This window comes from Thrips palmi, unplaced genomic scaffold, assembly GCF_012932325.1.
Source record: "Thrips palmi isolate BJ-2018 unplaced genomic scaffold, TpBJ-2018v1 HiC_scaffold_15, whole genome shotgun sequence".
NCBI classification, from domain to species: Eukaryota; Metazoa; Arthropoda; class Insecta; order Thysanoptera; family Thripidae; genus Thrips; species Thrips palmi.
Genome location: NW_023144624.1, coordinates 5363280 through 5644726, shown reverse-complemented (window position 1 = coordinate 5644726; position 281447 = coordinate 5363280). Strand labels below are relative to the sequence as shown.

Genomic DNA, 281447 nt, shown 5'->3' with positions numbered 1-281447 from the left:
TTTTTCTACCGCCACAAACATTTATTTAGTTCCCGTTTTTTTTTCTTTTTAAATTTTCAGCGTAGTCCGGTTTTGGAGGCGCGGCCTACCAGTGATCCAGCAGGTAACCCTCTCTAACCAACCAGCCGCCTCAAAATGTCACCCGCCGCGTCCCGTCGCGGAGGCCGGAGTCCCGGGCATAAAAACTCTCTCGCCTCGCCCCTCTCAGGGTTTTCGTGTTTTTCTTCTTTTTCCTTTTTTATGAAACAGTCCCCACAGGAGGAGCGGGCCGAGCGGGCCGAGCGGGCCGCACCGCGACAGCAGGCAGCCCCACCCAGAGATGGACTGTCGGCAGCAGCAGGGTTCCCTGAAAATAAGCGCAAGAAATATCGCCTATAAAACGAATGCACTTTGCATGGGCTGGGGCTCTGGTCACCTTGCGGGCGGTGCGGGCACTCCGGTCGAATTTCAGCGAGATACCCCCTCGAGATACGGCCAGGGGTTTCGTTCCCACCCACCAGAGCACCGAGAGGATGAATACATTGAATCTTTTAAGGGAGGATAAAATAGAAATGAGGTTGGCGCCCGGCCTGCTGCACCGACACCATCAAATCTTCCTTTTCGGCGGCGCGCCGCGGCGAGGACTCAGCAAAGATGCTATCCAGCCACTGTGCGTGTGTGCGTGTGTTAGTGCCCCGGCATTATCCCGGCTCACTGACTTTCATTTCCATAAGTCCAGGCCGTAAAGTCAGCAGAAACAACAACAACAATAACATCAAGTCGGCGTTCTTTGCCAGTGTGGCGATCCTTTGACCCCGCCTCGGTGGGAGGGGCGGCGTAGTGGCAGCGAGCTAGACACTCTCGAGAGTGACTCGAGTCCGTTTTGCAAGCATAAAATGGGGATGGAACTAAATGCAGCTATCAGAAGCAAAAACATTACAAATTCAAGAATATTTCTCACCCCTCTTTTACCAGTATCATACACTGGGTTACGCACAAGGAGTCAACAACTCGAGATGATCGGTTAACGTGAAGTGGTCATACCCAGTGAAATAATAAACATAATCCGACATGAACACAAGGTGATCCAATTGCTTTTTGATCAACTTTGAGAGGCTGCTGCTCCCAAACTATCAGCGGTCAGAGCCTTTCCGACGCGGTGCTCTAAAGAATTGAGTCTTAAGAATGCTTGGGCGTTGAGGGAGGCCGTTGACCGCAGCTAGATTGGGCCCAGTGGCCGCCCAAAGTCAGCGAAACGGCTATGAACGGAGATTCAATCACTTTTTGACCATTTTTGCGAGGCTACTGCTCCCAAACTAGCTGCGGTCAAAGCCTTCCCGAGGCAGAGCATGGAAGGCTTTCCTAAGAAAGCAAGGGTGTTGAGGGAGGCCTTTGACCGCAGCTAGATTGGACCCAGTGGCCGCCCAAAGTCAGCAAAACGGCTGCTTTTGGAGATTCATTCACTCTTAGGCCCTTTTTGCGAGGCTACTGCTCCCAAACTAGCTGCGGTCAAAGCCTTCCCGAGGCAGAGCATGGAAGGGTAGGGCCCGAAGAAAGCAAGGGTGTTGAGGGAGGCCTTTGACCGCTGCTAGATTTGACCCAGTGGCCGCCCAAAGTCAGCAAAAAAGCTGCTTTTGGAGATTCATTCACTTTTAGGCCCTTTTTGCGAGGCTGCAGCAAACGTTTCGACTTTTTTTTTCGAGTCGTTTCAGCTTCCAAACGAAACTTCCCCTGCCCCATCGGTGGTGGCTTTCCCGGCCGCCACTTCTTTCTCCCAGACGTCCTGATGCAGCAGTCCCGATCGGCGCGACGCTGCCTTATCTGCCACCGTCTTTACGAGGGGATCGGTCCACCCGGGTCCGCCGCCACACCGCTGGAACACGAACCGAGATATCGACCCGGAATCCTTTCAGACGCCCAGCGCAGTTTCGGAGCTGAGCCGGCACCATTTAAAATGGCGCACGGTATCCGCCATCATGTGTCGGGATAAGCGGGAAGAGCATGGACTGCCGTGTGCCGTGTCGCTGATTTTCTCGCGATTAGCCCTAATCGGGATGCGGGTTTTGTCCGAACAGCCGAACCCCAGCGCACAGGATGGGCGCAGAAAGTCCGAAGTTTGGCGGTGCCGCCGTGCCGCCACTGGTGCCGAGGGGAGCTTCTCCATTAACGTTAGTGTTTGTTTCGTCTCGAACATCGCTGCCCCGCCAAGACGGCCGAGGCGGCGGCGGGACACTGCGAGACGAGATGCTTTTATCGGAGAGCGGCAGCTCCTGGCCTCCGCGTTGGAACAAGCCACGCACCGCCACGCACGCATCCACAGCGGCAGCCACCATACCCAGCGCTGCTCTTGCGAATTTTCGCTGACGTGATGGTCGCAACACGAAGTGCAAAACGAGGTTTTCGGTTCCAGGCGCGGCCTCAGCGGAGCCCAAGACGCGCTGTCTTCGCTGCCCCGATGCACCCTCCGGGCCATTTCCTGCTCGGGGTTGTTCCCCTTCTGTCTTTCTCGATCCGGAGGGAGGCGCCGCGCCACGCCGCGCCACGCCGAGAGGCGCCGCCATGTTGGTTTCTCATCAAACTTGTGTTATCTTGGGGCCCCTCCCCGGCGGCGTCGTCTCCGAGGGGGATTTACTTAAGGGGATGGTGTCTTGTTCGAGAGGGTTTAGTTTGCGTTAACGGCCTCCCCTCCAGATAGGACCGTTAGTGCAACCGAGAACCCCCTGCGGCGGTGGGTGGTGGCGCAGCCGCAGAGATAGACACTCAGACGGAGAGACGGACAGAAAGATGGACAGACTGAGACGGACACACAGACATGCGCACCTCAGCAAGAAACTGTGAAAGAAAAATTCAGAAAAAGGATAAACGTGAAGTGTTTGCACCTGGTGGTCAAGTTTGGCGGCATGGAGGTTCCGAGTGGCGGTACGCGGGTGGGCGCCCCGTGTGTGCAAATGTGTGGCCGTGGCGAGCCGACCGGCCGAGCAATTACGCTTTACGTACTTTCCTTAAGGGCCCTTTCGTTGGCTGCCCTTCGAGACCGTTTCAAAATGTCACATTGTTGGCGCGCGCTGTGCCGTGTGGCTGGTGGGGGCGTATTGGTTTCCCGCCATCACACTCCCCGACCTTAACCGGACTTTTTCACACCCCGCACCACCACACTGCGATTGGGCGCAGGGCTCGGCTTTCCCTTGCCAGCGGGGCCCTGTCCGGCCCTGTTCCACAATACGCAGTTCGAGGCCATTGTTGCGTCGCAAGTATCGCCAAAACAACAACAACAATGAGCTGTAAGTAAGGAGAGAACTGCAGTAATCCCTTTCTTGTTGTTTTGCGAGCGCCTTTGGCAAGCAACATTGTATGTCTCATGCTGCCCAGCCTGCCACCCGTCGAACAAAGTTTAAAACAACAAAACAACTTCAGCTGGCCAATTTATCACTGCAAAAATATGTGTCTTTTGCTCGCTTTTGCTCCTGTTTTCTTCACAGGAAAATCTTCGGCTGGTCCTTTGATGAACAGGAGCTCTCGTCACCATGTGTTCGTTCCCATATTTCTCTCTGGTGTCAGATTTTTCCTCGTATTCGTTGCACCTGGCTTCCGAACTTGCCTTTCGGCGGCGGTTTGAAACCGTAAAATTTTGCCGCTCCTTTTCGAATTTGCCGCCTAGCTTTTATCTCGCCGCTGCCGGCGGCACGCCAGCAAGCAGCGGCCCGCCAGCGCTCGGCAGACGGCTTACTTAGGCCGTGGCTCATTAAAACATTTAGCGGGCGTAAAAATCACGAGTGTCGAATGAAAGGGGCTTTGAACCGGCCGGGGAAAAGGCGGGTATCTCGGGCCGGCCGGCGTGGCAGTTACACAGTTCCGCCGAGGGCCGAAGCCGAACCGAAGCCGCGAGCGTGAGCCGAGCGGCCCACGCGCGGCGCACCGCGGCGCACCGCCCCCCGGAAACGACTTCCGCCTCGCATAATTGGGGTTCGACTCCATTTGGGCCGCGTCCATGTTGGTTTTCATTAATGTGGCGTCCGCGTCTCCTCGCGTCTCCGCCATCGACGCGGTCGACGCGGTCCTCGAGGACCGCGCGGCCACGGCGGTCGTCACGTCACGTCGCCTTTACGCAGTTCCGCCGCTATTTGGGTGTGGCCCAATCGGGATAATGACTCGGACGGTCTTTAATTCTTTTGTGACCCTCTTAGTGTCCCGTTTGTGTGTGTGTGTGTGTGTGTGTGTGTGTCGGTTTACTTTGCCAGACCGAAGTCATAGGTCTGCACTTCACCCGCGTTACGAAGGCTTTCCAACGCCGCGAATCTATGCCGGCTGTAACAAGTTGATTCGTCTGCTAGGGGCTGCAGACCAAACAGCCACAAAATTTCGGGCGTCTGCGTGTGTGTGAAAGACTGCGTTTCTGTTCGTGTGTGTATGTGTGTGTGCGGAGTGCGAGTTCGCGAGGCCATCACGCTCGCCTAATGAAACAAACTGCTATCATGACCGACTGCATACGAGCCTCCACCCCATTGGTCGTCCCGGCGGGATGCGGGCCGCGGGGAGTTTTTATTTCACTGCGAAAATCTTCATAATTGGTCGTAATCATGTCGGCGGAATGACGCAGGCCACGCTAAATGCCCCGACCGGGAAGGAGAAAAAAACGCACTGAAAAATCGCGGGGGAACGGGACGGTGTGCTGCTGGAGGTGTGGAGGAGACCCAGCATCGACTGGAAAACGCGTCAGTCTCTCGGCACCGTCACGGCACTTGCCTGCCCGCTGACCGCACCGCTCACTCGGCCGAGCCCTCAGGAGCGCGTGTCCCTTAATTGAATTAAATTCGCGTAATTAACGCAAGTAATGCCCGGGCGCTTGGATGGAGATTCATAGGGGACGCGGCGGGACGCGGCGTCCTCCCGGGACAGCAAGGGACGCGGACGGGGCAGGGCCGGCAGGCCGGCAGTGAATCTCGGTTCCCCCGCCCATCTTGCTTGACATTTTACCGCCCTGGACGCTCCCCTATCTGCACCCCCGCCAGGCCACACCCTCACACACCCACACATACACACTCACACAGACACACAGACGTGCACACGCACGCACTTTCGCCTTTCCCCCCAGCCCCCATATCCCACCCACCACCTCCATCGTGCTCTATGGACGGCAAGGATGCACTCAAGCTTATGGCGAAGAAAAAAAAATAGCGTCCAAAAATGTCACTTCAATAAAAATTAGAAAAATATTGTTGTAAACGGGCAGTACGCAAGAGGGGACGTACCGCCAACTCGATTTCTCATACCGCGGAGTGAATCACCCGGACGACATGTCGGTCAGAGCGGAGTCGAAGACAGCGCGGAGCAGCGCGGCGCGGTCAGACCGATTATTGCTCATCATAAAAGCACCTGTGGAACTTGAGTCTTGACTACTTGAATGCCCGCCATTAATGCAACACTTTCCCTTCAAGACTCGAATATGAGTTGTAAAATGATGTGTACGGCCGGTGCCGGGACGGTGCCGGGACGATCTGGTGGGCGAAATGCCCGCTCTATCGGCACACTACGCCGCTTTATGTATCGTTTAGTCGATCATTAAACACCTCTTGACCGTCCCGTTGGCAGCGCGTGGAGGGGCGGCCCGCGGTGCGTCGCTCACATTGCAGTTCGCCGCGCGCGGAAAGTGAAACGGTCACTGCATATTCACATTGGGGATTTTCCGCGCTTCATTCGGTTTTCTTTTCCGCTGGGACGCAGCACAGTAGTAGCTGCGCAGAGACACCTCAAGGGCAAAAGAAAATGTTTTTTTCGCTGTCGCCAAGCTGGCCTGTCCTATCCGGCCTTGTTCTTGGCCGGCGTCGCTGGGAGGGAGGAAGTGGAGGTGGGGAGGCAAAGGACGCGCACGGGGACGCGTCACTTGCTGATCCTCCTTACGTCACCGCGCTGAAAAGCAGCTGATTTACGGGCAGACAGCTGCATCTAGCTGCACAATGCTGCATTGTACGCAGCATCCGCCGCTTTCTGCAAACTTTTCAAAATCGGAGGTTCAACTCCCGACCGGGAAAGTTACTTTTGTCGCGCGCCCAATTTTTCCCCACCTCGAATCTGCACAGAGGGAAGCTTCGAACTGTTCTTTTGTGAAGCGCTGCCAACGGCGGACGCGGCAGCAGAGTTCGCCAACGGCCCGCCTCACCGCGCCGCCGCGCCTTTGAAGCGGCCTGCACTCTTTTCGAGCGCGCGCCGCTCCTCCTTGTATAACCCTTTGCGCGGGTTATGAGGTGTGGACTGGGTCAGTTTAGAGGGCTTCTTCTGTTTCCAGCCCACGACCTTGTGAAGGCTCTTGTTTTTTTGTTGCTATCATCTTTACTCCCGTTTATTGCCCACAAGCCCGAATGGGGCTTTCAGCGAGGACAGCCCACCTGTGCTTCCAGAGACAGGTTTCGCATTGTTCTGCCGTTGCTTCCTTCAACTCAAAATCATTTTTTTTTCAAAAATATTTTTTAATACAGTGCAAGGCGGCTAATCCGCTGAAAGGCAGTGTCTGCTGGCTGTGTAGCGCACAGGGCATCCGTGTGATGGGTGGGGCGCGGCCGGCGCGGCCGGCGCGGTGGAGGGGGAAGGACGCGAGGGAGAGAGACGCCGATAGCGGGGAGGGAGCGCTGGGCTCGGTCTGGCTCGGCTCGCTGCCGGCGTGGGGGCCGAGAGGGCGTAGCGGCGTGTGCAGTCGGCGCGAAGAGAAGGAGGAGGAGGATCGCGAAGGAGGGAAGCAAAGTGGACGAGGACGGGCAGACAGACACACAGACGGACGGACGGGCGGCCCCGCGCGCCCCGCCTGGACCGGCACAGCCCAGCCCAGTCCCGATTCGAGCCGGCGGTGTGTCGTGGAGATCGGTTCGAGCCTAGGTCCCGGAAACACACGCCGCGCCGCCAGCGGAGCTCCGAACCCTTTTTTTCTGGCCCCGCCGCCCGCCGCCAGCCGCCGCCTGCTGCCGGCCCGCTCCCTTTTGCCTCAATACGGCTTTTAAACAAACACGCACACACACGGCGCTGTTTGGTGTGGGTGCGCCTTGAAGCCGCCGCCGCGATCGCCGCCCGTTTCGCCATCTTGACAGTGCAGTGCCGCGAGTGCAGTGTGTGCAGTGAGTGTGTGTGTGCAAAGTGCCAGTGGTTGTGACTGTGCGACGAACAGAAACATGGCGCGCCGTGGCTGCTGACGCCCCGACGGACGCCCCGACGCAGGATTACCGGGGAGATCCAGAAAAACAAGACTGTCCAGCGCATCCCGGTGAGCGTCCATAAAGGTGCGGGTCCAGTCCGGGGGCTCCCGGGCAGTTGTGTCCGCTATACGACCCCCGTTAAGGGAGTCCGGTAACGTCCTTTATCAGCCCAGCCCGCCCCTGTTCCGCTATTGTTGTTGTTGTTGTTGTTTACAACCCGAATTACGTGGTAGATTTATGCCTTTATTGCATCCATAGCGCGCTGCTCTGCATGTGTGCGTGTCCCTGGACGCGTTCGTCTGTGTGCGCCTCCACGCGTCGGGATTACGATTTTACATTGTACTTAGCAGCCGCTGACCGGAGCGATGGCTAAATGAGCTTCCGCTAGTGAGTTTCCATTTTCTATGATGTGAATGATGGTTTAAAATATTGCTGGTAAAGTTTGGGCGCAACTCAACGTGATTTTGAAGGAAGCTCCGAAGAAATTTGGACAAACGACGCTTTAAGACGAGGACAAGATTCAGTACCCTTCAGCCTAAGGTTTTACTTACCTGATTCAACTGACCATCGCGGTTCACCTGAAGAGACGAGACGAAAAAACGAAAACCCCGACCTAATTGTGGCGAGAGTCCACCCGCAGTGGGTGTCAGCGGAAAAAAAAGAGCCGAGGCTCGCCGGCCGGACTGGTCGACTTATTATGCAGGGGCCTTTTTTGCCTTGCCCTTCGCCGTGGGGCACCTCTTTTTGGAAGGCCGAGTGAAGGGAAACGCTGCCGACCGCATTCCGGGAAGGGAATCGTGTCACGGCCAGGAGTGATTTTCGTCGTAAAACCACGTTCCGTAGGGCAAGGCAAAAAAAAACTGACATGTGGGATATAGCCCTTGTAGTTAAGTCGCACTGTGAATAACGCGTGTTATTCATAAAATGATCTACTGAGTCAGTTCATGTAGTTGTGTGTTTGTCTTCTCATGGTGGGCCCGAAGTCTCCGCTGGTTTATGATAACAAGAAAGTGATAAAAGAACAATTGGTGCCGGGGGCCGTAATCGCTCTAAATTATAGGGCGGCCATAAATCTCGTGATCATGGCCGGGCTAATTATTAATTGTGGCGGCTATTAATGAGCAATGGCGGTCTTTGACGTCACTTTCACCGAATTGCTTGTCATTGGGGCTTGCTCTGCTTTTTGGGAGAGTACTAAAGGGGCACACTATCGTCGTTATGCTCTTCGTTTACCCTCCCGAGGACGTGGCCGAGTTCTGTTCCTCTCTCTTGCTGTTTGATTCAGAAAATTTGCTTAGAAACTTCATAAATGAACACCTAGCTCAAGCGCACTGTTCTGTTTCCCTAAATAAAAAAAAACAGACAGAGACTTTATTTAAATTTGAAAAGCTTCAATTTCTATAAACTTTGCCTGAATGCACTTCTATACAAGAAGCAACGGAAGAAACGGACCTATTTTCGACATTTGCTGTCCATCAAGGTGGACAGAACTTATCCAATGGGGGCTCACGCTTCTCACTTTTTCTCAGAAGTGCAACTACAATTTTGAAATCTTACACTTCTCTGCCGGGTTTCTTCGTGGTTGGAAAAATCACTCACATGGCTTTGGGAATGACTTAAGTGTGTGACTTATGTGTGACTGTGACAGGCTTACTTAATCGTGTTCAAGTCCATCAAAGTATACGTTTGTCGTGACACTAGAACGGAAAAACTTTTATGTCTAGATCAAATGACGCATTTAGCTGCACGACTACGTGGTAATTCGCCAAAGTATGCAAAAAGATTAGTAACGAAGTGTGCTTGTTTTTTCAATTTGAATTCCCTCATTTGAATGTTTCTCTGTAACTTTTTATCTTTCATTGCTCATGTAAATTATGTGTATTGACTGCACTCATATTTCGTTGTGAAGCAGGGTCTCAATATTCCCGAAGATTTGACTGCTGTGTAAGTTGTTAAAAATTTAGTTAGCAACTCAAACCAAATTCATTTCCAGAGACACAATTTTTTTGGAATATTATGAAGCAGTTTTTCAGGACATTGGAAGCTATATATGTACTTTAAATTTATGTTTTTTCTTAATTCTAAAGGGGGCAGATTTTTAAGCACAAATTGCGCCTTAGGGTCAATTTAAATGCTCATCGCCGAAATTTTAAGCATCCTGATTGTCTGCAGTTTTCTCGCCGACAAAACATGTCTGTGCTTAATCGGTACCGCCGTTACAATGACTGACACGGTGAAACCGATAACAAGTATCCGGCGAGAACCGCTCGGCACACAGCGATAAGCGTGGCGACAAGATTAACCTGATTCGTTTGTTCGTGGTTTTTTTTTCGGCCACTCACTCGTGTTCGTCATGATCTAGCCGAAAAAAGGGGAGGTTCAGCCAATTCAGAAACGAAGAGTCCAAACGGCGAGAGCTTAGTGGCCATAGTCTACTGTTATCAAATTGCTATTGTAAATTTCTTTCAGGGTTCCTCTTCTATGATGGTTTTATGTTTGGATCCTTGAAAGCTACACACGCATCGAGTATAACTTTTCACTAGGTTCGTAGTGTTAGTGTTTCTGTTCCCGAAGCAAAACATTGGCGAGGTCCTGAAAGTGAAAGAGTCCAGTGTTATTGACACTTAGGCCCTTATCACGCCGTAAACGCTGTGGCGATGAGTGTTTAACGTATGCGCGCGCTTTCACTGCTACAGAGGCTTTGTTTCGATTGCAACTAGGGTCGTAATGGGTCGATAAACCGGTAATCGGCGCAGCTTCTATTTAGTAAGTCCTCCGTGCAAGTGCAAGTTCGTCGAGGGCGTGGATGCGTTGCTCTTGGTTTTTGCACGTTGGCATTGACAGACGCATGTCTGCGATCGGCGCGAGGCTGTGCACGGGGCCGCGGCCGGCCGCCGCGACGCTGCAGCTTCCTTGCGAGGCGTCTTGCGGGCATGCTTCGCGGCATCCTGCAGCCTCCCGTTGCCATGGCGACGGCCCCGTCATTGGCCGCCGCCGCGCAGGCGCTCCGCGTCCACCTATCGCAGCGCGGCTGGCGTCGCGGCGGCCCGGTGGTGGGGGAGCGGCGGGCACGCGCCGGCCATATTCCCCTCTGTTTGACTGGCCAATCGGAGGGGGAAAAAAGCCGGGCCGCCGCGCCGTGCCTCGCAGCGCCGTGCCGTGCCGCGCGGTGCCCGGCGGCGCGCTCGGCTTTCGCCGAAGCTGGGCGTCGCCGCGTTGCCACATCTACCCGGCGGCGTCGGCAGCGCGGGGCAGCATGTGCTTCGCGCGCGGCTCTGCGCGCTGCGAGCAGGAAGTGCAGAGACCCGCTCGGAAAACGGGTCGGCGACGATACACGTTTATTGTCTCGAAGCAACCGGCATGTCCAATCTCAAGTCCCAGCGCGTGCAGTAAGTTTCTAACCGTTTAGGAATTCGGAAGTCTTGAACACGATCAACAGTCTTGATGTCTTTTCATCTCCTCGTTTGCACGGACCTTTCCCGGTTTTTCCGCACCGCCTGCACCGTGGTGCTCCTGCAGCGGATGACCAGGCTTTCGTACTTGGCGCGCTGTGAGCACGGTGTCGAGCGTTGCTATGGTAACGCTGCGGGAGGGGTACGGACCGTGGCGCGGGGAGGGGTGGGAGGGGGAATCGTGCGCGCGCATCACTGATGGCTGCCGCTGCACGCAGTTCCGCGCCGCTCCGGCGGGGGAGCCACCAGTCCCAAATTGACAACACCACCACTGTTACGGCGCGTCGGGAAACAGCTTCGTGGCCGAGTATGCGTGGTGTATTTCTAAGTGATCCGTCCCCACATGACATGATTCTCTTTCCGCACTGTGCGTCAGCAGTTCAGAATCCAACGCAAAACTCTCTGTTATTCAGTTTTGTCCTGACTACAAAATTGTCTCTTTTCCAAAACACAAAAAACTCAAACTTTTAAAAAGACACACGATAAATTGCCAAAAAATCAAAAGACGAGTTGTCTTTACTTTTATAGTGGTTACCGTGCAATGCGCTGCTTTGTCAAATGTGCTTCGAATCTTGTTGAATGCGCTCTAATTTGTGAAACTCGCGGCTGTTTATACGCCGCGCTCCCCGTCAATACTCCACGACTGCGGGCATACGCTCGGCGCGAGGGACTCCTCCCTCATGTCGCTGGAAGTTCGGCGTCCTCCCGCCAGACAGCGCTCTGCGGTGGCGCGGCGCGCGGGCCGGTTTCAAACATGGGAGCGATGTGCCGGGGGTTCGGAGCTTCCCGCCGTCTGACGCCCGGTGGCGGAGCGTCAGTCCGGCCGTCTGCCGCTAGGGTGCGCCAGGGTGTGAGTTAATCCAGCCGGCTTCGGCTTGCGCTCACAGAGGGCGCGAGAGTCGCTCTGACGAGCGTCAGGTTCGAGGTGCGAGGGCTGTGCTTGACTTTGCCAATACGAACGTTTCGAGGGAAAATAACTGCTCATTTTCAAGCTCATTTTGATGAAAGTTTTACACGAAATTCGTAGCTGCCGTACCTTGTAAACTGTGAACTCGGGGGAATCTCCGCCTGCGGATCCAAACTTAAAAGTAAACCTCACCATTCTAAGTCAATGTGTGTGAGATGTTGTTCGCGGGCCGCGTGCTGTAAATGTTTCTGCTGTGTCTTTTGCCACTTTCCACCTTTATTCTCCCTTATTTATGGTCACTCTGACTTCTCAATCGCTCCTCCGATCCGGCCGTAAGCAGCCTTACATTATGCCCCTTCCCTCCGCGCTCCGTGACATGTATACGGCGGAGTGTCGCTATCTCCCCGCTGTCCACCTTCTCGGCCGGGAACTGGTTTCGAATCGTCCTCCATGCCGTCCGGTAAAAGTCGCCCGGGCGCCATTTTTGTCTCGCGCCGCTCGATCGCAACCGAAAAACGCCTGCCAAAAGTCGCTCCTCCTTCTTCTCCGTCTGCTCAGTCATTGAGAACACCACTTCGTTAGGTGGCTAACAGACCGCAGCGCCGCGCAGCACGCTTCAACGGCCGCGTCGTAAAGGAAAAACTACGCGTCACTGAATAAACCGCAAATCACTCGATAAAAAAGGACAGAAAGCCCTTTCAAGTGGATTTTCCTTTCTTCCGCGACAGAGCATGGCAGAGGTCCTCGAACAATGCGTAAACCCCTTCTTTGTGATGCACAGTACATACACTGTTTAACTTTTTCTCTCCCATGTCAAGCAGGGAGACTGAAAAAGAAACGACGGACTCGCTTAGACGCTAGCGGGGAGGCCCGGACAACGCACCCTCTCCCATTTTTCATACTGGTTTACGACACTCGCGGCTTTCCGCCCGAAATCTGTTTTTCTCTGTAGTCAGGCACGTACTGCTCTTATTTTAGACCGGCAAGGATATGGCTGATGTCTGCAGCCCACGCAAACGCGCAAAAAAATAAAAATAAAACAGAGATGAGAAACAGAACGCGTCGGCGGGAGTGCCGGCGAGTAACTTCTCACATATTTAGCGCCCAGAATAGAATTAGCATCTAATTGGGCGCTATCTGCCAGTGACCCACTCGTATGTAAAACTCGAAATAAGTGTGAAGCTCGTCGCTCGCGTGCTCAGGTCGAAATTTGTCTACGAATCACCAGAACACTTTCAAAATAATCGAGCTGATTCGACAAATTTTACCCGGTGAAAGGTTTTGGAAGTTGTCCAGCTTGTTTCACAGCGAAGGGTGCCAGGAAAAATACATACAGGCGCCGTGTTTTGGGTGCTGCATTTTGAAAAGCGCGCTTTTAAAAATTGAGCCGCCTTGCTGTGCGGTGCGGTGCCGAGGCGCTGCCGCGCTATACAGCCTCTGGGAGGGCGGTCCGGGAGGCGTCCCTTCCGGCGGCGAATTGGGGCGTGCTGGGCTGCGTCCGCGTCGCGGGGAGTGTGGCAGTGCCGCGGGCCGTGAGGGGCGCTGGGACGGCGGGGGTGGGCCCATTCGCACGCAGCCTGTCTGCGGGTGTTCCCAAGGAGTTGTTCCGCGGGGTGGAGGCTGGCGGGGAGGGGCAGGCCGCCCCGAGGCCGCGCAGGGACGGGGCGAGGGTTGAGAGGCTTGCCATGTTTTCCCTCCCCTGTGTCCACAACGCGCCACCCTCTCTCTCTCCCTCCCTCCCCCCCTCTCTCTCTCTCCCTCTTTCTCGCTCTCTCTGCCTCCCCTCGCTGGCAACTTGGTTGGCGCGACCCGCCCCGTCCCCTCGGGCAGGGCTGTGTGCTTACGAATCGCCCGTCCGTCCGTCCGCTTGCTGAGTCAACTGTCATCGCAATGACTGTCTTATTTTCTCCGGACCGCTCTCTGGGCGGATCCCGGCCGGCCGAGGATTCTTGCGATTCCGCGGATGACGGAGCGGCGAGCCTGGAGTGGTGCCTGCCCCCCCCCTTTTTTTGTCCATGGCAATCTTTACTGCCTGGTCCTTGGCGGGACTGTCGCACAGCGATTCAATGTGTGGCCTTGCTCTATTTACCGTCAATGCGAGTGCGAGACGGAGTGGGACGGACGCAGGTAGAGGCGCGGCGACGCGCTGTATGGAAATAGGGTGCGGTTTATGGCAAGGGGTGAGCCGCGTGCCTCGTAGTTCTAACTTTCGCTCTCCGCCGCCCGAAAGTCCGTTTTGTTCTTCCTTTACGGCGGCCCATTCACGGTCCGAATTCCTCGGCCGTGTCCTTGGGCCCTTCGGACGGTCCCTCGGACGGTCCTCGGCCCTCGCCGCGCCGCCACACTGGACGACGGCCTGGACGCGCAGACTCCCAAATGCCGGCAAATTTACGGAGGATGTTGGAGCGAGATGATGGCGTCCTTGTGGTGCGCACATGCAAACACGCGTCCTGCTCGCCGGCCCCCCAAGGGCGGTGCAAGGCTCTGTGTGTGTGTGCGTGCGTGTGTGTCTGTGTGTGTGCTCGAGTACTGCCAGCCCGTTCTGTCATCCTGCGACCACCCAGGCCAGGGAAGTCTGCGCTCTTGTCTCCTGAACCATTTCTGGCGGGAAACAAGAAATAAAACAACAACAAAACACACACACACACGCACACAACATTTATATTTTTGCGCTTGCTGCGTCCAAAATGGCAGCCCACGTAGGCAACCTGAGTGGTTTGCTTCGCACATCCTTCCCGCTTTGCATGTCGGGCCGCCGCGCAGCAGCGCTCAAAGCAAGCTTTTTCCTGGAAATTGGCACCGCCGCCGTCGCCCCGGACCGCAGAGGAGGAATATGTGATCGGATCTCTCGAAGACTGGTCGGCATTATAATAAAATAAAATTCAGAAAAAAAAGAGGGGGCAGAGGAAAGAAAACACTTGGGATTAGACCACTCCCTCCGTGTTGTACATCTCCATCTTTATTGGGGTTGCTCTGACAGCGGGGTAATCATGGCTTCCCGGCTTAGCGGGTCTGGCGTCTTGGCTCTGGATCTTGTCGCCGTACAGGGCGTGGCGTGGCGTGGCGGGGTGGGGCGGGTCGACGCCACGGGATGCATACGTTATGCGACGCTGGAAAGAAAAAACATGGCACCAACAAAACATAAGAAAAACCACCTAAATTTTTTTTTAAACAAACTAAAGAAAATAAATAAAACATTCGAACATGGGGTTTCAAATTGTATCCACCTCTTGTCTGGTGGTGAAAATGGCCGCTGTGTCCCACGCCGTCCATCGTCCATCCCCTGGCGGGGCATGCCGGGGGTGCGTGCCGCGGCGTGCCGGGTCACTTTGCATATCTCCGTGTTGCTTTGAAGAGAACGCCGCCTCGCCAATCGGCCGATCGGGTTATTAAGAGGCTCCTCGGCGTGACAGGCGGCGCTTTTGACTCGCCGCGCGACTACGTGACGGAGCCAACCGAAAAGTGGCTCTCCGCTTTTATGTCTTTCTTTTTTTTCCCCGCCACTCTTCTCCGCTTTTTTTCTTCGTCGATTTCATTAAGACCGCAAACAAGACTTCGCGGTTTTAATCCGCCGCGCCGTAAACACGTTAACGTTTGCTTGCAGTGTCGAAGGGGCGGAGGGGAGGAGCGCCGCGCTCGCGAGAAGGGGATGTCGTGTTTACCTGCCGAGTCTATACTCCTTCGTGTGAATTTTTCGTCGCGCTCGGTTCGTTATCCCCGCGTTACCACACCGTCGGCCGTGGTTTTTGGCGCTGTCCGTTTGAAATTCGGTGCCGTGCCGCGCCGCCACTGTAAATGTCAGGGCGAATTAGTCGGCTGCACTTTACATGCGAGAAATCCCAGGCGGATTAATCCTTTGGTGGATGGGGGCGGGGCGGGGCGGGGCGGGCGGGGCGCGGCGGCCTGGAGGCTCTAGGGGCAGGAAAGCCCTGCCGTTTTAATGGCGGAGCGGGCGAGCGGGCCACCCTCACCTTCACCCGCACGCCCGCACGCGCGCTGGTGGTCTGCTAAACAGCAGGGGTGGCTCGGGTGGTACAGTCCCCGGCAAAAAGGCCAAAATGGTTCTTTGTCAAACATTAATTACTGCATCAACTTTTTTGATTTTTTTTTTGTTTTGCTTTGGAAGACATTTTGGTTTTTTTCTCTTATTTACGTTTTAAAGACAAGCACGAAGCTGCGAAGTGGACGCGCTGACTGTACTGGCCCTGAGTGCCGTGGGCTGGCGCTTCGCGCTCGGACTGTACTTCTTATCGACTGATGCAGCAAATGGCTCTCTCGCCACCCCGCCCCGCCCCGCCGCGCCACGCCCCTTTCGGGACCACCGAATGCAAATTAGAGAAGCTCTGCGAAAGGTCATCGGAAGTAATGGCGCCTTTCGGAACCCTTTACAAGGGCCGCTCCCCGGCGGCCGCCCAAAGTCTCTCCAGCCCTCAGCCCCTCCGCGATCTCTGGACTCGGCCGGGTAATCCACGCACGCCTGTCTCTCGTAATATCAAACTATTCGCTCTGCACTGGAATTTATGGCGTGCCTTCATTTGGCCGCCCGTTGTCCACTGGGTTTACGACCGCGAAACTCGCTTGTCGTCGTGATATTTATACGTACACTCGCTTAGAGACGTCGCCGCTTTTGTTTTACTTGACAAGTTCCCGGGAAGCGGAGCGCGGATCTTCCCAGGAATGCGTTTCAGCGAGCGATGATATCTCCGATTTCCATTCAAACTTTAATGATTTTGATCAGCCTTTAATATCTGCTTTTCGCTTTTCTTTTTGCTTATTCTTTCACTCCAGCATCTTTCACGACGGCTAAAAACGAATGCCGGGAGAAAAGATGGTAACGGGATAACGCGGATGACATCAAAAAGTCAATCGAGGAGACATCCCGATCTCACATAAAAGTTTTCTGCCAACGTCTGCAGCCGTCTAAGCAGTCCGGCTCGATTGTAACCGCGATCGCCAGTGTGTGTGTGCGCGCGTGTCTGCGAGCGTGTGTGTGTGCGTGGCTGCTTGTGTGAGTATGGGATCGTGAGTCCGTGTGCAGTGTGCATACGCGGCGTGTGTGTGAGTGCCCGTGCACACGAAGTAAACGAATGTGTGAGTGCGCTCGCTTGCCTGCCGAGTTGTTTGCCGCAGAGTTGCCAGCGGAGGCGCATCTGATGCTCCCTTTTCACGTGAAGCCAATATTTTGACCTTTTCAAGAGGACTGCTCCGCTTATCTCAAGGAGTAAACCCTGCTGGTAACGCGGCCGGTGGGTTGGCATGTTCGGCCCGGTTGGCCCGGCTGGCCTGGCTGGCCTGGTTAGCCCCGCCGGGCGTTGAAGTCTCCGCCAAACATGGCGGCTGTGCCTGGGCCGTGCCGCGGCGTGCCAGATGTGCCCCGCCCCGCCGGGTGGCGTGTCCCCGTCGAGTGACGGCGGCCAGACGTGCCGAGACGAGACAAGACGCCATGGAGGCAGCCAGCCAGGCCGGGCCACTATCGCCATAAACGCCAAAACTAAACACGCCGTGCACACCGGCACTGCCGCGTTTTCGCCTCCCTTTCGAGACTTCCTCCCCGTGGCGCGCTGCCGTGCCCCCCTCCTTCAGCCGGAGTCACTCCAAAACGCGTCGCTCTGTCTCCCTCGCACCCCTACGGGACGCCTCGTGAGCGCGAAAGAGACAGAGACAGCCTGCACGGCCAGCGTGGGCCCTCCTTCCTTCTTTATTCGTGTCCCCCGCCAGGGTAAGCACAATTTTTCCGCCGCTGTCCCCGGAGTGGCGGTGAGGGGAGGGAGGGCGCTACTTTCTTGTCCGACTGCGCAGCGGCGCGCAGTGCGGCGCACAACCGTTTGCTTTTATTCGCGTGTTCCCATGAATCATCATTCCTTATTCATCGCCCTGCTTGCTTGCGAAAACAGGGCGTCCGCCACCCTCGCCAACTTTATACTGTCGGGACTGCCCGGCGGGGAAACTTTTTCGGACAGGCACCGCGCCCTGCAGGCAGAGTCTGTCCCGCCCGCACTTCTTGCGCGTTCCGTGGGGGAGAGAGAGAGACAGCAGACACCGTGCGGAATCGGACCACCGCTGCTGCTACCCCTCCAGACGTACTCCGGCAACTTTTACCCAACGGAAACTTTGGACCAACTTCAATTAGAATAAGAAAGTCCGGCGTTAAAATGTTTACAACCCCTTCCTCCTGTTTTCGGGGCCGGGGAGAGTTTTCTCATCTCGGTTTTTCTGCTCGCCCCTCGCCACGCGGTGGGGCGCCTCCCTGGCGCTCCCTGAGCCCCGCGCGCACCTGCGCCTCGCGCTGGGGCACGTCTCCCTTAAAAAAATGCTCTCGGGTGGAAAATATGCCCTTGGCCGAAAAATGTTCTGGTGCCAGAAAAATGCGGTTGGGCTGAAGAAATACTCTGGCAGAAAAAATACTGTTCGGCCGGGAAAATGCTCTGGCCTGGAAAAGTGCGTTTGGTGGACGAAAAAAGATCACGTCATGACTAGTGAACTCGGTGTTTTGGCGGGTGCAATGCGTTGAGAGCTGGAATTTCAAAACAAATTTAGTTCAAAATTAGTTCAGTTTTTTTTTTCGCCGTTCCCGTGGAAACAGCACGCTAGCGGTCTCTCCTCGAGGGTTTCACCTAGGATGCGAATTAGCTCTGCTGCCCTCGTGGGCCACGCCCCCAGAATAACACCGCACGCCACGCCGTGCCCCACGCGATTCAAAACCACGCCCCGGGCTGCGTGCGGATCTGGCTGGCCGGCGGGGCCTAGGGCGGTGGGGCCTAGGGCGGTGGGGCTCTCCTGCACTGGAGGAGGTCGGCATACTTCGGACGCCCCGGCCGCGCGTGACCATGTCCGATAACATTGCGTCGGGGGCGGCACTCCGCCGCACGCTCGGCCCGGCCAACGCCGCCAACGCCGCCAGCGCCGCCACACCCACAGCCAATCAGAGTGTGATGCACAGCGCGGCCAAGAACGTGCACGCCAAAGCCGTGTTGCCGATCCGCAATTTTGCAGCACGTTCTTTAAAAAAAAAGACGAAGTTTTCTCAAAAAAAGTGTTGTTTTTGTTGTTGTTTTCGCGGTGGCCGTGACGTGACGCTTGCGTGCACCTGATAAGTCAAGTCGTCGTGACGGTGCTATCTATCCATCGCGGGGTGGCGTCCGCGGAGGCTCGCCGCGCCCCCGTTCCTTCGCCCCTCGGACGCAGCCAGTCGTGTGTGACGTCACCACGCCGCGGTCGGCTCTCTGTCTCTCAGCAGGCTTTCCCGCGGCCCGACAGCGTCAACCCACCGCCGAAAAACGTTATACTGAGAAAACCTTTCAAACTATTTTAGGCCTTGCAAAGAAAAGTAGCATGTTATAACATAGTATTTTAAGCATATATAGGCTTACAAAGAAAAAAAAATTAGGTCACGATTTATTTCTCAGTATTGTAAAGTAAATTAGTTTGTATTGCTCAAAATACTTCGTAAGGTTTTAACCGTGCACGGTGAACTTCGACAAGAAAAAGAAGCAACGAAACAGAGGGTTGAGGCCAAATTAATTGAGGAATAAAAGATGTCGTCCGTGTCCGAGGCGAGGACGTAAATTACTCGCGTGGCGACAGAATTCCCAAAATAGAGATGTCGCCGCTGGAAGGCGGGCCGGCCGGCTAGGCGACAGTAAATACGAGGGCAATAAAAGCGGCCAAACTGACCTGAACCAAGTCCGCGCCCTCCGCCGATTGGCCGATGTCCTCGCTCTGTCTCTCTCGCACCCCGAGGCGCGCCCGGTGAGTGCGAGGGAGACAGAGCGACGGTGGTGTCCAGCGCCCTGGCGGCCACGTGCGGCCAGTGAACCACAACGAGGCCCTCCTCGAGGCCACGCCGCCGGCGGTCAAATATTTGACCCGCGGAGATACCAATCAAATGATTTGACGGATGGGCCGTCCCCCCGGCGTCGACAGTGTCCACTTCCCCTCGCGCCGCCCACGCCGCCCTCTCTCCACCGCCGCCGCGGTCGCAGCGAGACACACAATTAACGTCCCGCCCTATAATATCAGCTCCAGTGCTCGACCCTCTCACGTGCGCGTCGTGCCAGGACCGCCGGGGCAGCGTGGACCGCGGGCCGGGGCGGGGCGGACGGGGCGGGCCGGGGCAGCATTCTCGCCGAGTTTGGCGTGCTGCGTCGCCGCGCTGCCTCCCTTGGGCCCGGGCCTGGCGGAGGGTTGCCCAAAGCCGCCACCCTCTGCAATTCCATGGAGAGGCCGCGGCGGGGCGTGGCGGGGCGTGGTGTGGCGTGGTGTGGCGTGGTGTGGCGTGGCGGGGCGTGGCGTGCCAGGGCCGCGGGACCCCCCGTTCGGATCCCAGCAAAGCCCCTAAGACTGGTCCTCCAGGAAACAGGGCTGGCTGTAAAAACGATCCTGGTGGGGCCTCGCGGGTCGGCGTGGGGCTGCCACCGCCCCTGCCGCCCCTGCCGCCCTGGGCTCTGCGCCGCTCTGCGCCGCTGTGCGCTCGGCCCCGGCTCCCCGGGCCTGTGCAACTCTGTAAAGAAGGACCTTGGCTCGCCTCGGCTTCCTTGGCGCGCTTGGCGCCCCCCGCGGGGTCGAAGCTCGTCCGGCTTATCAGATCTGGCTCTCTCTGCCTCCCCCTCCCTCGGCGCGGTACGGCCGTCAGGTGCGATGATAGAGCCGCGGGGCGAAGCGGGGCACTGTTGTTTCGGCAGCGTTTCTGTTTTCTGTTTCTGGGCACGTCCGCGCGATATCCGGGCGTCCTGGAAGACGAGGCTCCCCATCGGGGCTGTAAAATTAGAGCCAGCCAATGATCCCCGGGCGACGCTGTGTTATGATTGCCAGCACTCGTCTTGCATCGCGAGTGCGGGCGTGGGGCGGCGTGTGGGCGGCGTGGCGCGGCGTGGCGCGGCGTGGCGCGGCGTGGCGCGGCGTGGCGCGGCGTGGCGCGGTGGTGTGATGTGACGACCCCGCCGCCGCCTCCCCGCCGCCATCAAGGCTTACGTATGCATGGCGGGCCGCGGCGCCAGTGGGGATTGGTGGGATTGGTGGAGGCCGAGGCCGGGCTCAGCCACTACTCCATCAAGAGGTAATCCCCCGGGGAAGTCCCTATCGCGGAGGGCAGGGCAGGCAGCGCAGACGCGCCCTCTCTAAGCCCACCCCCCGAACAACAACTAGTTCGTCTCCATCAACGGCGCGCACTAAAGCAGCAATGTCAAGAAGGAAAAAATGTTCACCGTTCTGGCTTATAAGTACACATTACCCAAGTATGGCGCGCAGCAGTGAGTGGCGGTGGTGGAAGGTTCGCACGTGAAAAGACACGTCGAGCGATTTCCCATCCCGTCGATGAGACTGTGCGGCGGGTACACCGCGACCCCTGCGTCGCCGTGAAACCTTGTTGCCGGCGAGTTTTAATCAAACAGCGTCTCGCTTCATATTTTCTCTTTCCGCTTTACCTCCCGCGGCGTGGCTCTGCCTTTAAAGTTTCCAACCCTAGGCCGAGGCGAGGCGAGGCGAGGCGCGGAGCGGGCCCGCCCCCTGCAGGCTCCATAGCGCACTGTTAATTAACGTCCTGCCCCTCCCCCTTTTCAAACTTTGCGTGGCTCGGCTCCTTGGAAGCAAAGAAGAAAAGAAAATTTTAATCTCTGTCGCGCACGACGAACGACAAAGCCTACGGTGGAGGTCGTTCGACGTACGTATCCAGGCTTTTGCATATTTCCACCGGCTTTCCGCGCCACTCCCGCGGCCGGGCAGGGAGCGCCTCGCAGGAGGCCTATTATTAAAAGTAAATCGGATATTGAAGACCGTCACTTACCAGCCCGGCGCTCCCCGGCTCTCCCCCGTCCCCTCCCCGTCCCCCCGCCTCTCTCCCGGCCGCGCTTTACGATCGGGGGATTTGCTCGTGCTCTTGCACAGCCAAAGTCGGTCATGAAATTCAAAAATCGCGGGCAATTCTCGTAAATCAGCGCAGCGGTACTTCCCGGGCCGAGACAGAATGGAGCCGGCCTGCGCGTTTTGGAGCCGGACGGCGGCGGGACGGGGCAGGACCAGTGACGACTCTGGACATAGCGTTTCGTCGCGCTGTCTCTCTCGCAAAGTGTCCCCCCGCCGGAACGCGCCACGGGTGCGAGAGAGACGACACCGGGGCGTCGGAATCGCTCGGCAGCCAGTAAGAAACAAAAGGAAACTCCCGCCAGAAATGAGAAGGAAACGGCCTGGAATTAATCCCAGATAGTAGTCCGCCCGGCTCCAGCTTGGGGGACCGAACGGGACCAACGGGACCAGCGCACCCCCAGGCGGCCCCACCCCGCGCATCATTTCATCCGCGTGGCCCACCCCCTGACAACACCCCCAATTTCTCTCTGTTCCACAAACTTTTTTTTCTATCTTTTTGGAACTTTGCAGAGCGTGCCGCAGCAGCCCCGCCGCCGATTGGCTGAGCGGGCGCCGAGCCCGACGCGCGCGCTATCAGCCATCTCTCCCCTTAGCGGGCGTCTTTTTATATTTTCCATCGCCTGCCCCGGTTTTTACAATAAACGTGACTGAAATATTGAGGCGCCTCGTCGCAGCGGCGTCTTGCCCGCCCTTTTTACCCCCTCCCCTTCCTTTTTGGCTCCCCCTGCTTTGGGCCGGCTAGCTGGCAGCATGGCCGCACCACTCATCCACCCCCCGGCCCGGACGTAATTCAATTTTGCTGTCTTTCGCCGGTTTCAAATTTCATGGAGTTATAAAACCGAGCCGAGCCGCGCGCAGCTTGTCTCATATTTGAAACACGCCGCGGGAAATTCAACTCGCGCGCCGTCTTGTTGTACACGCCTTGCTCCTGGAAATGGACGGCGGGAGATTAAAGTTACACTGCGATTGAGACCTCATCGGTGGCTCCGCGCTCCGCGACTGCGGAGACTCGTTCCGCTGCCGAGACGGAAAGCAAACTCATGACGGTCGTTAACTCGGCGCTCGTAACCCCATCCCATATCGGCCGGATTAAAAGTAGTAATCCCATTACGGGTCGCGAATTTGGAAGCCAAGGACCGGCGTCGCGCCGTGGAGTCGCCGCGCTGGAGGGGGAGGGGGCGCCCTTGAGGCCCCCGTGGGGTAGGCAGCGGGGCCACTGTGCGGGTTGCCTACCCTGGCTGGACCAGATAAGCGACACATAAAGCAGAGAGCAAATCCTTGTCGTCCTGAGGGGCCGAGGCCGCGGGCCGCAGAGGGACATCCCCGCTCAGCCAGAAAGCCACCGCCACAAAAAAGAGAGAGGGCGTGAAATTTGAGGACGAAAACTTCACTCGGAACCTCGGTTTTGGAACTTGAACTGCGTGCGGTGTGTAGGCGCGCTGAAGAGAAAACGTGGCCAACGGCGTCAGACGGAAACGAAACCCCGAGTGCGGCTCGCGGTGCAAGAAGTAGTATATTCGGCCGCACAATATCTGCTGTCAAGTCGGATCCAAATAAACGTCAGTGGCACGGCCTGGGCACGGCACGGCATGGCGTGGCGCGGCACGGCGTGGCTAGCGGGGGCGTGCCCGCTCCTATCGCCCGCTGGGCTGCGCCTGGCTGGGCTGGGCGGGGTCAGAGGCGGGGCCGGGGCTCCTAGGACCTTATTACTGGCTTTTCTTTTTGTGCGCCTCCACCCCGCCGCGCCGCGCCGCGCCACGCCCGCCAGGCCGTGCACCCCGTGTGGGAGTCAGTGACCTTCTTATACGTCTTGATAAGGGCGGGGGGGAGGCGCCTTCCCTCCGCAACCCTTTGCACCTGCCGGGTGGCGGCCCTGCAAGGCAAAGGGCTCCGAGGCAGCCCTGCGGCCCTTCCCGATCAGATGCCCTGCCACGGCAATTAAAGTAATGAGGGCCGATTCACACGGCGGACGCGCACCGGAAGAACGCGCCTCCATTACGCCCGTCCGCCCGTCCGGAGAAACATGGAACATGGCCGCGCCGGGGAGTGCCGACCAGAAGGTCTGCATCTCGAGAACGGCCAGTGGAAACACTGTCACGTGAGGGACGACAGGCCTTGCAATTTCAATTTTTGCACGTAGAGGGCGTACGCATACCCGGCTTACATTCAAAATTCAGCTGAAATCACGATTTTCAAGTCATCTACGTTTTGGTCAGCTTGGCGACCACCCGGCTCTCAGACTGTTCTCAAAAAAGATTCAGACACATCTTCCAGTCCCCATTCATTTAAAAGATATGAAGAATCGTACACCCTGTACGCTGCCTTCTATCTGGAATTGCTAAGAAATGCGACGTTCTAGCGGTGTAGCGCTGGACCAATACGTATCGAACTTAGAGGCCGCGCCGTAAAACGCGGCGCAGCTGCTGTCACAAGTGGTGGACGTTGTGCCCTCCATGTCGGCCACCCAAGACGACAGGCGGTGGACGGGCTGGCGGACGGACGGACCGACAGACAGACAGACAGACGGGCGTACGGACCGACGGACCGACGGACGGACAGATAGAGAGGTCGTTGGCTCTCGCTGGTCCGGCCCATTGCTATGCGGGTTGGCCTAGCCCCCGGGGGATGGCGTTGCAAAAGGATTGCGTGACGGGCTGGCGCGACAGGCTGGCGTGACGGGCTGGCGTGACAGGCTGGCGTGACTGGCGTGACTGGCGTGACTGGCGTGACGCCGTTGCAGCTCTCTCGCGGCCTTGCCTTTGATTGACAGCGACACAGCGACTATGGGCACGTGGCGTGGCGGGGGAGTGGCGGTCTCGGCTGGGGCCCGCCGCACGCTGCTCAGACCTCTCCGCACAGCGGAGCATCCTGCAAGCTGCACGGAATATGGAAAACCGATTATAATTACAAAACCGGCGTCACGATTTTGACGCACGTAATAAATTAGGACCTGCTTCAGGATGGAGAGGTGTAAGAATAGAAAATTAACGAAGCTGCCTCCGCAACCCCGAGAGGGTCGTCGTCGGCGTCGTCGGCTTGATACCATCGGGGAGCTTGTTGACGCTCACCTCGCACGACGGCGAAGTCCGCCCTGCCCGCCCTGCCCTCGCCGTGGCCCAGCAGGGGGACGACACCAGATTATTTTCAACCACCGCAGGGACCCCTTGTAATTTATCTGACGTGCTGCTGCAGCTTCTAGAGACCGCGCCGCGTTGCCGTCGGGGCGGCGTTGCCGCGTCGCCGCGCCGCCGCCATGTTGGCCGCAAGATGGCGGCACCGCTGCGGCTGCTGGCTCCGAGCCCAGCTGATTAACATCCTCGGTGCGTGTGTGTGAGTGTGTCCGTGTCTGCTGCTGCCGCATGCTGCCGGCGGTGGCTGGCGGCTACCCGCTCGCAGCCGAGCGAGGCGATAACCCAGGCCGACCTAACCTGACCTTCTTGCCACTCGTCCCGCGCGCGGCGTCTGGGCGGCACCGCACTCAGCCGCTCCGCGATTTTTAATTCGAAAAAGGCGATTAAGGACGCGCCAGGTGGAACGATCGTGCATGCGCGTGTGTGTGTGTGTCGGTGTGCCTGCGTGTGAGTGAGAGACAGGACACGTGATAGCTCTTGTTGTTGTTGCTGTTTGTGATGGTGAGGGCTTTGCTGCTGCTGCAACAGCAACAACACCGGGTCCTGCTACCGCCGCCAACGCCTCCTTCTTCTTCTTCGTCTCTCTCGCCCGGACGGCTCGGCGATAATGGTGAATGTTATTGCTGTTTATTTTGCTGTTGTTTTTGTTGGGCGCCTGATGGGTCAGGTGAGCCCTCGGCAAAGCCCTTTGCTTGCTGCGCGTGCGCGTTGCAACGTGTGCGCGAGAAAGATAGGACGACGACGACGACGCTGGCGAACGCTGTGCAATGCACAACCTAGCAAGTAATACAGACCGCTCAAATACTTCAGATTTATTTTTGCCCGGTTTTATTTATCTACTGGAATTAAAAACTCATGTGCGATATAAATACGATTTTGGAAGGACGAAAGGCGAATGTGCTGCCCGTACTTCGCGCCGACGCAGAGCCGTTCCTCTTCCAGAGCGCATGCCCGGCCGGTCTCCCTGCAAAAGACAAGAAAGAAACCGAAAATTAGTTGTGTGCGACTTTGGCGGTACCTTTTGGCTCTATTGTCCCGTCTGCTGGCTCTCCGAAAAATCCACCTCATTGTGGCTGGAGTATTCTTCGGGCCTTCCTTCCCGGGGACCGTCTTTTTTCCCGCTCCCCGCCTCTCGCAGAAGTTTTGTGTCTCCCCTCTTGTGTACTTTTCGAAGCTTTTTTTTGCTGCCTCCCCCGGTGTGCGGGTGGAGTCGCAGACGTCGGGGTGCACTGCGTGGCTGGCGTGGCTGGCGTGCAAGCAACTTGTGTGTGTTCTACCGTGACATGGCGGGCGGCCCTCGCCAAGTCCTCCCCTCCTTTACACTGCGCTCAATACTTGAAGAAGACCAAGCAAGTGCAATTTTGGGATAGAATGTTAGCAATTCGCAGTGGAAGGAAAGATGATAGAGAAAGCAAAGCATGCAAGGAAATGTGCGGTGGAGGCTGTGGTCCAGCAGGCACCTCTTTTCGGCTGTGTCGCTGCCAGTTGCTGCTGTCAGCCATGTCTGGCCGCCTTCCTCCGCTCCCTCGTCACACATTCGATGCTATCTTTGTCGTGTCGTGTCGGAGCGAAGAACCAACCCGCCTCCAAGAACTGTTTGAGTCTGCCGCTCAGCCACATGGGCCTGAGTGCGTGCGTCTGTGTGCGTGCCTTCCCGACACCAAGCTCCCACTCCATCCACCCCCTCTTCGGTTTCCTTCTCCTCCTCCTCCTCCTCCTTCCCGTCTTCTCCTTTTTCCTTTTATCTCATCCGTTCCACTTGGCTCGCCGTTCTTGTTCACTCCATCTACCCCTCGATGCGTACTCGCACACACACACGCTCACACACACACACACACACACACACACACACACAAACACACACACACGCAGACGGGCGCGCACGACTCCATGATAGCGCGCATCCAACCCATCCGTCCCATGGCGTCGTCTGCCGCGTCCCACAGGGAAATGTGCATCCCATAAACGTAATCGAAAACATGTCTCACGCATATATCGGGAGGAAAGGCGGCTCGGCCCGGCTCGGCTCGGCTCGGCTTTGCTCTTGAGACGCACGTGCCGCCTATTTTCCGACCGAACCCTGAATGCATGGCCTGCTGGGGTCGTCTGCTCCACGTCTTATCTACGTGCGGCAAATGCATGCAAACGAGTTTGGCTCCATTTTTTTCTGCCTCTCCCCTTCCCTCCTTCCTCTCCCGCCTGCGTGTGGGGCCCAAGAGCCGGCGGCCTCCCACGCTACCACGCCCAATACACGAACCGCGTCGGTGTGTCTGCGTCTGAGTGTGTGGTGTGTGAGCCGCCCCTCGGTATTTTCTCCATGTGTGTGGGTGTGTGATGCGGAGAACGCCCCTATCACACGGTGCACACACCCGCCGCCAACCGTGCGTATGTGAAGAGGGAAATAATTGTGAATGTGTGAGCTTGTGTGTGTGTGTGTGTTGGTGGGGAGGTGTCGGGTGCGTAGCGTAGAGTCTGTGGGAGCCAGTCGTAATCTACGTCCAAAAAGAAAGCCGAAAATAGTAAGCACAGCTGCTTCAAATTCAAAACAAGTATCAAATGCACCCAGTGGAGCGCCTGCGATGGTAGGCCAGCCCGCAACGCACGCTTGTCTTACAGTACAGCCTACCCCGCGCCTGGCGGTCCCGTTTTCCCGTATTCCCGCCGCCTGCAGCTGATTTTTCGAACATCCGGGTTCAACAAACGAACGGAGTTGTGTTTTACTTTAGGTACGTGCCGCGATTTGATTCACGGGAGCTCCGTTTTAGCAGAGCCCCTGCGATGATAGGCCATCCCGCAACGCACCCGCGTCTTGCAGTACGGCCTACCCTGCGCCTGCCGGTCTTCTTTCGCTTATTCTCGCCGTTCGCGGCCGAATTTCTTCCGGCACACTCTGGCCACGCGGTCAGCCATCGCGGCGGCGTTTACCCTTTGGTTATTTTGGGGTAAACACCCAACTTTTTTTCCCTCCTTGGTTAATTGCGGTCACTTAAGAGCCGATAAAGTGCACGGGAGCTGTAAATAAGGAGCGTACCCACGTAAATCACGGGCAGAGTCAAATGGCGCGTTGAGTCAAAGCGCGGGCAGGACGCCTGGCACTCACCCTTCACAACGGCAACTGCAAAATTTTCAGAAGTGCATAGACATTTTGAATAATTTTGATGTCGGAAAGAAGAAATTCTCATTTTAGAACAGAAAATGCAAATGGAAGGAAGAAAAGTGCAAATACGGTCATTATTCTACCTTAGCATTAATAAATTTAGAAACTCTCACTGTAGGCTCAAGTTTTGATAAGTTTTTACTGACTGCTGGAGCATTTATAAACGGAAAATGGCGTTTGACGGTGGCCCCTAGAACGGCTGGCCGTCGAACCGGCCCAAAATCCGCAGAGGCCAACGAACGGCACATCGCCAAATTCCACAGGTGGCCGCAGCCTGTTGGAATGAAGGGAAAAATTATTGCTAAATGTTTAATAGGCTCTAAAGGCGCTGAAGGCGGCCGAAACAGCGCAAGGGACTAGGCCTCGCGGCTCGCCGCCCCGTTACTGCCCCATATTAAAATTTATTCTCCCGCGACTGACCATCTTCTTTTCGCATAGCATCCGCGTCTCGTGCGAAATTTTTCATCTGAGCTGGTTTGGTGTTTTTGCCAGCTAAAATTTATTACCGTTCCTATTTTTATGTTATTTTTTGGAAAATAAGATGTGAAATATGAGTTTGCACTGGTGGGAAAATTTTTGAGTCTCGACTAAAGCAAGGTTGGTATGCGTGTGGCATCCGTGCAGCTGCATAAGGCATGCGATACTGACAGACACTCACACACATGCACACACGCACACAGACATGCACACACACAGCAGCCGGGTGACCTTGGTCCTTGGCCGTCGCAACGCGTCCCGCAGACAAAAGGTGACGGAGGGCCCCGTCAAGGTCGCCTGCATCGAGGCGGCCGGCTACTTGGCCAGAAACACTTCCCGGTGGCGTGCCGTGCCACGGCGGTGAGCTTTAGGGCCGAATCATGGGGTGCCGATTGCTCTCACCTCGGTGATGAGGACACAACTATAACTCTCCCTTACGGCGTCCATAAACAACATTATTGCCACCAAACAGAGGCGTGAAATAGCAGACGATCATGCCGGCCGGGCCGCCTCGCCGGGGGAGCGGGCAAGCGCTCAAATATTGAAGCGGCGTCGCGCGGCCCTTTTCGTGACTGTACTCGGATCTGATAATCGGAGCGTCAAAATGGAGGCGCAGGCGGCACCGGCTCCGCCGCTGGCTCCGCCGCTGCTCCGCGGTCATCGCAGCGTGACCGGCAAACTGCGCGTTAATGATGTGTTTATCTCCGCTCCCCGACCTACGCCACTGCCAGATAAGTAAACGGCGAAAGAGCACTTCCATTTTTTTTGTACTGACAGAAAAGTTGGAATGGTCCGGCGGCATCCTCTGGCTGTGCGAAGTCGGCGAGGGCGGAGCGGGAATGTTGCGGTGACTTTAGCCAGCTTCGGCCAGCTTGAGGCTTCAGCCAGCTTCAGCCAGCCTCGGCTAGCTTCAGGCTTGAGGCCCGCAGCGCTGCTCGCCAACACAATAGGCCTAGAGGATTGTTTTCCCGGTTTGGCCGGGGAGGCCGGGCAATCCCAGGGGCTTTTACTGTTGCCCACACTCTGACATTGTTGTAGGAAACAATCGGGCCCCACTGCAAGTGGCCGCGAGGGTGGCTCGGGGGGAGAGAGGGAGTGAGAGGGAGGGAGAGACGAGGGGCGTCTGCGCGCAGCTGTCGGATTTGGCTCAGGCCTGCAAATATCTCCCTGCTCTATTTACAGGCAGACGCTGCGCTGTCTGCGCTCTTCGCGGTGCTAGGCGCGCCGTACGACTCGTTTCCGTTTTGTGCCCAATATTTTTTCTGAACGGCAGTCAGAAAGAATAAATGAAATGGTGGATGTGATGCCGCCGTTACTGAGTCCGTCCGTCTGTTTGTTTCAGCCGCGCGGCCGAGCATCGTCCGAAGCCTCGTCCGGAGCGCCCCCAACAGAATACGTCTTTATCGTCTGCTGAGGTAAGAGCTCCAACGGCCCTTTTAGTGCCGAATAATCGTAAGCTTTGCAGTGGCAACGGAATAGCGCAAAAAGGGGGGCGAAAGAAAGAGTGAAAGGGGATCAGCGCCACAGAAAGAAAGGACTGTTGCAGTTTTCAGGCCAGCGCGCCGCCAACCAGACGACAAAATGCCCAACGTTTTTCTTTTCGGCGTGCCTTGAACTGCTACTTGCTAAAGAAGGAACATGAACAAACTGATTTCTTTGTTATTTTTGACCTTGTTTTGCAAAGAAATTGATGGCAAACAAAATTTGCAACGTGTTTTCTTTATAATTCCAAACTATGAATGTGTTCAATTTGTCAGTCTAAAGTGTGATCCCCGGGCTCCCGTCTCAATTTGCTCCGACCAGTGCGTGAATGGCCATCGGAACAGCGATCATGAAGCCATTAACTTTTACACGCACGTTATGACTCTTCTTGCCGAGGTGCTTTATGTATTTGCGAAGGGTGCTGCGGGCACATCACAGGGCGCCGACGACGCGCACCTGTTAAATCGTAAAGCCATTTCCCTCGTTGGGGTAGGTCGCGAGTTTATATAAACATTCGGGAAGTCTATCGAGGCGCTTAATGGGCTGCGGTGCGATTCGTTCATTGTTTGCCCCTTTTAGTACTCGCCAGTGTGGTGGCGGCCCGACCGCTTAGCGTTACGGCGTGTCGGCGAGATGGCCCGGTAGTTGTTTTTCGCTTTGTTTATCAAACTGAACGGCCCCGGGGACACGTAGTTAGTATCAGCGCCTCGTGCCCGGCAATTGGTTGCCGTAAAGCCAAGTGTCCTATAAGGGCCCCGGCCGGCCCAGGCCGCGGGGCGTAGCGGCGTAGGGTGTCCAGAGGGCCTACTTATCGCGCTTTACGGCAAAAAGCCCTTCCCGGCTGAGGCCCCGCCGCCGCGTCTTCGGTGGCGCGCGCCGCGCGAGCCGGCCCACCAATTATCGGCCGGGGATTCTCTCACGGCATAGCGCGCGCAACTTAATATGCGCGCGCTTTTCAGAGTCCTCCTCGTAAACAACTTTAGCACTTTGGGTGCAGTGACTGTAGTCCCGCCTAGACGAGCCGGGCCGTCGTCGTGACGCCCGATTCGTCATCGTGTTGCTTCGGCTGCGGCGTCGTGCTGCCCCGTCGCCGTCCCCGCCAAGCCGCGCCAAGCGACGAAAGAAAACAAAACGGTTTTAGTAAATTATGAAACCCTGCGAGGAGGAGGTGCGACGTGTGTCGGGGCGTAAAGAAGCTCAAACCCGGCGTGCAGCAACGACTCGAGACTGAGAGCGTGTGTGAGGCACTGTGTGTGTGTGCGCGCGCGAGCGGGCGTGTGTGTGCAAGCAATGCAGCTCAGCGCGAACCATCACTGTTTCTATTTTATCGTCTTGCATATAAATAATGTATGAATGTGTTTGGACGCTCGCCGCGCTCGCGTGAGGTGCCGCGTCGATCCGGCGCACTGACCGCCGCACAAAGGCCGAGGAAACTTCAGCAAAAAAAAAAAGAGAGAACACGGCCATGCAATTTGGAAATTTTTAAGGAAAGCACCTACGGTTGTGTGGGGTTTTCAAATGACGACACGAGCCGCCGCTTCCCTCTCCTGCTGCGACGGGACGGCCCGGGCGGGAGGGCCGTGCCGTCACTGGACAAATAATATGTAAAGCCCGTATAAATACGACAGGCTGCCTCCTTTCCATGTTACAGTGTTTCACATTTTCCCTCGTCTCCGCCGGCTCCATTTTAGTGTTTCGTCCTCTCTTTTCCCCCTGTCATTTTGCTGCGGGGGATCCCATTGTTGCGCTGCAGCAGGTGGCTCAGCATGTGTGGCACGTCCATCCAGAACTGTTGCATACGGCAGGGAAAAGATCCACGAACGCGGGATGGAAAATGGGCATTTTTTGAAATTCCCTTTTCAAATTTCGAGTGCCGTTTCCTGATGCCCTGCATGCCGAGATGAGATTTTTGTGTACCGAGCTGATTGTGCTTAAAACAGTTCTTTACGACGCGCTCCCCTTGGCGTCCGCAGACAGACCAACAACTCTCGCACGCAAAAAAAAAAGAGGGAAGGAAAACGCGCGGCTTTGAAATTTATTTATTTCGTGATATTTCACGCAAGTTTATTTCCACGTCGCGTGAGGCTCAACTGGACAGCCCGTGGCCCCGTTTATACCCCGCGCATTTTTCCTTCCTTTTTTTTCGCCTGGCAACATAATCATTTGCCATTCATTTTGTCCACTCACTCTGCGTGCGGTGACCACTCGTAAAAACTATCCGATTTACAACACTGTATCGTTTTTCGCCGAAGACAGAAATTCCGGGCGAAAAAAGGGGTTATTCCTCCCCCGACTGCTTTAAACGCGCATTTACATAGCTCACCGCCTGCCTTTTCGCTGGTTATCGGAGCCGGTTCCCGACCAAGGCCCCTCCAAGCAGAGCATTTTCCCTCCATATTTTTGCATTGTTTATTCTCTTCCCGTGCGGATGCGCCATTCCGAGGGCCGACACGCCACGCGGCAAAATATTCCCCGTTTTATATAAAATGCATTATTTTATTGGCCGACAACACCCCTTGCTTGAGCTAGCTGGTTCATGGCTGCTTCTTATAACGAAGTAATTTAGATGGAAAAATATGTGTGGAGTCGGACAGGCGGGGCGGACCACAGCCAGCCAGCCAGTCACAGCACCGCCCGAACCGGACGGACCGAACCGGACGGACCGAACCGGCCCACGCCACTGAACCCGAGCCGGTCTGGCGGGACACGGCCCCAGATCGGCGGGCACGCACAAACGCACACTCACGCACGCACACACACACACACACACGGCTGGATTCGCCATCTTTTAATCGCATGTCTCGGCGTTTATCGTATCCCCGCTATTAGTATATATTCCACACACACACACTCAGGCACACACACAACCCGGCGCTGACTAATTAATTGAGAAATTCTCCTTCTTTCTCTCTTTCTTGCTCATTCTGGTTCTCAGTCGCTCGCGCAATAATGTTGTGTTGAGATCCTCATCAAGCCCTCGGCTCCGGCTCGCTCTGCCGAGGTGGACGACCGCAAGGGCTGCGGGTAGGACGCTCAATTCGCGACAGGAATCGTCTGCCTGCCACTCGTATTAAAAATTAAACCGAGTGCAGCTCACTAAACTGGAGCCCGACAGTGGTCCATCTCTTAAAGTCCATTTTGAACGAATTTACTGGAGGAATCGAGCCGGTGTGTTCGAAATTTGTCCAAGTTTGCGCGGCGGAGTTCGCAAGAACAGCGTGCATGACGGAGCGGGCGAGCGCGGTGGGGCGAGGCGCATGCGCAGACGGCCCCCCTCCCCAGGCCGAGGCAGCCTGCCGAAGCCCTCCGCGCCGCAGCCAACAACATGGCTGGATGGGCGGCGTGGTGGGGGCGGCCGGACGGGGCGGCCGGAGGGGAGGGGGGACGCGCGGTGCTGGTCGGGCACGCCGAGCCGGCCGCTGCGGCGAGCACGTCGGCCGGGCCGGCGGCCGCCACAGCTCCGCCAGCGCTCCGCCAGGGCCGCCCACGTCCGGCTTATCGACCGGCCGACGTCGACGACAACGTCCGAGACAACGTCGCCCGGATGGCGGCGTCCGGGACGCCCTTGGCCCAAGATTAGATAGAGGCTGGCGCGTTCGGACGCAGCCGCAGGGAAGGGGGAGGCGTGGCGCGCTGTCCTGCTATCTGAGTTATGGTCAAGCCTGCCGCGGACCTGCTGTAGATCCTTTCCCTGCACCCTCCGTCCACTCCCTGCTCCCCCCGCCCCTCTACGCCCGTCGCGTCCCGCTGCTTTCTGGCCAGTGGCGTAGCAGGTGCTGGAGGAAAGGGACACTGCCAACAAGGTCTCCAGTTTGATTCCAATACACCAGTCGACTTTCCAGCAAGAAAATTAATGGACAACAAACGTTGTGGTTGGGTCGGAAAAACGGATCCCCGTACGCGGAGCCCTGATTTGCGGTGGGGCTTTAATGTAAGCCCAGCCACGCCCCGCGCGATGCTCGTGAAAAAGGCTAATTAAAAAATGCCGCGATGCGCGTAGGGCGGCGCGGGGCGGCTTGGGATGAGCGGGTGGTAAAAAGGGGTTGGGGCTGGCCGCGCTACGCCACGCCACTGCTCGGCTTGCCTTGCCGTGCCTCGGCTCGGCTTGCCTTGGCTACGCCCCCGGCCGCATAACTTTGTTATTAGAACGTGTGCCGGCCGGGCGTAATTAGCTGGCTGCAATATAGAGGGATAGAGCGGATTGCAGGCTGCAGCACAACAACGAAAAAGAAAATTTTAAAAATAAATAAATGCATTAAAAACGAGAAAAAATAAATTTAAAAAAAAACGTTTGGAAAGAATGTGGCTGTGTGCACACAAAGGCCTGTTAATTGCGTCGCGAAGAGGGAGAGGGAAAAAAACGCTCGTAATCAGAAGCGCGCATCAGGCCAGAAAGCGGACATTTTCCCCGCTCGTTTGTGTCTCCGTGCGACGACAAGGACCGGGGACCGAGGACCCGGGCCAGCGCCTTGATTGGTTGTCTTTTTATGGCTTTGTTTTGGGCCGCTGGGGCTTGGCTCGGCTTGGCTGGGGACACGGAGCAGGGAGCGCGCTGGCTGGTCGGAGCTCAGGTGGCCTGCTGCGCCGGCTTTCTCGACGCAAGTCCACTCAGATATTGGACCAGCGGGGTGGAGACAGCTGCTGCCTGGGCCTACCCGCACCACCGCGGCCCGAGATAAACTTAATTGTCGAAAAAGGACGCCAAAGGAAAGCGCGTTCGAGAAAAAGGAGCTAGGTAGGATTGTGAGACACGTGCGAAAGAAGGTTTATAGATTCTAATCGAGTTTTTGCAGACGACGTCTGCGGCTTGGTCTTCATCAGCGAGTCAAGGTTACGGTCTCCGCAATTATCACCACTCTGCTGCAACTATGTTCTACTCGCAATTAAAAACGTGTGGACACAGAGTTAACGTTCCGGGCAGTGAGTCTGTGCGAAATAAGTTCCAGCCACTGTCTCGCTCTCACTAAAAAAGAGAACAAAAAAATGCAAAGCTTTTTTTTAAATGAGAGTGTAACACGACTATGAAATCTAGCAGCCACTGGTGCGCTTCCCGCAAAAAAATACTCAGAACCTTAAGAAAAACACAGAAGGATCATTCTTTGAGTTTTGGTAGTGTTACTCTTGTTTTCTTTTGGTTTAGGGTGTTCCGAGAGAGGAGCAGCAAAGAATCGCAATAATTGATCGACAACAGTTACTGGAATCCTTCCGTGTTTTTCTTCTTTTTTGTTGTTACTTCTCAATTTCGCACTGGGGAACTTAAATGTAATGAAAAAAACCTTTTTTTTTTCTCTCGAGCCGCGCCAATTTTTCCCGGTCGTGCCCCGCACTGCCCCGCCGTCATTTTCCGTCGTTAGATGATAATGCGCACGCATATGGCCGGCCGCGTTCCGGGGAAAAGGAATTCGGTGCGGTCATCGGTTTCGAATAAGTGGCTTCGTGTTGCGAGCGATTGCTAGTCTGCGGGGCCTAATGACCAGGCTGGCCACGCTGAGCACTAGCAAGGCCCTTGTTCCAGCGCCGGTGCCGTGTTCGGGACAGCACGGGGCCACAGGCGAAAACAGAGAAAAAAGAAGGGAAATCTGAATTGAATTTCGACGCGTCCACTTCCAAAAAAAAGCCTCCTTCGACAGGAAACGAAAACTAATTTTGGCAGTGCGCTGGAGTCATCTTCATCTTCCAGACACGTCTGCGGGAACGGGGCGCACGCTCGTCGTGCCGTCATTTTCGTGGAAACAGTCACTCGTCGTCCCTCCCCCCGAAATCCGTGCTCCTCCCAGTTTGGAACAGGAAGCCTATCCATGCTCGGCGTGCTCGGCGTGCCGCGCGTTTTGACAGCTCTGCTTTTAGTTTTACTGCGTAGCGTCACAGACTGCACGTCAAGAATAAAAACAAGACTCTTTTCCCCCGGCCAGCTTGCCTCAACTTGGTGAACAGAGCCTTAGAACCAAGGGCACTGCAGTCGGTCGGGTTGTCTCAACTTGGTTAACAGAGTCTTAGACTCAAGGATGCCGCAGCCGGCCTCCTCACTGTAAGTAAACACATCCCAGGCCGTGGTCTGCGAGCAGCATGTTCGCCGCGTACTCACTCGAGGGCGCCGCCGCAGTTCCCATCGCCGCCCCAGCGTCATCGCCGCCTCGATCCACTACACACTGCCGCACGCCGCGTGCGGCTCGGACCGCGTCGCACACCCGCACCGTGGGGACATCCAGGCCAAACTAAACGCACTACTCGCCCTGGGTGCTTCCTGCCCTGCATGACCTTCAAACTAGCATGGCCCGCCGACGCAAACCGACCCGCCGAGCCGGACCAAAAAAAAGGCCGGTTCCTGGCGGGCCGCGTGCTTGCATATGACCTTGCGACGCCCCGCCGCACAAAAGGTGCATCGCAGGCATGGAAACGGCCCCGTGACCTTGGCAACATGGCCGACGACCCGCCGAGACGGCCGCTACGTCTGCCGAGCTGGCATGGGCCGGCAGGGGCTGGCATGGGTCACACGACCATGGGGAAAAAAGAGGGTGCCTCCAGGTAGCCTGCACGGAGACGCGCTGCTTCGCGGCGACGCGAGACACTTACGCGTCGTCGTCCGGAGCAGCTCGGCTACGCGTCTACGCGGCAAGCCCCAAGCCAGACGAAACCGCGGCGGCGGAAGGCAGCACAATGGCCGCTACCGGTGTTGCAGCGGCGAAGGTGAGTCGCTTACCTGGCTGCGGGGGGCCTCGTCAAGTGCGTGATTAATCGCATTGTCTGTGTGAGTGCGTCTGTGTGTGTGCGCGCGGCGGGACTGCGGATGCCCTTGCGTTTCCATCAGCAGCCCGAAGTAAATATATATCAACGCTGTCCGCGCTCGTAAAGACGGTGGCGCTCTCATTTCCATTTACATTCGCCGGCCGGAAGCGCGATTACAATGTGAGCAGCTCGATCGGCCGCTCGCCTCGTTATGGTCCTTATTAGCGTTCATCTTTGCTTTTTGTTGTTGTTTTCGCGACCCGCTGCTCCAGCGGGGGCCCCACGTCGTGGTTCTAGGCGAGGAGAAGGAGAAGCCTGAGTTGGAAGGAGAGGCACGTATCCACCCGCTGGGCCGGACCGCGCCGGACCGCCGGCCCGGGCCGCACCGCCACCCTCTTACAAAGTTGCGCGTCAGATGAATAGCTAGGCCCCCCTCGCGAAATTGATTGCAGCTTTTACGACTCTTATTGGACTTTCTGTTGCTATAGAGATGTGTGCGTGAGGCAGTCCTCGGGACTGTACTTCTATCACCGAAGAAGCACTGTAGAAGGAAATGGACGCAAACGTTTGAAACACTCAAGGATTTTCGCTGCTTACTTTTAACGTGTGCGGCGCACGTTTTCCTGCGATTTCTAGGGAGCGAGTGCCACGCACGCACGCGGTGCGGCAAGCCCTCCCCCACTCCACCTCCCCTCGCGTGCCCTGCCAGGTGGGACTGACGCCAGTGAAATACAGCCCTGTGCGTCACCCCTCCTCCCCCCCACCCCCAGCCGAGTGGACCCGGCCCCGATCGCTTCCAGAGACCCCGTCCCAGGCCCCGTCCCAGGACCCCGCCGCACAGGGTGCGCCAGAAGGCTTCTGGCCTTCCGAGCCCCTGGGAGGTAGGCCGCCACGTGGCACGCCTGCTCGACAGGCGGGCCCATGCTGCAGGGGCTCCGGCCGTCCGCGCGCCGAAAGAAAGTTTCCTTTCAGAGGTGAAAAAATCGAACGATGTTGTTGTGGTTAAAATTTATTCGGTACGTGGCGCTAGATATGCAGCAGGAGGGAGACCACGGTGAGAGAGAGACGGAGCGCGTCGGGCGGGAGGGGCGACTCCGCAGAAAAGAGAGAGAGGCCCCTCGTATATTACTCAGCGAGACGCAGGGGCGCGGCTACCGTGCGTGCGCATCGCATTCTACACTGCGAAAAATAACAGAAAAACAAGCTGGCAAGAGGTGTGTCTATGCACTTGAATCTTGTTCGAAGCGGTGCCGGTATTTATTTTTGACCCAAGTTTGTTCTTTGCTGTGCCGTGGACTTCTGCGCCAGCCACTGCCTTGATGCTTCAGCGGAGGAAAGAACCCTCGGGGGCATTTGGCAGTGAGGGCCTTCTCGGGACGAGTGGCACTGGCTCCACTGCAGCACGACGGTGTGCCCGGCCTGCCCGTCGGACTCCCCTCCCCGTCTTCCTAACGGTCAGCAGACTGCCTCGGCCACCGGGATCCCCTCCGCACTATCTAAACGCCCCGGCCCGGGTTTCTTTCCTTTCTTTCGTTCCAGATTATTCGGAAAGCCTTCCTCCTTCCCCTTCCAATGACACGGGCAATGAGTGCTTCCAGCGGACCACCCGTCCCGTTTTTTGGAGTCCGAGGGGCGGAGCGGAAGGGCGGAAGCTGCCGGGGGCGGCTGGAGGCGGCCGGGGGCGGCCGGGGGCGGACGTGGCCACCCCTTTCGCCCCACACCGCGACCATCTTGGAATTGCACGGCTCACTTCCTAGAATTTATGGATTTTCTTGTCGGTCTCGTTTTTGCCCCTTTCTCCTCTCTCTCTCTCTCTCTCCCCCTTCAACTTCCTACTCTTGTTCCTCTCCCTTCTGTCGACGTAATTTTATGTTCAACATAAATCAGCATTACTGCCAGATCTTTTATGTTGGCCCCTGATGGGACGTTTGTTGGAACCCCCTGATCGCGCCTGACCTCAACTTGTCCTCGGCCTGCATGGTGGCGCCCGCGACGCCGCGACGCGCCCATCGGCCGCCTCAAGCTGACCGAGCCTCTGTGTGTTCCAGGCGCCGCCATGGAGGCCCCGAGCTGAGCGACGCCGGTGAGTGAGCGACGCCACTGCTAATTGCACAAGGCACCGCTTAGCCGTCGTTTCGGACACAAATATTTGCAGAGCGTCGTTCGACTTAACGAGAGCCCCGCCACCGGAAGGCCTGAAAAAAAGGGAAGAAAGCGAGCAAAAAACAGAAAACGGTGCAAAAAGGACGAGGACCAGCAGGTGAAGCGCGCCGCGGGGGCGTTTTCGCTAGGGAGGAAACGGTCGTCTCGTAGAGCAAAATTGCGATTACAAAAAGTGTTATTTTTACTGTTTCCTAAGAGAAAAAAAAAGGACAGGCAGTCATAAACGGGGCGACCTGCCGTGGCCCGCGCAGGCCGCGCAAGCTAAAGCAAGACATTACATTGTGGGTCGTTTGCGGAATGACACGTTGGCAGGCCTGCAGCCTGTGGCCTGCAGTGCCTGCCGCCCTGCGGCCCTGCTGCCCAACGGCGAGCCTAGCCGGCCCGGCCGGCCGTACGCAAAACAACGGGGCGCGCGGGATCAAAGCCGCCGATTTTCGCTTATATAAAGCAAGCGGACGCTTTTTTCCTTCCCTTTTTCGTTTTTGTTTTGTTTTCCCGCTCCTTGTTTGATTTGGGTACGTTTGATCGCGCCGCCGGCCGCCGAACGGTAGCGAGGGGTTTGTTTGTGTTTGGCCGCCACTCCATCGGGCCCCGTAATCATCGGTCCGCTGTTCGGGCGTCGCGCCGCGGAGTCACCACCACCTCGTCCCTTTGGACTTTCACGAATAATATCCAACAAAAATGGCCGGTATTTTTCCGAGTGGCGGCGCTGCTATTGACTCGCCGCGGTCGATACTCCCGACGCATCCAATCAGGCGGGGCATGGACGGCGGGAAGGCGAGAGATGCGTTTCGCACTCGCCGAGAACACCGCCGGTACAGTCTCGGCCAAAGCGCCGCCGGTGTGTAGGAAAGGATGTTTTGTTGGCGAACGGGTCTTGAAAAACGCAAGCCGCGTGGCTCGCAGTGCGTGCAGTGCGTGACGCCGGCGCGTCCCTTCGCCGCGCCCCTCCGCTGACCACACCGCGTCGCCGCCGCGTCGCCGGGGGACCGGGCGGCCATTTTGAATTCCTTCGGAGATGTAGCCTCTCTTTTTCTTGTTCCCCATCGCAGCAGAACCAGCTCGCGCGCGCGCTCCACGCACCGCGTCTACCTCACCAAAGTTTACCTCAGACCGAAAAAAAAGAGGAATACTTGCACTCTGCTTTTGCACGACTTATCGGCTTATTCGAATCGGCTTCTGTGTGTGTGAGTGAGTGCATGTCGGAGGTGTGGGTGTGTGCGTGTGTTTGTGGAACCGCGGTGGGTGATGACGGCTAGGAAATTAGCCCCTGTTCGTCCGCCACAACAACAACACCCCTTTCCTCATCAAAGTGCAATCGGCACCGCTCGGCGGGGCGCCGCGGCCCCCGGGCCGCACTGCAGCAGGTAGCACGGCGGCACGGGGGCGTTTTGTTTATGCATTGCGAGGGCCGGCGGCCGGCGGCCGAGGAGGGGGAGGGGGGTTTACAGCGTGCTATGCTGGACCGGACCGTATCTTGTCCAAATCAACTGCAGAAAAAAAGTGTAGTCTAGCCGAAGGCCACGAGCACAAGCAGTGAGCCCCATGTGTTAGACATGGTTACCATGCAGACATCCTCTCCGCAACCTTGGGGCACCCTTAGTCACGCCGTGAGTGAGACGCGCGTGGTCTGCGATGGAAATGAAACTAGCCTTCGGGGTCGTGATTCAAAACCTGCGTCGTTCGAACAGGCCACAAAAAGACGTGGCTAACTTTCTTCTTAGAACCCACAGTACAAGTCTTTTGTGATTTTTTCAGTGTGCAGTGTGGTCATTAACTTCCGAAAACGAAAAAATACCAGAGGGTTATTTGAATTATTGTAAGGCGGTGGCTGCATGCGGTGTGCAAGCGAAGCCAGGCCGTGTTCCGAGCAGCTCGACACCGCCGCGCCGCCGCGTGCGTGCCGTTCACGGGAACATGGCACCGCCGGCACCGCCCGCCTACAGCGCGATTCGGCTTCGGTGGCACAAAAAAAAACCGAGGGGAGCCGAGGCCATGCAGATTGAAGGTCGCGTGGAAGGACAAGCACTTCGGCGAAGTCAAGTTGGCGCTGCTGGCCGCGCCGCTCTGGCCCTTGGAGAATTTGGGCACTTTTCTCGAGACGCTGTCGCTGGAGTGGCCTGGACCCCGCCGCTGAAAGGGGTAAGCTGCTTGACTCCCTGATCGCCATTCATTGGATCGTAAAAGATTGGCGACGGGGCACTTTCTTGATGCTCGAAGATTGTAAACAGCACGCAGCCTGGACGGCAGCCTGGACGGCGGCAGGGCGGCAGGGCACGCACGCCGAGGTAAAAGTGCTACAAGTCTCGCGATGCTTTTACAGTGGCCTTGGACAGTCTTCGGCTTTAGTGCCTTTCGGGCGGCGGACTGCCCGGCCGCAAGGCCACCAAGGCCGCCGAGGCCGTCAAGGCCGCGGGGTGGCGCCGTGCCCCATTAGCCGGATGGACCCAGAAAGCGTTATGATAACGCGGCGGTGTTCGAAAAACCGGCGACGTGGCGAAGCGGCTACGTGGCCGCTTGGAGCGACTCCAGCGGCTGCCATGCCGCCGTGCCGGGAGAACTCGCCTGGAGAGAGAAAAATGCCCGGCGCGGTGCGGGCCAGAGGGAGACGGGCGGCGTCCCCGCCTCTCTCGCGCCGCCCCGCCCCCCGCCCGGCCATGGCCGTGCCGTGCCGCGCCGCGCCGCCGCACCGCTAAACGGTGATGGCCGAGCGCGGCGAGGTAGTGCCGGAGCCGGCCAGGGCAGCGCTAGTGCGCCTCGGGGTCGCCGCGCGGTTCGGCCTCGAGCCGGCCGATGGCGCCACCGTCGCGCGCACCCTCTCTCTCCTCAGCGCTCTCCCTCTCCCACCCCAAGCCGCCGGCGGAGCGAGCGGAGCGCGCCACCGGAGCATCCTCTCCCTCTCGCACCTCTCCTACCTCCCCCTTCCCCTTGTCCGAAGCTGAATGCGCGCGTGTCCAGAGCGGCCACGTGAACGTCAGCGTCGAACCAATGCCAAGTAATTCATTGCTTAAGAGAGAAATTTTGTTCAGAAACATTGAGAATTTAATTTTGATGGCATTTAAAGTGGCATTTCACTCTCACCCTCACCCATGCCTTTCCATCTGTCTCTGACCCTGAGCTCGTGTGGCCTCGGGGGTCATAACGTATCTTCCGGAGAAAACACGCTAAGTTGGCCGGTTCTTGCACCGCCCGTCAGGCGGAGGTGGAGGCCGTCTCCCAGCACGCCATGCCGCGGCGCCTCGGCGGGCCGCGTTCAAATGCCGCTCTATATATGCTGAGATCACGCAAAGCGGAAGCGTGGGGATCGAGCGCCTCTTGCACTGGCCAAAATCAGACAGTACTTTTAAACAGATGAAATTTTTCACCGGTTGTTTGTCACGTGTAACCTCCCGCAGCCGAAGTTTGAAAACGATGAAGGTGGCGCACGCTTCGCGCTTCCCGCCGCCGCGCGAAGCAGTTGGGCTGCATCCCGAGAGATGGCGCTGCATTCGATGCGTCCGGCCATGGCTGCGACTGGGAGGCGTCGACGGCTCGCCAGGGCAACCTAACCTGCAAAGTGGGCGGATTCTTCTCGCGTTTGCGTGTACATCACGGCGTGACAAGTGTGCACAACAGAGCGATTGCTCTCCCAGTGTCAATGCTATTATGAATCAGACCAGCGCGAGAGCTTCAAAGTTTCCTGTCTAGGAACGCGGGACTTTTAAACATATTGAACTACCTTTCTTCAGACAATTTACTGCTTCTCCTACAAAATTGAACGCTAAATTTTATCTTTTAGTGTTCTCCAAGGAGCCTTTGGTTGTCACCGAGTGCAACAGTAGCCTTTCTGAATTCTTTCGAACCCTCTCGTCTGCTCGAGCGCGTCGTCTGCTGCGACTAGCAGTTGTTTTGGTGCTCAGGGAGAAAGTTCCCGACATCGCCTGTAGATGGCGGCACGTTGGCTGGGCCCCGGAGCCTTCCCCGACGACGCTTTCCGCGATGCCTTCCCCGAGAAGAGTAGCCAAGCCACCCTTATGCACCCTTGGCTTTCAAAGGTAAATTTCCTGAAACCAGTCCACGCTCTGCGGGCATCAGCCTGTGCCGGACGGTGGGACAGTACTTCAGGTGCCTTCCCCTTCACCCATGGCCTTGCACTTCAGCCACGACAGCACAATCGTGCGGCACTACCGGACCCCCATAACGTTCGCAGAGAAAGTGTTGGCGTAATCTGGGCGGACAAATTGAGCCGACTCTTTGAAGCAATAGGAAACGATGAAGATATTAACTTTGAAACGGAACCATTATGATAATGTTTACAAGGGGCATTAAAACGCCGCGAAGCACCACTTAAATGTCAATAAAGAAACGCCACTGGGCCGCGCGACACTGCCGCTCATCTGCTGCTAATCGGGATCGGTTATCGCGCCAATTAAAACCGTGCGGTACCGGCTGCTGCCAGCTTGACTGCCGGCTTGGCTGCCGGCTTGGCTGCCGAGCGCGATGAATCAGGCTTCGACCTCCCGGTCGTTATCTCTGCCTCTAAAAACGGCGCGCCAAGGACGGCAGCGTTATTTTTCTCGAAAGGCCGTCGCGTTTTCCGGGCGGGTAGCTTCTTCCTTCCTTTGGGCCCCGCTAGGCCCTGCGCCTTCGGTGGCCCCGTGGCCCTGCGGCCCTGTGGCCCTCGGCCCCTCCCCTTGCCGTGCCCACGGCCCACGCCCCGGCCGGGGTGGAAGTCAAGATGTGATGTTCGTGACTCGGTTTACTTATGAGGGAGCCTTTGTCTCGGGGGCCGGTGTGTGGAGGGTGGGCAATATGGCCGTTCGATACTCACAAACAAAAACAACCAGCTTCTCTCTTTTATTTGTATACAAATGCAATTTATTTTTATTTATATTTTACAGAAGACCCGCATATGAAGATATTTTGTGTGAATTTCGGACGCACCGCAGCTGCTTGCGGCTGTCGTAGCGAGTACCTCCTGCAACAGAACAAACGCACACACACACACACATCAATAAGTTTCCGCTCGAACACAGAAAGCTTGCATTCATGGCCCACTGCATGGCAGGACCGCTCTCTGTGTCTGTATCTCAATGTATATGTGTGTGTGTGTGAGGGAATGCGAATGGGTTCGCCTGTGTCTGTGTGTGTTGTTTTGTCGAGCCTTTTGCATAGGATTGCGCGGGGAGTGGATGAAAATTGCTGTACGTCTGCAAGATGAAATGAGATTACACTCGACGAGCCGCGGGGTTCTAACGGGGGTGGGCTGTGTATGGGTGGAGGACGAAAAGGGGCGCCACGGGAGAAAACACAGACACACCCACACACACGCACTCACGGACCAACACACGACACACACTGTGCAAAAAAGGAGGGAGGGGAGGGGCGGCTGCGCGGCGCCTCAGAGACGCCAGGCGGGGCCCCCCGCTGACGTCGCGGCAGTGGCTCGCAGAACAACTCGAAAACAAAAACAAAGACTAAATCATAGAGCGCGGAGCTAGATGTTCTTGTTGTTCGCTATCCCACGAAGCTGGTCCGGTCCGGTGACTGGCGACCGTGTTTCAAACTTGTTCCACAATCTTTTTCTCAGCAAGGATTTTTTTTTTTTGAAGTCTCAATAAATTTGCCTCATTAATTATTTGTACTTATGCAAAGGGATAGAAATAATCAGATTGAAGCGAAGTTGTTTGCGTGTCCCTGCTGCCGGCTTGCAGCACACACTGCGCCAGGCCGGGCCCCAGCTGCGTACATCTCTGGACCATTTCCGCTAATTGCATTGTGTGGGGCTGGGGCCGGGCTGGGGCCGGGGCAGAGGTAGGGGCTGCGCGCCGCGCTGTGCACCACCCCTCCAACACACAAAGGGGTGGAGGGAAAGGATAATCCGTTTTCGTCATATTTTTTTTCGGAACATTTTTAGAGGCCTGTGTTGGTATGCATATGGCGGCCACTGGTCGCCGCCCCCGCTGCGCCGCCCCCGTTGTGCCGCCACCGCCACCCCCGGCCGGCTTGGCGGGCTTGGCGGGCTCCCCTGCGCGGGTTGGTGATTCCCCTGGAGACGACCCCTGGGGACCGTTGTTGCTGTCAAGCAGGCAGGGGGTAGGAAAAAATAAGGAGGTTTTCAGTGTCTCAAGCTGCCGCCTGTGTTGCTCGGGGTGGCGTTGCCGCGGCGTCGGCGCTGCGTTGCCGTGCGACCCCTTGATGGAATATTCGCTGGGGGGGGGGGGGCTCGACAACGCAAGAAAAGGGCCGTAATGCTCCAGCTAAGTGGTCCACCCCGCCGAGCCCCGCCGAGCCCCGCGGCCCGCCCGGCAGGTGGCAGCACCAGCGAGGCGGCCGAGGCAGCGACGCGGCGGTGACATTCTCGGCGCCCTTCTAGCATAATCCAGGCCAGCGAGCTACACTGTACCCCCGACCGCGCGCGCCACGCGGCGCTCCCCTTCATTTTTCCAGAGTGTAAATGCTAACGAACTCCACGCGCGCGGAGTGAGTGAGACAGCGCACGCACCCCGAAAAGTTTTCCGCTGTGCAGCCGAAGGGGAGCGGGGCGTAAGTGAACACGGCCCGCCCTGCCGACGTGAAGGGTATGCTAAAACCAGACCGTCTGGCCGACCGGGGCGCTGCCTGGGGGCTGCCTGGGCGCCGCCACCACCGTGTCCCTCCTATATTGCGTCCGCCCGCCCTGAACCTCCCCCGGCGGGCACCTGCAAACGCCGCGCCGGTCTGACGCTCAGGGTCATTAGTTCTCTTTTCGGCCGCAGCGAGGCGCACCGCGGCGCACATCGACCGTTTGGCACGCAGCGCTCCGAGCGTCGGATTCTCGTCCCGCGGAGGAAATGAGAACGCTGGCGCTTTATCATTCATCACCTGGAGGCGAGCCTGGAGGCGAGCCTGGAGGCGCCTGCAGGCCTGGAGGGCGGGACAGGCCGACGCTCGCGCCGACGCCTCGCTCCGACGCCCGTCTACGCCCCGCACGCAGAGCAGCAAGGCGGCGGCAGCGCTCCGAGGGCGGCGTCTCTTCAGCCAAATTTTAATTAAAATTGAACCGGCGCGCGCGGCCCGGCCCGGCCCGCCCACCGCGCCACCCTCTCCTCTGTTATAATCCAGCCGATTGTCGCCTTACCCGGGGGACCGCCCGTAAGCGCCGCGGGGCGCGACGGGTACCCGAAAAACAGAGCGCGCGGGCAGTGGAAAAAAAATAGAAAACTCGGAATGAAAACAGAAAACAAAGGGGGCACGAACGCGGTGCGTGTTGAGGCGAGATTCAGGCAAATCCACCGCACGCAATTCCAGCGTGGCAATGCTGCCGCCGCGCCCTGCCTCATTTTCGTCGGCAGCCCCGCCCCCCCACCCCGCCCCACCCCGCCCCACCCCCGCCCCGCCCAGGGCGCTTCCAGTTCATTTACATTTGAATGCCTCCGCGGAGGCGGGGAAGGCCCTTGAAGACCGAGCGGCCTGCGGACGCCAGGCGCAGAATCAAGGTCCCCCATTCCGCGTTTTGTCTGCCTCGAGGTACTCGTCGAGGTACACTTCGAGGCACTCGCTGGCTCCACTCTTATGCTTGGCTCGGTTTGCAGGCGAGACCCACCAGGAAGCGCCTCCACCAACTCGCGGTAAGCAGGCTGACCTTCCAGACAAGAGGGCCCCAGCTGCCAGAAAAACTCACTCCAGTTCGAGCCCTTTCCCTTACGGCGGCTCGGGCCACTGTCTTTTGAATAGGGTGCCCTTCAACCCTTTCCCTCGCCTCGAAACCTTCACCCCTCCATCAATGCCGGGCCCCGGGGCGAGTCCAATCACTGTAAGAGGAGCCCCGCCGGGCGGAAGGGGGAAACACAGAAACTGAAACCCGAGGCAATCTTAGACGAGTTTCCCCGGTGAAAGCTCGCGCCATGAAAATGACACGAACATGCTCGTGTCACGCACGCCGTAGGTGGCGACGGCACGGGATGTTCCTGGCACACCTGTCTCGGGTTAACAAGGCTTTTATCTAACATCTCCGGCCGGGCCGGTCTTGGAGGCATTGCACCCGAAAAGTCCGCCCGCGCTGGGAGATTTCGGCGATATCAAAAACATTTGCATCCAGAGCCGCATATTTTCCGGCCGGCTGGACATACGTTCACGTTACACCGCTAAGAGATTTTACCTGTCCAATAATTCGGCGGTACTAGCTATTTTGGTGATGTTTATAGCTTTGCCACAAAACAAAAAAAAAATTTAAGGAATTGAAAAAAAAGTCACTTTAAAATATCTGTTTTTTGTTAGTTTTCCGTTTTTTGGTTGTTTGTTTTTTTAAATCGAGTTTTATTCAAAATGTGGCAAGCGAATATTTTCTTCGAATTGTCTCTGCGTCAATGACGCTTGTGCTCGCTGCGCGGCCCTCGTCAAGAAAGATGGCGGTCGCGGAAAACAAAATTACGCCGGGAGGGCTTGGGGCGCTGCCGGGCGCTGCTGTGCGCGTCGCGGAGACTAGTTTGGGCAACTCGGCTAGATGAAGTTTGCCAACAAACCAGGACGGAGGCGAAGGCTGCTGCCCAGTGGTGCCAACTGCAGGGGCAGGGCAACTTTGATCCCCGCTCCCTGCTCGCTGCGCGCCCCGGGCCCGGGCCCCGGATCGGCTCGGATTGGGCGAGGTCCGAGCTGCCCGATATGACTTGGACTTTTGACGACTCGCGCTTGGATTGGCATCACATTCATACAAAGACGGGATTGCTGAGACAAACAGGGCCAAGGAAAGCAGGGAGGGGCAGAGAGACCCGCGAGTTACACTAAGAGGGCTTTCTCGTTTCGAAACCTTGGACGGCCCCATTTTCGGAAACGGATGGGGAGACAGCTTTCCAGAATTGTTTCCGATTTTTATTTTTTTGGAGAGTCTCGTTTGACTAGATACGGACGCCCAGCTTGGACGCCGCGAGTGCCTTAGCGGACCATGGTGTCACTGATATCGTATCCCTCGGCAGCTAACGCACTCACGCACACAGGAACACGAAATGGAGGAGAAACTCCCGATTCCTACATTTACGCCCTCACCCGCAACGAAGGCCTCTTTGCAACTCCCAACAACATTTTCATACCCTCACATTGCCTTCATTTCCCTTACTTTATGCAAATCATCAAATTCCTGAGCCCTTTTCGCGCACCATTTTTCTCCGCTCTTTAACATAGAAGGAAAATAATCATAAAACGAATCCAAAGGACAGCGTACCCGTATTTTACAAAAAGAGCGGTTTGTTTCGCCCCGTTTGTATGCGTACGATGCGTAGGTGGTCGTGTGTGTGTGTGTGTGTGTGTGTGTGTGTGTGACTCCCACACACACACACAATCTCGAGCGATGCTGCCTCCGTACGCCCTACTCATACCCCAGCCCTACACAACACGGCCACGGTTGGCGTATTGTAATTTATGCGACCAGGCTATTTGTATGCGAAATGCAGGCAGGGGGTGGAGAGAGAGAGAGAGAGAGAGAGAGAGAGAGACAGAGAGAGAGAGAGAGCGGGTCCACAATGCGCGCTGCTTATGGCTGATCACGTTTTGGGGCATACACACATGCGCGCTGCGGCCATCATCCTTCCCACAGCTTTTATCCGCGTGACTGCAGGACTGCAGGAGGCTCCAGGACTCCAGGAGCTCCAGGGACTCCAGAGACCTGTTCCAGCTCCAGCCCGAGACGGACAAAGTCGCCCCCTAAGTCGTCCCCCGATGACGAGGTCCACGCCAAATCACACGCGCATTAAACGCGCTTACCTGGCGGGCTGATTTGTCGCGAGGCCGCCTGAAAATAAACAGCGAGTTAAGAGAGAGAGAGAGAGAGAGAGAGAGAGAGAGAGAGAGAGAGAGAGAGAGAGAGAAGAGAAGAGAGAGAGAGGGGGGAGACGGCGGGGGTTGGTTTTCGTTGGGAGTGACAGTCCACCGCGGTTGGCTGGGCCGTGCCGGCCGCGCCGCGCGTCAAGGGGGAACGGGTTTACAAAGTACCCAATTTTAATACAAGACGCAGCAACAAGTTTTCTTAATCCCGCAGCGCTGCTGCAGCGAGCGGCAAAATGTATGGATATTGTGTGGCGCGGCTGGCGCGGCCGGCGCGTCCGCTGCGTGGCCAATCTGCGTGTCCGAGGCGTGGCGTGCCGGGACGGGCGGCCATCGGGCGCGTAGTCCAGACGGGAACAAGCGGCCAAGCCGGGCCGGGACAGCGGCAGTTACACTGGCTGAGGCGGGCGGCGGGAATCACAGAGGCGGTCGCTAATTCCGCCCCGGTCCGACTAAGAGAGACGTTAAATGGGCATTTTTATTCGAGCGGGGCGGGGCCACGGCGTAGCCACGGCGTCAGGGGCACACCTCTACCGAGAAGCGAGAAAAGGGACGTATTGTCTTTTCAAAAACCGAGCCAGGCCTTTTCTTTTTTTCGAGAGAAAACAACAACAGCAACACCTTCGGTTGACAGTGAAAATTAAAATGGAGAGAAAATTACCCTTTTTTCCCGCCGAAGAGTGCAGCAAAGCCAAAGAGGCTGGTGACATTTTTAGAAGGCTGGCCCGACCGGGCGTGTTCACGTCTGGTGATGATGATTGGGATAAGACACCGCGCTGACAGGTCCGATGCGGCTCCCCTCCACTAGGAATTCCCCCGTCCACTGCCAAACAAATTGAAAATTCAAATTATATGTAAAGAAGCCTCTAATCATGTAATTTGTATGAAATTGTGTTCAGTGTACACCAATCTCATCTGAATCGATCGAAGTAATTTTGCTAATATAATCCAGGTGGGGAAAATCAATATTCTTTATCTGTCATCGATTATTTGAAAAATTACCAAATTATTTATGGAATAAATTTGGTCTAAGTTTTTTGTTGTTGTTTTATGCAAATGTTCCAAGCTGTCCTTGGTGCCTGTGCATGTCTTCATCGCGGCGCGGGGGTGGGGCGGGGGCCTCGGGGGCGCCTCCCTGATTGGATGGCGGCCGGACCCTCCCCCTGTCACTGCGGACAATGCCGGTGGGCTGACGGCAAAGAACAGCAGGCCGTGGGCGGGGAGCCAAAGACAACGTCTCTCTTCTTTCGACGCAGAGGCGCGACGTAGTCGCACCTGCCCAGGGTTGCATCGGGACTGTCGCCGTGGGAAAGGGCCACAGGAGTTTTGCATGGCTCTGCAGCTCTGGCTGCTGGTTCTTAGAAGCTGGCCGACCGGATCGAGGCGGAGCCAGACTAAAAAAAAGCACGTTGGAAATCTAATCCGGACAAAATACCCGCCCCAACGAGACGAAAAAAAAAGGCCAGGGACGCGCCTTTCTGAAGGCGGCCGGGGGAGCAGTGACATTGTATACATATTTTATCCTTCATAAAGAGGAAAAATAATTTTGGAGAGTACGGCTTGGGCTGTAGGCCTGTCCCCACATATTAGCAGCTTTAGGGTGACGGAGCTCCGACGCGTCGCGGACGGACCAGGCCGGCCGGGCAGCAGCCGGGCGGCGGGCGGCAATGCCCAGGCCTCACGATAAACAGGCATTCTTATTGCCTCTGCACGCCAAGATTTTTCCATGTCCGTAAAGATGGGGGCTGCGCGCCACGGCGAGGCACAGCGCGGCTGGTGTCTCCCGCTTATTATTACAATGTCGGATCGCACCTACCGGCAGCAGTGGCAGCGGTGGCAGCCAGCGACTGGCTCGCGCCCCCGACTTGGTGGCGGCGTCCTTTTGTTGTTATTTTAATCAGCCAATGGGTGGCGGCACTGGCCGGGGATTGCACGCGAGGGGGTGGCGGTGGCAGCAGCAGGAGCTGCAGCAGTCTGCCGAAAGAAAGCACAGATCCGTCGTAAAGTCGGCAAAGACTGCGGCGATTCCAGGAGCGTTTCCCCGTTGATTTACGCTTCGGCTTGCGCGTGGGCGCCTGGGCATCGCCTCGGCCACCTCCGCTTTATGAAGTCCTCATCTCGTCGGGCGAACTCCTTTTTTCCACGGATTGTATAGTGGAATAAAAGACTGGCACCTCGCGCGCGATACCACTTGCCGCCGCCACTACTGGTAATTTTATGAGGCCATCAAATTACATTAACCGCCTCGTAAAGGCGAGGTGCATGCGCCCGCCCCGCGCCGCCCCGCCCGGCATAGGTTTTGGCCTTTTGATGCCCACGGCGGCAGCGCGGTGTGAACGGATACGTCGGTTTGACAGAATAGACGATAAAAACAAGTGCCTTTTTACGCGAACTAAATGGCCGTTCGCGGCTCCCCGGACATCTCGATTAGCGCAGTGATAACGGCCTGTCGCGATAGCGCGTCGGACAGGCGTCCGCGGAAATACAAACTAACAGAACTGAGATTATTTCGTCCCAGAAAGTAGTTTGGGAAATTGTTTTGGATCGGTTCCATTTGGTCCACTTTAGCTGGAAATGCCGTCGACGCATTCCTCCCTGGAATAGCTGCCCGGGCACGTATCAGTATCAAGTCAAGCAGGGAGGCGCCCCCCGCGCCGCCCCCCGCGCCCCCCCCGCCCCCCGCGCCGCCCCCGCGCCGCCCCCGGCCGCCTCTGCTCTGCCCGCCCCGGGCCACGCCGACGCATCTGCCGGCCGGCCGGGCCGAGTTGAGCGGTTCCTGTGCGTCGGCATGGTCGCTCAGGCGGCGGGAGGTGGCAGACGGCTCCATCCCCTCCCCGCCGTCTGCCCGCCTGCCTGCCTGCCTGCCTGCCTGCCTGCCCGCCTGCCCGCCCGCCTCGCTCGCATGGCTGCCGGCCGGGGACGTCGGCTATGGCTGACTGGCTCCGAGCCTGATAGGGACGGGTCCATCTGATTGCCCCGGGAGCCGGCCGCTCACCGCCGGGCCCGGGCCGTGACAGCGAAGGTGCAGGGGTGGCCCTCCCGTCCGCAGGGGGTAGCAGCAGCGGGTAGCACGAGAGGGTGTGAAATTAAGAGGTAGCAAAAGCATCTGTTATGTCCGCCATAAAATTAATATTTTTACGAGGCTTTTATGGACTGAGGGGCTGCACTCCGAGGGCGGAACAGGTGCCATAAGTGGTGATAAGGTGGATTCCGGTCGATTGGCTGCGCGGCACGATTAAGTAGTCGGACTAGAAAGTGCCGCCGTTGTTTTTTCGCAGAGCCTCGCCAACGTCGCAAGGCGGAGAGCAAAGAAAAACACTGAAGAAAAAACCTTGTCTTACATTTTACTGGCTTTCTCAGGCTTTTTTTTTTCAGGCGACGTGTGGGGCCCAAGCCTTCCAATGATGCGTCGCAGCACACACTCACTCACACACACACACACACACACACACACACACTCACACAACGCAGATCCGAGGCATGTAATCTTTTGGCTGAGCGCAGAGCCGCACTTGTCCAGTTCGGTCTACATGATAACTTTGACCATCGACTCACTCCACTTTCATTTGGAATCCGATTTCCTGAAGTAACCTTGGCTGCAAGGCCTGTGGGAACGCCAAAGCACGTCGCTCCGGTCAGAGACCGATCTCCGTCGCATCGGAGATACATTTGGCGGCAAGTAAAAGAAGTTTTTGCAGAACTCAGAACTGACATATTGTTTCTGTTTGTTTGTAGATCCTCACTGGAATCGTCACTTTCCGACTCTGACAGCGCAGCATAGTAAGTACCACCGCAATCCGTGCAAATTTTCACTTTACCTCAAATCAAAGTTATCCACAAAGTCCTGCCGCAACGGACCGCGCACGTAGCTGCTCCTTGGCAATGCGTCGCTCTCTGAAGCTGCCCTCACACTGATTCGAAGAGGGCTGCCCTCGCAGTAGAAAGTAGGTCACCGAGCCCCGCTTTCCGGGCGATGCCTTTTCATAGCCAAATGTGCGGCGACACCCCGCCACCCTTCCCCCTTCCCCTGCGTTGCCTAGGGCTGCGGCAGTGCGACGAGACATGGTCGGGCAACCGGGATGAGAATATATCGAAAGTATTCTACGGCCCGCTTAGATAAACAAAACCGATTGTAATTCATGCAGTCGACCTTGTTACCTCCGACGAGTTTTTGCCCCAATCCGATGATTGTGAGTGTGTTTATGATGGCAATCCTTTACCTTGCCGCCGTGGTTGATGAGTCTACCTGCCTGTCGGACGGTGGCCCCTACGCTATCATAAATAGAATTTCTACCGACATGGACTGTCCAGACACACCGTCGCCGCATGCACTACGCAAAAAAAAAGGAAAATTTTGTCCAGCGCGAATGATTTAGTTTCGTGTGCACAACCAATTCTAATCGCCCGTATACTATAGGATAGTGGCACAGTTTTGACACAAATTTTAGACCGGTACCGGCATGTGCTCAAAATACGCACAATAGTACCAGAGATCTAAGTGCTTTTTGGAGCTTACTGAACACGGTGTACAGCGAACTGTAGTGAAATTAAGCCAAAGACGATTCCCAGCATTGGCGGAAACGGAACTTCTCGAAGTCGCGCAAGCCGCAATATGTTACATCACGCCGCATTTCCTTTTTCCGGCGCGAAAAGAAAGCGTTGAAATCTAATTTTCTTTTAATTACTTCCTACGAAAAAGCTTCTGATCACGGGCAGCAACGAAACTTCTTGATTCGCTCGGAAACGTCCACTGAGTCGTCGGTGCCCCCCTCTCTCTCTCTCTGCGCGGCTCCAAGTACTCCTCTTTTTATCATTTGTACGCCGGCCGAGGCGCAAGAGTAAAAAACAGTGGAGGGGGCGAGGGGGCGGGGCCTGGCCGCTCGGTGTACTTAGGCCGACGTCCTCGGCAGTGCTGCGCTCCTGGTGCCGCGTATGTAATCCTAGATCATACTCTCGGTGCCCGGGGAGTCGTACTCGGTACTCCGCGGCCGCTGCGGGGCTCCTAGACCAACGCGTCCCCTCTCTGTCGCACTCCGGCTGCAGTCCTGCTGCCGCACTGCACTGACCACATGTGTACTTTGTTTTATTTTTGATTAATTAAGGAAGCGATTGATTTGAAGTTTCGTTTTTGTTTTTTACGTGGACCAGGCCTGCTACAAGTTGGGTCCATCCAAATCTATGCCATTGTTTTCATGCCAAATATTTTTGTGGTTTTGGCTCGGCTCTGTTTGGGTCGTTTTGGCAGGTCTAAAAAAAAGAGGACCAGTGCGAGTCAAGGTTTAAAACATGCATGGACGTGTGTAATTAGTGTGTGGCCCTCTGGCGGTCGCCGTCCCCTGCTAATTTTCGGCAATTTGCATTTTGCGCGTTTTGGATCCAAATCCTCGTCTTTTTTCCCTGCCAATGCGGCACCTCCCCGGGCCTCGGTCCTGAGTGCTTTCTAACGGAGCCTCGCCTCGCCTGGAGCAATATTTTTGCCTGCCGCCTGATCAGCATGGGAGGCAGAGTGAGTCTGGCCCGGGCCCAGTCGCCGAAAAGCGGGCGAGGACCGGGCCGTGGCGAGCCGCGCCACCCCGCCCGCGCCATACCCAGCCGTGCCGTGACGTCATCGGCCCTCCCCCGAAAATCCGCGGCCATGGGGACCCGCCCGAGGAGCCAGGGCCGCCAATCGGAGTCCACGCCTCACCCGAAATCGGAGACTTTGTTTAAATTGGAAAAACTCTTAAAAATATATTGCATTCTGAATATAATGCTGAGCAGGAGCGCAGCCGCGCGCAGGAGGTGGCCGCGCCGTCCAGCGGAGCGCGGTGCCGGCGGAGCGGCAGCGGAGCGGTGGCGGGGAGTGGCGGGCAGTGGCGGGGAGTGGCGCGAGGCTCGGCGTCCTCGTGGCGGCGCGGCACGGCCCGGCTGGCTCGGTTCGTCAGGGACCGGTACTCGCGCCAACCGGCCGGGGCCTGGCTGGCTGTCTGGCTGCCCTGCCTGGCTGCCCTGCCTGGCCGCCCCGGCGCGCTCAGCATGGCCGCAGCGTCCCTCGCCGTCCCATTTGACTCCTCAGGGGAATTGATTGGCATTCCAGCTCGCGTGAGCGCAGACCAGCACGGACCCAAGCTGCACTTCGACGTGAACCGGCTTCCACCGTGCCTTGGTCGGACACGGAAAGATTCCACAGTTATTTCAGGCAAAAATTTTTCGCAGTGTCGACCGCCTTGATTTATCTTGGTTGTTTTGCTGACTGGCGGGGCGTCAGCGCGCCGACGTTAATTGCCTGCACTCTGCACAAAAGTGTTTGTTGCGGGGCGCCGCCGCCAGAGGCCGCCAGGCGCTGCCTGATTGGCTGCGAGGCCGCACCGATTATCGATGTGTAACGGCTGGAGGCAGCCGGGCAGCCGGGCAGGCACGGCGGCCGTCTCACACGTTCATTATCCCCGCAAGATTATCGGCTGAATGTCGTCTGCTTCGCATGACGAGGCCCAAGGCCTCCTTCATGACATCCGCCTTGTGCTCCTTACAATCCCCGCTGGCTCGCCGCGGCCAATATTTATTCTTTTTCTGCCGATTTACTGCTTTTTGTTGTTTGCGGTTCGTTTTTTCTTTGCTTTCTGCGGCTGCAACATGACACCATATGCGACGGTATTGGCATCGCGACAAAGTCCCTCCTCGACCTAATTTCTCGCTGCTGGACAAAACGAGTGGCACGCCGCGGCGCAACGACTCGCCGCACAAAAAGCCCCCACAAATTGAGACATAAACATAAAACACGCGGGACAACCCCCGTGCGTAGCGCGCGCTCACACACACGCACACACACACAGGCTGGAGCTAGCCTGACGGCTATCGGGCGATGGGTGTTGTGCCAACCAGAAGAATGGCCGAGCCAATAATTTCCATGCCGACACACAGGGCGGGGAAATGTCCGATCCGTTTGATTCCCCCACATGCGGACCAGATGAGAGCTCATCGCACTGCGGATGCAGGTTCCCAAAAAAACGGTATTCAAAAATGTTTTTTCTGTTTCTGGAAATCATAAACCGGCTCTTTTTCGCACATCCCCGTCCACTTCTCACCTGCTGTGCATGCGTGCATGCGCCCGGCGTATCTTGCGCACCGTCGTGCCCCCCTGCTCGGCGCGCGCACGCCAGAATTTTTAATCACGTTCGTAATTTAATTCGCAGCCGCAGGGGGCCTGCGTTGCCACTGCCGCGGCTACCGCAGGCTGTAGTTTCACGGCTGGTGGATATCCAAAGGGCTCTTTGCCGTGGGCCTGAGTCAAGCATGGAACGTAAACAGAAACGAAAAAAAAATGTTGTTACTGTGAATTTCGCTTCGAATACTAGGGCTTGAATGCGATCCCAATTTTGCTGAATTGCGAACATAGCTTTGTGTGCCTTCTGGCCGGACAAATGTCGCACTCACACATACACACACAGCCATACGACAAACACGCCACCGCCACATCCTTGGGACGGGAAGTTTGATCCGTTGGCGGTCCAATATGGAGACTCTCGCCTCGCTACGCGCGCAGTGACCGTCGCGGTCGAGCCAAACCCACGCAAGTCTGACCACCTCCCTGAGGAGATACGGCTCCTTTGCCAGACCAGTCAAGCCACCTTTGCAAGTTTGTGCATGTGTGTGTGTGTGCGCGTGCGTGCAGGGGAAGGGAAGTGTGTGTACATGCGTCGCCGCTACGTGTCCGGCGCGCAGTGGACAGGCTTTGCTGCAAGCTCCTCCCCTTGGCGTGTTTGCGTGCTGTTTGGTGTTTGTGGACGAATCGGCCCGCCAGTGCGCTTCGATCCACCGCCCCATGCCGTCCGTCCACCACGATGCGTCTAAACGGTGACTTCATGACCTCATCAGGGGGGTCGGTGAAAGTGCGCGGCCGTTAAGTCATGCAACAAGAGTTATTGAATCACTGGGTCGATAAACAAGGGTAATTGCATCCAACGCGGATGTGCGCCTAAATAGGCAGCCGCAGGTGCACTGAAAAAAAAAACCATTCCGGAAAGAAAGCGTTGGGGGCTCCAATTGGTCTGGTAGAAAAAAATACACCGTTCAATCTACGAAAAAAAAAACCTTTCATTAAACCAACCCCGAAATTTTAATTACATTGCGAGCACTGGAGGAAAGATTTTAATTAAATGAAGCCCACGCCTTTGTCTTGATTACAGACTTCTTTCATTTTCTTATTTCCTCTTTTTTTCGCTCTGTGGCGCGCTGTTTGGAACAGTTTCCCTCGTCCCCTATTTACTGCTTCACGCCCTGCGGCCCCAAAACATTCATTGGACATTCTTGACTTCTAGACCTTTTTCCTCTTAAGTCCAGTTGATTTATTTGACTCCGTTTTCCTACTTTTTTTTTCAATTTTGCGGCGTCACTGCGTTTCCCGACTTTTCTTCGCACGTTGCGGCAAACATGTCGTCATGGGGCCTTCCTTGACGTCGCAGTAGAGTGTCAGAGAAAGTCGTGCGCGCTTGTGCACGATTCAAGAGCCGTCCATCACGTATTCCAAGAAACGATATAACTATGTTATTCGCTCTGGTTTTAACTTATAGCAAAGATCACATTTCTCGTCAATTTTTCCTGGTGCACTTGTGCCTGAGAACATCTTCTAAGAACTATTCTGTGGCCACTTCGTCGAACGTACGTGGATGATCATGCCAACCAAAAAGATGGGCTCAGCAACACGAAGCTACTCGTATTATCACGTTGAAATAGTGGAAGGAAAAATCTTTTTGTTTTTTTGTCCGCCTCTCTCCGATGCGGGGCCTACCGGCCAGCTCCTCTAGGGGATTGGTTCATCATGTGGAGCCCCCAGGGCCCCGCATTGGACGGCGTCCCGCTTGGAATGCCAGATGGGGCCCGGTCGGCTGGAGGGGGAGGGCGGTGGACGGCGGTGGACGGAGCGGGCATCTCTCGCACGTCCCATCTCTGACAAGTGTCAATTGCATCGGTGAACGTATGGGCGTACCCAGGGCGGTAGTGCTGCCAAGGACAGGACTCTCGGGCTGTTGAATTCAGAACTCTCAGGCTACTACTGTCGAAGACAGGACTCGGCTGAGGCTGCAGCTGCTCAAATTAGAGATGCACACACGCACTCACACAGACACTCGCACACACACACACACACACGCACACACACACACACAAACATTTTAATTTCTCTGATTGGGAAAAATTTGGGACGGTGGCGCTGCAGGAGTGTTCCGCCGCTGTAAACATGGAGGCTTGCTCGGCCGCTTTGGCCTCTCGGCTCCTCTCAGCCTGCCGGCTCCCTTCCCTCCGCCTCGCTCCGCCTCGCTCCGCGTGCAGCGCGTGCGGTGGCGCCGTTTTACGGGCCGCCGATCGAAACACGTTTTCGCCACTTTGGCGGTCATGGTGCATATTTTTAGGAACTGGACTTGCATCGCACGGACGCGCGCCGCCGCCGCTGCGTCAAAGTAATCAAATGTAGCGCCAAAACCGGGCGGCACAACGAAAAAAACGGGAGGGTCAGCTTGGGGTGAGTTTCCGTTTTTTTTTTCGGATGATTTGTACCCGCCTGCTTCTCCACGGTGTGGTTGACGCACTTCCGGCGAGTTTCCCTCCGTTCGGCGGTCGTGGGCGACGCGGCATCCTGGCCACCGCCTCGGCCACCGCCGAGGACAGGACGTCGTCCTACGTCATCCGGTTCCGATCCACGTCGCGCACCTTGGACGTTCCAACTGAAAAATAAGAATCGAATTTTGGAAGAGCACGAACATTAAAAACGCTAAGTTTCTTGCTTTTTTTTGCAGGGTAACACTTTATCCGGTGAAATGCAAGGGGTTGGGAGGGTGCCTAGGGGTGGCGGGCGCAGCCTCCAGGGCCTGCGTGGCTGGCGTGGCTGGCGCGCGCTGGGAGGGAGGCGATATGCTGAGCAGTTTTGCCACTCTGTGCGCACAAACAGGGGTCCGCACCCCCCGCGCCCCGCCATGTGGGTCCTCCATGCGTGCTTTCCACAAAGAAGACTTTTTTTTTCGGCCGCAGACTCCTTTTTTCCATCATAGCTACACTACGCGCCCGCACACCACCCCGCCGCCGCCACCGCCGCCACCCTTCTGGAAAAATATTTCCCCCAAGGACCAACCGCCAAATCCAATGCCACCGCATTCTTGACACGTTGCCATTTGTGTGTGTGTGTGTGTGTGTGTGTGTGTGTGTGTGTGTGTGTGTGTGTGTGTGCAGTGCGCACGCTGAAAGCGCTGACGGAGGGACGCCAGTCGAATGAGCTGAAGGCCTTGGCAAGCAAGCCGGCTGCAGATGCAATCTGCCAGTAGCTGGCTGCTGCTGCACTGTGCGGCTGCAGCGCTGCAGCCGTTTCGCCGCAGGCATGCGCAAGATACCTGAGGACAATAGATACCAAGGCACTGCAGGCGCTTCTGCAGTGGCGGCGGCAGCGGAGGCGGCAAGGGTCCCAAGGGAACTCTGGGCGCGCGGGGGGGAAGGGGGGGGAGGGAGAGGAGAATGCACGGAGAAGGGCTGAAGTGCCGTAGCGTGAATGCCAGGCGGCCAGCCCAGCAGGCAGCCAGCAGCGGGGACCAAAAAGGTGCTTTGGGACCAACCCCACCAGCCGAGCCACCCAGAGCTAAAAATATGGCGGCGATTCCCCTCACTTTGGATTCTTTTCAACAGACGCGCACGTGTCGGTGAATCCCTTCTTTTACAAATCACACATTTTTTTTTTCCAGAGTGCAAATTTTCCTCGGATGTGATTTCAATACGCGGCACGCTCGCGCGGCCAATTCCGCCGCTGTCCCGGTCGCAGCGTGCGGAAATCGGGCGAGAAATCGGTTCGAAGGGGTTGCCGGCGCTGCCTCCAGCTGGGCGGCAGCATGTGTGGCGTGCACCATGTCGTGGGGTGCAGGGGCCGAATGGCACTGGGGAGGGGGAAGGGTTGCGAATCCAAGTGCTCATTCCGGGGCCCAAACTCTGGTGCAGGCCACTGCGAGGCTCCCGGAGGCTCGACTTGGCCTGCATGCCTCCATGCAAGGCAGTAATGGCACCCCTGGCACTTTGCGCAATGCACTGCCTTGCCTCGCCACGCGGTCTGATTGAATACGAAAGGGGCGCGAGGCTCAAGATGGCGCCCACCCTCTGCCAGTCTTGTTGTTGCTGCTGTTGTTGTTATTGTTGTAGTGTAGGGCCAGACTGTGCGCTGAATGATAATCAACTTGCATCACAGAGGGACTTTATTCTGTCCGCTGTTGCGTCGGCGCGTCGCCGCTGCTTGATGCCTTGCAATTTTAATTTCGTTCAGCGCGAAACGTAATTAGTTTCGAATGGAGCGGGAGGAAGGCCGCCGTCTCGCTGCAGCAGCCCCCCCCCCCCCCGCGCGCGCCCCGCCCAGCACGGCCCCACCCCGCCTGTGACCTCATCAAACGGCCAGTTCATGCACTCCGCAAGAAAATGTTGGTCGAGGACTGACGTCGGTTTCCATTTTTCAAGACCTTGGAAAATCTCCTCTGCAATATGAACCAAAATGTCGGGAGAGAAACACTCGCAGTCGGAATATCGCAGCAATTTGATTCTTTTTGGCGCGCAGGGAACGCTCAGCCGGGAGGGCTGGCGGGAGGGGACGCCGGAGGGAGGCTTCGCGCATCGGGCGCGGCAGGGGAGGGGAAGGAGGGGGGATTCAATTTCCGACCGATGTTTGTTGAAAGCTAGCAGAACGGTGTGTGGCGCGCGGAGTAAGGGAGACAGACGCGGTGGACTAAGCCTACCCACTCTGGACAAAAAATATTTTTTCGTCTTTTTTATTTTTTCAGACTGAAACTTTTGTATTCACATCTAGATTTATTCAAAAAATAACACAATGTGCGTGATGGCTGGCAATGCGGGCAGAGTGAGGAAAGGGTGGAGCGCTGTGGTTTGGATGGGGGTGGCAGGGGAGGGTGAGGGCGAGGCAGGGGGAGGGGGGGCTAAATGGATTAGTGTTGTGCATGGAGGTAAAATGCCCGGCGGCCCGGCGGATAAAAGCAAGCAGCAGGGGATTTCGTGATTGGCGTGGTGTGGCGTGGCGTGGCGCGGCGTGGCGGGGGTGACTTGCAGGGGGGGGGGGGGTAGTCCCGTGGGGGTGGAGGCTACAAATGTCACGCAGTGCGTTGGATCTGTAAATTCCTCCGGGCTGTCTGCAGCACGGCCTCATGCAGCCGTCCGCACACAATGCCCTTGCGGCTTTCTCTTTCCCACCCCGAAGTACAGCCTGAAGGTGTACAGCCGCTGCCGAAAGCACAGACCGGGCATCTGGCGCGGCGGCGGCGTGGCATGGCGCGCATGCGCTTCTTCTATCCCTTATGTAAATGTTATCGTACGTTGCCCCGACAAGGACTGGCCTGCTGAATCATGTGGCCAGGTCCGGCCTGGGCCGGGCGCGCCAAGCACCCCCACCCCCTGGCCCGCCAGGCATTTGGCACATGGCTGCCTGCCTCGGCCCGCCGCCATGCTGCTGTGCTGTTGCCGAGCGCGGCAGGCCGGCAGGCCGGCAGACCCACGGTCGCAGTCCCCTGTCACCATCCATACTCGCGAAATGTGATTCAGTAATCCGATCTTTCCCCCAAGAGCGGCGGCGGCCAGCCTCCGACGGAACAACCGCACCACCTCCCTGCTGAAATATACAACAATAACTTATCCCGCTTCCGCCGGCCAGACTGCAGGAGTCTCCTAGTTTTTGGCCGCCTCCGTCCGAAGTCGTCTGCGCGTTTTTGCCGGCCGGCTCCACGTTTACGACGCAGCGTTGGGTGGCCGGCAAACAGAGCGCACCGAGTCGAACATGTCACACTTTCGCGTGCACTACTTTCACGCGGGGCGGGCTCACGTCTTGAATGGGAATCGGCGTGTCGGAGAGAGACAGAGCTAACGGTCCGCATGAAAGGGTGATAGGGTAATGCGGCGAGGCGACGACTCCAGGTCAGAGACGCTACTTTGTTTACGGTAAATATTTCCTGTGCGAGCGGCTCTTCCTTGTCGAAACCTCCCAAGCAGCGCGCCGACCTAACGGGATGCTCTCCTTCCATCGGGACGGGAGCCGCGCCGCCCCGGCGATACCATGTACCGCGCGTCGTTACAGTTAGTGCGTATGGACACACTTTGGAAAAAAGAATCAAGCGTCTCTATTTATCCGATCGGAGAGGAAAAAGAAAATCCCTCTGCGAGTGTGCGCGCCGTGCCGCGACGCAGCAGCTGAGTGCCCAGCACATGGTACCCACTCTCACGCGCCCTGTGTGTGCGCGCGTACGTGTGTGTCCGTGTGAGCGTGTGTGTGAGTGTGTGTGTGAAGTCTATCGGCCGTGAAACCCTAAACACTCATCGCGGGCATTCGGCCGCCACGCTCGTATTTCAAAAAGCGCCGCCGCCTCAAAAGGCCAAAGTCAAGAAGGATGTGACAGATTTCTTCTGCGACAATAATCTTTGTGTTCCTCTGCTCCCCCTCAGGTATTTCGAATCGCCTCCCCAGCGTCCCCCGGCTGCGTGCGAGGCCGCTGCCCTGTCGATGCAACTGCAATCGTTTCACAGGCCGACTCTCGTGCTGTCGTCGGTCGACCTCACCCATGAGTGCGACAGAGACACCCCGGCCAAACTGCAGTCTTTGTACGCGCAGCCTTGCCATTGGCCCTGTGCATTAGGATTAAAAGGCCCGCCGAAACGTGGCTTTTTTTTCTCCGTCGCTCCTTCCCGCGCCTCGCGGTGCTGGCGGTGCTGGCGGTGTGCATCCCCAGCATTGAGCGCGAGACGTTGGCGGCCCGCTAACGGGACGTGAAAAGGCCGTCCGTCTCTTCCAGCCAAATGGAGACGTGGCCGAACGCCGAACGCGCTCTTCGCGCCATAAGCCTCGGCCACGGGCAGCCACGGGCAGCCACGGCCAGCAGCTGGATGGAGTTGTTAGCCGAGTCACATGGTTTCTCCATCGCTACCTGGCGCGCCGAGCAGCCGCCGCGTTCCGGGGGCCACTTTCCTCGCTCTGTCTCTCTCGCACCCACGGGGCGTTCCGCAGTGGTGCGAGAGAGACAGAGCGACGAAAGCGCGGTCCGAAATCAGCCCCCAGGCCCCATACAGCCCCGCGGCCGCCCCCGGGGGGTCCCGCAGCAGTCCCGCAGCAGTCCCGCGGGCCCAGCCAAGCGGATCCGGAAACGCGCCGAGAGATTTGCAAACCGTCGCTGTTTTCGTTTTCCAGCCCTGTCCTTGTTCCTTTCGCAGTGTCGGTAACTCGCCCTCCCCGTCTGTTCCAGAGGCTCGCTGCCGGCGGGCTGCCACCCCCGCCGCCACCCCCGCAGCCGCCGCCGCGTGAGGGCGCCTCCAGGGCGTCGCTCGCGCCTCCAGGGCGTCCGCAGCCCCCCTCCTTCAGACTGGAATGTGTCAGAGCTGCCGCCGCCCTGGACCTACGAGACTTAGCCCGCCTGCAGCTCTCTAACAGGTAAACTTATTCGCACGACGGCGTTGTCTGGGCCGGGGCATCTCCGGCAGACCAGCCCGCCATGCAGATGAGGCCGGCGATGGCTGCCTGCCTGCCGCGAGGACGGCTTACACCGAGCTCAGGAGAGGCCCGATTAGGCGGCCGAAGCTTGCTGACGATGTGGCACCTCACACAGAGAAGCACGTCGCAGGCCGACTCCAAAACATTGTTTCGTTGCTCTGTCCCTCTCGCACGCCCACGCGACGCCGCACGCCCCGCGAGTGCGAGTGAGACAGCAGCAGCCGTTTCGGCCCCAGCCTGCGACGCCGCAACTAAATGCGTCTTCGAGTCGGTGACGCAGTCCCGACGCAGTCTGACGGCTCGACGCGCCTGACGCCTGTTTGCCGATGGCCGCTCGTGCGCGCCGCGTCCTTGCCGTGACGCCCTTGCTCACGACGACGCGCGGCGTGCGGCTGCCGCGGCTGGTCACCGCGGCACGCGAAGATAATTTCAAGGAATGTCGCCACTGAATAGTTGTGCCCCATTTTACGTCATTGCGACACTGTTTTGAGGAGTCGTGTAGGGTCAGTGCGGAGAAAAACTGGACAGGGGAACCGGACTCCTCATATTTTACTTCAAATGTCGAACGCACAGGCTTAACAACTGTCATGTAATGAACCGCTGATGCCACGAAACAACTTTTGATGGTTGTTATGCCTGTGCATATGGGGTGTTCAGTTCTTCCCCTGTCCAGTTCCCTGTCCTGACCCTAGCCTAGCAGTGTCAGTCGCACCCCGAGGAGGTCGCATCCAGTTTCCCTGGATGTTTCCGAATGCAACCATCACGGCACACTTTTCCCCAAGTAGCCGCGAGGGGGCGGGGCGAGCTTGCTGCCTGAAACGTGCCCAATGAGCTGCTTCGCTTCGTGCGTGCCTATGTTCTCAGCGCCTCCTAGAACCCTGCCAACAAATTCAACCTGTCAAAGCCGAGCCACGAAATGCAAAGCGGCTCTCCGTCGTCGCTCCGTAAGCTCTCGGGGACTCTGGCGCGGTGTCCCGCCGGGCGGGGCGCGTTACACTCCCAAGGCAGCCATTGCATTATGCACCCCGAAGCCCCCGCAGCTTATCTACTTTCGCATAACGAGTTGCAAAATTATTATTATTTTTTTTGCCGTTTGATTATGACGAAAAGGGTGATGTAAATGAGACGACAGTGTCGGACACCTCGGCCGGCCATTGGCGATTCCGCACGCACGCGGCGCCAGCTCACGCGCGGCGCGCACGTCCCGCCGCCACGCACGTCTAGGCGACGCCGGTGGCCGCCCGCACGGCAGGCACGCCCCGCACGCAGCGGCGTCGATTGGGGTTCCTAATGTCTTGACGATGTCAACCAGCCAGAGACGAATTTTACTTGAATTTACGTCAATTCTAGGATCAGATTTCCCTTGGTTTTGGGGTGGCCGATGATCACTAGACAAGGGCAAAGAGTAACACCAAAAAAGGAGAACCAATTGTAAGGACCTATTTTTCTCTGATTTCTGTTGCAGTACACTCGGACTAAGAGAGAGGCAGGCGAGCGATTGAGTTGAGCAGAACGATTGTATCTTTTCGTTTAGCAGCCACGTCTAACTCATACTACACCATGTACGGGGCACGTTTGAGGTAAATTTTATATTTTTAAGTAACGCTGGCTTGAGGGTGGCAAAGTTTTGTTTTGGAAAGGGAATGACCTAACCTGTGAGTCTAACGCGAGGGCTGAGCACCGTGTAACCCGTTTAACATCGGCAAACCGCATGCTGCATTTGGAACGCACAACTGCTTCTAACTCGCCTAACCCATTTGTAAAACCCGAGAATCGGATTCAAAGTCGGGAAGCTACAAAAATAACAGCTGAAAAAGATAATGGCAAGGAAGTCCAGGACCTTCCACCTGCCGCGACACCCCATTTCATAAGTCGGACTTTCTTCGGCGAAGAAGAGCGCCCTTTTTATGGCGCGTTAAAGTGTGCGTGTCAGTGGGGCGCTCAATCGAGCGACGTGACCGGGGCCTGCAGGGCTGGACCGCGGCCGGACGGCCGGCCGTCGTAAAGACCCGCCAATTGCATCCATATTCCGTCGATGCCATTTTCGGGCCTTTCTTCGCCTTCGTGGGGATGGCGTGTGCGGACAGGCGCGTGCCCGGACGCCCTTCGGCCGGACTGGCCGGTGACTCAGTTGCCTGCCGCCGACCTGGCCGGGCCTCGAACCTGCGCCCAGTGCCCCGAGCCCCTTTTACGAGGCAAATCATCCGATTCCAAGTAATTCTTTCGTCGCCGTGACCCATCCCCGGAGCAGCGCTCCGATCCGGAGGAGCCATTCCACCCCTCTCTCGCGTCCTCACGGGAGGCTCCACGAGGGCGCCACGACGGGGAGACTCTTCGGCTGATGCTGATGAGCCCCGACCAGGAAAAGCTGGCCGCTCGGTATCACGGCGTCATGGGTTTCTTTTAAACATCAGCGTGAATCCGAGATGGCGGCGCGGGGAGGCCTGCCGGGGGCCTGGCCCGGCGGCGGGGACATGTTTGATGCATATGTGTGAGAGGGGAGCCGCGGGGGTGGGGCGCCGCTTGCGCCCTCCTGAGCCTCGGCTGGCTGGCTGGCTGGCTCACACGCGCCGCGCCAGTTGTTGATCCCAAGCGTGTTTATCCTGCAAACAAAAGGGAACACAACACAACACACACAGACACACACACACGGACACGGCGTCCCGGCGCGGGGGTGGTGGCGCCGCGAACTAGAATGCGCCCCTAAAAGTGTATTCCGGAAGTGGGAGGGCCGGGTATGCGAAATTGTGCGGCGTCATCCGATAAGTTGCGCGAGGCGGCCACGTGAAAATGCAATTTCCTGGTGGCCCTGCGCCGCGCTGCGCCGCCGGGGCCCAGACTCGGCGCGCCCTCACCCGTGGCGGGTTTGTCGTGTATAAATACACAAGCCGTGGGCGTGTGTGTGTGTGTGCCTGTGTGAGTGTGGGTGGGGCTAGCGCAGTTCCTAAATCTTAGCCTGCCTTCTAATTATTTGTCTTGCAACTCGGGAGGCCGGCGCGGCAGTCAGTAAAAGCCGCGGGGCCGAAAAAAAAATGGTGCACGTCTTGTAACGGTTTTCAACCCCAATGTGTGTTGCAGGTTGCCCTGCAGTTTCTCTCCGGCAACGCTGGCTAGCATCCAAGGTAAGCCCCGAACTCTGAGAGGCGCTTTTCTCGCCGCCTTTTCCGTGGAAATCCCTGCCGATTTTTCCTCCTCCGCCGCGAGTTTCTTTCCGGCTGTCGCGCCGTTACGAGAGAAAGCCGCGGTCCGTGCAAGCATCGCTCAATACGGGTAATTGTCCATGGCGGGCCCCTCATCGGTGCGGCACGGCACTGTAGGCACGGCACTGCAGGCACTGCAGCACTGCAGGCACTGCCAGCCCGCGCCGATCTGGGTCGGCCCGGCCGCCAGTCGGCCAGTGCTCTATGGCAATTTGCTGGGGAAGGCAAAAACACTTCCTTGGTCCGCGGTTCCGAAGAAACAAGCGGCGGAGGAGAAAAAAAGACGCAAGGATTTTGCTGATCGGTCACTTCCTCCGTAACGGAGAGAAGTGTCGCCAAATGAACCTTATTTTGCTCTTTTTGAAAAGTCTGTTGGTGTTGATGACGATCACAGAGTAATGCACTGAGAAGTTGGACGACGGTCGAGTCACTGCGATCGAGCGTAGGTTCGCCCAGTCACACTGCCGATAGAACGGGGGCGCATTTGGAAGCGCCTCATGCAGGCTCAGGAGCGGGGACCGTCCGGAGCATAATCAGATTCAAACAATTACTGCGGTAGGTGGTGCCGTGACGCCGCGAGCGGCCGTGCCGTGTTTACCATTCACGATTTCACAGTCGGCTGCATGAATTAATCCGAGCGGGGAAAAGGGTTTGGCGATGACGAAAAAGAACAAAAAAAAAGGCTAGAAAGAGACAGAGGGAAAGGAGAGATGGCGCGTAATTGCTTGGGACGGTCTCGAAGATGGCGGAGGAAGGGAGAGAGGACGGAGCCTGGCGGGCGACTCCGAACACCGCACTTCGGTCTCTCTCGCACTCACGGGGCGTCTGGTGAAGGCGGGAGAGAGACAGCACGCCGTGCTGAATCAGCCGGCCGGCCGGGCCGCGCGTTAGAGAAGCCCGCGAAGCGTGTAGCGGTGGATACTCTCGCCAGGCCGGCCAGCGCAGCTTCCTAGAATTCCTCTGGCCGTGCCCTACCCTCTCGAAATAGACTTTCTGCCGCCCTGTTTCTCACCTTTCCGAGGCCTGGAAAGCCTCTGCGTGTCGCCGTCCGACTGCGAGGCCGTTCCGAGAATCAAACTCGGCTTCCTTCATCAGCGCCGTGTGTTATTACGCCAGCAGGCCGGGTCCGAGGGGCAGTTCGGCAGCTCCGTCTCTGTCGCGCTCACCAGCCAGCCCACTGGGGCGCAAGAGAGGCAGCAAACGACTCTCCCGGAATCGCTCGGCGGGCAAGAAGTACATTTTCTTGATACACATCATCAGGGCGCTCGGGCCCCTCCTGCACTGCCCTGCACTGCCTGCAGCAAAGCGCTCGCCTTTTCTTGCTCTTGTTCTGTCCCTCTCCCCCTCCGATTTTCGCGTGTGTGTGCGAACGGAACGCCCCGTCTCCAATTACCGCCAATCATGGCCTGGCAGCAGCAGCGGCCAGCAGCACTGGCGAGCGGCGACGGCGACTGTCCTGAAAAAAAGAGGAGGGAAGACGGCGACGGATTTAAATTGTTAAATTATACTGATTGGAGCCGCGCGTCTGGCGGGTTGGCCAGCAGCAGCAGCAGGGTAGCACGTGACGGCCTGCACAGGTTTACCTGAAGAAAAAAAATGGAACAGAAATGATTTTGACAGTGGAGAAGGGAAGTGAAGCTGCCGCGCTGAGCTACGCCAGGATCAGTAAAGCGAGCTAGAAGGAATCAGGCCGCAGCTGTTCCAGTAAATTAGGCTTTCTGTGTCGCCATCATTGGCACGGCCAACCAGAGCACGGCGTCGAGGCCCCACGCCGCCCCGCGCCGCCCCGTACCGTTCGACGACGTCGTCCAGGACTGTCCCAGGGTCCGCGGGCAGTAATCACAGTGGTCGGCCTCGAGTCCGCTCAGTCCCTCAGTTCCTCAGTCCCTCAGACCGCTCAGACCACTCAGTCCCTTCAACTTCCCTCAGGCCCCGCAGCCGCTCAGACCCCGGAGGCTGCGGCAGGCTGGCCGGTGCTGCAGCCCGCCGCTTTGCAACAGACACGCCGCTCCACCGGCTCTGCTGGTCAGTGCTCTGGGTTGTGGCAGTCCCCCTTTCCGGAGCAGGATGCAAAGTTTGCGCGCACGGCAGACTCGGCCGAGAAAGAGAGAGAGGGGAGAGCAGCCGGGACGAATGGGCGACGAAGAGGGAGAGACGCGCCGTACCGGTCGGCCGGCCGGTTGGATGTTCGTTCCCAGGGCACCTCCAGGCTTCCGCTCGGGCCTTATTCCTGCCATGTGCCCGGGCCCCACGAGGCCCCACGAGGCCCCACCGGCACCGCCAGGTCGTGCCCGGACCGAACGCTTTTGAAACGGGACACCCAGCCTCCCCCTTTCCCGATTGGTGCGACGGGCTCCCCTGCGGTCGGGGCGCTCAGGAGCACCGCCTGCTTCACGCTGACGGGGACGTGCTCGGGGGTTGCCGACGACGGCGTCCGCTCGTCGGACTCCAGCCGGCCGTGGCCACATCTGCGAATGACGTCTCGAGACGTTTTTTTTTTTCGAGTGGAGTTCGGTGACTGGCCGGGGAATCGGCACAGCCGCGCCCACGCTCTGCCCGGCTCTGCCCCGCCGGACGGACGGGGGAGTGCTTGGCGTGCTCCGGGACTCCGGGGTGTGCGCGCGCCGCGGCGGAAACAGGGAATAGTAACAAAGTGTCAGAAAATGGGCGGCTTGGCCGGGCGGCGAGGGGCATTCAAATGAAGCCGGTTGGCTGGCTGCGCTGGCTCGCCTCGCACTCAGCGCGGCGGTACGGCGCCGCCATGCCGGCCGGGCAGAGGGGCGCGCAGGGCTTTTCCATCAGAATTTTTATTCTAATCGACTCGATTCCTATTCCAATCGGATTCCGGGGCTGAGGAGCAGCAGCAGCAGGCACGCAGGCCGGCCGGGGGGACGTTTAATAAACTACAAGAACGTTTGTTCCCTCTTACTCGCTCCCCTCTCCTGCACGGAGCCCCTTTCAGCAGACCCAATAAAAGGAATTGATTCTATCGATTCAATGAAAGAAAAAGCCCTGCAATCCCTTAAGCCCCTCCCCGGCCAACCCCGGCGCCTCACTTTCGCCTATCTCCTCCGCCCAGGCGCACACACACGCACACTCACACTCACACACACACGCCACGCAGAAAGCTGTATTTCCCATTTGGAAATAAAAAGCACTCAGTCAGCCCTATCGACTGTATAATCCAGCGCAGCTCTTCGGTGTCGTCATCGGCGGCCTTTAGCTCCGCGTCGAGTCGCTGATAACAGGTGTAGCGGCGGCGGGCGGGCGCCGTGACCGATCACCAAGATGGCGGCCTGGGTCCCGCCGCGACCCGCCGCGGCCAGGCTGTCTTGCTCGCACCCGTGCGAAGTACCGGAGCGGCCCGCGAGAGCGAGAGGGACGGACTCCTGGTCCAGCCTCGCGGCCCGCTACGGCAATCAGGCAGGGACGCTGCAATCAGGCAGCGCGCCGCCGCGCCGCGGCCTAGCCGGGGAGGCGTTCTCGGAAGCCGCGCGGCGCCGCGAGGCCCGCCCACTCCACTGGCAACGTGGCGCCGCGCGCGGCCTGCCCTGGGCATGCCCTGGCGCCAGGCGGAAGCGGGACTAATGGAGACGTTGCCTCTGCGGAAGTGAAAGGGGCGGGGCGGGGCGGGGCGGGGCGGCCTCGGCGGCGGCATGTCAGGAAGAGCGCCGCTCCGATATCGAGATGCACGGAGAGAGCATCATCCTGGATAGAGGAAAGCTCCAATATGGTCCATTTTCCTGCTGCCCACGAGTAGTTCGCACTGGACAGAGGCTTTTGTTGAAAGTCTAGGTTAGAACCATAAAGAAATTTTGTTAGTGAATTCCACATTTGATTGTTTCAATGAAACGTTTGAACTAAATCGTTGTTAAACTGACCAACAACGAATCCATTTCAAAATTTTTCTCAATTTTTTTTTTTTTATGTCGAGGTTGTTTTTCCCCGGGGCTTATCCCTTCCCGCTCCATCCCTCCTCCTCCTCCTTTTTCCCCTGCGCGAGTGTTTGTGAGGGGGAACCAGGTCGAACGGCGCCCGATTTTCGTCCGCTCTTTCCCCACGCTGCACGGCGCAGCAGCACAGGGCCTCAAGGCGAGCCTCTCGCGGCTGGAGGTCGTCCCCCCGCCCGCTGTGCGCTGTGCGTTCCCTTTTCCCCGAGACGCAAGGTCCGCGCCGAAAATCTGGCAGTCAAATTAGCCGCCCGGCGAAAAAGGCGTCGGGGGTTGTCCCCCGTCCTACTACAGTGTAAAGGGTAAGAAGCAGGGGCAATCTTATTCACGCCGTTTGGGCGATTGCGTATGCATATTGCCTAAGACGGACTGTGCGGCTCCAGAAAAACTTTTCTCTCACGTGATTTGGAGTTAAAATTTACGAGGCGTGGCCAGACAAAATAAAACGTAAACAGAACAAAAGGTCGACGGGTGTCGGCCCTGTGTGTTTTGTTTTTTTGTCGCCACGAATAGGTTTCGGTTGAGTGACAATTTTTCTATCCCTTACTTAATCCAAACGGCAAAATTCCAATTAATTTTCAAAACCAGTTGCACGTTCGTACTTTGAAGAACTTTTTATTAAATCAAAGAACTGTAGGGATTCTAGTGAAAATTATTTAGAGTCACTTTTAAAAAAGATTCGTATTCTGTCTGCAGTCTGGTCCGCAGTCCCCCGCTATCACAGACAAGTGCACTGCAGACAAAGTGGAAGTTTTTCTAAAAATAAATGATTGAAAAAGTCAACTTTGCATTGTGTCGGTCGCCGCTTTTCCCGCTGAGTGGGGTCGCCGGCATGGTGGTCGGGGTCGCCCCCCCCCCCCCCCTCCCCCAGCAGGCCCTTCAAAACATAAAGAGAGAGAACGCCAGAGTCTCTAGGCCCTGCCGAACTCCGAGACAAAACGAGCGCGCGTCGCTAGTTGGACACTTCCTGGTGGCGACCTCGTTGAAGGCAGTCCTCGTCCCCATTTTCTTGCTTGTGTGCCTCGAGAGCCCCGCGCGTCTCCCGCCGCGCCCGCCCCGCCCCGCCCCGCCCCGCCCCCGCCCCGCCCCGCCCCGCCCCGCCAGCCATGCGCGGCGACTCCTCCCCCTCCGAGCCTCAAAAGGGCCGCGCTCCCCTTTTCTCGCATAATGTAATGGCGAAATGATATTCATAGGGGTGCTGCAGCTCCACTGGAGGTTCCGCCGCGCGCCGACAGATGTCGCTGCGTGCTACTGTGCTTGCAGCAGGCTTGCGGTCGCGCGCCGCCCGGCAGGAGGAGGAGGAGGAGGAGGAGGGCGAGGCGGAGCGGCGGCGCGACGAGCGGCGCGCTGCAGGTGAAGAAGAGGACTGTCACGCAGGATGGAAAATCGGGCGTCCTTGCTTCGGCCTTGCAGTGCTACGCACCGGCAACCTTAAAAAAAGCGCCGTGTTTCATTCGAGACTCGCGTTTAGCGAACAGCTATTGACGCGTTCATGTTTTCGCGTGAATTTGTTACGCCCCACGATAGGCCCCACTCGTGCGGTTGTCTGTCGGTCTGTCTGTCTGTCTGTCTGTCTGTCTGTCCGTCCGTCCGTCCACCCCGTCGTCGCCCGGCACCACCTTTCCGCCTCGATTGTTCTCGCGAGACACTCGGCGACACCGCGCGGGAAAGCAGGCGGGCCGCCCCACTTCCGGGAGACAAAAAAAAAAATTGCGAAAGCTAGAAACGGAACTCACTGTCGAGCGTTAGGAAAATTCGAACAGGACGGACTAGAATGTTGCGCAGTCTCGATGATGAGCGAGGTAAACACAGCTTTGTCCCCGCGCTCCCTGTCTGTCTCAGCGTGAATCGCGCGCCGGAAATTTATGGGCGACCCTTCCTGCTCTTTTCCTGTCCGTCCGTCCGCCTGCCTGTCTGCTCGCCTGTCTGTCTGCCTGTCTGTCTGTCTGTCTGTCTGTCCGTCCGCCAGTTCGTCAGGTACGAGGATGTGCGCCGCAGGAGCGCCGCCAGCGTACGTTCGGCCGGCTCCCCATCCTTGAACGGGCCCCGCGGTGCCGTGCCCCGCCACTGCCCCGCCGCCGCCGTCTGTACGATCCGGAAGTACCACGCGATGATTGTGCCATTCCCCGAGCCGGGCGCAGTCGGCCAGAAAATGCGACGGCAGCGCGACAGCGCTCGACAAGCTCCGGGTCGAGATGGCACAACAAATTGTGCCGAGGGTGCCGGCTTGCGCATTGCCGCGCCGTACTGCCGCGCGGTGCCCGCGGCGGCCACACCTAGACCTGAATTTGTCGAGGCAATCAGTATCCCAGTAGCGGCGAGGCGACAGTGCGCTGCCTCCGTAAACATTTTTTTCCCTAGATTTTTTCTTACCGCTACCGTCTCTCTGTCATAATCAAGAAGCTCCTTGTCGGTGAAGATTTTTTCTAGTCAACCTGTAACGGTATCTAGCCTAACCTTTGATCGGGCCGCTCAGCTGGGCGCGCAGGGAAAGGACGACAGGGATGAGGACTGAGAGAGACAGGCAGAACGGTGGGAGGGAGAGAGAGGGAGAGGTCGGCGGGGTAGCAGGGCCATTACGCAACAATCGAGTGCCGATCAATGGGTTTACAGCTTCACTTTCACCGCAAGGCGCGTCGATAGACATAAACCTGGCCAAGACAGGTAGCCTCATTGAAACGGCGGCTGATTTATTTAGCACAAATAGTAAACAGCTTTACAAACGCAGCAGTCGAATTCGACCCAAATGGCCTAGTCCGGCTTTATGGCGTTGACCATAATTACCATAAAACGGTACTTATGCTCTCCGATCGGGTAGTTTGAATGCGGTGCCGTAAACGAGGGCCCCATTTTTTGCCCCGCCCCCGCCATGTTCGTGTGTGCCTCCTTCTTATTATTTGTTGGGCGTGACATTTCCGAGGGGGTCATATTGACATGCTTTTACTTTTGTTTTCACGCGCGTTTATGGGTCCAGGCGGCCCGGCCCGGCGCGGCGCGGCACGGCGCGGCGGTCACAATGCTCCCCATTGTACGCGGTGCGGGGGCGGCAGGCGGCGGCAAGGGGTGAGGCCACGTCGCGGCGCGCCGGCCCGGGGTTGGGCTGCGCCGCGCTGGCTTGGGTTGGGCCCTGCCGCTCCGCGGCCCTGCCGCACCGCGTCGCCATGCCGCGCTGCGCCGCCGCGCCGCGCCGCGAGTCGAGCCGCGCCGCCTCCGCGGCCACCGCGGCCGCCAGGCCACCGCCGCAGCAACACCGCCAGCGCGGCGGTGGTGGCTGGCCCGGGCTGGTCCTGCCGCCGCCGCAGCTCTGGAGCCCCGAGCGACGCCGCCGCCTCGACCCCGACCGCCGCGTCGGCGCGCCGGTGCTCGTAGTTGGAGATTTGGCCACCAGAGGCCGGCAGCGGCGCGGCGGCGCACGGCAGCGCTGGCTGTGGGAAGGCGAGGCGGGCGAGGCAGTCGTCACTCGACTAGGGTCTCACTCGCTCACGCGTGCATTCGCTCCGCGCGTCCGCAAATCCGTGTCGTGCTCATCGTCGTCGCGGACCTCGCGTGCAGTGCGCGCGCGCGTGTGTGTGTCTGTGTCTGTGTCACGCCAGCCCTGTGGATTATTCGGCTTGAAACTATTTTTTTTGTGCGCGCCGTCCCTTTCCAAGGCCACTCCATGTGGCGCGTATTGTCGGTGCTGTGATTGTGGGGGAGTGAGAATGAGCGGCGGGGCACAAAAACAGTGTCATGATTGCCCGGCAGTGAGTGCAGCGAGTACAATGGAGGCCGCGGCCAGCTAGACGGACCCTGTGGCAGCCCCCCGGCGGGCCTGGAGACAAAAGCGGTGAAACTCGGAACCCTGTGGAAGGGTTGTTGCGTCGCATACCTGCGCACCTACCTGCAGTCAAGTGACTGGGAGAACCTTGAACGAATCGTGCAACCGGTGACTGGTGCCAAAAAAAAGTGCAAACTGTGATCGTCATCAAGATCGGCAGCATCGAGTGCTGTAGAGAGTGGCGCTAATCTGTTTGTGCTCCTTCTTTCTGTTCCTTCCCCTCCCCTCCCCGCCGCTGCCTGACGTCCATGGCCTCGTTCGCCATGGTCGCGCACTGAACGCGGTGCTTTCCGCTACCCGGCATCACCATCGGCGACCTGGTTGTCACGGACGTGGCTGACGTGGCCGGCGCCACGTTGTTCGACATCCCCAATGGGGGCGGCCCGATGGGCGCCTCAGCCGGGCCTGCCTCCGGGGTGACGTGGTGGGCCATGATGTCGGGGGCGCCCTACGAGGACTCGCCGCCGCCGCACGCCCTGTCCACGCCGGTCACCTCACCGGGGCCGGTGGCGACGGCGGCCGTAGTGGCGCCCCCGCACACCCCATCCCTCGGCGGCAACGCGTCGTCGGCGGCCTCGTCCGCATCGCCGCCCACCTCGGCGGTGCCTCCACCCCCGACGTCGTCGGCGCCCGCCACCCCCATCCACATCCCGGCCAAGCGGCCGTCCACCGGCGGCGGCTACTCGGACTGCGGGGGCGGCGTCGGCAGCAACGACTCGTCGTCCGTCATCCGGCATGGCCACACGCAGCCCTGGAGCTACCCCGGCGCCGACATGGAGCAGCCCCACTACGGCGCGCCGACGTACTACAACCTGCCGGAGCAGGGCAGGGACTCCAGGAAGGCCGTCTTCTGGTCACCGGCGGCCGCCTCGGCCGCGCCGACGCCCACCCCTGAGTACAAGTACTCGGTGACGGCGGGGGGCGGCGCGCCGGAGCAGCCCGGCTTCGCCCAGGCGTGGTGCAACTACCCGGCCTACGCGGCGCCCAGGCACCACGCCGAGGCCGCCCACTACCTCGGCGGCGACGAGAGGCGGGGGATGGACACCACGGCCTTCTCCAGCCACGACTCGTACTCCCTCCGGAACTACCAGGAGACGGTGCCCACCACCACCTACCCGCCTCCAGGTCAGTCTACAGGTGTGTGTCTCCTAATCATTCTTTTCTTACTAACTTTTCTGCCAAGTCTTTTCTGTCTCGTCTGCATGTACTGCTGTGTAGAATAGAAACGAAAAGTGGAAGTGAAGTAGCCGTGAAATAACCGCACGCAAAAAGAAGCAATGCTTTTACATTAATTAGTGTAATGCAACCTTACCTAATTGCAAGGCATGTGCTGCGGCCTGCAAATATTCAAGATTTCATTCCGTGATTTGGTTGTCCTCACGTCTGCCTGTATGCTACACTTGCTTTTGGTGTGACTCGCCAGTCTGTCCTGGATGGGGTCTCTTTCTCTGTCGGCCCCTTTCCGTGAACCTAGCGCCTTTTGGGTAACTAATTAGCGTCTAGTAGTGTCGCGTAGTGGCTGCGTGTGTGATGCTGAACTCGCCCTCTCCCCCCCGTGATTTAGAGACAGCCTGACAGCAGCGCCCAGCCCGCCGGCTTTATGTTGTGGTGGAGGGGGAGGGGAGGAGGGGGAGGGGGAGTAGGGTGCCGGGCAGGGCGAGGCGAGGCGGCCCGCTGTGGCACTGCCGCATTCGACTGCCGCCGCTGCAACAGCCGCAGCAGCAGTTTGACCTTTTTCGGGGCCCAGCGCGCTCCGGCGAGGCCCCTTTTGTGTGCTATCTCCCTCAGCCGATCGTGTCTGACGGCGTAGGATTGACAGAAAGTCAGAAACTCCGGCCTATCCAGTGTCGCCTCCCTGCCGTCGGCCGCCCAGGCACAATCCTAATGAGATGGGACTCGCTAGAACTTAGCAGGGCCAGTGTTGTCGTCTTCCTTTTTCGATTTTTATTTTTCCACCTGGAGGGATTTGGGGCGGCAAGGCACGCTGCGATCGACAGCCGTCGTGTGATCCGAAAAGTTACAGTGGCAGTCGCGAAAATGCAGTCGTCAATAGCAGCAGCAGTCGGGCCGGTCTAGGACGGCACACTATCGCATAAATTGACCCAAACATTGTCACAAATTCGCACACACATACACACACACACACACACTCTCGCACGGACGCTGCGCAGTCGGATGGCCATAAAGTAGGTTGACGCGCCAAGATTGGCAGAGGGTACGTGGCACATGTTCCCACAATGCAAGCTCTGAGTGCAGAGCGAATGCCTCCGCAGGCTGAATGAATCTCCGTCTCGCTCACTCCTTCCCGCGGCGTGTCGCCCTTGCAGTCCTTCCTCCTCACCTGCCGGACTTTTGTGCCGCAGCCCGTCCTCCTCCGCGAATCCCAGCCGCCCAGGCCCTCCCCCTGTTTCCCCTGCAGCCGCTCGTTTCGCGAAACTTGATCGACAGGAATTTTCGGGCGAGCTGCGCGCGTGAGGATTCGCACTACATAAATTACGCTTTAGTCGATAGCGCTGTGCTGTGCTGCGCTGCGCTGCCCCTCCCTCCCCTCGACCCCGTCCTCCCCTGTCTATAACTTACGCTTACTCCTGTCCGGCCTGTAAGCCAAACTTTAAACCGGCGACCGACTTTAGCGTCCGCGTTTCGCAAATTGAGACATCTGGCGCGCGGGGGCCGGCCGGCCGGCTAGCTGTCATTCAAGGCGCGTCGTCGACCTCAAAAATCCGTTTCAGCCCGATTTTTATACGCGAGCTGCCATGAATGGAGGTGTAGTACACTGTAGTACGGCCGGCGCGGGGCGGGGAGGGGGGGCGTAGTAAAGGGTGGGGGCGTCCTATTGTTATGGCGCACTAAATACACCTTTATTACGCAAGGGCGGTGCGCGTGGTCTGTCACTGACCTGCACATCACATGATGCGAACAACATCGCGCAACGGCCGCCAGTCCGTCTGTTCGTCCGTCCGTCCGTCCGTCCGTCCGTCTGTCTGTCTCTCTCCCCGTCCGCCTGTCTGTCTGACTGCCTCTCCGTCCGTCGGCCGCCTGGCGACCTGCCAGCAGCGCGGACACCCGCTGCGATTCTGTGCCTTCCTCTTGCGCCTCTGTGGGCGACCGAGACAAAGTTTGAAAACCTCAGTGAACTCGCACGCTCAAAACGCTGGTGAATTTTAGCCGGATTTGCTGATTTTCTCTCCATATTATTTTCTTTCTAAACGTTGAGCAGTTACCATAAATTCAGCCGACTTATTTTTTCACTCCAGGCAGTGTTTTCTGTTGTTGGGCAGGCCTCATAGGTGTTTTTGGTGGAATAATAATGGAAAAGGAAAAAAAAGGCAACCTTGGCGCTGCCTTGAAGGACTTTGTCATTATCGCGCTGCCTGGGCGCCTTGCATTTGCATCAACTCACATGGTAGCGTTTTCCAGCGGAGGGGTTTCCTCGCGCTGCTGTGCGCTACATCAATGCAGATAGGGCCTCGGACAGGCCTCATCTCTCTCTCTCTCTCTCTCTCTCTCTCTCTCTCTCTCTCTCTCTCTCTCTCTCTCTCTCTCTCTCTCTCTCTCTCCGTTATCAACGGCAATCTGTTGCGGGCAGCGAGTGAGTGTCAGTCGACGTCAGAACCCCTTTGTACCATTTGCATACGGATGGCTTTCCGCGACGATTGTTGGAGCTCCACCCGGTCGAGCTCATCTCTTCCTACGATTAACATTCATACGAGCCGCTGCCACTGCCGGCACCGCGATGACACGTCGGGGACCCGCGACCCCGTTCCGGATTTTCCCTGAGGTCGGAAAAGCGCGAAGCTCGGCGAAGCACGCCAAAGCACGCCGAAGCACGGCAAAGCACGGCAAAAGCGCACGCGGCGGCGCGTGTTTACAAAACACACGCGAGGCGGGCGTTTACGCGGTGGCTCCACACCACGTGGTGTCTGGCTGTCCACCTCCCCCTCAGACGCGTGCGGCCCCGCCGGCCCCGCGGCCCGCCACCGTAAAGACTGCTTTATGGCCCGATTGAGCCTGACTTGCCCGGCGTCAACAATTTAACCGGCCGGTGCACGCTTCGCGACGCTTCGGCGCCAATTCGCCGTCAGCTGACTGCCACCTACGCCGATCAAAGTACCGTCCACTCGAAAAAGAATTAATTGAAAGAAAATAAAAGAGGGCCGGTGGGAAGTGTCTGGCTCTGTGGCCACCCGCTGTCTCTGTCGCACTTTTCTCACTCTCGGTTTCAATTGCGCCATCCCGCTCGCACACTTGTTGCCAGCCCGAAAGGGACTCTTTTCTTGCCGTCCCTCGGTCGATAAAAGTAAAGGAAAAAAAAGAAAGAAGGAAACCCGTCCTATTTTTGCCGGAGTCCGGTAGCCGCCGCGCGCTTATGGGTCAGACCTTATCGTTTCTCCTTTTCTTCTTCTCCTCCTTCTCCTCCCTCTTCCTCTTTGCCGACTTGGATCTGGATTGTCGAACCTTCAACCTGCCACACCTCCAGTGTGTGGGTTGGGGTGCCGGCGTGCGTGAGTGTCTGCGTATGTGTGAGTGCGTGCGTGCGTGTGCGACTGTGTGTGTGTGAGTGCGTGCGAGCGTCCGTGTGTGAGTGTGCGTGTGTGTTGGGTGCCGTGCTAATGGCCGTCGGCCCAGAGCCTCGCTAGTTCCCCGCGCCGCCGATAGATGTCGCGGGGATGTCTCCTCGCGGCCGTTCCCCCGCTTGGATGATCGGTGTCGATGATGACGCGGGGCAGGGGGAGCGGGGCGAGCAGGGCGAGGGGGACGGGGTCGTCCGTATCGCCAAGTGCTCTGGGTTGGACCCCAGACTGACCCAGACTTGCCTTCTTCCTGTCGCCTTTCTCTGTGAATAACTTTTGTCCCCGCTTCTCCCACAGCCAGTCCTTTGCTTTCCTTCGGCAGGTCGCGGGGCGCCAGTGTATCCTTTTGTCTGATTGTTTCTCGACCCTTTTCTGCAAAATTTCGCCTTCTCTTTTCTTTTTTTTTTTTTTTTTCTTTCCCTTTTTTTGGCTCTGGGCATTTTGCGTCATCATGATGCGCTGTCACATCTCTTGCTGCTGGTTCCCCCAATGCTGCATGAACGAGGGAAGCCCCTTCTTAATCTCTCTTTCTCTCTCTGTCTCTCAGTCTAGTAATCGAAGCTCGCATTCTGTCCCTCCCTTTTCTGTGGCAACAATCCAATTAGGTAAATGGTATCCAGTGTCTTCTCAAGCGGGGCTGCCCCTCGTCTCCCCCCACCCCCTCCCCCTTTTCGGGGCTCATACATTTCCGAACATTACGGCTCTGGGTTCGGGGCTGAGAGGAGGTGTTTTCGTTCAAACCTTTAAAATGAGACGCAGCGCCAAAGCGATTGTTTCCTCTGCTGTCACAGGACCGTAATTAAGACACCTTGAAAATAAAATAGAACGCTGTTTAGTTTTTTTTTTTAGTGTTCTCTCCAGGCGGCTTCCCGCGTGGGCTTTGGAAATGCCGACTGAACCTTGTTTTTCCAACCGGAACCACTTAGCCTCCAGGCCAGGCAACGCGCCAAAAATATAGATTGATCGTGCTGTGACAGTTAAATTGAGACATCTTCAATGTTGAGTCCGTCCACAACTTGTGAGAAACTGCCGAGCTCCGTATTATTCAAAGCGTATTCGTTTACCCTGGCCTTGTCGCATCAGCTGTTCGGAAATTAAGATGCCCGATGAATATTTCGTTTTCCGGACACGACTTTCCATTTCAAATTTCTCATAGCACCACCTGCATCCCGCCGCGTGGGCAAAGTGACATTTTGCAGTCATTCGCGTGCAAAGGAATGCACCGGTCCTGTTGGGTGAGGGGCGGGGAGGCGGTGGGAATAAGGAATAGTGACGCAGAGAGAGAGAGAAAGAGAGGGAGGAGGGGGAGGGGGTCTGCGGCGCACTCCGCGGGCTTCGATCGTAAATAAGAATGTTGGAAAAGGACGGGCAGGGCGGGTCGGGGAGGAGAGAGCGAGAGAGGAGACACGACTCATTGGCTGCGTGTCTGCGGCGTGGCTGGCCGGCCTATGGGTCGGGCTGTGTCGGGTCAGCCGGGTTAGGCGGAGCTCTGCGAACGCGATGCAGCACAACAACAACAACAACAGTTAGGCCCTGCGGCGGTTATTCAGAGACTAACTAGCGTGTCCCCTACTTGAGCAGTCCCCGGTGCGCCACACCCGACCCCCCGACCCCTTCTTCTCCTGCATGTGGGAACGGCCTGGCTGCAATGAGTTTTGACTGACGTCCCCGTTCGGTGTGTTCCAGGTTCGCTGGGAGTGACCTGCGGCTCGGGGCCCAACCCGCTGGAGTGGACGGGCCAGGTGACGGTGCGGAAGAAGCGCAAGCCCTACTCCAAGTTCCAGACCCTGGAGCTGGAGAAGGAGTTCCTCTTCAACGCGTACGTGTCCAAGCAGAAGCGGTGGGAGCTGGCGCGAAACCTCAACCTGACGGAGCGGCAGGTCAAGATATGGTTCCAGAACCGGCGGATGAAGAACAAAAAGAACTCGCAGCGGCAGGCGGCGCAGCAGAACAACAATTCGAGTTCGGCCAGCAACAACAATCACCATCACCACACTAATCACCACCCCGGGCACCACACGGTGGGGGGGCCCACCCACCCAACCAACGGGATAGCAGTCAAGCATCATCAGTGACATACGCCTTACCCTGGCGTGGGGCACGGCTTTAGCCACCCACACCAGGGCATGGTGTCGTAGAGCCGCTCGACTACCCGCGAAACGAAAGAGCTGCTCTGGGCACCCCAGAAAGGACGTTCGTGACGGCCAGCGTCACCACTCTTATTTATATGTAGTTTGTCATTTCGAAACTGAGTACAAATAATAGTGCGGCCGCGGGGGCAGGGGCGCTAGGCCTCCCCCGCCGCGCCCGATTCTTTAGTACTTTGCTGCCATCGGTTGCTGCGGACACGAAGGAGACTCCGGACGAGAGATGGACTCGAAAGGGATCTTATCTTTTTCATTGTGATTTTAGTCAAACCCATTCATACCAGTGTTAATTATAAGACGATAGTATTATTTGAAATACTGTATTAGTGGTTGTAAAGGTAAACTAATGAAAGGACACGGAGTATGTTTAGTTGAGAGGTGGAGATTAGTGTCTGTTACTTTACTGACCTGTTTTGTTTTATTCTGGTTATTATCCAGCACCCTCAAATGTGTGTGTTGTTTTGTTTGTTTTTACTTTTCCTTCCATTGTTTTTATTAAAACTGAAAGAAATACCAGGTTTGTTTGTTATGTCTGTAAAAATTTGTATTTAAAAGTAAATCTACCCTAGTGAGGTAGGATATATGAAAATACTGGTCTGATATGTATCACTACAGTTTTTAAGTATGTGTAAAAACCGGCCATTTTATAAATTGCAATTTGAATTACGTTGTGATAATATGCGTGTCGGAGATGGCGCTGTATTCGTGTGTGTGGATTACGGCAGGCCAACGCATGTATGGTTTGATCATAGTCCAGACAGAGAAAATAGTGACATTTCGAATCTTAATTGGATTTTATTCCTTAGATGTTTTATTTAAAATTGTACGTAGTAGGCTACTAATAATGAACCCAACGATTCGGTTGTAGTTTCATAGTGATCTCTCAAGAGCACGTTCTGTTATATGTAAAGAAATTAAAGCAAAATCGTTTATCTTCATTGAGTATCAATTTCTGTTATTCTAGTCGATTTTATGTTGAACGACTTTTTCAAGCAGAAAAGAGAATTTAAGTACATGCAAGTATTCCAGTTACTGTTTCCCACAATGTTTTGCTTCTGGGAAGGCGGCTGCTTTGCCGCTGCCAGGTGTGCAATAGCTAAGTCCTATGTAGCCTAGTGTACATAAGTGCGTCATAGACTGTGATCAGAATCCACTAGCTCACATCACCGTGAAAAGAACTCAACCATTCGTTGAGCGCGTGAGTGAGAATGAGAGAATGCGAGAGAGCATCGGGCCCGTCCTAATAAACCATTTGCACTCGACCGTTACAGTTGAATTGCTACTCCAAGGTCCGCTCTGTTACCACTATTATTTTCCCTGCGTTTCACAAGAAAAAAGAGTAAAATTACTTGCAGTGGTTCAGCGGACGGATCTGATCTCTCTGAGTGCCTGTGTATGTGTGACTTAACGAGTGAATGTATCTATGTGTGTGTGAGTGAGGGAATGACTGCGAGCGTTCATGTTGATGTTTGAGTATGTGAGTGTGTAAAATCATTCGTAGAAATTCGTCAATGGTTTTTGCCACTGTAATACAACCTTATTAGCCCTCTACGTTCAATACGTGTAAGAAAAAGTAATACTCTCATGTTTGAAAAATTGATTTAAAATGTCAAGTAAGCCATGTCCTTTTCTAAGTTCGAAGTCAATTCTTTCTAACCCAGTTTTACAGTCACCTCGTTTATTTCCAAGGAAAGAGTACAAATATATAAACAGAGGAAGCAACTTCTGGGTGAAAACCATCAAAACTATTCTCGAGAGGTGAAAATTTCCACTTTAAAATTGAATATTTTTATCTAAACTTGTCTCATTAAAGATATGTCAAAATGTACATATAGCTCTGGCTTACAATTAAGAAATGGATAGCTATGCCGACAGGTCTTGTAGCTCCTATTTGGATGTTCTGTGCGATAATTTAGTGTGAATACCTAGGAAAGCTCATAATAAGTCATTTCTAGTATTAAATAATTTTCACACTATCATTCAGTACAGAAAATTCATTGCGTACTAGTGCGATAAAAGCGATAATTCTTTAACCACACGCACCTTCTGGAGTGACTGAGGATAACCCGATCGCAGCCTGCCAACGTTGCAAATTTTAAAAAAATTGTTCATCGTGACTTAACTACCCTGTACTTATCGCTTTTAAATTTGATCTCGAAAGATGTAGGTTGCGATGTAAGTGTTTTGGAGTTATGTTCAAATCGAATCCTTTACGGGATTTTCTGAAGTGCCAAACTCACTGGAGTGACACACCACTCTTTATTGAGAAGTTTACGATCAATTATTGCAAGTTGGTGAGCTGAGTGCACACCTCAGTAAACTCAGAGGTCTTGTTAAAACGTAGTCACTTTCTTAATTTGTACGTATTTAATAGAAATTTTTGTTTCAAGTTTGAGCAATTTATTTTACAATTTGTTTACCGCCCCTTTTCTTTTTTGTTTTCATCTGTTTATTGTGCCGTACGTTTATTTTGTTCTTGTGTTCATATAACTACTCTTTCCTATCCTGAGGTACCAAAATGTTGCTGTTCAAGGAGTGGAAATCAGTGTATATGGTGTAAAGAATTTTCGATGACCTAAGCTTTAAAATTTACATTTATTTTGTACTTGAGTAAATGTGTAAAGTATGTATTTTACTGCTGTTTAATCCCTCTTTTGTTTGTTCAAAGTACAGTTGACGTTGTGCATGTAGTTAAGATTCTTGCTATTAAAGACGATATTATAAATGTACTGAAAGTCCTCAATTGTGCATAACAATGTTTATGATACCTATTGCATTAAAGTATTGTAGGTATCCTAAAAGAGTAAGTCGCTGTGTTCCCATTTATTTCCCTGCCCCATCACAATAAAAAAAAACCACTAGCCAGTTCACATAAAAGTCAAAACAGTAGTGCACGTTTTTTTATAAAACATGAAAACTGAAACCATTCCAAGGGGGCAACTCGTACAGGCGTAACAAATACCTTGGATGTCAGAGAAGGCCAAAGTAATCGAGAGGGAATGCCGCCGCGAGGAAGACGACGCGCCTGGCAGGAGAGAGAGAGAGAGAGAGAGAGAGAGAGAGAGAGAGAGAGAGAGAGAGAGAGAGAGAGAGAGAGAATGGGAGACGGACAGAGAGGGTGCGACGGGGAGGGAGATGCCGGTAGCGCTCTCGCGCGCGCGCCCGAGAGACAGAGAGTGAGAGAGAGAGAGAGAGAGAGAGAGAGAGAGAGAGAGAGAGAGAGAGAGAGAGAGAGAGACGCAGGTTGGGTGATGCTGGCGCGGCGCGGTGCGTCGCGACGCGCAGCAGCGCCCCGAGCTCGGTAGTTGCGCAGGCGGCCGCCAGATGGCAGCACCCGCAATGGCGTCCAGAGCGCGCGCCACCGGCAGCCGCTCAAGAAGAGCCTGGGCATGGAATCCGAAGGTCGACACTTCCAAGGGGCAAACGCTCAGGGACAAACATTTTTTGGAAGTACCCCTCGTTGCGCACCACGCATAATGAAGCAGCATCCCGGGCATGCAGGCAGCCGATCCACACACAGAATCGATCACTGGAAACAGACTCCATAGAACGCAGGCAGACAGTACGCACCGCCAGCGTCCTACATTTTGGCAAAGTAATACAATCTCCCGGGCCTGGTCCTTGTTCTGGTGGAATTGCCTAATCGTGTTTGGTTGCATGTGCGCGTGCAAACCCTGCAACCCCTCCGCGCAGCCCCCCCCCCCGCCCCCGGGCACTGCCGCCCCCACCACGCGGCCATCCCCCAAGGTCCAGCTCTCCCACCCTCGGCGGCCCGGGCCCGGGCCTGCCCGGCAGGGGTGGCTGGAGGGGAGGTTTAGCGTCCGGCCGCCAATGCGCTGCCGCCACCGCCGCCGCCACCCCTCGCGCCCCGCTCGGCCCTCGCACCGCGTTTCGCCGCGTTTCGCGACCCATGTTGTTTCTTCCGCCCCTTTCGACTCGCCTTCTTAGTTCTGTTTGGCTTCAGAACGTCGATGATTCCTGTTCTGTTCTTGTTTGAAGCATTCAGTGCAAAATCCGGTAGAATCTAGTCCAGCTTTCATCGCTCAGTACCAATTATTTCACTTAACCGTACTTAATATGCAGGCAGGAGAACTTGCTGTCAATCTGAGCGTCCTTTTTATCCACTGCAAGTTCAAAATCTGTCATCTTTGTTTTAATAAATATATTTTCTGCTGAACGAAGGATTTCCTTCTGGCACCTGTCCCGTGCCGTGTTGGTATTCCCCTGCACGCCCGTCCCGCGCCGTCCGCCCCCGCCGGCCGCCGCGCCCTGAGCTGCTTCCGCCGGCCGCCGCGAGGGGGCGCTGCTGCCAGCACGGCGTCCTCCAGCCGCACTGGAGGCAGCAGGACGCGCCTCGCCGAAAGCTCGCCGTCCCCTATTTGGCCGCAAGATGGCAGCACCGGCCGACGGGAAGGGCGGCGAGAAGGGCAAGCGCTTGGCAGCGTCGTCTGCTGCGAGCCAGCCGCCAGCGGACGGACGCGGAGACACAGACGAAAATGAAAGTAGGGTTGATTGCAGTCGAACCGCAGGATTCCTCCCTGTTCGACTCCCAGCCACAGCGAACAGATTGTCAATGGCTATTGCCATGTAGAGCTTTGATCGGTTCAGTGCCAATTTAGCTGGTTCTTTTGCATTTCTGAGCGCACAATGACGTACGAGGAGTGGAGCGACGGAAACTGTACGTGCAGGCCCAGGTATCCCGGTGCATCCAAGAAAACGCTACGTCAAATTTTTTGATTGCTCTGCGTCAAACACCACAGTGCCACAGAAAAAAACCAACCAACTCACGTTAGTTATAGAAACAAAAAATACCAGTCTTCATTTTTGCTTTAAAAAAAAGTCAATAGTACGTGGCCGTGGACTCGGCGACGCGCGGCTGAGACAGACGCACGCTGCTGATTGGTCGCTGACTCACGCACGCTCGTAAAGAATATCATTTTGTACAACACGCTGGATTGGGGCCCCGCAGTCCACGGTCGAGAAAAAAGGGGAGGGGAGGGGGGCAAGGGCAGTCGTGCAGACTACAACACAGGCGGCACGTTCACGAGCAAACCAAGCGCCTGGAATGTCTACTCCAGTGGGATCAGTCCGTCGGAGAGACCGATTGTACGCCGGGTTGCCTACCCTCAGTGTCACTGTGGTCCAACGTAGCCTGCCCACTGCGGGCCTCAGGGCCGTAGTACCGCCTAAACGGCGAAAGGAAGTCATCCTCAGAAGCTTCTCAACCCACGTCAACGACCCTGTGCCACGCAACCTCGAAAACGCTTGGAAACGCCCAGGGTAGGCCGGCCTGTTACGCTGGGGAGTGTTGCGGGCCTGCCTACCCGCCAGGCGCTCCGCCGGGACAGACATGCAGGGGTCGACTGCGTGCACGCCGATGCGGACGGCTTAATGCAGGACCGCGCGCGTGTGTCTTTGCGAGAGGCGCGTCTGTGTGCGTGTGTGCGAATAAAAGGGGCCTTCCTTCCTGGCCGGCCGCGCGCGCGCGTGTGTGTGTGCGTGTGCACGGGGTATCTCCGCCATCACACAATAGTTAATGACCTCGGAGCGCGGGGTATATCCCGCATGGAAGGTCATCACCAAACACACACTCACACACACGCATTCCTTTGAACGTCTTGGCACTGTGATAGTTCCGGGAGTCGGCGCTAGAGTTCGCTGCGGAGGGTGGCATCGTCTGCTCGCATCGAACCCTCGTCTCGCGATGACTTTTATGGAAGAGCCTTCCTCCTGGACGTCCTGGACGACGTCCTGGACGGGGTTCCCGCTTCTCCCTCCAGAGGGCGCGTCGGCCGTTTTTGAGGACACTATCATCATCTTTCGCGCCATGCGTCGCAGTTTCTGCCGCGGGGAGTAGCGACGCGGACTCGGCTGCAGAAAGAACCAACGCTGCGCTCCCAAGCCTTTTACAAGGAAAATTTGAAATTCGCAAAACCAAAAAAACATTGATTTTTTTTTTTGCTCACATTTGAAGACAGAGCTACATTTTCAAAATATAAAATACTGCAGAGGAAAGAAGTCTTATTCTTAGTTTGATTCGTAAAAGAAGTTTCGTATGGATGATGAAAACGTCAAAGATTTGCGGACGACATTTTCAGGCTCCCGTTCGATGGAGACTTGGGTGCAAGGGTTCATTCCGTTGGGAGGAAATAATATTGGCCGTTCTCCGTTCGCTCCATGGCCACCGCACTGCCCGGGGTGCCTGTCGCATTACGGATGATCATTCTGTCACCGTGTGTCTGTCGCACTCATACAGCGTCCCGTCTCGTAGGGCTGTAAGAGAGACAGAGTGGTGAACCGATGCTTGGCCCGGTGACGACGGTCTTCGCTTTCACCGACACAAAAGCAATGTCGGTGGTAGTCAGTGGAGTCCCTGTTTTTCCGTTACGTATTCAGACCGTTTGTGTCCAGGCGCCCTTCACAAGGAAAGAAGAAGAGAAGGACGAGACCGGCGAGCAGCGGTTCTCGAGGGTCTGCGGGGCGTCTGCGAGCAAACACCTTCGCCATCCGGAGGCCCCCGTCCGGAGGGTCGAGGTAATGCCCGTCCTCGCCCTCCTCGAGAGCGAGAGTGGAGTAAACATTGCTCTAATTAAGCGGGCCGAGCGGCTCGACCGCCAGCGACCTCTGGCGGCCGCGCTGCAACCCCTGGCTGATCAAGAACCTACCCCCACGGCCACGCCCGGCCACGCCAACCCCCAGCGCGCAGTCTCCCTTCTCTCTCTCTCTCTTCTCCGCTTTGCTCCGCTCCCCTCCACACTTGTCCTTCACCTCTCTGCACTCACATCACTCACACACACGTCAGACCGGTGTACTGTGTGCGTGTGAAGGTGCGCCCCCACCCCCACCCCCTTCTCGCTCTCTCCTTCTCTTCCCCGTCCGCCTCCCTGTGCCGGCGGCTCGCCCCGTCTCTCTCGCACCCACGGCCGGGGCGGCCGGCTCCACGTTTACGATTGGGGGAACGTCCGTCCGTCCGTTCTTCGGTATAAAGAGAGGCAAAGTGTCCCTAAAACTTTTACAATCGCCATGGTTGATGGCGTATCTTCCAATGCACGGAGCCCATAACCTAAGATGTACCGCGCGCTGCGCCGGCCCGGCCGCCCAGCCCGGCCACGGCACAGCTCCACCCGCCGGCAAGGACCGCCCCTTCCACGTGTGCGCCTTGCAGCCGGGCCTCGCAGCCACTCGTTTCCTTGCCGCCGTCCTCGTTAGACGTCAAAACTCGCGCGCAGACGTCGACGCCGACGTCACCGCCGCGCCGACGCCGCCGCCGGCCGCGCCGCGGACGCCGCGAGGACGCCGTCGACGCCGTGGGCTAGGTCGGACACGGGCAGCGCTCCGCGGGAACCACGCCAGTCGACGGGGACCTGGTGCCACTCTGTCTGCAGGGCCTAACGCTTCTTGTTGTTCTCTTCTTCTTCTTCTTCTTCTTCTTCTTCTTCTTCTTCTTCTTCTTCTTCTTCTTCTTCTTCTTCTTCTTCTTCTTCTTCTTCTTCTTCTTCTTCTTCTTTCCGCAGCTTGTTGCTCTACCTCGCGGGCCCCGCCACCCACATCCCCGTCGGCCGCTCACTCCATTGTGTGCAGTGCATCCCGCTTCTTCCTCTCCAGCTGTCATCGCCGAGGTGCAGCGCCCCGCGGCTGGCGAGGCTTGGCGGTGGCCGTCTTCACCTCGGCGGGGCGCGGCGGCGCGGGGCTCTAGGCTGCCCCCTCCACTCCCGCCTCCCCCACCTCCTCCCCCGTCCACCCTTCTGGCCGTTCTCTCTGTCCTCCTCGTCCTCCTTCGCGCGGCGCGGCCGCTCCCCCTCTACTTCCCGTCGTCATTCGGTAGTTATTCTTTTATAGCGAAAACCGAGGCGGTTCCCTTCTGCTTCGCAAGTCAGTCAAAGTAAGTTTTCCCCCGTTGCTCATGAGTGTGACATCGCGGGGAGTGAGGGAGTGCGTACCTGACCGCAGGCTGCGTCCACGTGATCCTCGTCACAGTCTCGTCAACCCCGTCGGCGTGGACGGAGCGCGCCGCGTCGGCCGCCGCCGGAAAGTCACCCCCGCGTCGTGCGTTCAGGTCTCCGCCGCGACCGCGCCGCGACCGCCCCCGTGCCGACAGTGCGTCCGCGTGAGTGCGTGTTGAGCGTGCGTGCGTGTGTGCTCGTGTGTGTTTGTGAGTGGGCTCAAGTGATTTCGTTGTGAGCTTGACTGTGCTTTGTTTTATTCTGTTGATTTGGTTGGCCTCGTAGGGAGTGCATAAGCTTAAGCTGTTGTTTACTTTTTTCTGTTGCCAATCCGCGCGTGTTGCGTTTCTCTGCAGTTTTCAAGCCAGTAGTCGCTTGGTTTTGTTTTCGTTTGCCTCTGAAGAAAGTGATAACAGTGCTTCGAATGTGTTACGTGTGTGTCTGAGTGGAAAAGTGATAGTGATACAGTGCTGCTCGCGTGATTCGTGGAGACGACAAGAGTCTCAAGCCAAGCGTGTGTGCGAGAGTGTGTGTGCGCCAGTGGCGTGCCAGTGGAGGAGACAGTGCCCCCCCGTGAGGAGTACCTGTTGATTGGAGGGGCATATGTGGCTGGCGTTCAAGACGCCTGGATGTGGCCGCCATCTTGGAAAGTGCCGCGACTGTCACCGTTCCCCGCGGGAAGCCTGCCAGGTGAGTGAGAGAGCACGAGTGCCTCAAATAAACAGCAAGACTTTGCCGCGCAGCGGCAGACAGCCGAAAAATGTTTGGTTCTTCAGAACAAAAAGTTTGTACCGCTTGTTTCTGTGGTATTTTGGGCCGAGAGGAATGTTATGTGATCTACACACGACATCCACTTCAATCTCGGCAAGTTTTCTGTGATTTGAATCGGATTTTAGACCGAAACGTGTGAGTTTGGACGCCACAGCTGCGCCGGGCTGCCCTCGCCGCCATTTGCAGGCTCGGCGTCGGCGGCGCGGCGGCGCGCCCATAGCGGTGGCCCGCTCGGTGCCAGCTCATGCACTCTCGCTTTTGCTCTTGAGAAATCGAACTCACAACCGGCTGCGGTAAAATGTTGTTCATTGCTTCAGATAGTTGTCTTTGTCTCCCTCCTGGGGGGCGGTGCCGCGGCGCGCGGTGGGCAAGACAACTCCGCCCTTGCCGCCGTGTGTGCGACAAGAAGTCGTGGCACCGTGCCAGCGCGACAACGTTCCGTGTGAACGTGTCGGCTGTGTTTATTCTCGTGACGTTTTAATCCGACGTTCCTTCAGGTTAGGTTAACTTTGTATTTCATGGTCGAAGAAAAGGTTGGCAGCACTTTGGCTCTGGCAAGTTGAATGGATTCTAAATGGGTGGTTTCTGCAACCTCGGGTTGTGTCGTTGCCCAGTTGAATACCTTTGAGTTTTGCACATACACCTAGGAGCTAGGCTATGGGTGTAGGAACAACTCGTCGTTGAATAATTTCTTTGGTAAGGCATGAAACATTTGGAGATTTGATTCTGGCCGGCAAATGTGGTTCACCCATGTCGATTGCAGTCGTTTCGCAGCTTAAATCGAGACATCATTTTTCTCTGGGTGAGAGTGTGCAAAGCACTGCTTTACATGTCCATGTCCAAACAATATTTACACATTATGATAAACGAAATCGGCATCGCTCTCTCCTCCCCACACGCCCCTGTCTGCTGCACCAGCCCGCAGTCCCCCGCCTCCGGCTCGGAGGTCAGCGCATTATCGTGATTGGCCGCCGGGATACTCGAAGGCGCAATCGAGTAATCGAAGGCGCCGCGCATCGCTGCACCGAGTGCCAGTAATGGGATGGCCCTTCCCTTCCCCTCGGAGGGGTGAGCCCGACCGCCTCTCTCAGCCAATCTGCTGCACGGTCATTTACATTCCGTCTCTGTTTTCGCTGGGCCCTGCGGCTCTGCAGCCCTGCATCCCAGTGGCCCTGCAGCCCCGCACGCGTGACGGAGCCCAAGATGGCGGCGCCGGCTTCATCAGGCCAAAGTGCTGCGCTGTATGATCAATATGACAGAGGGAACGACACACAGCGTTTATAGTCAGTCGCAGTTCCAGCGCGCGATAAAACCACCCAGGGTTGTTGTTGTTGTTCTTGTTTTCGCCCCGTGGGGTTGGCAGGGGTTGCGCGCTGCCGCCGCCATGCTGCACGACCATCACCTCACCCCTTTCACCTTCGGGTGCACTGCTGCTGCCATTTGTTTCGTACGCCGTCAAATCGATAAAAAAAAACTTTGAAAAAAGCAAACGCGAAAGAAAGACACAAAGAAAACAGGGCGAAGCTGCCACCAATTAGCGTTGTTTGATGTTGACCGCTTCGGCGGTGCAAGGGTGTTGCCCTTCACACGCTCCGCAGATCAAACATCTTTTTTCGCTAATGGCGGCAACCCGTCCCGGTGGTCTCTGGCGACAAGCCGTCCCCTCCACGGCCGGGCCGGCGACCGCCTCTTCGGCGACTCTGTGTATAAAGTTGATTATGCAAAGCCCCTCGAAATCATATCTGTCCGCGTGAGAACGTTTACATGAAACTTTGTTGCCGCGTCGCCATGTTGGCGGTCTGAGTCTGGCTGCGACTCGCAGGGAGGGTTTCTCGGAATAAAGTCTGCGGCCGCTTGATTACCCTGACGCCGACCGCGCGACATTTTCGCCGTTTCTTTTTTTTTTTCCCTGATCGCCTTTTTTTCTTCAGTTTCTAAACGAAGCTGTGTAGCGTTTCGCACAGTGCCGTGCCCCAACATGTGCCGGACACGGCGATTCACGCGGGAGCGGCGAGCGGCCCGTTTACAACGCGATTGGAGGCTGGTCGTGGGGGCGGCCGTTCCGGGCCGTTCTCTGCCGTTCTCGGAAAGCTGGCCGTCTGCCACACTGCAGTGCTGGAAAGTAGGTCAAGCGGCAAGGGAAACGATATGCACGGCCGGCCCTCTAGCTCCCTTGGCCCGTCGGGAAGACGAGCAAAAAAAAAAGGATGGATTCCATGCAGTGTAGGGAGAAAGTGCGGCCCCGCTATTACCATACAGGGTGGAGCCCTCCACACAATCAAGCCAAAGGGTGGCCCCGTGTTTGGACTGGTGCACTGTACACACCGTATACAAATGAGGGGAAGGGTCATCTGCCTTTGGCCACGCCGCGCGGGTGGCTTTGCTTTCCGGGTACGCTCCGAATTTCTCCGCGTCTCGGAATGCCGAGGTGCTGTCTCCACATGCATCCGCGTGTTGGACGCCGCGGGGTGCATCTGACTGCCGCTCTCGGCCTTTTCTTATATTGATCCCCCTGCGTGTGTGTGTGTGTGTGTGTGTTCGTGTGTGAGACGCCTCGAGTAATCTGCCTTGTTAGTTCCCAAGGCTCGCGGGGCCCGCGCTGTCGAGCGCCGTGTTATCTTGACAGGTAAATGTGCTCCCCGGCAAACGAGGACTAACAGCTTGTGGCACTCGCAGATAAAGGGGTTCGGGCTGCAGCCGTGCAAAGCAGTGGTAGTACACAATGTTGCTGATATTAAAATACCCTCCCGGCCGCGCCGCGCCGCCCCGCGGCCTCGGCGCCACACACTGCGCCTAGCGCGGCGGTGAGGGCACTGGCAGTGCACTGGCAGCGAAGCCGCCGGCGTCCCCGAGATCATTGGCTAGATGTGGCTCGACCAGCAAAAAGCAGCGAAAATAAAAATGCAGTCGGTTTCCGCTGGGGACCCACTCGGCCAGTCCGCGGCTCCGCGCTGCAGAATGTCACCCCCACGCGGCTCGAGCTCCACCCTCCACCCCTTCTCCACCCCTTCGCTACACCCCTTCGCTACACCCCTTGTTACGATCCCAGGCACTGGCACTTGAGTGCTCAACGAGGGCATTACAACCAAAATGTTGCAACGGTAATCCCCCCGCCGCCCCCCACCCCCCGGCCCGGTGCTCCGTCTCCCTCTGGCGTCCTCGCGGGACGGAGAGGGAGCACATCTCGGGGTCTCCCTCAAAAACAAATCTCGGCAGTCGCCATGACGACGACACGCCGGAAGGAGGGCGTCGCCTCCGGCAGGGGCGCCGTCGCGGAGGTGCCGAGGACCGCGTCGACGCCGCGCCACCCCTCGCGACCCCGTTCGAACCCGCGAGCAGCGCGCGCTTTGGCCACGCCACGCCGCGCTCGGCCGTCCGCGGCCGAAAGACAGTGCGACAGAGAGAGGTGTGGCTGCCCCGGCGGGCGAGCGAGCGAGTCAGTCGTCGAGCGCTCCAGGCTGAGGAAGGACCTGCCGTGCCGTGCCACTCTCCTGGCCGCCCGGCCGGCCAGGTGAGCGGCCAGGCTTCGTGCTTCTGTGCGTGCAGTGTGTCCACAAACCCAGCGCCGATGCAGCCTGCATAGTATCGAGGATGCCTGGCAGGTCGGTACGCACACCAACCCCAGGCCCCACCTTGTTCCAACAAGCAGGTTGTGTCCTTCGGGCCGGTGTACATCAGTCGGTCTTCCTCTCGGTGGATTCGCAGCCCTGCTGAGCCAGCCACCGTAACCAAGGGTTCTCTCGCCGTGCGGACTTGTGCCTGTGCCGCTCTGGTGACGTCACAGGCTTCGCAGCAAGCTGCGCCGCCCTTTGAAGTGCCCGTGCTAGGCCCAGCCGGCTGGTTTCGGCACGCTGTCTCTCTCGCACTCATGGCGCGTCGGTCAAGGGTGCGAGAGAGACAGCCCACAGGTGGGGGCGTTTCCTGTTTCTAATCCCGCGGTGCTTTATTGCCGGGACTAATTTTCCCCGCAGTGCTGCCAACCTAGTCCTGCTTTTGTTTTCGGCTCCCAGCTCTGCTGCGTTGGAGTCGGGCCGTCAGGTGGAGTCTGGCGCGAGGCAGCGACGCACAAGGCCGGTGGTCCTACGCCCTCCGACAGTTGGCGAGCCTGAATAAGGAATTGGCGTGCAGGAGTTGGTAAGGCCGAGGTAGGAAGGGAAAGGGCGGAAACAAGGGCCTCGCCTTCCCTCGCCTGTCAGTGCGAGTGGTGGGGAAAGGTGACGTCGCCAGCGTGCTAATTGACGTCATTTTCTTCAAAACCGCGTTTGATCTTAGGTTTGCCACGGGAGTTTTGTAGTGTACGCATCCAACACCTTCCAGGCAATTTGTCCCCCAGATCTGTGTTGTGTATCATCCAGTTTCTGTGCACCGGCTGTTGCCTCTGTGATTTGCATAATCCCATTGACCCCTCTGCAAAGGGTTGCCCAGGCCTCCTGTTTGCGTCGTGCTGCCCCTTTCTGCGAGGGAAAAGGGAAAGTAGCTACCCAGTCACTGCTGCGTTGGCTCGTCCCTGGCCATATAACGCCCGGAGTGCCACACGGCCCCAGGGTGCGTGCGAGACCGTCGCGGCCATCTCGCTCCCACGCACGGCGCTGCCGGGCCCTGGGCGGCCCTGAGCGGCGCGGGGGCGTCCGGACGCGGTCCGCCAGGGGTTCCAATTCCGCGAAGGCGATGCCATCTCAGCTCCAGCCTCAGGAGGAGACACACAGCTCCACCTTATGTGCCCTGGGGGGCCCCAGGCCGGGCGTGGCGCGACGTTCGCCGCCGCGCCGCTAGGGGCGCTAGCGTCGTTCCACCGCCTTGTTCTTGCCAACCGCCGCGGCGCGCACTCACCGCCTGCTACCCGCCGCCGTTGCACGCCGCGGCACGCCGCGTCCGGTGCCTCCGCCCTCTGATAGCAAGCCGAATCTCGATCCAGCGCGCGGCCGCCACGTCCAACCGGTAAGGCTCGTCTCCCGCGACCGCTGCCCGGGGCTGTCCGTCACCCGGCCTAACCTCAACTCAAGCACGTTTGCTGGCATTTCATGTTTTCACTTTTGTTTCACCTGCTGCAAACAGTCGATCATAAACAAATCAGTCGCATCGATCGGTGTTGCTCCCATGGACTTCCCTCCCAGGGCGGTAAAGACGGACTAATTGTTTGACAGCCGACCGGAGCGGTCCCTTTTTTTTGCGGTGTACCCGTGGCCTTGCCGGCGGGACTGAGGCGGGGCCTCGCCGGTACTCATGTGCATCCTGAACACGCGTGGAGTTGGCATCACTGACCAGCCAGACGGCTTGGCTGCACGGCGCTGCCTGCGCTGCTGCGCTGCGTGTCTCTGGCCGTAACCGCCTCGCCGGCCGGCGGACTTGCGTGGCTTCACTGCCTCACTGCATTATTATCTGATGCTGCCGAGCGGCAGTGGCCCCTCGCCCTCGCTGCCGGTCTTTTGTCAGTCGCGAATGCGGTGACAAATTTTTTGAGAGGCGGCGTGCAGTGAGAAAAAGAATCTTGTTTCGGACAAACCCGCCGCCCTGTTTTTTGATTTTTCTTTTCGAAACTCCGGAGAATGTTGAGCCGTGCCGAGTCGCCATGGCAGCGCGCTCCGGCCGCAAAATGAGCAATAAATACACGTGCTGCGCCGCTGGCGCGGCTTATCCAACCGGACGGCGGCGCGGTCGCGGCGTCGCGTAAAAGATTGGCCTCCATTCTCTGATATCAAAAGACTCTTGGGCAACAGCCTTTTCAGGGAAAGCCTGCTTTGTTTGTTTATTCGCCCCGTGCGGCTCGCCGTTATAAAGTTATTTCTTCTGGAGCAACGGAAATACAATAATAATAAGGGCGATTTCACACATGAGGGCTGCCTTTGCGCGGCAGCCGGCTTGTGAAACGCAAGGCGGGCTCCTCCCCGGCGTCCTGACAGCCCTGGTCTTCATTCCGTGCCATTTGACCCACCCCCTCCCCTCGGTACCGATGCGTCTTGCGCGGCCAGGAAGGAAGCCTCGGTGGGCGTGAAAAATGCGGATGAGAAATCGCGCGGAGGGGTGGTCCAGCGAGCCACCTTTGTTGCAAGGCTACCCCCACCCGGCCGCCAACCCCCGCCACCCCCCGCCCCCACGGTCCACCGCCTCTGTAGACTCTCCCCTCGCCGAGGTGGATCGTAAAGTTGTCCTTAACACCTTCCCGTCCAATGGGGACGGCTCTCTCGGACCCACCACACTGCGCTAGCCGTGCCGCGGAGCTACTCTGCTACCCTTGCGGTCCGTATCCTTCCCCATCCTTCCCCCGGCCGACGAAAATCTGTTCCTCGCTGCAATCCATCTCGTCTGGCCGCCACGGTCAGTTTGACAGCAAGGCTCGTGGGCCGCGGCCGTGGCGGCGGAGCGCGCGTGTGTGTCTGTGTGAGTGTTTGAGTGACAACCGCCCCTGGTGGCAGTTGTTTGTGTGCGTGAGTGTGAGTGTGTCTGTGGGCACGGCCAGTGCGTGTGTTCCAGTGAAGCCTCATGCTATCAGTGTGTGTGACGGGTACGTACTGCTTCCTCCTTTATCGGGTATCGGCCCCGGCCTAAGCGGTTGGCTTCTTACTGGATGTTTTTCTTTTTACAATACGCCGAACCGCGATATCTCAATAGTTGCCTCCCTGGTGTGTTTCTTTGCACCGCTTTCTGCTTATTTAATCTGTAATGTTGGTATGAAAAATTGCCCGCGCCCGTGGGCGATGTCATACTGCTTCTCAGTTTCTCATCCTTGCCGCACCGACCGGTTCTGCTAATGAGAGGGATGAGGGATGTGGTGGGTTGACGAGCGGCAACAGGTGATTGCACCATGCAAAAGAATTTATTTCTGATTCAAATAATGTCACTTATTCCGGCAATTGTCAATGAATGTTTTGCTTGCCTCGATGTTCCGGCCTGCGTTCTGAAATGTCAAGGTTTAGATTTTACCGCGCTCACTTGCGTTGTTTAGTAGTTTAAGAGGTGTACGTTTTTGCATTTTTAGCATATTAACATGATCAGCAGCTGATGCTAATCATTCTTGAGCTTATTTAAATGCTGGAGGAGCTTAGGTGCAAGCTACGATTTGTTTTAATGTGGAAATGGGTTGTAAAGTCGAAATATTTGTCAAGTAAAGTATCATGTCAGAGCTTTGTGGTGTTTGACAAAACATGAAAATGCAATGTCAAAAGAAAACACACCATTAAACACACAGAGTAAATAGATCCGTCTTCTGAAGTCCTGATAAGGGTAATTCACGTGTTGCTGTCTGTGCAATATATCATCGCTCCCCTGCTTCCAAATACCGGTGACAATCCCCAGTTTTTCAACCAAACGAGGCTCAAGTCGAGGCGGCTGGCCTTCCATGGCGGCGCGTCTGCGCTGTGAGCGCGGCTGGCGACGCGGCGCTGCGCCTGGCCGACCCTGGTTGGCCGCGCGGGGTCACGTGACTGCCGCAAACATGGCGTGCTGCGCGCGCACGCTCGGCCGGCCGGCGCGGCGCTGCTGGTGGGGGCAGCGGGGAGGGGGACGTTGCCTCGCATGGCTGTCCTCGCCGGCGGGGCGGTGGCGGGGGGAGGGGGGAGGCTTCGGGTCCCGCTTCGGGTCCCGCGTCGGCTCTGCCGGAGATGGCCGAACGGGTTCGGGTGCACCCCCACTCGCTAGCGTCCTCGTCCCGCCGAAACTTTGCGAGCTGTGCGAGTGAGGGAGTGAATTGGTGCCTGCCTCGCCACAGAAAACTTATCATTGATAATGTGTTCCTGGCTCGCGATGTTTGGTTTGAATGCGCCCGGCTGCCGGCAAAAATCGAATCAAGTTTTATTTGGCGAATGTTTTATTTTGTGTCAATTCACGTGCTGGCTCTGCCTAGCGGTACTAGATTTTCAAAATTGAACCAGGAGATAGAACTGCATGAATATTGTGGGGAGGCCCAGGAGCGCTTCAGAATCAGTCCCCTGGTTGAGGAGGTGGCCTCTGCAGCAGCACCGGTGCGCCGGGCTCATTAAATCGGAGGGAGTTCGGCCGTCTTCCGCTAGGTGGCGCGCGCGCTGGCCGGGGGCGGCAGACAGACAGACGGGCACTCTGCTGCTGCTACTACCGCGTCAGTCCCCACCGCGCCTTAGCTGAGGTTGCTGAGGCAGGAGCGGCCCACTGCGAGTGTCAGTGGCGCGCTCTGTCGGCAGCCGCCAGAAACGCGTCGTCGGCCCCGGGTCCGGCTCTTGTTTTTTCTTGGTGTTGTTGGTTCGGAGGCTGCGAGGCGGTGGCGGCGGCCGGGGTGGCGGCAGTCATCATGTGTCCTGAGTGTTTGGCTGTCGCCCTGCAGATCGCAGCAGCGTCGCGGCGTTCCAGAGATTCGGGACAGCGGCCGCTGGCCTTGGGACTGCTGAAATGGCTGATGTGTGGAGCAGAGCAAGAAGCTTCTGCTCAGAGCCACTCACTTTTCGGACTGATTCGAAACTTTGAGATTAAAACTTTTCAGTAGATTGTCACGATATTCTTCCTTCTTGCAGTGACACCTCCCGTTTTTGGCGGTGCAGAAAAAGCGTATTGGCTGCGGGAGGCGAAGGGGATGAACAGGATATGAAATGCGGCTCCGCATCAAGGGGTTATGTGTCATGTGTCGCATTTTGGCGAACATTTCTATAAAAAGGTATGAGCCGCGGTGCCGTGTGTCTCGTGGGAGGCCAGCTATTTTGTTTTATGCTCTGGGGACAATTTTTGCCCCTGCCTATCCGTCTCCTCTTCTTCTCCAGTTCCTTGTGGCAGTTTCCTCCTGCCTTGCACCCGCCCCAGGTTCCTTCTTTCAAAGTAAAAATAAAATGATCCGTCAGCGCGTGGAAGGGGTGCACGTGATTGATTTATTCATGGAATTCATCTTCTCTTGCACAACACTCGCCCACTTTCAGCTTCAGCACTCTGGCAAGTCGAGGTCTCCGCCGCTGTAATCTTCCTCTTCCATTACGCCGAACTCAAACTTACCAGCATGAATTTCTTTTTAGTTTTTCCAACCGTATCTGACCTCCCACCTGCCTGCATGCACGCCCACCCGTCTTGTTTTGCCACGACAACAAACATTGTTTTTTTTCGTCTGCCGGGTCGCAATTTGCTTCCCCTCTCCCGACGAGGGCTACCACGGGGTGACGTGCCCGACGTCGCCGCCGGCGCCCCATGTGTCGTCTCCCGCTGACCGACGCCCCCGCGACGCCCTGCCATGACATTGCACGCTCGGAGGGCGATTGCTACAAGGGGTGAGGGTGGACGCGCACACTCACACACCCACACACACACACAGCTTTTACGCCGTATTGTGTTTGCATGGCGTCGGCGCGCACCTGCCCGCTTCGCCGGGGCGGGGCGGGGCGGGGAGGTGAGAGAGGCAGGTGAAGGGTTGAAGGGGTCACGGGCGCGCGGCGGCGCGGTCCGCGGGGGGCGGGCTGACTTTGGGAGGAGCCACCTGGACACTCATCCCTACCCTGACACCCCACCCCTGCGGCTTAGCGTAAGCGCCGTTTTGTTGAGCCATAACGCGGGGGATATACGGCGCCGGAGCCTATACCGAGAACGCATCCAAAGTTGTGAGTTTTCCTATTTTACGATTTAGCATCCTATGAGAGGTTTCAAGGCACGCACACACGCGCGCGCCGCGTGTGTTTTTGCGGGGCGCGTGTGTTGTGTGCGGTTTTAAGGTATAAATTTGAGTACCCGGGGCGTGGAAGGGAGAGGCGGCCGCGGTCGCCGCGGTGGGGTGCGCGATAGAAGAGGATACGACATACAAATTGCGGGGGCGGAACGGAAAGCGAACGACCAGGAGCGCGTATAGCGGGCCGTATAGCGGTGGAGGCCCTGTGGGGTAGAGGGCAGCAGGCGAACGCGGCGAGGAGAAGATGTACTCCACATACATAGATAGACACACGGCCTTCCCCGCAGAACCATCACCATCCGCGGCGGGTACAGACGGCCACCCCGACGCCCGTCCGGACGCCAGTCCGCAGCCGGCGCCGTCCTCGTCCTACCGCGGCCGCGAGCTCCCGGCCGCGCCGCGCTCGGCGGCCGCGCCATTTTGACAGCGACTGTACCGCTCGACACTCTGCGTCTCGCTGTCGTCGTCGTCGGCGTCCTCGGGTAAGTCCGCGCGTCGCCGTGCTCGCGACTGACTCTGGTGGTCTGCGCGCGGCATGCTGGGGCATTATCCACGTGACCGCGGGGACGCCGGGGACGGCCTTGGTGGTGGGGGCGAGGGGCGGCTAAATGAAGGGCTGCGTGCGTGGGGCCGGCCAGCCCGCCGCCTGCATTAGCCGCCTGGAGCGCCTCGGACGCAGCCCGCGGAGCTAATGGACGATGGCAGCGCACCCAGCGGGGGCGAGGAGAAGCTCCCATCTAGTTGTTGTTTTTCTGCTGCTGCTGGTCTTGGTGTTGTTGTTGTTGTTGTTGTTGTTGTTGTTGTTGTTGTGGTAGTTGCTGCTAGGACGGCCCATTACGTCATGATGACGACTTGCGGCCTGCAAAGACTGTACTCATTTTCCCCGCCCGCTGCGTCCGGCTGCGTTTCCCCCGCAGTGTACCGAAAAGCTTACCTCTTAATATACAGCCGGGCAGGCCGAATTAAGCAGCGTCGTTACGGTGAACCTGTTGCAAGGATAATCGCTCGGCCGGTGTCTGCTCGTTTGTCGTGTCGCCCTGCCCGACCTCGCACCGTGCTGACAGAGTACCTGTCTTCGTTAATCAATGAATCGTTGCGTCCCGTACTTGGCGTGTCTCCGTCCGATCAGGGACCGACGCTCGGGTTTGGAGACGTTCCAGCAGGCTGCCAGGGACAACAAAAAGGGCAAAAAAGGAGTGCAAGAAGTGTGCCAAATGAAATAAGCATTTCTCTTCGCCGTGGAATGCCACCAATTTTATTTCGACCTGCGTGCTGACATTTCTCGCTTCCCACACAAGCCGTGAAACCGGATAGGCGTGACATGGCCTTGAACTCGGCTGGACGTTTTGCATGGGAATGTTGGCTCCATTAGGCCATGTTGACTCGGGCCCTGTCAAGTGTCGGGCCTGTGACATGACGGCCCCCCTCCCCTCCCTAACGTTCCTCTTCCAGTGCCTCACTCTTATTCACCCGTATTTCTCGTTTTTGGTTCTGTTGCAGGTTGAACAAGCTTTCACCGCGGTCGGTGCAGCGCCGACAGGGGGGCCTCCACGTGTTGCCCGTCACACATGTCAGCAGTCCCTCAGTCCTGGCAGTGCGGTGCAGTGCAGTGCAGGGAGGGCCCTCTCATCCAAAGTACCCGGTCGAAACGCGGGTGCCGCGGGTACCGCCGCGCGTGTCGCTACACGCGTGTCCGTCGCGTTCGCGTGTGTGCGTGTGTCCGTGCCCTCGGTGCGCCGGAAGAGGCCGCCGATTGTGGATTCCGGGGATGTGCTTCCGGCCAGAACGCGCCGTGTTCAAGAGGCGGCCTGGAGACTCCAGCCCTGCAACACAAGTGAGTACATTCTTATCAGATTATCTGTGGCAACTGTTCCTCGTTTCATTTTTTTGGGCGGGTGATTTGAAATTTATCTTGTTGATAACAAGAGAAGAACAGAATAATTTTTCTTAAAAATGCGCACGGAGTTTTTTTGTGAGTGGAAGCGGCATGCGATTTGCGCTTACATTGAACGGAGCTGCCTCCATGCGACGCGGGAGCTCAGCCGGGCGGGCCGGGCGGTGCCTGGTCGGTCGGGCCGGCCACGCCAGAGCCTCTCTGCGTCACGCGCCATCTTGAGGACGCAGCCAACCAGCGGCACGGACAATGCCCGTGCGGCAAAAACTAGTCTCTCACTCTTACTTGCACTTTCGGTTTCGATGGTGCATTGTCACGCACGCCGCGCCGCCCTGCACACACAAAAACGGGGGACAGTGAAAGCGACAGTGGGCCGAGATTCGAACCGCGATCCGCGCATCACAACCTGGTTTTAATTTCCACTTACCACAGTAGTCGCGGACTGGTTTTTCGTACCAGGGAACCCACGTGGAGGCAGCTGCGCATCCTCAGCCACGCCGTGGTCTGATCTGAAACCGAAGAAAAGCTCCGAATAGAATTGTCACTGAAATTAGAAGCGGCGCCGTGCCTTAAAAATAGTCCGCGCCTTCCTCCACGCCGTCTTTAAAAACCCCGGTTGTTTTCTCTCGTATTTTTTCTTTCTTGTAAACCTTGGGCTGTACTATTTGCTGCCTTGCCGGGCGTAGGCCCCACCCCCGCTTATTTCACGTTCGTGCCGACCAGGCGTCATGCACCCCTAATCCCCCTCTCGGCTGCGTTCGTGTTGCATCTAACACACACGACACCCACGCACACGCGCACACACACACACACACACGCACTCACACACATACAAACTCACTCACATACTCTCGCCATAGCCTTTCCCTCTGGTCTTCGCGGGTGGTGGCCGACGTGCTGTCGCTGCCCGGGACTTTGGCCAAATATTTGACTCCTGCGTCTAATCCAACCCGCTATTTCTAGAAGTCCGCCCGCGCGCCCCGTCGCCCCGCCCTCTCCTCCTCTGTCTCTCCTTGCTCGTCCTATTTACTTGTCGGACGAGGTTGACCCCATGTGTGTCTTCTGAAGACTGATTCCGAGGAGCGGTCTCGCTCTCTGTCGTCTCTCTCAGCCCTGTAGGGAACGCTAGGAGTGCAAGAGAGACAGACGGGCCGTCCTGGTGGTTGAACCGTGATTGCAACGGAATGATTTGCAAGTGGCGGACCGAGTTGTCGGCCGGGACTACTTCCCCTCGTTTGTCGGTACTTGGCGAACAATCTCAGAGCACCACACTGGTCATGCGTGGACCGAAATTGTCAACGCAATGACGCAATGGGGACCGCAAAGGGAACAGAAAGAAGGAAAAGAAAACAAGAAAACGACGTTAATGAGGCCCACTGCTGCGTGCAGAGCCAATGGCCAGCACTGATTGAGTTATAACTAACGCCCGGGAGGCCGATTGCTTTGGAAAACAAGAGCGGGGGATTGTTTTGGCCGCGGCAAAGGCAAAAGGCACGTCCGCGGGCTCAGACACAACACGGCTCGCGCCGGCACGGCAAAGAGCAAGATCAATTCGACAGCTTTGTGGGCAAAATTTCGCAGTATGTTTGAACCACTTTTTAGAAACAGAACTTTGTTGACTTTTTATTTATTTTCGTAAATGAGTCGAATCCGGATTATTTTGGTTCTTTTTCTGGGTGGACCGCCATGTTGCCGCCGTGTACAAGTGGCACCAGGCAGGCGGCTGTCAAGCGGGGCCCAAGGCCTGGGGCCGAGCCTGGGGCCGAGCCAGGGGCCGTCCGGAGAGCCAGGCCATGTGGCGCGACGGGTCAAGTGGGCACTCCCCGTCGATATCAGCCTGTCTGTCTTGTCTCATCATCGGACAAGAGGCTGCGGTACACTGCGGGGGGAAAAAAAACTAAAAACGGTGACACACCGAAAAAAAAAACTCTATAAACAAAACAAAAATAAAAGAAACAAAAAAGTTAACGGTTCCGGCAGCATCCTCCGGGTAGATACCGTCATAAACTACACAGAAAAATACAACATTGAGTTTAAATTTAGCTTGTTTTCAATTTTTGTTGAGGCGCGGTATTTCTGGGCTGGATCTCTCCTCGCCGCGCGTGCCCCTCGCTTCCTGAGGGAGTGGTGCTCACTGCAGTGTGTGTACCCTTGTTCACCCCGCAGCCCTCGCTGCGCCGCCCGGCCCGTGATAAGCCGCACCCAGTCCGCCATGGCGGCGCGCTCCTTTCCATAAACAGTGATGAGGTTCGACTCACTGTAAACACAATCAAATCAGTGCGGTGCACTGGCGCTGCAACTTTGTCGGCGGCGCGGGCAATGCCTCCATATTTTCTCACGCCCCGCGCCTTATTTGGCGCCGGATTGCCGCCCTAGCCGAGGTCTTCTGCCCAACTTTTCCCTTTGTGTTTACGGGGCCCTTTTCCAGCCCTGCACAGGGCAGGGAAAGGTGGTGGGGGAGTGGCGTAAGCTCGCCGTCGAAGGGGCACAGCACCGCGAGTATATCGCCCAACTTTTCGGATGGACTCGCCTGATACACTACACTGTGACAGTGTAGGGCGCCGAGGTAAATATTGCAGGCCACCCCGTCCCCTTCCTCTCAGGACCAGGAAATGAGCCCGCTCGCCCTCCCCATCACGAGCGCGGCCGGCGCGGCCGGCACGAAGGGCGGGGGCATGGCGGTGCATACCAGCCGGCCTGTATAAATTTTGCCAAGCAGCGGGGGCAGAAACAACATCAACAAAACACCCGCCGGATTGAAATTGAAACAAAATGTCCCTGTGGCGAGACACCTTGTCGACAGCCGCCACAAACCAGCGGCTGAAAATCAATTTCCTGCTCCCGCAGAGAGCCGCGCGAAAAAGAAAGTAAAGCATTTCTGGCTTCTTTTTCTCATTCCACTGAAAGCGATACTACGGGCCATGCGAGGACGGACCGCAGAGAGAGATGGCCGGCCGCCATGTGTATTGTCGGCATGTGACCCCCGGGGAAACAAAAACTATATTCCCCGGGCACAAATGTAATACGTGGCCTCTGTTTTACTGGGCCCATATTTCTGCTGCTGCCCCCTTACCCGTAAATTCCCTCGCCCGGTGCGCGGACGGACAGCAAGCTCCAGCAGCCCACTGCGTGTGTGTGTGCGTGTGTTGTGTGTATGTGTGAGTGTGTGTGTGCGGGGGTCGCAGAAGAAGGCCTGGCCAGGGATACGCAAGTATGGCACTATACTGCAGACCATACTAACCCCCACCCCTCCTTGACCCCACCCTCCCCGTCCCCAGAGCGGCCCCCACCCCCATTAACCCCGTACCTCATTTGCGGGGAGGCCTTGGTGTTGGCCCCTCTGGAGCCGGGCGTCTAATGGTGGTCCTCCATTCAAAGGGGTGCATTTTTCACGCGCATCTGCAAAAAAACAAAACGAAGAAGAAAATCAGCGTAAATTGAATGAAGCACAGTTCATTTGGGAAAAGCTTTGCCGGTCCCTTTATTCCCTCCTTGAATTAATACCCCGCCCCTTCGGCCGACCGGCGGCCATCACCCACACGAGGCTCGTTCGAGGTAGGCAACCCGCAGCGGCTTGTGCTGGCCGGCACTGGCCGGCCGGCGGTGTGGTCCGAACTTTATGGGGCTCTGTTCTCCGGGAGCGGCGCGGCGGGGCGAGCCTGGGTCACGTGATGGATATCCCTTTCGGCGAAGTGGACGCCCCGCCCGGCCCCGCCCCCGCGCACCCCGAGTGACCTCAATGAAACAACAAAAACAACAAGCGAAACAAAAAGAAGGCAGCAAACGTCTTTGCCAGGTTCGCCCTTTCAATCAGCATCAGGGACACTGTGCGTGATGCACGCATGCCATTTCCGCCGGCACGGCGCTGATATGAAAATAAAATACGTCCGTTATTGAAAGCTCACTTATTTCCAATCTCTCGGGAGACCTGAGCGCAAGGCAAATGCAGCAGCGGCACACGCACGCACTCACGCACACATTCTCAGAGTCAGACGCACTGCTTCTCCCAGGGGGCCGATCGCCGCCATCTAAACACGGCCATCCGCCTGGAGCCCCCCCCCCCTTTTTCCCCCAGCTCTTCATCACATCTCCATCCCCGTTTTTTCCTTCCATTTGCATACTACACTGCTCGCCGCGCCATGCCAGCTGGTGACATCCCTTTCACATCTAAAACCAAATTCGGGAAGCTTGATTACGCCACGGGACGGACAGCGCTAGGGCCTTCTGGACGCTCGGATTAAAATGGAGCCCCCTCTTTCTCTCCCTCCACCCCCCTCTGCCCCCTGCAGGAGAGAGAGAGAGAGAGAGAGAGAGAGAGAGAGAGAGAGAGAGAGAGAGAGAGAGAGAGAGACGGCAACGCGGACGTGAATGGCTCCGTGTTTGGCCTTGCGAGTACGTCGAGTTGGTGGACAGCTCTAATTCCCTTTATTTTTCCTCGCCAAATCCCGCGCTTTATTCGTCCTACTTTGTTGCTGATCCGACAGCTCCCCGCCGATTCGCCAACCCGCCGCCAAGTCGCTGAACGGGAAAGGTCAACTCGCGGGGTCGAGCCACGCGCGCGAAACGCCCCAGTCGACGCCTTCCGTACTCCCTTTTAATTACCGTTTTTAATATGGAGTCCAACTTCGGGTCACACCATTCGCAAGGTTCGAGTCCTGTCGGTGCTCGCAGCCAACTCCGCGAAAGTAAGAAGAAGAAGAAGGAGGAGGACACTCGCACCGACCGGGTCTACTTGGTTTTCTTCTTACTGCCGCACAGCGGAGCAAAACTCGGCGTAGCTGGAACTCCCCGGACTTGCCGCTCCAACTTGGCTACTGCCAGCGGACTTGTTGTTTTGTGGTTGTGTGTGTGAGAGAGTGTGTCTGTGTGAGTCCGCTTTCAAGCTTTCTGCGAGATTGGTAGCAGGGGAGGGGGAGGTGCTGATACGCCCTAAGACCCTTCCGCCCAGACGTGCCCGCGGCGAGCAAAATTGTTCCCCATTTTCTTTGAGGGAAAAAAAATCTCTCAAAATTGTTTGGAATTTCCCCGCGTGAATGATATGCAGTTTTTAAAGTTTCTAGTCCGTATCTGCGCGGCCCTCCTTGCCCGCTCCGCCTCCGCCCCGCTCCCCTCGTCATGGGCTCGTGAACTTTATATATTCGTGAAGGGCAAAAGGGGAGCGGCAAAGGGGTGGCTCCGGGGGTGGGAATATTGTGTCATTTCGTGGGGTTCATTTACACACAGCCTGCTGCCTGCAGAAGGGCCCTCCCAGCGAACCCAGCCAGGGCCGCAGCCAGTGCCGGCCAGCGTGCCCCATTTCGGGGAAAAGAAACCGACCCGTGGCAGAAAGGGCGGCTGCTGGGGCGCTGGGGCCTGCACTGGCTGTCGCTGGGCGCCGCAGACTTGGCAGAAACAAACCCTCTAAAAGGAAAAAAAATTTTGTTTTTTTGTCAAATTTTTCGCTGAACGGGGATGGCGGTTAAATGCGAACCGCGACCAGTCACCTCTAAGTGGAGTTCGAGGCCGGTCCCCCTGCCGTTGGAAGTTTCGGCGCGGCCCCTCGGTGCTGCAGAAGGGCAAAAACTGGCAGCGTCCTTGCATCATGAATAGTGAGCAGGCCGGCGGGCCACCCTTCCCCGGTCCCGTTGCGGCATTCTGGCTCTCTGGGGCGCCCGGCTGCGCCCGGCATTGTCGCGCCGCTCTGGGGGATGCACTGCTTCTTATCGGGCAGGTTTGATTGTGTTCCGTGCGCGCCTTTTCAAGGCGACCCGGTCCTGTTCCTCGGAATATAACAGAACTCCAGCCGCTGCGCTGCCAGAACCGAGCTGGCAGAGTGCACACAGCGTGGAAAAAGTAAAGTTCGAAAAGGGAAGAAACAAAAATGGCGTCCTTCGGGATAAGCCCGCCGTAAAGCTAGGGCAGTACAGAGAGAGACTTTGTTCGGAAATGTTCCGGCAAGAGGGACAGCCATCCCAGCTGATGGTCAGTCAGGCTGGCCCAATCTTCTGAGCGCTTTGCTCCAAACGGCAGCCCTCCCCTGCCGGGGCCTTCAGGGCCACGGGGCCGCCGGGAGGCCACCCCCACGGACCCTCTTGGCACAGCTACCACCTTTCCCAATTTTCAACACCAGGAAAAAAAAATAACAAAAAAGTGCCTGATTCTTTTTTTTGTTCGATTTTTGATTGACGTCCCCGCCCCAGTTGGGTTTTCATTTCCTGTCGGTGGGCCCGGTCCGAAATACACCTGCACCGGTGTCGATCGGTATGGACGGACGGGTCCGCGCGAGCAACATTTTGGCGCGTTATTGCTTATGCAGAAAGCCGTAACAGGGACAATCTGCGTAAAATGTTTCGCCAAGGCTCCTTTTTAGGGGCTTCCTGCGATGACGCTTTACGCGTGGCACTTTTGGCCGGGAATATTTAATAATCTCACGGAGAGTCGCTCATTGTTTTGGGGGGGCATCCGGGAAGCGCGGCTCGCTGCCAGGTTCTGCCTGCGAGTATTCAAACCACCTGCAGGAAAATAATGCAAAGTGGCTGATTTGGGCGGGAATGCGCCCGGGGCGATGCTGAGGCCCCCATACCGAATCGGTGGACGGGCCGAGTCTCGTTCCCCCCCAAGGGGCACGCCGGCCGGGCGGCCAGGCCCTCGGCCAGGCCACCGTAAGGCCACCGCGGTGGCCGAGAGGGGAATGGTCGAGTTATGAAGATGGACACCGTTGCGCCCGTCTGTGATGGTATCAGCGGAAATGTTACACACGTGTTTCCCTGCTGCAGTCGGTATGCAAAGCCATGGAAATCGGACGCGAGGCGATCGGAGTTTTACAAAAAGCTCGCAAGCGCAACGGGTTGGAAAAGGGCAATAAATAGACCAACAGGAAATCATAATTTGTCGACGCTGCCCCGCTACAAAGTAACTCTTTTCACAGAACAGGATGAAAAATAGAAAAGTTTCAAGCCGGTAGCGTTCCTCTTTGTTTTACTGCTGCCGCGCCGCCCCGGCGGTGTGATCTCGGGCCTCCATTTGCTTATAGTTTCGTCACGTTTGGCGTCCTCCGTGCTCGCGCTGCGTCGCGCTGCGCCGGGCCGCCCGCCACCGCGGACGCGCCGGCGACTTGAAAGAGGCCGCCCGGATGGATAAAAGTCTAATTTATGTGTCGCCTGGACGGCAGCCATGCTTCTAGACGACTTGGTGCCGAGCCGCCGCCACCCCCACCCCTACAGTGTGAATACAGTGTGGCAAACCCGTCCGATATTCATAACAAAACAAGGCGGCCTCTCCGCCAAATTGATTCTGCAACCAGATTCGCGCCTGGCTGCTTTTACGGTGGCCGCCCGACGGCCCATCTGGCTGTCCTTATGATTGGCGGGGAATGACTTCATCTGGCGTCCACCTGCCGGGCCCTCTCGGGCCTCCGAGGCCTCCAGGGCCTCCAGGGCCTCCGGGGCGCGGATTTGCCGCCATCTTGGCTGTATACGCGGGGGATGCATAATTAACAAGGTGGCCGTAAGCCGCGCGGCCAGCGCACTGTCTCTCTCGCTCACGTGGGGCGTCCGGACTGGGGGCGAGAGAGACGGGGCAGAGGCCCCTGGGGCGCTAGCGGGCTGCACCGGGCAGGCCGATGACGCGGTGCTGCAGGGCGGGGTGGAGGTCTGCAGCGTCTCAATCTTTGATGGCGCTGGCCGATGGGGGCCGGCGGGGCCGACGGGGCGCTGCCGTTGTCGAGGGTGCGGATCAGCGGGGGGTAAGTGTTCGTGATTCGAAGGTCCAGTTCGACGGGCGGGGAGGGGAAGGGAGAGAGAGGGCGCGGGGGAGAAAAAGAATTTGGTGCTTTCTGCGCGAGAGCCCCACCTGGGGCCCTGCAGCACCATAAACCCACCGCGGCCCCTGCAAAACGGCGGCCCCCGCCGAAACGAGGCAAAATGTGTGCTGCTGGGCAGCGCCGGCAGCGCCACTGGCGGCCCTAGCGGCAGCGCGCAAGGTGCGCAGGTGTCCTCCGCGAAGTGTGGCCTGTAACGCGGCAGCGCGCGGCGGTGGCCGTCAAGGCCTCGGAGCAGGCCGTCAAGCAACGCCGTCCTTGTCGGGATCACCAATGCCTCTTTACTCGGTCCTCGCCGCGTGTCGCCGGCTAGCGCCGCGCTTTACGCACGCATTAGCCTGCCGGCCAGCTCTCTGCACCCTCTAAGAGCCTTTGCTCATAACCGGAGGGGCTCCTCGGCGCCATCTTGGAGCAACGCGCGCGCACACTCACGCATACACGCACTCACGGGCACCCTTTCCGTCGCCACTGCGCAGTACTAGCCCTTCCTAGCCCTGGCCGGGGCCTCCTGGGGCTGGCGGGTTGGCGCGGGGAAGGGGTTCGTATGATTATGGATCTCGGTAGCGTGCTCTGTGTGTGTGCAGTGGCCCGTGTGTGTGTGATTGGGTTCGCTGCGAACAGACTCAATAAAAGAGCCACACGGGAATGCGCGCATCAAAGCCCCTGGCCGCCTGCTGCCGCACATTCCTGCCGGTTTAGAACTTTCTTTCGGCCGTGGGTGTATCGGCAGGCCGGGGAGGAGGCCCAGTTTTGGTCGCGACTACTGCGGAAGAGGACGCAGGAGCGCCGGCGTGCCGCGGCGTGCACATGCAGGCCGTGGGCGCGGCGAGGGGCAGCCTGGCCACGTCTCAAGGTCGTAAAGAGTGGACTTCACCGAGGCGGCAATCCGCAACACTCGCGTGCGTAGGGTTGCCTACCCGGCACTTCGCAGGCGGTGTGCCTCACAAGACTCATTTGCGTTTCTTTTTTCTGTTGCAGAATTGGATATGGATACACAAACACTCCGCCGAATTTTGGATACTTCGGGCGCCCTATCATCGCCGGCTGGCTTCGCCGCCAGCGCCAAGGTGAGTGACGTCATCGTCGTCCCTTCCGCGCGGCCCCGCCCCGCCCCGCCCGGCAGGCGTCCACTCGCCCTCCCCTATCAAGGCTCCACGGGTCATAGCGCGCTGCCGGGATAACCGTCTCTCCCGAAAGTCTCGCTGGGCGCGCGGGTCTCGCTGCTCCGGGGCCGTTCCCATGTCGCACACGTGGAGCCCATTCGGGCCTGATCGAATTTCCGGGGCCCCGGCACTCGGGGTGGACGGCAGCAAGGCACCTGTGCTGCTGCCTGCCTTTTATCCCCGCACCGTTGGCGCGCCCGCCGTCGTGATGACCGGTGGCTCGGCAGTGGCGGGTACCGCGGGCCGCCCCTCCCGGCTACGCCGCTGGCCCCGCGCCCAAGCGTGGCGGCCTTTCTGCGTTTTGAGTCCCCGCTATGGGACCAACCGCGTGTGCCCGAGGCCCTCCGTGCCATTGGTGGGCACACGTCGGACTTAGCGACTCGCACCTCGCCGCCAGCTCAGCCGCCCGCGCTTCTGGCCCAGGCGCCTGATCCCCAGTTTGGCGGGCCGGTGCCTTTCTTGGTTTTATCCCCGCTTATCGGACCCTCATCCGGCCGGAGCCCTCCGTGATGGTGGGCAGCATGCGGAAGGACTCGGACCCCCCGCCGCCAACCCCCGCGCACCCCGAGGACGCCGTCGGCGTCGCCAGGCATTCCTGCAGTCATCACGGCCCCATTAGACACTCGATTCAGCCCGGAGTGCTGCAAAGTGGCGCGGAGTGCTGCTTTGAAGCCACAATGGGGCGGTTTAAAGTGCGCGAGTCGACAGACACCCCCTGCCATCTTGCACCTCCGGCGGGGTGCGTCCGCGGCGGCGCGGTGGGGTGGCGACCCGGAGGCGACCCCGGCCAGATTAACCCGCGGCCCCCCGCTGGGCGCCCGGCGCGGCCGGGGCCGGCCTTAATTAGAAGGTCGCCACACTGTTGGCGTGCTGGCCTCTGACCCAACATGGCGGCCCGTGCGATCCGCCTCCGAGTTTTGTTTGTGAGACGCGAGACCACAGTTTGTGTTTTGGGGTGGTCTGGCCGGGCTGGCCGGGCTGTGGGAGGGCGCTCGTGCAGTGCGCGCGTGGAAGATGGAGGCTGTGCGTGCGTCTGGTTTCTGTCCATGGCGGTTGGTGGCCAACACCATCAAGCAGCCCGGCCCTGGCATTGCATGGCAGCGCAAGCAGATGGGGAAAAAAATCCCAAGAGACCGAAGCCAGGAAAAGGCGGGCACCCTCTAAATGTTAATAATTATCCCGAAGCTTTCGTTCTAATCAACACTGTGTGAGCCAGAGTCGGTTCGACAGGCAGGCATTACCTCATGTCGAGAAGTTGAATGCCAGTGTTTTGACACACTGATGACTTGTGAACGAGCTTAAGCGCCATCTTGCGAAGACCACAAAAAAACCTTTTTCAAAAAGTTTAAATCTTTCAATTTAAGATGAAGATTGTTTTAAATTACTTTTGAGCAATCGCAAGGAATGAAAGGATGATTTCAAAACAATTTCTATGAGTTTTCATCGATTTTTCAAATTTCTAGCTGCTTTGACCACACAGTGGCGGCTCGCGGCCCCAGGCAAGGCAGTGATGGTTCCATTCCGCGATAGCAGCGCGCTCTGGCGGCCTCTGCGCTATCTGAGTTACGCCTAGAAACCTGCCGCGGCGTCCCAACAACAACTCTGTCGAAGCGATCGGCGTGCTCTTACCTCGATGGGCTTCCGTATTCCACCGCGACTCTGCTCCGGGGAAAGTCCTGCGGCGGTGTTCCACTCTCTGTTCGTGGTCGATGGAAAGGTCCGAATTGAAACGAACGCAGTCAGACCGCTGGCTCAAAAGGTCCAGAAAAGCCCAAATTCAACCGAACTAACGTTTCCGTTTTCGCCGCCCGCTGTCCGTCTCCACGCACTGCTTGTCCGCGCACGGCAGCATAGGAACGCCAGGAACCTCACCGGGAAGGACCTCTCAGAGCACTGAAGTCCGAGCCGGGCCATCCTGCGCGCAGACCCGCAGCCCCTTCTTGCCACTAACGGGACAACAACTCGCTTTCCGATAGAAAAAATCGGTACGGTATAATTTCCAAGAGCGGGGAAAGACAAGGAAAAAAAATTGTAACAGTACCGCAGCGAGGGCGACGCGGGGGTGGCAGAAAAAGTGTCCGTGTTTGGGCGCGGTGCAGTGCGGTGCCGTTGTTGTGTGCACTCGTTGTTTTTGCCTTTCTGCCGCCGCACCGTTGGCCGGCATGTTTTGATACGCTGTCCGCCGGTTTACGGGCCGCGTCAAACTATTTTCTTTTTTCCTCTCCAATAAAAAATTAGTTCCCGTTCTCCAGCGAGCAACGGCATGCACCACTACGCCGCCCTTTTTCTCACGATGCCGCGTCGGTTTACGATGCGTCGGTTATAGTAACCAAATAGACCAATCATAAAGCGGTTCTCGAGAAAATAAATATCTGGAGCGCGGGCCGGTTTGTAATTGTTTTCCCCGCCACCCTGCATTTTTCCTTGGAGTGGTGCGACACGAGTAGAACCCACCCCGCGACCCGCCTGGGACTGGGCGTGCGTGCGCGCCATGCATCGTGCGAGTGATGTATGGCCGCCCGTGCGTGTGTGTGAGTGCAGTGTGTGTCGGTGTGAGCTCGCGCATTCGGTTGCACCTTTGCATGTCGGAATTTAAAGCCCTAGGGAAATGCAGAATTGATTATCTGCGAGGCTTGCTTACAGTTTGCGATGCCGCACCGAGGAGACTTCAACGCACGGCGCGCCAGTTTGAAGCAGAACGTCTCCGACTTTCGTACTTTTGCTTTCCTAATCTAACAGACTTTTTTTAATTTTTCAAAATTAATAATTTTTTCTTTAAAATATTTTGACTGTACATAAGTTTGAAAAAAAATTAACAAACTCAACAGTTTGTCTTCATGCTCAAATTACTGAAGCAGCAATCTTGCTTTTTTTTTCTCTATTCCTGTTTCCTTAGGGGCTTCCCAGATGAAGCTGTCACGTTGCGTCATTTTCCCTCGACAGGTGGATGCCGCTGTCTTGTTTGTAATCATCTTGTCGGCGCCGCACCGCGTAGGCGCGGCGGACGCGACGCCGCTTTATTTGCATACGCGATGGACACTCCGTCATCCGGCTGACGATTTTACACTTCGACACCAGAGTCACGCATTCTGCGAAGTCGCACGGCTCTGCTGTACACATTGAAAAAGCAACAGATAACCCTAACCGGTTTGTTTCAAATCTTATTGGGAAAATTAGATTATCGTGGGGGGACGGAAAAAAAAGTCATGAAAATTTAAAAGAAAAAGTGAGGAGCAAAGAAATAACGAGGGTTTGAAAAATTTGTTTAATTTTTTAGTTTTAGACTGATTCAATTTGTTTTGGCTGTGGCATTCTCGCCCTTTTCCCGCTGACCGAACACGAGCGATAAATCCCCCGACACCACTGCTCCTCCGGCCAAATCTGGCAGTCAGTCTAACCCGGCCCGGAGCGTGCTTGCGCCGTATGAGCGCCACGCTCGCGTGACGGCGACGGGGCCGCTGCGGGCTGCTGCCGAATAAAGAGTGTTGTCGTCTCTCTTTCTCTCACGCGGCGTCACGTATGAGTGAGTGAGACAGAGGCACAGCCACAAAAGCGCTCGCTGGAATCAGTCTGCAGCGAGCCAACCGTGTGGCCGCCGTGGCCGTCGTGGCCGTGCGGCCGCCGTGGCCCGGCCCAATCTGGAAATGAGACTGTTCCTATGCGTCCTGAGCCAAACTGGCAGCCAAACTGGCGGCCAAACTGGCAGCCACACTGGCGGGACAGCCACACTGGCCTCCCCTTCGGCTGGCCGCGCGGCCGAGTTGGCAGGGGGCCGTCCGTAAAGCGGCATGAATTATGGAACGAGGAAAACGGTCTTCCTCCGAGTCCCTTATTAGCCTGCTCGGACGCAACTTTTTGTTTTCTGGCGTGCTTGCTTGCTTGCTTTGGTTGGACTCCAGTTTTAATTTTTTTGGCAGTGATTTTTAAAAATTTTGAATAAAGGTCCTACTCCTGTATTTTTGTTAGAACTTTTAAAAACTTTTTATCGTGGAACGTTGCTGACTCTAGCTGGTTGTTTTGGACTCTGAGGCTCCAGCCGCAGACCGCAGCCACCACACTCGAGGATCTGGAGAGTGGAAGGATGTTAGCCAGGATTGGTGCGGTCTTGTGGGATGGACTTCGTCTGTGTACTCTGTGCTCGGCTTGTGTATGTTTGGCTGAGGGCTCAGACAGCCAATGCCTGCGTAGGGTAGGGCTGCGGCGGGATTTGTTTTAGAGGAGCGCGCACGGTTTTCATCTCGGCACAACTCATACCACAAATTATTTCTTCCCCAGAGCGCTTGGATTTAAGTAGACATTTTCTTCAGGGTGCCTTTTTATTCCCCTTGATGCTCGATCATTGATGAGCCCACATACACATGTAGCAGAGCGACATTGAATACGACACGGTGTGCCCGCACACGCACACACACACACGCATGCACGCCACACGGACACGAGCTGTTGCCGCGGCAGATGTGTAGGTGCAATGGCGGTGCAGGTGTGGCTCGGCGCGTGCGCTCGTTTAGCGCCTGCAAGCGGCGAGGCACTTACCCCGTTTGAGGTGAATCGATGTTTAAACTAACGCGGAGGCACATTTAAATTAGTTTACCCTTCCATGCTTAAGTCAATATTAAACTCAAGAATTTTACTTGCGTGTTAAAATTCAGTCTCTAAAAGCGTGCATTTTTTCCCGGGCCTTTGTCACATGTTAGTTTTTTTTTTTTTTTTAACAGCCCTGCGGAAACTTTCTTGCCCGGCCGAAGGCAAGCGGGCCTTGGCCCTGCCCTCTGCTTGGCTGCCTGGGCCGGCCGGCCAGCATCTCCTCCTGGGAAGCGGTAATTTGGGCCCCGCGGAGGGCGGGCGTCAGAGAGGGCCCGGCGAGGCAGCGTGTGTGGCCGGTGGCAACAAACGGCTGGCCTTCCAAGTCACTGATAAAACCATTTACATGTGATTGGATTTTTCTCCACCGGTCTCTCCGTTTCCTCCTCCATCTTCAAAATTAGTATGACGATATTGGCCGTGAACAGAAAGCCATCGGTGAGTTCGAGACGAGAAGTTGTCGGTCTGAATGCTTCGAACGGTTCGGGTTCGCCGAGCCGTTCCCACATGCAGGGCGGCGGGGCCGCCATGCGAGGTCTCGGCAGCCATGTGGCGCGGCGCGTCGTGGCGCGGCTCGCCACGGCCGGGCCGCCCCCTCCACGGTCGAAACTGGTCCTGCAGCCATGCTGGAGCGTCTCGGCACGCCGACGCCAGCGCCCCCTCACGGCGGCGCCCTCAACTACCACGCCAGAGCCGCCGGGGTCACATGACTGGCTCGCTCTTGTTGCTGCTCTTGTTGCTGCCCGTCCGTGCGTCTGCCCCAGAGCCCCGGCACCGAGGTCTCTGCATCTTGGGGTATTTCTGGGAGCACCATGCCGGGGTTTGGAAGAAGTTTCAGGTTTGAGCCTGTGAAACAGCCACATTCATTCATTCATTCATTCATTCATTCATTCATTCATTCATTCATTCATTCATTCATTCATTCATTCATTCATTCATTCATTCATTCATTCATTCATTCATTCATTCGGCGGAAAACACAGCAGTGGCTGCAGTGGGCCTGATCAATACTCGGCAGCACACCTTCCCTGCCACTGCTCTGCCGCGCTGTACCGCGTCGCGTTTTGCCGCCCAAGCTCTGCCGCACCGCGTCCCGTCCCGCTGCCTGCCAGTCCGACTGTCCGGCCCCGTGCTGGCTGGCTGCTCTGGCTGGGGTGCCCCCATGGAGCTTGGGGTTCCTGCCGCCAGGGCGCGCCACGTGTGAAATAAGGCTGGGCCCTTCACCGGGCAGTCCGGCCTCACGTGGCCAACGCAGCTTAGAGGCAGAAAAAACCACGACCACCCAAAGCAGGGAAAGAAGTTTCGACTGCGTTCCGGGGTTGGAGGTGCCACCGTATGCAAATCCGTGCACGCAACTTGGAACAAGTAGGAGCATGTCAGGCGTCGGCAGCAGGGAGCCAAATCCTCGCCGCTTCCGTCCGCGGGGACTTCTTTTTGTTGGTGCCTTTAAGGCAACCCGTCCTGATGCAGACCTCGATGCGCCGCCTCCGTGTGCAACAAAACGCCAAAGTTATTTGGACTGCTGGCGGCCGGACTGGCGGACAGCGCTCTCGAGAGGCGGGGCGGGGCGGGGCGGGGCTGCGCGATTCGGGGTCTTGGCGCTGCAAGCTGTAAGCCTTCGAGTGGCCCTCGAAGCTTGCTGGAGGACCCAGGCTTTTGTCACAACAACACTGCGTAATCTGTCGGATTGCTTGAGACAAAGTCGCCGAGAGAGATCAGTGCCGTCGCCAGTCGCTCCAGATGATGGAAAAGGCAAAACATTCGAGTGAAGGGGTGGTAAGAACGTCGGGTGAGGGTTTCTGTTGGTACCGCGCCACACCACTACCAATGAATACAACAGAGAAAGATATGATTCTTTGCTATGTATGAGAGGGCCTGCCTGCGGCCGTAAAATTGTGCGGTCTCACTTTCTGGATGCCCCAGACGCGCTGGCGCCTGCCCGGCTGGCCCCCACCCACGCACCTCGCACCTCTTACTTTTATGTCGCCCCTTTTTCCGCATTCCCAAACACCTCATTTGAAGGTCGTTAATTTCAGGAGCAAGAGAGAGCGCGCGCGCGCCTCTGGAAATGCATTTTTCTGTGTGCGCCGTTGGGAGAAGAAAAAATGGGAAAGCTCGTTTGCAGTCGGGTTCGTTCTGTCAACTCCAAAAAAGGTAAAGTTTTGCATGCGCCGAAACGCAGCAGTAAACCTACCGACGCACCGCCCGGCGAAGCCACGCGAATTTGTACCACCTGCACTCCGGCCTCCGCGTGGAGCAGATGGGTCGTGAAAATAGGGCCGCGCTATACGTGGGATTAAATCCGCGTGGAGGAAAAGATAGAGAACACAGTAAAGAGAGCGCGTAAAAAGGATGGGGATGAGCGCACGGCCCAAACGAAGCAAATTCCGAGCGCCCCTTTATCTAGATTGGAATCGAAGCGAATCGAAGGCCGGAGCGCGATCCGCCAACAGTGTTGGAAACCAAACAACGCTTTGGATGCAGAGGAGGTGAGCGTCGTCGCTGGCAGGCGGGGCGTCGGACTTTTTTTTTTTTTTTGCTACTTTTTTTTTCTCTGGGACGGTCAGCTGGTTCCCTGACCCTAGTTCAAAGAAAAGAGAATAGGAAAGAAATCAGCTGTAGGTCGCAGAATTTTTTTTTGTCGTTCAGTCATACATTTGTCATTGAAAAAGAGTTAGAAAATACGCAGGAGAAAAGGTCACAGAGATGCCTGGACAGCAAAATTGACTCAAAACAGAATAATAGTTTTCTTTCCCACTCCACGTCAAAAACTAGCATTTTTTAAAATTCATCATTTTTTTGCTCTTGAGGTTGCCGCTCTCCGTGTATACACAAGGTGCAGCGGGCGCGGGATATATTTGCAAAGTTGTCGTGCGGGCCTTGTTTGAACTGCGAGTTTTAGAACTTTATGGAATGACCCAGCCCGACGCAGCGCCATCCAACCCTCTCCGCTCTCTCTCTGTCCCTCCCGCAGGAAATAGGCTAAGTTTGCCAACTCCATTGGCCAGACCAGTCGGCCGGACAGGGTCCACAATGGGCCCCAGGGGCTGCGGGGGCTGCATACATACGCCTGCTCGACCCGGCTCGGCTCTGCTCTGCCCGGCTCGGCTTGGCTCGGCTCGGCTCGGCTCGGCTCGGCTCGGCTCGGGGATGCGTAGGGGCTTTATGCCCAATGCACGTGTTGTCGCTGCAGCCTGATGGACGTGGCCTTCCACCGCAGTCGGCGTGGAGCGCGCCGGGCCGCCTACCATGTGCGTGGATGGTTGCCTATCCAAGCTTCGCAGGCGGACGGTTGCCTATGCTGTGGTTCGCAGGCGGACGGTTGCCTATGCTGTGGTTCGCAGGCGGACGGTTTCCGCCTATCCTTGTTTTCCAGGTGGATGGTTGCCTACCCCCAGCGTGCCCACCTCCCCAGGGGCCCTCCCGCCAGAATGTTGTTGTTGTTGTTGTTGTTGTTGTTGCGCACTGAGGCTCAGGCAGCGCCATGCCCCGGGGCGCCATTCAGACCACCTGGGGTCCTGCTGGGGCCTCTCCACGTTACGCCTCGCCTCGCTTCGCCTCGGTTCGCCTCCACCCAGCAGGGCGGCGGCGTCTCGTAGGGAAGCCCATTTGCAGATGCCTCGGCCAGCAAATTACGCCTGGAAAAAGTCTTCCCTTATTTTTTTTTCGGGTGGACAAAGTTGCTGCGGGAGTTTGTCTCCGAGTGGACTTGGCCTCGCCAACTACTCGCGGCAGCGCGCCAAAGAGCGACTCGCCCCGGTGTGTGGCGCCGGGTTCGGGTGCCGTGGGGGAGCGAGGCGAAGTGAGGGCACGCAGGCGGAGGGTCCGCTAAAAAGCTTTCAGCCCGGCGGCCCCAGCCCGAGGGTTGGTGGGGTGCGGGCCCTGGTCACGCTCCGGTTCACGTGCCCCTCGCCGCCCCCGCGCCGCCCCCGCGCAGCACCGCCCCTTCGCCGCCCGATCCCCATCTCGCCCCCGGGAGGAAGGTTCGAAAATGATGAAATTTGAATGCGGCCAAGCCGAGGCGGGACTCCACGGCGCCTGGTGCCTCGTCGCCCAGAAAAGCCTCGCCAGACCCCCTGAATGATGGAGAAGAGGCGCCGAGGTTCTGGACGCGGCCGGCAGGCAGCGCCACGCAGCGCCAAGCGTCTCTGGGATCGCGCCTTCCTCTTTCACACGCGCACACACATGCTCATACATACATACAAACACGCGCTTGTGGCGAACTCGCGCTGGCACAGGCTTCAACGCACACGCACGCACGCACACAAACACACTCACACACACACACGGCCGTGTCCCTGCCGCGCCAGGGAGGCCTCCTTGACACATCTCTCCGTCTCCTCGCTCTGCAAAGAGGAAGGGGCCGGTATTCGAACCCGGCTCGGCACATTTCACATGCGACGGCGCGGGAACCACGCCGTGGGGGTGCCTAGGCTCTGCCAAAAGTAAGCATAGGTGACCTGAAACTGATCGGTTGTTTCCATTCTCAGTGCGGCGGGTGTTTCGGCTGTCGCGGGCACACCGCAAGTTTTTGTCTTGCTCGGTACTCGGGGCGCGGCGCAGCGCAGCGTGATGGCGCTGCAGGGGGTGGGGGTGGGTGGCCCATCCCCGTTGCCGTGGGCTTATCTGCAGAGGCGTGCGAGCGCGCCATGCCGGTGGGGATGAGGCTTGGGAGACTTATCTCCAAATGTAGGAGTCTGGGTCTCTGTGTGCGTCTGCCGTGCACCACGCAAGCGCCGAGCGAAAGAGCAATACAAAAGGAAAGAAAAAAAATCCGGAGGAGAAAAGTTCCGTTGGCGCCGTGCTGGGCGACGATATGGCATCAGTACAGTCCTCCGAGGGAACACCGCCCTTCCCGCCTCGCCCTCCTAATGCTTTCACATCTCGGCCACCACCTCTGGTATAAAAAGGTGGAATGTTTCTTTTTTGGGGCGTTTTGCGGCACTGGCGCGGAAAACGCGTGCCCTGGAGGAGAGTGGAGACAGACAGCTAAGATACACTGTCAGAACTGAAGCGGCCACGCAGTACAAACCAGTTCATGGAAAAAAAAACAACCGTACACTAGACGGTCAGCATGTGAAACTGCAAACGCTTCCAAACATACCCAATTTCTTAAATTAGAGCGTGGAAAATTTAGTGCCTTCTGGAAAGAAATTATTTGGCGTCCAAGTTTTTTTTTTTTGCATGCTGGAGATTGTGTCGCAAGAACTAAAGTGCGTGTTGAGGTAGCATTTTTTTTCTTTCCTCGACCCAATAAGGCGGGGCCCCTTGCGACCTTGCAGTGCCTCGGCCGTGCCTGCCCCCAACGTCCTGTTCCTGCTTTTTCCTTGCCTTCATTCGCCAGGGCACTGGGGCCTTGACTAGGGCCGCGCCGTGCCGCGCCATGCCGGCCCGGCCAATATTCGAGAGCAGAGGATATTTCCTACCCTCTCTGCCCTGGACTCCCTGGCCTCTCCTCGGGTCGCGGCAGTGCGGGGGCAACCCACTCATCCTTTTAGCAGTGCCCTCCCGGAAAATACTCTGAAAGTAAAACTCGAAAAAGTGAGGTTGTTTGGTAAGAAAAAAAAATGGCAACGTTCGCACCGCAGTGGAGGGTGTGTGGCCGGAAAACTGATTCCTAAGTGTTCAGCAGTTGCTCTGTCCCTCTCGCACCGCGGTGGGACACCCCACGAGTGCGAGAGAGACAGACCGAGTGCGCGGACCTGGCCCTCCGCGGAGCGAGGTGCCTTTATGCAGCCATGTGTAGGCAGGACTTTCTCCTTAAAATGCAATGCAGTGGCGTGGCGTGCACGTGTAGCGAGTGCGCCTGCTGCCACGCGATATGACACTGTCTAATACAGCGCGCTGCCGCCCCGCCCGAGCTGGCAGCAGAGCAGGCAGCAGAGCAGGCAGCCCACCGCCCCCTGCCGTGGCGCTACGCCGTCCGCATGCATATCACCTGCATTTGCGCCCGGCAGCCCCGAGGCGGCACAGGCAGCCCCCACCCCTCGGGGAGGGCGAGCGTGCGGGGATACGTTTCGGCACGACTCTGTGTGTGTGTGTGTGTGTATGTGCGTGTGTGTGTGCCAATGGCGGAAGGACCGACTGCAAGGGGGGGGGGGGGGGGGAGTAAGGCCCTATCGTCACGGTGCCGTCTGCCCTGCCAGTATTGGGGCGCCACGGCCAGGCTAACCCCACGAGGGGCCTGGGGAGCCCCAGCGCAGCTTATTGGAACCTAAAACCCCGCTGCTGCCGCCGCCGTTGCTGTCGGTTGCTGTTCGCTGGAGCGCCGCCCCCGCTCCGGGCTCCGGTCCTTTGCCTACTCGGACCTAAATAACGGAATCGACCCGACAACCGGAAAAAAAGGGAGGAGAAAATTTTGCGTATTCAAATTTACAGCGAGGGTGACTGCAGCGTGCAGAGGGGGCGCGTAAACCTCGGTTTCGGGGTTGGAGGGGGTTTGGGGGCGCGGGAATCGCGGGCTGAACCTCACGCGACACGCGTTCAAAGTGGGCCAGACAGCGACGGACCGTTCCCGGACGATCCCGACAAGCAGTGACGACCATTAAGGGCGTTACGAGATGTTAAGGGGCGAAACCCGCCTTTACGACCAGGGAGGGCCTTACTACCCCCCGCGGGGCGCCCCGCCACGCCCCGCCACGCCCGCCAACGGCCGGGCCACCGCGACGAGCCCAACCTGTTGGCGGCAAACGGCTTCCTTATCAAAGCGCCGCGCCGCCGAGTCCCTGGAAAGTGAATTTTGCATCGAAAGTAACGGCTAGACGCGCCGCGTGCGTCCCTTGACCGCACGCCGACGCCTGAGGTCCCCCTCTCCTCCTCCTTCTCCTTCTTCTTCTTCTCGTTGTCGCCATGGCGAGCAGCCAGGGGAGCAGTGGGTTTGTTTCGGATCAGCGGCTGTCTCTCTCGCACTCATGGTGCGCCCCCACACGGGTGCGAGAGAGACAGAGCGTTCGGCCTACGGGGCACGTCCACGCAGTGCAGGCGCGCGCCGAGCCAATCGACCAATCGCGACTCGTAATTGATATTCATGAGCCAATTGCTGGCGCGGTGCCCCCGTGCCGACCCGTGGGCACGTCCGCGCAGGCCTTCAGCCAGGGTGCAGAAGCAGGGCCAAGAAAAAAAGGAGAGGGTGAATAAGGAAAGGTTTGGTTTCAACTGCAGCGTCGAGACAGGGGACTCTGTGGAAAAACCGGGGATTCGCGTGTTCCGGCTGTGATCTAAGACGATGACGTCATGCTGATTGGAGGCAATTTGCTTTGATTGGAGTCAAAAGACGTGGCACGTCAAGGCTAGAAGTCTCCTCTGGGGAGCAAAGGCCTCTTTCTGAGGCTTCTATACACTCGGCTGAAAACGGCACGGAATCGCTAGAAGTTGCAGGAGCTTACCCTAAATCTTTTTTCGATGAAGTGCGGTATGTAAGCACGCGCGCCTGCCGCAGTGGAATCAGGCGTGATATTACGCAGTGCGTGCGGCGTGTGTTTACAAACCAACCGAGCCGACCGGGCAGCGATTTGATGCCGGGAGGGATATTGACAGTGTACTGCCGCTGCGCACGCTGCCCGGCCGCTGCAGGCCGGCCCCGTCACCGCCGAGTCCGGCAGCAAGGCGAGCCATTGTCAGGATCTGTACCTTTCATTTTTTCTACTGACCACTTTTTTTTTAGTTCCTTTCATGCGCCTACATGCATCCTCTATGGAATTCTCAGTACGGGCAAAAGCCACAGCGCGCTGGCGTCTCGGCGGAGGCGTCGCGTTTTTGCCGTGTAGCGACGGTGAGGGGCCGTTCCGGAATGACGTCATAGAAAAACACGAAACCTGCACATAATGTTCGCTTTGTGTGGTTTCAGTTCCAGCAACGGCCGCTAAATTTGTTGCCATTGGAAAAATAGAAAACTGTGTCTTTTCGTGCTCGAGGGGAGGGTAGTTGAACCCGGACGGAAGCTCGAACCGACGGGGGGTGTGAGAGAGATGGTGGATGAAAGGCAGGCCGCGGCTGAGCCCGCAAGAATGTATCTCACCGCGAACCAGCGCGGGATCAGGGAGGCGCTGAGTGCAGCGGGGGAGGGGGTATCAAGGGCTCATCTCTGGCGGCCTCAGAAAAATGACGCCACGAAGGTTCTCCGCCCTGGAGACTTCAACGCAGCGGATTTCTGGCGCACAGCTCTCATCCGAAAAATAAAATCTTTTGCGAGGAATACACTTTTCTGTTTGATTTAGACAAGCCTCAGCCTTTTCTATTCCTGTGTTTTTGTTCGGAAGCACGTCCCAATTTTATGTGGAATATTTCTGCTAGCGTACACAAGCTCCCGCAACTCATGGTATGTGAACTGGCGGTCTGCGGTCGCTACCCACTACCCGTTGCCGGACCCGACTTTGACACCCAGGGCTTACATTGTTTCAAAGTTTGCTTGCCTTTTCCTATTTTGTACGTAATCCGCTCCCCCCAACTCCTTCGGAACAGTCCCCAACTGACCGATGTGTGAACCGATCTCATCCGAGTTGATGACGCCCGACATCGCGCGTGTGTGTGTGTGTGTGTGTGTGTGTGTGTGTGTTTTGGTCAGTACCCTCATCTCTGTTTACCAGCCGCCCCCACCCCTCGGCGCCATGGCCGCTACCGCCCCGTCATGGACGAGGGGTGTCCGTGGCGCGGCGTGGCGTGGCGTGGCGTGGCGCTGGGGGCGTCAAGAGGCGCCTGGCCGCTCGCAGCCGACAATTTGAGAAATCAGCTGCCATAAAATGTTGAATAAAAGGAACACCTTCTCTGTCGGGCTCATCTCTCTGTCCGCCCGCTCCGCCCGCTCCTCCCTTCCCTCCCCGTTCGCCGGCTTGGCGCTACGGCGCTACGGCCCTCTGTCCCTGGCAGATATTGTTGCCGCGCGGCAGGCGCTGGCGGGGGCACTTTAAACAAATTGGGAGGGCAGGGCGCTACCGTACGGCCCGGCCCGGCGTAGCGAAGCGCGGCGCAGCGCGCCACCGAGCGCCGCACTGGAGGAATATTGCTCTGCAGCATACGGCTGCGTCCTGTATTTCCAGGGACGAGCCGAGCCGCCACCCGGCCGGGCCGGCGCGCCGGGCCGAGCCGAGCCGAGCCGGGCCGGCACGAAGAGGGGGATGAAATGTCGGAGGCTTGAGCTGCCGGGGGCCTATATGCACGCCGGGAGGAAATGGACGCCGTTCGTACGTAAGACTGTTTCTCCAGAGTTAAAGCCCCCGTTCTTAAATTTCTCATCGCCCGGCGCCCTTTTTCATTGCCCTCATTTTGACCCTTTTTTCGGTGACCGCAGTTTCGTTTTGTCAAACGGGGAGACTCTGCTGGAAAGCGGCACTGATTAAGTAAAAAAAAATTCAAACTTTTAAAATTTATAAAAAAAATCAAAAAAATTGACGTTGAAAGAAGTTACAATTCCCGTAGAAATGAAGCAGAAAACACAATTAAAGTTACCTGTTGAAACATAGGACGGCCCCGGAGGAGGTGTAAAATCCGTCTCATTTCTGCGCTACGAAAATCCGTCGTTTTTTTTCAGACGCACACGTGAGCCTGTGTGTGTGAGTGTGTGTGCGGCCCTGTGATGCTGCGGCCAGGGGTTTGGCCACGGATGTATACGGCTGCCGATCCGCGCCGCCCCGGTGGCGTCCGAATCTCGGTCCGAGTCCAGCCCGGCCGCGCGCGAAGGGGGACGGAGAGAAGAAGCGGCCCCGCCGGGACTCGGGACTGCCGGACTGCCTGGAGTGGCATCAGGGCGGGTCCGCCAATCGCACGGCGGCGCACGGCAGCCCTGGCGGAGGGCGGCAGGACCGACACCGTGACTCGCAAGCTTACGGGACTTTGCGCTGCAAATGACACGAAAAGGGTAGGTTGGGTCCGGGCCGAGCGGGGCCGCGCAGGGGCCCAGCCCAGGCCCAGGGACCAGGGGTGCGCAAATGGGGCATCCCTCTGGAGGGACCCCCGGGCTGACCCAACGGCAATGCCCCAGGGAACTCGTCCGCCCCCCCCGCCCCGCCCCACCCCACCCCGCCACACCCCGGTGGGCGCCAGCCCTATGCCGCCTGCATCACCGACGAGCGGAAGCAGAGTATCCCGAACAAGGGCGGTACACAGCCAGGTGCACCGGCAGCACCGCGGAAAACAAGTTTTCCATTTTGTTTTTAGGAGGGTCCTTCGGTTGTGATTCGGATCGCGACCCTCCGGCCTGCGGCCTGCGGTCATCCTGGAGGAGGGGGAGTCCCTGCTGATGGCCCACCCCCGGCGCCCCCGCCACCCCGCACCTTGTTAGCCCGGCGAGGCCAAAGCTCCCCATTTCGACGCCGCGTCGAGTTAAGCCCCTCCAGATCCGACACCGTCCAAACCGCAGCGCCGCCGGGCCGCAAATAAAAGCCCAAGGATTTGTCCGGCCGCGTGATATACAAGGCGCAGCGCGCGCCTTCGCCCCGAAAGATGTACAGTCGCGCGAAAAGGCCGAAAAACAAACAAAAGCGCGTCTGGCGGCTACCGGAAGGTGCCATTTTGAAGGCAGTGTGCGTGTGTGGGAAACGGCGGCGGAACCCACATGGCCGGCGGCCGCGGCCGGTGGGCACCCCGCGGTACCCGCGCATCATCACGACACCCATTAGCTTGCCCCGCTTGCTGCCGGACGGCCGCACCGTCCGTCACGCGCCAAACTCACCGTGAAAAAAATGAGAAGAAATTACACTGCCAACATCAGGCACACATTCAACGTTGGAAATTAACGTTGAGTTTTTGTTTTCGTTTGGCAGCACTGCAAGTTGGTAGCATTCAAAATGTGCGTCGCGGTGTGCTGCACGCGCCCACCCCCACACGTACAGGCACTCTGCCTTGCCCTTCGCCGGGGCCTAAGTAGTGTACCCCTGACGGAGGCCCTGTACACATACCCAGCGGCGGCAGCGCGTCCTCACTTAGCCTCCAAAAGTGGCGAGCCTGGTCATGCCGCGCGGCTCGGCACGGCACAGCACAGCGTGGGCCAAACCGCGCTCGGAGGGCCTCTCTCCTTTACTACCGCCCCACCTACCGCGTACCTCTTCGGGGGTCCTTTCTCCTTCTCTCTCTCTCCCTCCTCGTCCTTCGCCTTGTTTTCGATTTTCCGTTTACTTCCTGTTTGGCAGCGGGGCTTGCCTTATCTGCGCAAAACAAGGCAAATCTGGGCGGCACGTCGGGACGTCGCGTCGCTCTGCCGGCATTTGGCAGTAAACCCGCTCGGCACCTCGTCGCAGGGCTGCGAATATATATATACTACACTATAGCGCAAGAATGTAAAATATTGTTCGCCTCGCCCGTGCTGATGCTGGTGCCGCTGTGCCACTGGCTCTCTCGTAAAGGAAAATATCGCGCAGGGAAAGCAGGGTTCTCGTCCTTATTTTTTTTCGCCCTTTGCCGAGGCTGGGAGCGAAGAAAGACCTTTTTTCGTTCTCTTTTCCTCTCTGGAGGACGCTGCGCGCTGCTTGGAGGACGCCGGAGGACGCCGGAGGACGCCGGAGAGAGGAGTGCGCACTTGGAAGAGAGAGAGGGAGAAAAAATGAGATTAGGGCGGCTGGGCCGGCCAGGGCGGAGGGAGTCTAGTTATTCCGGCGGCATCCTTGTTAGCCCTAATGGACGCCACACGCCGCGGTCATGGCGCACCTCGGGGGCCGCCTTGTTGTTGTTGCTTCTGTTTCTTCTTCTTCTTCTTCTTCTTCTTCTTCTTCTTCTTCTTCTTCTTCTTCTTCTTCTTCTTCTTCTTCTTCTCTTCTTCTTCTTCTTCTTCTTCTAGCCGTTGAACACTTTATTAATACAAAAACTCAATCAAACCGAAACAAATAGCAGCCTAAATGTCGAACTTTTCAAAAAGATTAATATTGATAAAATTCAGAAATTTGAAGAGTTGTTAATGAATAACATGAATTAAAAATGATTGGAAGCATCGGTAGTTAATCAATTTCTAAATTATGTGGTTTTCTCTCGTCTAAGATTGAATAAAATTCAAAAGATCTTGTTCGCACAGAAAAAGTTGAAAGTGTACACCGCCGCCCCCTTTCCCAGCGCGGCTTCTCTCTGCCGCCTTTTCTCGTCCGATTTTCCAACTACAGAAGTTTGTTAGTGGAAACCGAGTGAGTGACGGGCGGGGGCGGCCACACACACATACACACACACGCACACAGGCACCACACAGCCACACACACAAGGCGGCGGCGGCGTCTTAGAGGTGCGGTCGCGAGCCTCGTAAACAAACGGAGGGGGTGTGGTTGATAACCTGCCGCCCAAATCCGTCGACGTGCGTCATAATTTCAGAGCACTTTTTTTCTGGCGTACAAATTTGGGGGCGGCTTTCTTTTTCATACCACCTTGACGACAAGGACACCTTGCGTCTGGTGACAAAAAGACATGCAAAATGCGACGGGACCAGAAGTATTACGAACGAAACAACAAAGTTTGAAACCGCTGCTCTTTTTTTTTTCGCCGTGCCCGAGAGGTGAAAAGTAAAATGCGGGACCAAGTTTTTCCCGAAGCCAGAGCCAGGGCCCATCCAATCTCCAAAGCTGGAAAAAGCAGCGCCTGCTGGAATGGGTCGGGGCTGAATGGGGAGGGGAGGGGAAAGGAGGGGAGGGGAGGGGCTCGTCGACGCCAAAGGTACGGCGGGCCGCGCGGGACGAAGGGGGAGCAGCCCGCCGCGCCGCGCTGCATCCAATATGGCTGCCGAACGCCTCGCCCCGGGCGATGCCTGCGCTGCCTGCGCTGCCTTATATTCCTTCCTCAGTCCAATTCATCCCAGGCACCTCCAGGAGCACACTCTGCGCTCTCTCACTCTCTTTTGCTATGTCTCTTTCCCCCTCTCTCTCACTCGCGTGCGACGTGCACCCTGGTGGTGTCACGGTCATAGTATCTCTAATTTGGAAAAGTAACGGTGGCAACATCTCGGTTTACCCGCGTCTGATTTATCAGTTTGCGCGAAAACCTTCAGGAGAATGACGTCACATGACGTCATTCTCGCTGGCCGGGGCTCTGTCTGACTTGGGTCAGGCAGGCGGGCCCCGACAGTGGGTCCTCCGCCCCATTATTTTCGGGTGCATGGCGCGTGCATCCGCCGAGTGGCCCAGGCGCGATAATTTGCCGAGCTAAGCACCGCGGCCGGAAGCGCTTCGCACCTCGCGCGTTCGAACCGCCGTGGCTCGGCAGCGCCCGCCAGGCCGCCAGGCGTCTGGAGGTTATTCGCACGGAAAGCCTTTTGCCGTGAAACGCCCCACCCCTTTTCCGCTTCCGATGCTTTCCGTGTACTTTTGTTTTTATGAATAAAATGAAAAGTCGCTTTTACGCGCGGCGAGAGCAAGAGGGGGCGGCCCCCGAGGTGGCGGCCTCGCGCGTTTTCAAGCGAATTCGCCGCCATTCGCCGAAACGGAGAGAGAGAGAGAGAGAGAGAGAGAGAGAGAGAGAGAGAGAGAGAGAGAGAGAGAGAGAGAGAGAGAGAGAGAGAGAGAGAGAGAGAGGTACTTCCGGTGAATTCTGATTAGACGCCGAAGCGCTGCCGCCAGCCAGCCCGCCAGCCACAGCACTACTCTGTCCCTTTTCGCCCGAGTTCCACCCAAGTTGGACTCTGCCCAATTTCACTGAGGCAAGACCGCGAAGTCCTGCAACTTGATGAAACCAATCGGCTGATGGGTTTGGCGCTGCTGCACTGCACGGCCAATCTGCCCCGCATGAATATTCATAATCTAAATATATATTCGGTGAGGGGCGCATGTACCGCATGTACGCACCGAGGGCGTGGTTTACGGTGGAGGCGCCGGCTGGGCCGCGCCAGCGCGCCACGCCGCTGCTGGCCGTGCGGCTGCAGCTTCTGTTTTATGTACAGCACGGCCCTCTCCGCCTCCACCGCCATGCTCCAGACACCTTCCCCACTTCCCCGGCCGCTCGATTTCGGTAGCAAAAATTAAGCATTATTCATGCCGTATAGGCAACTCCGTGGGCGGCCGCTGCTTCTCGGCCGCTCCTTTGCATACTGCCAGTGACGGGCAAGTTTGTCGGACACTTGTCTGCCGGCCTCATGCTTGGTTGCATATATGTAAAGTCACCTCGGAATTTGCATACGAGCATTTTTTTTCGAGCTGTGCTCCGGGGCCCCATTGCCGCCGTTCTATATAGGCGGGCATCGTTAATTATGTCCAACCACCTCTACATTTTTCATACCCAGTCGTGGCATTAGCGTCTCGATGCGACCCGCTACACACACACAGACACACACACACACGCACAGCGCGGGGCTTCGAGTCTGGGCGTCGCCGGTCGCTGTCTGCTCTGACCTCAAGTCTAACCGGTTTTTGGCCCTCCTCCATGGTGATCCCGCCTCATGCGTGGCTGGAGAGTCGAAACCAAAAACGAGAAAAAAAGGCCAACCTCGCCTGAGAAGAGCAGAAAACCGCAAAGAAGAGCGCCGCTTCGTCTACGCCGCGACGTCGAAAGGAGTTTGGCGATCAACGAATTGTCGAGAGGACCGACGCGATGAACGAATCCAATCGAATCGGGAGAAGTGAGTGAGGGGGGCCCGCTGTGCCCTTGAGCCTCGGCGGCCATGCCCCGGCCCGGCGTCGCGAGCACATCCTTGATGAGTCGCTGGCCCGCTGGCCCGCTTCGCAGCGCGGCCAAAACTTTGTCTCTATTCGATGCCGGCCAACTTCTGGGACGTCGCCCGCTCCCTCCCCGACCACGTAGCGCTGTTGGCGGGCGTGGGCTGCCGGAGGAAGAGCTAAAGTGCTTTCGGCACTGAGCTGGAAGCTTTCCTTCCCGGGACAGCCAAGGCTGCGCTAGGCTTCATGAATCTCGGGCCAATACCACCTGACAGAGAAGAGAGGGGCTTGTTGTCGTTGTTGATGTTGTTGGAGTTGCTGGCTCTTTTTTTTTCGCGCGTCCTGCTGACGCTAGAGACCGGTGCTGTACAATTCCGGCGTTGCCAGAGGTCTCGGCACGGCCAGCAGCCAGCAGCCCGGGGATCAGTTGAGTGCAGATGAAGAAGGGGCGGGGAGCATCGTTTGGGAGGGGGGTGGGGTTCCATTTATTCAGTGAGTGGCGCTTGATAACCTCCAGCTGCTACGCCCCTAGCCGCTTTTAGCCTGCGCGGCAATGGCGGGGCTCCGCGGTGCTTCCAGGTGAGTATAAGTAAATGGGGGGCGCATTTTTATGAAGCCCCCCAGGCCCCAGGCGGGGCGGGGCGGGGCGGGTTGCCGCGGATTCGCACGAGAAGCTGCAGGCCCCGCCACTTTGCTCCGAAGTGGGTTCGGGTGCGCCGAGCCCGCTGGGTTCGGCTGGTGTCTCCGTCTCCTGTGAAAAGGATGAACCCAAACGCTAAGTCTAGTGCTGAAAATTTCTATACATTGAATAACAAAAGAAAAGTAAACAGCAAATTCTAGTCCGGGAGTTGTGGTTTATTAAGTTCCTATTCACCTTGAAATATTTTAAAATCGTAAAGATCGAGAATCGACATAAGCCAAAATAAAATTTTTCACTGCAAGACCAAAGTTGCTAGGAAATATGGCAAGTAAGAATAGCTGCTTCTTTTTTCACTGGTGAGTTCAAATGTGGGAAAACGCACCGACCACTGCGTCGCTGAGCCTCGGTCTTGCAACGCTGCAGCGCTGCAAGGTTGGAATCGGTCAGCTGATCGCTCCAAGTTGTTGAGCGAGTGCCTGCTCGGATCGTCCGACCGCACTCGGGAGGTACAGGCAAAGGCGAGCAAAAAAAGTGCTCTACATCTGTCTGCGCGCGTCGGGCCTCGGGCCGTACGGGTCGTTCACCCGCATTTTTTTTGCCCCTGCCCGCCCCCGGCTGGGGCTGGCAGGGCCGGCTGGACACTACACCCGAAAGGATGCGACGCGGACCCGGCCGACTATTGTGCGGGTGAAGGGACACATCCGATACCGGCGGCTTCTCCAGAACCGGAGCAAAAAATGGCCGGAGCGACTAGGTGACTCCATCTTTTTTTCTGGCTGGGTTCACTCCACCCCTGTCCGTGCGCATTGTGTGCGTGCTACACATTCCGGCGGCTGGAGGCTGGCTGCCCGGAGGCTGCCTGGAGCCTGGAGGCGTGCCGCACCGGGATTTGACACGGTGTGCCAGGGGACTGGGACCCGCAGCCGGGGGCCGTCCCCAAAGCACTGGCCCGAATCGGGGTTCCCGGTCGGACCAATCAGCGGCAGAAAAACAGGGGACGGTCCCCGACGTCGTCGGCCCTGGGCCGCCGTAATGACTGCCTGGCTGCGGGGCTCCCCGAGGTGTGCCCCAAAAGTTGAGCCCCCCGCCGCCGTTGCCAGGTAGATGGTACGTACTCTGCATATAGTGAGTGACGGTGAGAGGCCCGAGGGGTGGGGTGAGAGGGGTGAAGGCGGCCTCCTGGAGCACGGCGGCCTAATGCTGAGAGAGAGAGGCAGAGAGAGAGGGAGAGAGAGAGGACTGAAGTGGAGGGCGAGGCAGCCAGAGGCAGCGCCATGTTGGACGAGCATCGATCCGAAGCCAGCAGGGCCAGCAGGCCGGCAGGCCCGGGGCGAGGGGAGAGGGGCCTGGGGCTAGGGGGCCCCGCGCGGGGCCTTGGCTCCAACCGGCTTGGGACCAGCGAGGGGCGTCGGCACACTCGAAAAAATGACGCTTGTCGTACACGCACCTTGACCCCCAAGTTTTCCCTGCACGAGATTTATTTCGTCTTGAAACGACTTCCACGAATCAAAATATTCATTTATTTTGGAAAACTTTGTCTCTGCGGGCAATGTAGGATTCCGGGGTTGGAAATACCCGTGACGGCATATGAAGTATTTTTCGTAAGTACCCCATCTTTTCGGTGCAGCAGGTTCCGTTAGAGGCGGGTTGAGACGAGGCGGGGTGGGGCGGGGCGGGGCGGGGCGGGCGGGACGAAGCCGCGGCGCCCATTAAATGGTTTATTGAGTCCGGCGTGGCGCCCCTCCCTCCACACGTTGGGCAAGGTCGCGGCTTGAATGGCAGCGAGGGCCATTCATCAATTCGTCGTCCGCGCCTTGACGGCATAGCCAGCCAAAACTCGCGAATCCCGAAAAACCAGCGAAACAAGCCACCGCTCACTTTAAAATACAAAAACTAATTATTTTGCTATTTGGCCGCCACTCTACGAAGAAAGTGGTATTATCTTATCGGCTTGTCATTTGGGGGGCGGGTGAACGGATACCGTGGCTGCCTGCTTTGCAAAAGGTGGGCATCTCAGTTTTGTCCTTTGCACGGCTGTAAAGCTGGGTGGATCGCCTACTGGTGGATTGGTTGGAGCTCGAAAAGCCTCCAGGAAGCAGCGGAATTTTGCAGGGTGGTCGCCTGGCGGGTAGGCAACACAGTGTGCTGAAATGCACGCCTGTTGGGCGCGTTGCCTAACTCAAGGCGGTTCTCCTGGTAGGCAACCCGCCTTACCAATGTGTCACGCACACACTTATGTTGCCTACCTTAGGGCGCTATAGGACTTCCTTAAGAAATGGTGGCTGCTTGTTCATTCTTAAGCAAAACGATGAACTGTTTTCTTTTGCGCCCACCCGTTCCTTTTCCGCCGTCACTCTCAGCGAAACTTTTCCCTGATTGACTCGTCCGATAAGAGGACGACATCTTTAGAGATGTTTTCCTCGTCTTTTTCCTCATTATCATGTGAGTGGGCCTCGAAAATCTCCTTTCTGGAGTCCCGGGCCACACCCCCTTCGGCCCCTCTGGACTTCTGGCGTCCAGTACGCCACGGTGGAATGCTGCCCCGACCACTCCACTGGCCGCGGCCAAATTCGGCCACTTCCCGTTTGAGCCGCCAGAGAGCAGCAGCGCTCAGCGGCTCCGCAGCGCCCACCAGCCCACCCGCTCCGCCGGGGCGCCATCCGGGTTCGGGCGTCCTCCGCCAGGCGCGCTGCGAGCGTCCACCCGCCGCGACCGGAGTGTCGCCCTCTGGCGGCGGCGCCGCGCACCTCGCCCTGCGTATTGACTGCTGCTACTGCCGCGCCCGCCGCCACCCCGACGGGACGCGGTGCGGCGCGCGGCGCGACGCGGTGCGGCGGCCCGGGGCGGCGGCGCTGATTGGCCCGGGCCGAAGGCAGTCCACGCGGCGCGCTCTGTCGGCGGCGCGTCGAACTCGCACGCCGCCCGATCGGCCCCGCTGCCGCGCTGCCGCCGCCGCACCGCGCCCCAGCAGACGACGCGGAGTCTGGGCGCGGCGGCCAGTCGGACGCGGCGTGTCGTCTGCTGCGCTGCCAACATCTGCAAAGCGTTCGAAATAAACAGCACTCAGGCGGGAGCGACTTCGCCGAACTCCTGTTTGGCAGCCCGGGGCGGGGTACCCTGGGATCACACTCACATTCGCACAGGCACGGCGACTCACAACTACCAAACCGCAAAAGGAAGGCCACTCATTTTCGCACATGCGCTTCTTATACCCGCTGACCAGTAAACTTCAGACTGACAATTTCCAAATTTCATCCAAGCCTTGCCACCGCCAGGGTAGCCGTGGACGCCGGCCTTTGGGGCAGATGAGCGCGCTCGCCGCGCCCTCTGGCGGGCAAACAGGGAAGCCCTCTTACCTTGATCCGACCGACAGACCGACCGACGGGACGGACGCGGCGTCCCAGTCTCCCCCTCTATTGATCGGACGCAAATCCCACCGCGTCGTCTGCCGCGAACCGTTCACCTGTTCATCCCCCGGGATGGAATCCGGCCGGCCGGGCTCAGCATTTTGTCCGCCTCATTCCGCGGCCGCCCATCCCGCCGTCCCGCCCCCGCCGTCCCGCCCCCGGCCGGCAGTGCCCCGCGCAGTCCGAAAGGGAAGCCCCGCCTCACCTCACCAACTGCGTCACGGGGCCAAACCAAAAGGGGAAAAATATACGCCCTAACTCGTGGGATTAGCCGGGCTAGCTATGGCACGGTCTGTCTGTCGCTGTGTGTGTGTGTGTGTGTGTGTGTGTTTTAAGGGCGGTGTGCGTGTGTGCGTGAGCAGGCGGCTCTCGCTTCAAATCATCGTGTCACGTATTGAGCCATAATATTAGCCCCCGGGCGAATGCGGTGGGCCCCGAAATGAGTAATGCGATGTTGCTGTTTGCGTGCGGGTGTGTGCGTTCGCAAACGTGTGTGAGTCTCTGTGTGTGTGTGTGTGTGTGTGTGTGTAGTGACGGAACACCCCTGGCGCCCCTCTCGTCCGGCGCCCACCCCGCCCCTCCCCTGCTTGGCTTGGACTGCCACCCACTTCAATTTGGTGTTTGCTCCAGCCCACGCTACGGCCAGGCCAGGCCAGGGCTGGGTTGGGCCCCTCTCCTCTCTCTCCCCCAGCCGTCCCTCGATGCCCTTCGACAAACCCCAGAAATTCCCACCCCCTTTTCGATTCCTGCGGCCCTCGCCACGCTGCGCCACGCCACGCCACGCCGGGCTGAGCCCCACCGCTCCGCCATGCAGGCAGCCGATTGCTCTCGGCTGCTGTTGAGGCCAGCGTCGGCCGTGTTGGACCGTGAAAGGGAGGAGGAGAAGGAAGGAAAGGAAAAAAATAAGGGAAATTCATTTTGCCCGCCACTCACACCCTTATTCTCCCTTTCGGTAGCCGCACTCTGGGACGGCTGCCGCGCTTTCATTTCCAGCCCAACACGAGCACGGCCTCTCTTTTCCCCCGGCCGAGTCTTTGAGCTGCCGCTGCTTACCGTTCCGCTAATTTTGTTGCGTTTCCTTCTGTTTCAGGTGAGAAACATTTTGCAGGCAAGCGTCACGCCCTGAGAAGTAAGTTCAAAAAGTTATATTCGGAACTTCGTTGCAACAGCGCCGCTCTGCGTTCATTTCTTGGGTGAGACCAAGAATAAAATTGTCACGTCTCAAAAACGCAGTGTGCATGCGGGGACCAAGTGAGGGCAATTAATTGAGATTCAGTTGAGCGCATTTCGTGATCTTTGGCCCGCAAAGGAAGGAAACATTGTAATCTGGCGCGAGGCCTCGCGGACCACCACGCCGCGGAGAATGACCTTGAGACTGACCGCCGCCGTGTCCGCCGGCACCAAAAAGAAAGGCCGCATGACGCGCTGCGGTCGTGCGGCTTTTCACAGTGAGGTGCGCGACCTCGCACCCTTTTTTATTGTTGCGTCACTTTTTGAGGTTTGAGGCGGCCCTTCTGCCGCCCTTTGTGTGTGACACAATTACCCAAGGTCAGTGACCGGCCGGCCGGCGCGGACGTAACGTTTTGATGGCACTCTCGCTCTCAATGGCGAACGGCCTTCGGAGGGACCCTGCCGGTTCACCTTTTATGGCCTCACCTGCATTAAAGTGGCGTCCTTGAGGCGTCGGAAACCAGAGCGGCCCACTTTCTTCTAGGAAGCGCCTCGTTTTTGCCGGACAGCACGGAGCCCCCTACTACTTCTACCCCTCCCGAAAAAAAAATTGGGCGGGGACGCTCTGCTGCACCGAGTTTTGTTGGGGCCTCAGTTCCATCGCAGCAGCCGAGAGGTGCAGTGGCTTGTCCGTCGCGATAAACGGGTGTGCCTCATCAGCAGCGTTGGCTGCCTGTGCTCGAAAAGTGCGATATTGTGTCGGTGGAAGTGTGTGACCCTTCCTCCCCCCGTCCGTGCAAGCACGCCCCGCCGGCGTGGATAGCAGCCGCCATTTCGGATTACCTCACCCGGCGGTGCAGGGGCCGGGCTGCCCAACGGGCCGCCCCGCCCTGCGTCGCACTCACCGCCACCTTTCGGCAGCCTCCGCGGCCCCGCTCATCAGATATGCAAATCAGTTAATCTTGTCTTTATGCAGAGCAGCGCGACAAGTTGAGATTAAGTCTGCCATCACCGTGGGCCTGTCTGGCGGTGCCGCCCGCCCTGCGCTTTTGGCGAAGTTTCTCTCTGTGTCGGGCTGGTTCGGCTGTTTGCCATGCGACCCGCGCCACGCTGTCCTTGGTGTTGTGCACATTGGACTGCAAATGCAGTGAAATCTAACCGAATTCTGAGGGACGTTGCCAAAAACGCGGGGCGGGTGCGTCGGGGCGTCTTGAAAGGTTCTGCAAGTGCGCGAAAAGGCACGCCCTGCGTACCGCTGCCGAGTTACGCCGGGGAAATGTGTGTTTTCCCCTTCTCGCCTTTTTGCGCTCCCCGATGCCGGAGAGATGTTTTAGAGGAGAGACAGAGAGGGCGGTGCTCCGGCGGCTGAGAGCAGGCAGCGCGAGAAAGGCGGGTCGAGATGGGAGGGTAAGGGGGCGCCGCGCTGGCTCCGCCGGCTCCGCTATTCGCAGGCAAATGAGGGCGTGCCGATAGCGCGCAGGCTGCGTCCGCGGCGCCGCCGCTCGAACGCTATTCGCAGTGGAGACGCGGCGATTAAGACGCCGGCGATTTGAGTGACTCTGAGGGCGTGTAAGTGAGTAGCCAACAGCTGGAGTGGCGCGCCACGCCACGCGTGGCCGGCGGCAAGGTTAACGCAACAACCACTGCTTGCACACTACGAGGCAGTAAAAACGCTTTACGGCACTGTGGGAATATATGGCCGTCGCGACGGCGCGGGGGTGGGGCGGGACGGGCTGTCCGAGGCGTCGCGACGCGCCGCCGTCGCCCGGCCGGCCGGACCGGCTGGCGGCCCCGCGTTCCGGAAACAGTGCCCCGCCGCGGGCCACTCGAAGCGGGAAAAATGTCACGGTCGGCACCGTTAAATGTAACAGTCTTTATTGTTTTTGAGACGCCGAGACGAATTGGGCTGCTTTGGCCCGGCGGCGCGCGGTCGCTTAGTGCGTGCGTTCGCGTTTTCGGACCGTGGGACTCGGAGCCTTTGCGTCGCAGAGGGCCGAGTGCTGACCCTTGCGCAGCCAAAACAGGCAAACGCGGGATTTACAGCGTGTTTGTGGGTTGTGCCGAACGGAGTCGAAAAATACTTCAATCGTTTATTCAGCTTCATACAAAAAGATTTGGCAACATTTTCCACGGGAGATATTTTTGAGAGTCTGTCTGATGGACTGAGCGCCACACGGGGTGGGCGTGTCTGCGGGGGGTTGCATCCTCGTTGCAGCTGCGCTGCCGAATCGCTCAGCCCGATCGACGTGCCGCCCGTGTGTCCGCGACCCCCGCACCGAGCGGAAGCGCCCGCCGCCGCAATCATGCACGCGTCTCGTAATTCTGATGCCGACTAGAGACATCTCGTTTGCATGGCCGGCCGGCCAGTGTGCGTGTGTGAGTGTTCTTGTTTGTACAAATAACCGCATCGCGCTGTTGACTATGCAAAGGGACGACCACATTGTCTCAAAGGCATCGAAGCGTCACATCTCGAAAAAGGCGTCCGTTTCTGCGTGTAGTTTTCTCGTTGATTTTATTTGTAATGTGACTTTTATTTTTTGCCCGGTTTACATCACTCTGCAGAAGAAAAATTAAGACTAAGAACGCCGAATGGCGACGGCCGTTCGCAGTGCCGTGGCTGCAGGCGTGGAATGAAGCCGTGAACCGTCACGGCGTCGTGATTAGGGCAGTTCTTGACGCTCTTCAGGTGAACTACTCGTTGCCGGCGACGTTCGGGGCGTAAAGTCGTTTTATTCCCGGCATAAAGTTTATTGCTCGCGCCGTAAAGTGACCGACTACTGCCTGTTCCGCCGAGCGTTCCGGCGAATATTTGACGTGTAAACTTAATACAATCATGTGATACTTTATTGTCTGCGGCACGCGACGCGTCCGTAAACGTGCGTCGAGCCGTCTCCGTCGCTCTCCCTCTCTCCTGGGCCCCGGCAGCGTGAGTGCGAGAGAAAGGGGGCTCGCCTCCGCGAGTTGTGGCATCAAGCGGCCACCGCGGCCGGCCAGGGACCGCATGAACGCCACCGTAATTTAACCACTTTCTTGATTTTCAATCAAAATCACAACTATAACGAGTAACTCATTTTAATAACTCGATTAAAACAATATTAGCTTCAATTATTTTGAATCAATTTTCGTGCCTGAATCTTTTATGTTGGTCAACATAAATTTACTTTTCGACTTGAATTGTCGAATCGTGCAAGGTGCGTGCAGTCCGTCGTTCAGACAATCCGAACTGAACGGTTTGAAATCCAACCGGAGCTTCACCCGCAGCAGGCCGGCCGCGCAGCGCGGGGAGCAGCGCGCCGTCGTAGGTCGCCGCCGCCATGTTCGAGCCGCGATGGCGGAGGGTCGAGGCATGGCGCGCTCGTGTGTGTGAGTGCGCGCCTGCATCCGTCGTTTCAAAACTAAAACTCTCTCGCGTCTCTCTCGTCCGAGTTTTTGAATAGCAAAGCGGGAGCCTTTCGGTTAATTTTTCGTCTCGGAGTATGCCAGCGTTTTGTATAATTCAGCAGCAATATCATCCCGGCAGCATAACAGCCCTTTCGGAGAGATTCCCCATTTATATTTAACCAGGCTTCGCGACGACTGCCCGGTGGCAACTTTGTAGTTGCGCGTGTGTGCTGCCAGAGGCACTTGTGCAGGAGGGGTTATGGAATTTTAGATGAGGCCCGCGCTGGCCGAGATGTGCGCCGAAAAGAATATCCTTCTAGGACTAAACGTGAGCAAAACTGTGGCGTTGTCTCCCTCTCCTTTTCTCTCTCTCCTTCTCCTGCGCGCGTCTTCGGCTGTCTTATAAATAACGTGGCGCACCCCGCCTTCCATTTTTCGGGAGAAAAGGAAAATGGAACAAGTTTGGAGGCGCGAGGCGTCTCGCGCGTCTAGCGCGGCCAGCTCGGCCGAGAGAGGCACGGTCGGTATAGTGTGGAGCCACCGAGCGCAGCCAGCTCGCCCCCACGGCCACAGAGTGTGCTTCAAACTCCAATTTTTCCGACACTGCTGAAAATAGTTTACCGACGGTCCGGTAATTTAATAATTTCTCTCTCTGTCTCTCGATTCCGCAAGGCGCTCCTGCCGTTTGCTGAGTGGCACTCCCCCTCCGAGGGCCACCGCGTTCTGCTCGCATTATCGTCATGAAATGCTCATGAAATGCTCATGAAATGCTCATGAAATGAGCGGCGGAAGGCACGAGGAAGACCACGTTTTGTCTGCAGTATCTATTGCCCCTGCTGTGTCTGTCTGTCTGTATGTGTGTGTGTTCCTGTGTGTGTGAGCGAGCGAGCGAGCGAGTGAGTGGAGAGAGAAGGGGGGAGGGAGGTGTACTCCGGTAGGAAATGTAAATAACACAGTGTGTTTGTCGCACAGCGTGGGCACGGGGCGGCGCGGGGCTCTAGGTGGGTTGCGCCTGAAAACATGCCGGCTCGCCGTCCGTCTCTCTCTCCCTCCTCTCATTTCCTTTTCTAAACGCAGCCTAGGACCGCCGGTTTAATCAACTCCTCACTGCGCCAGTGTGTAGCGCGCCGCTGCACTGTCAAAAGCCACCGCACCGAAACGCTGTCCGGAGATTGAGAAATTATAAGATGTGCCCCTGTTGGGTCGCATTTGAATTTCAGAGCGACAAATGAGTCAGAATAAGGGAATGCTCTTCACTGGTGTATGTCTGAGTCCGTCTCGTCTTGACGTACCGCAAAATTGAACCAAGGAACTCCGGCATGGGGTCACTTGGGTGTAGTAGGTGACGATTTTGCATTTCGCGGGCTCGTTCGGTCGAATCGGCGTTTGCCACTGTTGTGATTTTAAACGCTACTTTTTTGCAAAGCCGGCTGCTCCTTTTCTTCGCCCACGTCATACATTTAGCGACTAAGTGACACACACACGCACGCCCACACACACCGTGCCGGGGCGCGTGCGCGGCGTGCGTGCGTGTCCCAGGTATTTTACACGAATTGCGTATGAATTACGGCCCCACGTCACGTCATAGGAGTGGCGCCGGGCCGTGCCGAGCCGCGCCGCGCCGAGCCGCGCCGTGGAGACGCGGAAGGGGGAAGGGGGAGGCGGAAAGCGAGCTATCGTGTCTGCCCGGTTCAGTAGTTGAGTGGAGCTGACAAGACCATGGCCCCGCCGTGGCCTCAGGGGAACAAGGGTGGCACCGAGGAGAAGAAGAAGAAGAAGAGGAAGAAGGGGAAGGAGGAGAAGAAGAAGAAGAGTCCTTCCCTCCCGCCGCGTCTGATAGGTGGACACAAGGCCGAGTGTGTGCCCGGCGTACACAACAGGCTCTTCCTGTCCTAATTTTTTCGATACGAAAACGAAATTTGTTTCTTTTTCCCCGTCCGTTCGGACGGGGTGCGGGGAGAGGGTCAAGGGGGCCGGGGCTCTTCGACGACGCTCACCTCCTGGCCCCGTTCAAGGTCAAGATTCCCGGCGGCGCCCAATTGTCCTGCTGCAGGGCGCTGCAGGGCGAGGCCAATCAGAGCAACTTTGTGTACCCTTAGCGTCGCACACACACACACACACACACACACACACACACACACACACACACACACAGACGGTCAACTCATCACGATGTCGCGCGGTGTTCTATTCTAGAAGGCAAAAGTTAAATTAGTTTTGCGGTTGATGATGAGGGACGAGCCTCGGGGCCCGGCAGGTCAGCAGCCCGCCCCACAGCAACCTTGGTTGGCCATCACCGCGAGTTGACTGTTGACCTGGCCGCTGCTGCTGTGGCTGCTGCCTCTGCTGCTGACGGTCAATGGCTCGGCCGGTCCAGGGCGCCCATCCCGCCTGCGCCGCTGGCTTACAAACTTTGGAATTTGAATTCAAGTTGCCCCATTGGTGGTGCGGGCTGGCAGGGCCGCGCTGGGCCGCGCTGGGCCGGCCAGGCGGAGCGGCAACGGAGAGGCAAAAGAGAGAAGGGCTTAGGGAGCGGGGGGAAGGGGGGGGGGCTGCGTTCGATCGCCCCGACCCAATCTGATGAAAGCTTGCTTTGCCCGCTTATTCCGTGGCCGACTTTTCAGAGGCCGTGGAAAACTAGCTTCCAAGCCTTTTTCGGAATAAGAAGTTATGAGGACTTTCGAAAGCACGCGGTGCACTGGGGTATTTTCCTCGTTTGCACTTTTTGTCCTTGATAATTTTTCTCTCAGAAAATGGGGTAACCTGATAGCAGCACACAAAAAATCCCATATTGCCCTATTTGCGCAAAGTGAAGGACCGTCCAAGGACAAAAAGTTCATACAAGGATCAGAGGGTTTTTCTTCTTTGCGTTTCTTTTGTTGTTGTTGTTGTTTTTTTTTCCTTGGTGAGGAGGCTGTCCTCTGGCAGTGCGGGCCCCGTTCGAGTGTACCCCTGTTGTTGCAAAGTAAGTGTTCGCCGCCATGCATTATGGATTGGCGAGCATCTGCTGTCGTGGACAGGCCATCCGCCCCGCAACTTTCTCATCCACGACGAGCAGGCCGAGACGGACTACGTGTTATACGCCGGCGGAGCGGACGTCCCGCGGAGGCGACGTGCAGTTTCGTTGCAGCCGATGCAAAAAAGGCGACCCGGGGATATTCCGCACATGGTGTGCGAAGTGGGACGGCGTAGTTTTCGAAGCGATTTGAATAAAACGATCGCGGCTGCCGCACTCCTCGCGGGCAGGTGATAATCTCCGCTGCGGTTTTAATTTTTCCAGCTTCGAGCAGGTGCGTCTGTCTAGCGTGTCCTTGAGCTGTCCTCTCAGTAGCCAACCCCTCCCTCTTTCCTGCCTCGGCCCCCCGGGGTGCAATCGACGACCATCTTGGACGCTGCAGGCAGGACCAAAGAGCGCGCTTGTGTGTGTGTGTGCGCGTGGATTTTGATAAGAGAGGCTGGGGTGCCGAGTCGATAGCCCCGCTGTGACTCACCTAAAAGCATCGACACATTTCGCGGTGCCGTTCTCGCCCGCTGGCAGTGTGGTATCCGAACTCAAATTTCGGCGTGAAGAAGGGGTTTGCCGACAGCGCAGGGTGAGACTGGCCGACTGTTTGGGACTCTCTTGTCCACGCCCGCTCTCATGCACGTACTCGAAGCTGGCCCCTGAAATGTGTTTGTGCGCGTGCGTGTGTGTGTATGTGTGTATTGAGACGCTGCCAAAAGGCCTCTTCAGCCGCCGCGTCCGAAATCCACGACTTCGATTAAGCGTCCAGCTAGGACGGGAAACGAAATTGGTGCACACATACGAAACGCATACTCTCCGAAGAAAGCAACAACCAAGGTTTTGAGAGTAAATCCTGAATTTGTTTTTTCTAGTGCTGGCCCACCCCTTGATGGCCGCCCTTTCCGTCGCCTGCCGGGCTGGCTCGGCTGGCTTGGCTGGCTCGGTGCATTTTCCCCCACGACTTTGTTCTCACCTTATCAGATCTCCATCTTTTCGCCGGCGAGCCAACCCTGCCTGCCTGCACCACCCCCTGGCCGCGCCCCTCGCTGCGCCGCTGCGCCCCCACTCGCATGTGTACACAATTTTTCGAGCAAATAGTGTCGCGTTTTTCCCTTTTCGCAGTTTTCTCTCTCCTGCTGCGCGCGCGGCTTACACAGCCAAGCAGTGGACGCCGGCGGGACAAGAAGGCCCGATCGGTTCACTGTCGAATTTTCGCGAGAGGACCGCGCTGGCCAATGGTTGCGTGTGAATGCGCGGTGAGTTCTGATGGTGTCGGACCGTCAGGGGTGGGCGAACACACACACACACACACACGCGCGCGCGCGCACACACACACACACACACACACACACACACACACACACACGCACACACAGCAGGATGCACTCGCAGAGAGGGAACGCACCGAGGGGCGCTGCTGCTGCACACGGGTCCCTTGAGTGCAGCCCCGCACCACTATTTCCATCTCCTTCCAAAAAGTTTCAATCTATCGGCTCCGCTCCGCCCCTGCCGCCCCTTTCCTTCCCTCGCTCCCCTCGGCCAGAAGGAGGCGGAAGTGGAGAGGCAAGAAAATTCCCCGTGCTCTGACGTGCGCTCGACGAGGGGGTGGAGGTGGTCCGCCGCGCAAACACAATCACTCCCCGTGCTTTCGGTTTGCAATTATAAATATTTGCGTCCTTGTCTGGGTGGGACTTGGAGTGGGGGGTAAGAGTTGGGCCCGCGCGCTGCCTGCGTTGTTGGAGGCAAGGCGAGGCAGGGGGCGGCGGGGGCGGCTGTGTCGTCCTGCGGTGCCGGGCATGTCCAGAGCCCCGTTGGGAGACTTTGCTTAGCACAGCCACAGCCCCGCCTCCCCTATCTAGCCTCATCTGTCCTCAATGCACCCCCAGCCCCGAGCCCCAACCCCTTCCCCAACCCCTTTCCTGAGCCTTTCCACACGGCGCCCCGCATTCCCCCGGCTTTCTTCGCCACCGTCCAATTTCGGTCCCGGGAATACCATACGTGTGTGTGTGTGTGTCTGTGTGTGAAGGGGAGGGGGTGTCTGTTTCGCACCGACCGAAAGGTACCCTCTCTGCGTCTGCCGGCGCTCTCTCTCTCTCCCTCTCACTATCCCACACGCGCCGTCTGTTCCACGCCCCTTTCTCGATAATGCAGCGTTTCCGCGGCCGCCACTCACCCGCCATCATCCGCCAATCGCCACGGCGCGTTTGTTCTTTCCGACGAATTTCTCATAGTTCCCCTTCCGCCAGCCCGTGTGAGTGTGTGTGTCGTGTGTGTGTGTGTGTGTGTGTGAGTGTGCGAGCAAATTCGCAAGAAATGCAGGGCGGGGCGTGGCGCAGGGTGTTTGGGGCCCACCCCGGTGCTGCGCGCCGTGCCAGCGCTGTGTGCCACCACTCACTTTCAGCTCCGGGCAGAATGAACCCCGGAGTCTGGAATGCTGCATACAGTACTCCGGAGTGCTTCTGGAGAGGTGAGGGGTGCGCGCGGAAAGGCAACATAGAAGCCGGCTGTTCAAATGGGAGCTCACGTCGCAGACACTCGTAACAAACAGAAAAAAAATGGTTTCTTATTTATTTTCGATTCCTCTCTCGTTTCTATGTAGGACTTCTTTGGGACCTCGCTCTGCTTTAGCGGCAAAAAAAAACATTGTCAGCTGTTCGAGGTGGGCTTGATTATCCAAGCCTTTCAGGGCAATAAATGGTGCCTCTGCCTTTGTCATTCCCTGCCGAGATGGCATAAAGGAATTCCACGCGAGCCAGGTAAAGGCCTCACCTTCAGCGCGGCCTTGAACACGCTAGGAATCTGGAGCAGTCTCACTGAAGCGCGCTCGCGTGTCGCAGCCCGGAAAACTAAAATGGGCAGCAAAAAACAACAACAACAATAACAACAAAAAGTATAGATTGCAAAACGTTATTCATGGGGGTAAGGTTTCGGCGTGCGCGCGACCAGAAGCGCATTTCCGATCGGAACTCGCTCTGCCTCTCTCTCGCGGGGCGCCCTTCGGGTGCGAGAGGGACAGAACGAGTGGCTCCAGGTCCTATTGAAGGCCGACTACAATGGACCTGATTGCGATGCTTCATCGAACTCTGATTACGTTTTGGCTCCGCGGCCATAGGGGTCGCCCGCCTCCCTCCCTCGCGGCTCCCGCGCCCCGCGCCTCCATTGGGCCGCCTGTGTGCGCCCGTATGTGTGTGCGTGTGTATGTGTGTGTGTCTGTGCGTGTGTGTGTTAGTGTGTGGGGAGGGGGAGGGGGCTGCGTCGCCGGCATTCATCTCGAATCATATATCATTCATCCGCGGACGGGCGACCGCCGGCGCGCAAACGCAAAAAGTAAACACGAAACTTTTCCTCTCCGGGGCGCTGCATTTTGCCGGGTGGTGTCCGGGCCAGCCAGCCTCCATGGCCGCGCTTCGCACCCTGCTCCACCCTTCCTTCCGTACGCGCAGCCGTCTGCAGCCCACCCCCTTCGTCAATAATTCCTTACCTATGTGCCGCAAATGCGGCCGCGCTGTGCTGCGCCGTGTCTGGGTGGCGCGGCGGGTTATTCGAAACCCGCCTTTAATGCACGCCCCTTGCAGTGGCGCTGCCAACATGGCCGCCGCATTGTCGGCGTGCGTTTCATTCAATATGTAGGAAGCGTCCCCTTGCCGCGCGCGCCGCCGCGCACGCGATCTCGGCGGCGCGAGGTTGGTCCCCCTGGGCCGGACGCGCTGGCTGGCCGCCCTGGCCGCCCTGGCCGCCCTGGACGAGGGGACTGGTCATCTTGCTGTAACTAAATGACGCAAAAAGAGGGTCGGGTTCAGCGGGGGCGGACGGAGGACATGATTAGTGGGAGGGACATCAGGTGGTGCGGAGAGAGGGAGGGGAAGAAGAAGAAGAAGAAGAAGAAGAAGAAGAAGAAGAAGAAGAAGAAGAAGAAGAAGAAGAAGAAGAACAAGAAGAAGAAGAAGAAGAACAAGAAGGGCGCGCAGCGGGAGTAACTTTGGCAGCGCACACTGCCGCAGCGCAGCGGACGAAGAAAAGTTTTCCGCGTTTCGAAAATGGTATGTATCGAACCGGGCGGGGCGGCGGGTCGCTGGGCTGCTGCAGCATGCTGGTCCGGATGAAGGGACGGGCGCGCCGGAGAGATTGGTACGCCTGCGGATGAGCTGCCTGCCCACTGAGGGGGAGGGTCCAACAAAACGTGCAAAATATTTTCGCGTTCCATTGGAGAGCGAGGGAGGCGGTTCCGGAGAACTCCGCTGGAAACACAGGATGAAAAGAATAGAGGATGGTTGTTACAAAGTCATTAGAAAAAATTCACGATATCAGAAACTTTGGAAACGTTCACTGAAAAATGAACTGTACGTTCTGTTGGCTACTGCATTTTATTCATGCCTTATTTTTTGGGCCGGTACAGGTAAAAGGGGGAAAGAAAGAGGGCCCCCGGGTCGAGTTTTTTTCCTGCACCTGATCAAGCGGTGAAGTGGCATCCCCAGTGAACCCTCCTCTCTGCGCCACAATTTGTTCCTTTCGGGGGCTCAACCGACTCTCTGCCATCACCCCTTCCATCTCCCCCGCCCCACCCCGCCCCGCCATCTCCGCAGAGCCGGGCATTTCCCGCCGTGTTTTGTTTCACAGTTTTGCGATGGAGGGCTGGCTGCTGCCGCCGCCGCCGCTGTTGCTGTGCTTCTGGCAGAGAAAAATGCAGAGGCGAGAGAAAAAGGGTCGTATGAAAAATGACTTCATCACGCGAGGCGAAAAAAAAAGAGGAAAAGGCTTCTTACTCTTGCTCCCGTTCGCGCGCACACCGTACGCTGCTATGACGTCATCGTCGTCGTCGGGCGCGGCGTTCGGCGAGCGAACCCTGAAAACCCGCGCGGCCTTGAACTGGAATGGAGCCGTTGTGCGTGTTGCGAATCGCTTTCCCACGGCGAGGCGCCGCGATCACGTCCTCGCACTCGACTCGCGGCCCACCGCGGCCTGCCTGCCGTGGGTGGCTGACCAGAGGGTGTTAAAAGTCTTGTCGCCTCCTTTTCATTGACTTTTAACTTTTACTGTCGCACATAAACACGCGTTTACAGCCCCAACGGCCACGTGGGTCTGTGTGTGTGTGTGTGTGTGTGTGTGTGTGTGTGTGTGTGTGTGTGTGTGTGTGTGTGTGTGTGTGTGAAGAGAGAGAGAAAGAGCGCAAGTGCGGGCATGTGTGTGAGTGAAAGCGAAGGCCAGGCTGCACTCAGTGGCGCTCGGCGGATCGCTTCTGCCCTCATCCGTGCGAATCACAAGTGGACAGGTGACCGACGCAAGTAAGATTAATTGTCCATTTTTGAAAAATGCGAAAGGTATGATTTTTTGTTTTGACGGTCTTTCTTTTCTGTACTTTTTGTTTGTTGTTTTTCTTGTTGTTGTTTTAAATTACTGACCGCTGGTACGTCCGGGCGAGCTGGGGATAAGCCCCTGGCGTGGGACAGCCGACAAACGCCACCAGGGGCGAAAGAGAGAAAATACGGTGAAGGGAAAAAGGAAAAAAAGAGGGGGAATCGGAGAGAGAGAAATATCAGAAAAAGGGAAACGAAAAAAAACAGGCCGTCACTCACGGACGAGAAGCGATGTCCGCGCGGCCGGCGCAGCCTCCACTAGGCTGACATCGGTGCCTGCCTGGAACAAGGCTGTACGTTGTGTGGTTTGAATACGGGCTGTAATTGGACAGTCTCTCTCGCTCTCGCTCCTAGCCCGCGCCTCGCTCCGTCTCTCTCTTATCCGCTGTGGCATGCGGCCTCGGTGCCGGCCATGCTAATGAGTTTGGTCGGACCAATCCCACCTGACCGTCCAAACCGGTCCTATCCCCTCCCCCGGCGGACTGGCTGGCCCTTCTATCAAGCCGTAGCTCCGCACTCACTGCTTTTCAGGCTGACCGAAATCTTTTAGACCCTATCGCGAAAAGTAGTAGAACGACGGGGCTCACGTGACACACTGGCAAGGCTGAAAGCTTTGTTTTCGAATCGCCTCCGGATTCGGAAATAAAGTGTGATCATAGGGTTCGCGAATTTTTCCTTACTTTTCAATAGGAACTGGTGAAATTTTCCAAAGATTCCTGGTCGCACCGAGCCACTGTGGGCGCAGTAATAAGACGTACAGGAGCGACCCGTGTGACTTTACGATCCGTGGCCGAACATTGTTTTCCGTTATCGGAGCGCGCAGAGACACAATCGTGTCCCAGGAGAGCGACGGCCTGCTGGTGCTGCCAAGGCGGGCTCAATGACGCAAAATGGCGCCAAAGATGTTAATCTCAGATCGGGATTCGATTTTCGAACTCATTTGGCCGAGGAGGCGTGAGGGACCGCGAGAGCAAAGTGTCAAGTACTCCGATCACAAGAAAAAAAAATTCGAAAGGAAACCGCAAAAAAAAAACAGCATTTCTGGTCAAGTGATGTGATATTTGTAAAATATTGAAAAAATGGCAAACCGTGGAAGGTTAGTTCCACCATTTTGTTGTATTTTCGAAGGATTATCAGCTCTGCGTCATCTCCTGTCTCTTTCGCGTTTTGTTTGGGTCTTGTTTTGGCTGCCGGTCGCGGGTCATCGGCCCCGCGATGCCCGAATTTGTCCTCATCGTCGCGATCAAGAGACAAGGAGAAGATAAACTGTCGAATTAGAAGGCAAATGCGATGGCGCTCGTAAACGCGTGCGCGGCCTCTACAACCTCCGCACCATCGCAGCACAGTAGTTTTATGGTAGTTTTGGTGGCGACTGACGTTTACCTCCGTTTTACTAACTCTAGATGAGTCTGAAACCTGAACAATCATCTCCCCCCACCCAGCCTCGCCGCGGCACGCGTTCAACGTCCACACACACAGAGACACTGAAACACGCACCAACACACAGTCCAACACACACAGACACACACACTCGAGAGCGAGCGCCAATTTTCTTTTTTTTTCCGTCTCGCCCCAGCGTAACACATTCTGAAAATACACCCTTTCCGCCTTCCCAGAACGCGACACTGTAGCGTCGTCTGCTGTGACAGCGCAAGACGGATATTTTTGGCACGCACCTGACTGCAGCCGGGAACATGGACGAAAGCGCTCGCCATGCAAAGTGGCACGTCGGCCGGCCGGCCGACATCGCCGAGTGTAGGCGATGGCTGAAATCATAATTTGGTTGGCTTGAGCCAGGCGGAGGCAGGGCTTGGGCGCGGCGCCGCCGCGGTGTCCGCCTTTGCCGAGGCCTTGGCAGGGAAGCGTTGCCTGCATCACCATAAATTTGTGGCTACTGCACTGCAGTGACCCGTAAGTGTATGTGTGTGCGCGCGCGCTTTCGTGTGTCCGCGTCGTGGGACTGTGTATGTCACTTACGGGAAGATAATCACAGGGATGAGTGCAAGCTCTCTTCCCGGCGCTGCAAACATTTTCGGAAAATGAGTTGGCGACGCGGGAGTCCGCGCTGTCTGGCGCGCGGCGGCTGTGGGTCGCCAGGAAGGATTCGGCAGGGCCGCCCCGCCCCGCCCCACCCCGCCACGCGACGCGAACCTCAAGCTCCCTCTTCTGTGTTGCAGGGACGACGCCAAGGCCGGCGTCGGGGCAGGCAGCGATATCTGGTGAGAGGACGGCGAACTACGATGAGCGCCACTGCCGCGCAACCCCCACAGCAGCCACCCCGCACGGCCCCGCACCACCACCCCACCTATTGTCTCTCTCGCTCTGTTTGTCTCGCTCGCTCCGTCGCGGGTGGGGCAGTATGAGAACTTTGTCGGTCGGCATCGCCCGTTCTGCATGAGAATATTCTCCAGTGCCTAGGCCGGGTGTGCTGTCTTGTCTTGGACTGACCTATGGGCTTTTGCATTTACACGGATATTGCATTGACAATAGATTCAAAAATTTTTGCGCTGACTGTCATCAACTGAGTTGGTCCAACTCCACGTCATTCATTCATTCATTCATTCATTCATTCATTCATTCATTCATTCATTCATTCATTCATTCATTCATTCATTCATTCATTCATTCATTCATTCATTCATTCGTTCATTCATTCATTCATTAATTCGCAGTAAATTAAGAAGGGTGTCATTTTAGCGGGACAGCAGTGTCCTGTCTGGTCCTGCCACGGCCCTCTCATGTAGCTGGGCTCCAGGCTTCAGACCGCATCCCGGCCTCAGCCTGAGCCGAAGATGCACCGCGGCGACGAGAGACTCGAACTGGAACGCGGAGCCGACGCTCCCGCAGACCCCGTCGGGCGAGGGGCGAGGTGCGGGGCGGGTGGGGGACGCCGAGGCCGGTTGCCATGACAACGCATCCCCCCTCCCCCGGTCCGGCGCGCGCTCATTGGCTGGCCCCGGCCGAGGACCTGCGTAAATTATGCTCTCTGCAGCGCGTTGTGCGCATCCATGATGGCCGCCGGGCGCGCGCCCAATCCGGCAGCGCGCCGCATCCTAGTTGCAGCGCGTCCCCGCTAGAGCGCGCCACGTCCGCGGGGAGCAGCCACCCCTCGCTTCGCGCCCTTTTTCAAACGGGGCACGGGAGGCCGTCGCGGCTCTGCGGCCGGCTCTGGGACTTGTATCGGGGTTTGATTGCACTTGTAATGATGGTCTCATGGCCGTGACTAAATTTTTGGGCGAGGGAGGCTTTACTGCCCAAATTTCAGTGAGAACCCAATTCGAGGGAAAATCAATTTGAGGACGTTAGTCAGAGATACATCCGGCGTTGGCGAAAACTTCCTTGTCCAAAAAGTGTGTCATTAATTCTTATCAAATTTTCGGCGCTAAAGCCAACTTATTTTAGTTTTCAAATTTGAACCTTATTACAAGTTCACAGCCTCTGCACCCTGGATTTTGCCGACAAAGGCGACGATTTGATTTGTCTACTGCGTGCATTCCAATGTTCTAGGAAATTCACTGTCGCTGTAAAGTCCCACCAGTTTCGAATGTTTTCGAAAATTTCTGACATTTTAACCACAGCTGCATTTCTGACAAATTTTCAAGGGTATTATTTCACATTTTTTTAGAATCTTTAATTTTGAAACAGAAAGAAAGAAAGACATGTCAATCCTCATGGGCACGGTTGCCAATCAAACAGCCACCTTACAGATTTGTCAAATCACTTTGACAGTTATTCATTTGTCTGGGGTGTCTGCTTGTCCGCTTTGGTGTTCTAAAATATGATTTAGCTAAATTTGCTCTCAGTTCAGTAGAATCCAAGGACAACATTGTGTCTGGCCGCTAAACATTCTGTCTAAAAACAAACAATTCGTTCCCGTAGGGCCGGCGTCGTCTTTCTGAATGTACTGAAAATCGCAGGCCTACCAACGGTTGACAGTGTACTTTCCCTCGATACCTGCAACCCTTTCATTCCAGCCTTTTAATCGGGCTGCCCGAAAACAGAGCAAGGCCGCGCTCCCGATTCTCGAGAAAATGATTTTATGGTGTGCCATTGTCCTGGCCGGTCGGGGGCTGCGGCGGGGCTGGTGTGGGGCTGGTGCCGGGGGGCGCTGACCGGAGTCCCATTACCTAATGGGCGTCCTTGCCGAGACTGCTCGCAGAGCGATTGTCTCTCTCGCACTCCCGGGCCGCGGCGTGTGGGTGGGAGAGAGACGGTGACACCGGCCTTGCCCCGGAGCCCGAGGTCTTCCCGGAAGGGATGCTGCCATTAGCGTTGCGTAAGAATGCGTTGCCCGGAACTGGGGCTGCAGGGGTCCTCCATATGAACTTCTTGCGTCATTTCGGGGGTCAGTGCCCTGGCTGTGGCCCCGACGAGGCGAGTGCAGGCACACGCACCGCGTGAAGCCTGCTGGCGGGCCGTCCGGCAAGGAATGTTGAGTAAAACCGCGAGTTGAAGTGCGATTCCCGACAAGGACTTCCTCTCGCGAAGTCGAAGCGGCCGCGAGTAACAAGACGACTTTACTGCCCGCTTGCCCACACTAGACGTTCCACACCGCTCCGTTCTCTCCCTCCGATTTTCCCTGCATCTTTTATCGCTTTTATAGAATTGGGATGGGGCTGCCGATGCGTTCGATGCGTGCGATGCGTTCGATGCGCGCGATGCGTGCACCCCGGCGGCTCCTTTGCCGCCCCGCACGGAAGCTCGGCCGTCCGCGACGACAGCAAGTAGTCCATAAAGTATCACCTGCGAAAAGTGCGGCGCGCTGGATGCACGTAACTCCGCCGCCCGGCCGCGCAGTTACGGCGGGGAGAGGCGGCGCGGCGGAGAGCCTCCCGCCTCCGGGGAGAGAGCCGCAAGTGCGGGGCGCTGGCAGCGGAGATACGGCTTTGACCTTTACGGCTCTAGGCCGGCAGTCTGTCCGTCCTCGTCACTCCCGTCGCCAGCCCGCGGCGGAGTGACAAGGACGGGCGGGGCGTGAGGCGCGGTCCAACGGACGCCGTCATAGGTGACGAACATGACATTACGTTCGTGTCGCGCCTTTGTGCGACGCCCAGGGTGGGAAAGAAGACCCGCGCTAATGCACTGCGAAGCGCGCCAAAGCGCGGACGGAAAAACGTTGTGTCGTTTTTGTCGGAGCGCCGCGTTTTTCGTGACTTCGCGCGCGCGCCCCACCCACCTCGCCCCCGCATGTTATTCGAAAGTCATGAGTAACCGCGTGGCGCGACGGGGCGTGGCGGGGCGGGGTGGGGTGCGGCGGGGCGCGGCATGCCGCGGCGGCCCCCGATATTCCCGATGATGCGTGGTGCAGTACGTGCCGGCAGCCGGCAAGCGGGGCGATAGGGCAGGGTCCCAGGGTCCCTGGGTCCCAGATGGGACGGGGAGGAACGGATTGGTGTGCTCCAACACGCGCCGCTGCTCTCTTGCAGCGCGCCGGCATTCTAATGCAATTTAAATTCAACTATTTCTGGGCGGCCATCGCTTTTCTTTCGATCCCTCTTTGTAATCAATTTTTATTTTGTCCTGCGTAGCAGGAGTAAAATGACACAAAGGAAGAAATAAAATCAAAAATTTAGCTCTATGAAACTTTTGAAAATTACTGTCACCTAAGTATGCCATTCACCCAGATAGCTCCAAACAGATCCTGGAGCTACTCTTCTTGTCGTCATTTTTGGCGAGTAGGGCCGTAGTCGTCCGTAAAGCAGTGCCCTGTCGAACAATGCTGTCGCCTCCCACGCCCCATAAAGGCCATTGCAGCACTAAGGCCCTTATCACCGCTGCGCCTTCCTATATGTGCACTGCCCGCTCCTGAGGGCTGCCAGTCGTCGTTCGACAAGGCGGTGGCCAGTTCAAGAGCTGCGCGGTACCGGCAGGGCGTCCCGAGTGAGTACAGCAGTGCGGTGCTTCGGCTTCCTTCTTCCCGGGTGCTCCTCCTTTGAAGCTCACCCCTAACCGTCGGCGTGAGCCCGCCTGCCGAGCCGTCACCCTGTCTCCGTCCGCGGGGCACCCCGCAGCGGCGCGAGGGAGACAGAGCGACGGCTGTTTGGCTCGGAGCGTGCGCGACCATGTAAACATATGCTTAGCCGCCGCGACGGCCGAGATATACTCGCCGTCATCTCGGCCCGACGCGTGGGAACGCCCCATTGGCGCGGTCGTGGACGCGAACGCCGCGGCCATTTTGAAACAAATCGCGGACTAATCTCTTTTTTCGGCTGGGGAACGGGAACCTAGGGGAGAGCTTTTGCTGCGTGTCCTTTTCAAACGGGACAGAGTTGGGAAAACAGCGGCATGGCAGATCAATGTAGTAAAGCACCTTTAAAAAAAAAAAAAAAATAAGGAGTGAGCGTGTGAAAAAAGAAAACAGTGGAAAATGGGGGGAAAGTAAGTTGGAAAAAATGGCGACTGCGCGCCACCCACGTAACCGCATAGAGCGGCAGCTTATGTTTAGTGATGTGTCTGCAGCAGACGCCGCCGCAACGAGAGGAGGAGGGACCCCCTCCCCCTCCCCATCTCTGAGGTTTAGTGCAAAATGTATGCATGGCACGGGGAAAATAAGTAGCCGCCCCAGGATAGGCAACGCGGCGTGCATGCAGACAAGACCCTGAGAGCAGCGCGACGAAACCGGAGATGGAAACGGGGGCGGGGGAGGGGGTTGGCACGAAAACGAGAAAGCCTGGAAGGTTGACTCTGCGCGCCGTCTGCAGAACGAGATTCGAACGGAATAAGTTGCGACCAGTGTTAGGCCTGCCCGGGGTGGAAAGTCAAGAATGCAAATGCAAGTTCCTCCCCGCTGGGGTGGCGGTGGCCCTGTGGAGGGAAATTCAGCTCGCATGTCGGCTGCACTTTTTGGGCGTCCCAACTAGGAAGACGCCCTCCACCCCCTCAAGTTGGCTGCGCAGTGCGGGGCCGAGGGAGGGGCGAGGATCCAATCTGAATACAAATTGCTCTTGCGGTCCCCAGCCGTGACATCATACACCGACTTCAATTTTCGACTGCTAAAAATTGGTCGGCCGCCACAGTTGGCGTAGGGGGAGGGGAGGCGAGTCCTGGAGGCAGCAGCCGCGCAACCTTTTCCCGCGTCGCTTCCTTTGTCTTTCTTTTCCTTCAAACTTTTTATTTTTTCGTGTCCCTTTTCAAATATTTGAACACCGTGGATCGGCCGCAAGACACGCGCCGTCTCGGTCGGCATTTTCTTCGGCTTGTTTGTTTGGGCGGGACGAGGGACACCAAGGGACACGCAGCTGCATAAGGCGGGGAAAGCTTTTGGAAAAATGGTGCCTGTCACGCGGGCCGCCGCTGCCGCCGTCGCTACAGATCGTGTTTGCTCTGTCGTGACGTCGCGTTATTGGGTGGCCGATGACGGACGGCCTCGACGCGGAGGGGAGCGCGTCGCCGTCTTCGTCCCCGGGACCCTCCGCGACGTGCCTGTTCGAATTTGGCGTCAAGTTTTGGGATTTGTGTGCCAACGCCGCCACGGGACGTCCCGGGCTGGCTGGTTGCCTGGCTGGCTGGCTGGCTGCCTGGCTGCCTGGCTGGCTGCCTGGCTGGCTGGCCGTCTGGCGGGGCCCGGGGGGCTCGTTTGCCGCCACCTGAGCGGCCAGCCTGCGACGCACTGCGACGCCTTGTTAGAGGTCGCCCTGCTTGTTAGCAGGCAGTAGCGCCCTCTGGCGAGGCCTAATTGAGTCCCTGGGACGACCCACCCCTTTGGAGGCAACCCCCGTGCATCGCGGCCCACGGGACCGCCGCACTGTCACGGCCTCGAAGAATGAGATTGGACGGTTTGGGAAGATGCAGTTCAGCCAAAAGTCACCAACAGTCGCGCGACTTTCTGAGATGCAGTTACCGAGTTCCTGCTTATGAAGTCTCCGATGTCATTTTAAAAATATTTTTCTGGTCTTGTTGGTTTTGTTACGCACCTGGTATCACAGGTATTCATCTGGCCGTGTCGTGCCGCCTCCCCTCCCGGCAATCCTACCGACCGCAGCCCCGTCGCCCCGCTCCCCCGCCCCCCTCGCTCCTGGAGACACCTTTCTCTGGCGCGGCCCCGAAGAATCCTTTCTGCCTAATTTTCGTCTGACGCAGGCGAATTTTGCCGCCGCTGCGGTTGGCTCTGGTATCTGGGCCGAGGTAATCCCCGCCTTATCAGGGCGTCGCCGTGCTCCTCGCTTTGCTCGTGATGAAGTGCGCAAGGCTGCCTGGATCCGTGCCGTGTCACCGCCAGCCCGCCTGCCTTGCCTTTCCCAGAAAAGTCTCTCCGTCTCGCTCTCCCACGCCGCCTGGAGCAGGCCCCCGAGGCACCGCCGCCTTCTTTGCAAATGTCGGCTCCGAAAATTGAGTTCCCCCTTTCCTTTTTTTCCTTCCTCGCGCGCCTTTTTCACGCCGTCGTCGTCGTGTGTCTGCGCGCCGCCGCCACCCTCCAGGGCTGCGGCGTGGCGTGGCGTGGCGCAGCGTGGCGTGGCAAGGCGTGTCAGCTCTGATCGATGGAATCACGAGATGCATATCGGGCTGATGCCTGGCAGGCATTGCCTGGCACGGCACAGCGCAACGAATTCCAACAACAGGGCGCGCAGCAGTAAATATCGACTCCATTTTTTTCTCACCCCCGTGCTCTCAGGTTGGGGCGCCCTTGCCTTGCCTCGAGTCTAGGAGACGACCGCTTGTCACCACTGAGAAATGATCGAAAACTTGACACAGTTAGCCAAGCTTCACATTTGAAACTCTATTAGTACTGGAGTCAAACAAGGAGTCAGTGATCCAATAAGTTGGCTGACGAAGGTCCTTCTGACGTCACGGCTAATATTGCATTTAAAATCCGACGACCTGTGAAATTTTCCCGCGAAAATTAGTAAGTTTGTCCGTCAGCATTCCAGCCGCGTCCCCGGCAAACAAAAAGCGGCGCCCGCCTCGGCCCGGCCCCACACGTGTCGTCGGAATGAAAAGGGCCGGGGGTTCATACATGCCGCGCACGTCGACAGGCAGCCGATGTATGGATGGCAGAAGTTTTGTGCGGGCTTATTGTAGCCTCCCCCGACGCTCCCTTGATTAGACTCGGGGACCGGCGTTAAAGCGGCACGAGGGCGGGCGGACCTGTCCCGCCAACAGTGCCGCAACTGCACGCCACCGGGGGTACTCAGTTAGGGTGCTCTTCGCTGGGCAGCGGATCCGGTCCCATGATGGCGGGGCGGGGCGCGAGCAAGACATTCCCGCGACGGTCAGAGCGACAAGGTGGCCGAAATGGGTCAAGTCGTACATGTTTTATGGATGACCCCCGAGGGACGCGTGCAAGGCCTGCAGGGCGGCGGCGACAAGTTTCGGGGGACGACGAGTCTCGCGCCGAAACCGCCACCAGTCTCTCTGCCGGTCCCTGCCGCCAAAGGGACGGACGCGCGGCCCAAGGTGGGGGAGGGGCGGCGATATTAGAAGACGGCCGGGCGGCCCGTCCCACTGCTAATATCTTATATCAGGACGTGACAAACGGAGGCGGCGAGGCTGCCGGGGCTCCCAGAGCTCCCGGAGGCGGGCTGCCGCTGCTGATTTTGTCCCCTCCGGAGGCGCCCGAGATGGAATTGAAAGCCGTTGTCGTCCGCGCCAATACCCCGCGCCCCGCACCCCGCCCCGCCACGCCCCGCCGCGCCCCGCCTAATGGTGGCCACCCCGTCCCCGTTTGCGCCTCTCGCCTTCGGTTCGTTTTCTTGGAAAATTGCCGGAGACAACCGGAAGTAGCATGCCAAAGATATTAAAAAAAAACAAAAACCAGGAAATTTTGTTTAAACTTAAAAAAAAAATCATTGTTAAATCAGCAAAAAGCTATTGTCTTATTTCCTTCAATGTTAGGCTGCCTTCCACGATGGCTGATTTTTTAATAAGAATGTTGTCCGAACTTACTCACATGTCAAGTCTTGTCAAGTCCCCTCGGGAGCCTCCGGCATGCCAACGAGGTTCGGCCAAAGTTCGAGCCCCGTCCTCCCCGGCTTCCACCTTTGGGCTTGCCAGAGCGCTGCCAAAACGCGCGGCAAAGATTCCCAGCGATTAGCGCGCTTGATGTAAACGACAGTCGCCTCTTTATTTTCCGCTGCCTTTTCGGCTCCCCTTTGGCTCGGAGCGCGCGGCTCTGTCCGCGCGGACTGAGGTAGAATTTCTTAGCGAGCGCCAAAATATTCATTCATTCCGTCCACGTCACCGGGCAAGGGGTTCGGGGTGGGGGTGGCGGCGCGGCGTCACGCGGCGAGGCGGCGGCGCGGCCTTCTTTGTAATTAGTTTATTCCGGAGCCACGTGCATCGCGACGCTTTTTCTAATTGGAAGGAACCGGCTGCGTCCGGCGCGAGGCGACGCCAGGCGACGCTTGGCGGCACAGTGGAAAAATCGGTCGAGGCGCCGCCTAGAAAAATGCTGGCGGGCTGCCACTCTCCGAATGCGTGCTGGTATTCATTTTGAGGGGGTTCCTTCTGGAAGAAAAATACCTCCGGCAGAGGAGAGCCTTCTCTCTCTCTAGGCTCAGCTAAAGTCACACGCAGCGGCAGTGCCGCAAGGGCTGGAGGGAAAATGTGCGCTTGGCAGCGGGGCCACACTGCATAGTAAGATAGAAGAAAGGAGGAAAAAATTCCTGTCGCCCCTCGCAGCAGGAGAAGAAGGGCAACATTGAGGAGTACCAGAGAGAGGCAAGGCAGTGGCAAGGCAGCGGCTGGGACTGCCGCCGCAGCGCGCGCCGCAGCCACCACACGAGGGCGCCAAAAATGAGCTCGAGATGAAAAGAAAGGAGGGAAGACAGGAACAAACTGGGTATGGAAAGTGGCGGGGGAGGGGGGGGGAGAGGCTTCGTGTAATTTTCATCAAAAACTACAATGACAGCCGCCTCTGCTGAGCCCCCTCCTCCTCCTTCTTCGTCTTCTCCTCCTTCTTCTTCTGCTCCGAGACGTGCTGCTGGAAGGGGCTCGGTCGTGTAGTCAGTTCCATGTTTCATGAAGCAGTCCTGGGTTGATATTCGAGCGCCACACATGATGCGCCCTGCCCCTTCTCCCTTCTGTGTCTCTCTCCTTCTCTCTCCCGCTCTCTCTGTCTCTCTTCCCCTCAGCCCCTCCCCCAGCCCCTCACCCCGTGCCACGGAGCGTGGAGTAGAGAGAGCGGCAACGCCCACGCCCTCTAGCGGAGGCTGCCCGCACTCGCTGGTCTAGATTCGGCGTTTGCGGCGCTGGCGTCGCTCTGAACCGCGGCGTTCGAAACGCCGCCAGGCCAACCGGACCGTCTCCGAATCGGCAGCCGCGTTTGTTTGGGTTCGGCCCAGCGCGACTGTCCCGTCGAGGCCAAGGTCCACGATCAGGCCGCACCATCTCATTAGAAGCGAAAAGTCGCCGAATAATTTTGAATGAGCAATTTTGATCGATTTTCAAAGTGATTCTTCTGCGAGTGTGGACGATTGAAACCGTATGCCTTCGGCGACCCCGCGGGGTCATCAACCATCCTCTGCTGACTGATATGCCTCCCCAGGCCACCCCACCCCGCCCCGCCCCACCTAAGGTCACCAGCCCCGCCCCACCCCGCCACGCCAGAGGGGACTGATACGCTGTTATCAAAAGTTTGCACGTTGCCGTGGCGTGGCAGAGGGGCGTTCCTCGAATGCTTTCTTTTCACCCCGCGGCAGCAGTGTGGCAGCGAGGCCGTTCGGCGCACAAGAAAGTCCTTTGTGTCGTCTGCCTCCCCCGACAGGGCCTCCTCCAGGCTCCTCCAGGCTCCTCCAGGCCTCCTCCAGGGACAGCTGCCGCGTCAGCCCTCCGCCCAATTACTATGCAATGCGAGGCGAGGCGGGCCGCGGTGGGTGGCGGTGGCCATCCCCGCGAATACAACACGCTTTTCAGCCATTTTTTCCCCGTCCGCTTCGTCTAAAACTCGGAAAATATGACCTCTCTGGGGTTTCGTCGCAAATCAATCAACTTTACGTCGCGCGGCATATGAAACAGGCTTCCTCGTATCTGGCTGAGTATAATCTCCGGTTTGGATACGAGGCGCTGTCGCAGCGGGGCGGCGATGCCGGCCTCGCCCGGCCCAGCAGGCCCAGCCAGCCGTAACTTGCCGTCTGTCTCCCGTAATTAGCATGGCTATCTTCGGCTTTGCGTCGCTTTGCGTGGCCCGGGGCTGGACTGGCTTGGCCCCACCCTTTTGAAGCAAAGCTGATTCCGAGAGTCGTTTTCGTCGCTCTGTCCCTCTCGCAGTCCTAGCCCGTCCGTGACTGGTGCGAGAGAGACAGAAGGGACGAAAACGGACTCTTGAAATCAGTCCGCTGGTCCCGCGCGTCAAAACCGGTCGTTGGAACCGTTGCCTCTGTGCGCCCTGTCACGCTTATCCCCCGCTTTTTGTTTGCGTCCGCGAGAACAAGGTGTTGATTATTGTGGACGAACATGGCAGTAGTCGCGCTCGGTCTTTCAAGGCATCGCCATCTTGGAAGGGTTGATTAAAAAGGACAACGCAAGGAAAAGAGTTAGCTGCCTATTGTTTATTCTTGCAAAACATTCACCTTTTTGTTTTTCATTGATAAAATTACCCAGTTTACAAAGATACTAATTAAAGATCACGGTCAAAGCCCGACCTGTAAACAGAAAAAGTTGCCTTCACATGTGTTACGCGTCGCGCCCCACATGACGCGCCGAACTGCTGAGACGTCCCGGGGTTCAGGGCGTCCGGGCGAGATGGTCGCACGGTCTTGACCTTGGCCACACATGCCGCGCCCCATTGTCCGAGGCTCGGCCCGAGGCCAGGCGGGGCCCCACGCGGGCCCGCCGGTGCCCTCGGATGCGGCGCCGACCTCGGAGGCTGCGGCCGGATGGGGCCCTGCGTACAGACGCGTCTGAAACACAACAAAAGATTCATTAGCAAGGTGATCTAAAAAAAGGCAGTGCAACTTTTAAACAAATGTAAGGTCAATATTAGGTTGTCATCGGGGGAAAAAGAAGCATGGAAGTGAAAAATGCGTCCTACAATAACCATTTCAACCGAGTCTGGGTTTGTGACGTCGCATATGAACCATTGAATAGAACCACAAGTCAATCCGACGAATGTAAAACAGACATGTCATTCGCTATTTTGACGGTGTACTGGGTGCACAGCTTGAGCCCAGTGGTGCGCTATCGACCGGCCACGCCTTGCTTTGACAGCGCGCCCTCCAACCGCGTCGCGCCCCGGCGGCCCGCCACTCCCGGAGTCACACCAGCAACTCTTTTTCATTATGAGTGACGTTGTCCTGCGAGATCGGGCCGCCGCCCCGCGTCCCCCTGCCATGGTCGCGGACGCCGACGCAGGCCCGCGGGTGCCAGACACCTGCCCGCTGGCCGGTACCCGTCGCCGCACGCTGCGCTGAGGTTAGGTCCGCCGTGACGTCACCGACGTCGCCATGGCGACGGCGTCTCGGCGCCACCGCCTCGGCGGGCGCGTCCGGAACTACCTAGAGGCGCCCCGCCGCGCCCCGCCAGACGGTGGCGCCCTCGCGCGGCCGAGGCCCGCACCAGCCCGTCGGCGTACTTCCCCGCTGAAACCGCGGGGCGGCGCCATGGGTCTCGCCCGGACACTGAAAGCGTGTTGACATTCCTCGGGAACTAACAGGACCGTTTGCCCCAAACAACGCACCCGCCGAGCACCTCGGTGCGGCCCTCCTTGTGCTTCGAGGGTGAATGACGGCCCACGGTTTCGGTTCTGACTGACGTTGCCCGCTAAGGCAGTCTCCCTGAACGCCATTTTGTTTTTTTCTGTTTACATTCACACGGTTAGTGTTTTTCATCTGATCATCGGCCAGCCTGTTCTCCATCGCGGGCGAATGCACTAGCGGGGCGTCTAAACACGATTCGATCGGGCGCGCCATTGGATTGTTTATACGCCGAAGCTCTCTCGTCGCGTCTCGCTTTATAAAAGTTTTCATTCCTTCTCACCAGTGCAAGAACATTCCTGACGAAAAAGACTTTTAGGCGAGGGAAAAAAATCAAACGCAAAGCCAGACGCTGGCGAGGATGCGACGCAAGAAGGACGAAAAAAAGGAAGGGTTGTGTCCTCATTGACTTTCAAGGAAGACTGCCTCCCCGAGGGTCACGTTCGCATCCAACGTCCTCAAATCGCAATTGCATCTATGGAGCGGCCGGGCCCCCGAAAGATGCGACCTGCATCGGAAGAAGTCAATCGCACGGATAATACGCCGAGGGGAGAGAGAAAAGGATGGAGCGGCACTGGCAGCGCAGTCCGAAGGGAGACGGAAAGAATGCGATCGCCAGAAGGGAGGAAAAAAAAAACCTCGTAAGAAAAAGGGGCGCTCCTGATGAGAACGATTGGTCCGGGGACGATTGCGCCGATAGGAACGGAAAAGAACGCTGCGCACTGTGTGTGTGTGTGCGTGTGTGTGTGTGTGTGTGTGTGTGTGTGTGAGCGTTAGTCTGGCTGTGTGCGTGCGCTGGGGGTGAAATATGTCATCCCCTTGTCAAAACGGCGTCAGCAACGGCACTGCAACTGGCCCCGGGGCCAGCCCTTGGCCCAGCCCCTCCCCCTCGCGCGGCCTGCAGGGCGTTTCCTCGAGGAGGCTTCTAATAACGCCTAGTGGCAATCAGTAGCAGCGAGCCCCAGTGGGGTTGGCGATATTAGGACCCGCCGCGCCGCGCCCCGCCACGCCACGCCACGCCCCGCAACGGCTGCCGGCTGTCGGCGTTGGCTAAAGTTTCCCAGGCACACCCCTGCTGCTGCTGCGCGCTGCAGCAATTTGTTCCGGATATTGCCTTCTTTTCTTTCGTTTTGCAATTTAGCTTAAATTTCTCAGAAACGCGGACCATGAAGAGAATTAGAAAGATTTCGTGTTGGCTCTCTTTTCGTGAAAGCACCCTCCCCCCTCCCATGTATCCCTCCTCCCCCCCCCCACACATACTTTTGCAATACGGGCGAAAGTTGTCGTGACCAAAAAGGGCCGCTCTCTTTTGTGAATATGTTGCATAAAATTTCGTTTTATGCGCCGTTTGTGGCAGTGTACCGCGGCGTGGGGTGGATGGGATGGCTGCAGACTCGAGGGAGGATCTGCGAGGGTCGGCCGCCTGCTTGTCTCGGAAGATTGGCTCCAGCGGCGGCGTGGGGCGGCGGGGGGAGGGGGAGGGGTGGCCGCGAGGGAGGGGGCGATGGCGGGAAGGGTTGGCGACTAAGCCCGACGTTAGCCCGACCGCAGCGCGTCCCGCGCCGGTCCCAATCTAGCCCCGAACGGGCGGAAAGTGAAAATAATCATATTTCCGGACCGGAATACCACCAGCGACCCGCCTGGGCTCCGGGCGTGGCGCGCTTGGCAGCGCACACCTCGCAGGTGGGACGGTCCATGGGCGTTGCGACGTGTCCGTGCATGCTCTGTGTGTGTGTGTGTGTGTGTGTGTGTGTGTGTGTGTGTGTGTGAGTGAGTGTATGTTTGTGTGTGACCTGCGGCATCCAAGTGCAACAGCCTCGTTTACATAGAGAACAGGTTTCAGTTGTCGGTGGTGCGGTAGATGGTGATGGTGGAAGGTTGTGGCGGTAAAAATGTACACACTGCCCTGGCTACTCTGTCTCGGAAGCGAAAATGGTAAAAATTAGCGCGCTTTTGAACTACCGACGCACTTCCGTCGGGTCACAATGTGAAATGCGTTTCAGGAAAGCGTAGAAATAATTTTCGTAACTGTTAAAGGAAAATAAAAATGACCTCTGCGGCCGCTTTTTCCCTCTGCTACTCGTGTCTGGACTCAGTTTCCGTGAGTGTACCGCGCCTTCGACTAACCGCTATCGCCGGCGCTGTATCGGCCCGACATCCTGAAGCTCTTTGCCTCCGCTCCTATATACTACATTTTATCGGGCCAGGTTCGCGGGCCCGGCGTCGAATCCACGCCGAGTCCACGTAAACGGGCATCGGCCGCACTTCGGTGCGTGGCTCTCTGGCCGCAGTGCAGCGGCCTGACGCCCTGCCTCCGTCTGCTGCGGGGAGGGAGGTTGGTGTCACCAAGGCCGCCGGGCTGGCGGCGCGCACAGTAATTTTTAATCACCTAATGGGGGAGGCATCCCCACCGAATGCCGCCCAGACCGGGCTGGCGGCAGGCAGATGGCACCTGGACCGGCAGGCAGGCAGGCAGGCAGTGCACTCCGGCTGGGGAGGAGCCCCCCCTTTCTTTCCAAACGTCGCGCTCTATCTTATGGAACAGGATGTGTCAGTTTAATCCCGAGTGGCAGGCCGGCCCGGCGGCATGGCGGCCGCGGCGAGGGGCGGCGAGGCACGGCGAGGCCGCGCCTGTCTCTCTCAAGCCGAGGCAGGGCCCGTGCGCGCGAGAGAGACGGAGGCCTGTCTCCGCGCTGCGCCTTCTTCTAGTGCATCCGCGCTTTTCGGCCCCCTGACCCTGACTTTTTAATCAAGGGGACTCCATCCATGCCGCGTTGCTGCACGGAGGCGAGGCGGAGGCGGAGGCCTGGGCAGGGCCGGGGGTTCGTTCGTTCGTTCGTGCCGCGCGCGTCAGTTGCAGCCGACGTCCGTTCCCCCGAGCCCGGGCGAGCCGGGCGTGGTGGTGCCGAGCCGAGCCGGTGCGTCGGGTGCGAGCCGAGCTGCCGGCCTGCGGGCCCAGCCGCGCCACCCGAACTCGAGCCGAAAGCCGAGCCGAGCCGGGCCTCGGGCCCCCGCTGCCACGTCCAGTAAGGCGGCCTGCCGGGCCGCCCCGCCCGCCCCGCCCAGTGCCGCCCGGCCATACACTTGCTTCTTTATCGCCAGCTGTCCCGGCCCCTGGTCCAACCGCCCCATCCCCCCACTCCCCTCCACTCCCCCATCCCCGCCCAGCTTAACTGATTTTCAACTGGACTTAAGCACTGTCGAATCGCAACAGAAAATCTCACTTATGCCCCCAGTTGCAAGTAGTACGGCTCCACCGTGGCGCCCCCTCTCCATCTCCGAATCCCCGAACTGGAAGGAGTTAACGCAGCACTGTAAATCCGTCACCCAGGGCGACAGCCGATCGCTTTTATTGCGGGCAGTAAATTGAGGTGGCGACGCTTGTGTTTTCTTCGGCGCGCCGCCAATAAATTAATTGTTTTGCGGCCCGCTGACCACAGTCGCCCCAAATAATTATGATTTATATTTTCTCGGGAGATACCCGTGCTAATCCCCACCACCACAAAAAAAAAACTTCACAGGAAATAACACACTCTTTTCATATAAAAATTTTTTAGCGCTCAGTATTTGAGAGAAAAATAATTCAAGCAATCAAATTACAAGTTTCTTTCGTTTTCTCTCTCTTTTTTCTTTTTTTTTCTGTGGTTGACTTGGGGTGTTGCCTGTCTCATTTGGCCGTAATATAAGACCTTAGCGCTTGATTTACGCGTTGGTAGCGGTGTTTGCGGTGTGCGTCAATGTGTGTGAGTAAGGTGTGTGTGTGTGTGTGTGTGTGTGTGTGTGTGTGTGTGTGTGTGTGTGTGACCAACGCGCTTCGCAATGTCCCCCCGCAGCCCACCGAGGGTGGCATAAGACTGCGTGTGCACTCGTTCTCCTACGTCCGTCTCGTTCTAGCGAAAACACTTAGCCGACGAGAGGGACGGAGACGGACGCGTGGACCCGTCGTTTGCGACGCGCTTTCGGCGGAAGGGAGGAGAGAGACCGCGCCGGGAAGGCTCGACCCACAGAATGGCAGTCGGCAGGGAATTTAGTAAACTGCAGTTTCGTCAGGCAGTTTTCGGCCGTCACTGGGGCCGTTCGTTTGTGCGGCTCCTCCTCCCGTCCGGCGATGCCGCGCTGCCGGCCGTGTGAAGAACGGATGGCCGGGCCGTTCTCACGTCGTCGGCAAAGGCGGCGGAAAGCGATAGTCGCGCCAATAATAATATCTCCGTGCCATTTTAGAGGCGAGGGAAAGACCACCTAACGAGTGCGGGGTAATCAATTTTGAAATTCGACTATTGATTTTTAGCCGTGTGCGGTCTCCTAAAGGGAAACGACTTTGAATGCGCGCCTCATCGCCGAACCGCACGCACGCTCACGAGTGCCCTGCTGGCACGCACACACACACACTCGCACACACTCTCACGTACACATGAGGAGCTCCGCAGAGTATTTACATCACATGAACGGGTCCTTAATGACCTCTAGCGCGGTCCTCAACGCGTTGTTTGGGTGCCGTAAAGAACGCCGTGGGAGAAGGCGGCGTGCTTTACCCCTTCCGCTGGCCGGCCGCCACGCCGGGTACGCCACCTGTGATAAAGAGCCGCGCGAAAGAAAAAAAGAAGGCGAAAATCGTGTGGGGGTAAATGCAAACTCGCTCGAGGACGTGGAAAAAAAATTGAAATAAAAACAAATAATTAGGTCAGGCCGATCTCGGCGGGCTGTGCCGGCCGGGCGGCAGTCCGTTGCCCCCGCGACGGTGGAGGGGGCGCCGCTCGGCTGCAGTGGCCGCATGGCTTGTTTACGGTCGTACAGTATGCAACCTTGTGGGGAAGGCGCCGCAATGCGCCGCATGGACCACTTGTCGAGTAATTCATGCTTAGCCCGCGAGTTACAGTCCCAGACTCGATATCCGCGGCATGGCCGCCGACGCGGTGGGGACGGCGTGCCACGCCGCGCCGCCTCGCCCGCCGCCATCTGCAACGCGGTGGCGGCCAAGCTTCGAAACAAAAGTCGCTTTTCGTAAATATAAATCGCATGATTTTGACAGACTGTTACCTGGAACGTGGTTGGTGAAGAAACTGCACTCGGCAGGGGCGAGGAAGGTGATCCCGCAGCACGCGTCTGTCGTGCCGGAGGCCTATGCTGAATCCAAAACTGCCGCCTTCTGCAAAACAGAGAACTGATGTAAGCTCTAACCAAAAACAGCGCCGTTTCCCTTTCAAAGATCCATTTGAAAACCCTGGGAAACTCATTAGATTTTTACCTGCGGAAGAAGCAGCTCTTGTCGGGTCAGGCAGGCCGTCCCGTTAAGCTTGAGTGTGGTGCAGGTTGCCTACCCTGCAGTGTGAAGGCGCCAGGCGCAAGGTAGGCCGTCCCGTTAAGCTCGCCCGCTGTGCGGGAGGCCTACGACGAAGTCTCATGGCCCCTACCGGCGGGGAGGTGTGTCGACAGCGCTCATCTGCAACAGCAACAGACCGAGTTTGCAGGCTGATTCTGAACTGAACAGAGTTGTTTCGTCGCCCTGTCTCCCTCGCACTCATAACGCGTCCCAAGAAACGCTGCTCGGCATCTTCCTTTTGCACGGTGCAGTCCGTCCCTTGCCTTCACGATTCGACCGCGCGTGTCGCTGGCAGTATCGTGTTACAGTGTACCCCTCGGCGCGCACCCCGGCCTGCGAGGCCTGCAAGGCACGCAGCGAGCACCCCCCGCCTCGCCGCGACGTCGTCAGGGTCTCGTCGCGGAGGACGAACCCGGGGAAGCCAATTTGGCCCAGCGGCATTGAATGCGACAAAGTTTAGCCATGAAGCGGGCAAGGCGCAAGCGGTACCGCGGCCGAGGCCAAGCAGCCAAGCGAGGGGCCGGGCTGGCCAAGTCGTCCCCGCACGTGTCTCTATGCAAGCCAAGCCCAATCTTCGGCCGGCACGGCCCGCGCTGCCGTCTTTGTCCGACAAAAATCATCCGGGGAGCTCGGAGGTCCCGGAAGGGGAGCCCGGCGGGAAGCGTGTTTGCTCGGCTCGCCTGCCGGGCCTCCGGAGGGCTCTAAAATTGGGAAACATTTTTATGCAACGCGGCGGAGAGGGAGTTGCCGAGGGCGTGCCGACTTATCGGGGCAGGCCGGTATTTGCATAGCGCGACGTCGGCACTCGGAAAGGTGTCGGGCAGGCGGTGCTCGCTGCGCCTCCAGGGCCTCCAGCGCAGCGCCCCCGCGGCACCTCCCCGACGGCCGCCACTCTCGTTGAACCAATTGAGTCGAACTAACTGCCCTGATGAGCGGCCATGGCGCGGCCGCGCAATGCGGGTGGCCGTCGACGGAACAGAGGTAGGGCGCTGCCCCCGCCGTGGAGGAACCCGGGGGCGTTCAGTGGCAAATGGCTTGGAACGGCTCAGGGGGCTGAGGGCGGCGCGCACACACAAACACACACACATGAATCTTGCTGCCACGCCGCCCTTTCCCGCTTTCGGCAAAGGCAGCCCTTATCTGGACGGGCAGCCTTGCCCTTTGACCTCGGCCGTAACCGCCTGCACTTCGACCCTTCCCGTCGGCCTCCCTTTGTGGTTGGGCTGGATGCGGATGGCGGGAGGGGGCCTTTCTTTCGTCAACCGCCAAAGCCGCACCGCCGCGGCCGCGGTGTGAAAGAGTCTCCCAAAACAAATGGCCGCTAATGTAAACAGAATCTAATTTTAAATAAACGGATGATGCTCGCGGCGGTAAAATGGGGCTCCCCCACGCGGCCGCCGCGTCGCCGGCAGCGCTGCGCGGTGGCGCCCTCGTGCGGCGCGGCCCGGAAGCTCGGGGCGCCCTGAAGGAGCCGCTCCGGCGAGCGAAAGGACAGGTACGCGTTTCGTTGGGAACCGAACTGGGAACCACCAGCGACACGCGTCGCTCCACCAAGTCACGTGGTCCGGCGTCCCACGGAGCTCTCAAGTTACAGCACTACTTTGCCGTGGCCTTGAACCGGAGAAGCGCTCGCTCGGCCGGGGCCACGCTCTGGTCCATGTGTGTGTGGGAGTCACCCACCTCCAAGTTCAGACGAAAAACAGCAGAGCGTGTAGTAATCCCCTGGAAAAATTAAAAACGAGGAAAATGTTTTTGGTTTGGCAGTGTAGCTCGCGGCGCGCCCCAACCCTCCAGGCCGCTCCAGGCCGCCGCGCTCCCTCCCTTGCACGCTCCAGCTCACACACCAGCCGCCACCCACCAGCCACCCACCAGCCACCCACCAACCAGCGGCACGGCGCGGCAGCCAGGCCGCTCCTTGGCGGCGCCATGGCCTGTATTGATTGTACTTCATCGCGACGCTACGCCGCGCTACGGGCCGGGGGCATGCGGGGGCATTGCTACGTACCGCCAGTCCACTGACATCGCAGGCATGTCTGCAGCAGTTCTGACAAGGCGTCTTCCACCAAAGAAGCGCCAAGCCTGGGCTGCAATCGACTGTTTTACCCCCACTTTCTTCATTTTGTGTTCAATTTTGTGTTCAAACCGTGCAACTGCCCCCATCCCCACAAAATAAGAACAACGAAGTGCAAACGCGAACAACATATCAAAAAAAATTAAAAAATGAAAAAAAAATTGCTTAAAAACGAAAGGAAATTTGACCGAATGTGAATCCTTGTCTTCCTCCGAACCTTTTAACGGGCTGCCTACACGATTTCGCTTTCGTTCCCCGATTCTATGGTGGTCACCTGGCCACCCTTTTCTCCCTTTTTCCCTTCTTTCCGTGCTTTGTGCTGCCACTTTCTCCTCCCCCCGCCGCGCGGCCGGTCTGTCACTCGGCCTCACTTTGCTACAATTTATTTGAGGTGCGCTCAGCTCGGAACAATTGCCGGCCGACTTCTCTTGTGTCTGCCGGCCTCCCCCAAGCCTCCGAGCCTCCTCCGGGCCTCCTCCGGGCCTCCTCCCGGCCTCCGGTCGACCTTCCCCCGTCTGGGGAGGGCGCTCCGGGTATTTACAATAATAGAAAACTCTCTCCGTCTCCGTCGCTCCCTTGTGCAGTTCCACGGAGCCCCGGCCGGCCCCGCTGCAGACAGAGTCTGCCGTCTACGCGACGTGTCGACAAATAAAACTGGAATAAAAAGGCGACCACCCCGGAGGGGGGAAAGATTGCACGGCGATACCGCATGAGGCCGATAACGGTTAAATAGTCGACTTTACGAGCGAAACGGGAGAGTCAAAGTTCGCGCACCACGTGAGCGGCGCGTCTTGCGCGCTCATTGGGAACGATGACCGACAACAAGACATTCCCGCCGACACCTTGCGCGAAAACAGGGTCACTGTGGCCCCCTCCGACGGCGCGCGCGAAAAACCACCATCTTGCGCGCCGACTAGCCAATGGCGTTTGCGGAATTCGCACACCGGGATGGACCCTTGCCGCGCGGAGGCGCACAAAAGAATTGCACGGTCGACGGCAGGAGGCGGGCCGCGCGGCCGGCGGGCCCCATACCTGCCCGGGTCGGCTACTCTGCGCACAGCACACCGACAGCAAGCCGCTGCTTACTTTCCTAGTCAAATTTTTAAAACGTCGCGGCTTTTGCAAATTCACAATGTGCGGGCTTCACCAGTGGCACGGACGTCAGCCCAGCTCTGGGAGCTGCCACGGCGACGACGGCACCGCTACGGAGTCGCTATCTCTTGACGAGATTCTGAACTAAGAGACGTGACCTCGCGTGTGTGTTGGTGAGGCCGCCCGTCTGTGTGAAAAATGAAAAAGGAGAAAAAAAACGACGTCGGTGGAGGGGAGAACTCTATGCATTGTTGACAGGATGCGATCAGTTGGCGTGTGACATTGAAGGGTCGGGGTGGGCGAGCGCTGAATATGCAACACTTTTTTTCCTTTTCTTGGCTGCCGTTCATCTCCCTCCCTCCGCCTCTTATCTCCTAATACGCCATCCCTCTGCGAATATCCGTGAGCGACTGAGTCGTTTGTCAAAAGGCGCGGCGTGGGCGGACGGCGGGGAGGAATCTCTGGAGGAATAGCGTCCTGGCTGCTTCCGTCGCAGGCCAAGATGAACGGCAAATAAAGTTTGAGTCAAAAGATTAGCTGGACACAGAAATAAAAAAGAAGCAGAACCTTTCACGAAAATCACCCACTACAACTTGTTAAATGAATTCAAGATTCGGTTCACTGTTTTATTCTTTCTCAACCCTAAAAAAGAGCTTCCATAAATTCAAAAATTTTCTTAACGTAATTTTCCATCCTCTTAGAGGCAAAAAAAAAAAAATTAAAAAAAAAAAAAAAAAATAGGGACACAATGCTCAGTTCAGTCCATATTTCCATTATTCTTTTCCAAGTAATATAGCGGCACAAAAAAAGGCAGGAAATTAAAAACTGCGAGCAAGCACGGCCGCGCTTCCGGCCGTGCGGGTCGATGTGAGTGAGTGCGTGCGTGCGCGCATGTGGTGCGAGAAAGAGGGCAATAAACGCGGCGGAACGCACAAAGACCGCGATAACCGGCGAGAGAGAAAGGCAGAATAAACACCGGCGCTGACCTACCCGAACCGCAAAACAGTTAAAGGCATACCCGGCCATAAACGAGCCACATAAAAGTAGAAACGACTACCATTTTATGAACTAGGAATCGCAGCATCGCGGGCCAAGCGGCCAAGGTTATGGGGGTGTTGTTGATGGGTCAAGGCCGCGGGGCTGTGATGCGTTTCGGATTGGAGCGGGCGCGAAAAGACGAGCCCGAGTGTCGCGGCGCGGACTTTGACCCTGCGGCCCGGCCGGCACATGTGTTCCGTCTGCCCGGGGGCCCGGCAGCGGCCCGGCGCGTGGCCTTGGCTGTATCCGGGCCAAGACGACCTCGCTACTGCCGCCTTTGGCAACACTGGAAGACCCTAACTCAGTCATAATTTTTCAGTCGTTGAGGTCAACTTTATGATGAAGGTTTGGCAACGCGGCCGGCTTTCTTGGCGGCGCCGCGCGTGGCTTTCGACCGGCAGTCCGGCAACGCGGCGTCGCGGCGTCGCGGCGTCCTCGGGGACCTCCCCTTTCCCCCCATGCCAGCCGTCATCCCGAAGGAACCGGCCGCCGAGGCGCGGCCCAGCAGCCATGGAGGCGCAGCGCGCAGCGGCCAATGAATAAAATACTCGCGCTTCATCTCGAAATGATCACCACTCTAAATAAATGATTTGCTTTGTTTCTTTGCAGACGATGACAGTGGATCTAAGATGGCGACCGCCGTGAAGACGGGCGACGCGGAATGGTGATTGCGGTAAGCCTTCAAGCCGCGGTGCTTTCCGGTGGTCAAATGGCGCAACTTTACCCTAGACCAATTTTCCCTCTACCCAAAACAGGAAGCATGACCTGACGTTTCTGAGGTCAGAGATCCCAGCACAGCCCCTTTGGCAACCATGTTACGTAATATGTGGGCGACCCTTGACAAGGAAACTCCACCTCGCGAACTGTTTGAATGGGGTTCCAGACTGCGACGCCGTGACGTATCACCGAGGGTCACAAGCGACCGTCACGTCACGCACGCTGGCCACGCCACCATGCCACCGCCCTGGCTCGGCTCGGCTCGGCCCGGCCCGGTGCTCGGCTCGAGGGTAATTTACGCCCAGCTGTTGTGTTTACGGGCCGTAATTCGACGTCACGTACTGCCAAGGCGTGTGACGTCACGGGGTCGCCACGCGCCGCCACCGCCACTCGCTTTGCTTATCGCCACTTTTAATCACGATGCTCAATAAATCGCGCGTTTTGACGCGTCGTCACATAAGCACCGCTGTTTACTGCCCCTGGACGCACTGCCCGCACTACCTGGTGCCTTTCACCAATCTGAAAATCTGTGCCCAGTGTGACGTTTTTCTTTTGGTGTTTTATTTTGCTGTTTCCTAAGGCAGCGGATTACTTTATACTTTCCTTCGGCCGATGCAGCACGCCTGCTGCCTCGCAAAATGCAAGAGCGCCGCCAGCCTGCCGGCGCGCCAACCAGTTTCTTCTGTTTTCCATCAGACAGTTTCAAGAGCGGCCTCTGGGATTGGGTCGCGGGTGTGCGGTATGACCAATCTTCCACTTGAAAGGGCTTATGGGTTTGAGATAGGTTGCACGTCTGCCAGGCCACCTCATGACTGTGTGTGTGCGTGTTTGTGTGTGTTTGTGTGTGAGTGCGAGTGCCTGTTTGTATGAGTGTGTCTGTGCGTGTGCGTGCAGCCGTGACCGCCTGTAGTAAGCCGCAAAATTATTGAGGTGCTTCATTTATATTCATTTCCATGGCTGGAAACGCAGCAAGTAATTATACTTCATCTAAACAGCTTACAATACTGACCAATAAGAATTGTCTGTAGCGCCGAGGCCATTCAGCCGCGCACAGCTGTGTACAGCGATTCAGTACCAGTACTAAGCGGTGCCCCACAACGACCCATCAACCAGATGTCGCCGGCGTCGGCTAGCCGTCACTGCTAGTTTCGGTCAATTCAACTCGATCTACTTGATCGCTCGTTTCCGCCATGCAGATTGGCGCTTGAAAAACGGACGAGAATGGCCCTCGTGATGGTCCCTTATCCGAATGGCCCTCTGCCCGCCGATGCGTGAGCCTTACGTGTAATATGATGGGTCGTTGCTTTTACGGGGCTTCCCTGGGACCGGCGGCGCGTGCCGAGAGGACCTCCAACACGCACAATGTTATCAATCATCGGACGATTAAAAGGCCATTGGTTCGACCGGCGGGCAGCTTCCTGGCGGGCCGTGGCGGCGGCAGCGCCAAGGCGGACGGACGGACGGACGGACGGACGGACGGACGGACGGACCGGGCCGAAAGCTCGGAGATGCTGGCTGCATGGCTGCCGGTAGCAAGCGTCAGCTAAATCAGCCTCGCCCCTCCCCTCCCCGTATAATATCAGCTGGTTGCCGTGGCAACGGCAGCGCGGCCAATGGTGGGAGGGGTAAGCCATCGACCATGCCCCTCCCCCTCCCCTCCCCGCCGCAGGCAATAACGGGGCATCCGCCGCGCCGCGCCCCGGGCAACACCCGGGCGATACGGAATCACAAGGGATTCAAAGCCCTTCGCCTCTTTTTCCAGCTTTGCCAAAAAATAACAGACGAAAAACGGCCCCCATTGTTGTTCGGCCGGGATGCCATGCTGGCCCCGGCTCCGCCAATGAGGGGCAGGGGGGAGGCGGCGGTGGGGGGAGCGAGCCGCCGGGGCCGGCGTGGAGTAGTGCGGCGGCGCGCCGACCGGGTTCGGGCTTCTGCCGCGAGAGCGCGCCACGCCCGCCGGCCCCCATGATGCGTGCGTGCGGCGCGGCGCGAGATTTTGAAAAGGACGAGTGTCGCTAATGATCGCGGTTCGCGGTTTGGTCGGCGAGGTTTGCCGGCGCCGCGGCGTGGCCCAGTGCCTCGGCAGCCTCGGCACGCCGGCCGGCGCTGACCTGCCGCAAGTGCAGCGACGCTCCGCTTTTATCGCCTATAAAGCTGTCTGTCCCTGCCTCCCCGCATCGCTCGCATCGTCATTCTCGCGTCCGGACCGTTTTATGTCGGCCGGTCCGATTCGAACCTCCGACGCCCTTGTCGCCGCTACCCGCCGCGGACTCCGCGGGCCGCGTGGTCGCGACCGCTCTTCCGGGCATACCCCACGGTCAATGGTTTTCCAGACAGACTTAGAAAATTTAAATGTACCAAATAAAAACCACCTTCTCTAGTACTTACCTCCTGATCGGGTACTCCTTTCGCGTCCACCTGCCCTCTGAAACGCACCATCTCCACCATTCTGCTGGACGAGCACTCTGACTCCCGAACCGAAGTCGCGGTGATCGCGTTGGCGACGGAGCGGCCGGCCGTCTGCCTAGGACAAGGTGTCGGAGTGCAACTGGCCTCGGTACCGACTTGCAGTGGCCACGGCACGCAAAGAGAAAGCTCAAAGGGTTGCCGGGACACCTCCACCCTGATTGGTCCAGATCGCAGACTTTCTCTTCTGGGCGAGGGATAAAAAGATTTTCACCCCCTCCCTCCCTGCCCTTGGTTAACAATCGGGTGGCCAGCCCTGCAGGGAACGCGGGCATCCGAGCCAGATCTGTCAAGCCTTTGTCACTTTGTGGAGCACGCACGGTTTTGTGGAAATGCCAATGACCTGAGTTGTGTCATCGTGCAGGCTGCGGGCCGCACTGCATCCTCAGAGAACCCTTTCGGCCATTATGTCAGGCCGCCTATTGTGTGCCCGGTCGAACCCATTCAGATGCCCGCTGTGTTGTTCTCGTTTCCGTAGAAACTGGGTCCGTCTGGGCCTTATCGAATGCTTCGGGAAAATGTGTGGAATTGTTGTTTGCACCCTCGGAACTGTTTCCGAAGGTATGGCCAAAAAATACTGTTTTTGCTCGATTCATTTGTTTATATTGTATCGCAGTTTTTCAATGTGTATCATGCCCACACTGCATAAAAATGTATCGAAATCACATTCTATTTATGTCTGATGCAAAATTGTGCTGCTCTTTTTTTTCAGCTAAAATTGTTGGTGAAATTAAAAAGACTGTGGCAGCCTTGTGTGCAGCAAAACGTTGTACTGATTATTCAAGTGTCCATTTTTCTTCTTAAAAAAAGTTTTGACCACCTATCTTTCAGAAATATGGTTTCTGTTCGCTATTTTTAAGTCATTATCTCACAGTAAATTTTAATTTCTGTATCTGAACCAATTTCCAGCTTCGCTTATCTGTGAGAGAGCTATCGAGTAAAAAATATTCTCTCTGTACTTGGACACGCTTCGTTTTAGTGTAAACTTACAGATTTGTTGTTAAATTGATTTTTGCAAGCAGGGACCGGGAAAAAATAGGACAAACATGTTTTTTTATTTTATTTTATTGTATCAACTGCCAGGGAAAGCAACACGATAAACACTGTGCGGAGACTTTATATCGCAATTAGACAGATTGCAAAAGAATGCGCAGTCAATTCAGAAAACGCGCATCCATAGTGCAGTCGCAAATTGCCCGAGCCTTGTCTCCTTGCCAGCGTTCGCCGTTCTCAAGAAGGACGACGCCCCGACGCAGCGCCGACGAGTCCAGCGATGAAAGGTAGGGCCTCCTGTTACGTATACTAAAGGTATACCGGACGAGGATACACTCAGGATACATTCAGTATACGTACAGGGTGCCCCGCATATTGCGACGCCACCGACGACGCCGACCAGAAGCTGACCGCCGCCGACGTCGCTGGGAGAACAACTTTTCAACCGGCTACCACAGTGTGCGGATCTTAATTAGGACCTTGTACTTGCTTCAAGTATATATAATTTTTAAGGAAAAACAAATTTGTGATGCGAAACAACGACAGCGGGCTGGGCTGCTCGCGGCCTCGCCGCGGCTGGGCCTGGAACAGAACAAGCGTGGCAAAGTTAGTCTGGACGAGGTTTGAAATCTGGCTAATGGAAAGCGCGTGCTCTCTTGACAGCGTGGAAGTGTGCATTGGGTATTTACGGCCTGTGGGGCCGAACACCAGTCGGCCGGCCCGGCCTTGGCAGCCTTGGCGGAGAACCTGTCTCGACACACCCGATGCTAATCTCATTCTTTTTCCCAGATGCGTCCGATTCCTCCTTCTCCTCCTCTTTTATCGCGATTTAAGGGCTGGACCTGCGCGGCAGGTGTGGTCGCATACTGTTCGGCCGCCCGGACAAAAGGGCAGAGCGGCCGAGCGATGGCCTTGGCCGTCAGGTAGGGGTGGCCTTCGCTTCTCGCAATCGTGCTTTTTCTGCGGAGAGTTTGCGCGTGGCGTCGCGGCGCCCTTCTCGTGGCACGGCACGCAACGCCACGCCACGCCACGCCAGGGCGCGGCCTCGCAGCCTCCCTTCGTTAACTTATGCAAAGCGTCTCCAGCACGCTTCAGCGCTCCGGCGGGCGGGCGGCACCCCTACCATCCCGGTGGGCGGTGGAGCAGAAAAGCTCCGTAAATTCAAGTTTGGGTTCATTTGACACCCGGAGTGTATGCGTAAGGCGTCGCCCCCTCCCCCTTATGTATACATGAGCGCGGGCGGCTCAGCTCCCCCCTCCCCTCCCCTCCCCTCCCCCCGCGCCGCGCGGCCATATTTAAAATCAATAGGCTGCGCGGTGGCGTCTGCGCACCCCGTGCCATCATAACGCCAAGATGGCGGCGCTGGCGTGCTGCTGGCGGAGATAGCGGCGCTTTCGCGTCGTTGGATTCGTTTTTAATATCGCAAAACAAGGCGAGCAGGGCGCAAACAGTGCGGGGCCGCGGCGTGGCACTCTGGCCGTCGCGGGCACGCACGGCACGGCACGGCACAGACTTTGTGGAGCGGAGAAACACTCCAGCGTTCGAACGGGGAGCAAAAGCCCAGCGAGGCTATCATGGATTGAACGCGCTGGTTGAACCAAACACTGCAAATACATTATACCTGGGTTTGTGCCGTCTGTACCGTCAAATTGGCCCCATTTCAATATTTTCACAGCAAGATCACACATATCGGACGGCATTCAGATGAATCGAATCGGCGCGGGCACCTCCGACTGGCCCAACTGACCGACTGACAGCTGACTGACTGACCGGCGCTGCAGCCGACACGACACTGACACAACACTTACCCTTTGACCTGACAGCGACCTCGGAGTGAAATTCGGCGTCCCCTGGGGCGGTCTCGAGCCTAGCAGACGCACTGGGACGGGGACACTGCAGGCAGGGCAGCGACAAACTGGGGCTGGAGAACTGGAGAACTGGAGAACACACACAAAAGGCTGGCGGCTCGGAGCAGATGCTTGGCCGTTGTGGGCGCACGGCCAGGCGGGCAGCCAGGCGGCCAGCCAGGCCCACCGGACCTCCGACTGTCATTGCTGGCTGGGTAGGTGGGTCCGGGTCCCCCTGTCAGCGGCACCGGTCTGTCGGCCTGCTTCGCGTCCGCTCGTCCGCGGCAAAGGCCGGCGAGACACCTCCACCTACCTCACGGCCGCGTCCACGGCGTCTTAGGCGTACAGGGTGCTACTTACACGCCGCGCCGCGGGTCGCCGCGGGGTCACGCCGGCGCTGGAGCGCTGGAGATGCTGTGCTGGAGCCGATGGCGATGCATGATGGCGAGGCTCCGTCCGGCGAACGAGTGACGTCGGCGTCGCGGCGCGGCACGGCGGCACGGCGTCGGTGGCGTCGCGGCGCGGGGCGGCCGCGGGGAGGGGAGGACGCGGACGCGCCGCGGACGCAGCGCGCATGCCTCGGGGCTGCGTCCGCGGCGTGCCAGGCCCACCAGCGCGCCCGCGGCCGGACTCGGCACGGCGGGTGAATGGCGCGGCCGCCTCGGACGTCGCCCCGCGAGTCGGGTCTGTCCGACGGCCGCCGGGGTCGGGTCGAGCTCCTTCGGCTTTGGCTGGGGTGCGGGCGGCGGCGGCGGCCAGCTCGGCGAGCTGCTCGGCGAGCGGCTCGGCGGCCAGGGAGGAGAAAGGGAGACAGAAGGGCGGCTTTGAGTCGATAAAGGGACAGTTTGGCTCGCTGCGAGCGACGCCTCCCCCCTCCACTCTATCATTGTTTCTCTCGCGGCCCCGCGATCAGGGCGGTGGCGGCTTGGGCCTTCAGCGCTGCGTCGTTTTTGCATCTGGAATGAAAACAAAAGACAGGAACCACTACCTCCCCGTCCCCGAGAGTCGGGAGTGGCGGCGACAGAGTAAATACCCCACGTACCTCATGCCACCTCGTCAGCCGCCGTAAATGAGCACGTCAACGTAAATACTCCGCGCGGCCTGCGGAGGTACGCTGTAACGGCGCGGAGTATCTACGCCCGCCGCACGCACACACTCGTGTCCATCACACACACAAGCACACACACACACGCAGACACATTGTGCGCGCGCAACGACGTCGTTGCATACGGCTTGTATGGTGCTCACACAGTGTAGACGACGGCGGGGCGTGGCGGCGCGACGATTAGGAGCGATTTACGAAGGGCGTAGGAGTGGGACTGTCGCGGGGAAAAAAAAGGAGAGACGGACACAACGGAGAGGGAGAGACAGAGCGACGCGGCGGTCAGGGAAGAGGAAGAGAGAAGCGAGAGGAGGAAGGAGGGGGGCAGGGAATTGGTCTTATTAGAACACGCTATGCCCCAAATTTATGTGACGCATTGAGGGGCCGCTGCAGCGGGTGCAGCCTCGGCCTCTGCATTGAGGAAAGGGGTAGCCGCGCCCCTCCACCGCGTCCTCCACCTCCCTCGCCCTCCTCTCTGCTCCCTCCCCTCTGCGGCCCCCACTCCTGGCGCGGCGGCGTGGCGGCGGTGTGGTGGGGGCCGCCACGGCACTGCCCTGTAGCGCGCTCACCGCCGCGCGGCTGTTCCTGGAAGCTCGGCAAATATTCACGCCGCGGCCCAGCCCTGATTTTGAGCGGCCGAGGCACCGGCCATGGCACGGCCCATCCCGGGACCGGGAAAGGAGAATGGGCGCTTTTATTTAGCGAAAATTGTGTTCATCGGCCTGTACGGGTCTAGTTCACGGGCAGGGGTCAGAGCGCGGCGGTCGCGGCCGACTCCGCGGGAAACGGCGCCACAACAACAACGAACAGTAATCCACTAACGCGGAATGAAGGCCGGCCGTGCTGCTGCACGTAATTTGACCGGCGGTAATTTCAAAAAAAAAATGAGGCAATGCAAGTAAAAGCCGTTTTATATTCAGGCGGGGCGTAAAGCAAACGCTTTGACCTCCGCCGCGCGTCTTCCCTCTCTCTTTCTCGTCGGCCGTGACCCTTTTTACCTCCCCGAGTCCGACGGGGCCCCGACCAAGTGCCGGGGAAATTACAAGGGCCCCTAGGTCTTTCTCTTCCGACAGAGATTCTATAGGAAATTTCAAAAAAGGGAATATTTTAACTTTTTACATCACAGTTTGCCTAGCAGACAGGTGTGTTTTGCAAGCCCGGGGCAGTCATACCAACACTTCTAACGCCGATCAGCCGCTGCCAGTGCCGCCAACCTAAGCGAACCTCGCTCGTCTGCCAGCAGGCTGACCAACGCGACGACGCGCCGACCGGGCGGGATGGCTAAAGGTCACCGCAGCGAGCTCGGTGATGCAACGAGCATCGGACTCACCTCCGATTCGCGGTGCAGCAGCGCCGTCCGCACTCGGGCGCCGAGGTTCGAGGTTCGAGGTTCGTGAAGGCAGCGACGGAAAACAAGAGCGGCCCGGAGTGTCTTGGTGGACGCGCCTCCCGGGGGCGAATGCGATGCGCTTTCTGCTCTCCGACGGCACCACCCCTGCCGCCGACGCGCCACCAGCCTGGAACAGAAAAAGAGCCTGAGCAGATGCACACACACACACACACACACACACACACACACACACACACTCACACTCACGGACACGTACGCACAAAAACACACTCCGGGGGAGCGAGGCGAAAAAAAAACCACACGGGTCTTTCTTCTCTTGGCGTAGCAAGGGGAGGGGATGAAAAATTTTTCATAATAGAACATCCTTTTATTTTTCGCGCTAGGCCTGAAAAAGAGGTGCGTGTAGAAGCTCACACCAACACCCACTCACACAAACACACTCCACACTCGTAAGCGCAAATAATCGGGTTTCAGGAAGGCCGGCGCGCCAGTCTCCATGTGACGGTCCGTTCCCATTCATTCCTCGGAAGCGTATGAATAAGTAGCTCGGCCGCACAGTGTGGGGCCAGTAGTGTGACGCCGACCCGACAGTGTCGCAGACTCGCAGACGGGAAGCAGGGCAGTGCGAGGTTGCCGCCCGGTGGTCGCTCGGGGTCGTTCTCCGAGGCATGCGCCGCTTTTGATCAGCCCAAGGATTCAGGATAAAAGAGTCGTTTTGTCTCCGTTGGACTCATGGCGCTCTCCAGACGGGCGCGAGAGAAGCAAGATTGCCCAAACTTCCGAAGCGCGGCTGGAGCCAAGCCACCCCCGCTGCTTGCACACTGGAGCGGCAGCGCTTGCCGCGAGGGCAGAGCCATGCATATGCAAAGCCATCCGGGGGGCGCGGGACCCCTCGGGGCCCTCGGTGCCGGAATGCTGTTTATTAGTGATGAAATATGAAGAGATATGCGCGATGAGCGGCAGTCTGAATTTCTCATCGCGCGCTGCACTGCGCCGTGCCGCACCGCGCCGCGCCCAGCCACTCCAGGGCTCATTAACCCTTTCGAGCAAGGGAGTTAAGTTGCTCGCTGAACGACCTTAACTCGAGTTACGGCGGGCCTCGGTCGCGCACGCTCGCGCGGGATGAGGGACATTCAAGTGCGCACTTTTTAATGAAATTCGAGTTGCGCGTTGGGTTTTTTCTTTTGGCCGTGTGCGTCGGGCCGACGCCACCGATACGTGTGCGCTGTGATAGGCTGGCCGGCCGGCTAACCGGTCGCCAAAACCAAAGTGAGCAAAACGAAACTGGCGCGCATCCGGTGTGCGTCGCCTTTTTTTTTGGCGGCCGCTTCCCCTAGTTTCCGTAGGGAATCTTGTATCGCACCGGACCGGGGCGATTGCCTGGGTCCTCGACTCGGTCCCCGAGGACGGCCGCAAGGAGCTGGCCGAGGAGGTGCGCCCACTGGAAAAAAGGGCCGAAGGGGTCCTTGAGCCTTAAAAGCGTGCCGGAACACTGGGACGGGGCCCGGCGTGGCGTGGAGCGGCGCGGCCCTGCGAGGTGCTGCTGGATTCGCGTCGTGCTGCGTGAATTCTTTCCCCTCGACTCCCCTCCACTGTGCCTCCAGGACTCCAGCGCGCTCCAGGCATTGTGCGCCGACCAACCCCGTCGACTGCCAAACTTGGCAACGCCGCGTCGCCTCCCCCCGCGCCACATATTAACCCCATTCCATTACCGGGCCGCCCTCCCCTTTCCAACTAAAAAAAAAGACGTTTAAAAGGGCGAGAGAGGGAAAAGTACGCGGCAAAGAGGCGGAGAAAGCTGACAAGTACCCCGACTTGCATTATTTCCTAGCGAGGTGGTGTGCCAAACAGTGCGGCTACAGTCGTCAGCCTCAACCTAATTAAATTTTAAAACCAAAATTAAAAAAGAAATTTTTAAAAAAAATTAAAATGGAAAGGAACGACGGCGTTCTATGACGCGTGACTTTATAATTCAATGTATCGGATGTTCTCTGTGAAAATTCAAATCGTCCCTCTCTCTCCCACCGGCGTCAGCGTCCTTCCTTCTCTCTCTCCGGCGTAGTAACTCTCTCTGTCTAATGACGCACTCGACATGTCCCATCCCGGCTCGCTTTTACGTCCGCGATTTGCATCCGTATGGTTTACGCGCGCGGCCCCGCTGCGCCGAGCGGCAAAAATTACGAGGTGGCAACTTTGAGCCGCAAGTGGCGGTCAAGGAGGACCGTGATTGAATGCAGGCTTGTCTCCGCGGCGTGACCCACATCGCGGGAAAAATATATTTTGCAGTCAAATGCGTTTCTCGAAAATTGGTTGTTGAATTGGACAAGAAATAATTTGAAATAAATTTAGTACCTGACCTGATGCATGCACTCAAAAACGTTTCGTTTATTTCAAATACCGTTGCTTCTTTTTTTGTATTTTAATGTTGTTTTTTGTTATTCTTTTCTGTTTGTGCTTATGTTGTGAATGCCAATCCGTTGCCGATTTTCATCCGCGAATGAAACCTCGGCTGGCGTAAGCAGCGCGGTGCTCATGGGGCGCCGAGGACCGCGGCACGCGCCGTAAAGAAGGCTGCGGGGCTGCCGAATCGGCCCCAGTGACTGCACAGTAATCTCAGCAACGCACGGCTCGGCCCGCGGATAAAGAAGCAAGGCCGCTTTGAAGCGACGGCCGCACCGAATCTCGCCCCGCCGCACAGTGGGCCAGAAAACCGGTGGAGGCGGCCAAAACCCTAGACGCGTTTTGAGCTCCAGAGTCACTAAATAGGACTCGAACCGAACGTGTGACCCCATCAATGGATTCCTCGTTTGGAGAGCAATCCATTGGTGGGGTCACACGTTCCGTTCGAGTCCTGCTTATCAAAACACGTCCGGGATTTTGACCGCCTCCACCGGTCTTCTGGCCCACTGTGCGCCGCCGACCGGCCGAACCCGTCGATCGCGCTGCTGCACTGCTATTCGAGCGTCGGCGCCGTTCTTGCGTCGCCACGTCCGACACTAACGGCGCGCCGTGTTTGCGCGGCGCCCTTTTGATGCGCCACTGTAAACACTCGCAGTGCCTTGCCCGCTCGGCTCCTCGCCGTGGCCAGCGCGCCGCACACGCGGTGGCGCGCCGCGAGTCTCGAGCGCCCGGGACCCATACCGTATGCATAACCTTATGATTATGAGGGGCATATCCGGAGATGTTCACCCCCATATTCGCTCACATTCACACACACACACACGCGTGCGGGTACGTAGACAGACGCGCTCACACACACGGGCCAGCTGGCTCATCGTCCGGCCGGTCTCCCCCTACCCTCCTTCTCCCCCACGCTGATGGGTTGTACACTCTTCGCCTCTCTCTCTCTCTCCAATCAAACTCGGCGCGTCATCCATTAATGAAGCCTGAATCACACGACACTGCCAACAACATTGACCGACTCGCCGTGTGGTTTCTGCAGCTTGCCAGTGGCGTGCCCAGAGGGGGGAGGTAGAAGGGGTCAAACTTTGTGGGCACGCCACTGCCGCCTGCAAGGTCAGAGGAAAAATAGTTGTGTCACGCCGCCACGATACTGCGGTGGTGGTTCCTAAGATTCGCTGCCAGATGGATTTACGGTCAGTAAAGCTGGCTTATCCGGGCTAACGTCGGCTAACGCCCTGCAGATACCGCCGCTGCCGGCTCGGCTGCCGGCCCCTTGACAGTTCGGTCACGTCCCCGAAGGTCCCCGAGGGTGCCCGAGGCTGCCCGAAGGGGGCGGGGCACAGTGGGCCAGAAGACCGGTGGAGGCGGACAAAACTCTAAACGCGTTTTGAGCTCCAGAGTCGCTAAGCAGGCCGCGAACAGAACGTGTGACCCCACCAATGGACTCCTCGTTCGGAGAGCAATCCATTGGTGGGGTCACACGTTCGGTTCGAGTCCCGTATGGCGACTCTGGAGCTCAAAACGCGTCGAGAGTTTTGTCCGCCTCCGCCGGTCTTCCGGCCCACTGTGCGGGGGAGTCCACGCAGGGTGTGGCCACGTCGCGGTGCGGCCACGGTGTGACTGCAGCGCGCTTCGCTTTTCACGCCGCGCTGTCCGCGGGGCGGAGTGGAGGCAGGAATTAGTGGCGATCCCCCACGCCGTCATGATGGGGGCCACCGCGGTGTGAGCGAAGACCGCCGTAACTGCCATGCCGCGCACTGCGAGTTACGGCGCTCTTGCCCGCCAAGGGAACCACCCTCACGGCCCGCGCCGGAAGCAGCGCCAATGAGTTGTCAACAATCAGTGGGCATTCAGTCTCGCAGCTCGTGCGTAACGCGCCCTGTGAGTGTGTGCGTGTCCGGGTCCCCTCATCTGACTGGCCGTCTCTCTCTCTTCCCCATTGGTGGAATGGGGCATAACGGCCCGGCGCAGAGAGTGTGTACAGTGGAGTGGTGACTCCAGCCGGTCGTCGCGCAGCCTCGGGCGGGGGCGGCCCGATATGACCGCTCTGAGTGGCGCCCAACGGCGTCGCGGTGATGGCCAACAGAGGCCCCGCCGCCCCCGCCGCCCCCTAGACTGCTGTAGAAGAGTGCTCTGGCCGACTGCGCCCGAATATGGTGTCTGATGGGCGTGGGCGGCCGTCACGGCAACGCGCGGCAAGATGGAGGCCGGGCAATTGAAACGCCAGGCGTTGCAGTGTGCATCCAGGCCCGATAAGCGGCAAAGCCAAGGCAAAGCGACCCAGCGGACTCATTCTGAAAGCCTCGCTGTCGCTCGCTTTGTCTGCGGGTGCGAGAGAGACAGACTCTCCGGAGTCGCTTGGTGGATCTTTCCCCCCGCGTCAGGAAGGCTTCGGGGGCGCGGGGGAGGGGGACGGGGTGTAATTCTCTGCAACTCCTTTTCCTCGCTGAAACGCGCGTCGAATACTTTTGCTGTGACTTTTCGACCCGACACGTCCTAGGGCGGAGCTGCAGCTTCTCGATCCCCACCTCTCCCCCTCCCTCCCTCCCTCCCGTCCCCCGTGCCGCTATCTCTCTCGCTCACGCGCCTCTCCCAATATCGCGCCCTCCGTCCCGCCGCTCGAATTATGGAAATGAGATTCAGCCGCGCGGGCTGCGCGTGAATCGGCGCGAGGCGCTGTGGGGGTCTCCGTCGTCGTCGCCGTCTTAGGGAGATTATGCCGGCGTTCCGGAGGCAGCCCGCCGAGAGGACCGGCCCGGCCGGGAGATGGCGTGGCGTGGCGGCGTGGCATGCCGCATGGCGGACCAAGGGTTAAGGGCGTACCACACCGCCAGAAACACCCGCAGGCACTTTTAATTTCCAGTGTGACCAGACTAGAACGTCATTCGCACCTCCGCGGGCATAGGACCCACCGCATGTGAATGGCCGGCAACGCCTGGAGTTGCCTGGAGTTGCCTGGAGTTGCCTGGAGTCGCCTGGAGTCTGGAGGCGGCTGCAGTAACCCGCGCGAGAATGGACGTCTGGATCGGGATTCCCTCTTACGGGGTGTGTCCGCGAGGCTGCCTGGCTGCCTGCCTGGCACGCCGGCTGGCGTACAATGTTCGTCTAATGCACCGAGTGGAACACGCCTTCACTGTGCGACGTGTCTCGAATGCAAAACCTCACGACTCTTTTCGCGCGTCGGGAGGAGGGATTTCCTTGAAAGACAGTCGTAAATTTTCGAATTAAGATAAGTCATCCCTGCGCCGCGGAGAGCACACTGTACTATTTCTACAGAGTAGGGCCGGCTGGCCTCCTCAACCTTCGCACGCACGACGCACCCTCTCTCTCTCGCGCACCCTCTCTCTCACACACTGCCGGAAACGGTGTCCGGACGACGCGCCAAAGACGTTCTGGGGTTTGGGGAAGCTGGCCAGACAGGGAAGGAGGGCCTGCCTCGCCAATCTGATGAAAAGTTTTGACATTCGGCACAAGAGGCAATTTGTCCCCGTCGCTGACGTCTCCTTCTCTCTCTTTCTCTCTTCAACTAATAGGCCACGCCGCGGGGTGGGGCGGGTAGTATTTTCCCACCACCTGTCAAGTATGGCCACAACTTTCGCAACAATGTTTAGGGATGGACCGCTGTGCCCGAGCCAAGGACGCGCTCGCGCAAGAGACGGCCAAAAAAAAGCGTGCATTGAAAAAACTTGTTTCCTGAATTTGTCATAGTGAGAGAGGAAGAAGCCCTTGCTTTGTTGGAGCCTGACATGTTGAATAATTTGTTGCAGGAACGCTTTGGATAACTTACAGCCCCGAAGACTCTGTGCAGCGGATAACCGGCAAGGTGAGTCGGCGGCCCCGCCAGCCAATCCGACGTCGTCCTGGAACCAGTTTCCCGGCAAAATGGATGCGATTATCAAGGCGGATCCGGTGACACCCTCTGCCTCTCGCGTGACTGTACGGGGTGGGATTACGGCGCGCGAAAGGATCCCTCTGTCTCTCTCGCACCCCCACTGGACTGCCCACGGGTGCGACGGAGACAGAGCGACAAAATGGTCCTTCGGCATCGCTGGACTGCAGACACTGTTACAAAATAAAGAGGTCACTGTTGCGCAAAATGGTTCCGATCTGGAGTGCGCGGCGATTCGGGCTCAGCACACAGCGTTGCGCGAAACTGGTTCAAGCTCCCTTTGCTTTCGACACGGAACGCCCGCAGCGCGCACGGCCCCACCCCGTGCCGCCCTGGGCCGCCCCGTACCGCCCTGGGCAGCACATTGTTGCAGCCTGCCGCTCTATTCTCCCGCTAAATTATGCACCGTGCCAAATTGTCCAAAGTTAGCCCAACTTGCCTTATTTGGAGCGCGTCGTGTCCGCGTCCGCGCGCCGCGCCGCACCGCGCCGCGCTCGCGCGGCCGTGGCGAATCCGAGCACTTCTCCTTTCAAACAGAGCGGGCCGATGAACCCCGCCAGTCTCCACGGAGTCGAAAGCGACCGTTGGACAGCCGGGCATCCGGAGCGTCACTCTGTCTCTGTCGCACGGGTGCGAGAGAGACAGGGGGGTGTTGTTGGGCCCGTCCCGGTGGAGGCCACGCAGGCCGTGCTCTGCTTCGCCCACAAAGGGTGCGTGGGCGTCGCGTCGACGGCCTCGACCTTGGCCGCCGGCCGGACAATGCCGCCTTGCGCAAAAGGGACTTGGCCTTGGCGCTAATGTGGTCACCCAGGGCGGCCGGGGCAGGTGTCAACCTCGCCGAAAGGGTGCGCGGCCTTGGCAGAAACGGTCACCCTTTGCGCTCGCCTCCCTGGCAGGCCTCCGCCGCAACTCTCGCCTCTAACGACACGAACTTCCCTTATCTTCCCATCCCCCGACAGACGCTGCCGGGACGCCACCACCCCCACCGTGGTCGTCGCCGTCGTCTGCCCTGAGTCCGTGACGGGGTTGGCGGCGAGGAACCGGAAGCAATGTGCGCCCCGCACGCGGCCAGCACCAAGACGGCCCTGGTGCTGAACCACCGCCGTCGCCGTCGTCGCGGACATGCGCCGACGGCGACCCGACGACGAGGCCGACGACGACGCTGCCGCCGGCCCTGGAGGAAATAAGCAGGGGAGGGTCGGAAGCGCTGCGGGGTGGCGGAAGCGGGGGGCGAAAGTGCAACAGCAGCACTGCAGGATGGCGGCGGTGCCAACGGCGCTGCCAACGGCCCCGAGATAAACTCCCAGCGAGCGCTGCCCCCGGCCCGGAACATCCCCCCGGCATTCAATCTCCCCAGGAATGCGCCGAAAATGAGCGCCAAATTCGAACGGTCCTGCTGGGCGAGAGGCCGGGCGACGGAGAGGGGCGGCGGCGGCAGCTGCCTTGTCCGCTGTTTCTCCGTTTTTTTTACGCGCCGGGCGAACGGGCCAAGATTATAGTTTTACGCCGCGAAGAATGGACCGAAGAGGAGCAGCAAAGTGTGGCATGAGCGTCAGGAATATGGCAGATAAACATCATCGTCCCGGGCGGAAACTGCCACTCCTACGAAACGAAGGTGTGTGCTTGTGTGTGTGTGTGTGTGTGTGTGTGTGAACGGAGCTATTTGGCCAATCATCGTCGAAGGCGCGACGTGTATGGCTCAATTACCCCTTTGAGGGCCCACACACACACACACACACACACACACACACACACACACACACACACAAATACCCGCACACGCAAGCATACACCACCCCACCAATATGCTTCCTACCGTGCTCAACACATTTTTCTCGGTACTGCTCCGTCTGTTTATGCATCAGAATGATTATGCTTTTTGCACACGCGGGAACTGTGTTGTATATTTAACATGCAGTGCAAGCCATTTTTTTTTTGTGTGAGTGTGTCGAGTTTCTTTTCCCGTTTTAATTTCTCGCAGTGTGATGGAGGGCATTGGCGTCCCGTAACGGCACTCAGTCCGGCCAATAACGCAGTGCGCGCTATAACAGTGTAGTGCCGTCGGCTCCCACAGGAATGGCAAAAACATCTCGGCAATCGTCCGGCAATCTGCAGAGTGCAAATAACCCTCGGCCTTCTAACGGCAGCGGCGCCAGCCTCTTTTTTTTCCCCGGCCTGATCAGGTGCTGCTCACGATTAAAAGCAAATGCCAGGGTAAGTCCTCGGCGTGCGATGGGCGCGCTGCTTCGCGCTTCGCGCCTTTCCATTAAATGTTGCGTCTATCGAGGCGCAGTTTCCCGCGAGGACGGCGCCCCGTTTCGAAAGCGGAGATGGAAATCTTATTTCGCGCGAAAGGTACAGCTGGGCCCTGTCCATTCCATCACTCAGGACACGAGGCGGGGCGGGGTGGGGCGGGGTGGGGCGGGGCGGGGCGGGGCGGGGCGAGCCCAACGCCCAGGTGTGAAGCCTTTTGTTCCGGCGGCCGCGTGCCTGCGCGTCGCGCTGCGCGTCGGCCCTCGTTGCCGTGCTTGCCCATGAGGGTCACGTCGAAGGCGCCGCGATGAGACTATTTAGGGCTGGCTGCAGGTTGTCCCTTCGGGGCGTGAGTGTTCGGCATTCCTCGCTCTCCGTTCGCCAAAACACACGCATGCCCGCGCGAGCGGCCAAACTGTTTTTCCAGTGCTGTGTGCCAGCTGCCGAAACACGCCGCCGTTACCGACTGTCGCTTGGGCCCTGGGCTGCCTGGGCCGGGCTGGGCCCTGCGCGGGCCCGTCGCTGGATCGGTCGTTCCGCTCCGCGCCAATGTTCACCATTCTCTCCGAGGCAGGCGCAGAGGCAGCGTGACGTGCCCACTGTCTCACAGTGGGCCAGAAGACCGGTGGAGGCGGTCAAATTCCCGGACGCGTTTTGAGCTCCAGAGTCGCTGAATGGGACTCGGACCGAGTGTGTGACCCCACCAATGGATTCCTCGTACGGAGAGCAATCCATTGGTGGGGTCACACGTTCGGTTCAAGTCCCATCTAGCGACACTGGAGCTCAAAACGCGTCCGGGATTTTGACCGCCTCCACCGGTCTTCTGGCCCACCGTGAGTCTCTCTCCCACTCATGGGGCGTCGCGTGAGGGTGCGAGAGAGACCCAAGCTGCAGGTTGTCGTCTTCGCATTGATTGTGTTTTTTTGCGACAGTGTGGAACAGTGTGGCGCCACCGGCCAGCAGCAGCCCTGCGGGCGGACAGCCCTCGTAACGTGGCGCGTTTTATTCGAACCCATTAGCATTCCGGAATATGAGCGGCCGGCCTGGACCGCGAGCCGAAGGACTTGTGGTGCAGGGCCCCGACAAAAGGGGGACTTTTCGGGCTTGTTCGAGGCACGACAACTATTAAGAATTTTTACTGTAGTAGACCGCTACAATGTAACTCTTTTTAAATTTTTTTGTGAGTAAAATCTCTTGAGCGAGTAAATAACCACTTCACCAGTATTTTCCTGTAACAAATAAATTTCAAGTTGTTTTTTTTTCTCGTGTTTTTCTTTAATTTTTGTAATTTTTGAGAGGTTTTACGGCTGTTTGTGAATCTCCGCTCCTTGGTTGGTCCACCCTTGGATATTTTGCAACAACAAACGCGGCACAAAAGGGGGCTAAGACGGGCAATCCGCTTCGGAACGAACCGACCCAACCTGGTGGACCGGGCGGACTGAGAAATTTACGCGGTGACACGCTGACAGTTGGCTTGGATGAGCCGGCGACAGGCTTGGCGGGGGTCTACTACTTGAACCTGGCTTGTGAATCAAAAGCAACGGACTGTCACCGGATCCACACCTCACCTAGGCGACGCACAAAAGGCAGCCCGTCGTTTTTAGGCTGCGACGCCGAGTGGCGGAATGCGTCCGTTATGGAAGTAGTAGTCTCAAGTCGTGTGAAAATGGGACGCCGAGTGGCGACGTAATCAATGCAAATCGCTTTTAATTTCACGGCTCTCGTGTCGGCTTTGGCACCCCTCCCCGTTCATCCTTCATCTTGGAACTACCCCCTCCCCTCCCCGCCCCTTATCGGCAGTGGCGCAGCAGCCGCCCTTCGGCACCCCCTTGGCGTTCGATACTACTTCAGCCCCACCTTGCGCGGCAAACTTTTAATTTCAAACTCCCCGTTCCGCGCCGTCGTGCTGCTCGGGCGCCTGGGCCAAAACTTCTCCAGCGCTGCTGCTGGGTGGATGGAGGAACCGCGCCAAAAAGGAGGGGTCTGGTAATTTCACTCTTTTTTTCGTCTGGAGGCAGCCGCCGTAAAGTATCTGCGCGACGACAAGCTGAATGCCGTGCTAGATCGCGCGGAAGGGGCGAGGCCGGGCGAGGCAGCGACGAGGCCGAGGGGTAGTGCTTCTAGGGCAGTCGCCCCAAACACACGCGTGCGCCTGGAGGTGCCGTGCCGTGCTACTTCACGCCGACAACGCCAGCCACGCCAGCCGGGCTCCTTCTGCGCTTCCTTATCATTTTCACCCCTCCTTTTGTCTCACATTTCCCCGCATCTTTTCCCCGCCTGGCCGGGCGGGCGCGCCGCGCATCATGAGCCGAGTGCATATGCTTGCCGTGCTCGTGTGTGTGTGTGTGTGTGTGTGTGTGTGAGAGAGAGAGAGAGAGAGAGAGGAGAGAGAGAGAGAGAGAGAGAGAGAGAGAGAGAGAGAGAGGTCAGTGAGTGTGTATGTGTGTGCGCGCCGTTCCGTCTCGAATGGCCAGCACTCCTGCGCCTAAGTGATGTGTTTATGGCGAATCTATGACGACTCGAATGCGGCCCCAGAACGAGATCCCCGGCCGTCCGGCCGTCCGTCCGCCGCGGCCATCGCCATCGCCGCGGTCGCAAACACTGTCGGAGCGACACTGCCCAGACGGAAGTGCAAAGAGGCGCTCAAAGCCGCCGCGCCGCCGCCTCGGCCGCCGCGCGCTCGGATCGAACGACTGATCCAAACACACTTTGATCCACCTGGGGCGGCGCCGGAGGGGGAGGGGGGGGGGGGCAAAGGCGCCCGCCGAGCAGCAGCAACAACAAACTCGAGGCCCCAACAAACTTGGCGGATTGTGAAGCTGGTCGTCAACACCTGCCGACATCGCCATCGCCATCGCTCGCCGCCCCGTCGCCCCGCGCCGGCCCCGCCGGTGCGCCGCCGAGACTCTGAGAATCCAGGACCCGGACTCATACACTCCGCCCGGGACTCCGAGACTGTGAGACTTCGAGACTCGGGAAATCTCAGAGCGACCCCCTTGATTCCACACACCGTAGGTGGGTCTCCATAGAGATGGGTGTTTATGCCCGCGCCGCGCCCGCCCCGTCGCCCCGCGTCACCCCGTCCCACTCGGCCGGGCCGGGCTTGGCCCACTCCGCACCGCACCGCGCCGCACGCAACATGGCTGGAGCGGCGGGCGTCGTGCTCGGCGGCCATACAAATCCCTTTTAATCCGAGACATCCTCCTCGCCGCGACGCGCCGCGACGCGCCGACGGCCATTTTGGATCGGTCGGGATGCGGCTTTGCGTCGCACGCAACCCGCCGCGCCGGGCGTGCCAGCCGCGCAAACGAGTATGGCTTGCCGATCACGCGAGGCGCGGGGCGGCGGGGGCACGCCCCAATTTCGTCGTGTCCTTCATGGCGAATAAAAGCCGTACAGACCATGCAAAAAAAGGGAGAGCTGGAAAATTTCACCCTGGAAAGAAGCCACATGGCCTTGGTGCTGGACTTTTTCAGCGTTTTAAACGCAATCGAACAGTAATGAACTCAAGAAGCGATATCATGCTTTTTTTCGAGTTTGAATCCCAGCAAGCAGAGGTACCGATTTTCAGGTGAAACTGTTCGAAGTGCTGCTGCCAGTTGGAGGGCGCTTTTCTCGGAAAAAGGTGGTCGCCACTCGCACGGAACAGGCGGTGCGCCGGCACACCCACTAGAAACGCCCCGCCCCGCCCCAGCATGGGGGTCCCGGTCAGCTGGTCCTGGACGTCCTGGACGGCCCCGGCGCAGCAGTCGTTTGATCGCGAGGTTTATTTCTCTATCGCACTTGTGTCGACGAGGCCGGGCGAGGCGGGCGAGGCGGGCGAGGCGGGCCGCCCCGCCACCCGATCGGGCCGCTCGGTGCGTGGTGCGTGGCACCGTGCGTGCCGCAGATAAAGTCCGGGACAATACAGCCGGGGGAAACCATAATCCGCCCAGGAAACCCACCACCAAATTGTTTTCAAAAAATTCCTGCCGGCGGAAAAGTGGCGCTGTAAACATTTCGCCTTATGTCGACCGCACCAAAAATTAAAATCAAAATTTGCAAATCATTTGGTGACGTGGTGCCTGTGCGCTTTTGCGGGCCCCACCCATTGGTTGGCTTGCAAAACGCCCGCCCCCGACACTGCATTGGCCGATTTCGCTGAGCACTGCCATTCGCAATAACGAAGGCAGAGGCGGCAGGGGGCGGGGCGGGGGCGGGGCGGGGCGGGAGGGGTGCAGCAGGGCAGGAACAGAACGCTCAGGTGCCGGTTCGCAGAACTGCCCTCTTTTGTTTTTGCTCCCTGCTGCCAGGTCGTTGCCCTGCGAAGGAAAACACCACCGCTTTTCCATTGTTCGAACAGCGGACGCGCGCACGGAAGAGACTTTTTTGTCGGCAGTGTGGCTCCCTCCCGATTCCGGCTACGGCCGCATATTGCTATGGATATGGAGTGCCCCGATGGGCTGCCCGATGGGCTGTCGGACGGCCCGTCAGCCCGTATCAATCCGATCAAGCGGTCCTCGCGCCAATCCTGAGCCGCTCGACGGTCGTGGGGCCGTTTGGTCGTTGTCACCACGTCCAGACGACCGGGACGACCGCTTGAAGCGCCTTGAAGCGGCCTGACGTGCCGTCGGCCATCGACATGACGACCGAAACTACTACCGTTCCTCTCTTTGTTTTCTTTCGGGGGCGCTATACGAGATTTTTATACAAATGGAGATGTCGCGGGAGCTGCTTTCTCGGTATTTTGGGCGATTCCTCCAGCGATACACACGACCATACACGCCGTGCCGAGAGTGGGCTGCCGGGGCCGCGGCCCACGCCGCCTTCCCACGCACTGCCACACTGCTACAGCCAATCAGCCAATCAAGCCGAAGGGGAAAGGGAGGGGCCGAGCCGGTGAGCACCAGACACTGCCACCTAGACGCCTTTTTGGAAACACGTGTACGTATACACGCAAGTTCAAGGTACTGGTACGAGTACTGGGTCCCGTTCGGACCACAAATAAGAAGTTTTCTGCTTAAACTTCAATTTCCTCACTTCAATATTTTGCGTACCACGGCAAAGCTCACCTTTCGGGAGTAATTTCAATTTTTGTTTTTGTTTCGTGAGGTTGGCACTCCCCGGTCCGTCGTGAAATGAGCCACTGCGGCCACCATCTGGCCGGCCGCCGCCTTCCACTTGCGGGTCGCTTCGCTTATAGCTCCGCTCCGCCGGACAGGGCAATGGCAGCCGATTGGCTGTTATTTTCGAAAGCGCAGCGCCACTTGTTCGGCCGCCATTTGTTTTGCCATCATCGGCGGGAAAAACTGGCGCAACAGAGTCATTACGGCTGCGGCGCTACTCGGCGCACGTCCTGTCTGGCCGTGGTTTGCGAGCCCCGCGCACGCCCCGACCGCACAGTCGCCGTTCTCGGAATAACGCGGGGTGGCGGCGTTCACTTCGCTCAACGTGAAGAATGGGGACTTCAGAGCAGAAACACTCGAGCGGAAACGAGATGAATACACGCAGATTTTCGTCCTGTCCACTGCAATGCGCCGCAATGCGACAAAGAAACGAGTAGTAACTTTGAAACTGCTAACTGGCGTACACAAAGTTGGCCGGTTCTCGCAAGGTGCGGGTTTGTGCTTCGCCAGCGCGCTGCCACCGTAACAACATATTTGCCGGCGCGGCGCACGTGACACAGCGCCGTTCCGAATCGCTGCACTTGCAATTTCTGCACTGTAACTGTCGCCGTTCCGCTCGCGTTAAAATTGGACTTGCAGCCAAATGACCCAAGCAGCTTCGAGTCGGGCCTGAGGGGCTGGCCGGCAGGCTGGCCGGGCCGGGGTGGCGGTGTGCCCCACAGTGTGGTGCCACTCGTGCAAATCAGTGCGTTGCAGCCGGGCCGGGCCGAGCCGGGCAGCCCGCCCACGCGCGGAAGGGGGACGGCCGAGGACGGCGCTGCGACGCCGGCAAAAGGGCAACAGAGAAATGGCCGATGGGAACGCGGCGAGCGCCCCCTCGGGGGCCATTCTGCAGGAGCGGGGTGACGACTATGACGGCCCCCGAGCGCACACGATTCCCGTTTTGTTTTTGTTGGTGAACAGCTGGAGCGGTCACGCATATCAAAAAAGCGAGGTTATCTAAAGCTTTTATTGCGAAGGGAAATGCCAATACATTTACTGTAAATTCATAGAATGAAATATTTCGGAATTGAGGTGTTAGTTTCACGTATTTGACGGTTTTTTTTCGCCGAGCGGATCAATACCGAGTGCCAACGGCGCAAAGAAGACCCAGGCGCGCTGTGCCGTGCAACTGACGGGGCGCAGACTCCCTCGCCGTTTCTCCGGGAGCTGCGGCCAAGCGTATGCGGGTGGCGTGGCGGTCAACACGGTCGCCCCGCACCCTTTTCCCCGTCCAAGTTTGTCGCGCAAACGTCGGCCATCGAGCGCCGTTGGCCGGCCGTGGCGTCGCAGTCCGCCGCAGTAAACCCTGGTCCGTATGACTGGCTGCGGCGATGGCTGATTTGTCTAGTGGCGAATAAACTGGCCGGGCCCCCCAGCCCCCCGCACGCAGTCTGCACGCAGTCTGGCCGACACAGTGCAGCCAACTGCGGGCCAGATCGGCGATCGCCATCTCCAGGATGGCCAACCGGCCGCGCCGTCCGCACGCGGCGTGCATGATCGCCGCGCGTTTTATAATGCACGCGTCGCACCGACTCGCGGAATGGCGCGACCCCCCGCGCGGCCAAGCAGTGTTGCCAACAGGTGGCGTGGGCACGCCGGAGAAGGAACCGAGAAAAGCCCAAAGATGGTTTTCGAAAACTAGTGAAAGTTTTTTGGGCCTTTCGAAAGAAAATTATGGCATGTGTTTACAAAGCAATGACAGTGAAGCTTCACGAGAAAATATTTGAAATGACTCTTCTTGAGGTTTCCAGGGGTTTCCACCGGTAAACTTTGCTTGTCCGAAGAAAAATTACCGCAGTTCACTACAAGAAACAAGAAACTAGGAGACTAGCCCCTTTTCCTCGAGGCGTGCTTCTCCTCTAGGCAAGTTCAATTCAAAGTTCCCCGCGCGCATCCACGGCAGTCGGGAGAACGCGTCCCCGCCGCCCCCCGCTGCAGTTCACCCACTTCGGCGCGTCGGGAAATGCCAAACCTTCGAATTAGACCGCAACGGCCGCCATGCCACGGCCGCAACGGCCGCATAGCCGAGCGGCGCCACTCGTAAATCATAAATGCCGCATCACGGCGCCATCAAAGCGCGCGTCGCCAACTCCGTGTCGTAACGCGTGGCCGCCGTGGCCTACCACACTGTACTGGCCTGCTCCCTCCGGGCCTCTGGGACGGGGCGCCCTGCCGCCCCGCAGCCACAACAAAACGACGACGCTTAAAAACGGAAGGGCTTTCCGCTATTTGAAGGCACGGATTAGCGGCCCAAATGCCACGGCGTGGCGGGCCGCCCCGAAACACGGCGCCGATGACTGCCGCGCCGTAAAAGTAAATTAGTGCGACTCGTAAAGACAGGGAGCGAGAGGGAATATGCTGGTGTGATTTTTAGCGAGGGGGCCGAGCCGCGGGGGAACGGCCGTGCAGTCCGCGAATCGCGACACGGAAGCGGCGGCGGCGGCCCTGACCGCCCTGCGCCCTGGCGACACGCTTTACGGCCAACCTAATTGCCCTGTAAATCAATTCGGCCTATCCACCCTGCAGACGCGCCACCGCCACCACCACACTGGGTGCACACCCCTTACCACATTTTTGCAGGAAAAAGAATTTTAAAAAATAAAAATTAGCGAGGAAAATTAGTGTGCCTACCAAAAAATAAGAAAATATTATTGTTTCGTCTAACAATTTAAATTTACCACGGTTTTAAAAATGCTAGCACCGCGAGCCGGCCAACTAGATAATTAAGTTGTAGCGGCAGAGTCAATGCGTTGATCTCCATCCCAAATGACCAAAGGTGGGTCGCGGGAACGGCGAATAACAAAAGGCGGCACACTTGCCTAACGAAGGCACGACACCTCGCCGGCCAGCTGTTTCAAATTCACTGAATTCATAAACACGGCCCATTAGGAGATGAATAAAGATAATTTTTACTCTCCGTTTTATGGCGAGTAAAGTTTTGGAGTGCAGTGTGGGCCACGGCCGGCCGAACAGTAGCGCCGGCCGCGGGCGACTTCCCCACACCTCTCATGCAAAATCGGACGAGTTTATTGGCAGGTCGTCTTTCGGCGTGTGCCGGCCACTATCTTTTACGAGCTGTGCGGGAAGTTGCTTTACACACACTTTCGGGAGGTTTCGGCCGTTTGATGTATCTCTGTTTCCACATTCTGCCCACCCATCGTGCGCTCGTATAAACCGGCGGGCGACATTTATTGGCCAGCATTTTTTTTCTTGTTTGGATAGAGCGGTAACTAGTCCGCGGGAAAGAGCAGTCTTTTGTTTCAACGGTCGATAAAGGCCAACAGCTTCGTGCGCCTCTGTACAGTCGCGCGAAATAGAAATAGGAAAGCAAATGGCGGCCATTCGGCGTCCCGCTCGGCACTTGGGGACTCGCAAATTCGCCATCCCGGGTGTCACAACACGCATCCGCTTGCCCGTTTGGGGAGAGATATTCGAGCGGCCGAGGGGCGCTGCTGCCGTCGTTTTCGGAATGAAGCCAAGTTCCTCGCGATGACGACGACGCTGCTCGGGGACCGCCCCGAAGCGGGGACAGTGGGCTTGGTGGCGCTCCCCGCCGGCTACCGAGCGCCAACATGACCACTTTACGAGCGTGTTCGACTCGAACGGCCCGGCGTGGCGTGGCGTGGCAGCGCTGCTCGGCGACCGCGACGTTTTCCGGCGATTCCGATCCATAGCTCGATTTCCCGGCGAAATGCCCTCGACTGGCCGACCGCAGAGCAGCGACGCGGCCGCACCCGCCCCGGCGCCTCCACGGGGAACATTTTTCGACTCGCGGAAAAACCGAACCGGGAGGGGGAAAATGGGAGAGTAAAAATAATAAAACGTATTCAAATAATGCTGATGGGCGTGTAGAAGGCGTTGCCAGCGCCCCACTACCTTCGCTGCGGGGTGTCTGCCAGACCGGTCCCTCTCCGGCTCCCCCTCCCCTCCCTGCTCGCCCGTCTCTCTCGCTCCGAGCGGCCCGCCGCCTCTCTCGCTCGGGCACGTTGTCATGGAAACGATCCCCTTGCTTGGAGCTGGCGCGTACAGTCACTTCCACCAATCGGGTTCGTGAGACCGTTCGAAAAGACCGTAAATTTCAGCGATTGAACGTCTACGGAAAGAATGAAACTGGATGTTCAGCGGAAGAAGCCGAACCCTCAGACAAATAATTTTCATAAATTGTTGAAAAACCCCAAGCGGAAAAGTACTTTTGTACGTAAAAAAAGTACTGTTTCAGCGTAAATTTTCCAAAATCCAAAAGAAAATATTACTTTGCGCGGTCGGACGGACCAGCCTTCTGATCGCACCTCCTTGTTTTCACCCCGACGCACGCCGTAGAGCCGTGCCCCGAATCCCGGACTTTATTCGCGACTGATTTTGCGCCCAGTAAAACGCTTCGACATGTTTACGTTTATATCGCGGGGCACATGCGAACACACTTTCTCTGGCGAGAGAGACGAGTCGAGGCCGCCTCGAAGGAGCGAGCGAGAGGTCGAAGGGTCCCATTCTCTTTATCATAACCGCGCGCAATGCGTTTGGCCGGCCGCCAGGCGCGCCGATATTATTTTAGACCCTCGAGTTTAATGAGAATCGATCCGAGGTCCGCGCTGCGGCATTGCAGCGCTGGAAAACTATAGCAGAGAATGGCCACTCACCTCAACGGCCAGCGATACGGGAAACGAAATTTTCCGCTCTTATTTTCGGCCGGCGGAAAGAGGAGGCAAAGAGTCAGGAAACCGGCAGCCACCCTCTCCTTGCAGGGACTTGAGTCCACAGCCGTAACTCTCTTTTACTGCACTTACACCTTGCTAATGTCCCACTTAACACGTGCTCAAGCAGAAGCAGCACGACACACTTTTATTATGGCACTTATCACCTTTTTACTGCGGCCGCGACGTCACTTTACAGCGTGTGACGTCACTTTACGGCGTTAGCATTGGTCCCGCGTATCGAACGGGGCTCACGCGCGCCGATACCCCTCGACGCTGCCACACCCCCGCGCGTTCAAGTCGCCCGCCGGGGTTGTCACCTGGACACGTCCACGACACTCGGAAAGACTTGGGTACCCGCATCCCGGCAAACACAGTCCAAATCACAGTCCCGAAAAGTCTCTCGCCGGGGGAGTATCTCTGCTGGAGCCCGCGTCCCTCGGGGGAGGGGGGTGGGGCGGCCATCCCTTGGCCGCAGTCTCTCGGCCGGGGAGTATCGACCGTCGCCGCGTCGCACTACGCACACTTTCACCATCCGGAGCGCGTCGCCGAAAAGAACCCTCGGCCGGGGGGTATCTCCGCGCACAATTTTAACTGGTCCACGGCGGGCAGCTCCGGAGCTGCGGAGGTGCGGCTCTCCCTGGACTCGGGCCGGTACTGACTGGCTAGCGAACACCCCCGAGGTGCGACCGCCACCCCGACGGCCACCTCGACGGCCACCACCACCTCGCCGTCAAGGTCAACCCTTTGGCCCTCGGCCCACGCAATGCTCTTTGTTGCAGCGACCTTGAGCCCGTCCGCCTGCAGTTTATACGGCCCGGGCCAAACGACATAGCCTGACCTTCCAGAATATTGCTCCCTATTTTTGTCTCCGTTTGTGAGGTTTTTACCCTCATTCTGGTGCGCGATTGTCCCCCGAAAAAGGGACAGACAGAAACGCGCAACCCTTTTTGTCATACAATGAAGGGACTCCGCGTCTGTGTGTGAGTGTGTGTGTGTGTGCGGATGCCGTAAAAGCGTGGCCTTGGCGCGGCGACTGTTTGCGTTCGGAAGACGACCGCCTTTGTCACACTTATTTCCCCCGCAAATTGCCGTGACGGACGAAAAATTTGCACTTTGCGAATGCGTCCGAGTGCGAGGGTGTGTGTGTGTGTGTGTGTGCGCGCGCTTGTGTGGGTGTGTTTTGTTTGCACGAGTGTGTGGTCACGATGTTGGCCCTGGTCAGGGCAAGAGTTCCACAGATGTCGTTCAACTCTGCCTCAGCCAGGCAGGCGGATGCGAGATTCTCGACGGCCAGCGAGACGAGACTGGAATCAACTGCGCTCGATTGCTCGAAAGATGAGGCGAGATGTCGTAGGTCGCGCCAGCCGACCGTTGCAAACTCAATGGGGCACTTTTTTTTGTTTCGTCGTTTTTTCTCCACCTTCTTGTCTCTGCTGCTCGGCGGCAGCGAAGACGGCGGACAAGACGACTTTATGGGCCCATAAAATAGACCGCTATGCTCCGCAAGTCCCTCGTCACGACAAAAACTGTCAACCCTTCTGGACTCGCGCGGGCCAGGCCTTGGCCGGGAGGCCCCCCTCGAGCCACGGAATTTCATTTTGTTGATTATTTTCTAATCGGGAGTATTTCTTTGAAGATTTTACGATGGACTTTTTCTTTCGAATTAAGTTCATAAAACAGCATTGCAATGCCAGATCAAGGATTATAAGTACCTTCCAAGCGTGGAATCGAAGCCCGGATGGGACTGCCGCTTCTGACTGCGTCCAAGCGGGCCGGGTTCGAACGGCGCCGGGTCTCTCTCGCACCTCTCAGAAGCTGCCTGCGGGTGCGAGGGAGACGCAACGACACTGTCCGAGGCTGCCGCTGGCATCCACGCGGCCTAATGGCGATGGCGAGCCAAAAGCCCGTCGGCCGGTCGTCTGCTGCCGGCACTGCCACGGGGCACTGCCGACACTGCAAAGCCGGCGTTCCGACGTTCCCGGGAACAGCCCGTATTGAGCCATCGCCGCGCGCCACTCACCGGATAGGAAGGTATTAGGGGCAAATTACCGGCGCGGTAACGGCCCGGTGGAAGGGGCGGGGAGTGGTCAAGGAGGAACAAAGACAACGCCCTCTCGCTCCGTGTGAACGGCGGAGAACGGCCAGGGAGGGGCGCCGCGCTGCCACGCCACTGCCATCCCATTGTGCCTTGTCCGCGATGGCGGCATTGGTTCAGGAAGCGGCCCATCGGCTTGTCCAGGGAAGACTGCTTTACAACCAGAGCGCAGCGAAGCAGCGAACGTGTGGCCCGTCATGCAAAGTGCACTGTAAGTGCAGCGGCGTGCTGCGGCACTGGTGGAGAAAGGCCATTGTTGCTCAGCGGCCGTCGCCGTCCGACAGGACCCGCCGTCACCGCCGCGCGGTTCCAGCGCAGTGCAGCGCCGGTCGGCCCCATGGCGACGGCGTTGGCAGCCGTGGCCGGCCCGCCACTCGTTTCCAGCAGAGCAGGCATGCCAACCTGGTCATTACGCCGTGGACGCTATGGACCTCTGAGGGAGACATAAGCGGGGAACAAAGAAGCCATTTCGCGGCACAGTATCTCTCGGAGAGTGTATTTAGGGGCGATCGGGGGCCCCGTGCGGCTCGCCGTGCGCCCCGGCCGAGCTCTCCCGAGGCAGCGCGGCGCTCCCGAGCGGCCGTTCCACGAACCGAACGAGCGACGCGAAATGGTTCAGTTTCAGTTCAGCAGCAGTCTTATGGCCAGTTGTTTTCTGCCAGCAATTTCGAGGCCCCCGCTTCGGGTGTTATTATCGTTATTTGGATTATTATTTGCCCTCCTAATACAGACGGGACGTCACCTTTTCTCTTTTTATCGGGGCGCGCACTGCGCACTTTTGTACTCAACCACATGGCGCATTTTTCTCAAGCGCGCAAAAAAAGAAAACATTGGGAATAAAAGTTACTTTGCCGTTGGTGAGGTGGCCGGCAGGCAGTCAAAGGGAAGTTTGCACTTTTTATTCGTCTCGATGAATGGCGGTCACGCTGTGGGCACAGTGGGCTGCGCGGCCCGGGCCGACCAACATCTTGATAAAAGCGCGCTGTTTTTATAGAGGGCGTTAGCACCACCTTCCGCAGGGCCGCGGTGGCCGCCCAGGCCCTCAGGATGCGTTTAGAAGTGCGCCATTTTTCTTGCGATATGCAACTGTTTGAGGCAGAAAGGCACCGGGCGAAGGAATTAAAAATATATGAGGAGTGCAAGATGGCTTTCCATAAAAGTCGCGACTCGTGCCGCGCAAAACGCGCCGTTTACCGCCAGCAATAATGCATGGGAATCGGCCTTGGGCGCTCTGGAGCGGAGAGCAAGGTGTCCGTCGGCCGTGGGTATCGCGGTGAACGGGCAGTTTCGGTCGCCTTCGAGGTATCGATCGGAATTCCGAAGAGAGCGGCGTGCTTCTCGCATCGGCCGCCAAGAAGGACCAAGCGCCAAGAAGCGACGGGCCTGCCCGGGCGTTTGAATGTTGGCGCGGCCCGCACAGGAAGCGCCCCCTCCAGCTGGTGACATCACCGACCGAGCCGCCGGGTCGGCTGCTGCGGTGCGCTGGAGCCGAGGAGCTTCAGCGATCTGCCGCCAGGTGGCGCGCCGGTCCCGGAGGACATCCCGGCCACCCTCGCCGGAGCCGCGTCGGGGCCGCAGGGCCGCGGGGTGGCCGCGTCGCAGTTCCGCCCTCTGCCGCGCGCGGCGCTGCGGTCGCGCTGGGCTAGACAGCGCTAGTCGGCGCTAGTCCTGCCGAAGCGCTTTTGTCACTCCGATATGCGGGGTATCGGCGCGGGGGGGAGGAAAAGCTGTCATTCGAAAAAGCGGCTAGCGCTGCCGACAACCCACGCACTCTTTGCGGAGTGACCAACAGCTCTGCAAACGACTTTGCCTCTGGAAAATCTCAAAACATTTCGGGCTGTCCCTGTTCGTCAATTGTAACGCCGTCTAGTTTCACTCGCAGAAAACTTCGAAAAAAAAAAACCGATGACAAAACCCAACGATGACGTAGCCCTGAAAACGAGTCCAAATAACTCCCCGAAGTGGAAAGGTGCGGTCGGGATATCGAGTATAAAACAGAAAAATATGGAATAGTGAAAATGGGAGAGATATTCCTGGCATTGTCCCCACAGGGGGCCCCCACGGGGGCATGAGCGTTGGCGAGTATTGCCCCCCTTCCCCCCTTTCGCCATGAAACGGGATGGCGGGATATTGGACCGGCAATGGCACGCCAGAAGTATAGGAAAGCGCCTCACAGGTGAGAGGGGAGGAGAGAAAAGAACGTGGAGGCCCCCCGGCACAGTATGTGTGTATAGAGACACGTGGGAGAGATTCGAGGGCCCCTCTGAACGCCACTGCGCGCCACTGCGCGAGGATGCCCCGAGGTGAACGCTTCCCCGGATGGCTGGCTGGCTGGTGCTGTGCCCGAGGCTGTGCCCGAGGCTGTGCCGCTTCTAGATCCGATTGAATCAACTCGCAGGAAGGGGTAGCAGGAATCCTCAGCGACGGTCTGCACATCGTCCTCGCCGACTCTCTTTTTGTCCTTCACACACACACGCACGCACACACCTACACACGCACACACACACACACACACGCACAGGTGTTGCACCTGGCATCCTGTGCGCGCGTGTGGGTGCGCACCTGTTCCCGAGAAAGGGGTAAGGTGGCGGCGGCGACGACGACGTGCCACGCATGTGCAACTACTGACCAAAGTAGTCATATCGAAGTCGGTAAAACCACTTCCTTCCCCTTCGTACACTTTGTGTGCCCCCCCTCCCCCTTTTCCTGACCTGGCGGCGCTTTTCTAGGAGACAGTGCAAAAACAGGAAATCCTCTCCCGAAAATTGGGAATCCAAATTGAAGTGGTGTTCCCAGTGGGTGCGGTATGGGCAATAAATTCATTGTCGTGACGGTCCCGAGGGCTATCGTGATTTAGCGCGCCGCCCTCCGCAGTCCCGTGGCATCATTCCATCCCTGTCCCTTTTTTCTTTTTTGTCCCCTGTTTTTTTTTTTCTCGGAAGGGGTGGGGTGGCCGTGTGACTTCCACACCCCGCCGCCAGGGAGCGTCGCCGTCGCCACGCCATCGGCGGCAGTCTTCGCACTGTCCGCTAGATTGCGGCAGCGGTTTTAATTTCTCCGGCGGCACTGCAGCACTGGGCAAGCAAACTCGGCCCGCACGACGCCGCGGCATTTTCATTTTAACGACGCGACGCGTGTTTTGGTTCCGAGAGAGCTTTTACTTTTAATGCCTTTGGCAGTTTGCTTCCGTTTTGCCTCGTTTGCCTGAGTGTATCCAGCGGAACGCAGCGGCGGCGGCGGCCCTGAACGCCGCTCCAAATAAAGTCAAGACACTTTTTAAAACGCCGCGGTCCGGTTTGACAGTGCAGGCGCAGCCGCAGCGCGAGGAAGAGTGGGGAGGGGGGAGTTATTTGGCTGTATTATCCCGCCTGGCAATCGATCGCCTCCCTCCCCTCCCCTCCCGCGGCCCTTACGGGGGCTGAACTCGCGGCCTGACCGTCTTTTTGCCCCTTTCCACCCCCTCCCTCCCTCCTCTTCGCGGTGCTGCTGACGCCGCCATTGCGATTTTCGAGATCTCGCCACGGCGCCTCTCACGACCGCACACTCACACACACACATTCAGTGGGTACGGCACCATCGGAACTATTCTTGTAAATTCCCGCCGAGCCTGGAATTCCCTCCCCGCTCACTTCTTCTCCTCCTTCTTCTCCCTTCGGTTCCAGGCCGGCCAGGCACGCCCCCTCAGGCCCCCTTTAGCCCCCCTTAGGGCCGTTGGCAGCCCATCCGCGGCGTTATCTTTAACGTCCATTCTTTCCAGGAGATGAGCAGGGCGGCCGGGGGCGGCAGGTAGCTAGAAAGTGGCGCCAGCGCTTTGAATAGGTATTGCTGCGATAAAAGTTTGCGGTTGCGCGATGAAGATCCACGCGCTGCGCCGCGCACGGGGGTTGATGGCGCGGGCCTAGCGGCCCGGCCCGGCCCGCCCGCTTCCAACGACCAAAATTTTCCGCCTCTTACTTTTACGCGGCTCGCGGGGAAAATGGGCTCGGCTCGGCTGCGCCAATGGGAGAGCGTTCAGCGTGGATACGCGGTCCATTCGCCTGTCTAAACAAGGACGATTCCGAGCAATACTTCTTCTGCTGTCGATTTCAGTGTGGCGTACTATTCCACACCAGCCAGTTTGAGCCAAGGTGAGTTAGAGAGAAAGGGGTAGTCCAACGAAAGGTCCTTGGCGCAGCGCTAAGGACGGCTGGCCTTCCACAACGGGCGATTCCGCGCAGGTGTCTATGCGGTACTGCTTGTGCCCCGCGTGAGAGCATGGCGGCGGGAAAACCTCGTCGTCCGCAGTGCCATGGAGTACAGTATGCGCCATTGGGGAGGGGCCTTGCCTGGCCGGGCCGGGCCCGACAGTGGGGGCGCAGCGACGGGGCGCGAGGGCCAGTGCGGCCCATACAGTTTTACGATAAGGATCGCGCTCTCGCAGCGCGCTCGCAGCAACCAGCGCTGCCCGACTATGCCATCTCTCTCCCACCCCACGACGAGGACCTCCTGCAAAGGGCTCAGGACCTCGGCAAACGGCCAGGGAGGCAGCGCGGCGTGGCGGGGCGGGGCGGGGCGGCGGCGCCGGGCGGTCCGCTGCGCCCTTGCATGGCGCCGTGCTCATGCTACGCGCGGTCCAGCCCGGCCGGCGCGGCCCCCCACCCCGCCACGGCCCGCCACGGCCCCTGCGCACTAAGGGTGCACTCCTGCGAACTTTGACGCGGCTGTGCCACTCCGCGCCATTCGGCCCGGCGGGTCAGCCTGCGTTACCTCGCCCCCCACCTCGCCCCGGTGGCCGTCGACGGGCTGTCAACAAGCTGGAGACGCCCCGTGCTCGCACTTCAAAAGTGCTAACGACGCCCGGAGTCTCCGCCCGGACTTTCTCAGTGAATTATTTTGGCGGCAAGGCGCTCTGGAACGCCCGGAACGCCCCGATCCTCGACAACCGGCACCTGAGTCCCCGCCCTCCCCCAAGTGATGGACATCGGACAGGTGGACAGACGGGCAAGCGGACGGACGGGCCTGGCACCGCGGCGCTGCCTACCCTGCAGCCCCGCCCCGCCCCGCCCTGCGCGCCAAGCACACCAAGTACCAACTTCCGTCGTAAATCCCCGGCTGGAAAAGTTGTGCGCAAGAAAAACAGTGCCGTCTATCTGGGGCGCCTTTTCGGAAAGACATCGAGGCGGGGCGCACTGGCACACTGCGCAGCACTGCAAGGTGGCGGTAAATTGGTGTTGAGCCTAATTCATTGTCGCGCATGGCGGCCCTGGCGGCCGGGGCAGGCCGGCACGGCGGCGCGGCGGGGCGGCCCTATCTGGGCGATGGCTCGTGAGGGAGGCCGTCGAGGAGGCCGTCGTGGACCGGAGGGGCAGGGCGGCGGGAGGCGGAGCGGTGCTGCTGGTGGATTGCCCATGGGAGCGATGGTATCTTTCATGTGGCCGTACTCATAAGACTTATGGGATCGCGCCCCCCCGCGTGGCCTGCGTCACTGCCTTTTCGATCCCTCGCGGGGGAACGGCGCGGCGCCTCCAGTGCGGGAGGCAGGTACAGAGGTGCCGGCATGTCGGGCACGCCGGGCACGCCACCGTTTGATGAGCATTAGGGTGTGGCGGCTTTTGGCGGAACCAACGCCAGCCGTGCCATAGATCGGATCCACTTCTTGCCGGTGGGCCGAGGGTGAATTCCGGGCGGGGCGGCGGGGCGGGGCGGCCTCCCCCTCGCTGCGGCCCGTGGCGCCCTCACCGGCAATTCCGTGAACTAGCGCTGCCGCTACGCGCCGCCACGCCGCGGGGTGCGTCCGAAGCGGCAGGGTTCGGCCGCCCCGCCGCGCCACCTGCAGTGCGAGGAGGACGGACGACGGCGTCGCGGCGGGAGGGCGACGCAGGGCGACGCGCCACCGGCTCGGCGGCCACCCTCCCCCACCCTCCCCCTACGCCCTTGCCGCCGTCTCCGTCTGGCCCACATCCAGGCCGTGCTGCAGACAGAGACGGAGCGAGCCGCCGCTTCGGAGGCAGCTGCCGGGCCTGCTCGGCAACATCGACCCTTTTCGGGCTGCGTCCGGATCTGCCTTCCCGCCGTCCTTGCCGCACACGGTGCTCGAGAGGGGGCCGAGAAGAGGGCCGATTTCGGGGGCGATTCGAACGCGGGCCTTCCACCCATGCCCCTGCCCGCGCCTTCCAGGACTGTAGACGGCCGGGCTTTCGCGATTCGCGGGCTGCTTCGGAACGGTTTCGAACCACTGCTTTGAAACACCCTGCAGCGGCTGCTGAGGCGAAGCATATGCGCCGCTCTCAATCACGCTACGCGCACATCCCACCGTGTTGTCGCGTCCCTTACATTTTTTCCGGCCCTGAGAGAGACATTAGAAAAATTTACAAGCCAGATCCGAACGGAGCGATCTGAATAAAAATGGATGAGACCTGGGCGAGCCAGCGCACCCAAGGGACAGCAGCGGCAGCGTCCCACACTGCAACCCCTGCAGCCCCCCGCCCGGACCAGCCCGGCCCACACGGACCCCTCGCCGGCCCCATGTGAAGCCCAAGATTTATCGCGAAGAAGGGCGCGTTAATAAACGGAATCCTGCCGGCCCGATCCTCCAATCCCTTATCACACATTCGCCATTAATCTCCATCTAGGCGGCAGGCCGAGCGGCAGGCCATGGCGTGCAGGCCGCCTTCTTTACCCTCCTCCATTTTTCCGATGCCGCCCCACCCGCATCCGGGGAGGGGGAGAATTAACACTTCTCCCCACTAGATCCTAATTTACAACTTTAATTACAAATTCGGACGCCTGCTGCCGCCGAGGGCAGCGCGCCGCTGTTTTTGGAATATGGCATCGGGGGGATGAGGGCGGGCTGACCACTGCAGCGCCACTGCGAGGGCTTATCCTAATGGGCGCACACTGGACTTAATCTTGGCGCGCTGCACGGAGTGCCCCCACGTACTCCAACGAGGCCATCGGCGAGGGAAGCGAGATTGGTCGCATCGAGCCCCCGCGCGCCTGGCTGCAAAAAAGCAACGCGCATTTATAATCCAGATCAGCACAGCAGTTGTTCGCCCACTGACCATGTTTTTTTTTTCGACCACTCGACCGATAAATTAAATTACAGTGCAGGCATATGGGCCCGGCTGTGACGCAAACGAAACTGCACGCATGCAGAGCAGCACGGACAAATTGTAGGACGAAAATAAATAATTCCGGTAACGGTGAATGGCTTCACCTCCAGGGCCACCCGTGTGCGGCTCTCTGTGTGTGTGCGTGTCTCAAGGACAGTCGGAATGGGGTTACCGTCACATTTGGCATCCCTTTTCTACATTATGCGGCCGTCAAGGACAAGCTCTCGTCTCTGTTTCCCTGTCCGCGCGAGAGCGACAAAGACGGCAGCTCCATGAGCCATCCGCAGCCATCCGCAGCCATCCGCCACCCCATTTGCAGCCGTCCACGCCACCGCAAACGGCGTGTTGTGGCGCGGCGTCCTCTGTGCCTTCACCTTTCTTGAGGGAGAAGAGAGAGAAATCCGGCCGGGGAGTCTTCAGGAGCAGCAGGAGACATCGGCCAGATGGCCAGAAGGCCGCCCCGCCACCCCGCCGCCTCTGCCGGGGGATGTCACCCGACACCGCATTCCAGGAGGAGCGGGGCGCGGGTTCAAATCCACCGTTTTTCTCCTTTTTCCCGCCACCGTCAGCTCGTGCCGGCGCCGCACTATTTCACGGCGTAGTGGAAGCCCGGACGGGTACGTGCCTCGTCGGGGTGCGCGATGGCCGGGGTGTGCTCTTAACAATTACTGCTTACAAATTACGGGAAATGAGCTAGCCGCCCTCTCCGCGATGCGTGCCAAGTCATCCAGGGAGGGTGGTGTGGGTGGCCATGCGGGGCCTCTTGCAGGCTGCTGGGGGTGGGCTGCCCGGGGCAGGCTGGGGCTTCGAATATTTATCGGTGAGGTCTACCTCCACCCTCGCTTTCTCTGCAAACCCCCTCTCTCTCTCCCTCCCCAGGCCATTCAAAAGGGTGCCACTGCGCCACTACCGCTGTGCTGTACCAGCGACGCTGGAAAATGCATGCTTTTTACCCGACACGTTTTGTGTTTCAGCATTTTTTTGACGCGATAATTTATCTCTATAATTTTATGCAGGGCATCTATAGTGCTTCTTCATTTGGAATGTTACAAGGACTTGCATTTTCATGATAAAATTGTACTCGTCAAAAGGCGACGACTTTCATGTGGCGATTCGGTCCGTTTGCATCGCTCCTCAATGGACAGCGTTGCGTGTTTTTGCCCGCTCTCCTGAAAGCGAAAGTCGCCCTTTATTTCTCAGTTTGCCTTGAATGGCGGACAAAGGGGTGACGAAGAACCGCCTTATCTGCCGAAAGGAAACCGATGCAGTTCCAGGCGGCCGTTCCAGACACGTCGGAAGGACCCCGACGGGACGGAGCGCGCCGAGCAACCCCCAGCCCCACCTGGCTTTTCGACAAGCCTACGCCGATCGCCAGATACCGCCGCCGTCCGCCACCGCACCACTACCGAAAAGCTAATAAAAGCCATGAATAAAAGTGAAAGTACTGCTTTTAAAGGCCGTAAACTGTCCGCGCCCAAGATTTATAGAGAATGGCCCCCCCTTTCGTTTTATCGAGTTGTTCCTCCTCCTTGTGTGTGAAATGACGACTCGGCTTTACGGCGTCGCAGTGCTAATCATTGGTTCCGAAATAGGGGGCTCACGCGATCCGGGCGATCGACATGCCATTTCCCTTTTAGAACTCATTCCTTTGTACTTTTGTTGTTTGCGCTGACCGCCGCGGCCCGCCGTTTCCATGACCCCGCCGCGGGAAAAGCAGTTCCATCCGTGCGAACGGAAAACCTTGCCGAAAGTTCTGCAGCTTTACCATTTTTGAACGGCAAGTCAGACCCATTTTCTCCGCTCACTGCCAGCGTGCGGTCCAACCACTCAGCTCAGGAGTGTGCGCAGGATTAATGATTGCTAGTGACCACCAACAAAAACACTCAAGAAACTGTAATATTGGCCAGCTAAGAGCATTTTTTGGCCTATTTTCCTAAGAAAAACCCCCAAAATCCTCAAAAATCAATTTCAAAGCCAGTTTTGGCTTGTGATTAGTGATTACTGCAGTAATTAATGGACGAAGTGTACACACGATTTCCAGAGTGGTGGACCCCTCGACTGCCAGTCACGCTGATAAATATTTTTTTCGATTTTTTGGCGGGTACTTTCAACCAAATTCACACCTCAAATTTTTTATGCGTACACCTTTTTTCACGGTGTGTGCGCGTGTGAGGCTGTGTGGGCCGCCCTTCCCTGCTCACTCCCTGCGCCTCCACGGCGCGGCCTGGCGTGGCGCGGCGGGGCGATGGGTGACGGCGTCGTACTCGGCGTCATTCTCGCCCGGCGGCCGTTTGGGCCGTTTGCAAGATGGCGTCATGGCGCTCGCAGTTGCCAAGATGGCGCCGCTCGACGCTTACACAGTCGCCGCGCCTCTCGCCGGCTCATTTTGCCGCTCGGCCCGCACGGCGAGGCTGTGTGGCCGGTACGCACTCCGGAATAGCCCCCTCACGACGACGGGGACGACGGGACTCCCTCGGCCCTCGCAAGCGCGGGGGCGGGAAAAAAATGTTTTGAATTCTGCAGAAAGGGAAACAAGTTCTAAACGTCCGCGTGACTGTTCCGTCGGCAATACTCGTGACTGTAACGAGCCTCGGCGTGTGACGCAACGCCCGAGTCGGGGGGGGGGGGGGGGGGAATGTCCGCAAAACGGCCCCGGAACGGCCGTCGCCCTTTCCCTTTTATGAAATGTTTTGACTAAGTCACGCGGAGAGAGGGCGGCCCGGCACGCCGCGGCACGCGCATTCCATGCCCAACTTTTGCCGCCCAAAATCCCCTCGGCGTGTCGCTTTATCGGCCGTCCAGCCACTGTGCTGCGCAGTGCTGCCACGGCGCGAATATTTCCCCCGCAAGGCGCTATGGGGCCCATCCACTCCGCTTCCACGGCGACGGAAAAAATATCCGACGGCGAAATAAATTTATTGAACTTTACTGCAATGACGACGCGAGAGAAAGGAAGAAAAAGTGGCAACACAAGTTGAGAAATAAATTAAAACGGCAGGGGGAGGGTGAGTGACTCTGGCGGGGCGCCCCGATAGCGGAGGCATCATTCTTGCGCACCCTCTCCTGTCACCCTCCCCCGCCAGTGGCCCCGCAGCGGCCCGGCAGTCCCGGCATCGCCTCACAGGTCCCTCTGAGATTTCAACGGATTGCCCACCGCACTGCCGCATCTGCCGAGACCGCGCCACGCCGGCAACGCCTGTGGCAACGCCCCGCTCCCTCTGGAGCGCCCTCTCACAGCAGAAGGGCCGGTCCAGAGACCCGCCGCAGACTCGACTACAAACCATCAGCAAGATCTAGCAAATAGTGTATGGCATGGGTCCCCAGATGGCGCGCCGGAACACACTGGAGTTTGCTGCGGGGCTGGAAAGCGCAGATATGTCGCGCTGGAGAATGAGAAGAAGCAAACTGGAGGAACGAGCGGGGCCACTGCCAAAAAAAAGGCGAAAAGGCGAAATCCTTTTTCCAGGTAGTGGATGGTTTTGCGGTGTCGGAGTTGGCTGTGCTGCCGCGTCGCCACCCCCTGCATGGCTGCCACCCCGCCCCCCGCCCCGCCCGGCCTGCCTATTCCAACTTTGGCCACCCCCTTTGTCTGGGGGAATTCACAATGAGGCGAACAAGTGGCGGGATGGCTGCTAGCGCCGCTGGCGCTGCGTTTGCCGCGCTTGCTGCGCTCCTCCGGTCGTTCCCCGAATTTCCGCGCCGTCGTCCTCACCCTTGCCGCCCTTGGCGCCTGCCTCCGGTACTGCCAGTGTACTGCCCAAGACGCCGTTGGCCCTCATCGAGGCCCTCATCGAGGCCCTCATCCAGGGCGGCATTTTCCCCGGCGATGTATGTGGCCGGCGCTATCGCACCGCGCCTGGAGGGGTGGGAGGCAAGGGTTGCGGTGCTGACGCGCCGTGCCCCCGAAGCGCGCAGCGAACGCAGCGAAGCGCGGCCCGACGCATTCCTGGGGCGTGTGGTCTCCGTACGCCTCTCGGCCCGCCGGAATTCGACGCTGTCAAATTCCTCTGATATAGGAACGGGCGAAAATATGTGCGAGAACTGGCTGACCTGCCTGCCGGCGGCCGCATCGTCTGCGCCTCGCTCCGCCTCGCCGTCCGTCCGTCCGTCTGCCGCGAGCTTTATCTGTTCCGGATCAACAACCCCCAGCCCTGCCAATTTCCTCCGGCCGCCGTAGTGCCTCTGTCTGTCTCTCTCGCTCTCACGGCGCGCCGCAGCCAGCCCGGCACGGCGACGGCTGATCGATCAATCGTCGCGGCAGTGCCCTTGAAGCATCAGCACATTACCATCAACCCCCTCGTGAGGCCTCATCATCCGCCGCCAGAACCATCGGCCGCCATCCGCCGCCATCCGCCCCCCGCCGAGGACACGCTAGATGACGCCCCGCGAGCAGTTCACACCGACAAAAAATATCAAAACGAGAACCGTAAAGCTGAGGCTAAAGTTGCCAGTGTTTGAATTTCAACTTAAGATTGGTTGAGAATTTGTTTGCCTAAACCTCCACGATCCACCGGGGGACCGCTGAGCAGCGTAATCGGAAATGCCAACGCTCTCAAGACATAAACCGGCACTTCCGGACACCCTTCGCTAACGGTGCTGGCCGTGCTGGCCACGATTGGAGCGTTTTCTCGTAACTGCGGGCTCGGGAAGGACCATTGAAAGATGAGCAACGATTTCTTCCATGCCGCCGGATTGCATTTATCTGCGGGTACCCGCGTCAGCCCGTCGGCGAATCGCCCCGACCAACAGGCGCTCTTCCTTCCCCCGACGCTTCTGCCTCACTCTTCCCCGCTGCCGATGTCGCGGCGGGGCGGCAAACGCGCCAAAGCAGCAACGGATAACACGCCATCATCCCGCGCTTGCTTTTTTATTTGCTTATTGACCTGCGCTAAGGGGAGCCTGGTTGCCCCGGCGGCCGCGCTCATTGGTCCGTAAGTCGCCCTGGCCGCCGCGGCAGTTACGCGGTTTCGGCGCGCCGCTTTCCGCCCCGGCGGCGCCGGCCGGCGAAGCTTGACGCAAAGCGCGCACCGCGCATTATGTGTGCGTGACGTGTTTACGGGCCGCGCCATCACACTGTTACGGCCGGCGTGTTGTCTATGGTGATGAATCGGCGGCGGCGGGGATGAGAGTTCGAGACCGCGGCCTGCCTGCCGGCCTGCCCGGCCTGTATGGGCACGCCGTCGGCCCCTCCCCCTTCCCCTCGCGGGGATTTCTCCCTTATTTTTTGCGGTCGTAAAAGGAATGAAAACAAAGATTTTTGCATGCAGATGCATTCGGTGAACGCGCTTTCGGTTCGAATGTGTGCGTCATTCCCCCGTGTCCATTATCAACAATTCGTGAGTTTGGTCCTTTTCATCCTGTAATATACATTTTTCTGCAATGCGAATTTCCTTTTCAGTAGTCGTTAACCTCTTCTTGCCGCCCATAGAGCCTCGTCATTTGTAGTACCATTGTCCTGTTGGGTGTCCTGCAGTGACGTGAAAGTCACGTCGAGTGCGGTTGCGGTGCAGACGACGATTCCCCCTCCCCCCTCCCCCCACCCGGCCACCCTTCAATGGCAAGACAAAGAGTCTGTCACTGGTCCACTGTGCTGCTGCCATGCCAAATCAGGCGCCGGCAAGTGTGAACTGAGGTCCAGAGAGGCGCCTCTGGGCCCACTTTCAACAAAAGAACAGCGTTAAAATTTATTGCGGATCAATTTCCTGTTATTTTTTGTAATTTTTATTGCACCGCAAAGACGAAATAAATTTTTATCAGGAACATTAACAATTTACTAATTTTCACCAGTGGCCCGTTTCAAAGAAATAAACTCCGGTTTTGGAGGCAATTAAAAATGCCGTCCGATGCGAGCCGTTTTCAATAACTGATTGGCTGCAGGGCGACGATCAGGCTGCCCCGATAATTGCCGGCGGCTCGGACCGCGCCGCGTCCGGGCGCGATGGCGCTGTCCTTGTCGCGCCCCCAGTGTGGTGGCCGGTGCGACGCAGACGGGGACTGTTCCCAAACGCGCCTGGTTTCGACAGCCGGCCGTATACATCGAGAGGGCGGGGGAGGGGGGTGGGGGGCGTGAGGAACAATTAATGCCCAGACCGGCGCTGCTGGCGATGTCAAATGTCACAGCGGCCCTGCGCGCCGTTCGGGCAGCCACACAGAATCTACGATTTCGGGGAAAGACTGGAAGGGGCAGTGAACCCGTTCGTTAAAAATATCCTAACCGTGTGTTTGTTCTTTTTGTTCCAGAACGGATTCTCACTGAGTGCAGCAAGTGGTGTCGGTGAGTTTAAAATTCGGCAGTTCAAGCTGGGCGTCGCCCGCACTTCCGGGACGACTTTCGGTTTCATTCACTCTCGTTCTCCGGAAGCGGGCGTGCTTCCGTGCCGGCGAGTGAAAGTGTCCTCGAAATCACAATAAAACATTTACGCCAAGACACCGGCGTATACCTCTGCCGCCCCCGCAAGGCCACAGCCAGGACCTCGTGACTTCGCGTCTGTCACACAGGGCGTGTTTGTTTTCATGTTAGTAGGTAAACGACCTTTAGTGCGTTTTTATGTCGGTTTGGCGGCGGCCCGCCCCGCCCCGCCCCGCCCCCGCCGCCGGCTGGTGTTCATTTCACACGTCATTCTCGGGGACAATGAACGTACTCAAAATCAGTGGCGAGCCCCTAATGTTTACCATCTTTTCAACGCGCCGGCCGCCGGGCCGCGGCGGCGGGAGCGGGCCGGGTGGTGGGGGAGCGTCATCATCGGCGCCGCGTTTGCGAATCTGACCGCAAGATGGCTCTCGCGTCGCCGCCGGGCGGCCGCCGTGCGACGAGGACGGCGAGAGGCGAGCCGCGCCGGGCGGGAGCGAGAGCGCGGCGTCTCCCCCCGGCCCACCCGGCGCACCCGGCCCGGCGGGCGCGCCAGACAAGGACGGGGAGAGCCCGTCTCGCCGGCGGAGCGACGAGGACGCCAGTCGGGCCGGCGAGCCGCCGAGGCCGGTCGCGCGGCGCGCTCATTCATCGGGCACCGGCGAGCGCTCTGATTGGCTGTCGCTTCCCGGCCGGCGTCCTGATTGGTCGGCTGGGCCGCGCGCGGGAGGGGCGGCCGCGGTGGGCGGCCATGGCAGCGGCAGCGAGGCAGCCTAGCGCTTACGCCATTATTCTAAGGGGTTACATTTTAGGTGAGAGAGAACAAGTATAGTTGTACGGGGCAATAGTTGGGATATACAGCGATCATAAAGGATTGGAAGACGCTGCCGTAGTGACGTTGTGTTGCGAGCGTGAGCGGAGCGTGCGGCGCGCCCAGTGCGCAGTGCGGAGCGAGCGTGAGCGGCCTGCGAAGGCGTGCCGAGGCCTGCCGAGCGTGCGGCACCGAGACGCCCAGCCCAGCGACGCCCAGCGACGCCCAGCGACGCCCAGCGACGCCCCAGCCCAGCGCGGCAGCGCGCCGTCCCAGGAATTAGTGCATTGTTAGTGGTGCGAGCGAGCGGTCGGTGCGGTCGGAACCGAATCCAAGTGACCAGTGTGAGTGCAGTGCAGTGCAGTGCAGTGAAAAGTGCGTTTGTGCCGGCCCGCGCCAGGATGGCTCGACGGGGACCCCAGGCCGCCTTGTGAGGTGTGCTTCCTTCGCCGTCGTCCAGCGCGCCGCGTGGGATCATGACGTCCAAGTTCATCATCGATAGCATGCTCCCCAAGTACCACCAGCAGTTCCAGCAGCACCACAGTCAGTTAGGCCTCCTGAACCCCGTCATCACCTCGTCGTCCACCGACTCGTCCAGCCTTGGCTCCGTTGTCAACTACTCGTCCACGTCGTCGTCCTCCTCGCCGCCGCCCAGTGCCGCCCTCGTCAGCTCCAGGATGTACCCGTACGTGTCGGCCGCGGCCGCGCACCACCACCACCAGCAGCAGGCCGTGGCGGCGGCCGCCTTCGGCGCCTCCTCCATGGTGCCGGCCAGCTTCACCTCCTCGTCGACGGCCGCCCTGGCCGCGGCCGTGGACGCCGCCTCGGCGGCCGACAAGTCTTGCCGGTACACGGCCGCCCTCACCGGCAACGTGGGCACCCCCGACTCCATGGTCAACTATGCGTTAAGTGAGTACCCAAGCCTTTCGTCCAAGAAAAGGCACCTTTTCGTGACGTGCATGTGTAGAGGTTAGGTCTGCGCCTGTCTCGTTGCCGCACTTGCATGTATGCAGCTAAAGGACCCACAGTTTTCTTCTTTGCCGGAGAAAGGAGTGACGAAAATTGCTTGTTTTTAATAAGAAAAAGAAGTAGAAAGTCTGCCTGCGATTATATGCTAACTTAATGCAAAAATTCGGAAGCTGTTGGTATTTGATTGCCCTGTCAGGAGTCAAGCACTGGTCACGCGGCTAGTCCATAAACGACTGCCATTAAAATTACGTTGTGTGACAATGGTCCTGGCCGCGCCAAAGCAGCCGTTTAGGCACGCACCTTGGCTATTGTGCAGTTCCAATTATTGTCGGTTTACGGCTTCGGTTTATTGCCCTAATCATGGGAAAGTCCCCACAAGACGGTTGTCATAGATTTCTCTGCACTCAAAATGAGTGATTACGGAGTGCTCTGAAGGCATAAAGATGCAAACAAAGTAAAATGGCGATTCTGAGTGAACTCGCTTCGCCACATGCAGAGGTCGTAAAGCCTTATCAATTCAATGACAGTTCGAAGTCCGGTAATTGTGCGGGCCGTCGTCTTGTAATGACCCCACAGTCTTCGGGAACGCACGCTCGATTTAATGGCGCCTGTTCTAGTGCCAGTTAGGAAGCTAATTATGCTTTTGTGAATATGCATGATTGTCCCTCTACCGTGATTTGTTCGTCAGCTAGCTACTCCTAGACCGAATGCTTTTATGACGAAACGGAATGCAAATGAGTCTTTTTATTTCAAAAGTAATTAAAACTGACAAATTTGTCTAATACTCCTACCTTCAGTCAATTTCATTTAATGAGCCACTGTTTGAATTAACTGACAGCTCATTTCAAATGCATAGATTTTCGCTTTTATTTTCTTTCTAGAATGGTTTACTTCAAAGTCTTAAATTTAAATTAGGGCTTAAACTTATTCAGCTCCAAGCACCTGCAGGAAGTTGCTGTCAAAGATCAATTGCTGTCAATGAGTAGAACTGGCTTGCCACTGTAAATAATTGTTCTAGGGCATGGAAAGGAGACGCAAACTAGAAAATTCACTGTTTTTTTTTAATGTTTATTTCGAGTTTGAACAAGTCGGTCTGAACGGCACGGTGTTGCTTCCCTGGCTGCAGGTCATCAGAATGGCTCCTCGGTGTCGGCGAACTCGGTGTCCGCGGCCTCGGCGTCCATGGCGGCGGCCGCGCAGTTCTACCACCAGGCCGCCGCGGCCTCTGCAGCTGCCGACCCTCTCAACAGCTGCTCGCAGCCGGGGGCGGCGGCAACCCAGCCCCTCCCGGACATCCCGCGCTACCCCTGGATGTCCATCACAGGTAAGCAAGCACCCTGAAACAGATAAAACAGCGATTTGAAAAAAAATTGTTTGCATGGATAAAGACGGCCCCTTTGTTTCCACAGACTGGATGAGCCCCTTCGACCGAGTCGTATGTGGTAAGTGGAGTTCAAGATTTCTGAAACTTTGGTCTGGACCTTGGCAAAAAGCATCTGTGATCAGTAGTCATTTTGTTAAAACGCAAGCAACGCATGACAGCCCGGTAGAATGCCATTCGAACGGCATCTCAGTGCGCAAATGAGGCAAAGTTGCAGCCGCTCTGGCCTGGTGTCAGCACCTTGCTCGCAGCGGTTCTTTTAATGTGAATTTCTCATAGCGGTGCAGCCTGCGACTGGCTGCCCCTCTCAGGCCACTCGTAGTGGCCGTCATTCCGAATAATGTAACGCTGCTAAATTACTAGTTGCCATCATCAGGCCAAAGCGGCCGTTCACTTTGCCTTATTTCCACAATCCCACATTCCTTCGGCTTGTTATTATTTTTATTTTACCCTTTCTGCACGCTGGTAGTTTGAGCGCTTCCCTGGGTGGTGGCTGCGTGTGCGAATGTGCGAGAATCCTGCATGTGAGTGACTGCGTGCGTGTGAGACCGTCCGTGCGTGCGTGTGTGTGTGTGTGGTGTCTGTAAGTTTCTTGTCCTTGACACTCCCCCTTGCAACTTGTCTCTGTCTATCATTGTGTGCGAGAGAGACGGAAGTGGCCCGCGCCACTGGAATGTCGACCTTGGCTAGACCGACGCCCCCTTTGCACATGTTCCGGGGGCCGGAGAAGCTTTCCTGCAGCAGTTCCATCTCGAGCCGGATTCCAAATCTCATACGATTTCTCAAGCGCCGCATCGGGCATGCTGTGCTCCTGGCGACTGATTCCACGTTGACACTCTGTCTCGCCACGAGCGCGAGAGACACAGAACAGGGTGCGGCTCCGCCGGCTTATCGGCATGCATCGTTCCAGGCCTGACCTGGGACAACGTCGGCTGCACTTTGCATGCAACTGCAGCGGTCCTGCTAGTCTGCCTCGCCGCCCTGGCCGCCGCGCCCGCCAGTGGCAGCGCGATATACGGGGGCACAAATCTGTCTGCCGATGCACGCACGGTGCAGCGCGGCGCAGCGTGCACGGGATGGCTTTATCCGGCATGCCGTTCATCTCGGGTCGTCTGGCCGCGCTGGTTGGCTGGCTGGCTGGCTGGTTGGCTGGCCGGGCCGCGGGGACGCCGGGACGACCGGGACGGACGTAATATGTGATATGATGTCGTTGCTCCCTGGCGTGCCGTCCCAGGGCGAGCCGCGGGCAAGCCGCGGGGAAGCCGCAGCGCAGGCATGGCCCAACAGAACGCAAAAACCGCCAAAAACGTCGCCGCGACGATGTATCGCGAGCGGCCTGGGGACGCTTTGCAGCGCTGGCTGCAGACTCACTCCGCTTCTCTCTGACGCAACGAGTGCGAAAGAGACGGGACGACGGAAGCGACTGACTGCCAAGAGAATCGGCCTGCAGTCGGGACGCAGAGATTCGCGAGCAACAACAGAGTTGCTCCATTTTGCAGTGTGCCACCCCGACGGCTTGTCGCCGCGATTCGCACGTCGCCCATCCATCGCCCACGCAGACAGACGGCCGGCCCGTCTTGGCGACCGGCCGCGCTGACCCCGCCCCGCCTCGCCCCGCCCCACCCCGCCCCGCCACTTGTCCGTCACGTAGTGCGACCTCGTCGCGTCACGTAGAGGCCGTGACACTGCGCGACAGCGTGACGTGTTGCGCAACGGGTATGAAAAATCGCCGCTGAGCTCGCCCGGCGAAGAACAAAATTCGGAACAAGTGAGTGTCTCGCCGTGCTTCTCGCTAACGCCCACCTGCTGTGTCCCCGTTCCTTTGATGCCGTGTGCGATATCCCCCGCCAGGTGAAATTCTTTTGGGCCAGCAGGGCCAACGTGGTGGCCGAAGGCGCGGCCGGCAGGGCACCGGCCACAAAAAAAAAATCAACAACCAAAAGGGATGGCCAGATAAAAGGATTGCCTTCCGCACCCCTTTCCCTTGGCGACAATGAAGGACATCCCAGTGTGCTGCACTGGGTGCACTGGGTGGTGCACTGGGTGGTGCACTGGGTGCCGTCAGCGAAAGTGGCCGCGCCACGCAACCGTCCCTTTTGTCCGACTCGGCGCAAAAACAGTGCGACTCCGGGCCGAGGCGTGGACCCGACGCGCGATGCACACTCTGGCTCAACAACTGAGCAGAGCGAGCATAGCGCAGCGGCCATCCTGACGAGCGATAATTGTCCGGCCGCCCGCACAGATCGGCGTAACTGCCGCGGAGTCGCGTGCGAGATACGCCGCTCTGCCCGCCGCCCGTTCAAGTGGTGCCCCGATCGCGCACGCACGCAATTGAAATTTGTCGCGGACTGACCCTCGCAATTGGCCCGCGCCTTTCGAGCCTTTTGTCGGCGACTGTCGGCATAGGCGATGCCGGCCCGCATCAGGGACGCGTCATGACTGCCATGGCGGTGGTTACGAACGCTTGCGGCTAATTTTTACTGCGGACCGATTCCAAACAAGCGCCTCTGTCTCTCTCGCACCCCCTATGGCCACACCATGAGTGCGAGAGAGACAGGGCAGGGCGACGAAAGCGACGTTGGGAGTCGGCAGACTGCAGGCACACTGCGAACAGCGTATCTTGTCTGTGATTTCCGCAGACATAAGCCGTTTCGCCTGGCGGATCGGCGATTCATTGAAGGGCTGCAATCAGGGCTACCTTTGTCTCGCCGAGGTTCGCAAGAGCCGCGGCACGGCCTTCTCTCTCTCTCTCTCTCTCTCTCTCTCTCTCTCTCTCTCTCTCTCTCTCTCTCTCTCTCTCTCTCTCTCTCTCTCTCTCTCTCTCTCTCGCATTGCCCGCGGTGCTTATTACCCCCGCTTTGCACCAAATAAACCATGCAGCCGCAAATAACGCCCTGCCCCCCTGCCCCCCGCCCCGCCCCGCTCGGACAGGCCGGCCGCTCGTATATCGTGTGTCTCGTTTTATATCACTCCCATCGCTCTTTTGCGTGTGTGCGGATCATAATACATCACGTTGAAATTACGCGCGCGCCGCCTTTCGGCTTATCCGCCAGCGCCTTGCTATCGGCGGGGCAGTGGCGCGGCGGGGCGCGGCGGGGCGCGGCGGGGCGCGGCGGGGCGCGGCGGGGCGCGGCGGGGCGCGGCGGGGCGCGGCGGGGCGCGGCGGGGCGCGGCGGGGCGCGGCGGGGCGCGGCGGGGCGCGGCGGGGCAGTGGCGGGGCGCGGCGGGGCAGCGGCGGGCCTTGTTTGACTGCCGAACTTCATAATGTCGGACTTTTATCGCCTTGTCTGTAAATTACGGGCCCGCCGTGACATAGGTCCGCACTGCACCGCCCTGTGATTTAGGTGGACGCGTAAAACACGGAATCCGAAATCCATGACCGCCGCGGCGGCGGCAGCTTCTTCTTTTATTTCAAAACGATATTTATTTTTCTGGGACTCGGCGGGCTGTGATTTCGGGGCTTTTGACTCACACTCGATGTGAGCACTGAGAGATTCCCCCCCCCCTCCCCGGTCGCCCAGTCCACCCACCCACGTAGATCGCGATAGCTGGCTGAGCTCATTGTTTGAAATTCATAACATACGGAACGAAAACGTCTCTGTACCGAGTCTGGCTGGAGTGCTTGTTGTTGTGCGCCGCGGGCCGCCCGACACCATTATCAGTGCGTGTGAATGTGCGCAGAGACTTCCCCTGCACTTTTCCTTGTTGTTGTTGCTGGGCGGTACGCGGCGCCAATGGTGAACTCGTTCACCCTGCACTTTTCCTTGTTGTTGTTGCTGGGCGGTGCGCGGCTCCGATGGTGAACTCGTTTCATTCCGTCCAATCTCTGCGCCCCCGCGGCGCGGCGCGGGCGGCGCGCACACCTCGGGGCGGCGATAGGCGGCGCAGCACTCGTATTGATAACGCGTTCATTACCACGCGCGCTGTGCGTGGGGTGCGTGCGTTTCGCAGCGCTCCTCGGGGCCGTGGCGGACAAGTCTGCGCCGTTCTGACTTAATTTCGTTCGTCGCACAAAAGGAGGTGCGGGTTTCCGTCCAGACAGTCTTTGTGTCTGAAAACCCAAATTCGCAAAAGGAGGGCCGAGCGTCCTTGGCTGTAATTAATTCCGCGCTCGGAGTTGGCGGAAAGAAGAGAGGGGGGGGGGGCACATGTGTCATCTGTGCCACTCTTTTTTCTGTCTGTCCTTTTGTGCGTCGTCGTGGTCGTCAAGGCCGGCCCTGTTGTGGAAGGGGTGGTGGGCAGGGGGGTTTGTTGGCCCCCTCGTCCTTGGCCCACACCATTTGCCGAACGCACTGTTAGCTCATTAAGTATTCACTGCCGATGGCGAATTTCGCCAGCGTTTCTGCCCTCCCCGAGTCGAGCGAGCTCCACAACAGCAAGTGGCCGTTCCTTTGCGTGTCAACCCACGCGTGTCTTGATTCCGACATTACAAGCCTGTCTGTGTGTCTTTTTGGCCGACTGTCTGTCCGTTTGCCAGTCTTGTCTGTCTGTCTGTCGTGTGTCTGTCTGTTCTTCCTTCTGTGCACCCGCCTCTCGGTGTCTGTCTGTTCGTCTGACTATCTGTTCGTCTGCCTGTGTGTCGCTCCGCCCGTCTGTCTGTCTCCAAGACGCGAGCTGGCACCTTGGGCCCTTCGGGAGACCATCGGGACGTCATTGCATCCCTTTGTTGGCCGCCGTGCTGCGCCGCGCTGCGTGGCGGCCGGTCGTTCGCGCTCCGTTACGGCGCCATCGTTTTAATTTATTAGAGAATTCAACTCCCCCCCCCCTCGGCCCCCGCCCCTTACGCACGCCAACGCGCCGAGTAATATTATTATTAGGTGAGTCAGTTTGTGTATAGTTCATTTCGTATACGGCCGGCCCGCCGCCCTCGCGCCTCGCGATTGCACGTGTGTGTGTATGTGTGCGTGTGTGTGTGTATGTGTGTGTGAGCGTGTCGGTGTGAGAGTGTGTGCGTGTGTGCGTGTCACGTGTGTTACGGTCGAGGGGCTCCGCAACGAGCGGCGGGCATTGTTAACTAAAATGTCCAAGCGGCGATCAAACATGCGGCCGTCCAGATAGGCGAGGCGCCGGACTCGCGAGAAAAGTGCGGAAACTTGGCGACGCGAATTAGAAAGTTTGTCATGGAATTCGGATTAAAAGACGCTGGCTTGCGCCGAACAGTGTATTCGGCGGGAGAAGTGACAGCTGCCCCTCCCCTCCAGACCCTCTGCCTTCCCGGTCGGCCTGCTCTGTCTCTCTCCCTCTCTCTCTCCCTCTCTCTCTACCTACCACGCACCACAAGACACATGAAATAAAAATAAAACTCCCGCGCTACTCTGCCCGAAGACGGAGAGGGGAGGCGGGGGAAGAAAAAAGTCGAAAGGAATTGGAAATTTTTACACGACCAAAAGTACTCTATCGGAAAGGGACGAGGGGCAAAAAAAAAAGTTGTTCCAGAAAAATGGCATTCCGACAGTGTGTCCGATACCCACCAATCGGGTCGGGTTCGGTTCCCGGGTTCGTTAGTCGGGCTAACTGGCTCGGGGCGAGGCGCTCGGTTCCCTGCAGACGCTGCAGACCCTCCTACCACCCGCTGAAATATTGCCATCTGATTGGCTGCAGCGGCCGGCTGCCCTCGGGCGAAGAAGAATGCCTTTTTGCAAACAGCGTCCCCGCCTTTTCTGCCTGCCTGCCTGCCTTTCTGCCTGCCCGCTACCGATGGCCATTTCGCTTGCCTGCGATTCGCCGAGGGCTTTTCTTTACCCGGTGGGCGACGCCGCCGAGAGGTGCAACGATGTCATTCTGGCGCTCTGGCGGCAACGGCCGTCGGGCTGCTGGGCCTGGCTGGGCCTGGCTGGCGGTCGCTGGGCCGGGCCGCGGAGGACAAGGTGATTATGCCATCGGCTGCGTGACGCCGCCTAGCGCCAGCCGAATGCCTATTTCGGGCCGCCACCAGATACTACTCGCCCACCGCGCGGCCTCAGAGGATTCCGTTCACAAATCATTGGCGTCGTCTATCTCAAGCACGGCGCCAAACAGTTTGAAAATACTGGAGAGTGTCTCTGGAACGGTTTGAGTGAGCCCGGCGCCTTGATGCCGATTGCTGCTTTCTGTCTCTCTCGCACCCGTAGGGCTTTCCGCTGGGGTGCGAGAGAGACAGCGGCGAAAGCAGTCCTCGGAATGGGCCGGCATTGCTAATTCCTCAGGGGCGCCTGATGGTATCGGAAGCAATTTGGCGCTGCCTCCCTCCGGACCGGGCCGGCGTCGCTCCGTCACTGTCGCGCCCCAGGGCCACCCCCAGAGTGCGACAGAGACAGCGAGTGCGGGCAGCATGTGCCATAATTCGCACAAGCCCCATTAGTCAGACGTCCGCCCGGATTGGCTTTTCTAGCCGGCCAGCTAGGCGACTCGTCCGGCCTAGCCGCCTTGAGAATGAGTTTTATGGAAATAATCGGTGGAGGCGACGCGGCGCGCAGCGGGACGGACGGGGAATCAAGGGAATTATGACGGCTTATTGATGGCCGACCAGTCGGGCTATGGAAATGCGGCAGCCATCTTGCGCCTCGCCGCCCCGCTGCCTCGCTGCCTCTGTCGTCGTGACCCTTCCTCGGCCGGACCCGCTTTTCTCACGTGTCGAAAATGCCGCCGGAGTGACGTCGTGGGCCGTCGGCTCCGCTGCCGGCCTGGAGAAGTATCTCGTGAAGCGGATCGAATTCGCGCGGAGCACCTGCTCTGGGCTGTGCGTCCAGCACGGCGCGGCGCTCGGCGGCCCGGAGACGCGACGGAAAGCCAGACGCACCGTGGGGCGGGAAACTTGAACCGGTTTTGCGCGTTGCTTGAACCAAGGCGATGCCGGCCGCTTCAGGAATAATGCGTCCTTGAACGCATCGGAACCGCGCGCGTCGCGGAGCAGTCGCGGAGCCGGACGAACACTCGAACGCGTCTCCTGCCCCTCGTGCTTCCTGCCGTGACGTCACCCTCCACCCTCGCGCCTCCCCCACCTTTCTTTTTATTATTTGTTTTCCTTTTTTATTTCTCTGATTTTGTGGGCCGCCGGGAGCCGGGCGCGCGCGCTCGGTTTGAGACAGACCGGGGCCGGCGGGGCCCCCCTCGCCTCCGTGCGGCGTTGCCAAGTCGACCATGGCCGGGCTGCCGGCTGCGTCTCTCTCGTTCGCCGCGGCCCTCCACTCGCACATTCTCCGTCCTTCTCGCCCGGCCCGAACTGGTTCCGAGTGCGACGGAGACGGCGCGCGGGAACACGGGACGGCGACGCTCAGGCTAACGGCCGCCGCGGCCATGCTGCTGGAGTTGTCCAGAACGAGACCGAAATATTTTAAAACGGGCGACGCGGCCAAGCAGCCGACTCGTACGGGAACGTGAATGTGCCGGCGAACGACAGCCCGAATGGCAATGTGACGACGTACACTCGTTCGGACAGCGCGCCGGACGCGTTCCGAGTGTCGTCAAATGGGGCTCGAGTCGAACTCAATAACGGCGACGTTGTTGCCGCCATGCGTTTGACTCGAGGGCCATTTGACGACAGACGACGTCCAGCTCGCCGTGCCTCACACTGTGAACGGGCTGTCTGGCGCGATGGCCTCAATGGACTCGTTTTGGGCTCCTAGTGGCGCCCTGCCGGAAGCACGCGAAGCACGCACTGCGGGCCGCCTTGCGGAAGGTCGGGACCCGCAGTGGCGTGGCGTGGCCGTGTCAGCTTAATGCCCGCCACTTTATGTGTGGCAATAACAATTAAATTCCAGCCCGTAAAACATAATCCGTCGTAAAGGAGTGATTTTCGAAGAGCGCGCCGCGCCGCGGTCGCTGCAGTCTGCCTGCAGTGTGCCTGCACCACACCTCGGACCTGTTGACTTTGACGGACTGCCGTCAGTAGCTTTAGCAGGTGCTTCCCGTGACCCAATTGAGCGGCACGCGCGCCGAGCGCCGACTTGGCGGTCACTTTACGGCCAGTAAACACACTTATCTAGCGCGCATGTAATCATCTTTATGGTGCACATCACGCGGCCTCGCGTCTACAACGCGCTGAGTGTGTCCGCCGGGAAAATCACACCCGCTCATCCACGCCACTGCTTTCGGGGCCTGGCAGCCCAGGCAATTAGCTTGGGCGTGTCGATCGGAAGCAAACAACAACAACGCAGCCTGTGTGTGTCTGTGTGCGTGTTCGTGCGAGCGAGTGAGTGAGAGGCAAGACGGTGGGGGGAAAGAGATAGAAAGGTGTCGTGTTTGATGGGGAACGTCTTTAGCACTAACGGGACCAATAAAGTGACACCGTAAATCTCTCCCCACCCTCCCCCCTCCGTCCCCCTCCTCTTCTCCTAGCTGCTCTATTTCCGAACGAGCCACCGTGCTGGCTCCCGTGTGCTGCAACACCTCAACGGTGCGCGGTAGGCGCGACAAAATTTTTCAAAACCGTGGCTACATTATCTTAATTATTTTTAAATTTTTTTTAAATTTATTCTTTGCTGAGTGCCCTGAACCACTGACTTCTCCACGCTGCTTCCCTTTCCTCCACTCGTCTGTCTGTCGGTCCGTCGGTCTGTCCTTCCGTCCGTCCGTCCGTCCTGTCTGCCGGGTTGTAATTTAATAGGGTGTGGCTGCGGGGGTTGAAGGTTGGGGCGGACGGACGGACCGGCGCCAGGACGGCTCCTCTGGGGGTTGGAATGTTTCTCCAACGCCATGGGCAGCCCATGCGCAGGCCATGCGCAGCGCGCAGCCCTGCCCGAGACTCGCCCGGATGGCCTTTCAGATTTTCCACCTCGGGCCGACGACACCGGCCGACACCGCGGCCACATCCGATAGGTATAAATATATTTCGTGTTCCGATAGCGGCAGTAAAAGGGGGAATTCATAATTGGGAGTCGTTAAATTTCACAAGGCGGGCTCCCCGGTCAGGTGGCGTCGGTGAAGGCGGCCTGAATGGCGCTGGATGGGGAGGAGGGGGAGGCGGCCCGGTGCATAAGCTGGATCAATAGGCTGCAGGTTTGTCGCACCGCAGTGGGACGCAGACAGACGCGCGGTGGGGGCGGCGCGGCTTCCCCTGGAGGAGGATAATTCAGGGGATTAAAAATGGAGGCGGCGGCTCACGGAGCGGCCGTGGCTCTTGCGAAAAGTGCAAATTTAATTTTGATAATGACGGTCTTGCTGCGCGCTCCACGTGTAATGCTGGCCGCCACATGCAGCCCCCCCCCCCCCCCCCCTCCCCTCCCTGCTCCCAACGCCCCCCGCCCCCTGGTGCCGACGAGAAGGAACCTTGCAGCGGCGTCTTGGCAAGATCCTCAGGGTCGTCCTCATTGTCGAAGACAGAGCCAGAGAACAGACATCGTGACGCACAAACTTTTGCAAGGGTTTCTGTCTCGGTCTTTTCGTGTGTGGCCAGCCCTAAACCTCGTCACCCAATCCATTCAAACTTTCGTAAATTACTTTTCGGTTGAAACTGCGAGTAAAAGTTGTTACTGGATTTATTTTTGGAAGTCACGTGACGTGTATTAGTGACGCGGCGGACCTGTCATTTTTGCTTCCCCTGGACGGAAATTTTGAAAGAGGGTTACACCCACTCGGAACGCACGTCACCTCTTCCATGCATCGCTTCATCCGCCGGCACAAAAGGACCTGCACGCACACACACACAGTGCCGACCACACTCACACACACGGAGACACACACACACACTCACGCAGGCGGACACACCGGCAACAGGGGCCACAGGGCGTGGGTTGATAAGCCCCTCCTCTGGGATGCGACGCACCTCTCCTCCTCCTCCTTCTTCTTCTCCTTCCCGTCGTCCGGCAGCGTCCCGGCAGCGTCCGAAGGCTCCGCGAGGGACCAGGGCGGCGGGGCGGTGGCGGGGCGGCAGCGTGGCGGCGAGCGCATACCAAGTGGCTCATTTGGACGCGTTTGGACGCCATCGAGTGCATCTGGTGGGACAGAAAAAACAGCTATCAAGTCGACCCGACTTTCCCATTTCGTGAGGCCGGCCGGCCGGCCGGGGCACAGTGTCGCAGTGATGCACGCCGGTCGAACGTCGGGGAAGGTGCGCTGAGGCCAGTCTACCTGAAATTGTCTCAACGTTTAGCTCGTTCGACCGACAGTAGTCTGCAGTCCGATTTGCGCAACCACGTGGATGAAGTCGTGCAGACTGGACTTGCTTCAGTCGGCCCTAAACGCAGCTAAACTGAGTCCAGCCGCCCTGCTACCGGAGACTTGAATGCACGCCGTTGTTACGGCTCGCAGACGGCCGCCCTGCAAACCGATTCCTGCCAAAGCCACCGCTGTTTGAAAAACAAACACGAGGAAAGCCTCATGGCCAATCGATTCCCCCGGCCACAGGCTGCCATTACCGGTAATGCATCCTGGTATTGTTTGGCCGCGGCTACGCCAGTTGCAGAGTCCCACTCGCTCAGCCAAAATGATCGCAGAAAAAAATGCAAATAATACGAAAATGTGACTAATGTTGCGAGCCACTGCCCACGGTAAACCTACTCTGTAATTGCCGTGCGCTGGTCGTTAAAGGCTGGCGATGCAGACTGTCACTGCAGCCTGAGTCTGAGAGATCGCTCCGTCCCTGTCGCACTCACGGGGCGTCGCGGAGGGGGGCGAGAGAGACAGAGCAATGCTTCGGAATCGGGCGGCCGACCAGTCCGGACGCCAAGAAATAAAGTGCGGGCTTTGCGTGTGTGGCGCGTACACTTTCTTCCTCTGCAAGGACGCAGACAATGTCGGAACATGCCGTAAACTGCCGAGTGATTCCGAAAGATCGTTTCGTCTCTCGCTCCCCGCCGGCACGGCCCGTGAGTGCGACGGAGACAGAGCTGAAACGATCCTCTCGGAGTCGCCGTCTGGGCCGCAGACGCACGAGTGCAAATCGAACGAGTCCCACGTATACATCGCCGCTTTGTAAAAGGTAACGAATCAAGTGGGTTTTAGCGGCGGGGAAAAAAGTTGACGACGGTAGTGTGCGTTAAAAAGAAACCGAAGTTACAGCTGTTTCCCCCGGCCGATGGTGCAGTCCGGACCGATCAGGCGGCGCTTAGCAACGCGGAGGCAAAACCAACCGCCACTTGTAAATTTTACGATTGATCGTAAAATGTCGGTATAAATCCACCTGTAAGATAGCCGCGGCGAGCCGACTAGGCCACGGCTGCGTGCCTGCGCGCGCGCACGCGCGTGTGTGTGTGCGTGCGTGTAAAGTGATGGATGCACTTTTGGCCGAGAAAATGCTCCCTCATTTTAAAGTTGCATTTCCCGGCCAGTGCATTCCCAGTTGCACAAGCTGACGTGTGAGAAAATGAGGGGCCGATAAGCGACGAGGGGCCGCGGCTGCTGCTCGCTGCGCAATCGGAAGTCGTCTTCCGCATGCAGAGTCCATTTGGCTTGATGGACTATTACCGCATAGTTTTACGGCCTGTATATTAATTCTCGGCCGTTGGTATCAGCGCCGTGATTGTTTTTCTGGCGCTGGCGACGCGACTCGGCCTTCGTATCAGTGTGTCGGGCGCGCGGGTCAGAGGCGCGGTCAGAGGCGCAGGAAACGCTGAACCTGGCTGAACCCGGCGGCCAGACGGTCTGTCTGTCTGTCTGTCTGTCTGTCTGTCTGTCTGTCTGTCTGTCTGTCTGTCTGTCTGTCTGTCTGTCTGTCTGTCTGTCTGTCTGTCTGTCTGTCTGTCTCGGGCATCCGCTAATCGCCTAATCCCCGGCAAATCCCCCTCAACCCGCTCCCTTTACGAAAAGGCAATTAAAGGGAAATTGGAGCGTTGTGGCGGCAGGGGTGGGGGCCGCTTGACCCCGGTGAAGGGTTGACACCGTGGTGGGGGGAAGCCGCGGTCCAACAGGATGGAGTCCGCATGCAAGACAAAAATGGTCTCCGAAATATTTTATCGCTGTTCAGTTCAGCTGTATTCAACGGCCCCAAAATATATCTTAACCTGAAAAAGGCGTCTCTAAAAAGTTATAACAGGAAATTTATAACGAAAAAAAAAATCGAAAAAAAAATATGGCGGCTCCTTTTTTTTTCGTTTTGTTGTGCGGGGCTCATCAATTTCCCTTACTCTCCCGCCCCATCCTGTACGGTGTCCCCCGCGGCGCTCATCCACTACAATTATACGCGGCGAGGCGCGGCGAGGGGTTGCTGGCCGAGGGGGTTGTGGGCGGGCCGCGCCGGGCGAGGGGAAGGGCGCATTTGTTGTACCGTGAAACTGTGTAATGCACATGGGGCGGCGCTACGCGGCGCTTCGGTGCCATTCCGCGCACGTTTGCAGCGCGGCTTCCTGCTTCCTCCGCTCTCTTCTTCTTCTTCTTCTTCTTCTTCTTCTCCTCTTCTCTCCTCCTCCTCCTCCTCCTCCTCCTGCTTCGCCCCGTCGTCCGTCCGGCCCGCCCAGCTCGGCCCAGCCCGCACACCCCATTTCTCCAATTTTAATTTTCATCCGATCCGAACTAACGGCTCCCCCCCCTCCCCTCCAGCGCCACCATCATGCATGCGCGTCCGTTTGGGGCCAATCAGAAGCCGGCCTGCATCGCCCGCTGCTGATGAGGTCTGGCAAAAAGGAGGGTAGCACGGTGAAATATGGATGCTTGCGCCGCGGCGTGGGGCGGCAGGTCGACGGCCTCGGGGCGGCGCGGCCGAGTGGCTACCGCGCGGGAGGAGAAGTTAGTTGGTCCGCCTGAAGACGCGTCGTCTGCTTTGTCCGCCATTTGCCCGACATTTGGCCAATTAATTGCGTCGTGTCGCGAGAGTCGCCTTGAATGGCGAGTTGACGGTGTACGCGCTCCCCGGTGCGCCGGCACGACAGCGCCGCGAGGCCACCTAACCTCAAAGTGACAAAAAAATGGACGCGTGACAGCGGCGCGCAATCTGTGCGGACGCTCAATTAATTCTTTTTACTGCGGCCGAGTGGTATAATTTAGGGCGGTCGCCGCTCTTTTTACGAGTGTATCACGGAACTGTGTATCAGGGCTAATCTGGCGCGTCTCTTTAATTATACTCTGGAACGGCGGTAAGAAGTTTCCTTATTATGCAGATTGGAGCCGACTTTGGAGGCGCTTCAAGTTAAGGTATTGGCCGGCCGGGGGGACGGGGGCGGGGCAGCAGACGACGATCGGATCAATAAACATTTTCGACATATTAAAACACATTGTCTCCGCCAGCTGCTGCCGCCGCGGCGCCCGTCTCCCCGGCCGCAAACTGCGGATCGGTTTTTAATCGCGAAGGGCGGAGCAGCGCGCCTCGGTTTGCAATAAGCTGATGCCCCTCGACGAGAGGCTTTACCGCCGTGGAGGGGCACTGGTAATTGCCGTGCGGACGGCCGGGGCATTGTTTATGCCAAAGCGGATATTGATCATTGATTCCTAAACGGGCACCGCGCTGCGGGAAGTTGTTGGAGAGTCTCGGCGGCGGAGGAGCCTCTCACAACGCCGAGGGCCCCTCCAGGCCACGCGCCGCAGCACTGGGGCTCAACTGCGAAACAAGTGAGACAAGTTTGTGAAAAAAGGGCATGTTTTTTGCACAAAAACAGTGGCGGCTGTAAAGCTCATCTCGCGCGCGCACCCACACGAGCACACACACACTCATGCACGCTCACACACACACACACACACTGCCACACACTCGCACACCGACGCCCGCCCACACACTCAATTCTAATGGCCCGTATAAAACGAGTAACAGCCCCCGTTACTGCCTGGTTACTGCCGATATAGGCGTCCGTCTCTATGATTTGTCATGTGAATCTCGACACCTAATTTCGCCTTTTACGACGGCCTGACGTCGTCGCGGCGGTTGGCTGGAAGTGGCGGTGTGGCGAGGCAGCGTTTCGCGCGCCTTGCCCGCCGCGGCCTTCTGGAACGGCGTCTCGGAAGGGCCCGCTCCTCAAGGCGAGCCTCAAGGCCGCCCTTCCTTTGTTGCCAATCTGCGCACTTATGAAAAATGTAGCGTGACGGCGTGCGCCGCACGCGTGTGCATACGTGACAAGGCCGTCGGACGCGCAAAAAAAAGGGTCAGCGCGGTCTTTCCGCAGAACTGGGGAAACTCCAACACCTCCGCTCCGCGGCGGCCCGACGCGACGGCGTGGCGCTGGACCAACAAAGGGACAGGATGTCATTGTCTGCGCGCTGAATGGAGCCGAAAGAGCCGAAAGTGTGCAGAATCGCCACACTGCCAAAGCAAAGGCGCCTCCGACCCCTTTTTTTGCAAACTACTTCTGGCCGACGGACCGGCACCCCTTCGCTGGGGCACAACCACCGCGCGCCCAATTTGGCGTGACATTCCCATCGCGTTCGGACGTGGCCTGATAAGATGCATCGACCATTTTTATCTCGCGCGTGCAGGACCTCTCTCACTCCTTTAATTTATTGCTGTCTCCGTCCGTCTGTTTACGGCCTGCCCTGACAATGGAAGGAGTCACTCCTTATCGTCCCACGTTCCCTTCACCGAGCTCTCTGCTTTTTTGTTCTTCTTGTTCTTTTCTGTGTTCGTCTCCAAGTTTTTATTTTGTCCACACAATCACGCAACTTTCTCTCTGATTTGTGTTTCCGATACCGCCGCGCATTCGGCAACGGCCGGCTGACCCTTTGAAAGGGTGGCTTTGTTGTCGGTGCCGAACGTGCACCTTGCCGATTTCGCCAAAAGGCTCACCGAAGGCACGGTGTGGGTTTGACTCCCGCCCTCGCCAAACGGTTTCTGTCATTTTCAAACGATCTTCAATGCAGTGTGCGATTTCCGAAAGCGCCGCGCGCGCTGTTTTGCGAGCAGCGAAAAAGTTGGGCCCGGGAAATGGATCATCAGCGCGATTCGCTATCTTTCTCCTTTCCTCCTCCAAGTTTGCAGTCATTCGGCTTGTCTTCGTCGTACACCCCCCCCCCCCCCCTCTCTAGCCCAGCCCCGCCAAAGCAGCTTACCGAACCGAACTGCGTCGTCTGTTTTTATTTCGTTTACTCCCGGCTGGCGCAGTGTTCTATATCGTCTGCCATCCATTCCGGTCTTCCCCTCGGGCCGGCAGGACGGTCGGCGGGAGGGTGCCCGAAGGCGCCCGGGGGCATGGCGGTGGGGTGGCTCTGGGCGGGGCCGAGCGGGTTGTCCACCGCGGAAGGTACGGCCTGAGTCCGGCCAGCGGCGGCCAATTCATTGAGAAAGTAAGAAAAGTGGCGTTGAAAATCCCTCTCGGGGAAAAAGGCGCTGCCAACCCGATACTGGAATGAATCGCCTCCTCGGTATTGCCCGAAAAGATAACGAACGACTGGGGCGCGTGGCGCGGCCAGGCGCAGCGGTGCCCCGGGCTGGGTTGGGGAGGGAAGGGAGCGTCGCGCGCAAGTTATGTGTTTTAATCTTGGGGGAAAGTATAAAAGTCCCCGAGAGGGCGCAACGGCGTTCTATAAATAATCGAGATGTTGGTTATTGCGTTTAGTGGTCTCTTCGAGAAAGGAAGACGCGAAAGGAATCTCTTATTCGGCGTTGTTGTCGCCCTCCGCTTCTGTTTCCTCTTTGGACGTTCCGTTCCGTTTCGGCCCCGAAAAGCACAAAGAGGGCGCGTGAAAATGTGCAGAGCAGAGTGAATCAGAATTAAAATTGTCCCCCTTTCTTTTTTCCGGCCTAAGAGCGCGGCTGCACGAGGTGTCTAGAGGGCCGTGGCAAACACCCCCCAGTCGCTGGAGCCGCCATACAGAGCCATGCCTGCGATGGTTATTGTGGCCATCTTGCTCGCTGCGGCCGCACAGTGCCGCACCGCCCTCCGTGAGCCCTCCGTGCAGTGGAAGGGGAGGCGGCGGACGGTCGATAGAGGAAGAAGGGATGCAGAGATAGGCCAGGCCGACGAAGGGTTGCTGCCTATGCATGAACCCTTGTTAGACCGGCTCTGCACTGCAAGCGTTTCCAAGGCCGAGCCAAGAATTATTTTTTTTAAACGCGCCTCTCCCCGTCAGTTGGAACTGTCACCGCGGCAATGCGATGTCCGCGAGAGCAGGCCACTGAATTGCAGCGTGCGGTAGTTGCTGCAGCCCGCCCTGGTTTGGCCCTTTTGAAGCTGCCCAGATAACCGAGTGAAATCCTTATAAAGCTGCCTGAAATATGAAGCTTGTGTGCGGGGACGCGGCGTAAACGGAGAGTAAAGGGGGGTGCTAAATGGGGGGGAACGGCGAGATAGAGAGCACGAAGGAGGAGAGGAAGAGCACGCTCAACATCCTCGGGGATTACTTACGCCATCGCGGCGAGCTAGCGACTCGCTAGCGGGCGAGCCCGCACAGTGTGTCTCCTTTATGCAAAGACTTTTGCTGGCCATTTTCCCTGCGTCTCTCTCCCTCCTGCGGGCCCAGCCCGGGCCTCTCGCTCGCACCCGCCGTTATGGAGATAGCAACTTTGCCATCCAGAAGTACGGAACAGGACATGCAAACGAGTAGGGGTCCTGCTTCACCGTGGAACTTGCACTTTGTTGTTGTTCGTGATGGAATTGTTTTTGTTGCCTGAGTTGTGCGCGGGGACGCGCGGCTGGGCCCAGCAGTGCATTGGTCCGAAAAAAAAAAACGAAAAGCTCTCCGCGCGGAGTGAAATCAAAGCGCACTGCCAGCAAAACGTTTTCCGCTGCGTGTTGCCGTCGTTGCCTGACGGCCTAATCTGCTTGATACTAACCCATTAGGCTAATGCATGCACGTCCAGAGCGTCCCGCATGCAAATGAAGGCGTCTCGAAAACTTGTTATTGAAGTTTGAACTAGCGAGCTCCTTGACAAGTTCATTAGCCCGCGGGGTGGTCCGGGCATCGCGGTGCGCCGCTGTACGCCGCGGTGCGCGCATGGGAAAAAGGTGCGCCTTCTCACGGAGCGTCCTATAAAGATGCCGGCCTGGCGGCGTGCGTGTCACTGTGCCGGGCCCTCGCGGCCCTCGTGGCCCTCGCGGCCTCCCAGGGCGACAGCAGGCGTTTCGCCGCTAGCACCTCGTCGATGTGTTTTATTGGCCGTTAAATCACCTTCCGGTCACTCAGGGGCAAGCGGGACGAGCGGGCCGGGCTGGTGGGGGACGCGGTGATGCTGCAGTCCTACAGTGCCTATGGCAGTGCCGCCAGCGAACTGCATCGCTTCATCTGGCTTTTGCTTCCGCTTTTTCTTTTCGCAATCCATTTTTGTCCATGAACGCACTCTGCCACAAGCTTGCACCATATGAGTCACTCTGTTTGAAAACTGATCACAGGTGTTCAGCATTGATTAGTTCTGTGAGTGTTACGTGAAAAATGAGGTTGACAATGTGGTTACTTCTTTTTAGGTGGACCGACGGCCAGACAGACACCTGGTCTTGCGGACATCTATGGGGATTTTATTAGAGGTACAGTGTACATTTTATACCATTTGTACTAACACCTTGCTACTGTTCTAATTGCACACTGTTGGCTTTTGCACTAACATATTTGGGCTTCAAATTTTAAGACGCGAATGTAATGTTCAATGACGCCATGAAACAGATTTTTTTTAGAAGGATGATGGTGTCGGGGAAAGTTTCTGCGCTCGAAATTGGCAGTAGCCCGCCCAAGCGTACGTCTGAGACGTTTTTGGGAGTTGCCAGTGGCGTGCAGCACGCCTTCGGAATAAGAAGAAGCTGCAGCAGCAGCGGCCCGCTATGCGCGGGCACGTTCCAAATAAACGCAAACAGAATATAATTTCCATCGAGATTGCCCTTGTAAGGACGGTACACGCTACTGCATGCAGTGGGTGTAGAATTCGTGAGCAAAGTAAGATAAAGGACGTTGAGTTTTCGTTTCTACCCTTGAAAAAAAAAATGCACTGCATATGAAATGTAGTGTTTCTGTTGTTTGGCGCACATTAATTCAAAAGGCAGCTCAACTTAATGTTTCCCTCTAAAGATGGAATGCAAAACGGCAAAAGTGCCACCACAGACCGTTCCCAAACATTCATTCTGCGAAAGTACCTCCATATTTTAGGGATAGGCCCTCGGCTGTTGCAGACGTCAAACTGGCACACCTCGCTCGTGGTTTACTGTCCATTGTTACAACACAGACGTCAGCGGTCGAAAAGAGCTAGAGTAGGAGTACGTGGGAAGGTTTTCTCTGCTGTAAGGGTACAACAATTAATCCGCAGTTATAGATTAGGTTTGATACGTAGTTAGTTCCATACTGTCAAGAAGCAAGCTATCGTTCTTTAGCTGCTGATGTTTCTTTTTTTCACCCTGCACCTTGTCATAACAAAGTGAGCAAAAATTTATAGTCATCTATAAAATGGGAAATATATAGCTTTATAGGCAATGCTGTGGTCGCGTCTAGGAGCCGTCCTGCTCATAGTTTTGGAAGAGAAAATAAGTTGTCGATGTTATGATTTAACTACTTACGGATTTATTTGTGGTGTCACGAGTTGTCTCTGAGAATCTGTCTGCATGCTTGGTACTTTGCTGCATGAGGTTTTCTGGAATGGAGAATTAAAACAATAGTTAAATAATGTTTTCTTTTGGCCCTTGTTTTACTTTGGTTTCTATTGCTATTCATTTTCCTGCATTACAGAAACGGCAGTGTTGATTTATCAAGCAAAATATCTAATGAGAAATGTCTTTGTTGGCCCTCTCCAAACAGGTCCAAACGGATGCCCTCGGCGCAGAGGTCGACAAACCTACACTCGCTTCCAAACGCTAGAATTGGAAAAGGAGTTCCACTTCAACCATTACCTTACGCGGCGGCGGCGTATAGAGATCGCCCACGCACTTTGTCTAACGGAAAGGCAAATTAAAATTTGGTTCCAAAACCGACGAATGAAGCTCAAGAAAGAACTTAGAGCGGTCAAGGAGATCAACGAGCAAGCAAGAAGGGAGCGGGAAGAACAGGAGCGGCTGAAGCAGCAGCAACAAGAAAAACAGGCGAAACTTGAACAGCCCCAGCAGCAGCAACAACAGCAGCAACAACAACACCATTCTAGTCACCACCACATTCAACAGCAAGCCCAGCATGACCATAGCAAGCTGCTTGGGGGACTTGGGGACAAAATGGGAGTTCCGGGAGCAGATCTCCTCAAAGCAGTGAGCAAAGTGCCCACATAGAAACTCAGTTATCCCTTATGCCTAAACAAATACGTAAAATTATTCATAATATTATTGCTGTAAGTCCTATCATGACGTAAGAGAAGTTGCCCTTCTACACGCAACGTGTTTGTAAATATCACCCTCTTTACGTCCCGTGTTCGAAAGTGACATATTTTCAACGGTTGCCCCACAGAAAGTAAATACACTGCGAGTGTTTTGCTAACGTAAAGCGGGTCCAAACTCTTGCCTTTACCCTATACGTAACTATTTTGATGCTGGCCTAAATTATGGTGAGGGGGTCTTATACTACCCTGCAAACCGATCTTCTTTCTTGGTTAAGAGATTTTCGAAATTTCCATAGGTCCTCTAAAAGAGGCTAACTCATTTATTTTCGCACGAAATCATCTAAAAAAGAGAAACTGTTGGCAGGCAGCCACATGCAATGTGATGAAGGGGAACCGATTGTGAAGTCGCGAACACTCTAAAGAATACTTTACAAATGCCATTTATTGTTACCTGAAATAAAAAAGAATTGTGTACTCTTAGCAGCCCTAGGTAAAATTTTCGATACGTAAACTTATGCCGCATTTTCCTGTGGAGCATTCCCAGCATTTTGTTTCAAAAAACCTTAATCAGGCGTGAAGTTAGCGTCTTGCAACTAAGCATTTCCTTCGTGCAATCTTTTTTGATATGTAAGTGAGAGCATGTGTGCGTGCGTATGTGTATTTCTGTATTGTAGTAAGAATTTGTGACCATGCTATAGAGCGTGGTGTGACATGATGCTCCAGATCACTGCTGACCTTTAGGTCTGCGTAAATAGCTGAGAGACACTCTTGTTGCTAACTTGTTTTATGATGTGATTTTAATACGTATTTTGTTACTTGTTATTTTTAAATATTTTTTTGTCTTTTTTTTTGGTTATGAATATAACTATGGATCAGTCTAGAATTTGATACTAACTGCCATTATTAATTTACGGAGAACTTATTATTTCTTATGAGTTATTGTTAGTAAAGAGTGAATATTTAAATGTTTTGAGCGCATCTTTCTCTTTGGAAGCTCATTTTCATATGTCATACCCAGTATGTTTGTTTAAATTTCGTGCAAGCTGATTGTGCTCCGTTTTGATTGCTGGAATATGTTGCAGATTAAAATATATGTTTTGTTTCTTTGTCATTGGACCGTTTTTCGTTGTTTTGTGATTCTTGTGTAGGCCAAGTTGATCATTTAACTACCTAAAATAGATTTTAAGGTCGTGTAAGTTTCCAAGCTCATTCGAATTTTCTTGCCATGGAGCCTTCTCTTTTTAAAATACATTCCTTTTCAATTCCGAGGCTCTTTTGAAAATTTTCAAGTGTGCAAAAGGGCGGCTTGAGAATGCATGTGCCAATTTCTAGTAAAAGTTTCTTGTAAGTAAATGGAAACTTTAAGTTTCCCGTGCAACCCTTGCAAAGATGCATTGCGTAAAATTTATCACGTGGAATAGCTAGGGCAACATGGCAAGAAATTTCACACGAGCGACTGTGCTCCGCAATGTATCCATTATCTATTAGGTTTTCAAGTATGACTTAGTTACATTTGTGTCTCAGTAAGAGTCCACCTACTCCGCTCTGACAAACTAAAAGTCCAAAATTGTCGTTGTGATTGTTCCTTTAACTTTAGGCAATGTTACACAAAAAGGCGAATATAACTATTTCTTTGTGCCAATGTAATTATTATCTCCATAATTCCTATGAATTCAAGAGCTTTTTCGTTGTCGCAATACTTTTAACACATTGTGATAAAACGTCCGAAGTAAAGGTCAATGAAAGCACTTGTCTGGTATTAAATGATCTACAATATATGGAGAGCGTACCAGGCACACCTAGAACGGTTTTACTTAAGTTGGCACCTTTGCTGTTAAATCAGGCCTTCTAGGTATAATGAACTTTGCTGTAAACTGTCCATTCATAAACCAACTATGGAGGCAAAATGCCGAGTTGACAAAGTGATATATGAGTAGCAAATTATACGTAATTTGGTGTCAGGGTAGGACCTTTCCTAGAAATAGAACAAAAACTAGAATAAATAATTTATAATTAATTGCAATGCATCAAGAAACGTTAATTTACTTCTTCGTAGAGGCTTTGATCTCTGTTTTATATTTATATTGTTTCTCTTTCTGTTAGATATTCATTTATGTAGCACAAAATGAAATTAACGTTATAGTACAATCTACCCTGAAAACCTTCTTGCTGAATTTCCTTTGGAAGCGATTATCCCATACTACTCGCTTTAACGCCCTGATTATTCTAGTGCGGACTGGTTAACATGTACTAAATGTGTCTCGTAGCGGACTCACGCGCCATTTTTATCGTCAGTCCTTTCTTTTGATACGGCTGTCGACAATGCGGTCTTTTCATGAAATTGTTGTTTCTCTATTTTGATGCGAAAAACTTTCCAAGGTGGCTACACCGACTTTGTCTATTACGCGGATACATGACTGATTAGAAATGCTATAACCTGTGCTGAGGTGCGCTTCCCTGGTTTGGGGAGTTTTGTGGACAGTATTTTCTCATTTTGTTGGTTTTGCATAATGATTTTATTTGTGATATAGCGAGTAGGTTCAACGCCAAAACTTGCAACACAGCTCCTTATCTTCTTTTGAAAAACGTATTATTGTAATGAAAAAGACGAAATAGAGTGTGTTCTTTTTTCGAGGCTTCACGTACCGGTAGTAATCCATGCGACACGTGTAGTCATTCTTTTCGGCAACTGTTAATAGTTTATTTAGACATTACACACCAAGGGGCGTTGTGCTTTAAGTTTTGTGTTTGTTAAATCAGTGTGATGTGTCTCTTATGTATTTTTATGTTTTATGAGTGGTGCAGTTCAATATATCTTTCGATGCAAAAATGTTTCTTATGTTTAGTTTGGAAAATTAATGCATTGATGTTATGTCATGGAAATACAGTGAAGAAGTAAACGAGACATTAGCTTTAGTCGACTTTTTGTGTAAATAAAGAATTTATAAACTTCAGAATTTTGTCGTCAGAATATTTTTTTGTGAAAATGCAACCTGATCTCCTGCAACGGCCTTGTATTCCCAGCGACTCTGATCGATAAAATGAACGAGTTGGATTCTGTTCGTCATGGCCCGCGCCCACCCACTGCTATCCCGGACTGTCTCCGGGGAGACTCCACGCCCTCCCTCTCTCTTCTTACAAAGACTGAGGGTCACCCTCGAACGCAGTCGTGTTGTGAGGGCAGGCCTGGAAGTGTCTTCCAGCATTCCTAACCGACTCACTTCCCTTGCTCTCGTTTACTCGTATGCCTTGCGTAGCTTCTCACTCCAGTCAAGTCCACCTAGGTGGACAGGGTGGGAATTAAAACTTGCCGACACGCAAGGCCTTTACGCCGAAAAAACTGTCACTCGCTGTTTCCGTGAACAGTGGAGAGTTTCTTGCCGGGGCTGGGACCGCGATTTGCATACAGATGAGAGGGGGAAGAACACTTTGCCTGCAAATAATGAATCCCTATCATGGCCTGGGGCTCGTAAACCTGTACGTACGGCGCGCACGCATCTTTGGGGACATCGTTTTCAAAGAAGCGGGCCACGGGTTCCATTAAAACATGACACGCAGAACGGGCCCCGACGAACGGGCGTAAGGCAGCGGCGGGCCGGCCGCGCCAGACAGCCCCGAAAATCGATTGCACCGAAATGCTTCCTTTCCGTTTTCACCACGCCCCCTCGCACATCAGTGGGCTCTACAGTGCCAGAGGTGCGTTTTGAATGCGTGCGTTTATAATGGCCGATCCGACACCTGCACGCCCGAGAAGATGAAAGAGAGAGAGAGAAAGTTTACCTGGGACCGACATTCCATGACTCCTATTGGTGCACCTCCGAGGGCGGCTCCCCGAAATCTCGAAACCTGACCCGTCCTGGGAGCCCAGGCCGGTGCCCTGGTGGCCGTACCTCTTTCAAACCCTCACTCACCTCTACAGGTCCCCTCGCCTAACTTCAGTGCGTCACTGCAAATCTTTTTTCCCATTTGGTTCTTTTCGGGCCGCGCAGGCTTGGTCCCCCGGTTCCTTCTTTGCCACCGTAATTTGCATCTTTTTACCAAGTGTCAGAAAAATGGCTTCTTTCGGAACAAAGCGGAGAGATAGACATTTCACGGGCACTCCTCGGAAGGTGTGAGACAAGCGGCCGAGGGACGTTAGCAGCCGCAGTTACGCTCGAGTTTACTACCAAATTATTCCGATGCGCGCGCGGCCGGGGAATCGGAGGGACAAGGAGAGCAGTCTCGAAAAAATGAAACGGAAACTTTGCGATCGTAGCGAGCGCTCAGAGGCCATTACCTGGTCAGCGTGGCCGGCTACCTTGCAAGTCGAGTTCGGATGGCAGTCGAACTGTCGTCTGCTTCGTGGGAACGGCGGGACGGGCATCCTCGTGACGAATGCGGCTTATCCCGCTTCTCTTTTCGCAGGGTATGGCATGCGGGTGGGGGCGGGCCGCTAGCGGAGCTCCGTGCATGTTGTTGTCATCGCGCGGGGTCCCAGTGTGGGCGTTGCAGCCTAGGCTTTCCATCATCACTGCCGGCCACCCTGGGAGCCGTCACCCGCAGCAGCGGGAGGAGCGAGCGAGAGAGAGAGAATCGTATCCGAGGGTGGGAAGCAGCGGGTTGCAGTTGGTGGTGGACGGACCCGACCTTTGACACTTTGATTCATGGGCCCCAGCGGAGGCGGCGGCAGGGGAGGGGGGAGGCTCGAAGGAGAAGGGGGAAGGGGCCGGCCTCACCTGACGCCGAACCCATTAGCGGGTATACAGCACCGCCATTTTCAACGTGCCTCTCTCCTTCTGGCCGTCTCGCTCGCTCAGATCCGGTCGGCTTTGCTGTCCGCGACAACATTTTATCCGCCTGAGTCGCCGGCCGGTCGTGTCTGGGCGGAGAATTTCGTCCGGGATGTCCCCACTGCTTCTGCAGGACCGGAGGTCCGCGGGCGTTCCTCCGTGGAGCAGGCTGAGGACCTCGGCGGCGAGCACGCGGAGTCGCGGAGTCGCGGGGCGCGTCGCGACGCCATGCTGCAAGCAAGCAGGGCCACGGCCAAATCCGCCGCGACGGGCACCCCACCCCGCCCTGGCCACCCCGCCCTGGCCACCCCGCCCTGCCGCCGCGGCCCCAGAACAGCGCGGCTTGGCACGATCCCTGCACGCCGTGCACGCCGTGCTAGGGGTGGAAGCACGTATCGGCCCTACGATCGGTGCGCATGGAATACCAAGCGGCCCACCGAGGGCCCCGCGCCCTGCGCGCCCCGCCCTTCCACCCCGCCTCCCCGCCCCGCCCCGCCCTGCCTCCCCGGAGCGCCACCACCCCCACGGCGCGGGGCGCGCGGGGCGGCGCGCTGGCAGGGCAGATAAAGAATAGCGTGGGAGGGGAGAGGGGGGGTGCGGCAAGCACGCCAAGAGCCCTTCGGACTCGGCACCGCCCCATTCGCAACTCCGTTACTCCGTTACCGGGGCTGCTCGGCCGTTGCGCCTTACGGGTGACTTCATAGGCGGAGCGTGGCGGGGCGGGGCCCGCCGGCCGGGGCGCAGCGTGGCGGCGGAAATTGTTATAAGGCTGAGATTTCCTACGTAAATGTTAGCTGCAAGCGCCCCGCCATGTACTTGGCAGCCGTCGAGGTGGGGCCTCAATCATAAAGCGCGCGCAGTGCCACGGCTGTGCAGTGCCACAGCAACAGGGGGCGGCGGCGTGGAGACGCACACAACGAAATTTCGCCACACGCGCGGTACGGAACGTGTTTGATTGTTTCTTTTCGTCCGCAAAACCAACGCGTTTGTCACTTCGCAGCGCGGTGATTTGAGAAAGTGCGACTTGGAGAGCACGAAGGGATTGGACACGAACTGCGTTCCCCGGCCCCGGCATTGAGCGGTCCGCGTCGCGCTCCACGGCCAGAAAGGTGCAACTGCACGGAAAAAAAAATAAGGTGACATTCTTTTCTTGTCCGGCTCTGAGTTACAGCGCTTCTACCTGTGTCGTGCGACGTCGTGCGACCGTCATGCGATCCGACACGCAACATTCGCTCCAAAATCATCTTGACTTTCTTCTTCGCAGGGACAGGCAAAGGGCACCACACACATCGCCGTAATGGTGATGCTCCATTTACATCGCACCCTTGACTTTTTGGGTCATCCCCCTTCATTCGCCCCACCCATGCCTCACACACAGACACACACACACACACACACACACACACACACAACACACGCACGCAGCTCACACACGAGTGGCAGAAGCTCAAGAACGAGAAGCAGCAGCAGCTCAGCTCAAATTCCGTAACAGGTTTGAGGAAAAATATCCGTTTCCAAGAAAACGGCCACACATACTTGGATAGTTCGTACGCAGGCCGCCGTCGAGCGAGCCGCCATAGACGGGACGCCCCCCCTCCCTTTTTTCCACCTCTAACCACAACATTATTCCATTGTTGCAGGGGCATAATTGGCTCTCATTTTGGCTGAAAGCTTTTGCCGGCGCAATTACTCACTTACATTGTTGTTGTTGTCTCGCTGCAAGTTTGCTAAGCATGACGTGTTTGAAAAGTTTTTGCCCGCGGTCTAGTGTAGGCCACGCGGAGCGGTTACGACCGGCTGCCCCTGTCGTTCAAGCGGCCCGAAAAAAAATGGCGGGAATATTAGCGCGGTAAAAAGAAAGCCGACGTCGTTTTCACTAATGACCCGCTTCAAAATGAGTTGGAAGTTGGAAAGAGATGTAGTTTCTTACTTCCGATTTCAAGGACGGCGGTGTAAAGGCGAGCGAACCGTTTCGGAAGTCGGCCTCTTAGAGTAAAATGGGACTTTCCCGGATTATTTTTTTCTAAACTTTCCTCCCGCACGAACCGACATTTCCATTTTCCTGAAAAACGGCTTCTTCCGCGGTGATTAGATGCCATCGTCTCTCGCAAGGCGCTACACGGCGTCGCTGTGCCGCTGCGCCGCCGCGCTGCGGTCGTGTTGTTTTCATCCTGCGACGGCGGCTTTTGCTCTATAAATCAATTCTATCGCGAGCCAAGCCCATAAAATGTGCGGCAAGCTCTCGGACGCCCGAGGCGGCGGTAGGGCGGCAAGGAGCACGCCGGGGAGGGGTGCACGCACACACGTTCACTCACTCACACACAGACACACACACACACATACACACACGGACACGGACGCACACTCACACACACACACACACACACGGACGCACAATCCAGGCGGGGCCCCGCTGCCTGGTGGGAAGGAGGGCTGCGTGAGGGGGAATCCGAGAAGAAGAAGAAGATCGCCGTCTCTCTCGCCTCCATAGCGCTTGTCAACCCGGAGGCTGAAATTTCGGACGCAGCCGCGCGACGGAGCGCGCCGCGGCGTCGTCTGCCGAGACTGCGTTTGAAATACAGTTATTTCTCGTCCTCGTTGCAGCGGAGAAGGACGCAGGAGCATTGCAGAGCAGCGACAAAAGGGTTCGGGCCACCTTCGGCGCCTTTGTCACGGACGGGGAAAAGTTTTCGCTTTCATCGTAGCGACGCGGCAATCTTCTGACCCAAGTACCAATGGCGCCTCCTTGAATCTGTCTCCCAATCCCGACCGGGTTTCGCCTCATTACCACCGGAGACGTTTATCCCCCTGGAAGCCGGGCTGCTCGCTACCGACGACGCCAAATGGTTATAATTATCGCCGTCCCGACGATATCGGCCTTTCCGGCGGCACATTCGGACCGTCGATCGGACCATTATCTCTCCTTTGAAGAGCCCCGACTCAGGTGGAGAGCTACTGGGACCATTTCGCTGGCCGCGGTACCCTGCCGAGAACGCGCCGTCGAAAATCGACCATCGCCAATGATGGCACGCTATCCTGTTTATGGCCTGATGCGAATTCCGCGAGATTTTTTTTAAAATTTTTATTTTTACTGATAATGATAGCGGGTAACTAATTCATCAAGGGAGGCCATTCACTGCCCAAACTAATCGCCAAATAAGTAAGGTCAATGGTTCAATCATTTTTTATCAGTTTCGCCCGGCAGCACATCTTTATCGAGAGTCGAAACACAAAACAATAAGTGCCGTTAGAATCCGGTCGGTTGTTGCTTCGTCTTCCCGGCGGCACAACTCGCCGGGTCCCTGTTTGACCGGCGCGCTGAGCTTTTCACTTTTCATGAAAGAAATTTTCCCCGGCGCGCTGTATGTGCTGCTCTGGGCGGCGCGGCAACGCTGCCGCTGCAGAGCGGTCTGGCGGCCGGCCGCCGCCGCGGTGCTGCCTGCCTGCCTGCCTGGCCGCCGCTGCCAGCGAGGGGCCCGCGCCGCCGCGCCGCCGGAGAGCCGCGCGCCGCCATCACTGCGACCTGATTGGTCGGCCGCCGCCGCCGCCACCGCCGCAGCGAGGTAGAGCTCGTTACCGCAAACAGTGCCCCGGCGGACGAGCTGTACCGCCGCGGCGCGGCACTCAACGGCCCCTCAGGGCGGTCGGGACGAGCTGCGGCACCGGTCTCCAACCATTTCGATGTCCGAAATCGGTTAACTACTGCTCTATGTTTTCATCGTTTGCCTTTGCCTGCCGGGAATCGCATCTGTGAGTCCGCACGTTTCGTCGAGCGAAATAAACAAGCCTTTGATTGAACGCTAAGTGCTCGAACTCTCACAACGGGTGACGAAGTGCCCCCCCCCCTCCTGCGTCCTTCCAGGACAAACGGCTACTTCTCCTAGTTCTCCCCGCTGCTTACGATGCTCCTCTGGCTGGCATTTTTTTCCCCTCACCGTTTGCTGGAAATGACGCCCCTGAAGCAGCGGTATTGCGGCGTTTTGTTGGCACTCCAGCTGATATGACGGCCTCGCATCTACTCGCCACCCCTTTCCCCCGCCCCGCCCCGTCACACCCGCGCACGCGCACGTTCTTACCCTTATATTGCTCGCGTTCATGGACCGTTTTTTTCGATATGAAACACGAGAGGGGGAGGGGGGCGCCAAGTCAGCTCAGTCAGGTGCCACGATGAGAGAAAAGCCCGAAACGCACTATAGTTACATCCGTCCGTCCCCGAATTACGATGCATTGACTTGTTAGTGTGTGCACGCGTGTGTGTGTGTGTGTGTGCTAGTGCGAGACAGAGGCGCGGACAAATGCAGTCGCTTTGTCGGCGGCCAGTAGGCCCTGTTAGGTGAGCCACTAACCACCCACCTTACAGCCATTCCGTGCCCTTTGGCGGAGGAGCGATTAAACACGAGATAGCGCCCAGCATAAAAATGCGGACACACACACACACACACACACACACACACACACACACACCGGCCAATGCCGAAAGGACAGCGGAGTCATTCCGGAGGTGTTTAGCCCGCGAAGGACTTCCTTTACGGCGGCGGCCGCGGACAACAGTAGCGCCGCCGCCAGCAGTGCTTGCGTTCGGAGGAAAACAAATTTACAATCACGCCCGCGAAGCAGCAGCCGAGTGGTCGTGGAGTGGCCCGGCGGCCCCCCGAAGCTGTAATGCAGCTGTAAAATGAGCCGGAATGGCTTTTTAAGTGGCTGTAAAAGGTATGTGCGGATGACTAGGCCGGGCCGGGCCGGGCCGACGCGTGCCGCCCGTGCCAAAAACCACAAGGAAATGGCGAGACAACAGCGCGGTTCCGTTCCGCCGCCTCGAGAGTAGTAGTATTTTCGTTTTCATTTTAGTATTTATACTTTCGACTTGTGATAGTTGGCGGCGCGGTCTCCCCGAAGCCGCGTCCTGCTCTCAATAAAACATGCGCGACGAGAAACGCGGTAACAATATTTTTTTTTCGGTCCCTGCCCCCCTCATCTGCACCCGTTTGCGACCCAGCTGTGTGACTTTACGAGCGCGGCCCGACTCGCCGCAAGCCTTTCCCTCCAAAATTCGCCCCAAGTTCTTCACGCGGGAAACTTTATTTGGAAAGGAAACACCGGAAGGAGCCCGCGCCGGAACCGAGGCCGGAACCCTCGCGATGGGAAAATTCGGGGCGGCCGAGTGAGACGTCGCGTCGTCGCGACACTGCCGTGTAAATACGGCGGGGATTTTATGTCGCGGCCGTTAACGCGGCGGATTACATAGACCGGCTATTTTTACGCGGAAACGGGAGAAGATGGCCACGGACAGTTGTGCAAACACACCGCGAGACACGGCGGGGCGAGGAAAAAATAATCGGGGGATGAAAGTGAGTAGACCCTCCCCTTTCTCCAGAGTCGTCATTCCTTCGCATGCAGCGCTGCGGCGCGGAGGGTCGAAGGAAAAGTCCGATAAAGGGAACGTCATGAGAGCGTGTTTGTGTGGACAACGGACGAATGGCGGGCATGAATGAATGGACGTTTACGCGGGACACAAATCAGAGCCGCGCAAACAAATGTCGGTCGGGGAGAGAGAGCCTCGGTCCGCTACGTCTCGTCTACACTAGGGAAATGGTCTCTTTCTACATTTTGAGACCGAAAGTTGGAAAAAAAGTGGCAGGCTCTCTTTTGCGCAAAGAAAAGGTGAAGGAGAGTGAGCCGCTTCCAGGAACGCTCTCGGGGGCTGGAAGCCGACGCCTGCTGAATGCGCATATCGTCCACTCGAGCACCCCGGGACAAAGGCCCCGCCCTGGAGTCCCTGGTGGACACGGGGTGCGATCCTCCAGGAGCACAACAACAGCGTGCCCCCGGCGAGGACGCCGCGGCCGCGAGCTGCAGCACCGCGACGCGGCCGCGGCGCCGCGGGCACGCCGACGACGCCATCACCAGCGAGCGAGCGAGCAGCGATCTGGCGGCCGCGCGGGGAGTTACCGCGCAGTGTACGCTAGCGCCGTCTGGCGGTCAGGCGGCGAAGCGGCGCGCCGCCTTCTTACGATGTAGTGCACTAAAACGGACAGAGATGGCACGCGCGGCGGGCGCGGCGTGGCGCGGAGTAGCGCCCCGGCGCCGGCCGGAGAGTGGCGCGGCCTACAGGGCGCCGCGGCGAACTGCTGCGGCGGCGGGACACTGCCGCCAACCTCGGGGCGGCCCGCCGCGGCAGTAAAAGCAAGCCCGGACGCCCCGGCACGGCCCCGCCCGTTTATCGCAGCACGTGTTTACTGCGACGTCTCCCAGGACGGACTCGGCTTTCAATTTGTGCCATTCGAACGCGCGCTGCGGGGCGCCGCTGCGACGTCCAGACGTTGGCAGCTCCGGGCGCGCGCGAGGCGGGAACGGAGAGCGGAGTCTCCGCCGCGCGGGGTATTCGCAGACATACCTCCGGTCTCAGGTCCGCTGGGCTGGGTGATCGGTGCGGTCAGCACACTGTTCAATGCGCCCGCTTTGACGGATTTCGATCACAGTTGCAGTCGGGGCAGGCGGAAGGCCGCGGGCGGAGACACTTTGAACCGGCCGGTCACACAGCGACGGCGCTTGATGAAGGCGGGAATCCGGAAGGTTGGCAGCGATTGGCGGAGGCGGAGCAGCCTCCGGACGACTTGCGTGCAGAACGCAACGCGATGCGCTCCGAACGCCATCGTCACTTCACGCACTTGCACTGCACTGAACACTGACACAGATCACTGACACACGTCACTGGACACGCTTTGCACTGACCACTTGCACTGATCACTTCACCGGGCAAACAACACTTCATTGACCGGATTGAGAGCGATTTTCACTTGTCTGAGGCCGGAAACTGTTGCCACTTGGCCGGGACACGAGACGACGGCCCGCAGCAACGCGCGCTGCTCGTCCAGGCTGGCAGCGACGACGCAGCAGGAGCGACAGGACCATCCGGAGTCCTCGGTTCCGATCGGCGAACTGACTCGTCAACCCTTGTGTCGTCTTGAGAGACAGAAAAACGTAAACAAACGGAGTGAAATCGGGCGGGCCGCTCATTTGAAGCACAATAGGGGCGCGGGGCGGGGGCGGGGGCTTCCCGTGTGTCCGAGGCCATTGACGGGCCATAAAGGCAGGCCGGCCTCGCACGGCCTCTTGCACGGCCTCCACAACGGGGTGAAAGTGCACGAAGGATGCACGCTGGATTGCCCAAGGACTCAAGGGGCCGCGGACGGGCAATAAAAGTGTCAGCACAGAGGAGGAGGATGTAAAAAAAAGGACCGTGCCCAATTTATTTATTGCCAGCAGAAAAATTGTTTTGATTTAAGAAATGAATGTTTTGCGCAGAATGGTTGATCATGTTAGTCTGTCGATGGAAAGAAGTTGGTTGTTGGATGTCATGTGTCGTGCACTTTCTAGGTGGCTGCTGCGTCAGAACGCTTGTTGCTTTTTGACCCGGGAGGTCTAGGAGATCTTCCTCTTTCGCACTCTCACTCGGGTGCGCGATCTGCAACAATCGTTCGGGAGCAGTGGCGCTGAAAATTTGGTGGAAATGGAGGCAAATGGAGGGTCAGAGTGTCACTCGTCCCTCCGCAGCTTTCTCGGCAGCACTACGTTGCCGCCTCGAGCCGCAGAGCTGTACGTTGGGCTGCCTACCCTCCCGGCGCTCGGCTGCACGGCTGCGGCCTGCCGGGTGACGACGCCGCCGCCGTCCCTGCACTAATTTTGGCTGAGTACCGAGTAACCGTTACCTGGCGGCTTACCTGGTGACCAGGGCGGCAAGTTTTTCTGCCCGCTCCTCGCGGGGGTTGCGTCCGAGACCGACCCCTGCCAGTGACAATGCGTCGGTACGCCGGGCTGCCCCCACCCCCTTTTTTGTGGTGCGTCGTAAAGTGGGGCGACGCCAACAGTGGCGCAACTGCCGTGAGCTTTGGCGCAAGTTACGCGGTTCTCGGCGGCTTTCGTTTACGGCCGATGCATACTGAGGGGGTTAAACTCACCTGGTGGAGGGGGCCTGCGACGGGGACCAATTTCCCGAAGGCATTGCTCTTCTTTCGGCCCGAGACGTCGGCCGGTGCGCAAGTGTCGCGCTGCTGCTGCTGCTCTGCTCCGAGAAGTGCGTCTCCGTCGTGCAGCAGTCTGCAGTGTGCCTGCCAGCGTTCTAACGACAGTGTTTCGGCCAACAGGTGGCCGAGAGCGAGTCTGGAGAGAAGTTCCATCTGGTGAGTAATTTCAGTTTTGGTTTGGTTACGGTTAGTTAAGTGGACCGCCTTCACGCTCGCGCACGCTTTTTGGCAGAATGTTGTTTGAGACTGTTGTGTGTTTGACTGTGTTTCACTGAGTTTGGTTCAATAGACCACAAGCATGAGGACAACTTGTAACCGCACTGTTTCCATAAAAGCGTGATGGAAATTCGCTTTAGATCATCACTGGCTTGAATTTTAGTTGAGCGCTGTGTTTTTGAGCTGTTTGTACATTTTTGTTTTGCTGTGTTGTCTCAAGTGATTAAAACAGATGTTCATGTGTCTTTGAGACGGCGATACCTTGGCAAATCCACTAGCACAAAGCTTCACACAGCTATTTCGTTCTATTTTTGGAATTGTTGCACTCTTGTATCATACACGCCTTTTTCGCAATGCACAAGAGATGCACCCCAAACTTGTCTTACTTATCATTTTGTGGAGTAGGTTTGCGTGTGAATATGTGTGTTTGTATGAGTGATGACGTTGTGTAGTGTAGTAGCTGCTTGCTGCAAGTCACGACAGTGAAGGCGTCCCAAGTCGATTTCTCCCCTTTCCGCTGTATTTCCCGGTATGAAAAATTTGCCGGCCCGAAGGCCCCAGCCAATACGGGCGCGGCGGCGGAGCGGCGCCGTTGTTCCGAAATTCCTCACGGGACGTAAGAGGGCCCGAGGGGGAACGGAGGAGGGGGGCATTAAACGTGCAAACTTTAATAAGTGTGGGGCGATGCGCGCCGCGCGAACTTGGCGAGTAACTCACGGCGCGGCAGCGCAGCCTCGCCGCCTTTTCGAGAGAATCGAGCAGATATTTTCGGCGACTGTACCCCTTTTTTTGCGCGGGCAACATCGACGCTCCATGGCAGCGCGGCGCGGTGCGGTGGCTGGGACGGGGGGATGGCGTAGGCGCTGCGGGTCCGGCCTGAAATACTGCCGGCGCGCACACAACTTGCAAATAAACGGAGCGAAAAGCAAACGTGCCGCTGCAGCGCGGCGGCGCGGCCGCTGGAGGCGGAGCAGGGCCTGCTGCCGCTGGGAGGAGGAGGAGGAGGCGGGGAGCGCGCTGCGCCAAAAGCAATTTGGAAGTTAAAGAAAGCGAGAGGGGCGGGAATGGCGTTCAGGGGACTTCTAATGGCGGACGGGGGCGCGGGGTGTGTCCCCGCGACACACGCTTCGGTTCTTCGGCCGCTGGGGGCCCCGCCGGCCTGGCTACCTGGGGTCAGGGGTCACCGAGCGAACCCGCAGGGCGATCGCGCGGCTGTCTTGACCTGCTCGACGTCATCATCGAGGCGCGGGTTGCATTTGGTTCACTTGCTGGTCAGGCATTCTGCGGAAAGGCTACGCACACACAGGCACACACACAGACACGGGCACCCGCACGCACACAGAGCCACGCGCACCGAAGCAACACATAGAAAAGGGAAAGAAAAAATACCCGGCGACGTCACATTCCCGTTATGGCTCGGCCGGCAATTTCATTTGAGATAACTTATATTGGAAACGTTTGGGGCTCCTTGTAGCGTAGCGTAGTGCGCAGGCTGCCTGCGAGGCCGCGGCGAGGCCTGCGAGGCCTGCAGGCTGGCGCGGCGTCTGTTTCTTTGGGGCCGTTTGTGGGGATTGTGGAGTGATATGTGGGAGTTAATTTCGCGAGTGGAAGGAAAGGGAACTCGCCGAGCCGAGCGTATAAAGGTGCTTTATGGACAATGAAGCCAACGTGAGCGAGCAACAACAGAGTATACACACAGCGTGTTGCCCGGGCCCCACCCCGCCGCGCCGCGCCCCGCCCGGCGGCTTGCCTACCAGTGCGGGGGGTGGAATTCGAACAACTTTGCAGTGTCCTGCCTGGACACGATGGGGTTTTCCACGCCCCACTGATAACGCGATGACTTGTGCCTTTAGCCACCCCACCACGTACCCCGAAAATCCACGTTGCCGTCCCCCCGCCCCGCCCCGCCCTGCCCCGCCCCGCCCGCCCCACCCCACCACGCCAGGCTCACAAAGCCCTTCTCGCCCACGCGAAAGCTTACCGGGCACCCCTGCAAGGCCCGTTTGCAGTACACCTGACTGGAATAGAAGCGGTTATCTGCGTCTTTTCCTCGGCCCTGGATTTAGTGTGGGTGCGAGTGGGTCTATGTTTGTGTGTGTGTGTCTGCAGTGGAGGGGGTGTCTGAGCACTGCAATGCCACATTTGCACCACAAAGTACCAGTGTTTTTTTGTTTTCGATGTTTGCTCGGATCCAATCTAGACTTTTTCCTCCGAAAATTTCCGGCTTCTGTCAGCGGATTTCAAGCCGGTCATTTTTCTTTCTCGTCCCCCCCCCCCCCCCCCCTGTTGAATTCCAAATCGAGTCGCAATGGAGCACCTTTTAACTTTTAACCTCGCTATACAATAATAATTGCCGGTGAATCGAATGGCTTGGAGTGTAGCGCAGGCTAGCGCAGGCCGGCCCGGGCCGGAGGCTGGGAGAGGGACGGGGAGGGGCGAGGGGAGGGGGATCTCCTTCTCTCTCAATCCCCATAAAAGAGAATGGGCGCCCTGTCCCGGGGCGGGCCGGGCTGGGCGGGGAGGGAGCGAGAGAGAGGGAGGAACAGAGAGAGAGAGAGAGGGGGGAGGAGAGGGAGGGAGGGAGAGAGGGAGAGAGGGAGAGAGAGGGAGAGGGAGAGAGGGAGTGGCGGAGCGCGCTTTCCCTTTGTGTGCGCCTTTTATTTTCACCCCTTTCTGTCCGTCCTCGCTTTTCTTCTTCCGCCCCGTTAATTCCATTTCCCGCTCATTTTGCCGCTTTTCGGCCCTTTCCCCGCCGTGTCGGCATCCCCTGTACTTCCACCTGCAGCAGTGTGGTGGTGGTGGTGACGGAGTGCGTGTGCGGTTCGAGGCCCGATGGGCCCGATGGGCCCGATGGGGTGTGTGCGGGGCCCTACTGGGGCGTGCTGTGCGGGTGGCGGCGTGGATAACTGGGCGAGCACCATTATCGTGTAATCAAGGGAACATGCAGTGGGGCGGCACGCACACGCACACACGCGCACACTCGCGCACATACATACTCCGCCACTCCGTGTACTATTTCGCTGACAGCGACCGAATCAACCCGGAGAGCTGCAGCGCGGACTCTGGGCAGTCGTCAGCCGGGAGGGTAGGCCACACCGCGGCAGCCATGCCGGATGGGTTGCCTACTGCAAGGGCGCTCCATGGGGTTGCCGCGCGTGAGCCCACCCCTTCCCCCACCCCTTCCCCCACCCCTCGCCTTTACGGTCATCAGCGGTCGATCTGGCTCGTCGCGACAGGAGATTAAACAAGTTTAGATGGCTTTTCGCCCGGCGGCGGACCGGCGACTGGTTTTAGGGCGATAGCTGGCACAGCGGCGGCGGCGGCCTGAAATTGGCTGGCGTGCATGCAGATAGGGCAGTGCCTTTGCAAAACCAATAGAAAGTAAAAACGACCAAGTAAAAGTGCGCCTGCTTTTCAATGGAAATTTTCATCTTCTAATTGAATTCCGTTTATTCGCCCTCCAAATTTGTGAGACCGACTCTCTTTTCAAAATGCTCCACGCAGTCGCGGCGCACACCCATTTCTGGCGTTGTCTCTCTTTCTTGAAAATGGGGTTATTTTACTCTCGCTATTGACGTAATTTACTTTGTGTCCCTTCGTCACCGTGTCGGTGCGTGTGGGTCCGTGCCAGTCCGTGTCGGTCCGCGCGGCAATACGGGACGACGCACCCCCAGCTGCTTCACGGCGCGTCGCATGGCCTTTTAGTGGTGCTCCGATGGCTTTCTGACAGACACTCAATGGGTCGTGTGAAGGAACTGTGTCACCCGCCGAGCCACAATGGACTGCCAGAGGAAACGCGACCAAGATGGCGGATGCCAACAATGTTTTTACTGCCCGGGGCGGCCAGAGGCGGTCCGGGCATCGCTGGGGCCTCGCCGCCGCGTGTTGGCCAAACGGAGCGTCGCATTCACGCGGCCGGCCGAGGTATGGCGCACCTTTTGCAGGGCAGGTGACGAAAGAAGAGGGGGCATTGTATGAGCAATCACTGCAGGACCGTCGCGTGTGTGTAAGCGTGAGTGTGGCTCGTGTGAGTGTGTGTGTCAGCGTGTGAGTGTGTGGCTCGTAAAAGCCGCGTTTGAATCGCGCGCCCTTTACTGCCGGGTAAAAGGCGGGCGATGGCGGCGCGGTCGTCCTCCTCCCGAAGGAAGACTCGGCTCCGCAATACAATATCGCAATCGCGGCGAAAACGCGGCGCACTGATTTCAGCAAGGGACCGCGTGTGGCGTTGCGCGTCGCGTCGGCAGACCGGCCCGGCCGGCGCCGCCCGCGAGGTAGGCAGCCCATCCACCGCCCGCGGCGGAGCGCTTGCATACCCAATGAAGCCGCAGGCGTCCGCTCGCTCCTGCACAGGGGCCAGCGCCGGCCGCGGAGCGGATTCGAAAGGGCCCGCGCAAATGAAATACCGAATGGCGGCGGGGCGGAGTGGCCTGGCGGGGCGGGGGCGCTCGCGTCAAAGTGTTGGGCCGTTGGGCCGTTCCGACGCGTGATGGCGCATAAAGGGTGGCGCCTGGTGAGTAGGCAGCCACTTGTACACGCCCGTCCGGACGCCTGGCCGCCCCGCCCCGCCCCGCCAGCCCGGCCCGTCTGGTGGTCTGCCGTAAAGAGCCTGTTTGCGTGGATTTCATTGGCGATAAAAGCGGTGTCGTTGGCGGCGCGGCGGCCCGCTGTTGTTGCTGCTCTTGTTGCTGGGGGCTGCTGGCGGTGCCGGCGGTGCTGCCAGTCGTCTCCGCCGCCCCCGCGCCGCATGACCCTTCAAACTGTGTCACTGCCTTCTTCGGCACCCCCGCCATTCGCAGCAGCGCGGCTCTTCCGGGATTCGTTCGTCAGTCATCGGCGGCGTGCTCGTGGAGTGCGCGATGCAGACCCTTCGGGCGGCCGCCCGCCCCAAGGCCCTGGCCGCGGCGGCCTCTGATTGGCTGGAGCGTTGCTTGGCAACTGCGGCCCGCGGAGACCAGCGGAGAGGCACGGCCGCCACGCTGGTCGGAAGACGGGCCGGAGCGGAACTGCAGGTGGACGCAATGAAACGCCCAAATTGAACCCACCCCGAAACGACGAGCTACAGCGGTGCACATTTTCAAAATAAAGGTTTCGGCTGTTTTCGCGCGCGTTTTGTCCAATCGGAAGCGAGTAGGTGGTTAACAATTGAAAGGCGTTTTCCGCCCGCGCTGCGCTTGGGCCGCTCGGCTGGCGGACCTCTGCGGGGCACGTCCTTAAAAATGCAACGCCAGCGCCCCCTCGGGGGCCGTCCCCGAGCAATAAGTCTCCCCGAGCGGGGAACGAGGGGGAGGCACGCAGCGGGGCGCAGGGCGCGGCGCAGGCGCAACGTTTTCGAAAGCAAGCAGAAAAAGCCAAACGAATGGCAAGTTTGAAAAGGAACCGCGGAAAGTACGTGTCAACAGGCGGGACTATGTCTGACTGACTGGTTGCCGAATGGAGATGTCGGATCGGCTTGACCGGGGCGGGGCGAGGCGGGGCGAGGCGGGGCGAGGCGGGGCGGTGCGGCGGCGCGCTCCTTGTGAACTATTTACAATGGCGCGCTCTCGCTGGAACCATTTCCAGAGATTTATGCAACGCCCTGTGACAACAAAAGCACTTCTCGGCAAAAGAGCGCGCCAGAGAGAGTGAGGGAGGGAGGGACAGAGAGAGACGCGCGCGGCGGGAGCGAGAGAGGGAAAGAGCGAGTTAGGGCTCCAGATGGTGCACCCTTCCCGAGGTACAGGTGCAAGATTTAGAATCGGAGCGCGGGGAGAGATATAGATGTCCCGAGGAGAGGGTGGGAGAGACTGGAGAGCAGCGGCAGGCAACAGGCACAGGAAAAAAAGAAGACATTTTCGACAGAGAAAATCGAAGCCGGCGAAAAGATCAACCACAAGGCGAGTATAAAGAGTAAGAAAAACGGCGGCTTACTCAAGGACGGTCGTTGCCACCAATTGCTGGAGCGATTTAGTGACGCCGTTAGGGAGTAACGGTAGGACGAACTCTTAGTGAAACAGTGGACGAGTTTCAAACAAACTGGAAAGTTGGTTCCAGCGGCCAAGACAAAGTTTCCCGGCAGGAGAGGCGCGCTGGGGTGAGAGAGAGGGAGAGAGAGAGAGAGCACAATTTCTTACAATATTATCCGCCCCTCCTGCTGTTGCTTCGCTTTTCTCGTCCCGTTCTCGGGGGTCTCTTATGGACCATTCATCATGTTTATGTCCCCCCCCCCTCCACTTTCTTCCTCCCCGCCCGGGTCTTCTTCTTCATTCCGGATTCTCCTCAGTGCACTGCCGCAGCGTCCGGCCACCACTGGAAATCTGGAATCCTGGAAAAACACAGAAGTCGCGAAATTAGCCATGCGCCAAGTGACTCAAACTGGCTGCGTGGCTGGCGGTGCGTGGTGGCGCGCTGCAGTCTGGCCACCCTTCAGACGGTCGTAAAGTCGTCACCGCCGGGCTGTCTGCCAGCCCGTCTGCCCGGCTGTCTGCCAGCGCGTCTGCCCGGCCGTCCACCGTCTGCGGCGCGGCTACCTGCGCCACTGCGGCGCGGCTTTACTGCCCGTAAAAGCGCCGTAACAATTAATAAGTGTTTATAGAAGCGGCGGTAAAGCGCGCCACTTGTGGACGGCCGGATGGCTGGCGTGACGAATCCGAGTTTTGAACCGGGCAGAAAGGCGCGGCGCGAAAACGCAGCGGCGCGCCAATCCGCCACTATAAAATGGCTCACTCCGCGCGCCGAGCCGAGCCACTGCGCGCCCACTCGGCCCACTCGGCGCGCTCCCCTTTTTTTCATCATCATCATCATCAGCGCTGTTGGGCCCCTATACAGCCCTTTTGGGGTTCGGGTCAGCAAGACACTCCGACCTCGCGCGACCACGCCGCAACTCAGATGCGGTAGGATTTCTGCATAGTCGAAGTGGCCGCTGCCCTACTGGGAGCAGGGGGCAGTGCGCGCTAGGCACGAGTGCAAAACACACCCCACGCATCTCAAAAGTTTTTTGGGCCGAGGGGTGCGCTCCCAGGGGAGCGAGCTGAAAAAAGAGAGAGGCCATTCTAAAAAGCGCTATTCTGTGGCGGTGTTCAAACACCCGTAAAATGTCTCGGTACGATGATGGCCAAACATACGAACGGCGCGCGGCGTCCTCGCACCCCTTCCTCGCCGGAAAGGTCGAGGGGGAGGGCGCGGGTGGAGGGGAGGGGAGGAGGGGGAGGGAGGGGAGGGGAGGGGAGGCTAGAAACGCTCGTCGCGACAATCTCCTCAACGAGGAGGCCGACATTTGAATATGGCGGCCGCGTGCGCCACATTGATTGGTTCTCCACGCGCCACCGCGACGTTCAAGTGCCCCAGAAGGGCGTGTTTTCGGACATCGGTCTCACGAGGGGCAGTGCGGACAGCAAACATTGTCCGATTTCAGTGCCTGTCTTCTAGAAAGAACATTTTTAAAAGTTAATAATAAGTAAACTTTTTTTTTCATTCAATGAAAGTTTGATTCATCTCTTTACTGGAGTCTATATCATTTCTCCTACCTAAATGTTCGCCTACCTGTCTATTTCGCCTACCTATATTTCGCCTACCTAATAAAAATTTTGAAAAAAAATATTCAATAAAATTTGCCATTTTTCGCCTACCTATAGTTCGCCTACCTAATAAAAAATTAAAAAAAAAATATTCAAAAAAAAAACGAAAAAATCGGCGGAAAAAAGTGGCAATACGAAAGTCTCTAGGAGACCCGCCGATCAGCTTCGGTGTTCTTATGGGAACCGGGCCTTCATCCGACGCTCCCTGCCGCGCAATTCGACAGATTAGTGGGTTCGTATTGGGCTGGCCCACCCGAAGTGCGCGCGGTTTCTGTGGTACAGTGAGAGTCCAGATTCAGAGGCCTTACCTCAGAGGGGTCACATTGGGTATTTGAACCCGCGACCCCGAGTGCCGAGTCTAGTCAACTCCTCTACCCTGACCGCTCAGCCACCGAACCAGCTTGTCGGCGGCGATGTCGCAACTCCTCTTGAGCTGCCGTTCGAGAAATCTGGTCCCGAAAAAATGGTACTTTGAGCGGTCTCGAACCCGGGACCTGCTGCTTCCCACATCATGCTCTTAACCACTGAGCCACCGGGACGCCATGGCACCCGCCCTGCCTGCGCTGGTACTCAATCTTCTCTGGATATACCTCCCCAAGCAATTGGTCGCCGAAAAAATTGTGTATACTACCGGTCCCGAAACCCCGGGGCCTGCCACTTCCCACAACGTGCTCGTAACCGCTGAGCCACCGGGACGCCATGGCACCCCCCCTGCCTGCGCTGGTGCTCAATCTTCTCTGGATATACCTCCCCAAGCAATTTGGGCGCCGAAAAAATTTGTATACTACCGGTCCCGAACCCGGGGCCTGCCACTTCCCACAACGTGCTCGTAACCGCTGAGCCACCGGGACGCCCCTGGCCCCGCCCTGCCTGCGCTGGTGCTCAATCTTCTCTGGATATACCTCCCCGAGCAATTGGGCGCCGAAAAAAATTTTGTATACTACCGGTCCTGAACCCGGGGCCTGCCACTTCCCCCAACGTGCTCGTAACCGCTGAGCCCCCGGGACGCCATGGCACCCGCCTTGCCTGCGCTGGTACTCAATCTTCTCTGGATATACCTCCCCAAGCAATTGGTCGCCGAAAAAAATTTTGTATACTACCGGCCCCGAACCCGGGACCTGCCGCTTCCCACATCGCTCTTAACCGCTGAGCCACCGGGACGCCATGGCACCCGCCTTTCCAGCGCTGGTACTTATTCCTCTCTGGATAGACCTTGTCAAGAAGTCGGTTGCCTCTGCCGAAAAATATGCTCATGGCACTAGCCTCGAACCCGAGACCTGCCAGTCAGGAACGCAGCACTCTAACCACGGCGCTACCAGGTTGCTATGCGCGCCACTACCCCAGCGCCAAACTTCAATAGCCACCCATCTTGCTTGATGCTGGACCAAAAAATAACTTCGGCGATGGGGTAGCGCTGTGCATAGCAACCAAGTAGCGCTGTGGTTAGAGTGCTGCGTTCCGACTGGCAAGTCTCGGATTCGAGACTAGTACCATGACCATATTTTTCGGCAGAGGCAACCGACTTCTTGACGAGGTTTATTCGGAGAGGATTGAGTACCAGCGCTGGCAAGGGGGGTGCCAAGGGTCCCGGTTTGGGTCAGCGGTTAAAGCATGATGTGGGAAGCGGCAGGTCCCGGGTTCGGGACCGGTAGTATACACAATTTTTTCGGCGACCAATTGCTCGGGGAGGTATATCCAGAGAAAATTGAGTACCAGCGCAGGCAGGGCGGGTGCCATGGCGGCCCGGTGGCTCAGTGGGGTAAGAGCATGATGTGGGAAGCGGCAGGTCCCGGGTTCGAGACCGGTTGTATACACAATTTTTTCGGCGACCAATTGCTTGGGGAGGTAAAATCCAGAGAAGATTGAGTACCAGCGCAGGCAGGGCGGGGGCCATGGCGTCCCGGTGGCTCAGCGGTTACGAGCACGTTTGTGGGAAGGGGCAGTCCCGGGTTTGGGACCGGTAGTATAAAAATTTTTTCGGCGACCAATTGCTTGGGGAGGTATATCCAGAGAAGATTGAGTACCAGCGCAGGCAGGGCGGGTGCCATGGCGTCCCGGTGGCTCAGTGGTTAAGAGCATGATGTGGGAAGCAGCAGGTCCCGGGTTCGAGACCGCTCAAAGTACCATTTTTTCGGGACCAGATTTTTCGAACGGGAGCTCAAGAGGAGTTGCGACATCGCCGCCGCAAGCTGGTTCGGTGGCTGAGCGGTCAGGGTAGAGGAGTTGACTAGACTCGGCACTCGGGGTCGCGGGTTCAAATACCCAATGTGACCCCTCTGAGGTAAGGCCTCTGAATCTGGACTCTCACTGTACCACAGAAACCGCGCGCACTTCGGGTGGGCCAGCCCAATACGAACCCACTAATCTGTCGAATTGCGCGGCAGGGAGCGTCGGATGAAGGCCCGGTTCCCATAAGAACACCGAAGCTGATCGGCGGGTCTCCTAGAGACTTTCGTATTGCCACTTTTTGCCGCCGATTTTTTCGTTTTTTTGGGTGAATATTTTTATTTAATTTTTTTATTAGGTAGGCGAACTATAGGTAGGCGAAAAATAGCAATATTTTATTGAATATTTTTATTCAATATTTTTATTAGGTAGGCGAAATATAGGTAGGCGAAATAGACAGGTAGGCGAACATTTAGGTAGGATAAATGAACAACTCCCCTTCACTGCTCGGGACTTTCCAGCTAAGTCCACCTCCGTATGGCGCTAGATCAAGGTCCATTTGGCCAAAAAGGGCCGGCCCTCTATATGCAAATAATTTTCGATTCATTTCCTGCCTCTCTCTTCGCGCTGCTGGACTTTCCAGAAAATGGCGTCGGTGTGGGCCGGCGACTCGGAGACGCTGATGCGGTGCTCCGGGATGAGAAATACGGCCGCGCGCCCGATTTGCATTTTTATGTTTCCGAATTAAAGTAGATGTAAATCCGCCAAGATTAAGTAACAGTGTGCGGAATGTGCGTCTGTGTGTGAGAGAGGCGCGCCGCCAGGACACCGCAGGACGGCGTGGTTGCACCCTTCCCCTTTCATCAACCTTTTTTTTTCACCCTTTTTGCGTTTGCGGCTCTCAACAAAATTGATACTGGCGGTGCGATTGATAATAAGACGCCTTCTCAAATCCTCCGCCACGACTTTTTTTTTTAAATCGCAGGAGGGGAGGGAAAGGTCCTTCAAAAGGAAGATCCAGCATCTGCCGCGATTCGAAATTAAAAATAAAAGGGCAAGGCTGTGTGCGACGGCTGCCGCACTGGTTTAAGATATTTCAATGGCGCGCCTGATGGGGTGAATGAAACAGACCGCGTCAGTCAGCAGACTTCAGCATAGGCTTCAGCATAGGCTTTAGCATAGGCTTCAGCATAGGCTTCAGCATAGGCTTCAGCATAGGCTTCGGCATAGGCTTCAGCATGCTTCGGCAGGCTTCGGCATAGGCTACGGCAGGCTTCGGCAACCCCGCCAATCCCTGCGCGGTCATTGGCGGCTCGTTCGGACTGCATCAATATTCCAGGCGGCCGTGCTAACGAGCCACTGATGATGCGAGCTGACCCTCGGCCGGCCGGACGGCCGGACCACTTATCGGCATCAGTGGACCAATTAGCGCCTTCAAAGGGGCCGCCCGCGCGGAGGGGGCTCGCCAACGTGTGCGAGGAATACCAACTTATTTTTACATGTACGTGTTGGTGTGTGTGCGCGCCCTGGGGCCCTTCCTCAAGGAGCAGGGGGCGCGCCGAACACACAAGGCGGGGGTGGCTGGAGCCCCGGCCGGAGCCTCGGCTGGAGCCCATTCCCCCTCCCCTCGCCGGGCTTGGGTAATGGCGCTCTGGAATTGCTTATGCAATGGGCTATGAATCTCCTTATCCTGCGCTCCTCGCCCGGCTGGACCGGCGCCCGCCTCCCCCTCCCCTTCCACCCCTCCCCCACCCCCTGCCCCGGAGGCGCCACCGCCGCGCACGCAGCGGCGTCTTAAGCCCGAACAACTTGCACACCCCAAAGTCGCCCCTGCCGACCCGCGGCGCTCCCTCCCGCGCCACTGTGTGGTCTTAACTTTGGACCCCGAGAGAGAGAGAGAGAGAGAGAGAGAGAGAGAGAGACGTCTTTCTCCCTCCACCTGCTTTTACTTGCATTGGCCGTAATAACGCCCTTCGCTGCCGTGCGGCGGTGGCCGCTCGCGCCAAATCAAGAGCCACCTCGCTGCTGGCCCTGCCGGCACTTGCTCTTTTTTTGTTCTTTCCTTCACTTTAGCCCCACCTTATTTGGGGGCGTCCCGGGTGACGCTTTGCCACTTACCGTGCCACTCCACTGCACAATCCGATCTCGTTCGCCTTGCCCCGGCCATTGCCGAGGCAGTGCCGAGGCCCAGTCCGGCCTCCGCTACGACCGCTGGGGCGGACGGGGGCCGAGGCCGTGACCGCGATCCCAGAGAGCTTTCCCCCCTCCCTGTCTTTTTTCCAGTGTGGGAATAGTTTTATTCCAGTGGCGTAGCGAGGTGCGCTGCATGCGATTGGCGGCCCTGATTATTCTGCAGCTCGGAGAGAGAGAGGGGGTTGCGGCGGAGGCGACTCTTCCGAGGCGCAGCGAAAGGCGTGGCTGTTTACCGCCGCGCTAATCCAGGGACTCTGCGACACACTCCACCACACTCGGATTAAAGAGGGCGCCGCGTTCTTGTTTTCGCAGTGGCGTGGCCCCTTTTTCCAGGGTAGTTTTAACAGCCAATGTCCGTCCAGCCCGGCGGCGCTGCGCCGCGCGTCGCTGCGCGGCGCGCTCTCGACTCCAGAACACCACCCTGGGGCCTGTTACCGCAAGCGCCTTTACCGCCCTGGAATTGGCCACACAACGCCCGGCAGGCCGAACCGCGCCCTGTCTCTCTCGCACCCCGCGGGCAGCGCAAGAAGCCGCACGAGTGCGACGGAGACAGCACGTCGAAAGAAGGAGAAAATCTAGCGAAGAATCTGGCTGCATTGAAGTTGCTAAGAATGCAGTTCATTTTGCAGACCAATTTTGTTTGCATTAAGAAACATAGTTGCTGGTGATGCAAACCAAATTTTTTCTGTCAGTAAGATCTAAATCCGGGCTACTGGGCAGCCAAACTCTTTGCAAATTCTTCAACCGTTGCCTGGCAAGGTTTTGCGAGTGTGCGAGAGTGGCAGCCCGGCGGCCTACAGCGAGCAAGGCAGGGGCAGCAGGCCGGACATTCCTATCCGCAGTCTTTGCCATGCCAGCCAGCGCGGCATGCCCATCACTCCTGCGGCCTGCTTGTCCTTGTATGCTGGGATTCCAGCAGACTCTTGGAGTCCTAAAGACTCTGGACTCTGGTCCGGAAATCGAGGTCCGGAAATTCCAGGCTCAGCGAAATTCCAGGCCGGATTCAAGGCCCGAATTTGCCGCTGGCGACGCGCTATCAGGTCGAAGTAAGGGGAAAGTTGGCGCAAGGTGCGGGGGCCCCGAGGCGGCAGGCGGGCGGGCGGCGGAGGAGCAAAAGTTTGTGGAAATGCCATAGATAGAGAGGTACTTTAATGCTTTTTATGGCTGCCTCAACTGGCTGGGGATCCATTTTGTAATCTAAACGGCAATCTTAACGATAGATATGGCTTAGGTTGGTGGCGCTTGCGCGCGACCTCCCCGGCGGAGGGGAGGGGGAGGCGTGGCGGGGGTGCTGCCGGTGCATGACGGGCAGCCGATGACACCTGCGATACCCCCTTCGGCACGGCGATGACGAACGCGGCCCAGATCGTGTGACTCGCCGGACTGTACCGAAAAGGCCGCCGTACATTTCCCAGGCCGGGTAACTCACCTGTTTATGGCCCTGTGCCCCCAGTGACTTACGCTACGACCATTGAACTCGCACGGAGCGCTGGCCGCTGTGACGTCTCTGTTTTGTGGAGCCGGAATTCGTAATGAGGAACACCTGCCGTCTCGCTTTCCAATCGCAATCGAATCGCATGCCGGCCTGCGAGCGAGAGAGACGGAGAGAGAGAACCCCTCCGGAGAGTCGTTCGTTTCCCACTAACGAGAACAAACAGATCGGATATCTCTCGAGTGTCTTATTTAGGAGCGGCAAGATGGCGGTGGTACCCGGCGTGGCGCGCACCGCCCTACACCGCCCTGCACCGCCCGCTCGCTGCTTGGAACTGGTTTCGGAGCGCGTCCACCAATCAGGGAACGCGCTGTGCGCCGCGCCCTTCCACGGCCCCACCGAGACCGATGGCGCGCCCAGCCAGCCTCCAAAGTTTTTCATTCTTTTTGGAAAGGGGAAGCATACCATTTCGTACGCATACACGCCGGTCTGTTCAAATATCGTGTTCTTAATTTTAATGACATTGAGGTATTCAAAGATTAAAATATTTTCGGGCCTGAAGAGGAAGTTGAATTAGCCGACTTGGTAAGGTCTTTCGCACTGCGGCCGCCCAAAGTCACGATTTCTAGAAATTTTTATCGCCGTCTGACGGCAAGCTGCTTGCAAGCGAGTGTATTTGTGAAATTTACACCGACGTACACCAGAACTCTTTGATTATTCACTGTGGCAACACCGGTCTGCGCACTTCACGCCTCGTTCTCTATGCGCTGTGGAAACAAAGGTAAACCCTGTTCTGAATACACCTGCACTCTTCGCGCCCCCATTCCGGCGCCACCAGCCCCCTGTCGCGCCCCCCCGGTGGATTCCCCAACCAACCTCAACACCGAGTCCCTCCCTCCCTCACATACGCCCTGCATGGCAGTTGAATTAATTCAACGGTTGCTTCAATACGGCTGCCGGCCTCATTCATGGTCGCGGAAATTGCGCTGGGGACTGCTGGGAGTACAGACACCCCCTCCTCCCCCCACCCCTCACCTCCTTCCCTGCAATCTAGCCCCGCCAACCTTGCGCGTCCAGGTTTCCCCTCGCAGCACTGGAAAGTGATCGTGAATGGTGCAGGCGAGTGAATTCGACCAACCTCATCCGATTGCGAACGGAGGAAATGCCAAATCGGAAATTAATAAAAGTGAGTTTTGATTTTCGGAACTCCGTTCCACCCTTGAGAAGGCGACAAAGGCGGTGGAAGTCTGAGGCAGAGGGATGAGGCTGGCGCCGCGGTGGGTGACGCCGACAGAATCCCCAACTAGAAATTAAAACAAATGGAAGAGTAATATTACAGAAACGATCGGTGGCGCCTCGCCTTGCCCCTCCCTGCGCCACGCCGCGTGCTCCCTGCATTCGAAAAAGGCACCGCAACGTGCCATGCCTCCCCTTTGGGCCACGGCGATGGGACGCCCGCGAAGCACTACTTCTATTCCTTGTACTCTCTACCAAGGAGTGCCACTTGTCCAAGGTGACCGGTGAGGTACTCCTTGTCACGGAGATTTAAACGCAAGGTGCCTCTAAAGCTAATGGCTGGTTGCAAAGCGCAAACACTCAGTGGCTATGGAAATAGTGATGTAAGACGGACCTTCGACGTGGAGCCCTTACCAAGGCCTGATCCCGAGGCCCGAGCCCCAGGCTCAATCCCCAGGCCCAATCCCAAGGCCCAATCCCATATCCTCTCGACTTTCTTCCTCCTTCCGAAATTGGTCCGGTGTGATTTAACGCGAGTACGTGGCAAGATTTGCACCGCGGGGAGGGCCGAAGGCGTGTGGAATGGGAGGAGGCGCTCACACACACACACACAAACACACACAGACACGAACACACACGTGCGCGCACACACGCACTCGACACTCACACAGACACACACAAACTTTCTGGCGCAAGTGCCCCCTTACGAGCCATACATACGCATCCGAGCTCATCGTGCATGCAGGCGTACACCTACGCATTAAATCTCGCTGCCGCCGTTCCGTGTATCGGTTAAAATGCCCCCCGCCGGCGGCCCCGTTGGCCCTGCAGGCCCCCACGGCCCCGAAGGCCCTGCACTGTAAAGACGGGGCCGTCGCAGATGCCGCTAACGCCTCCTCGTTTCGCTATCGTCTTTCCGGTGACGCACCGCGAGAGTTTTCAATAAGACATTGGACTTTGGTTTGGTCAAGCCTGGAACTTTGGCACCGAGCTCAAAGAAAAGTCCGAGCCGACATTACGATGCGTGTTGGCAAGAGAAAACAAAACGTACGATTTTTTGGGGCTTTTCTGAAAAAGAACATCGCCTCCGGTCCTTGCCTTGCGTTGCTTGGCGTTGCTTGGCGTTGCTTGGTCTTGCTTGGCCCGCAGCCTCCAAGTAGCAGCGCATTACGGGGATATTTACTGCCTTAATTACATGGGTGTTTAATTAGGGAATGGAGTTCGGAGTAGCGCGCGGCAGGGCGCGGCAGGGCGTGGCTTATCGCCTCCGGGGTGCCCTTCAGCCTCGCCTTCAGCCTCGCCTTCAGCCCCCCGCCCCGCCGGCTGCGTTAGAAGAGTCTGCCAAGATGGCGGCCGGGGCGGCAGCGGGGCCAGCACTGCGAACGGGGTGCAAATCTGCTTCATCGCCTGTTATTCCGAGCCCGGCCCCTGGGCTGGTGTGCAATGAATGTGGAAGGGACAATCATTGCGGGCCCTACGAAAAGGGGACTAGTTTGTGCACGCCATTCATTTGACACCCCTGTAAATGCGAAAATCATGGGGACATTTGTGCCTCCCAAAAACTGGTAAAGCTTTCACTACTAAGCACTGTCCACGGCAACTTGAGAGTTGCAAAGCCGTATCAGTTTGTCTTTTTTTTAATACGAAAGGGTCCCCTTCTGTGTTGCGTTTGCGTCAGTGAGAGAAGCCTTCCCTCTCTCCCTCTCTCGCCCTCTCTCGCGCGGCGAGGCTGCGTGCCGCGCCTTCGTCACCACACATGCGCCGCCAAGTTTGTAATTTGCACAAGGCGGTGCCTGGCGGTGCCTGGCGGTCTCCTTAAGGAATCCGACACTGCGCCACATGGCCCGTTAGCCGAGTCCCTAATCTGAAAGTAATACCGCCTTGGGCGCCTCACCCCCTTTGCAACACCGCGCACGCTCGTTCCGTCTCTCTTGGCTCACGGCGCAAGTTCAAGTCGCAGCGAGAGCCGAAAACCGTGTCGCCGATTACCGGGACGGCTGGAACAAGCAGCGGTACCTGGCTCGGTTTTTCCACGGAAAAAGAGTTTTCATTCAAATCGATTAAACTTGCATGGACTGCTTCATTCGGTCTGGGTGGCACTACCTCTTTGCCAAAACTTAAACTTCAATTTGAGTAAACTGTTTCCTATATTTGGCTTTTTCAAAAATACAAAAATTTCTCTGCGTCGTGCCGCGTTACCTCTTCATCACCGCGTCCATGCCGTTCCCACTGGCCTAGGCTCAAGTTACGGCGCCGACCGATTCCGGAGGATTCATCGCACTGTCTCTGTCGCACTCGTGGGGCCTTCGGGGAGCGAGGGAGACAGAGCGACGGAATGGTCGTGGGGTTCCGCCGTGCCGTGCCGTGCCGCCTGCTCGCATGATGGAGTGCGGCTCGATCTTTATTCATCGCTCGAGTGGTCCTGCGCCCTGCTGGCCGCCGTGCTGGCCGCCCTGGCTGGACTGCGCCTTGGCCCCTCCTACAATAATATTAATGCGGGCCAGCCAACCGAAAGGAAACAACGACGCACCAATGGCGGCCCGGGCCGGAAGGGCGCCACTTTCCAAAGGAGTCCCGCGCGCCGGAGGGGTTGGCCAGCCTGGCGGCGCGGTCCGAGAAACCAGTCATGCCAACCGCTTCAGAAATGAAGTCGTTGTTTCATTGCTCTGCCTCTCTCGAAATCCTTTGGAACACCTCAACACGGTAAAGACGGTACCTGGTTTTCCCAGGGAGTTCCTTGGGAAATCAGGTAACGTTTTCACCGAGAAGAGCGTCGAGCAGTGCGACAGAACGATGCTTCGAAATCGACCGCTCCTGCGCTACGACAAGGAAACTGCGGGCGTTTCCGCGTTTGTTTTGGTTTTCGAAAAAAAGTGGCGGAGGAACAAGCAAAAAGCGACGGCGACGCGCTGTTACGGCGCGGAGATCCGACAGAGATATCGGAATTGAGCGGCCCGACGCGGCGCGGCGTCGCCGTCGGGGCGTCGGGGCGCGCGGCCGCAGCGTGATAAGGTACGGCAGTGCTGCCAACGTTACTTCTCCTTTCCTTTCTCCCTCCCCGCCGAGCCCCAGCCAGGCCAGCCAGCCCAGCCCGCAGGGCGGCGCATTAAGTTATCAGATAGCTCGCCGGGGAATGGGCTTTGAATCAGGCTCACCGCGACGGATGGCCGCCCCACGGCCGCCCCACCCACTCGTAGCGTCCCCCGCGTCGCCCTGGCGGTGTTGATGGCGGCGCGAGTGAGTGAGAGTACGTACTCCGGCCACGCTCGGGTCGACGCGGTACCAATGCACGCCGCACCGTGTTGCAGTGTGGTGGGTGCAGTCTTGGCAAAAAATGGCGGTGCAAAGTGTGCGCCGGGGGCGGCCGGGCCGCGGGCAGTGCAGTGGACGCCCATTGTGGTGTAGCGGTGAGGCGTGGTGGACGTGGCGGCATGCGCGGCTCTGCTCGGCGGCGACTGGCGACGGCGGCGGTGCAGCAGACGTGGAACTTGTAGCGGATTCCTCGCCTCCGAGATGAAGACGCTCTCGCTGGTGGTGCTGCTGGCGGCGGCCGTGCATGGCTCGCTGACCACGCGGTCCATGCGGCGCGACCAGGACACGCCGCTCGCCTTCCCCATGGAGTCCCTCTTCAAGGCCGCCAACTACACAAGGGTGCGATCAGCCAAGTTTCTAAAAGTTCGAGGGCGTTTTCAACTTTTATTTTAGGAGTTTCTTGTTTTTACCCGCGGCGTGAGTGTTCCGAAAAGTCTGCCGGACTCTTGGCGGGTACCAGCAGGCTCCGGAGGGGCGGTGGGGGCTCCGGGGCGACGGACGAGGGCCCGGCCGGAGCGCTCGCCGATAACGCAGAGTTATGCCGCACTCCGAGGGGCATCCTTTCAGATTTGTTGGGATCGGACTCGAGTCCGCCGTTTGTCACGGGGCCACGGTTTCAAGCGGCAGCCTCGCGCTCAGCCTCCACGGCCTGGTGACGCGCTCTCGGCCGCTCGGGTTTCGCCGAAAGCTTTCCGAAAAAGAAATAATAGGAACAACAGGAATGCGACCCTTTTCCCTTGCTGGCCGCGTGGGTGATCCGGCCAGGTGGGAAGGGTGGGCCGCGCGGCATGTGCTGCCCGTAACGAAATGGAATGGCTTCATTAAAGTGAGAGCGAGATGGACGATGACGCGGTGACGTCACGCAGCCGGTAGCCGAGGCCCGGCAGCCTGGCAGCGCGGCACGGCCCACGGAGGCCGCGGGGGTCCCGGCGTGGGTCCGCGGGGGGCAGCAGGGTCTTCTTTCCTAGCCACGGGCTCAGCTGGTGGTAATGGCGGCCTGGCCTGGCCCGCCTCGAGTAGGGCGTATAGCTGGACGGCCGACCAATCACGGGGCCGACAAAGGAACGCGGCACGCCGCCAGGGTTGCGCAACCCGCGCGGCATTTCCGCCAAACTGACCGAAAATAAAGCAGAGAGGTGCCGCGTTTGCCGCGAAACTGCGCGCAGGCTTGCGGTCGGTCGGGTCGGGTTGGGGGACGAGGCGTGCCTGTCGCTCAAACGGCTTTACGTCCGTCTCGGTGCCGCCCTTTACGAGCTCCAACAGGTCCCCCGGAGCAAGGCGTTGACGCGCTTGTCAACAAGTGTCGCGTCGGGGAGGCTGCAGCCTGCGCCACTTTATGCCGTCAACTTCAGTCGCCTTCCCGTTGTTTTGCTGTGCCGCGCCAAAAGCCAGGAGCACTACCCTGGAGTACGCATACCGCGCACGCAGTGCCGTACTCGGGCGCACCAGGCAACCAGTAGCGAGCCTGTTTCTCATTAAAAGCCTTTTATTACGGACTTTAATCGAGTTGGGTGTCGTTACCGTACCTCTCCGGCGCCATCTCGCGGCCGTCCGCCGCACTAGCAGGCGCTGCGCCACGCGGAGGCCGAGGCCGCGGGGCTGAAGCTGAAACTTTGTAATTGACTTGAAGATTCGGTCGGGGGCGGGGCGACGGCGGGGCGACGGGCGGTGGGGACGCAATGGCTCCACCCTAAGGCCGGGGCCCGTAGCGCCACAGCACCGCGAGACCCCGGCGCACTCATATATCTGTTCGGAAGGCGAAATCCAATTTCAAGGACCGTTAAGAAAATTGTTTCTTATATACAGCGCGTCGTTAACGGGGAGAGGACGGACGGCGCGAGGCTAGGGCGAGGCTGGCGCGAGGCTAGCCGCCTGGAGTGCCAGCCTCTCATCTGATGGAGCGCCGCCACTTTAATAAAAAGGCGGGAAAAAGGAGCGGGAATTTACATAGTAACTGCGAATGAATTCCGTAGGACGTTGCGTTTGTTATTGCTGGCACGGATTTTGTTTGGGATCGTGGACTTGTGCAGGGCGCGGCCGGGCGCAGCCTGGCGCCGCCGGACGACATCAAGGACGAGGACATCTTCACGGCGGTGATGACGGAGCCGCCGCCGGACACGGAGCTGTTCCCGGACGACGGCACCCGAATCGGCGAGTACAGCCCCTGCGCGCTGGCCCTGCTCCGCGCCCTGCCGTCCGGGCCGCGCGGCCGGGCCATCGTGCTGGCCACGCTGGCGGCCTCCTTGTTCTCGGTGCGGAGCGCGCTGCGGAAGCCCATGACCGTCGTGGTGCAGGGCCTGTTCGTGGCCAAACGCGTGATGCAGACCGACCGGCGACGGGCGGACAGTCACGCCGCCGACCTGCTGCCACCCTCCCCGTACGACTGGGCCTCCATCTTCGACGCACTGGAAGTCTCAAATAAGCAGTGACTGTCTGTGTCTAATTTCTATCGAAAGGAGAAAAGAAAGAAAAGTAAAAAAATAAAAAAAGTTCTTCTTTATTTGCACTTTTGTTCGCAGCAGCGTGGCGCTGCGGAGTTCGGAAAGAAAGTCTTGCCTCTGCCCCCTCGGCGGCCCCTCCCCCCTCTCCCCTCCCGCCCCTCGCGCCACGTACGGGCATTAGGGGTGATAGATATGGGGCCGTTACCAGCTACGTAGATTGCATGGCGGCCACCCCGGGGAGAAGGGAGAGGGAGAGAGAAGAGGCTGGCGAGGGGCAACTCGCCCGCCGGCGCGAGAAAGGAGAAAAAGGAAAGAAAGGAGGGAACAGAAAACCAACCCCGCGAGGCGTCTTTCTAGCTTCTCCGTAAATAAACAAAGTCTTGTGTTTATTCATTTTCCGGATGAGTTCCTTGCAGGTAGAAGTGCGTGCTTTGTGAATTGGCCAATCACAGCGCGGGGCTCGGCCGTCCGAATGAGCTGTGAGAGGGTTGGGAGGGAGAGGGTGAGATTAGTCTGAATTAACACCATCGATAGTTTCATTGGAGGGCGCAAGGGCAAGGACAAGTGTCGCAAGGAATGCCATGCCGGCTGGTCGGGGCGTCGTCGGGGCGGGCCTGGGCCTGGGCGGCCTCGGGCAGGACGGGCTTGGGGTGGCGGGGCCCTCGCGGCCCGGGGAGTTGGTTAGACGGGAGCTGTTGGTGATACTATTGTCCCTGTCGCAATTCCGGGACCCATTTCGGTTGTCGCTATTGTTGTTGTTGTTATTCTTGCTACAGCGTCTCCTCCGGCCGCTGCGCAGCGCTCCGGCCTCGCACCGGGGCTTATATTGTTGTCTGGCCCATTTGTTCTACCAGAGTATAGTGGCGGAGGCGGTGCTGCCGAGGTGTATGATTGCCGCTTCTACACTGCGATCCGGCCGGTCGTTCAGTGTCGTCGAGGGCAGTATGGACAAGCTGAAAAAAAACGGGTAGGAAAAATGTTGCAGCCACCGGGATTTGAACCCGGGCCCGTTTGACGGATCCGTTTGCGGCGCTCGACAACAACACGGAGGCGTGGCCGGCTCGTAATGGCTCGTAAAAGGGCTCTCGCGAGTGGCGGGGGTGGAGCTTCGGGGGATTTGGTCCAACAGACGGCCGGAGCGGACACTCAAAAAACACTCAAAAGCCACTCGGGCTGGTTTACGGTAGTCGGCGAACGGCCGCCCGGATCGGCGGGCGATTTGGCGGGGAATGGCCCTCGAACAGGTGTCTCGTCTGCGGCGGCGCGGCGAGGTGGGGAAGCGGACGCAACAAACTTGCACTGTTTGCACTGTTTGCAGTTCCACTTTTTCAACCCCGTGCTCCGACCGGAACCCTCCGCACGCTGCTCCACTGCAACCCGCCACTGTTTCTCACCCAGTCGAGTGAGACGCCCCAGAGGCTGACTCCGAACCGTGCTCTGTCTCTCTCGCACCCCTGTGGGATGCATCACGAGTGCGAGAGGGACAGCGACAAAGCCTTTTGATGCAATCGCCGGAACACGCGGCGCCGCAATAGCCTTTATGGAAAGGCCGTCAAATCCGCGTGAGGGGCGTCGCAGTGCTCATCAGAGGACGAACGGGTGGGAACGGGGTGGATGGATTGTCAGCGAGTTCCAGCCGATTCGCACTTTTTACAACTCTTTTTTTGCGGCCTAGATAGCATTGCCGTTCACTTTTTTATTTTTTTCCTTTTTGTGGTGGCCAAACTGTGGCGCGTATTCGCACATTATCATGGCGGCGCCGCGGGATGAATCGTCCGAACGACGCCGCCGAGCTTTATGGGGATTATAAACCCATCTGGCCGTAACGTTTGTCATATATTCGGCCCGCCAGCGCGGCAGCCCCGCCGCTTGTCCGGCCAGACTGAGGCCAAAAGCCCCATGATGACCATAACCGTCAAACACTGCCTGCAACTCACGTGGAATTCCAGCCTAAAATTTAGCAGCGATTTTTATTTTCATTTTTTGGGCGTGTTTGCGCGGGGGCTGCTTGGGTAAACACTGCGGTCGGAGGTACGTCCTTCTCTGTCTCTCTCCCCCGAGGGACTCTCTTGTAATCTTCCAGGATCGCCCTCAAGGTCGGTCGGGGTGCACACTGCAAACATTACATTCGGTATGGATTGGACCAATGGACCGGCCGCTGTCATCACGAGGGCCGTCTTGCAATCAAGCCAACGAGCTGCCCGGCTAGGGTTGCCGACGGCCGCGACGGCCGGCACGGCGGCGGCGGGCCGCACTGCGCGGTGCGCGGCGGGTGCGTCGGGGACGTGTGGCCACCCTAGCGCGCGGGAGGGGGAGCCGCGCCACTGCCGCACCGACGACAAGGGTCCTCAATCATAGCGACCATCGTGCACCCCATTGCGATCCGCTGTATTGTGGCTCCCCCCCCCCTCCACGCCGCCTCCCCTCCCCCTCCCCTCTTCATCCTACTGCTGTCGAATCTCCCTCCGAAACCGGTCGCGCCGTTCTTCACCGCCCCCCCACCCCTCCCTGCCAGTGCCTCGCTCGCCTCGCTCTTCCCCCCACTCCGGCGGCCGCTGCTGGCGCTGCTGCACTGCGGTGAGGCTGCGCAGGCTGCGCAGGCTGCGTCGGCATGGCAACGCGCGGGGGCCATCTTGGCACGGCGTGCCGCACGGCGTGCGCGCCACGGCCAGCCCGTCCGTCCTGTTGCTGCCACGCCGCGGCATCAGCTGTTTCTGTCGCACCGCCAGGACGCCGACGACACCGCCTCGCGGCTGGAAGCGTTTTCCCGGACGAGTTTCCCCCGCAGAATGGAGAAAAGCTCGTCAAGGCCGAGGTTCCCCGTCTGCCAGCCTCCATTAGCGAGTCGGTCTGATCAATACTGCAGTGCGCGGGGCGGCCCCGCCACCGCCGCCGCTGCACCAGAACCCCATTGGGAGGTTCGGGCGTCGCTCTGGAACGACTGGAATGGTCTTTATCTCAATTCTCACTCCATTAGACGCCGTTCCGATCAAAGAATGTCCGTTCCCGCCCCGGGGGATGGATGGGGTGGGGGCGGCGGCCGGTCCGACCCGGCCCGACCCGGCCCACAGCACGACTCTCACGTCCAACGACGCAAACACGATCGTAAAGTGCGAGTGAGAGAAAATGGACCGTTCCCCTGGAAAGGGGAAAAATAAGGGGAGTAGATTTTGGCAGGGCACTTGAACTGAAGACGCGAGATGGGTGTCTGTGTCCGCGGTCCCTTCGCACTTTCCAATCTTACCTTTTGAGTTTTTTGGAAAGAAACGGGGCTGCACTTGCTGGGGCGCCGCGAAGGTGTGTTGCAACCCCTTCCAGTGGCCCTGCAGTGCACAGCCACCAGGCCACCCCACCGGCGGCCGTTAGGCAGAGACTAATGTATTTATTGCCCCGGCAGGGCCGTCCGTCAGCCCGCCCCCGCCCCTCCCACTCGCCCTCTAGAGGCAGCTTCCGAAGTGGCACCAGGGAAATTGCGTTTCGGACTAATAGAACAGGCTGACCTGTCGGTGTGCGAATGGCCGTCGGGGTAGTTTTCACTCCCGGCCGTCGTCGTAATGAATGCAGCGCGACTATTATTACTTCTCAGCGGTTTTCAATTACTCCGCGTGGCCCGGCTCTGCCCCAGCGCGGGACTGCTCCGCTCCGTACAGGGCGCAGTAGCCGGGCGGGCCGCTGGCACAAGCGAGTAAAACACGGCTTTAATTTTCAGTGAGTAATCAGAGCAGCAGCCCTGCTTCTGATTCATCCGCGCGGTAAGCCCCGCAGTGCTGGCATTGAGCACGCTCGCGGGCAGCACGCCGTAAAAACGCACCGCAGCCCGTCACCAAGCCGCCGCCAGCACGGCCAGGAATTGAAATGAAACGTGGCATTCTTCACAAACCATCAACGGGTTGGAGCTTGTTGCACGCAACAGCTATCCGGCTCGGTGCAACACATTCCTATCCGAGCGATCCGAGCCGTAAATCGCAGAGGCGAGCCGACAACGCCGCGCGGAGCCTCCCCTTCTGGATTTGTTGCAGCCGCCCAAGGACGGTGACAGAAATAAAATCGGAGAAGAGGCTGCGGCACGGCACGGCAGCGGTATCGCCTTCCTGGTCGTGCGAGCGTCCCGGCGTGCCGACACGCAGCTGGGGCCGTCTCCTCACGTCCCACGGCAGGCTTCCCGCCCCTTTCGGGCACGCGGCGAGGTTTCGAAAAATAAGGGAGGGAAATTTAAAAGAAAATAATGCGGCACAAACTTGCAGTAAAATTCAACTGCGCGCTTGCATGCCTCCGTAGCCAAGTCCAGTTGATGAAAAGTCTAGAGTCTTGTGAACATTGCAAAATGATAGAAATCATTCGGCCGTGTTCACCACACCAGTCAGTTTTCTTGGCCCGCTTGCTGGCTGGATTTCGCAAGCCAGCGTGGCAGCGCCGCGGGGCGCTACTCCTGCACGGCGAGCTCCTTCGTCATCTCCAGGTGCACGGGCACCTAACGGTGCCGATGCGGCGACGCGGCGCAGGGACACTGTGCAGGGACTTGGTTGCGTGGCGGCCGTCCCTCAGGATGACCTCACTCCTTGCCGTGGCCTTGACGCGGGCCTCCCCTTCCATCCCTCACCTTTTTGTGCAGCAGGCCCGCTGCGTTGCCGCTTCTCGTCCTGGCCGTGGCCAAGCCCCCCGGCTTGGTGACCAGCGTCATTTTCATTGCGAGTCGCCCACCGAGCACCGCGTGCATCGCGCCTTTTTGACCCCGCAGAGCGGCCCAGCCGCCGCCGTGCGTATTGGATTCCACTCTCGTGTCGAATGTGCGCACTTTTCCCCGAAAAAAAGAAAGCGACAAAAAAATTACGGCGCGCGTGGCGATGCGGCGAAGCTTATCGCGGACCAATAGATTCTCATCGCGGGTCCTATTCACATGTTTCTGCGACACTCCTACAGTGCCGTGGGGGGAAAAGCGCGAACCGTCACCGCCAGTCTCGCTAATTTTTGCGCGTCACGCTTCAGCGGTCGTGGGAATAATTACTGCGCACATTTTTAGGGAGGGAGAGGAGATGCATGCAGTAAATCGACGGCCGGTGTTGCGCTGGTCGGAGCAGTGGGATAAACGAACCGCTGTGGCGGCAAACTGACTTTGCAGCGAAGCAGGCTTCACTCCGGGCAATTCCTCTGGCGGGGGCGGCCGAGGTGATACTCACCCATAACTCAAAGCGAGCACCGTTGCGTCGCTCTGTCTCTCTCGCACCCCAACGGGACGCCCCGTGAGTGCGACAGAGACGGCGCGACGCAACGCGGCAGGAGAAGGGGAGCGGGCCGCGCCAATGAGAGAGAGCGCCGCGAACAAGCGTCGCCCTCCAATAAGAACGCAATCGCGTCCACTCGAAATCACCGGCGCAAACAATCCAAGTGAACAGCCGTTCAATTTACAATGGATGCCATAACTCCGCTACTCTCTCTCTCTCTCTCTCTCATTCTGCCAGTGGTGGGGGAGCACGGCGCGGGTCGCGCGCAGCCTTCTCAAGTTTCCGCTAGACTGGAGCCTGTAAACAAAAATGCAACTGAAATTTATTGCGATGAGAATGGACGCCATTGCCTGCCCATTCCCCGGCCCGCTGGATGGTGTGGACACGTGCCGGGTGGGGGGGAAGTCAGGGGCTGAGCCCTTGTCACGGAGAGAGAGAGAGAGAGAGAGAGAGAGAGAGAGAGAGAGAGAGAGAGAGAGAGAGAGAGAGAGAGAGAGAGAGAGAGAGAGATTTTTACTGGGTGCGGTCACAGTGTCAATAATTCAGAAAAATGTTTTCAAAAAAAGAGCTGGCTCATGCTGAATTTCTCATCAACACCAGCCACGCGCGCGGAGACATACGCATTACAGTGGTTTATCTATTTGATATGGGAGCGGCAACCCCTCTCGCCCCCAACGCACACACGGCGTGAATCTCCCCGGCGACCTGCGGGCGGAACAACATCAACAACAAGAGGGGCGGCCGCGGGAGCGTTCCGGCCAGCAACAACAACAAGAGCAAACGAAAGGGTTGGTGTGTCCCACGCCCACAGGGCCGTCGTTACGCAGCCAGCTCTCTGATTGGATCAGCGGTGAATTACTGCGATGAGAGGAAAAGGAAATGCACTGTAATCCCGTCCTTGTTAATCCGGCGCCATTCGCCGCCCCGTCCGATAAACAACTGTTTGTTTTTGGCGGGAAAGCTAGTTTTTTTTTCTTTTTCTGCCGGGCACTGCCCCGCGCTGCCCCCACGTGACGCCCAAAACTTTGCGACTCCGGTCTTTGCTTCGGCACGCTGGTCACAGCGCGACTCCGGGCGAGTCCGGGGCCGCAGGGCTCACGGCGGAGGGTCGGAAGTCGCGCGGCTTCTGGGGGATTTCGAAAGATGGAGCGGGAGCGCAGCCGGAAGGCCCTGGAAGCCCCGGGCCACGCGGCCTCCGGCGGCGGCCTCGCCCGGACTTACCGACGGCTTTGCCGCGCACATTAGTGCAGGCCGGCTAAGTCCGGCCAGGCAGCCGGGCTCTAGTGTAGCTGATAATGAGTGCCGTTGTTTCGCCTCGCACCAAGCCACCACCCATTTTGGCGCCAAATTCGCGCGGGGAAAAGACGGTCGACTGTTTCCGCCTGGCATTTCGTCGCCCGTCGCGGGCCGCGACGTTTTCGTTTGTTTTCCCCCCAATTTCCCATTTCCGCCGCTTTCGCAATCATGTAGGGGTGACCTTTATGGAAGGGCGGGACTCGAGATTCCTCCTTTTTTTCTCTCTTTTTTTCCTCCCCCTTTCGGGAAAGCGAGAGGTGGCTGTGGGGGGAGGGGGGGGGGAATGCTCTTGTGGGGAGCCTCGCCTTGGCCTCGCGGGGCGCCAGAGAGCAGACATTTTGAATTGCGCCAAGTCTACCCGGAACGGGGCCCTGGGGAGCTGTAGAAGGAGCAGTCAGTCAGGCGGGCTCGCCTCGCCGGCACGCCACCCTGCCTGCCCTCGGCTTGCCTCGGCTCGCCTGCCCCCGGGCGGGGGTGGGGCGCAACGCGCGAGTGGGCACACACACACACACACACAGAGAGAGAGAGAGAGAGAGAGAGAGAGAGAGAGAGAGAGAGAGAGAGAGAGAGAGAGAAAGGTACAGAGCAGTGGCCACTGTAGCACCGGGGAAACGGTCAGTTACGCAGGTGTTACGCAGGTTACGCATTTTGTTGGTTTGTTTTTTCAAAACCTCAACTTGAAATCGGAACTATGATCCAGCGGGATAAATTAATCCTGTTTTAATTTGGTCATACTATGGCAGTGTGGGAGGTCTTCCGCCAAAAGCAGTGGCGACGTGCAGCGCACGGGGAAGCACGTGCTGCCGGCGATGGCGCACGCGTGCCACGCACACACACGAGGGAGACAGAGAGAAAGCACACACACACACACACACACACACACACGGCCGCGCGCCAGCAGCCACCCACCCGGGGGCGGGGGATGGATGCTGGTCGCGGTGTGGAAACATGGAGTGGCCATTCGTACGGCGTTTCCCAGAAGGATTATAACCCTTTAGTGGGGATACTTCCGACGCCATAAGGCTATCTTGTGTTAATGCGGGTGCGGGGCGGCGCGCTAAACCGCCTTAATTCATGCAGATGGAGGAAGGCCAAAAGGGAAGCAACTGTTGTGAACGCCCTGATTTGCAGATCCTATAAAAATATTGGTTTCAAATAGAGTGAAACACACGTTGGAAATAAATTAATTTTGTAGGTGCCAGCGCGTTGGGGGCGGATTCAAATAACGCGCCATTTGGGTGACGGATGCACCGACTCGCTGCAACTGCTGCCTCTGCAGTCCCGCGCGATGAGGGAATATTGAAAAAGCTTAATTAAATTCCAGCTCGCAGCGTCGACAGACACATTCATCCTTTTTTTTCGTTCCCTTCCGCGTCCGCCCGCAGCGAGAGGGCTTTTGCCGTGGATTGCATTTTAATGAATCCCGAGGACCGTCTTGGCTGCGAGCAATAAATAAGTAGATAAATAAATCTAGGGAAAGTTTTTCTTTGTTGAACGGGGTTTATTGTTTTCAAAACGCGGGTGCAAACCGTGCCAGTTTGGGTGGGGTGTGAACCCGACGCTGCAGGAATTCCGCTGCGCAGTGCTGCCACCCCTTCGGCCGCGGCGGCAGCGCGAACTACCGCAGCCAGCTTGGCGCAGTCTTTACCCTTTCCGACTGGCGGATCGCGCGCCTCTCACCTGAAACAGCAAAGCAGCCGTCGCGAAAACACTCCTCTCTACTTCCCGCACCCGAACGCAGCCGGCAGCGGGACGCAGCGAGTGGGCGTGTGGCGCGGGCGGACTTGGCGGAGGCGGCGTAGTGATGACTTACACGCAATTTCAGCATGGGCGGCAGCGGCGTAAATCGCCAGCGCACCATGTGGGCTCCTGCGCCCCGCCGCGCCCCGCCGCGCCCCGCCCTGTGCTGCGCAAGCAGATGCTACACGGCCAGCACACGCCCAAAGTTCGCCGTTCGCCAAACTGCAGCCCTTTATTCGCCTTTGTCTGCGGCCTGCTGCCTTGCTGCGCGCCCCTCGCCCCGCGGCCCCGAGGTGGCAAACCTTGCTGTGAGAAGATTTTCCTCCGACCATGGTCCAGGTGTCCATCCCTGTTTGGAGAGGCGATGAAGACGGAGGCCCGACAGTGGCGGACCGGGAGCCGATAACATCGGAGCGGGTGCAGAGCGCTCAGTTCAAGCCGCACCCGCTCTGCTTTTCCCGGCTTTTCCAGCCAGCCGCTGGCGGGCTTTCGGCATCGTCGGCTTCCGGTCGCGTCCTGTTTGTCTTCCGCCGCCGAAATCGTCGCCGCGGACGGCAAGGCTTCCGCGGCCATGCTTGTTGTGTCAGTTGCGCGCCGACCAGGTCGTGGTGCCGACCAGACCAGGCGGTGTCGACCCCAAAGCGAACTCGGACGGAAAAGCGCGCCAAACCGAATCAACCTTCCGCCTTGGTGAGTCAGCTGGCGATCGAAGGGAAGCCACCTGGTAATTGAGTCGTAGACAGACAAAGGCCGGAGGTACGGCATTGCGTTATCCTCCTTCTTCTTCTCCTCCTCCGTGGAGCTCGCGTTGCTCGCGCTCCTGGAGACGGCCATATCTTTGGCTTGGGCCCCGCCCGCCCGCTGGTGCTCGAATAAACAAAGTTACCCCCCCCCCTCTCTCTCTCTCTCTCTCTGCCGCCACTCGCACTCACACACACACGCACCGCGCTGCGTCTCTCTCTCACACGCACTCTCTCGGCGTGCCCCGACAATACGCCGGAGCGCATAAATGATGGCTCTATCGCAATACAACAACCAGCATGACGTCTTGATCCCCGGGAGCAACCTGACAAACGGGTCCGCGCGCCGCCACGCCCCGCCGCGCCCCGCCCCGCCCCGGCGTCCCATTGGTGCCCGGCGTGCCCGGCGTGACCTTTGGAATGGCCAGAACGAGTTTCTCAGAGAGGATGTCGAGGGGCCCGCCTTTCAGACCACCGCATGGGGGCAGTACCCGGCAAGAAATAACCGCCGTTTCCGAGCAGAATGCGGCTTGCCCAGTCTCCAGACTCAGCGGTTCCGCGAGCCAGCTTGGCTGGATCAAGGATGCACGGTGTCAAAGTGGGCACTGTGTTTTGTTTCCAGAACTCGTTTTCCACCGAAAGGTCCGTCGATTTGGTGGAGACTCGTAGATTTATGCGTGGTGTCCGCAGCCTCATTTGCGAGTCAGGAAGTGACGGACAAACACAGTCGCCGCCGCCTTTCCCTCTCTGCCCTTTTTTGCGCCTTCCTTTTTACATTGTGCGCGTTTCGTTCCAGCCTAAAAAGGGCTGCAGGAAAGGTTAGCCTGTCAATGGGCCGGCCGGCTGGCTTGCTGCTGACATTTCGTAGAAAGTCATGAATGCAGTGTGGCCTTTGTCTGACTCCGGGCCGACCTCAATGCATGCTCTCTAAAAACCAAACGGCCCGTCCTGCTCCCTTTACCTGCTCTTTCGCCCCAGAACGTGGGCTTCATATGGCGAGAAAATGCCCGCTCGAATGTCTGAAGACCTTCGGCCACCTCGCAACAGTGTGGCGTTTCGGAATAAACCTCGGCACGCAATTCCAGAAAACCCTCATTGCAGCTCCGAAGGGTTTTCACGCCCGGCAACAGACCATCAACAATCAGTGGAATGGAGCGCGAGACGAGGAGGGTGCAAGTCTGGCTGTGCGTGCGGGTGAGGGTGGTGGAGAAAGTAGTACGGGCACTGGCTGAGCAGTGAGATGCCCGCGGGAGGGAGGAGTGGGACATGTCAAGATCAACCTCATCCCCTGCAGAGGGTGGGCCCTGCACAGGCCCCTTCCACCCCTGTCTGTCTGTCTGTCTGTCTGTCTGTCTGTCTGCGTATTTTCAGCTAAGCCTTGAAAGAGGAAGAAATACATTTTGAGTACCTCTTTGAGCCCTCCAACAGTGAGAATTCAGTATTACTGAGTTGTTCCCACTGTTTCTTTTCGACATGAATTTCTCGAAAGGGTTAGCCTTCTTTGTGTGTATGTGCGAGTGCGCGCGTGAATGGGGCATTCAATGAGCATCTACTGACTTGTAAGCGTCGACGAAAAAAGGAGAAAAAAGGAGGAAGTGGCGAGGGAGGGAGGGGAGCCCAGATTGCTCGTGACGATCGCCTGATGGGCCATCAAGTCCCCCGCACACTGTGCATCGGTACCGACCTGGTCAGGACCTCCTCGGCCAGAGCGTGCCGGGGCTTGGCGGGGCGGGGCAAGGCAAGTGATTCTTTACTGCGCCCCTACAGCCCCTGCAGCCCTGCCCTCACCCACGGGTCATTCCTCGCGTTGTAAAAACATCATCGGGCTAATTTGAGTGGCCGTTTCGGGCCGTTTCGGCGGCGCTTCACGCGCAAGGCGCCTCAGATCCCCCTCCACTAGACAGCCCCCGAGGAGGGCCCACTCCTCGATTGGCAGCGAAGACTGAGCACTTTTTGACGAAAATTTAATACGAAAAGCAAAGGGCACAGCGCGGCGAAAAAAGACAAACAAAAACAAAACTGTCTCCGGGACAAGTTTTTCGTTTCAATTGCTGCGGCGTGGATCACTCCGGCAGCACGCGTATCTCCACCGGTACCGCGCGGCCGTTCCCCAAAAGTTGGACACTTTCCCCGGCCGTTCCAGCCGTTCCAGCCCCGAGATATCGCCGGCTGATCGCTTCCTGCGAAAGAGTAAGTTTCCAGCGGCAGTGTGTAAAGCGGGCGGCATAAGCCTGGCGACCCGCTGCCACTGGCTGCGCCGCGCCGCTCTGCCATCGACTCGGCCAAATACTTTTCTCGCAGTAAAACGAGTCCGGAGTGCCGCAGATACGAATTTACAATTTCCATGCGCGATTGCGCGCGTCCCATTCCAAACGGAAGCAAGGCGAAGAGAAAAAAAAAAGCGGCGCAAGGAGGGGAAACTTTATCTTTCGGAATTACAAAAACTTGGCGAAACGACCTCGAAGTAGCATTCAGGAGAAGGAAACGGCTTGGTGGTGCGCGGCGGGGGTGGGGTGGGGCGCGGCGGGGTGTTTGCACAAGAAGGGGCGGAGAGGACGTGTTTGGAAGACGAAAAGGGGAACGGGCGAATCCAAGAGAAGCCCGAGGCCAGCGTCTTGGGGGTGGAAGGGTTGCTAGGGCGCGGTGGGGCGGGGTGGGGCGGGGCAGGGCGAGGCGCGGTGGGGCCCAAATGGGCGACATCCATTCCGGGGGTAGCTAAAGTATCTCAGTCATTACAACATTCTGCCGACCTAGCGAGAATGGAGAGATAGCAGAGATGGGGAGGGTGCGCGACAGCGCGGGGCGGGGTGAGGCGGGGCGGGGACTTGGAATGAACCTCACCAGAGCCTCGCCAGAGGGCAGTACGGTGGGCGGGGACTTCGGACAAGGCCAGTCCTGCCCTTACCTGGACCAACCCTTTTCACCATTTCAAAAGAAGTTTCAATAACTTAATGTAGGATTCTAGACGACCATTGGGTTGAACCGAAACGCACGTGCACAAGCATCCGAGCTTCCATCAACACAGCAATTGGATTACAGTGCTGTGCACTTTCGGTTCCACCCTTGCTGTCAAACATATATTTTAGGGCGACGGAGGGGTGCCTTTCCCCCCCTCTCTCTCTTTCTCTCTCGCTCTGCCTCATGGCCGCGATGAGGGTGTGCGAATTAGTATTCATGTGAAAGGGCCGTGCAAACACTGGCCCGAGAGCGAGAGAGAAGAGACAGAGAGAGTCTGCGAGAGAAAGGAATTTCGCGAATTTCACTTCATCAGCACCGCGTTAACGACTCCTACAAATGTTTTGCTTGCATGAGTGCACAAGCTGCCGGAGGCGCGGGCAAAAGGCTGCTTCGGGATTGGCCGAAACGCGCAGCGCGCCAGAGCACGGCCGCTGGAGCCCTGGAGCCTGGGGCTGGAAAAGCGCGCCAAGCCGGCGTGGCGAGCCGTGGCACGCTACTATCCCCTGCTTTATGTGGATTGGGATTTAGAGCGCGAGTGGCGGCGCGGAGTTAGATTAGAATACATGGACTATTGGGTGTTACCGCAGCGAATCCCGCCTATTCCCGCTCACACTCACACACACAGACACACACGCGCGCACGAACGCACACACACACACGAGCTGGCTGGATGCTGGATAGCGGGGGGCTGCTTGTATACGGCCCCGGTAACGGCCGTATGGGTCGTTTAACACATATATCTGTTTTCTGATATTGTTTATTTATTCGGGCCGAAATGCTGAGCAGGCCGGCGGGGCGTCCGCAGGCGGTCTTGGCAGTCTCACCCCCGGGCCAGCGGCTAGAGAGGTTGTTGCGCCCCGCGGAGTCGCAAAGGGGTACGTTGCACTATGAAGAAACCAAATCATATTCGCGAACGTCATCACCATTGCCGATGTTGCATCCATTTTAAAATATAAAACACACAGTTAAATTTTTTGGGTACAAAGAGCCCGGTTAGTGGAGCCAAAGGCTTCGGAGTCAGCCTCCTGACTTATGGAACCCCCATCCGGACGGGGCGTGGCCGCGTGGCCTCCAGGAGGAGCATGGCGTCGCATGGCGTCGCATGGCGTCGCGGCGGGGCGCCCAGCGCGACTACTATTTTTATCAAGACGCCCGGCCGCCGGCACGGGGGTGCGAGAGAGAGGGAGAGAGAGGAGAGAGACGCATGCACCCCATTAAGGCCCCCGCCATATTCAAATGTAACTGCCATCTCGCACGCGCGCCAATAAAAACGGAAATTATGACTCCGGATAAGAAATTGGAGGTCCATCCACGCAGCCTCCGCGGCGGACAGACCAGCGCGCCGTGGGGCCACGCACGCCGCGGAGACATACGGGCACCACCGCTAGGGGAGGCTGCCGGGAACGACTTGTACATTTTTGGAAGAATTAGAGATGAGTGTGATTGAATTTCCAACTTTAATTTTTTTTCGTTTTTGTTTTTATGTTTTCAGACTGGAGTCCTTACTGGAGAAACCTGCATTTTTTTCGTCAAGAAGATCCAAGCCATTCATTGTAAAAAAAAGTTACAGTAATACACTGTCATTTACCAATTTTCTAAAAATCGTGATCTGCTTCCCTTTTTTTCTCCTCTCCTACTTCATTCACCGAAAATTGAAGCACCCAACACAAGGTGCTCCAGGGACGTTTTTTTTTCGGGGTTTTCCGGAGGGTCGAACACGCAGTCCGGCCCATTGTACAACCCGAGACGGCCTTCTTGTAGTTGTTCGGGAGGACAGCTACAGCCGTAACGTCCATCACGCAAGGTGGGGTGGACATTCAAAAAAGGGGGTGGGCCTGCTTCACCCTGTGTCGGTCAGGGCGGGGAAAAAATGTGACCGAAGAAACGGCATGGATAACATCTCCCTGCCGGCTTTCCAATGCACCTGGACCGTTTCGGAAGAATGATGAAAGTGGTAGTCAAAACTGAAGAAGTTGGATGTCAGCTTATTTCGCCAATTTTGTTGTTTTTGTCAAATTTCTTCAAATATGTGCTTACCTAGTAGGTTTGAAAAAATTTAAAAATTTAAAGTATTCTCATTATAAAAATCACAGTCTAAAAACAAAATTAAAAACAACAAGAAAACAACGTGGCGCTGTTCGGGCGGCCATCTTGGATCGCAGCCGGGACTGGGGTTGGGGTCATCCATCAGACCCGGCGGGGATTAAAAAACTAAGAAGAAAGGGAGGGGGAGGGGAGGCGGCCGCTGTCGCTCTCGATTTATTCCCCGAGGGATGAGCGGCGGACTAACGTCTTCATTGGAAGCGGACACCGTTTCTCACCTGCGAGAATACAACAGCCGAGGGAACTAATGACAAACCAGGTACTTCGGATCATCTCCGAGATGTACCCGGCCAAGAAAGGTTCTCACCAGCCCGCGAGCGCTACAAAGTCACTGCGTCGTGTTTGTCCATTCGGCTACCTTCTCTCTCTTTACCTGCGGAGGAAGGTGGGGGTTGAAGAGGTAGCCAGATGAGCTTACGCTGCTTTTCGAAAAATGGACGAGGTGAGCACTACAGCGCGATTCGTTTTCTAAAGTAAGTACCTTGCATGGCAACGGGCAAGCGGGTTGCGGGTTGCCTATGCTCGACTCTGCGGGCGCACAG

The 281447-nt window shown here is 57.8% G+C and overlaps 4 protein-coding genes and 1 long non-coding RNA gene across 6 annotated transcripts; 4 read left to right on the top strand and 1 right to left on the bottom strand.

Annotated features, from left to right (window-relative positions):
• The first annotated feature begins 62621 nt into the window (after positions 1 to 62621).
• On the top strand, positions 62622 to 83273 carry LOC117641371 (homeobox protein abdominal-B). Its single transcript, XM_034378630.1, has 5 exons — positions 62622 to 62718; positions 64244 to 64358; positions 65857 to 65900; positions 74145 to 74882; positions 80006 to 83273. The coding sequence occupies exons 2-5, from the start codon at positions 64339 to 64341 to the stop codon at positions 80392 to 80394; spliced, it is 1191 nt and encodes a 396-aa protein (XP_034234521.1). The 5' UTR covers positions 62622 to 62718; positions 64244 to 64338; the 3' UTR covers positions 80395 to 83273.
• Positions 83274 to 88207: 4934 nt separating this feature from the next.
• On the top strand, positions 88208 to 280351 carry LOC117641111. The gene is made up of 8 exons (XM_034378224.1): positions 88208 to 89099; positions 100291 to 100624; positions 109461 to 109549; positions 147915 to 147956; positions 169496 to 169559; positions 183533 to 183588; positions 211175 to 211208; positions 280295 to 280351. Exons 1-5 carry the CDS (start codon positions 89013 to 89015, stop codon positions 169529 to 169531), a joined length of 588 nt encoding a protein of 195 aa, XP_034234115.1. The 5' UTR covers positions 88208 to 89012; the 3' UTR covers positions 169532 to 169559; positions 183533 to 183588; positions 211175 to 211208; positions 280295 to 280351.
• LOC117641113 lies at positions 164403 to 172132 on the bottom strand. Its single transcript, XR_004587477.1, has 3 exons — positions 171992 to 172132; positions 164611 to 164805; positions 164403 to 164511 (listed from the first exon to the last, which is right to left on the bottom strand). It is a non-coding gene; the product is annotated as an uncharacterized LOC117641113 (long non-coding RNA).
• Positions 212309 to 236461, top strand: LOC117641109 (homeobox protein abdominal-A homolog). Of its 2 annotated transcripts, XM_034378222.1 has the most exons (5): positions 212310 to 213003; positions 214190 to 214387; positions 214473 to 214505; positions 231682 to 231741; positions 232997 to 236461. In XM_034378222.1, the coding sequence occupies exons 1-5, from the start codon at positions 212571 to 212573 to the stop codon at positions 233455 to 233457; spliced, it is 1185 nt and encodes a 394-aa protein (XP_034234113.1). In that variant the 5' UTR covers positions 212310 to 212570; the 3' UTR covers positions 233458 to 236461. The 2 variants fall into 2 exon arrangements, with proteins under 2 accessions (XP_034234114.1, XP_034234113.1); XM_034378223.1 differs by lacking the exon at positions 231682 to 231741 and having other exon boundaries at positions 212309 to 213003; positions 232982 to 236461.
• On the top strand, positions 264485 to 266904 carry LOC117641112. Its single transcript, XM_034378225.1, has 2 exons — positions 264485 to 264744; positions 266436 to 266904. The coding sequence occupies exons 1-2, from the start codon at positions 264607 to 264609 to the stop codon at positions 266832 to 266834; spliced, it is 537 nt and encodes a 178-aa protein (XP_034234116.1). The 5' UTR covers positions 264485 to 264606; the 3' UTR covers positions 266835 to 266904.
• Positions 280352 to 281447: the final 1096 nt, after the last annotated feature.

Bases quoted from the DNA above. Each gene is read 5' to 3' on its own strand.
- LOC117641109 (XM_034378222.1), top strand. From the start codon at position 212,571: ATGACGTCCAAGTTCATCATCGATAGCATGCTCCCCAAGTACCACCAG. The intron at 214,388-214,472 runs GTAAGCAAGCAC...TTGTTTCCACAG, and splicing joins CCCCTGGATGTCCATCACAG to ACTGGATGAGCCCCTTCGAC. The intron at 214,506-231,681 runs GTAAGTGGAGTT...ACTTCTTTTTAG, and splicing joins CTTCGACCGAGTCGTATGTG to GTGGACCGACGGCCAGACAG.
- LOC117641112 (XM_034378225.1), top strand. From the start codon at position 264,607: ATGAAGACGCTCTCGCTGGTGGTGCTGCTGGCGGCGGCCGTGCATGGC. The intron at 264,745-266,435 runs GTGCGATCAGCC...GGACTTGTGCAG, and splicing joins AGGCCGCCAACTACACAAGG to GGCGCGGCCGGGCGCAGCCT.
- LOC117641111 (XM_034378224.1), top strand. From the start codon at position 89,013: ATGTGGCTGGCGTTCAAGACGCCTGGATGTGGCCGCCATCTTGGAAAG. The intron at 109,550-147,914 runs GTGAGTGACGTC...TCTGTGTTGCAG, and splicing joins GCTTCGCCGCCAGCGCCAAG to GGACGACGCCAAGGCCGGCG. The intron at 147,957-169,495 runs GTGAGAGGACGG...GTTTCTTTGCAG, and splicing joins GGGGCAGGCAGCGATATCTG to ACGATGACAGTGGATCTAAG.
- LOC117641371 (XM_034378630.1), top strand. From the start codon at position 64,339: ATGTACGGGGCACGTTTGAG. The intron at 64,359-65,856 runs GTAAATTTTATA...TGTGTGTTGCAG, and splicing joins ATGTACGGGGCACGTTTGAG to GTTGCCCTGCAGTTTCTCTC. The intron at 65,901-74,144 runs GTAAGCCCCGAA...TGGGCGCCTCAG, and splicing joins AACGCTGGCTAGCATCCAAG to CCGGGCCTGCCTCCGGGGTG.